Source organism: Rhinolophus ferrumequinum, chromosome 11 (genome assembly GCF_004115265.2).
Source record: "Rhinolophus ferrumequinum isolate MPI-CBG mRhiFer1 chromosome 11, mRhiFer1_v1.p, whole genome shotgun sequence".
NCBI classification, from domain to species: domain Eukaryota; kingdom Metazoa; phylum Chordata; class Mammalia; order Chiroptera; family Rhinolophidae; genus Rhinolophus; species Rhinolophus ferrumequinum.
This window is the reverse complement of record NC_046294.1, coordinates 83,230,169-83,518,526: the sequence shown is the minus strand read 5'-3', so window position 1 is coordinate 83,518,526 and position 288,358 is coordinate 83,230,169. Positions and strand designations below refer to the sequence as shown.

The 288,358-nt window shown below is 41.9% G+C and overlaps 7 protein-coding genes across 13 annotated transcripts; 3 read left to right on the top strand and 4 right to left on the bottom strand.

Moving 5' to 3' along the window:
* Positions 1 to 19,110: 19,110 nt before the first annotated feature.
* HTR3A (5-hydroxytryptamine receptor 3A) lies at positions 19,111 to 31,704 on the bottom strand. 3 transcript variants are annotated; one of them, XM_033120648.1, is made up of 9 exons: positions 31,503 to 31,704; positions 28,987 to 29,153; positions 27,812 to 27,856; positions 25,456 to 25,565; positions 23,818 to 23,987; positions 21,601 to 21,761; positions 21,037 to 21,247; positions 20,699 to 20,920; positions 19,111 to 19,881 (listed from the first exon to the last, which is right to left on the bottom strand). In XM_033120648.1, exons 1-9 carry the CDS (start codon positions 31,567 to 31,569, stop codon positions 19,583 to 19,585), a joined length of 1,452 nt encoding a protein of 483 aa, XP_032976539.1. In that variant the 5' UTR covers positions 31,570 to 31,704; the 3' UTR covers positions 19,111 to 19,582. The 3 variants fall into 3 exon arrangements, with proteins under 3 accessions (XP_032976539.1, XP_032976540.1, XP_032976541.1); XM_033120649.1 differs by having other exon boundaries at positions 21,601 to 21,725; XM_033120650.1 differs by lacking the exon at positions 20,699 to 20,920.
* Positions 31,705 to 54,466: 22,762 nt separating this feature from the next.
* On the bottom strand, positions 54,467 to 94,644 carry HTR3B (5-hydroxytryptamine receptor 3B). Its single transcript, XM_033120666.1, is given in 10 exon segments — positions 54,467 to 58,006; positions 58,700 to 58,882; positions 59,018 to 59,052; positions 59,054 to 59,226; positions 68,005 to 68,162; positions 68,750 to 68,919; positions 69,342 to 69,451; positions 69,779 to 69,823; positions 90,040 to 90,200; positions 94,376 to 94,644. Coding segments are annotated over 10 exon segments (1,311 nt in total). The 5' UTR covers positions 94,416 to 94,644; the 3' UTR covers positions 54,467 to 57,770.
* Positions 94,645 to 108,434: 13,790 nt separating this feature from the next.
* USP28 (ubiquitin specific peptidase 28) lies at positions 108,435 to 167,457 on the top strand. Of its 5 annotated transcripts, none has more exons than XM_033120904.1 (26): positions 108,435 to 108,555; positions 126,734 to 126,811; positions 127,848 to 127,980; positions 132,471 to 132,576; positions 133,508 to 133,667; positions 137,502 to 137,588; positions 138,297 to 138,434; positions 139,353 to 139,426; positions 141,056 to 141,132; positions 142,940 to 143,088; positions 144,922 to 145,049; positions 147,546 to 147,641; positions 150,640 to 150,819; positions 152,763 to 152,983; positions 153,951 to 154,021; positions 155,403 to 155,631; positions 157,595 to 157,789; positions 158,619 to 158,758; positions 158,930 to 159,109; positions 160,135 to 160,230; positions 160,946 to 161,124; positions 161,241 to 161,319; positions 162,107 to 162,186; positions 162,741 to 162,864; positions 164,537 to 164,732; positions 165,741 to 167,457. In XM_033120904.1, the coding sequence occupies exons 1-26, from the start codon at positions 108,499 to 108,501 to the stop codon at positions 165,914 to 165,916; spliced, it is 3,429 nt and encodes a 1,142-aa protein (XP_032976795.1). In that variant the 5' UTR covers positions 108,435 to 108,498; the 3' UTR covers positions 165,917 to 167,457. The 5 variants fall into 5 exon arrangements, with proteins under 5 accessions (XP_032976795.1, XP_032976796.1, XP_032976797.1 ...); XM_033120908.1 differs by lacking the exon at positions 158,930 to 159,109 and adding an exon at positions 143,368 to 143,444 and having other exon boundaries at positions 108,439 to 108,555; positions 165,741 to 167,454; XM_033120905.1 differs by lacking the exon at positions 158,930 to 159,109.
* A 12,388-nt stretch (positions 167,458 to 179,845) lies between these two features.
* CLDN25 (claudin 25) lies at positions 179,846 to 181,596 on the bottom strand. The gene is given in 3 exon segments (XM_033119250.1): positions 179,846 to 180,263; positions 180,265 to 180,553; positions 181,499 to 181,596. Coding segments are annotated over 2 exon segments (687 nt in total). The 5' UTR covers positions 180,534 to 180,553; positions 181,499 to 181,596.
* A 2,559-nt stretch (positions 181,597 to 184,155) lies between these two features.
* On the bottom strand, positions 184,156 to 185,935 carry LOC117030528 (E3 ubiquitin-protein ligase TRIM13-like). The gene is given in 2 exon segments (XM_033120646.1): positions 184,156 to 185,214; positions 185,216 to 185,935. Coding segments are annotated over 2 exon segments (1,224 nt in total). The 5' UTR covers positions 185,744 to 185,935; the 3' UTR covers positions 184,156 to 184,518.
* An 807-nt stretch (positions 185,936 to 186,742) lies between these two features.
* ZW10 (zw10 kinetochore protein) lies at positions 186,743 to 228,111 on the top strand. The gene is made up of 16 exons (XM_033121536.1): positions 186,743 to 186,932; positions 188,772 to 188,906; positions 194,344 to 194,445; positions 194,640 to 194,717; positions 195,114 to 195,273; positions 196,796 to 196,948; positions 197,357 to 197,548; positions 205,460 to 205,623; positions 206,199 to 206,381; positions 209,736 to 209,974; positions 212,031 to 212,102; positions 221,077 to 221,246; positions 222,336 to 222,466; positions 223,362 to 223,493; positions 224,296 to 224,498; positions 227,516 to 228,111. The coding sequence occupies exons 1-16, from the start codon at positions 186,828 to 186,830 to the stop codon at positions 227,634 to 227,636; spliced, it is 2,340 nt and encodes a 779-aa protein (XP_032977427.1). The 5' UTR covers positions 186,743 to 186,827; the 3' UTR covers positions 227,637 to 228,111.
* Positions 228,112 to 252,356: 24,245 nt separating this feature from the next.
* Positions 252,357 to 262,761, top strand: TMPRSS5 (transmembrane serine protease 5). Its single transcript, XM_033120703.1, has 12 exons — positions 252,357 to 252,475; positions 252,653 to 252,751; positions 253,227 to 253,349; positions 254,425 to 254,560; positions 254,907 to 255,020; positions 256,943 to 256,986; positions 257,734 to 257,896; positions 258,897 to 259,075; positions 260,658 to 260,756; positions 261,220 to 261,362; positions 261,586 to 261,738; positions 262,294 to 262,761. The coding sequence occupies exons 1-12, from the start codon at positions 252,358 to 252,360 to the stop codon at positions 262,300 to 262,302; spliced, it is 1,380 nt and encodes a 459-aa protein (XP_032976594.1). The 5' UTR covers position 252,357; the 3' UTR covers positions 262,303 to 262,761.
* The last annotated feature ends 25,597 nt before the right edge of the window (positions 262,762 to 288,358 follow it).

Here is a 288,358-nt window from a genome sequence, read left to right as displayed (position 1 = left end):
AAGATGTCTCCAGGACTGGGGTTCAGAAGACCTAGCTCCTCAACCTGCTGCCTAAGTGACCATGGGCAAGTGCTGTTGACTGAATGCCTGAGTCCTCCCCAAATTCCTATGTTGAAGCTGAATTCCTAACGTGATGGTGTTAGGTGGTGGGGCCTTTGGGAGATCATTAGGTCACGAGGATGAAGCCCCCAGGAACAGGATTAGTGCCTTTGTAAGAAGAGACATGCTCTCTCTTGGCCATGTCCACAAGCCAGGAAGTGGACCCTCAGCAAACGCTGCATCTGCTGGCACTTTGATCTTATTTCCCAGCCTCCAACAGTGAGAAATAAATATCTGGCGTAGCAACCCCAAATAGACTAAGACAGCAAGTTACGTATCAGTTTCGTTATATAGAAAATGAGGATAACTCTGTTATAGGTGGAATGGTGTCTCCGAGAATTCATATGCTAAAGTGCTCACCTCAGAATATGACTGCATTGGATATGGGGCCTTAACAGAGACAACTGCAGTGAAGTGAAGCTATAGGGGTGGGCCCTCATCCAGTATGTCTGGCGTACTTATGACAAGAGGAGATTAGGAGGTAGACAAGCACAGAGGGAGGAGCATGTGAAAGCCCGGGGAGGAACAGACAGCCATTTGCAGCTCAAGGAGAGAGACTTGGGAAGAAGCCAATCCTGCTGATGTCTGAATCTTGCACTTCCTGCCTTCAGAACTGTGAGAAAATGCATTTCTGTTCTTTAGACACCCAGGCTGGGTGCTTTGTGGCAGCCCTAGAAGCCTACTACCGCTATCTTATGGAAATGTTGTGAAAACTAAATGATAGACAATAAAGGCTCTTACCGCAATGGGTGGCATGTAAAGGTCAGGGACTGGAACGGATTAAGTCAAGCAAGAGAATAGAGAATGGAAGCACCTTTGCTCGAAGACATCAGGAGTGGGAGATGTGGGATCCTGTGTGAGGAATAACCCAGGAATCAGAGGAGTACGGGCTTGTTTCAGATGGAACTCAGGATTCCACTGGCACCAACCAAAAAGGATGTGTTTTGCTAAAAGCAGACTAATTTGATGGCTCAGCTTCATTCATTCATTCATTCATTCGACCAACAGTTACTGAATGTCTGCGACGTGTGGGCACCAAGCCTGGATTGAGAGCATCGGTAAGTCTTCCAGGAGACAGCAACTTCTAAGCTGGATCCTAAAAGATGAGTAAGAGGGAGCCAGATGAAGAAGTAGCTGACAACTGTATGTCCATGTTAGATTTGAGCTGAGAGAAAGACCAGATGCGGGTCTCACTTGGTAAATCAAACAGGGTTCCTATTTACAGAGTAGGAAGGAACTCAGGACACATGGCAGGGACACCAACAACCTTCCTATGGATAATGGCCCATAGTTGCAGCTGAGGACTTCTGAATAAATGAGGCTCACATTAGACTTTTCTGGAAGCCAGTCTCCTTCCAGGCAAGGACATATTTCTAGGTTTTATGGGCATGAAGCTTATACTTTTTGGAAAGGCCCTGTTTAAGAAAAATAATAAAATTATGAATATACAATTAGGCACAAAATGAGTATTTATTTAGAGTGAAAAAAATCAGGAAATTACACATTTTAAAAAGCTTGTACACACAGCCAACATCCATCTTTCAAGGGCATTGGAAGGGGCTTATGCAAATGAGGGGTCCTGAAGCTTAGCTTCTAGTACATCTGCTTCCATTTGCCCGCATACACACGTACCCATATCTAGACATGAGGCTAGAGCATCCAGCACACAACCCACACAGCATTCTTGCCAGAGACCGCCTCACCTGGGCCAAGTGCATGGCAATCTCAGAATACATTGGCTGCAGTGTATACTTAGCACACTAAGGCTTAATCAAAACCTGATTCAGACTTCCCAGCACTCCTTGGTCATGCATACTCCTGAATTCTGTGCGTGGAGCTAGAACAAGGGTTAGTTACTCAGCAGGGTCTGAGTTAAGCCAGCAAGACCTTGGACCAGCTATGGGACCTGTCATGCACAGGCATTCCAGGCAGGGAGCACAGCTTATACAAAGACCCAGAGGAAAGGGGAGGCAAGGGCCTTTTGAACGGTGGCTGGTAGTTCAGTAAAGCTGGAGTTTATGTGAGTAGGCCAAGAGGTATTGTTTGGAAGGGGCCAATCCTGAAGGATTTGGTATAGATGCTAAAGAGTTTTAGTCTTATCAAAGGCCGTGGGAACTTATTGAAGAAAACTAAATATGTGAAAGGCATACTGAGATTATATTCTGGAAAAAAACACTCTGAAAGCCGTGTGGCAGGTGACTTAGTAAGGCAGGGAGACCATTCAGGAGGCTAAAGTAATCATGTGTCTGCTGGGAGGTCAGAAGGGAGCACGCCCTCCCACCCGGCTATGAGGCTGTCACAGACCATACATCTCGCTGTTTACAGTGAGATGTTAGCTCTACCCTCAGAGCCCTTGTTCCTGGGGACACACCTGCCATGCCCCGGTTCTGAGCATTCCCCCAAAGCAGCTGCCCTGCTGTAGGAACCTGGATCAGCAACTAGGTCATTGCTCTCCTTTGATCACCAGGTGCTTTTGGCACATGTACTCGTCCTGGAAGTCTCCCTTTACTGAGAATTCTCTCCCAGAAGCCTGGAAGTTCTTATAATTTGGCCTCTGCCAGCTGCCCCGTCTCCCACTCCACTCTCCAGTGCACCTGACATGCCTTTATGTGCCTGGAATCCAAATGTAGATACTTAGAGTCCCTGTCCCCACACGCAAATGATACTCAGCCTGAGTGTGTCAGTATATGTGTTGTTCAAATCTCAGGGTGTTGATTTTTTTGTCTAGATTTTTTTTGTTTACTAACTTTTGTTGTGGTTGTTTACCCTGCTTTAGTTTGTTTTGGATCTCAAGTGCAGAGGGTTGAGTTCACCATCGTCCTCATTTTGTGTCATCTCTTCATGATCTGTGCAAGGTCTCCCTCTTATGTATTTATTCCTCTTATTTCCATACTAGAGTGACCATAGAGCTACACCATTTTATATAAGGGATTTTGGTATCCAGAGGGAGAACCAATCCCCCATGGGGACCAATGGATGACTTGAATTTGGGGGGAGCCAAAAGTTATGAGGATTTTTGACTATGTGGGGGGCAATGCCCCAACCCCCCATATCACTTGAGGGTCAACTATATTTGTCATACAAGGAAGAATAGTTTTGAGAAGGAAAAAAAGGCACTTTAATAGTTATTATGCTGGACCACAGGTATAAATCAGGCCTGCCATCAGCAAACCAGGACACATGGTCCCTCTGCTTATACTTTATGTCCCTTCCTGTGTCCCTCTAAACAACCATTCTATTTTGTTTAATTTGTGTAGTTTCGTTTTTATGTATTCTTATAAAATGTGTATTTTTGTTTTATGTGCATGCATCTTTAGTTTATATAGAGAATATTTTGCTGTAGCTCTACTTCTGTTTCTTACCTTTTCTCACTAAGCACTGTTCACATTTACATCCAATGTGTTGTTTCTAATGGATGCCTAATACTCCGGGTTATATAACCACTGCATACATAGATGCACCCACCGCGGGACAGACGACCAGGTTGCCCGGCATCACCCCATCACAGGTGATGCCACAATAGTTCTTCTTGTTTAGGCAGCCTCAAGAGCTGCTGTGAGAATTCTTTTGGGATCTCAGGAGCAAAATTGCTGTATTGTTATTTAAGTAAGTAGTGCTGAATTACTCTCCAAAATTTGCCTTACTCTTTGCGAATGCTGTAGAAATTTCAGCTCCAGCCCACCTGGGACATCTGGGGAAGAGAAGGCTGAGAACAGAAACCAAGCAAGTACCAGAATTTAGGGAGTGAACATAGGGAGTGGAAATTGTAAGGTATTTTATTCTCTTACAGCTTTTCGTTCAAGCACTTAGAGTTTATGGTTATATTGTCATTTGTATGATTATTTGATTAATGTCTGTGTCTTCTACTAAATTATATGTTACCTCAGGACAGGGACCTTGTCTATTTGATTACAATTTTATTCCTAGCACCTAACACACCACCCGGCACACAGGAGACACAATAAATATTTATTGAACTAATTAATGAGTAAAAGTAAAATACAGAGGATAATTATAGATTGTGGTAAGTGCAATGAAGGAAAAGACAACATGAGGTGTGAGGGAATAACTGAGATGAGGGAAGAATGTAGATAGAGCTACAGGAAAGTCTTCTTTGAGGAGGTGGTATGAACTGAGAAAGGTAGAGAATGGACCATCCTATGGAGAGTTGAGGGAAAAGTACTCCAGGCAGAAGGACAGCATGTTAAAAGATCCTGAAGCAGGTAAGGTTTGGGCACATCATGAGAAGTCAATGAGCCATCTTAATCAGGAAAGGAAAAGAAGAAGTGAAAGCAAAGAGAACAGTTAGGAGGTTTTTGCGATTGGAAGATGATGGCTTGTACATAGTGGTAAAAAGATGAAAATGTGGGTGGGTATGATATGCGTTTTAGAAGTGGAAGACGGAATGGTGAATGATCAGGTGTAGGGCAGGAGGAAAACACATAAATCAAAGTTGACGTGGGCAATTATGTGAGTGGTGGTACAATTTATTGGAAGAGAAAAACTAGGGAAGAAATTATTGACGACTATAAGATCATGAAGATATTCTATGTTTTCTTTTAAAAGTTTTATTGATTTACTTTTCACATTTGGATCTGCCATCCGTCTAGAATGGATGTTTGTGATCGATGTGAAGTAGGAGTAAGATTCATTTTTTTCCCAGGTGTACACCTAATGTATTCAAAAGACCGTCCTTTTACCATTGCTATGCCATGCCAACTTTGTCATAAACCAAGTATCCATATATGTTTGAGCTTATTTCTGGGCTTTCTATTTTGTTCCGTTGGTATATTTGTCGGTGCTTGGCCCTATTCCAATCTATCTTAATTACTGTAATTATGTAAAAGGTAATGTAACCAGTAATGTAAATCTTCCAATTTTTTATGCTTCTTACAAGATTTTCTTGGCTTTTAGCATTTTTATATAAATGCATTAAAATAAAATAATAAAAAATGATGATTGCTGTATATTGAATTGTGCCCCAGCTCAAAACAAAAGATAAATTGAAACCAACTACCACTATCTCATAATGTAACCTTATTTGGAAACAGGGTCTTTGCAGATGTGATCAAGTTAAGAGAAGGTCATACTGGAGGAGGTTGAGCCTCACTCCAATATGACTGGTGTCCTTATAAGAGGAGGAGAAGACACAGACACAGGGAGAAGGCCATGTGGCAACAGAGGCAGAGATTGGAGTCATGTAGCTGCACACCAAAGACTGATGACCAGAAGTGAGGAAGAGAGAAGAAGGGATTCTCCCCTACAGGTCACAGAAGGAGCACGACACTGCTGACACTTTGATTTCCAACTTCTATCCCCCAGATTTGGAATCAAAACATTTCTGTTGTTTTAAGCCACCTAGTTTTGGGGATTTTGTTATAGTAGCCCTAGGAAACTAATACAAAGATGTTAAAACAAAAAAACTTTATTTCAATAAATTAAAAATTTTAAATGAAATAGACAAATTCCTAGGACAGTACAACTTACAGAATTAACACAAAAAGAAATTTGGAAAAATCCTGTATCTATTAAAGAATTTGGACCTGTGATTATAAAATATATATATATATATATATATATATATATATATATATATATCCACAAAGAAAACTACAGACCCAGATGACTTCACCATTGAATTTTATTAAATCTAAGAGACACATTTTAAATCCTCAGTAATATGGAGAATTGTTCAAAGCTAGAGTTACAATATCCCAGGCAAAAATGATGAGGACTTACATTCTTTCAGTGAAAATAGGAATGGTAAAGAGAAGATAGATACAAGCGATAATAGGGAGAAAAGGTAAAATCAACAGAATTTGTGAATATTCTAAACATGAGAAGAAGATGACAATGACACCCTGGTCAATAGTTGGTCATCTGACTCAATAGTGGTGACATTCATTGAAATCAAAAACATGGAAGGTATAGCTTAAAGGAGAGGGTTGATAGGGAATTGAAATTTGGTATGTTGAGTTTTGCTTTCCAAGGAGGGATGTTAAATAAATGCTGGATATGTAACTCAGGAGTGCAGTGGGTTGGGGATACAGATTTAAGGGTTAGGAGCCCATTAAGTAATATTTGAAGCTACAAGAGTGGATGAGATCTCCCCAGAAAGGAGTGTGAAGTCCAAAGAGAAGAAGGACAAGGAGAGACCCTGAGGGACATAGATACTTATCTATGATTATCGGTCATGAAGATATTGCAATCTAAAAACAAAGGCAAAAAAAAAAAAAAACCCACCGAAAACAAAAACAAAAAACCCCCAAAACTACCCAACTAAATGAAATGATAAGGAAAAATTATTATTCCATATAACAAGTGATCTCAAGGTAGGGTGGCTGTAGTATTGGTGGATAGGTCAGAAGGACCTGTATTATTTTTCGAGGGCTGCCATAACCAAGCTGCATATACTAGATGGCTTAAAACAATAGAAATGTATTGTCTTACAGTTCCAGAGGCTACTGTATTTCCCCAAAAATAAGACTTAGCCGGACAATCAGCTCTAATGCGTCTTTTGGAGCAAAAATTAATATAAGACCTGGTCTCATTTTACTATACGACCAGGTCTTATGATATAATATGATATGATATGATATGATATGATATGATATGATATATAATATAATATAATATAATATAATATAATATAATATAATATAATATAATATAACATAATACATAAGCCCGGGTTTTATATTAATTTTTGCTCCAAAAGACGCATTAGAGCTGATTGTTTGGCTAGGTCTTATTTTCGGGGAAACACAGTAGAAGTCCAAAATCAAGTTGTCAGCAGGGACATGCTCTCTTTGAAACTTGTAAGACTCCAATCTCTGCCTCCATCATCGCATGGCTATCTTCTTTCTGTGTTCCTCTTCTTCTCATAAAGACACCAGTCATGTCAGATTTAGGGCCCATCCTACTCTAGTATGACCTTATTTTAACTAATTACATCTGCAATTACACTATTTCCAAATAAAGTCACAGTCTGAGGTACTGGGGTGAGGACTTCAGCGTATCCACACAGACCCTTTCCATCTTTCTGCTCTGCCATTCTCAACATGCTGGCTTGCCTTTAGGCTGCTCTCCCCAAGGTCAAAGCTAGCTACAGCAGCCCCATGCATCATATTCAGCACACCAGTGTCCATCAGATGAAGAGGGAGCATGGCTTCCTTGTATCTCTTTTAGAAGCAAAGAGGCCTTTCCAAGACCTCCTTCCCCAGCGGACGTCCTCTCATTTCTCATTAGCAAACATTTCATCACATACGCCTGCCTAATCTGATCCCTGGGAAGGGACACAAGACCACTCATCACAATTGACTTGGACCAGTGATTCTCAAATTTGATTATGCATTGGATCAACTGGAGGGCTTGCTAAAAGATAGATTACTGGGCTCCACTCCCAGAGCTTTCAGTTCCGTAGGTCTGGAGTGAGGTCTGCGAATGTGAATTTTTGAGTTCCCAGGTAAGGCTGATGCTGCCGGTCCTGGGACCACACTTTAAGAACCAGCAGTTTAGACTGATCAGGACTCATCTCAAACGACGGGGCCCAACTCCTGAGAAATGCACTGCCACACAGACGAGGAATGATACCCAGAAAAAATTAGCATTCCATCAGAAAGGAACAAGAGGAGAAAACTATTGGGTCAAAAATCAGGGTTGTCTGTTCCAAAGAACAGCCTAGAAGAGACTGAGAAGGAGTGTGTCCAGACTGGCAAGAAGAAAGTCAGAATAGAGCGATGTCAAGGGAGCCATGGAAAAGAGATTCAGGATGAGAGTGGTCAGCACTGTGAATGTCACAACGAGGGCCAGGAAGATGAACACTGAAATGTGACCATTGGATTGGACAATGAGGAGGTCTTTACTGATCTTAGCAAGAGCACTTTTATTTTGAAAACAAGACATGGTAACGGTTATATAAAATACAAAGTTATACATATATCATTGCTACTGATGCCAACTACTAGAGCTAATAGCTAGAGTTGGGACTGGTTTTCCTGGAATCCAGATAACTAGGTGAGTGAAAAGAAGAGGCAATGGATTTTGATTTACTGCTGAGCAGTGAAATAAATTTACTAAGACAGAGCTCAGTGTTCTGAGCTTCAGTTCAAACAGCCATATCTTGAGTCTTGAGTTACAGACAAGAGGTTATGACTGTGGGGGAAAAGGTTTGCACATCCTCGTCTATTTGCTGATCCACACATCTGTCTCCACATATGTTCAGGTATGTCTGCTTACCCGTCAGTTCTCACCTACTTCTCTGTGCACATTTATTATCTAGCTTTGCCTACATACAGCGTTAAGTCCAGGTCCTGCCACTTGCTACTGGAATACCTCTCTTGGCCTCCATTTTCACATCTGTGAAGTAGAGATAATAATTGCACCTCTCATAGAATTGCTGTGATAATTAAATGAGATTATGTGCATAAATAAAAATGTGCGTGTAAGATAATTGTTATTATGGCTATCCATTACTCTCTCTAATATCATCAACTAACTAGCAACTGATTTCCAAGTGTTGTATGCATACAGTTTTAAAAGTACATTTATCCTGTATGATTCCGTTACATGATACTCTGGAAAAAGCAAAACTGTGGAGACAGGAAAAAGATCATGGTTGCCCGGGGTTGTAGGGGTGTGGGGGAAGGGTGGCCAGGTGGAACGCAGAGGATTTTTAGGGCAGTGAAACTACTCTGTAGGACACTACAGATACATGTCATTATGCACTTGTCCAAACCCATAGCGTGCACAGCACCCAGAGGAATCCTAATGCTAACTATGAATCCTGGGTGATAACGATGTGCCAACGTAGGTTCATCGATTACAACAAATACATGTTCTGGTGGGGAAGTTGACAATGGGCGCGGCCCTGTGTCGGGGGAGGCAGGAGGCGTGTGGGAAAGTTCTGTACCTTCCACCTAATTTTCCTGCGAATTTCAAACTTCTCTAAAATAATAAAGTCTTTTTTAAAAAGGATGTTTATAACTATCAGCTTACACCCATCTAGACATACTACACCTAGAGATACACATAGACTTGCTTTTGGCATCGTATGGAAACATACACGCAGCTATTCTACCTGTCTACTGTCTTTCTAGCGGCTATCTACATAAATAACATGTTGGCACAGAATTTCCATCCAAGACACTGATGTACACAGCTCTCTCTCCTTATGTAAATGAGAAGTGTGCTATTCCTGGTCTTCTGAGAATCAGATGCCAATATGGGATTAAATATGCAAGGATTTTATTAGGGGAAATGCCTGTGAGGGAAAGACGGAGAGGGGGCCGGTGCAGGCTGGAAGACGTATCACATTACTCTCCAAGTTTGATTCTAGTGAAGGAGAGAGGGAAAGAAGGTTGGGCTGAATCTTCCTAGAGTGTCATGCAGTGCAAGAAAGGCTTGGCCAACAACAGCTACAAAAAAAAAGGAAACAACGCTTGGCAAGGCTATTGGGGAGTCCCCCAGCCAGTTGGCCATAAGAGGAGTCCCTGTCGCCCAGGAATGGGCCTCCCTTAGCATCCCTGCCACACTCAGCCATTCCACAAGCAGCCCACGGGAGGCATGGCCTCAGCACAAATGCTGCCATAGGCTGCCATGAAATTCAAAGCAGCAGCTGGAGCTCTTGATCATTTACCCTCAGTGTAGTCGGAAGGCCAGGGTAGGGCATTCTCATGACCATCAAAGGGGTGCCTTCCATTTTTGCATTTGAGCCAAACACTCCAAATTAAAAAAGAAAAACAACCCAGAAAATCAGTTCAAACTTGGGGAATTCGCCTAGGGACAGAATTGCCTGTGTGGCTCTCCTTGCCACCACGACTGTTCTAGACGGAGCCTCTGTCCGAGGGGCCCTCAGGGTAATGCCTCAGGAAGGCCAGGGTGGTGGCTGCCCATGAACTTGGCTTGTGCTCTGCTCCCGGCACGCCGCAGGGAGCTCTGGCTAGGCTATTTCTGCTGCTCCCTAGCTACTTTCAGGGAGGATTTCCCTACCCAAGGACGGGAGAAGCCAGAACACTCTTGCCTGGTGTCTGCAGGGGCCCAAACCTCAGATCAGGCACAACGTGAGTGGGGACCACCCCTCTGGGAGTCCCGAGCACAGCTCCCTCTCCCTAATGTCCACGACCTCCTTCGTGGCAGGGCTGCCAGTCCAACCCTGATCAGAGCACAGGTCCCAAGGGTTGCCAACCAGGTTAGGGGCTCTGTGTGAGTCAGCTTGTGTCCAAGGCCACGCCCCACTGAGGAGGTCACGGAGAGCCACAGAGGCCCAAGCCCACTACTGTACAGATGAAAGTCTTATTTATGTGAAAGATATATCTGCAGAGGGGGCAATAAACTGCAAAGTATGAAGGGTTGTAGCAAACGCTGTAAAGTTTTATATTCCTGAAAACTAGGGATAAAAGATATAACCATTTAAAGCAAAGTGGATAAAAGGGGTTTCCACACGATTGTAAAACAGCCTTATAATAGTTAATTGCTGGTTTCTTATTACAGCAGCGAGAGTCAAAATAACCTTAAAAATACCCATGGTTGGCAAGTGAGAGGAGGGAGAGCAAAAGAGGACAGGAGGAAGTGATCTGCCAGAAAGAGGGTTTGGGCTAGTCCGCAGTGTTCTCACGATAGGGACCACTGTTATTCCCGCAGGCCTGTCCTGCCCCCAGCGCTGACCGGTCACTACCCAAGCCTATCTAGCACAATCCCACTCGTGCCACGAAGACCTTGAGTGGCTATGAACCAGCCAGTTCCCTCTCTGGGCCACCACATCTTCTTCACGATGAAAGAAGGCACGATGACCTCCCAAGTCCCTCCAGCTCCAATACTCAGTCAACATTATCCATTCAGTGCCTCCACATTCCAGGCACTGTGTTGGGAAGGTGGCAGGGAGGAAGATTAAGACTCTGAGAACAGTGTAGAAGACAGTTAAACAGATCATCGCAATTCTGTGTAGTCAGTTGTAGAACAGAGGTATGTGTGGGGTCTATAAATACCTGGAGACGGAGGTATTAAGAACTCTCAGAGGAGATGAAATCTAAGCTGGATCTTGTAGGTTGAATAGGAACTTGGCAGAATGACATTCTAGGTAGAGGGACTAACGTGTAAAGGCTCATGATCAGAGCTTCCTGAGTCGCGCGACTCCAGGCGCTCCGTTCCCATGGAGTTCTACGTAAATGGTGCCTCCGGGGTTGTACAGTGCACAACCTGTGCAGCCTGACACAGCAGCTCTACTAAGCTGGGCTCCAGATGCGTGCAGGGGGTGGTGAGGCCGATCTGAAATCCCAGCATACACCACAGTTCAGGGTTGGACTTCTCACCTCATCCCCATTTCCTACCTTCTTCCTGATATCAGACCCCTTAGGGCTGCTACTACTTAGGTATGACTGGCCCCAGGGGATTTCTGTTCTACTCTCAAAGTCCGGGGAACCCCCAGGGAGCAGTCAGAAAGCTAGGGAGAGACCCAAATGCATTTTCCCCTTTAGCAACACAATTGCATTTTCTCATTACTCTGCAGGGGGACACGTGGGTTTCCTCCTCGACAAAAGGGATTATTAATGAAAAGTACACTTTTAAGGCAATGGTTTATCTGGGGATTCCTTGTGTATCCAGACCAGTGTAGCGAACTTTCACTTCCATGGGGCACGGCCCCTCTGCCAGCAGCGACTCTTCTTTACTGCACCCACCCAGGCCCATCCCATATCCATCTCCCACTGGAGAGAGTCGCCAGAACCATGCTGGCGGGGGTGCAGTCCCTCAGAGCCCTGCCTGCCTGCCTAGGCCTGCCCAGTGCTGCTTCCTGTTCCAGAATCAGCTCATCCTTCTTGCTGGAGGCCGGAGGGCAGAGGCCAAGATGGGACTCCATGTAGCTCTGCTGAGGCCATGCGGCGTTTGACCTGTGACCCCACAGGAAATCCTTCTGACCTCTGAGGTGAAGCTCAGGAGGAAAACCATGACCTCACAGTGGACAAAGGGCGGCTCTGAGGCCTCTCCTCCCCTCCCCCAGCCTGAGGTCTCTTGACTCTAGAATCCGTGGGCCAGAAGCACTCTTGGCCTGACAGGCTGGGGAACGGACTCAGCATGGGAGGGGCCAGGGAAACCCTAAAGTAGGGTAACCATACACCCTGCTTGCCTGGGACAGCCCCACAGTACAACGTGTTGTCTGTGAATAATTAATTATTAATGGTGCCTCCACTACCAGGACAGGTGGATGATCTGTTTTGTGGTCATCCCAGCAGAAAGGGACTCACATAGAATCCACACCACCAACCCCTTCATTCAACAAATAACAAGCCTCATTCTATGCCAGGCACGGGTCTGGCCCTGGAGACACAGAGCTGAGTAAGAAGCACGCTGTTTCTGCTGTGGAGCTCGTGATTTTGGCAGAATCAGCCCCAAAACAGCTACTGTACAATGTGCAAGTTCTGGGGGAAAGTGATTTGTTCTCTTAAAGCGTTTCAGGCAAGGTTTACTGAGGAAGTGACATCAGGGGCTTCAATGGCCACCCAAGCTCCTGAAGTCACCCTCCCCCTGCCCCATTCCCCACTCGGCCTCCTCAAGACCCCGCAGATTCCCCTCTCAGTTTCCTCAAAGCCCCGGCCCCCATTCCCTACCCAGGCTCCACGAGGCCCCTCTAGATTTCCCACCCAGCTTCCTCAAGGTCCTGCCCAGATTCCCCAGTACCCTTGGTCTCTCTCTCATGACTTACTCCCCGCTCCCCACCCAAATGGGCAGTGCCAGTGAGAGCTGAAGAGCAGTTGAGAAAAAGGATCTCAAATAAGGTCTTCACTCTGCTGAGGCCATGTTTCTTTCCCCGACCACATCCATTCACTTAAATGCAAAGCACGGATTAAGTGCTAGGCACATATAGTGGTGACTAGGACAAGAAATACTTGCTCTGGGGAACTTACAGGCTGGGAGCCAGGACTAATGCTAAATAAATCCTCCGACAACAAATAAATGAATTAACAATTGTTGTGAGAGTAAAGAAATTGGGGAGAGTGTTGAAAGAGCTGTATATCCTGGGTGAGGCTCAAGTGGTAGGAGAAATACTACTCACCTTCAGAGGACGAGGAACGAACCCGTGCGTGGGAACTTTAAGCCCAGTGACAAACCCACATGGCAGATAGATTTGAGTTTCATTAGCGAGAACCAGAAAAATGAGTTCTTGGGTGAGAAGGGCAGGGGGCTGGATATGTCAACAAAGAGAAAAAGACAGAGCAGGGAGCTGGTGCCTGACTCTCTGATTAAGTGTCACCTAGAGGGAAAGGCCGGATTTCCTGGACCTGAAGCTGGGAAGGTCTTCTAGAGGTTATCCTGTCCATTCCCCTGCCTGTACTTTCTCACACAAAGTAGGTGGCTCTGTTAAAGGCTTCCGAGGGAAGTGGTTCTGCACCCTCTTCAGTGTTCACACCTCTTGCCTCAAGAAGCCCTTACCACTGTCAGGCACCTGTCCCCTGAGGAAAATGAGCAGCCCTGGGTGTGGGGGAATGATGCGAGGGAGAGGAGCTGCCTCCATCCTGATGCTCTCTCTCTTTGCTGCCAGGCTGAGGTCCTGACTCATTGCCCCAGCCTTCTGCGTTCATATCCCTGTCTCTTAAGGTCATGGAGTAGCTCAGCATTCGTCACCCTAACATTACTGCTCAAATGAATTTTGCCTAACAGAAAGTATTATTTCTTATATAATATTAATTAAGTGGGTCTGAGATGGACCACACCTCAATTTTGCTGTGCAGGAACTTGGACAAGAAGCTTCTAGATTTATGCATAAGAGCAATAATAATAAAACCATAGTTAAAATTTACCAAGCATTTACTTTACGCTAGACCCTTTATTTGCATTGCTTCTTCATCCTCACAACAGTCCCATTAAGCAGGTGCTATTATTGTACCTATTTTACAGATAAGGAAAGTGAGGCCCAGAGAAGTTAAACAACTTGCCTAAAATCTCATAGAGTGGTAAGCAGAATGACGCCCCTCCCCCCACTTTAAAGATACCCACTCCCTAATCCTGGAACCTGTGATTATGTTTCATCACAAGGCAAAAGGGACATCATAAATGTGACTAATTTAAGGATCTTGAGATAGGGACATTATTTTGATCATCTTGGGAGGCCGACTGTATTCACAAAGGTCTTTATAAGGGAAAGAGGGAAGCAGAAGAGTCAGAGAAGGAAGTGTGACAAAGCAGAAAAATCTGAACATATTACACTCCTGGCTTTGGAGATGGGGGAAGGGGCCGTGGGTCAGAGAATACAGGCAGCCTGTAGAATCTGGAAACAGCAAGGAAACAGAGTCTACCTGGAGCTTCCAGGAAGAACACAGCCCTGCCAATCCTGTTTGGACTTCTGACCTCTGGAACTGTAAAATAATAAATCTGTGTTTTAAGCAGTAATTTATTGCAGCAGCAGCTAGGAACCAGTATGCACAGCTAGCACGTGGCATCAGCAAAATGATGGGCATTGCCCTGGAACAGGTAATGAAATGATGTCATGAACCCTGTTTGAGAGCAGTTTTACCTCTTCAGTCCTTACTCCGGAGCCCTTGGATGAGTGGCTCCCAGAGTCCCACCCGCCCCATTTAACCACTGCCCCCTGCCTGCCTCCCCAGCTCCTGCTCTGGGTAGCACCTCACTCTCATCCTTCTTTTCTTAGGACCACTGAGGACCATCGCAGAGCCAGCGTGGGATGATCTGGAGTTGGGGCTCTAGAAACATGGGCAGAAGTGAAAGGCAGAGAGTCCTCGATGGCCTGTATATGTATCGGTCTTAGGTAAAAAAGCTTTATCATCAGGCATCAATATCTTCATCGCATAAGCAGAAAATGGAAAAGCAACTAACTGTTTGGCTAGGGGAGGGGTCCAGGCCTAAGCACGTAAGAGGGGATCAGTGTGGGCACAGCTGTATGATGGGGAGAGGGGGCAGTGGGCCAGCCCCTGCCCACATCATCAGAACAAAAGGAGAGAGCTGGCCTTGAAGGAAGGGGGCTTCAGAGACTCCTGGGGAGGACTGGGGACAATAAAATATTTCAGGAGTCCCCTCCATAGAATCTCTGGACTTTGCTGCCACCTTGTGGAAAGAATTTAGAAGGACCGTGTTGTGTCAGCCCCTGGCCAAAGATGGACAAGAGTTTAGCTCTCTTTGCAGACAGGGACACAGGAGGTGGAATTGAATAGGAGAGATCTGGCCAGAATGATAGACCACCCAGTTTGTGCCAGTGTCTATACACTTTGCCAGAGCAGGAACTCAAAGCTATGGTTTTAGGGAGGAATTCTGTGCAAAGGAGCTGGGCATGTGCAGGGGAGGGGGGTGGGGAGGAAAGTGACAGGAGTAAAAAGGACACAAAGGTATGGGACAGGAACTTCCATGGCTGAAAGTCTTTTTAAACGAAAGTGTTTGTTAGGTCATTGCTAGCAAAACAAAACAAAACAAAACAAAACAAAAACAAAAGAAAACAAAACAAAAAACCGGTTTTGGGGCATGGGGTCTAAACCACAGCAGCAGAGCTAGGTAGGAAAGACATGTCTGTTGTCCCTGAGTTTTACAGTGTTTTTATGCATCCAGTGGGGGTTGGGAGCAAGATGTAAGCTGTTCTGAAAGAATATACATTGGCTACAGGCAAAGGGGACTGGAGAAAGTGAAGCAGGCAGTTCTGGAATTGGCACAGAGTCCAAGGAAGGAGTGTTTTTGCTCCCTTGGATAGGTTGTGGGCAAGCCCAGAAAGTTCATGTGTAAATCAGAAGCAGAGCCTCCTGGGGTTCGAAGGTGCCTGGCTATTCTCTCTTTAGAATAATCGTGAAAATAGCCACCTGGGAATTAATCTGAAGTTCCAACATACACTAGGAACGTGAGCAGTCTTTGGCAGAGCTGGCCTACAGCTATTAACAGGCTAACTGTTCTGTCTCTTTCGCTCACTCTCTGGCTGCTGTAGTTATAATTTAGAACACTTCAGAATTTTTTTTCTTGTCAGGTCTCAGATAGAAGAGATAGAGGATGTAGAGCAATCTTCTGTTTCAGAGAGGGGTATTCTTGGTCTCTAAAACCAGGGTTTAATTCTCTAACTGTGGCAGTCAGCGCTGGCCAATCACAGGACTTAACGGGAGAGCTCAAATTATAGAGGACCAAGTTAGAGGGAGAAAAAAAAAAAGCAACAAAACCCACCCAACTCACAGCCACTGGTGCTGCAGCTGATAGGTAATTATCTGCTCTTTGTGTGCAGTACGGGCTTCCAACCCTGCCGGTCAGAACAGACCCCAGGGAGAAGGCCAATGAGTTGGTGTCAGGTCAAGACAGTGTGGGGCCTGTCCAGACCCTTCTCCAGACCTTCTCCACTTCTCTCCCCGCCCCACTCCACCCCTCCACTCCCCGCCAGTCAGGGGAGGAGCTGCCCTCTCTTGCCCACCACCCCTCCCCAACACGGGGGAGGAGAGAGGAGTGATTAGCACGGGGCATTGTCCTGGGATAATGGGCCCCAGCTGCCGCCTGAAAGAAGAGACAAAGCGCCTGGCCGCTGCACACACATTATCGCCTCGTTAAATCTCTGTTATTAGATTAGATTCAAAATGTATTGATTCAGAGGCTGCGGGGAGGTGGGGAGGGAGGAGAATCTGGCTGGGGAATGCTAAACCACACCTCTCCATACATTCTCCCTCCCCTTCCTTCACCCCCCCAGGCAACCTGTCCTCCCTCCTATTCTCTCTAGGAAATTGCCCCCAAGCCCATCTTCTGACTCTGAGCTCAGCTACTCCCCCTGGACTATCCTGAAAGCCACAGGATGTGCTCTCCTGCGATGGGCTCTGAGCACAGGTTGCCATCATCCAGGAGGAAAGGCAGCCTCAAGCCGGCCCCACAGCTTAGAGCACTACCAACGACTGGACACTTTCAAAACCTTTAATGGGATCTTCTGAGTAGAAGTGACAGGTTTTGGAAAGTGGGGTGGATGGGAAAAGGAGGTGAGAACTGGGAGTACTCATAGGAGCAGAGGAGTAGAGATGAGACAGAGAACAGGTAAGCGTTTCAGGAGTACTGGGGAAGACGTGGTAAATTTCTGATTTTCTCTCTCTGCTTAGGACAGAAGGAGAAGGAATGAGCTCCAGTGGCAGGAGGAGGGAAGGAAGCAGGTTCCGGGAAATACAACAGGTGGGAGGGACGTTCTGGGTCTTCTCACATCCCAGGCAGAGTAAAGGTCTCTTTGGGAGAAGGTCAAGGTCAATACTGAGTTAGTATTGACAAGAGTGAGTACACTGGGAATTCGCTGGCCCTGGCCTCAGTTTCCCATGCCTGGGCAGCACAGCTGGCATGCGGATCGATGAGCTGATTGGCTGTGGCTAGTGGAGCAGAAGATGTTACACGTGGCAGCTCATTCTTGAGGTGGTTAATTGGCTGCCTCAGTGCTGGGCTCTGTTGCCCCATTGATTGTGGGCAAAGGGTGGGGAGAGGGAGATGAGGAATCGATAGGTTAATTAGTGTCCTACTAGCTCTCTGGTTGGACACTTTGTCAATAGGCACCCACTTACTGACCAGTGGTGCATCAATGGTGCCAGACTGTCCAAGTTTCTCTCTCTCTGGCCTGAGACATGGGAATCATTGAGCAGTATGAGGGCCCAACAAGTTCATGTGGAGTGGGGCAGCTTTTGATCCCAAGACGAGGCTCCAAAGTATGGGCTGCAGGGACCCTCCTAAGAGTGTTGGGATGAAAAATATCTCCTCAGTAGCGAGCAACAGTTGTGAATGGGCACCACTCCCCAGCCCCACAATCGCCTGCTTTTGCTGGGAGACCTTGATACCTATCCACCAACAAAACAAGGAGAAATATAAAATCCTTAACACATGTCAAAAGCACGTATGTCTGGGGTGGAAGCAGCAGACGAAACCTCACTGCAGTTCACCTTTGGAACCAGCAGCCAGTTAACAATGTTTAATGAAACCTGCTGCTTGCTGTGGAACCTGGGGTGAAAAGAAACTGCGAGAAGCTGAACAGACAAGCCCCCTTCCTCAGCTTCTATGCTCCCAAGGGCCCAAGGTTCTGCCCTCTCCCCAACCTCCAGGGTAGTCTACTAACTAAAACTGCAGAGTTTGGGATCAAGGGAAGGTATAACTTCAGGTGTTCCATACTGAATCCTGTATAACTGGCTAACCTGGAACAAATCATTTCAGACATTTCTTTTTGGTCCTTTCCCTTTAGCCCGGCAGTGTTCAGACTCTGTCCACATGCCTTTCTCTGAGTGAGAGGCAGCCCAAGACAAGGAGAGGGATGAGGCTGGAATGAGAAAGGGAGAACCAGAGAAAGCGTCGGGAAAACATGGAGGACACTAATACCATCACTCTTGGTGGGTTCTGGCCTTCCTTTCCTCTGAATGCTTGTTAACTGGGTGGAGTGAGGAGCTGGGGTGCTCGGCAGCATGTCTTAAAACCCTGATGTCTGGGAGAGGAGGCCAGGATATAAGTAAGATCAAATACCATGTCCCCGCCTCTGCTTCCCTCATGGTCCTGCTTGCGAGTGGATGTGCCAGGGGCTGAATGCTGAGAGTTCCCAAAGGAGATTAAAAATCTCGAGCCTTAGCTTTCTCTGCCTTTCAAACACAAAAACCAGGTGCTGCTGGCCATGGTGCTGATGTCCTCGTCTTTATTGCAGGATCCTCTAGCAGGGAGAGAACTTGATCCCAGCTTCACTGAGCGACCTCTTTGGGCCTAGGTTGATTACAGGACTCTGTGGATCCTTCCAGCATCTTTCCAGGGGGTCACAGAACTAAGTAACCACCTGGTCCTGACCCTCCCACCTTAAATCCCACCTCCTATTGTTTCTTTATAACAACCAACATTTGGTCACCACCCAATTCCTTGGGGGCAGGAAGCACCAAACTACGGAAGCCACAGATAATTATCCAACTTCATTTCCACCAGTGACTTTAAACCTCTTCTTCCACCCACCCAGCTGCTGACAAATGGTCAAGAAGAGAGTTTAGAGCTTCATCGCATTTTACTACCCCTCCCCCACCATCTGATGAAACATGAGTGTTAAGGGAAGAGGTCATAGGTGAGATAAAGAGGGAGATATTAGTGTTAGATAAACCTAATGCAGAGTTACCAGGCCCCAGTAGCAGAGAGTTGGTTTGCCTTCAGTTTCTAAAAACAAGGTTGAGGGAGATGAGCAGAATTCTAAAGTATCTTATTCAGGGAGGTGCCCCTGGGGAAACTGAGGCTTGATGCATAGATATATAGAATGAAGTTAGGGGATGCACAGGCTTCTCTTAATCTAAGACAACAGGTTTTAAAACCATAATGGGCAGGTATGTGGGGGGGAGAGGACGTAAGGGTCTTGAACATCAAGGTTTGAGGGGAAGAGCTGAGGCCCAGGTTTGGGATTGCAGAGATGAATTGGCATTGGAAACAGGGATGGAACTGTACATGTGTCTTGAGAACGTCCTTGGCATCCCCTGGGCCCTGAAATTCTCCCATCCCATCCTAAGCAGGACCTTCCCCTGCTGGGCTATACCCATCAGGAATACTGCCAGATGGACCAGAGTGTGACCAGAGTGATGCTGTAGGCCAGCACCGCCAGCAGGTAGATGCGGAAAAGCAGCCTGTCCAGCACAGAGCCCACGCGCAGCCAGTCGCGGGCCACCTCTCGGCTCTCCTCCCGTTTCTCCAGGAAGTGCCGGATGGAGGCCAGCTCCTGCAGCAGCCCACGCACCGCCAGGGAGGCCTCCCGCACTGGTGGGGGAGGGCTGCCTCTGCCCCTCTGGGTCCTGTCCAAGTCCACAGGTCCTCCCACGTGGCTGCAGTGGTTTCCCATGTCTGGAAGAAGGACAGAGCATTGGCAAGGGACGAAGGCCCAGCCGATGGCCTGAACTCTGTACCTTATGTTTCTTTGGCCTGCAGAAATTTTTATTATGAACAATTTCAGACATAAAGAGTATCGAGAATAACTTACATATTTGTGTATCCACCATCCAACTTAAAGCAAATAAAGAAATCCAGTACAACGAAAGATTCCCGTATACCTCTCCATTGTCACACCCTCCATCCCCTCTCCCAGGCATCGTATCATGACATTGGTGTTTATCCTTCCCATGCACTTTTTTTTTTTAAAACTCACGAGCTTTGCCTAGCAATTTGATATCCAATATTTCATTTGAACCTCACGACAGCCTCATGAAAGAGCAGAGATGGGGTAATTACCTCTATTTGAAGGTGCTAAAGCTCAGGGACGTTATATAACTAGCCTGTGGCCACAGCTGGTGCATCACTTAATCGTGAGGCCACCAAGGCCTAGGTGTCGGGACTCTGAATTCACTGCTCTCTCTCATGAGTCTGTGTCTTTCTGCACCAGAAAACACACCTTCAGATACCGTTACCTTCACCAGGTGAGCAATGAGATTAGTCATTAGGCGGGTGGGTGCCCTAGTTCATTAGCTCATGATGAGATGGTCTTAGGTTAACCAAACATCTTCTGTAAAAGGCTTGGCCCTAGCCAGAAAGGAGGACAAAAAGAAATGGACTGGGATGGCGTGGTTTGAAACACTCATGTAGAGAGCATGGCACATCCTCCAGAGACACTCTGCCATGTGTCTGCACCCGGACCAGAAGGATGCTGGGACCCTTTCCCTCTCACCTGAGCACTCATTGGTCTTGGTGGCTTGGGAGGTGGCTGGGCACCTATGGGAAGTTGACTGCTCCCCTAGGCAAAGCAGCAGGGCAACTCTCTCGAGGACCAGGTGCCGCAGCCAGGCAGGCACAGGCTGCTGCAGGTCTTGCTTGTGCACCAGTCGCACGATGAGGATGGTCTCAGCCAAGCTTATCACCAGCAGAGCCATGCACACAACAAAGTAGACACCTGTACATTCAGGGCAGGGCAGGGAGGGAGGGAGGGGTGACACACACAGCAGGTGGGAGGGGGCCATTCCTCAGTTCCTGGGCCATACCAAGCTCTGCCCCAGGCGGGGGCCTTACCAATGAGGGGAGTGCCGATGGCCGTGGCTGGCAGCGTGTCAGACACAATGATCAGGAAGACAGAGTAGCCCAGGAGGAGTGTGATCTTGAAGGAGACCCTCTCCCCACTGTCCGGGGGCAGGTAGAAGCCCACGATGTCCATGACCATCAGGAAGATGCTGGGCAGCAGGAGACTGACAGCATAGAACAGGGGCCGCCGGCGAATGACCACCTGGGAGCGGAGAGGAGATCTGGGGGAGACTGGGGCACACAGGCCCTGCACCCAGAGCCACCACGCCAGCCCTGACCCCCAGCTTTGTGGAGCTCTTAACCTCTATTGCCAGAGAAGGAAACAGACAGAGCCATATTCTGTCTCTGGACCCAGGCTCGTGCTGCTCAGGACAAGTGAAGGGAAGTTCAGTTGTTTCCCCACCTACTTCTTTGAAGATCCCCTGGTGAGTGTGCCTGGGAGTTGGGCAAAGTGCCACAGAGCTTCTGCCCATGTGCCTCCTCCAGTCTACCTGGGGTGACACTCTAGTAGTTCTAGTCATCAATTTACCCACATCTGCTCCCTGTCCCACTCACGTAGAACTTCATTTCTGCATAGCAGTTGCTGCTTTCGATACTGAACTCCCGAAACTGGGTCAGCACTCCCAGAAGCTCCCACTCGCCTTGGTTCATGAAGACACTCTTGTCGAACTTCACCTTTTCTGGCAAGCGCCACAGGGAGATGTTAATGTCCTGGACTGAAAGAGAAGAATCAAGCCAGCTCTGGAGTTTAGTGCCAGAGCGTACAAGGCCCTGTGGTCTTGGGACACAGAGTGGCTAACCCACGACTCAGCTCATCTCAGCCTCGGTGTCCTCAGCTACAAAATGAGATAGTCGTGCACACTGACCTATCTGTACAGTAGGACTGTAGTGAGGGAAATGGAGTCTTGAATGAAATCACACAGCAAAATGCAAAGAGCAAGACAAATCATTTATTAGAAATGCCCCCACTCTTACACACACACACACCCTGCTTCCACACACTTTCTAGGTGTCCCTGTTAGAATTACCTGTTTAGGAAGTGAACAAAAATCAATATTCTTCACTTTTGTCTTCATAGAGCCACCTGTCTTTAAAGGTGAATTAGGAAACAAGCAAACCCCCACTTACAGAATAGCAGTCTTACTTCTCTGTATCTGTATTAGAGAAACAGACATGCATATGTACCAGAGGACAGGAGTATCCATTGCGGCAAAATAGTGGGAAAGATCTAAATATCCACTAATCAGGAAAATGCTTAATAAACTATGATGTATCCATACCATGAGATATAGTGTAGAATTTGAGTCCGAATTTGAGGGAGATCTAAATATACACTAACTTGGAAAAATGTCCAAGACCTGTTGTTGAGTAAAAAGAATCAAGTAGCAGTAGCATAAATGATACATTCATGTAAAAAAAACCTATAGAATAATTTCCATGTACTTTCACACCTATGTATAATATATACATATATATGTGTGTGTGCAAAGGATAGAGAAGGGCTGGGAAGAACATACTATATGAAGTTTATACTGATAAAAGTTGGTAAATCTTGGTGTGGGGAATTGGTGAAGACTTTGGGATTGAGGGTAGAGATCAAAGGTCAAAGATCATTTGTAATTCTGGTTTTTGTTCAAGGAAGTTACATATTACCTTTGTAATTTCCAGCAGATACAACAAAAGCAGAATAGATGTGGAGGACGCCTTTTTGCAGTAGGGAGATGCTTACTTCACTAGACTTTAGTGAGCACTTAGCATTCATCCACGCAATGTAAGCTTGCCAGCACCTTTCTCTGTGCCAGGCACTGTGCTGGTATCTAATGGTGGGACAGAAATCGTGCTCCTGCCCTCTCTAAGTTTATATCTGGTAGAGAAGTTGACATTGAACAAGTACTGATAAATGCAATAGAAGTGGGAAGAACAGTAGGCTATAAATTTGGGCATCAGGGATACCTCGTCTGGGGGATAAAAAGTGTTTTCCCCAAGGAACTCGCACTGATGCTGTGATTCGAAGGTGAGTAGAGGAGCTGGACAAGCCAGGTGTGGTTGGGGCAAGAGTGGGCAAGAAGGGGAGCAGGAAAGGGAGGAGGGAGGAGCAAGGTGGCCTGGAGAGGAAGCAGGATGTGATAAAGGAAAAGAACGGGACTGTGGGGCCTTCCAGGGAGGCAGCTGGGCTGGAGCAGAGCTCAGGGGAGCGTGAGCGAGCTGGGGCTGGAGAGGTGGGCTGTGGGCAAGGCCAGACTTTGCAGGGCCTATCAGCCAGGTGAAGGATTTGATTCTGTCTCAGGACTGCTAGGAAGCCATTGAGCATTTTAAGCGAGTGACTGATCAGATTTACATTTTAATGAGAGCTCCCTGTTTGCTGTGAGGAACATGAATGGGAGGGGGACAAGAAAGATGGAGTGAGAACAGCTAGGAGGCTACTGCAGAAACCTGGACACAAGATCAAGGGGAGGATGAATCAGTGGAGAGGAGAAGTGGGTGCTTGGAGGGACGTTGAGTGCAGATCCTAGTAGCGATACGGAGAAAGAATTGGCCCTTACTGAGTGTCTTGCAGTCAGTTTACACTTCAACCCATATGACGACTAAGAGAGATGTAAGAGCAAACATGTTAGTCCCACTTGAAGGATAAGGAACGAGAGGCTCCGTGGCATTAAGAAAATAAATGACAAGTAAGTTGGATAAGGGAGAATGCATCCTAGGATGTGTCCGTCACTTGGGTGTCTCTGGGTCCCCCAACCTCTGCCCCGCCTCCGAAGCCCATCTACTCACTGGTGTGCAGCCAGCTGGTGAAGGTCAGTGAGCAGTTCTGCACGTCGAAGGGGAAGTTGTAGATGTCCAGGCTACAGGCGGTCACCACCTGGAGGGGCTTGTAGTTCTGGACCTCACCATGATGCCGGACATACACATACGGGATATCTGGAGACTTCCCCACGTCCACACTGGCCAGGGAAGAGGGGTCAATTTGGAGCTCAGGGAGTAGGTCAAGCCCTGGGAGTCTGAAGGTCTCTGAGCAACCCAGCAGGGAAAGAAATTCAGGGAGGGTCTAGGCAGCAGGACGACCTGCACTGTTTTTCCTAGCCTTGATTTTTCCAGCCTCCTTCTCTGTTTTAGGCTTCCTTACCTGCCATTGTCAAGGCGACTTTCCAAGCAGTAAAGGGCATGTCTTCATTTCACTGGAAACCTAGCCACAAAATGCAGGCAAGGAATCTATGGACCCCACAGCCACAGGCTGTCAGGAGCATGCCTAGTTGTCCCTGTGCTGCCACCCAGTGGGCTGGGCAGACCTCGGCTCCCAGGGTGACCAGCCAAGGGACAATGGGCCGGTTTGGTGGGAAAGCAGAACTCTGGGTTCTCTCCTGACTTGGGCTCCTCTTTGCTTCCCATCCCTAGAAGTCCTGTGAAATGAGATTAATCGTCACTGGAGGAAAAGGAACTAGAGAAATCATTGAGAAGAACTGGGCACGGCGGGAAAGACTTTCTCCCACTTTCTCAGCAGACCCCTGACCCCCAACGTCTCCCAAGTGACCACTATGGCATCGAGTGGGCTGAGCCTGAGGTTTCTGAGCCTCAGCCTTCTGTGGAATCAGGCTGAGAGATGAGAATTCAAGACTAAAGCTACTTCACTGTTCATACTGGAGATCCAGCCAGAAACTGGGATTTTCTCAACTCCTTCCAGCCTGGGCTATGCAGGCATGGGTCTCCAGGTCGACTGCTTCTCATGAAAAGCAGTGTGAGTGGCATCCCCTGGAGCTGGGCAATGCAGTGGGGACTGGGTGGAGGGTGACTGGCCCCGGCCACCTTCTCCTTCCACCCGTCACCCATAGCCGTCTTCCCTGCCCTTGTGTTCAGAAGCCCAGGCAGTGGAGCCTGAAGACACCTGAAGGATGGGGAGAAGGAATGTTGGCTGGGGCAAAAGGACAGTGTCTGGCTGCTGAGAGTGAAGGCTAATGGGACCCACTTCAGATTGAGGGTTCAATTTGTGGCTAGTCAGGCACACGTGTGGCTTGAGAGATGTGAGTGTCTCCCAGCTCCAAATCTCCCCTGTGGCCAGGGGTCACCCTCAGCACTTCCTTCCTTTGAGTGACATTACTGTGCCTTTAAAAAGCAGCTGTTTCTCATTTGGCCTTTATAACGGTGTGAGTTCATTCACTGGCTTCTCTTCCCCCAGGAAGGGGCCCTTACACCAAGCACTAGAGTTTCAGCATCAAGCATAGAAAAAGAGGAGTTTTACAAAAGCAAAGGGGAAAATAAAAAGACAGATGGGAATTTGGGCCCCAGCCAATTACCCACAGTTCTGCACGTCTGGGTGGGACAGTGGAAACGCAGCAGCAGTGACCGGGTGTCCCCACGCCTGCCGTCGCGGCCCCTCGGCCACCCTGCCGCCCAGCAGCTGACGCCAGTACTCACAACTCGTTGATGAGAATGTCGGGGACCCAGATGCTGTCCGTGGGGATGGACAACTTGGTGATGTTGTCGAAGTCCTCGGGGTTCCACTGGAGAAACTCGTCAGTCCAGTACTAGGGGAGGAGCAGGAGCCGTCACAGGCAGCCCCCCGTCTCCAGTGGGGGTTGTCCACAGCTCAGGCCCACTTCACCGCTCGTGCCAAGGCGACAGGTGAGCATCGGGTGTCAGTGGCCCCCAAATCACTCCGCAGTACCTGAGAGACCCCCTGCCACTGGACTCACTCACTCCCTTCATGCAAATACGACACAGACACATGCAGCCAAAGCATTAGGTCATTTCTACTGTTTTGAATTCCCTCTCCACCAACTGAGGGATCTTAGACAAAGAGCTTCTTGGGTCTTGGTCTGCACATATGCAAATCGGGGTCATAACGTGCACCTCACAGGTAGGCATGGTTACTGTTTTGATCAATGCATTTTCCACTATCTTGCCAGAATGACTGATCTAAAATATATATATATATATATTTTAAACATTTCACATTTTATTTGAAAACATGAGAAAAAGATGGTGCGTCAGTGGGAGTGGTCCATGAGGACGGGCATGCTAAATAAATGGTGCTATTCTTGGGGGGTTAATAGATTATGTTTATGTGTTATCACTGGTAATAGACAAAATAATGAGAACTAAATACAAGCATGACTAGATTGAAATAAGAATATGTCTTTTAAATCACTAGAAAAAAAAGCAAAAAGGACACACATTGAAAGGGTTATAAAATATAATATAATGAATTACCCTAATTTTATAGAAACATAAAATGTAAATGTGACCATGTCACTCCCTTGCTTAAAATTCTTCAGTGGTGCCCCATGGGCAATAGGGTAAAGTTAAACCTAATGGTCAACAAAATCTGGCCTCCACCCATCTGTTTAGTGTTTTGTTTTGTTTTGTTTTGTTTTGTTTTGCCATGCCTCTCTGTAGAGTTTACACTCTAGCCACATGGAATTAAACATTGTTGAAACCTCCACATCTCGGCATACCCTGCTCCCTCTTCCATACTGCAATTCTTGTCTTCTTTATTGAGGTGAGTCATCCTTCCAGACTTAACCAACTCCCCTGTCTATTCCTTTCTCCTGGAATCTTTTGTGAACCCCACCCCTCAGGCTAGGTTTTATGTGCCTTCTCTGTACTCTCATGGTTGACATCTTGTCCTTGGTACATTGCGGGGGCTGTCTTGCTGCATTTAATTGTCTAATTGTCTAACCTGTGAGCTTACGATGGGCAGGACCCCGAGTCTAGTTTGTGTCTCCAATTCTGGTCCCTTAGCGCAGTCTCTGGCATATATAGATGGGTATCTCCTCACTGCTGGGACAGACAAGTGACCCTAGAGGCTGAGAGGTGGGACCTAGGCCTGTTGTCCAAGTAAAGGAGCTCCAAGCTGCCTGTTCTTTCTTGGGTCCCTTCCCTTGAGGCAGGACATGGTCTGTATTTAGGGACCTCCCTAAGGCAGAAAGGGAGAAGTACGTCAGAAATCAGTATTCTGGCTTCTTCCTTCACCCCACTCCCTATGTCATGAGCGGGTGGTGTGGAGTGTGCCATGAGGTGCAGGAAGGGATTTAACAGAGACCTGCATATGCTATACCAGGTGTGTCCCCAGAGCCTCTCTCAGGTTCAACCTCCATGAACTGTCCTCATCCCCCTGGTCCCCCTCTCTTCAGCCCCTTTAGCTTCCCCTCTGCTCTGATGTGTTCCCCCACAGCCCCAGGGGCTGCCAGAGCAGGACACAACTGTGGACAGGCCACTGTTTGCCTGCCCTCCTCCACCAAGCCAGAAATGCTGCTAAGGCCTCAGAGACTTCCACCATCAGTGCCTGACCAATGCCCAGCAGAAGCTGGAAGAGTGGGGAAATGGCCAAGGATGTGAGGACTAAGTGGACGGGAATCATCCTGTTTCAATCACCCAATTTGGTTGTTGTTCAATTTGGCTTAATAGAAGGAAGAACTTTCGAGCAATTAAAGCTGTTTGAAAATGAAATAATTGCCTTCTGAGCTCCCAGTCACTGGAGGTGTTCAATCAACAGAGGTTGGACAAGCGCTTGTTTGGGATGCTGCGAAGATCTTCAGAACCCAGAGGGGGTCAGAGGATTTCTCCTCCCTGACCTTCACATTGGTTTCCATTTCCAGTCCTGAGTTCGAGGAGTCCAGGCTCCTGGATCTCACGCTGAACACGCCCATGAACCTCTCCCCGCCTCCCTCACCAAGGCCTCTGCGTTTCCCGACGCCTCGAGGTGGAGAAATCCTTCCTGCAAGGGTAAGTCGTGTCTCAGGAAATGTGGGAGTAGGGCTGTTCTGCTTACCTGCCGGTACCAGATGTAGGTGGTCAGGACCTGATTCTTCTCGTCCTGAGAAAGGAAAGGGAGCTTAGCATAGGTGGCCTTGTGGTCTGGGGGTCCACCCTGCACATACCACCCCTCGAAGGAGCTGTTGCTTTGTATCCCTAGTGCCTTGGGAAGTGAGAGTCAAGAAAAGGGGCAGGGAGAAGGGGCCAGCCAGGAAAAGTTCGTCATTTACTAGGATACACCTACAAAGAAATACAGTAACACACACACACACACACACACACACACATACAATTATATATACCTTTATTATATCATGTATTAAAATGTGTATACACTTTTTTGGCACCCCTGGTATATATGTCTGTTATCTATATTTTACATATATGATATATATAACATAATAGAAGATAGTAATACAAGGCATATATAACAATATCATCTCTCTCTCTCCATATATATTATATATATATATCTCCATATGTATTATATATTATATATATATAAATATAATCTCCTGCCCTAGTATGAAGTCAAGAAGTATGAAACCATATAGAGTGAAAACTTCATCACCTGCCCTCCCTCCCATCTAATTTCCTATTGCCCTTCACAAAACAGCCACGTGGTCTGCATTGGAGATTACGAGGTCAGTTCCTGCCCACTCTATCCCAGCCCAGTGCCCTGCTTTTCTGTAATTGCCTACTTGTTTATCTCTGCACAAGGTCAACCTCTTCTGCTGGGCTGTGCACCCGGCCCAACTTGATGAAGGAATCAATTAATTAATTGATTTATGATTAACTCTTCAACAACCATTGAGTAATTAATACCCACCATGTACCAGGGACCTGTGTAAAACCATCATGCGCGGAGATGAACAGGACAGTCTGAACCCTCACACAGCTTACATAGGGAGACGGTTACCATGATACCGTCTGTGAAGAAACACATGTGGTAAGTGGCCCACTGGCCATAGGGCTGTGGCAGAAGCAGCCACACAGGTCACCTGGTTTCCTGCTTTGTGCAGCTGTGCACACGATGGGTGCTGCTGTCTGCTGCAGTCTGTCCTGAGCCGTGGCACCTGACCACGGGTACTATGGATACAAGGAGGCCCGCCATGCTGCCCAGGGGATAACTGGCCTCCCACCCCAAGCTGCCACCTCTGAGTTGGGGGCAGAGTAGGGCTGAGCACTCACCACACTGAGGATGGCATAGACAATGACGTCGATGGATACAGTAGTTGGCTTCCTCCAGTCCCGCACGGGTCGCACGCCTTTCTTATAGTTGGTCAAGAGGTAATCTGACAGCCTCCCCAGAGCGGGCCTGGAGGTATTATGGGCCTGGAGGCCCCCGCTGTGCCTGGCTGGGGAAAGAACAGTTCAAAGTGGCCATCAGAGCCTGGGTCTTTCTTTGGTTCTCTTGCCCAGGTTTGAAAGCTACTAAAAGGAAAGTGTCCTCACCATTCCCACCTCACAAAATTCCAGATACCCCCACAGACTGAAATATTCATCACTATTGCATTTTATCTTCAGAGATTTCTGCCAAAATTCAAAGGTATTATCTCATTAAGACTAAACTATGCATTAATTTAAATGAGAGAGGAAGCTGAGTTGTAAGGGAAGGTAAAACAGACGGGTGAGGTCTGAAGTAGGCCAAGGGCTGAGAATGGTTGAGAGCAGATAACTGCCCAGAGGAGGTCAGCCTGCGGGCTCCGGTAAGGGGCACTTGGGAGCTAAAGGGGAGCTGGCCCTGGGTGTATGAAACCCGTAGGTGAGAGGGATGCAAACGAAGTGGCCCTAAGTGCACTGTTGTTAAGCCCAATGGTCTGCACGAGGGTCTGCCTCAGCCAAGGTCAGACTCACTGTCCACAAAGCTCCTCATCATCTCCTTGACCTTGGCCTGCAACTGACAAAGAAAGAAGGGTGGACATCCAGTGAAAACTGACATCTCCTCTCCCTCCAGCAAAATCCACCCCCAGTAGCTCCCCTTCCCCACTTCTATGTGCACACAGACTCCTGGGGGAGGGTTTACCAGGTCCCTTCATAAGGTTGCTATGTGAGCAAACTTGATGGAGTTAGGAAGAGGGTTAGGGGTGAGGTGTGGAGGAAGCAAGGAGACAACAAATTGTTCCCAGAGCAGGAGTACAAAACAGTGACAAGAAAACCCCATTCCTAGGCCCTAGCCCCATTCTATGGAGATTTCAGGTGCACCTCAGATAGCCCTCTAGGAAGTGGTAGAAGGACTTCCTGAAAGGTGCCAAGACATATGAAGGTGAAAGGTGTAGGGTGGGGAAGGGAGAGCATCCTAGAGGACCAGGGTACAGGCTCCAAGGCCTGAGGGGACTGGCAAAGTGAGACCAAGTGTCAGCAGGCCTGGCTTTCGCTAAAGAAGACTGCCTCTTCTCTCATCTTGTCTATGGTAAGTGTAACCCGTACAGCAAATTGGTCCTCCAGAGTCCCCTTCTTGCCCCTCACCTACCTATCCCTGATAAACTTCTAGCTTCTCTTAGAACATAGCAGAGCAGAGAGAGAAGACAAGAGAGCATTTATTGAGTGTCTCCTTTAGAATAATGTTAGTTAACATTTTACTCATTTCAATCTTAGAACAGCCCACTGGGGTGGGTGTCATGATAGCCCATTTTACAGATAAGGATCCCCAAGGCTCAGAAATGTGAGTACTATGTTCTGCAAGTAGAGAAACTGGGATTCAAACCCAGAGCTCTGTGTGTCTTCGCTACAGCAGCAGCAGCCCAGATTCTATTGTCCGAGACTCTGACCATTTCGGAGAGAACCAGACTGGAACCTGCAGGCCCCAGAGAAAAAGGCCATTTCTGGGAGGGGCAGAATTTCTCCTCAGCCAGGGAAGCCCCAGAACAATCATAACTTACAGCCTGGGCCTGCTTGTCCTGCCGAGCTTCCCCAATGACAGCTCACGGGGAGGAAAATCGTCGTGCCCATAAGCCCTTTATCTCTGTCCAGCCCCCCTGTCCATCCTAATTGTGCCTCAGCCCCAGCTTCAACCCAGCTCTGGACGAGGAGAAAAACTTCCAAAATGGGGAGTGAATGTTGTCTGCAGCAAAAGGAAACAACAGATCCTTTTGTGACTAAAACACCCTGCATCCACAGGAGGCAGAAAGGATGGGTGGGGAATGCAGAGAGAAGTTTGATGTTATTGGAATTTAATCCTGGAAGGGAACTTTAGGAAACCCAAAGAACCCATGCAATGAAACCAGGAAAGCTGGGGAAAGATGACCAGAAACATTAGTTCTGGTCTGCACTCTGCCGCTGACGAGCTGTGTGGTCTTGAGAGAATCACTCCCCTTTTCTGGACCACAGCGTTCCCACTTATAACAAGAAGCAGTGGACCAAATGAGTGCATGAAGGTCCCTTGCAGCTGCCTTTTGACGAATGTAGGGGCAGGACACAGCGGAAAGGAGCCCGTCTCCTGCACCTGTCTGCGCATTTCCACCACAGCAGGCTGCTTCTCTGCTCCCCTCTCAGCAAGCCCTGCTGTCACCCGACGCTCAACCTCCTCAACATTCCAGCTGGACCACAGTGCCCAAAATGCTCTTGTGCTCAGATGTGGGAGATCCATGGATTTCCTGCAGCTGTACCCACTCCAAAACCCAATTTCCTTCAACCCTTGGAGGAATCAAGCACCCCCTCCATCCCCTCTACACATGGCTGACCAAGTCCTCCCCACCACCCCTTACCTTCTCCCTGTGTCAGGAGCATGCCCAGAAGCAAGGTGAGCAGCATCTGTGGGACCCACAGCAGCATGGTGAGCTCCCCAAGGTGTGGGTGCCTCGGAGAGGACTGGTGCTCCGGGTGGGCCCTGCCGAGGGCCAGCCTATTCCCACTCTGCCAGTCTCATGTCCCAGGCAGCCTGCCTCTCCAGGCGGCTCCCCAGCACCTTCTGAGGCTGCAGCCTGACACTGCTCAGCCCATCCGGGTTGGGAAGCTGCCAAGTTTGCCTGCAATCAATTCTTCAGCCGAATCAGGTTTCAGGGTGGGAGGGAAGGGGAGCGGACCTCTGAGAAGGGAGCCCGCCCTGCTGTCATGTGGCTGGAGCTCAGTCCACCCATTCAGCCAGGTGGTTTGGCCAAGGAGTAGCTTGGGGACAAGGGGCTGCGGGAGCCTCTGGAGCAAGGGTACAGTCTGTCTGCTGGGGGGTGCTCCAGGCAGCTGCCTTAATTTATGTCCCACAGCAAGTGTGTCTCGTAGCACTGGGTTGGGGCTGGGAGGGGTGAGGTAGGAGGAGCAGTAGGGCCATTCTCTTGCTCCACAGAGTGACATAGTGCCCCTAGCTAAGCAGGTGACTGGGCATCTCTACAGACAGAAGAAGGGGACCTGGAGTCGCCACATGTCTGCCCTTTTGTCCTCACTCAAATATTCATATTTAAATATTTTAGAAGGAATACACACACACACACACACACACACACACACACACACACACACACAAAATCTGCCAATTAAGTTTGTGAACTTGCCACCGTGCACTTACATTGGCAGCGCTGTACAAACAGCTCGGTAAGGTTTCTTAACCTTGGGATATCAGTGTCTCACAGCTGTGTTCATGTCGACATGTGGCGGTGTCGTGCTGAGTGGCATTCATTATTGTTATGTGTTTTTGTGTGTCTTCATGAGAATGTCGGAGCTTGAATTAGAACAACGAACAGACATTAAATTTCTTGTTAAACTTGGCAAGATTGGAAGTGAAATCAGGGACATGTTAGTCCAAGTTTATGGGGCTAATGCCATGAAGAAAATGGCAGTGTACAAATAAATTAAACGTTTTGCTGAGGGGAGAGAACGTGTCACTGATGAAGAGAGGTCAGGGAGGCCAGTAACGAGCAGAACTGACAAAAACATTGCAAAAATTCATCAAATTGTGCGTCAAAATCATCGGCTGACTATGTAAAAAGCATAGAAGACCAAGTAAACATCGATAGAGAAACATTTAGGAAAACCTTTTTTTATTCATTTCAGGTGTACAAAGCAATGCAATAGTTAGACATTTAAACCCCTCATAAAGTGATAACCCACCCCCCAATTGCTACCCCCTCTGACATCTTATATAGCTGTTACAATACCATCGACTATATTCCCTATGTTGTACTCCACATCCCGTGACTATACACACCTATATATTTCAATATAGTTGACATTCAATATTATTCTACTTCGGTTTCAAGTGTATAGCGCATTGGCCAGGCATCTACAGTCTATGACGTGATCCCCCTGATAAGTCCAGTGCCCATCTGGCACCTTACGTGATCTTTACAACATTGTTGATTATATTCCTCATACTGTATTAACTATCAACTGTATTTCTTAACGGCTTCACCTTTTTCCCCCTGATCCCAACCCCATTCCCCTCTAGTACCTATCAGGCACCATCCCTAGTTATTACAATATTATTGACCATATTCCTTATGCTATACCCTACATCCCCATGACTACTGTATAACAACCACTTTGTCTTCTTAATCCCTTCCCCTTGCACCCCTCCTTTACCCCCTCCCATCTTAAAGAAGTCCCTCTAAGATTCCTTGTAATACTGGTTTGGTGGTGATGAACTCCTTCAGCTTTTTCTTATCTGGGAAGCTCCTTATCTGCTTTCAATTCTAAATGACAGCCTTGCTGGGTAGAGTAATCTTGATTGTACGTCATTGCTTTTCATCACTTGGAATATTTCCTGCCACTTCCTTCTTGCCTGCAAAGTTCCTGTTGAGAAATCAGCTGACAGTTATATGGGATCTCCCTTATAGGTAACTAACTGATTTTCTCTTGCTGCCTTTAAGATTCTGTCTTTGTATTTAACTTTTGGTATTTTAATTATGATGTGTCTTGGTGTGGCCCTGTTTGGGTTTATCTTGTTTGGGACTCTGTGCTTCCTGGGCTTGTATGTCCATTTCCTTCACCAGGTTAGGGAAGTTTTCTGTCATTATTTCTTCAAACAGGTTTTCAATTCCTTGCTCTCTCTCTTCCCCATCTGGTACCCCTATAATGCGAGTGTTGGTATAATTAATGTTGTCCTGGAGGCCCCTTAAACTCTCCTCAATTTTTTGGATTCTTTTTTTCTTTTTGCTGTTCTGGTTGGGTGTTTTCTGCTACCTTATCTTCTACATCACTGGTTGGATTCTCTGCTTCATCTCATCTACTGTTGATTCCCTGTAATATATTCTTCATTTCTGTTATTGTATCCTTTATTTCTGACTGGTTCTTTTTCGTGGTTGTCATCTCCATTTTTATGCTTCCTATCTCTCTGTTGAAGTTCTCCCTGAGATCACTGAGCATCCTTATAACCAGTGTTTGGAACTCTGCGTCTGATAGATTGCTTATCTCCGTTTCGCTTAGTTCTTTTTCTGAAGCTTTGTTCTGTTCTTTCATTTGGGACATGTTTCTTTGTCTCCCCATTTTGGCTGCCTCCCTGTGTTTGTTCCTATGTATTAGGTAGGGCTGCTATGTCTTCCAGTCTTAGTAGAGTGGACTTATGTAATAGGTGTCCTGTGGGGTTCAGTGGTGCAGTCTTTCTGGTCACCAGAGCCGTGCACTCCAAGTGTGTCCCTTGTGTGGATTGTGTGTGCCCTCCTCTTGTAGTTGAGCTGTGGTTGACAATTGCACATCAGTGTGAGGGACTGACCCTTGGGCTCACTGGTTGTGAGGAGTGGCCTTGACTACAGTGGAAGTGTTGTTGTGCAGGGGCTGATCCTATAGAGCAGGATCTGCCTCAGCAGGACTCTGGTGCCTGCCCAGTCCACACCTTGGGTGTGTCGTACTTGAAGGCGGCTGGGTGATGCTCCAGCTCGTTTTGAAGCTGGCCACTGGGGGGCGCCAGTCCTAGGACCACCTTGGAGGGGATCCACTGTAGGTCTACTTCAGCCACAGCCTGTGCCCCACCCAGAAACACCTAGTGAGACCCATAAAGAAATCTGAGATGTCTGCCACCCATGCTGTGCTTGGAAGTACCTCAAGAGGCCAAGCTGCGAACCAAGGCCAGCTGCCACTAGTGCTGGCTTAGGGCTGCTCAGCCAGAGGTACAGGACATGGTCAAGCCAGATGCTGCTCTCTGGGTTCCATGAACCTTTGAGAGACCCTAGGAAAGTGCAGCTTGAGCCAAGGCAGGTGGTCTGCATGAGAAAGACACTGAAAGCAGCCTGGGTGTACCTGAAAGTTGGGTGGGGTCATGTCACAAATTGCCAGAACGGGGCAAATGAACAGTGGAAACCCAGAAAGGGCAGCCACCTGTATTAGCACACTGGGGTGGGGGAGGGCTCAACAAAGAAACAATGGCCTCCACCAGCTCCTTCATCCAGGAGAAAGCCTCCTCTCCAGCCCAGGTCCCAAGCCAGATGATTCAATTCCCTACCATTTGTCCCTGCTGCCTTTCTAGCTGCTGCCCCAGCGCTGGAGCTCAGAGAGAGTGATTCCACTGTTGGGTAAGTCTGTGTGTAGTCCCTTTAGGAGGAGCGCCTGTGAGTGCAGCCACACTGTCACTCTGTCAAAATCTCCACTGGTTTTCACAACCAAAAATTATGGGTACTTGTCTCAATGTCATTGGACCCCTGGGCTGGGGGGAGCTGGGATCTCTCACTCCTTTAAGAGATTGGGGGAACCCACACAGCCAAAATAGCCCTCCCAATCTTTAATGGTCACACACAGGTGTGAGACCAGCCCGTTCTGCATCTCTGACCTTCTTACCAGTCTGGAGGTGGCTTCTTTTGCAAGTCCTTAGTTGAAAGGCTTCAGTTCAGCTTGATTTTAGGTGATTCTCAATAATGGTTGTTTTGTACATTAGTTGTAATTTTGATGTGAATGTGAGAGAAGATAAACACAGCATTTACCTGCTATGCCATCTTGGTTGTCCAGGAAAATCTTAACTGAAAATCTCAGCATGAGAAAGGTATGCACAAAAATGGTCCCAAAGGAGCTCACTGATGAACAAAAGCAAAGGAGAGTCGAAGTTTGCCAAGACCTTTAGGAGAGGCAAGATGACGTGTTGGGCTGTGTTATCACTGGTGATGAAACATGGGTGTACCAGTACGACCCTGAAACAAAGCGTCAAAGTGCTCAGAGGAAGCCAGCCAGTTCTGCGTGACCAACAAGGTTCCATCAGTCCAAATCAAGAGTCAAAATGATGTTGCCAACATTTTTGATATCAGAAAGGTTATTCATTATGAATTTGATATCAGAGAGATTATTCGTTATGAATTTGGACAAACAGTTAACCAAGTCTACTATTTGGAAGTGCTGAAAAGGCTGCGTGAAAGCGTCATATGAAAATGTCCTGAACTTTTTGCAACAATTCACAGCTCTTGCATCACGACAATGCACCAGCTCCCACGGCATTGTCTGTGAGGGAGTTTTTAGCCAGTAAATGAATAACTGTATTGGAACACCCTTCCTACTCCCCTGATCTGGCCCCCAATGACTTCTTTCTTTACCCAAAGATAAAGGAAATATTGAAAGGAAGACATTTTGATGACATTCAGAACATCAAGGGTAATATGACAGCTCTGATGGCCATTCCAGAAAAAAAGTTCCAAAATTGCTTTGAAGGGTGGACTAGGCACTGGCATCAGGGCATAGCTTCCCAAGGGGAGTACTTCGAAGGTGACCATAGTGATATTCAGCAGTGAGGTATGCAGCACTTTTTCTAGGACGAGTTTGTGAACTTAATTGTCGGACCTCGTGTGTGTGTGTGTGTGTGTGTGTGTGTGTGTGTGTGTGTACTATACAATTATTTTATATACTATAGAAGGTAAAATATAATAGCAATGCATGTTCATTGTAGAAAAAAAATGAAGACAAATTAAAATTAAAATCATCCATAGGCGTACTTACAACCCAGAGACAGCCACTGTTCCTATTTTGGTGTATGTTCTCCTATAATTTCCTTCTATAATGTGTATATAATAAAGTAAATATACTGTACATATACATTTGTATCCTGCCCCCCCCTTTGTGTTGCTTAATATCATTTCATGAGCAATTTCAACACTTTCCTTTTAAATGTGATTTTCTTGAAAGAAGTGTTTCTTTTCTTCCTTTCTTTCTTTTTGGTAAGTTAAATAGGCAAGTATCTATCCCTCATATACCCAACTGTTGCCGACAAATTGTCTGAGAAAAGAATTGCTGTGAATTTATACTTGGAGACATCCACCCCCACTTCAGCATTTGAATACGTGCCCTTTTCTACCTCGAGTGTGTTGAAGGTGAGATGCACCTGTAGTACAGTGCATTCATGGCAAGCTTCAACCACAGAACATTTTCATTGCTTTTGGTCCCTTTTCCAGTTGGATTTAAGTTTGGAATAGGCTGAGAACACTGTAGGAAGGAAGAATTTTCTGAATTTTAGTTAAATTAAAAAAAAAAAACCACCTTGGTCAGGGGTGAATCCTTTTAGTTTTGTCTGGATTTTTCCTCTTATTCATGTGCATGATAAAATCTGCATATAGCATTATACCTGTCATCGATGGAGTCTCTTCATACGGCCATTAGCCAGAATTTAGCCTTGCAGTCAAGCTCAAGCTGCCCTTCTTTTAGGTCATGTACTTCCTTCCTGCACAATCTAGAAAAACAAGGAAAATCAGCTCCAAGAATTCCTTTTGAGGGAATGGAGATGATGAGGACAGTGGTAGAAAATAGAAGAAAATAGGGGCCCCAAACTTTTAGAGAATTTAAAGGGTCAACACACCCCTTCCCTAAAAGAATGTACTCAGACTCCAGGCTTGACAACACGGCAAGACAATGCAAGAAGAATCAGGCTGCCATGAGCCTCCAGGCAGGCTGAGGTCTGCAAGAGGCTCAAACTCGGGAGGGCATTTGTGGATTCCTACATGCATCCTCAAGCCAAGCCTCTGGAGCGATGAACAAAATTCTCAGGCTCATGCTCACTCACCTTCATTGCCACTTAGAAATCTGCTGCAGGTTTCTAGAAGGCTTTCTCCTCTTGTTTGTGTGCATGATGAAATCTACAAATCTGCATATCTGCATTCATTCACTGGTGGGGTCCCTTCATATGGCCATTAGCCAGGGTTTGACCTCTGGCAGTAACAAACCCACTTGGGGTTTCATGATAGTTGTTTCATCATCAAAGAACAGCAGACACTAACAACCCCTCCCCCCACACACACCCTAACCACTGCTCCCAAATGCTCCCTGGGTATATACATGAGGCCTCCCTCAACTCTTGCTCCAAGCGGAGGCCAATGTGGCCCAGGGCTCATTCCTTCCACAGAGCAGAGCCATGTGGAGACAGAGCAGAAAGACGCATCAGTCCCTAAACTTGTTCTGAAAGGGGCAGCGCCAAAATGGGAGGGAAAGGGGCAAGAAGAGGATGAAAAGAGACAGAAGGTAAAACTATCGAAAAGGGGAGACCTGGGGAAGGAGAAGGGAGAGAAGTAAAAAATAAAAGGAAGATGAAAGGGAAGATGAGAAAAGGAAAACTGGTAGGAAACTGAGAAGTAAGAGGAAGACAGGAGTGAAAGGCAATGAGGGAGGGGAGAAAAAAGAGGAAAATACAAAGAGCAAAAGAAGAGAAGAAAGAGGAGGAAGGAAGAAGCAAAAGCAGCAGAAAAAGGCTGAGCTATGAACCCAAGGTGGCCTGACTGTGGCTCAGCACTTCCCACCGTGGGACTCCGGAATGTGGGCTGTCCATACTGTGGGGCTGGGTGCCAGCCACGGGCTTGTGCTAAGACCCATCTAGGGGGCAATGAGAAAGCCTGGACACCCATCTCACAGACCCCTGGAACCCTCTGGGACTGCCCAATTGTGTTAGGGAAGGAAGAGGATGTCTCCAGCACAGTGTGTGCATTAGAGAATTAGCGTCTTAGGTAACAGGATTAGAGTGAGCCGGGCAGGCCACGGCCTCGGATGGAGATGTATTGCCTGTGTGCCTCTCTGATGGAGTAGCAATCAAGTTTCCCCTGAAGTAATTTCCTATTAATGGATTTGATGGCACAACAGACAGAGGGGAGTTGGAGCTGTGGCCAGTAGCGGGGTGTAAATTGCCTCCGATGAAACTATGGAGTCACTTCTGCCCCTTTTAAACAAGATAAGAATTAGTTCGAGGCCTTGATGAACTCTCCTTGGCCAGTGGGGATCAGGGAAAAGCAGAGGCTCAGCTAATTTGATTCCTGCGCTCTGGCTGCAGACGGCCAGGCTCCTCCCAGGGAGTGGAGGCAGACATGCAGATGGCAGCCATCCAGAGTGACTAATGAAAAGCTCAAGACTGCAGCGCCCGCAGGCCTGGGCCTCCCTTTGTGTCCAGCTGCTTCCCAGCACCCTGGAAAGGGGGACTGCACTCACACATGTGCCTAGAGCTTTCCACTCGTCTATCCTGATCACTTTTCTTGCTCCCATTTTCCAGGTTAAAACACAGAGCCCAGAGAGCCTTCACGACATGCCTCAATTCCCACAGGTAGTTATGGATGGAGCTGAGATCCTCTAGACTCCTGGCTCCAGCCTTTTCCATTACAGCTGTGTTTCCATTTTCTGCAGTAAATTTTTACTGGTCTGTAAAACTTTTACCACCAAAGAGCCTGACCTTTTAAAGCCTATAAACTTATAAAAAATACTCTGCAATCCATAGTAACACCTGGCCCCACTATGGGCCCACCCACCAGGGAAGACCTGGGGGAGGTTTAAAGTTCATCATCATGGTGCTAAATGGAAGATAAATCTTTATCCTCCTCCATCACCTTGAGGAGAGGGCTCCATGAAGCCCCACTGGTTGGACACCTGGGCTTGGCTCTTGCTCAGGGTCCCTAAGGGATACATCTCTCTCTGCTCTGGGGATGGGATAGGGAGGACAGACAGGTGCTGCCTTTCTTTCACTCAATTCCATGGACCTGACACGTCTTGGCATGAAGGTTAAAAGATTTAGGTATTGGGGCCGGCCCGGTGGCTCAGGCGGTTAGAGCTCCGTGCTCCTAACTCCGAAGGCGGCCGGTTCGATTCCCACATGGGCCAGTGGGCTCTCAACCACAAAGTTGCGGGTTCAACTCTTTGACTCCCACAAGGGATGGTGGGCTCTGCCCCATGCAACTAAGATTGAACAAGGCACCTTGAGCTGAGCTGCCGCTGAGCTCCCGGATGGCTCAGTTGGTTGGACTGCATCCTCTCAACCACAAGGTTGCTGGTTTGACTCCCACGACGGATGGTGGGCTGCACCCCCTGCAACTGACAACGGCAACTGGACCTGGAGCTGAGCTGCGCCCTCCACAACTAAGACTAAAAGGACAACAACTTGACTTGGAAAAAAGTCCTGGAAGTGCACACTGCTCCCCAATAAAGTCCTGTTCCCCTTCCCCGATAAAATCTTAAACAAAAAAAAATAAAAAAGATTTAGGGATTGTCTACGCATGAAAAGGGTGAAAGCCAACAGGATGAGAAGATGCCTAACTCAGTTTTCCTAGTTTCCATGTTGAAGAGACAGCAACGGCTTTCGTAGGGAGGAGGGAGGAGCAGCAATGTCCTCAATAGATATTAAGAGGGTCTCTTCTATCTTTCTTTTCTTGATGTCCTATCAAGTCCCATCTGACCTTTTCTCTGTCAAGGCCCTGGTCCTTGGAATGGCCTGGTTCTGCACCCCTCCCCCAACAGTACCTACTATTTATTGAGCACATACTACATGCCAGACACTGTGCTGAGCTCTTTACAATATTTAATCTTTACTTACTATAAAGGAGATATTATTATTCTCATATTGCATATGAGAAAATTGAGGGACAGAGAAGTTAGGCAACCTGTTCAGAATTACATAGCTAATAAGTGAAAGATGTGGTATTGGGTCTTATGACTGGAAAGCCTGGGCTCTTTAACCATCTGATTACATTAAGTCCCAGAATATCCTCTTGGATTTAGACTCAGGCTGATTTGACTCTGGCTCCAATCCTGGGAATGGATGGGGGTCGTCATTCTCGCCTTGATTACACTTGTTGAAAGGGCGGGCTCAGTGGGCTGGCCCTACATGAGCCTACTAATTTAAGATATTTTTATTGAAGACTCTCATAAATAAGAATATATGACAACTTTATGGACCATTAAGTTTACTATTTTCCCCAATACAAAGTGGATTCAGCAATACTGCGCTCTACCATCCTGGTCCCAGTAAAGCCAGTTTCCACAAATGTCAGATACAGGGCTTCACAGTTATTGTGAGACTGGGGGCCTCTGCAGCCCCTCCTTGTGGTATGGAAGTGATGCACGAGTTTTGGGAGTGTAATATTATTCTGCTGAATCTAGGTGCATGCGGTGGGGCTTCCTTATAAGGCTGGGGTTATTTCTTGTCTCCTATTTTTTGGGAAAAAGGCCTTTTCTATCCCTCGGACCAGACAGGATAAGATCCTAAAGCAAGCGGCACAGTGGGGTTTTCCCCCTGAATATTGACCTCAAAAGGTCAAGATGATTGAGAGTTTGTTCTTGGGAGGTGGGTGCTTCTGCTCCACACCCAGACAGGCCAGGAGTAGGAATGAAGAAACCAAGGGGCCTGTGAAGTTGTGCTCATCCTTCGGGACTCTATGAAGCTACTTCGGGACACTGGGAAGGGTGTGACAAGTCCAGGAGAACTGAACACCTATGCTGTGCAAGACAGGCTGTTTCAGTCTTTGCACATTCTTTTGCTTACATCCCCTGCCTGGTCCCTTATTATATATTTATGTTGGAATTTCCAACCTTCATCCTCCACATTAAGAGGAGACAAGGCAGGGGACTTTATTCCTGAGTAGACTAATGTGGTGGCAGCAGCAATGGTCTGAGAGAGAGAAGCACCCAAGCAAAGGGAAACCCAAGGGACCACAGTGGTCTATGGTCCCACTGCCCCTCCTGCCTAGAGATCTTCCTGCGGTAAACTTTGGAGAGTTGGGGACTTGTTTTCATAAGGGAGGTGGAGATCCTTCACACAAGCCATGAGGAAATCAGGGGTATGAGAAACAGCAGAAGAGTCAGGGTCTGTCCTTCCTTCTCCCTCTTCCCCGCCTTTCTGGCACAGAGGGATGAAGGTCTCACTCTAGTCCTTGCAGGTGTCCAAAAAGAGATGTACCAGCCTCTTGTGTATGTCTCTTTCCTATAAGAAGATTCTTTTCCCATACCTCTTTCCCCAAATCTCCATCAGATTCTAGCCTTTTCATCTCCTTGAGGGTGGAAACCTTTTTTCTCTGCCCCAAACAACAGAGCCAACTTCAGGGTGGTCTCCAGGGTCGGTTACCCTGGGAAGTGCATCTAGAACTGGCAAGCTAGTAGCAAAGGCCAGGTCTTAATGGGGCTGCTGATGGGTCATTAACTGATCTGGTTACCCCAAAGCTGGACCTGGGGGCAAAAGGTCATTTGACTTAAATTTCTCTCTAACTCAAGAGAATTACTAAATTCAGGAAGGAAGGGACCAGAGAGGCCATCTTATTCCTGGTGAGTGGACATTAGTCCATCTGGCCACCCAGAGCTGAACCTGGGGACAGAAGATGATTTGACTTAAATTTCTCTCTTACTTGAATTCCAATTTCCAGAGAGAAAAGGACTGGAGACGCCTTTCTGTCCATCCACTTGCTTCTGGGAATATTAGTGTCTTAACAATATTCGTAGTAGTACTTTTGAGAAATTTTCAAGAACGAGCCCCTTTGGGATTCCAAAACAAAGTTTCTTCTAATATTTAACTTTAATTGTACTTGGTACAATTTTAATCATTTCCTTTTATCCTGTAAAAATGATTCCCATCTCCCATCTATCCTTCCACTGTTTCTGAGAACATAGTGGTCATTTCTGGGCTCTTCCAAAGAGAAGAAAGCAAAGGCAGAAAATAATAACATTTACCAACTTTTGCAGCACTGCGTGGTTTATAATGAACTTTCATGCCTGTTATCTTTCACTTTGAAACTCACTAGAACACTCTGAGGTAGGTGACATTAGGCCCACTTTATCGATGAAGAACTATGATACTAAGATGTGTAGTGACTTGCCCAAGGTCACTCAACTAATAAATAGGTGACCAAGCCTGAATCAGAACTGTAAGCCAAGGTAGGGCAGCACCCGTGAAGATCTGATTCTGTCTTCTACCTTTTCCACTGGGCTAAGAAGCGAAGAGGAAGTTAATGGTTGCTGCCTCTGGGGAGTGGGATGTGGATGGAGGACAGGGTGTGGAGACTTATTTTCTTTATCTACCCTGTTACACCTTTAAATTTTGTACCTGGTAAACCTATTACCTATGCAAAAAAATTAAATGAGTTTTTAAAAAGAAGCAAAGAGAAGAGTGGAATACAAGCCACTTCAAGTTCTGGTTTCATCATAAACTACCTGTGTGACTTCGGGTAAACCAACAAAACTGTCTATGCTTCAGTTTCATCACTTATCAAATGGGAATAAAGGAATAATTACCCTGCCTACTAATATTACCTGTCTACCAAATCCATGGGACTTTTTGTGAGAATAATATAGTTCAGTAATTATTAATCTGGTATAGGAAAGGTAGTACCAGCATCACCTGGTTCAGTGTATACGTGTCCCCTGTCCCAGGTACCCGCTCCCTCTTCCCCATGACACAGACAATTACAAAATCCATAACTCACGGTGTTATAGAAAAAGCAGAATCTGGAGTTCAAATATCAGATGTTCAGCTTACTATTAGGTTGGTGCAAAAGTAATTGGGTTTTTGCAATTGTTTTTAACCCTTTAAAGCACAATTACTCTTGCACCAACCAAATAGTTGTATGATACTTGTCCAGATGCTTAAAGTGACTAACCAGTTTTCTCGCATTTAAATTGGGCATAACCCAACTTATCTCCATAGGTTGTTGTGAGGATGCAATGATTGATGGATGTAAAGCATGTAGCATAATGCCCAGGACACAGTCCACACTCTACAGCTATCTGTTTCCTTCCCATTACAAATAAAAAGGATCAATAGAATTAATAAATAAATGAGGTAATTTGTTGCGAACTCTCTAAGAGAATTGCACACCGCAATAAAACAGGAAAGGGATTGTTCCAGAGCAGCCTGTCACAATGGGAAGAGGGGAGAGCTGGAAGGCAACTGCTTGTCTATGACCCCAGTGGCCGTCACTTCCCTCAAATGTCCCCTTCTCAGACACCCTACCCAAAATTACAGCTCTCAATGCTCCCGATATGCCTCCTCCGCAGCATTTGTCACCATCTCCACACTATAGATTTTGTTTACTTATCTAGTTTATTATCTGTTTCCCCACATTAAAATGTAAGCTCCTCAAAGGCAGGGATTTTCTTCCCCCTCAGCTTTATTGAGGTACAACTGACAAATAAAACTGGATATATTTAAAGTACTCAATGGAATGACTTGATAGACACGTACATTGTAAAGTGATTACCATAATCAAATGCATTAACATATTTATCACCTGATATAGTTATCTTTTTGTGTGTGTGAGAATGCTTCAGATCTACTCTGTCAGCAAATTTCAGGTACACAATATAGTATTAACTATAACTGCCACGCTGTGCTTTGGATTCTCAGAACTTATTCGTCTTATAACTGAAAGTTTGTGCCCTTTGACCAACATCTCCCCATTCCTCCAGCTCCTGGCAACCACAAGTAATTCTACTCTCTGTTTCTATGAATTCAACTGTTAAAAATTTTTTTTCCACATACCATGTTTCCCTGAAAATAAGACCGAACCGGACAATCAGTTCTAATGCATCTTTTGGAGCAAAAATTAATATAAGACCTGGTACTATATTATATCATATATCACATCACATCATTATATTATATTATATTAGATTAGATTAGATAAGACCCGGTGTTATAGTAAAATAAGACTGAGTCTTATATTAATTTTTGCTCCAAAAGACACATTAAAGCTGATGGTCCGGCTAGGTCTTATTTTTGAGGAAACACAGTATAAGTGATACCATACAGTGTTTGTCTTTCTCTTGTTTATTTCACTTCACATAATACCCTCTAGATTCATCATGTTGCAAATGTCATGATTTCCTCTTTTTATGGCTGAATAATATTCATACATATATAGACAGATAGATATCGATATATATAGATACAAACATATCACATTTTCTTTATCCATTCATACAGCAACAAACACTTAGGTTTTTTCCATATCTTGGCTACTGTGAGTAATGCTGCAGTGGACATGTGACATGCAAACATCTCTTTGAGATGCTGGTTTTGTTTCCTTCAGGTATATACCCAGAAGTAGAATAGCTGATCATATGGTAGTTCTATTTTTAACTTTTTGAGGAACCTCCATACAATTTCCCATAATGGCTGCACCAACTTAACATTCCCACCAAGAGTGCACACGTGTTCTCTTTTCTCTTGCCAATATTTATTTCTTGTCTTTTTTAATAGTAGCCATTCTAACAGGTGTGAGGGGGTATCTCATTGCAGCTTAAACCACAATTACTTTTGCACCAACCAAATAGACTTATTTTCTTTATCTACCCTGTTATACCTTTAAATTTTGTACCAGGTAAACCTATTACCTATGCAAAAAAATTAAATGAGTTTTTAAAAAGAAGCAAAGAGAAGAATGGAATACAAGCCACTTCAAGTTCTGGTTTCATCATAAACTACCTGTGTGACTTTGGGTAAACCAACAGCCCTCTTACCCTGTCCTACTCTTTTTTTGTTCCTAGCCCCATCACCTCCTAATAGTCTGCATGATTGACTTATGTTGATTCTTTATTCTCTGTCTCCATCAATAGAATGTTAGTTCCGTGAGGGCAGGGAGATCTTGGTTATCTTCTGATGTATCCCAAGTACCTAAAATAGTGCCTGTCACCTAGCAGGGGCTCAATAAATATTTGCTGAGTTAATTTTCTACTCAGAGAACCCAGCAGGGCCCCAGGTCTGAATCACCTCCCACAGGTCACAGTAGGTGCTGAACACACATTTGTTAATAGATGGATTGATTGATTATATGTCTTTGCTGCTCTGTAGCACTGTGTATTGAGTACTGGCTACATGGCTGAAAGGAGAGGTGTGTACACAGGCTCTCCTGGGTCACTACAGAGGTCCCACCCACAGCCATGGCCTAGAGGGTGTCTCCTTCCCTGGGCCCCAATGAGAGACCTGTGGAGTGAGGCTGTGTTCATGTCTGCCTCTTTTGCTTTCCAATCCATCTCAGCTGCCCCATGTAGTAGGCTGAGTAAGGGCCCCAAAGATACTCAGGTCCTAATCCCTGGAACCTGTGAATGTTACCTTATAGACAAAGGTGAGTTTGCAGATATGATACGTTAAGGATCTTGAGACCGGGGAGATGATCCTGGATTATCCCAGTTGGCCCTAAATATAGTCACAGATGTTCTTATTAGGGGAGGAGAAGGAAATTGGATGACAGAAGAGAAGGCCATGTGATGACAGAGGCAGAAACTAGAGTGGTGAGCCTTGAAGATGGAGGAAGGGCCGCAAACCAGGAACGCAGGTCACCACTTGAAGCTGAAAAAGGCAAGGAATGGATTCTTCCTCAGAGCCTCCAGGAGAACCAGTCCTGCCAAACACCTTGACTTTAACCCGGTGAACTGATTTTGGGCCTTCTGACCTCCAGGGCTAGACGAGAATACATTTGTGTGGTTTTAAGTCACCAAGATTGTGGTAATCTGTTACAGCAGCCATAGGAAACTAAAACACACCCTTCCTCAGGCAGCTCCCCTTCACAACCACCAGCACAAAGCCCAGGTCTATTTTCTCACATCACACAAAACCTGAGACCCTCAGAGACCAAGGGTGGGGCGACAGAACCCTGCAAGGTCTCGGAGTGATTTCACCCCGAGAGCCTGTGTTCCTCCTCTGCAGTGTGGTTCCAAGTTGAGCCACTCACGTCCTCGTCCTCTGGAGCTTTCCAAACGCTGTCAAACAGGCCCTGAAGTGTCTTGCTGGCCTGGAGTAGCTTCCCCGAGAGGACCTTCTCCATCTTCCTGCTTCCAAGTATTTAATTCGTCCTAAATGAAGCGTCCTCCGGAAGTGGGCAGCACTTTGCCCATTTGCTGACATAGTAACATTTGCACATTTGTTGTTGCTGCTATCATCATGAAAACTTTCCTTCCCCTCTGGCTCCCCGAAGGTGATTTCATGAGCCTAGAGAACAGTAGCACTTTGCAAACAAAACACATCCTCTCATTTCATGGGAAACTTCCGAATTCTATAGCTCGATTTGTCATTTCACCAAACAGTGGTTGAACTGGCCAGTCCCAGGGTATTCCGGGACTTCACACATGAACACAGGTCACTATGAGTCAGTTTTCCAAGGCTTGAGCTTTTTGGATATTATGTCACTTGGTCAGCTTGACAATCTTGGAAGGTAAAATTACTGTTTCCTCCTTACAGATGAGGAAACTGAGGCTCAGGATACTGTGGCATCAGTCAAGTGTGGTGATTAGAAAATGGATATGGTGACCATTAGTATTATACTATACTCCAAATATTCCAGTTGTCTCCTTTTCTGGGCACTTGGAAGGATTGCACTTCCTAACCGTGTGGTGGCTGGGTAGGTTGCGTGACAAGGACAATGGGACTGTGCCATGCAGGGTCTCAGCTCCCTCTCCCTGCACAAGAACGCAGGATATGGTGAGGCCAAAAAGGAACACCCACGGATCCATAGATAGGGGAGTCATACCACCATATTCTCTCTGGCAGCTGGGTTGGAGACACAGGAAGTAGGAGACACACGATCTGCTGTCCGCCATCCACTTCTCTGCCAACCAACCCCACTTGCTAGCTGCAATCCACACCTGCTAGCTCAGGCACGGCAGTTATATCAGTGGCCAATGGCTAACTTGTTACAGCTGATGGCCAACTAATCACAGCCGATGGCCATCCACTACCCGAGCCAGCACCTTTCCACGTGAGGCCGAGAGCCTGGAAACTGCTTTCTGGGGCTCCGTCCCCACAGACTGTGAATTGTGAGCAGAAAGGCCAGGTATGTCTTCCAAAGTAGGCAAGACTCTTGCGAGGTCTCTTTCTCTCTTGTGTAGTCACCAACAATGTCCCAGGTGGCAGCTGTTTTCATCTACCTGGGTCTCAGAAAGAGGACATGGGCCAGACATGGGAAGTGACTTGTGGTGGGCACACAGCATGCTGCTGTGAGCCACTGCAATTTAGGGTTCATGGGTCACCACAGCACAACCTAGCCTCTCCTAACGTCCAAATGTCAGCTCCGCTACTTTCTAGCCATATGGCCTTGGGTGAATCAGCCTCTAGGGGTTGGCAGATGGATGCAGGGCACCTACTACAGAGTTTTGGGGAGGCTTTAATGACACAATATGAGTAAGATTCTTAGTGTTGTGCCTGTCACAGAGTAAATGCTCAGTAAATGGAAGTTGTAGTCACTGTTGTTGTTATTACTGTTATTATTATAAAGGACAATCAGTAAATTGCCCAGAGTTCCCAAATTAGAAGTGATTGGCAGAATACAGGAAGGGGAAGGGGACTGCATTTTGATCAATCACTACGTCTTAAGTACTTGCAGAGCCTTCATCCTTTGTGTTGGACAGCATTATCCCTATTTTACGGATGAGTAAACTGAGGCTTACAGAATTAACTTCTCCAGGGTCACAAAGCCATTAAATGGTGGAGCCAGGATTTTAATTTGGGTCTGGATGACTGTCTCCCCATCATCTTCTTTATCTTCCTTGAAAGGGAATTCCTCCCCGTGCTGCGCACACAATCCCCACCTCCCCCACTCCACCCTCTAACCAGCCCCAGGGCTTTCCCAGGTCAGCACACCTGGCAAGGGCTCCACAATGCCAGCCTTCGCCAGCCTCCTCCTCAAGTCTGAACCTTGTCCATCTAGACTGGACCTGCAGCTGCCCAACCCCATTTCAGAGCCCTTCCCTTGGCCTTTCCACCTGCTTCTCTTCAGCCTGGGCAAGGAGCAGATGGGGTCCTCAGGATTCGGCCTAGGACAGCGTGCGCATCTTCTAACTCAAGGGCACTGGGGCAGGGGCCTCTTCTCCAGCAGCATAAACCTCAAGGAAAGCACAGTACATTGGGAAGCAGAAGATCCCAGCTCTCCTCCAGGCCCTGCGTTTGGCAGTAATCATTCCTTACTTTTGCACCTCATTTAATTGCCACAGCTCCCTTGACAGAGAGGGACTTGTTATCATCACCACCTCTCTAAACACTACAGATACTAAAACTACTAGATGTTACATCAGATAATCCTGAATTCAAATTCTACTCTTTCGCACACTCATTGTGTAATGTTAGGCAAGTTACTTAACCTCTCTGGGCCCTGGTTTCTATACTTGTAAATTTACCCTACCGTGAGGATTAAATTAGATATAACATGGGGAAGTCCTTATACAATGGGTGACACACACTGAGTGTCCCATAGATAGTAGCTATTGGTAATCAGCATCATTACTATTGTCTTTATGTTGGGTTTATTTTTACCCTCTCTCAGACTCCTCTACAAAATGAGAGTGTTGAATGATCTGGTCTAGTTCCTCTCCAACTTTGTGTTACCGCCTCAAACACACTTGTGCACACACACCCCTGGCTAAGCAGGGGATTCCAAGCTTACAGAGCTCCAGTCATAAGCCTGGGCTCTGCCCAGGTACCCTCAGTGTCAGGTTCAAGGGTCAGGGAGAGTATCATGGTGACTGAAAGGCAAGAGGGCAGAGGGTGAGGGGGAGATGGCCTGAGTGGCCACAAGGATCAGCCGGCTGTAGGGGGACCTGAGGACCTGGACTGCAGCCCCAGGGCCATCTCTAGTAGCCCTGGAAGCAGAGCCCATAAAACCTAATGTGTGTTTGAAATCTCACCAGAAGGGGAAGGTCTGGCAGATGGATAGAGCTTTCATCCCTCCCAGGGACTGGGCTGAGACAAGGTGGCGGGAAGAGCAGACCCCTGGGCAGCCTTGGGGCCCTGATGAGGAGACAGAATGTCCGCTTTACTTGAGTGGCGCCTCGTGCCAGCACTGGTACCTCTGGGAGGCAGGGTAATAAATGATGGTGACAGAAGCATGGCCAACCCTGTCACCTGGGGTTCTTCCCCTCCCTACCCCCGCTGCCAGTGCTTTGTATGAGATGATGGCAAGGTGCTTCCCCCACTGCAGCTCAGCTGGGCTCCTTTCAGGGAAACTGGGGTGCATGTTCCTTCATCCAGAACCACCTGTGCCTGTGCTCTGGGCCGGGCTGGTACTAGATGCCGGAGAATAGCAGGAAGAGTGCAGTGAGGGTCCTCCAGTTCCAGAGCTACCTCTGCCTGATGTTTCAACACAAGCTCTGGGGAGAGGAGAGGGTTTGGGTGAACTAAGGGGGCTACGTCTGACAGAGGCAAGTCAGTTGGAGGAAGCTCCTCACACAAGGAGAAGGAGCCACACAACTGATGTCCCTAGAGATGCTGAGCCATGACACAGCAGGCAGGCGGGGCTCAGGGGTTTCCCTGTGCCATGAGTAGGCTTTGGGGGAAAGGGGACACCTGATTGCTGGTGCTGGCAACCTAGCTCTCCAGAAAAGAGGGCATCTTCTGTCAGGGAAAGGAGGACAGTGGAAGGGGCCTTCTTCCCCTCACTCGTCTTCCTTGGGCAGCACCACACAGAGCCATCTCTGCCACCTACCTACAGCCTATAATTCAGCCGCCCAGCTGCGCTAAGTGCTTGACATGTCTGATTGTGGGGAGGACAGATTACTGAGTGGGGTACAGTGATTGGCAAGTGCCTGGTGGGCCCAGCTGCCCTGGTAGCAGAGGCAGGCTCACGTGACCCTGTACTGTCCCTGCGCCCTTCGCTTCTGGGCCAGCCATGCGGCGCGCTCCTAGAGCTCCCACTGTCCTCCTCTGCCTACATCGTTCTTTAGATCTGCGCTTCTCCAATGATAATGTACAAATGAAACTTCTGGAGGCTGGTTACAATTCTCATTTTGATTCGGTAGGTCCAGATGGGCCCAAGATTCTGCATTTCTAACCAGTTCCCAGGTGGTACTGAAGCTGCTGGTCCAGGGACCAGAATTTGAGAAGGAAATCTTTGGTGTTGACATAGCTTTTTCACATACATGACATACATGATCTCTCTGGGTTCCTGGAACAGCTCTGTGGTAAGGTAGTGAGTAATATAATAACCGTAATAACTAAATGCCTCTAGTGCAAAGCACTGCTGGGGACCTCACAAACTGTATCTCATTCAATTCTCACACCGCCTCGGTGGAAAGAGCTTTCCCAGAAGTTACAGATGAGAAAAAAACTGAGGTTCTGAGATAACTCAGTAACTCGCCCAAGGTCACAGGCCTAATGAGTGGTGAGCTGAAATTCAAACTCGTATCTTCTAACACTAGACCCAACATTCTTACCCTTAGAGTCAGGCCTGTTGACTGCTGTTGCCTGTTTGAAGTACCCAGAAAAAAAATGTGACTGAACTACTGTTGGGATAGGCAGATGAGCTGTATTACTATGCCTTTATTTTCCATATTCTGATGCTTTGACATCTAGGGCCTTGCTCAGTCTGGAGCGACTGCCCCTCCCAGGGCTAGTCAGCCCACTGGAGACAGTAAACAACTGACCCATCTGCTCACCTCTCAAATGCAAACCAACTAATCCAGAGCCCACGCTCCCAACCACCTCCGTTATCGGGTTCTCATACTCCAGGCCACTGTCCACCTGCCCTAACCACCCCAACGCCAGACACCAGACAACTATGCCCCAGAGCCTGCTGAAATTACTCACTCTAGCCAAACCTAAGCCTGCTTACCCTGCCTCATGCTCCTCCAGAGAAACCACAGTGAAGACTCTTGCCCACAGTTCCCCCTTCCCTCTCTCTTTTGTTGCGCCTGCGAACAACCTTGGTGTTTTCTTGTGTGGATTCCCCCAGTCCTTCACCTTCCCCACCCCCACCCCATGGCATGCACCCTCTTCTTGGGAACTGTGAGTAATAAACTATTTTCAGTGTCAATTCTCTCCTGATCTGTTGTCTTTACTATACCTCAAATTTTCTACGTATTAATACACTGTATTTTTTTTTTAAGATTTTTTATTGGGAAGGGGAAACAGGGCTTTATTGGGGAACAGTGTGTACTTCCAGGATTTTTTCCAAGTCAAGTTGTTGTCCTTTCAGTCTTAGTTGTGGAGGGCGCAGCTCAGCTCCAGGTCCAATTGCCATTGCTAGTTGCAGGGGGCACAGCCCCCCATCCCTTGCAAGCGTCGAACCGGCAACCTTGTGGTTGAGAGGACGGGCTCCAACCAACTGAGCCATCCAGGAGCTCAGCGGCAGCTCAGCTCAAGGTGCCGTGTTCAAACTTAGTTGCAGGGGGCAGAGCCCACCATCCCTTGCGGGACTCATGGAGTTGAACCAGCAACTTTGTGGTCGAGAGCCCACTGGCCCATGTGGGAATCGAACCGGCAGCCTTCAGCCTTCGGAGTTAGGAGTATGGAGCTCCAAACGCCTGAGCACCGGGCACGACCCAATACACTGTATTTTAAAGCAGGTGTGTAGATAGCCAAAGGAGTACCACCACCACCACCACCGCCCCACTCCAGCTTCCATGAAATCTTAAGTTTTATCTTAATTCTAATTTTTTGCTTCTTCACCAAAATGTATCAGTATTTGTTTTCATAGGAAAGTAAATAATTTTCCTAACAACACCATACTGAGTAAAACTAATACTCTAGAAGACGAGCGATGTCCTTTCTGGTCCTTTGAGTTTACCTGGCTTACTGCTGAGCCCCTCCGAGGTTACGAGTCCCAGGTGAGAGTTTGGCATGACCTCGCTCGCCAATTTATACTTGAGGATAGCTGAGTTTTAAACAACTGTCTACGAACCGGCATAAGTGGAGGGATTTTGATTGGTTTTGAGCATGATGTTCAGGAAGGTAAACTTGGGAAGAGCCCAGCAATGAGGGGTCCTTTGGGCAAAGTGGTGACAGGTCCCCAGGTAGATGCGGGCAGGAAAGAGGAGGGAGCAGGAGGAAATTTAGGCAAACTTCAGCTATTGCACAACTTGACCAAATTCAGCCTTGGTGCTCAGGTGGTGGGAGGAGGCAGCGGGGGGAGGGGTGGCGGGGAGGGAATTGGGGTGGAAAAGTAGTTTTGTATAAGGAAGAGCTGAGAAGCCCAGATTGGGTAGGAGGGAGGTGGGAGAAAAGGAACTGTCAGCGGCACCTCCACTTTTTCCCTCGGCCTGGAGCTCTCTGGTGAGGATCAGCAGGGTACTTTAGTGGGGTCTGACCAAGGGTTGTCTGTCCACATACAGCCTGGTCCCCAGTGATGCTGAATGGGGCTGATAATCCTGCTAGACCTGCGAGGGCTTCAGGTCTTCGGAGCCTGGCATTAGGCTGGGGGAGAGGAAGCAAGGCCAAGGTGAAGGGGAGCAGGGGGCTCCCCCCACCTCCAGATCTGGAGTCTGTTGGCTGTCACAGAGCCTGCGCACTGCCCAGCAGTCCCTTCCCAGCCCTGCAGACACTCTCCCTGCAATCCTTCCTTTACAGCCTCTGCCAAATGAAGCACAAACTTAACTACATCACCCCCCTGACAGGACAGGGGTGGGAGCTGGGGGCAGCATGCTGAGCTGCTCAGCCTCCCAATCTAATCACCGGCGTGGGTCATTTCAATTATGGACCCCAGAGTGTGGCGGGCGGCGTGGCTGCTCATAAAAGCCTCCATGCCCCCTTCCTTCCCTTTCTCCTCTCTCCCTTCTGTTTCTCAGCTAATTATGAAGCTCTTACTGTCTCGGCAGGTAAATAACTCAGGACTGACAGGTTCTGACCGCTGAGATGGAGCGTGAGCCAGGGAACGTGAAGGGAAATGACTGAGATGGGCCCCAGGGCACAGATGGGGATGCAGGCAGGGAGGCATGGCCTTCCTGGAGGGAACATGGGAATAGGGGTCTCTGCCCTGGGGTGAACATACACCATCCAGGAACCGGTGGAGGAACTCCTTACCTGAAAACCTAAGATCTGAACTTTTCTAGACACCTCAGCGCCACAGAGTAGGGTAAAAATTTAAGCTCTGCCCCTTTCCACTAAACTTGCCTTAGATGTATAATTAGATCCTTGAGAAGTGAGAGGATCGGGAATCCTTGAGTCTGTGCTAAGCGGGGCTAATTCTGTCAGGGGCAGTTCCATGCTGGCAGCTCTTTGGTTTACTCCCTGGTCTGACCCACCCAGGCTTAAAGGCAGATCACAGAAGACGGCTGGGTCGTGGACATGTAAGAGGCAAGGGCTTCAGCCTCCTTAACTACAAAAGCTCTTCTTCTCTAGCAACCCAAGGAAGAGACAGGGATATCTTGGGAGCAGAGTGAGACCATGGGCGACCTAAGTAAGAGCCAGGCAAAGGGCTGTAGAGGCTATGTGAAGTCACAACGGCAGCACTTGGAATTTATTCTGAGATGTAATGAGGAACAGAGGGCTGCCTGTCTAGCTTGAGGCTGTGCTTAACTAACTCTTTATCTAGACATCAGTGAAGTCTCCAGAATTGGAGCTGTGATTTCTTGGTGAGTGCCGAAACTACCTTAGATTCTGGGAAATAGCAGATGGTAGGAGCATTCACAGCTGGGACAATCCCATTTTTATTCTGTTCCTCAGTTTCCTTTCCCTATGAAACAGGAATCATGAAATTTATAAACATTTGGAGGGGCTGAGCTAAAGCTGCTCTGTAAATAAGGGCTGCTGGCACCCTATCTTCCTCCCACTACAGAGAGACACCATCCCAGAAGGAGGTCACTAGTGTCGTTTGTTCATAACAGCATTGCTTCAGGTGCAGACCTGCCCCTGGTGCTTAGAATGATTTCCTGGGTACCGTGTTGCGATCAGGGCCACACTGCGGCTCAGCTTAGTAGCCAGGCTTCGCTCCCGAAGGGCTGCTTCTTGTAGGCCGACATAAAGAAACTCAGAGATGTTCTCTCGGAAGAGGTGAGCTGCATGGAAGTAGAACAGAAAGTCCCTTTGGCAGCCCCCAGTACTCAACTTCTCTGTAAGGAGGCATATGAGGGCTTTAGCTCTTGGCCTTGGCATCCTGGAATCAAGGCCCTTCTAGAGAGAACCACAGCCTGTTACTGGATTCTGATAGAGGTGGCTGGAAGTGGGACCTCACACCAAAGACTTAAGACAAATCCGTATGTTGATAGCAGGCAGGTCTTAGTTTTATTTTGTGATGTATTATTTACTTTTCAAAGTGCTGTTAAATACATTGCTTCATTCTGATCCTCAAAATTATGTGATATGAGCAGAGTAAGTATAAGCAACCCCAATGTCAAATAGGGTAAGTTGAAGCTGAAGCTCTGAGAAGTCAAGCTCAAGGTCCCCCAGCTAGACAATGATGGAACCAGGACCAAAATCAGGTGCTTTCTTCAAGACACGGTTAGAAAGGAAGGAGGCTCCATAGTGGGGAGTTCACTGCAGACCTTTTTCTCCTCTAATAACTGAGGAAATATAGAAAGATTTAGGATTTAGTTTAGAGGCTAACTAAGCAGGTCGAGGCAGAGGAAGCCAGGGGTAGAAAGCAGGAAGTGAGGAGGGAAACAGGGGGTTTGCATGGATACTTCCTGTTCACAAACTTCTTATGTTCCTCATTTCATTAACAGCAGCAGTGGAATTTCATGGACAATTGGCGTTGAGCACTAACTGGGAGGTAATGAGAGAGGAAGGATGCAGGTAAAGGCTGTTTGAATTTAAATTCTTTTTCTTCCGGGGGGGACGGAGGGGGGCAGATTTTTTTAAAAGGCAATTTTAGTGCTGGAAAAAGTTCCTAGCAAACAGCTTTGGACTTTTGTGTCCTCTGCAGCAGCGTCAGGAGAGATGACTATCATGCAGCCCAACTCCTGAGGGCTGCCCTGAGTGAGGGACACCGAGGGACTGGGGGTCTGACCTTTGGTAGATTTTGTCCCTCATACTTGGGAAAACACACTAGAACTATGCCCACCATCATCAGTGAGCTGGTGTGAGTCGTCCTGTGACAGTTACTGCAGAATCACCATAAGCAAAACTCTGTATGGATCTGGGCAGAGATGAGCGATAAACCAGAAATAGGAAACAGGATTACTGTTCTCGGAGCGTGTGGTCTAGTTGACAAGTGATGCACACACGCGGTTACAAAACGTTCAACGGTAGAAGGATAAAAGCTAACGCAAGACGAAAGAGAGAGAAGAGGGGACAGAGTCATGGAGTGATCAAGTAAAAAAGTTGGGGGAAGAAGGTGGTTTTGAGCAGGGTTCTCAGACAGTGACATACAGGTGGGGGAAACAGAAGACGAGTATGTCAACTAAAAGTAGAGGCTTAGGTGGAAATAAAGCCCTTCCTGAGCAGGATGGCAAGCAGGTTGTCTTGGCTGGATTGAAGACTGTAATAGGAAGCAAAGAGAAATGAAGAAAGTCAAGTATAAGAGAGAAATGTTGTGGAAGGCCTGAATTCTAATCTTAGGATTCAGGTTATGAAGCCACAGGAACTGCCATACAATAGGTTACTCAATGCAGATTTAACTACTGAAGAGTATGAGCCAGAAATGGATTAGTTACCCAAGTGCCAGGGGATCAGGGCTCTTCTATTCTGCACAAGCAGCCGTGAGCATAGATACGAAGCTAAGGAGCCAGCAGGACGGGGATGGTTAATTTTATGAGTCAACTTGGCTAGACCACAGTACCCAGATATTTGGTTAAACCTTCTAGATGTTCCTGTGAGGGTATTTTTTCAGATGGATTAACATTTAAATCAGTAGAGTTTGAGTAGAACAGGTTATCTTCCAGAAAGTAGGGGGCCTCATCCAATCATTTGAAGGCCTTAATAGGAAGACTGTCCCATCCAGAAGAGGAAATCCTGCCAGCAAACTGCCTTTAGACTCAAACTGCAGGTCTTCCCTGGGTCTCCAGCCTGCTGGCCTATCCTGCAGATTTTGGATTTGCCAGCTTCCACAATCACGTCAGTATTATTGACTGAATTGTGTCTCCCCAAAATTCATATGTTGAAGTCGTAACCCCCGCTGTCTCACAATATGACTGTATTTGGAGATAAGGCCTTTAAAGAACTAATTAAGGTCAAATGGGGTCATTATTTGGGGCCTAGCCCAATATGACTAGTGTCCTTATGAGAGAAAATTTGGACACAGACACACACAGAGGAAAGAGCATGTGAGGATACATGGGGAAGGTAGCTACCTTCCTATAAGCCAAGGAGAGAGGCCTCAGAAAAAACCAACCCTGCCAGCACCTTCATCTTAGACTTGCAGCCTCCAGAGCTGTGACAAATAAATCTTTGTTTTAACTACACAGTCTGTGGTATTTTGTCACGACAGCCCAGGTAGACTAACACAAGGAGAGCAGATGATACATTCCTCTAACCCAAGGGCCATGTGTTAAGCGTATTGCTCAGCTCAGTGCCTTACACATGGTATGTGCTGACTAAATGTTGTGCTAGATTGGGCTTGGAAGCCTTGGCACCTTGATTCCCTCCAACAGTAACGCAGTGCTGAGGTAGCACAGAGGCAGATGGATGCAGCTGGGAGAGTAGAGCAAGAGCTTCAGATATGGTGGGAATTTTGTGTTCTGGTTGATACAAGTTGACCTCAGAAATCAAGTCAAGTGAAGAATGATCGATCTATGACTAACTTATTTTGTATTTTCTGGTGTGCCTAACACAATGCCTGGAACTTAATTGACACTCAATAAAGGTTTTGTTGAATGACACTGAATAATTGAGCAAGACAGGACTGGGAGATGGAGGAGTCTTACACTTAAAAAACCCCCAAAAGCTGCTGAAATGTACATATATGCTTGTATGCCTAGAAATTTTCTAAAAGAGATTGCTAACAGTGATCACTTTTGGGCAGTACACAGGGATAAGAAGGCAGGCTTACTTGTCACTGCATTCCTCATACTGTTTATGCATTTTCATCATGACTACATCACTCCTGGGTCATTCAACAGCTCACTAGGTGTGCACACCTGAACTGAATGAAAAGAGGCAACAGGGGCTGGAGAGCTTTTTAACCCACCACACCTCCCTTCCAATTTCAACCTTCCTGAAGTGCTCTGAGAGCACGTGGACTGAGACCAGCCAACTTCAGTCTTCATGAGCCGCTCCACAGCACCCAGAGGGAGCACAGGGTTATGGTGTAGAATCCCAGCACAACAAGGTAGCCTTGAAAGAGCAGTTGGTCAAAGCGCTCCAGGAGGACCCGCCACCCAATCTCCTGTTGGTCCACTTGGTCTTGGGTTTGGAAGTAGTTGCTGATGGATTGAAGCTGGAACAAGACTTCCTTCAGGGTCCCTGACTGATCCTGGTGCTCTCGACAGACAGGGGATTCTGCATGAGAGAGGAAAACACCCCCGGTGAACCAGGGGCTATCAACGTTCCCCCTGGACTTCCCACTGAGGCTGATGGCCTCATCCTTTAGGGAAGGTTGTGGGCAATACTGGGCAGTAGGTTCAGTTGGGATTGAGTACTTTCTCCTTACCTGCTGGTAGGGAGAAGGGAGGCAAGATTGTATTAAAGGAAGCCTTGGAGAACGTGCCAGAACTGTGTCATGTAAGTAGGGTGTCTAGGCTACATCCATCCAGGAGGTTTTCTGAGCTAGGGGCCAGCCTGTGTTGACTCATTTGGAGCTTGAGTGGCTGGGATGATTCTTAAACCTCTTCCAGTTAAGCCACTAGAACCCAGAGATATACACATTGTGCATGGGTGCGCTCACTAGAGCTCTAGTCTAGTATTCTGGGGCGATGGCTCAGTAACTTTACGTAGTTGGTTGAACCTGGAATATAAAACAAGCTAAGGGGATGGAGGACCTGACCTCCAAGATAAAATGAAGCTTTCTGGAAAGCCAGCTGGCGGCGGCCTTCAGTCCCCAGAGAAGTAATGTAAAATGCAGCGCAGAGGCGAAGAGGCAGGTGTTTCAAATTTTTCACACAGCCCGACACATGGCTTGGTGCTCCACCAATGGGAACTGGTGCTGACAGTGACAAAGCAAGACAGGGTAGGGACCTCAGGCTTCTCACAAACCTGTCACCCCAGCAAGCTGAGCCGTGGGATCCCTTCTAGGCCCATCAGCATCAGTGTCCCCTCGAAGGCACAAGGGGGGCCACTCCTGCCCACGGCACTGCTCATCGTGAAGGAATTTGAGCAACAAGATGGATTTAGACAAGCTGAGGACCAAGAAGGCCATGCAGACTGTGAAGAAGACCCCTGAGGGAAGGAAGCAGAGGAGGTAAAATTAGCTGGAGTCTCGGGGGCCTCTTCCCTCCCCCAGTCTGAACTGCAGCAGTAGATCTTCGTCGGAGTCACGTCAGGTGGGTGTTTGGCCACCCCGAGGCTGCTTACCAATCAGAGGGGTGCTCGTTGCGCTCCGGGGCATCGTCAGACATGTTGACCCTGAAGACCGTGTAACCCACCAGCACGCTGGTCTTGAACACAATTCTGGCGCGGCACGTGGGGGGCAGGTAGAAGCTCCCGAGGTCCACCAGCATGAGGAAGACGCTGGGAATTAGTAGGCTCACCACGTAGACCAGCGGGCGCCTGCGAATCACCACCTGGCCAGGGACAAGGAATCTGCTGAAAAAGCGTCTAAGCTGAGGGACGTCTGGCCAAACCCACAGCTAAGAACTCGCCCTGAAGCCCCCGCATTTTTGCATAATGTGAAAAGTCTATGTAGTTTAGAAATAGGAATCTATTTGGTGGTTTAGAAAGTAGAACAAAATTCCTTAAGCTTTTACAGAGAGCTAATATTAATATTAATAATTATAAGAAGAAGAAGAAGCTGCCATTTAGCCCTTGTCGTTTGCCAGGCACTGGACTAAGTGTCTCATATGTTTTGTCCTATTCAATCCTCACAACTCTGAGGGCTGGATAGTATTATCTCCATGTTACAAACAAGGGGACTGCGGTTCATACAGATGTACTTGCTTGTCTGAACTCACACAGCTGGTGAGGGAGAAACTGTTTTAAAACCAGGTCTTACACCAAAATCTTCCTTCTTAAACCACTTGTTATTCAACATACTGTATTATTTTTCGGTTAGTCTAGCTTCTTTCTTGGAATGCGAGCTCCTTAGCAACTGTGTGCCTGTCGAGTCTGCGCAGGAACAAACAGCACAATTACATTGGGAAATCTGCGGAGGGCCTAATGGGCTGTGTACCAGGTGTGAGCAGGGCGTAGGGAAAGCACAAAAAGGAGGGCACTGCCCCAGGGATTTGTGGGGACGGGACGAGCTGTTGCGGCTCTTAGGCCTGAAGGGTCCCAGGGCTGGGAATGTGACTGGGACCTGAGGAGAAAGCTACATGGAGAGGGCTGCTGGACTGGAGTTGTGGCTTCCTCTTAGGGACACAGCCAGCCTGGCAGCGGCTCCACAGAAAGAAAATGGACAGATAAGCGCCCCGTTCACTCCAATCTTCTGTCACTGCTCTCCCTGGCCCCTGTTGGCCAAACGTCACCAGAGATCCCATCTCTGCAGACCCCAGGTCAGTCTCCAGGAGCACAAAGCAGAAGGAGAAGGGGAAAGTGGATCTGCGTCGGGGCCAACCGAAGACACATAGCATGGCCAGCTGTGTGGCTGGGCATACAGAGCTGCTGAGTGGGCTTTGTAGCAGAGAATTTGAGTCTCATAAAATTACTGTGATTATTGTTGCCGTTTTTTTAATACCTAGCTTCTCTGGGATGGTAACCGGAAGTGTTTTTAATAAACACAAACTATTGGTATCGTTCCTGGAGAGAAACCAGGTAATAACAGGGCTGCTTCCTCCACCAGACCGTGGACCCTTTAAGGATGAAAGCAGAGACTTTTTTTAAATCCCTCATAGAGTCAAAAATATTTTATAGTGGGTATTCAATAAATGTTTACTAGCAAATGAATGGTCTAGGCCCTTTGCTATTGGATGTGGGGGGAAAATAGTGTCTGAAATCTCCCATTTCCCCTGAGTCACAAACAATTGAACATTTTCCACATGTCAGAGAGCATGCTAGATGCATGTGGTGTGAGTTATTTAATTCTCACTGCGTGTTTCTTGGCAGGTAATATAATACCCCCGCTTTATACATTGTAACAATGACAGCTCAGCCCCTGAAAGTGAGGTGAGTAAGGGCGGAGCTGGCGCGGGCCACATCTTCTCATTCCAGCCTGGTTCTCTTTCATACGGCATAGCTATGACTCTTGATCTGACCAGACCTCTGAGTTGAATTCTGCATTCTTCTTCCTTATCTCTGTCTCCTGCTCTGGAAGAGAATCACATAGATGTGAAGCAAGAAAAGGCCAGCAGTGGTGCAGCAGGTGGCAGGGTAAGAGCGTGGCTGGGTGAGACCAGACATCACCTTGAGGATGAGAGTGGGGGTGGGAGACAGCCATGGGGTCTGAGTGCATATCCCAGTTCGGTGGAGCTTGACAGGCCAGAGCTGTTTGGCGGATAGTAGTCTGGCTGTTCTCTCTCACATTAAACATAATTGGCTGCAAATATCTAAACCAGAGCAACACTCACTGCTTTGCAATAATTTGGTTAAAACACATTTCTACCAAAGCGTAATCAACAAGAAAAACAACAACAAAATGAACTGTCATCAAGCTGCACCTCACTAGCTCCCTTCGTCATGCTGTGACTGAGCTGGCTGTGATGGCGGGGCCGGGGCGGGCAGTAGGAAGGGAGCCAAATGGTTAGAGTCCATGGGGGTCCTGGATTGTGGGCACAGCCTAGGCTATTGGTGACCTGGCCACATGGGATGACGGCGGGGTGATGACCAAGCTTGCTATCTATGGTGGGTAGAAGCAGAAAACACCCTAGAGACTTCATGATGGGTATTACATGAAGGGGATGAAGAGAAAAAGAATACCACCCGAAAGAAAAGTACAGGTAGGCACACTGTGAAGTGGACAGAGTCCGAAATGTAGTCAAGGGAACAGGTTCCAGAGCCCCTAGGCTCTAAGTGCCTACGTGTGCTAGTGTGAGCGACCTCAGGTGACGTATTAAACCTCTCTATGCCTTGAGTTTTCCTTCTTAAAAGAGCAATTTACTTCACCTTGCCAGGTATCTTGGATAAAATTGAGATTAGCTGTTGTACTCTTTAAATAAAGTTCCTATGTAACTAGCACGTGCACAGATGACTTCTCTCCACCCAGAGGCTGACGCAGAGAGTGAAGGTAAATCTGGGCCAGAACCAAGGATGGGCAGTGTGGCTCCTCAGGGCCCCTGATTTCCAAGAACGGGCAGTTGCCGGGGGAGAGATGTGACAAGAGCGAAGAGGTTGCCCGGCCTCCTGGCATTCAGTCTATGCACTTGCACAGAGCCCCACACTTAGAAGGGTCCCGCATCTGTTTAATACTCTGCTGAGGACATTTTGAAATTCTTAATAATTTGAACAAGGGCCCTGGATTTTCACTGTGCACTAGGCCCCACAAATTATGTAGCAAGTCCTGTCAGGAGGATATTCTCACTGAATAGCAACAGTAGCTGAAAGTAGAGGGGAAACGTGTATGCACAAGGATAGACAATTAGCTTCGGCTATAACACAAAGAAGACATCTCTCCTGTCTATGTTTGGCTTTAAAAAAGATAGGCCCTCAAAAATGACCTCATCCATTCTCTTACCTTTAGCAAGGATGTCCCCATTCCTCAGACAGACCAAATAGCACCTACAGTTTTGGTTTTTCTTCAAGAACAGAGGTCTGCCCTTCCCTCTAGGTTGATTTAGGGGTGATGTTACCTATGGACTAGGCTAATTTTATTACACAATTTTCAGAAAAGCTTGTTTTCATGATCTCATTTGATCCTCAAAGCCCTTTAGTCCCTTGTTCAGAGAACATTAATTGAACATGAACAGAGTGTCAGGCACTATTCCAAATATTGGAGGTAGGACTGTTAATAGGACAGGTCCCGTCCTGACGCCTCTCCCCTGCTCTGTCTTAGGGAATAAGGAACCAGACTCCGGTGGTTAGATGTTTCACAAGTCTACAGATGGAGAGGAAGTTTACCCCAGAATGGACCATATCCAGAGTCTATGCTGATTTAGATGATGAGACTTGGATCTTTTTAAGTTTATATTGAGATGATATTTTGACCTTAAGAGTTGAAGCTGGAATTGGTTAAGGTATTAGGGGATGTTAGGTGTGGGGACAGAGCCAGGAGTACAGTTTCCAGGATCTCGGCCTTACATGGAAAGGTGCTCACTCGGGTAGTAAATGGCCATCAACTGTGACTGGATGGCCATCAGCTGTGGCTACACTAGCAGAAAAATGGGAGGCTAGCAAGAAGATGGTGGCTGGCAAGCGCGGATTGTAGTTAGGATGGCGGGTTGTGGACAGTGTGGATCCAGCCTCCAGTGAGACTAAAGTGCCGCCAGCGAGAATATAGTGGTATGACTCCCCCATCTATGGCTCCGTGGGTGTTCCATTTTGGCCTCACCATGTCCTGCGTTCTTATGTGGGGAGCAGGAGCAGAGACACCACAGGCTGCCCCGCGTGACACATGGCACAGCGAGCAGGGTCTCCTGCATGACATTAGGATAGGTAGAATGTATGTTACATGACATTTTGGAAGCCAGATGGTGGCAGAAGTTTCTGGGTTGAATAATGCCCCCCAAGAATTCGTGTCCTTCCTGGAAGTTCAGAATATGACCTTATTTGGACATGGGATCAATTAGTTAAGATGAGGTCTTACTGGAGAAGGTGTGCCCTTAATCAAACACGACTAGTCTTTTTTTTTTTTTTTTTTTACGACTAGTGTCTTTTTAAGAAGAAAGAGACACACAAAGGAGCAGGCCATGTGAAGATGGACGCAGAGATTGGAGTGATACATGTACGAGCCAAGAAATGCCAAAGATTGCCAGCAACCACGAAAAACTAGGAGAGAGACATGGAACAGATTCTCTGTGAGTGCCCAGAAAGAATCAAATCTGCTGACACCTTGATTTCAGGCTTCTAGCCTCCAGAACGGGGAGAGAATAAATTTCTGTTGTTTTAAGTCACCTGGTTTGTGGTACTTTGTTATGATAACCCTAGGAATCTAATAGAGGTGACTTGCCTGGTAACACACAGCGGACAGGTGCCAAAAAATGGACTGGAATATACTGCATTACGTTTAGTTGTGTGTCATCATCATATAGAATTAGGCACATAGTTTCTGGAGTCAGATTGCCTGGGTTCACGTCCAGGCTCTACCAGTTACCTGTAACCTTGGGTAAGTTACTTATCTTCTCTGCACCCCAACCCAACCATTGTAAACAGGCAGATACTTGAAACGCCCATCTCACAGAGATGTGAGGATTACATGTACAAACTCTTAAAATGGGGCCTGACATAGAGTAAATGCTCAGTTTGTGGTTATTGTTATCATGTCTTCCTGGGAAGATACTGAGGGATATGATAAATATCAAGAGACTTGTTTTATTTGTATTTGTGTCCTCATTGCTTACCACTGAGGTTGGCACAGACAAGAGTTCAAAAGATGCTTGTTGAGTTACACTGTAGTCTATTAATAATGCTACTTGTAGTTCCACGGCATGGGACCATGGAGTTTACCCGAATGGGGCTCTCCTCCTGAGGTCAGCCCTTGAGGGCTACCTCTCTGCGGGGCACGCCGGAGGCAGCAACCCCTGCTTATTCTGCGGGAAGGTATGTCACCAGCTCAGTAAGACACTGCTCTCTGCCAAATTGTCCCTACCTAGAGCTCATCATTTCTAATGGACTAACGGAGCTGGTGCCTTTAAATCCACAGAAGGGGGAGAAAAAAGCACTTTAGTTTCAGTCCGTGTTCTCCATTAGACACCCTTCAGTGGTTAGCAATATTATGCCACAATTTCATTATCCATTAAAGCCAGGTAATAATAAGTACACAAAGGTATTTGGAGCCTATTGTTGTTAATGAAAGAGATCAATCTAATTCAGAATGTGTGTGTGGAGAGCTCCTTGGAGATGGAATAGGCCCCAAGGTTAGCCTCTAATTGCCTCCTTGATGGTAGACCCCACCAGTACTCAATTTTGCATGACCGTCTTTATGACATAGTTGGAATTTTGACACCCAGACTCACGCTTCATACAAAAGCCAATTTTCCTCTTCTCCCAAGCCCCTCCAAGATTCCTAATTCCTAAGAAAGAATGGGAACATTGCTGTCATTTAAGCAAGATCCTTGAACAGGAGTAAGAGTTCCTCGAATTTGGACCATGGCCTGAGCTGCATTAGCACGAAGTCCATGATTCCAGCATTACTTGAGTGACCCTGAAAATTCTAGGGCTCAAAATTCTCTCTCTCCTCTCTCTCTCCTCTATCTATCTCTCTCTCTCTCTCTCTCTCTCTCTCTCTTTCTGATGGTACTCAGAAGGATCTTCTCTCAAGTTTAAGAGCTGCATAATGGATATCTCAACCAAACGGCACTAAACTAGAAGGGAAAATTATGTCAGAAAAAGAGGATAAATGAGGCACCTTTCTTTCCCAAATGCCCCTCTGCATTTTTCTGGAAGTCCCCTGTGCGGCCCCTCAATTCCTGCCCAAATGAACACTTTACTCAGTGTGTGGCTCTGTGGTTGGACTCACTTTAGTTCCCACAGCTGTCCACCCTTTTCCGTCCAACATGAGTTCTTAAATTTTATTCCCAGCCCGTCCCACTTCTGCCCCTTAAAAAACAAACAAACAAACAAACAAACAAACAAACAAACAAACAAAAAAAAAACCCAAAATGCCACCATGGAGAAATTGAATGCTCACCCAGCTGTTTCTGGGAACCAGCACGTCCCATAATGTATTGGAGGAAATCTCCTCTCTCATGGCTGTACACAGACATCCTTATAGGCAGAAGTCTGTGCTCTGGGTCCCCTGTGGAATGCAGCCGAACTCCAAAGCATCAGTGATGCCCTCTGATAAACAACATGTGTCCTAGAGCCAGCAGATATGACTGCACATTAGCTGGAACTGACAGGGCTCCCAGAACATCTGATTTCGCTTCAATGGCAGCAGGGCACATCAGGCCCAGGGTGAGGACATATTTAGAATGACCCTTGTTCCTCCTGTCTGCCCCACCTCTCCCCAGCTCCCTGCTGGGTAGCCTGGACACAGCGGGTGATTAGATTAAGAAGGAGATGGTCCTTTGCTGTTAGGCCCCTGGCAGGCCCAATGTTCGAATGGAACAGGGCTCTAAATTTCACGTCATTGCCAGGGGCTGTTGAAGGACATCAGGGTGCCTCAGTTGCTAAATTCGGAATAGGACATCTGACATGGAGTAAGAGAACATGAGCCCAGCCACGGTGCACAGAGCAGGAATGGGGAGGCGTAGAGGCTGAGAGCTCAACAGAGAGAACTGGAATAGTCACTGAATTTCCTTTAAGCTCCTGAGCCTGGCTCCCTGCCCTACCAAATATGATCTGTGACTCTACTCTGCATTCTTTCCCTGCTCTGTTCCAGAGAGCCAGGGTGGAAGCCAGCCTTGATAGGTAACCCACCTGAGCCCCCAGGGCAAAAGGACTCAGGGGAAAGCTCGGAGAGCATGAATCGTATTCCTCCCTGACTCCAGCACATCTCAATGTAAGCACTGTAAATGGACAGGAAGGATGCTGGGAAGAGAAAAAGTACTGGGACCATGACTCCGGATATACAGGGAAGCCTCTTCTTTCTTAAATAATCTTTTACACCTCTGTTCATCTTCTTTAAAATGGATCTAGTACATAGAAAACCTTGTCCAGTCTTGAGAAGACAAATTAATATATAGGGTGAAGGGTGACGTGTATCTACAAATAATGGCTGCTCTATGGAAAGAGTGTGTGTGTGCGTGTGCGTGTGCATGTGCGTGTATGTGCACACACATACACACACACGCACACACACTCCTGTTTACCTGCCCCATCTCTCGCCTCTGTTCGTCTCGTCTCCTCCGTGCAGTGTAGGTAATGGTGTGTGCAGCATTCTCCGGAGTGCTTGGTAGGTGACTGTGTTCCACCTTGCACGTGCTACTCCCTCACATTTCCCTTTAATGCTCTCCATTATTCGGGCTGCATTAATAATGTTTGCGGGCTGATATCTTTAAAATTAATGAGGTGTTTACTCTTAGCTAAGAAACTCATTGAAATTAAAAAAGCTTTTTTTCCCTCCCTTTCCCTTGCTTAAAAAAAAAAAAAGTGGACAAACAAACCACAATGCAAGCTTTGCTAAAAAAACCAAGCAGAATAGGCAAGAACCCAAACCCCACCACTAGGAAGGTATGAGTTGCAATTAGCTAGTACCTAGAGTTATACATTAGTCAGGTTCAATCCGCTGTTTCTAAGAGGCTCCAATGTAAGCTGCATACAACACGTTTTAACCAATGGAGGTCACCTGTGCCCCCAAAATAGCTTATTTCATCACCACCACCCCTAGCACCTTAGTCTAGTCTGAATTTTCCTTCGTATTCAAAAGGTTTACTTTCAGGAGAATTCATCTTGTGTGAAATACTGATCTCTTTATAGTCCCTATTTTTTCAATCAAATCTATTACTGCGTATAAAAGATGCCCCCTCCATCCCCAAACTATCACCACAACTAGCTGACTTTGTGCAGAAAAGCAGAGCTGAATTCTAATGACGTGCGTCTACTGGTTGCATGAACTGGCTGCAGCCCACGCGTCAGGATGGTTTGCCAAGAGGGCCAGGGAAGGGAGAATGGCTGTCTCCGGAGGGCAAAGCAGTGGGCTTCACTGTCTGCACCCCACGACCCCCCCAGGGCCATGCTGGACAAATTTCCCTATGAACAGTGCAACCAAGAGCATTCCTGGCGGTGCACCTGAGAAGTTTAGGTTTTCATCACATCCTTTTAGGGCTGTTACACTCTCTGATCCGAAAACCACCGGTGGCCTCTGAGGATCCTGCAGGTGATTTGTTAGTTAATCCCTCAAGATATTCAAGTTAGTAATATGGTAATTGTATGCATATGCATCTAGAATTAATAATTAACTCAATTAAAAACAGGACAATAATGTTGAAGAGACCCTCTTCTCCCAATTTTTTGTTGTTGTATGTGGGTTTTGTTTTTTTTCTTTAGTGTCATTTGGAAGTGAGCATGTTAGCATGTACCGAAGAAAAGCTTGAGGATTCCTGCTGTGGTAGATGGTTCAGGTCTCTGGTGTCTGAAAACCATTCTTTTTATATTCACGTGTGGAGTATCTACAGCAGAAATCCAGGATCTGTGACTGAAACTCTGGCCTCTGATTTAACAGAATGCAAGTGGATGTCCAGAGCTGTCGGAATCAGCTATTCTTGGATGATAATGAATGAGAATATGCAGTAAAGTAGAGATTCCTCAAAGCAGCAGAAAAAGCCAAAGATTGCGAGAAGTGAGCAACAGGGACAGGAAGGAGAAGGACTTACGTGAAACTGAATCTGTGCAAAATCTCCAGCGCTGTTCCGCAGGAGGTTGTAGGTTGAGGATACAGAAAGAAGTTCCCACTCACTGTCATTCAGAAATGCCTTTTTGTCATGCTTAATGTCTTCTCTGCTCCTCAGGAAATCCAGGTCTACATCTTCCACTGGAAACAACAGAAACAGTTGACTTCCCCGGAGAGAGAGAGGTACCAACATCAAATCCTTCCTTTCACTCCCGCCCCCACATGTAGTCATGAGATCGGGTTCAACATAACCATTTCAAATTAGGGATAGAGGGAGGAATAAAATTTTTCTAGCCATAAAAACAAAAAAACAAAAAAACTACCACTTAGAGTTTGGATTCCACTATCCTTAGGATGATGGAGCTGCTCCTGTGATTTCTATAACATTCTCAGTGGCAATGGAGGCCTAATACTGTATTTCCAAACCAACAGCAGCAATGGGCTATAGATCTGGGAACAACACTGTACTTGGTCTGAGTTATAGCAGGAGCCAAATAACTGTAAGAAGAGATTTAGATTTGTAAAAAGTCAAGTATGTGCAAGAATAAAATAAACCTGAAGAGTGGCATAATATAATTTTACATATAGAGGGTACGAAAAAAATATATACACATTTTAGATTACATCGCTTCAAATGTGTATACATTTTTTTGGCACCCCTGGGGGTATGTGAGCCAACCGAGCACAGCTATGTTTCCCATTAGAAAACTGTGTTTCTCATGGTTTACCTGTGTGCAGAATGCTATTGAAGGTTAGGCTGCAATTCTGGACATCAAATGGAAAAGCGTATGTCTCTAAACTGCATGCAGAGACCACCTGGATGGATTTAGAGTTCTTAATGGTCCCCGATGAGTTCACATAAACATAGGGAAGATCAGGTAATCGTTCAATGTCCACACTATATGAAACACAAGAGACGTTGTTGTTACACAGAGAGCTCTAGATGGTTCAATACACAGAACTCATTATGAGATGGTAGTGACCATGACACCAAGACTGGCCCAGAAGTGCAAAAGACAGAATCACTTTTCTCTGAGATAATTCACCCCAGCAAAGATGGGGTCAGCAATGACAACCTCACAAATTAACTCACTTGCTACTGTTAGAACACAAACATAATCCATGAGTAACCTCAAGTATTAGTAATCAAATCTGTATCTTAAAATATGTCAACTTATGGTACTTTTAACCAAATATTCCAAACAATATACTCTTCAAGTTGAGAAACAACAAATAGCAACAATGAGTGAAAGTAGGCAGAAAGTGGCCTGAATATTCTAAGCTGTCTCAACCCCACAGAAACATACCCAGCACACTTACAATTCATTGATGATGATGTCAGGGGCCCAGATGGCACTGAGAGGTAGGGATATCTCTCTAATATCATCAAACATGCTGGAGTTCCAGGATAAAAATTCATCATCCCAAACCTGTTAGGAGGAGCCAAAAAGGCAACTTATCAAAAAGAGGCAATGTCAACCTCACCAAAGAACTGAAGAGGGATTTGGATGAAAAACCCAACTGATCAGCCTGTTGGTGCTATCTATTAGGGGAGAGGACTTCCCATCCAACTCCTAAAGAAGGTAGCCTCAACCAGAAACCATGACCATACACTTACACGGATTCTAATAAATTAGGTTTGCTGCAGACCAAAGGAACTACAAATACAAATATATTATCTATTCCTTAGAGTAGTAATATTTTTCAACAGATCAAGATCAGGAGTCTAGCATGCATGGAAAGAAACAATCATTTACCTCACGGTACCATACACTTGTCTTTAATTTTTGATTCTGTGCATCCTGCAAAGCAAAAAGAAAATACACACCAAATATTAGCATATCAGTAAACCACAGCTCTATTCAACAGTATGACAATCCACAGGAAGAAAATCAAATCTAACTAAATAATGCTGATTTTGAAAACATTACCTGACTCTTCAAGATCTGAGTATTTTCAGTTCCTGTTTATTACACACACCTGTCGCTATAACTTTACTATGTTATCTATGACAAAATGGCACTTTGACAGCACTTGACATCTTGAATGATTTGCTAATCTCTTTCCCACTCTAATTAGTTACTCTGCCATTAATTAGTCTAAAAAATGATATGTAGTCTTAGCCAATTTGGGCTAAAAAGATGAGACCAAGATTTTATTTGTAATCAAGATATTATTCATACTCTTTCAATGAGTGTTATCTCAGCTGCTATTGGCAGCCATTCCTGTTACCCTATGTTTGGATTTCTCTTCTCCTAAAACAGACTGAATGAGCTTATGTAAATGAAGTGTATTTTTGATGATATAAATAGATGTGATGTCCCACGTCTGCAATGAGTCAGTGTTTTCTTTTTAAAAGATCCCTGAAAACAACAATCAAAAAGTAAAAAAAAAAAAACTTTTTACTAATTTTTTCACATCTAACCTAGTAAAGAAATTAAAAACTACTATGTTCTTAGGGATTAAAAGAAATACCTTATACCATATACAAACATTAACTCAAAATGGATCATAAATCTAAAAGTAAGAGCTAAAACTATAAAATCCTTGGAGAAAACACAGAAGTAAATCTTTATGACTTTGAATCAAGCAATGGTTTCTTAGACATGACACCACTAGAACAAGCACAGGATGAAAGGACATCATCAAGAAGTAAAAAAAAAAGCAACTCACAGAGTAGGAGGAAATATCTGAAAATCATATATCTGGTAAGGGGCTTGTATTCAGCATATATAAGTAACTCTTACAACTCAACAACAACAACAAAAACCAAATTTAAAAAGGATGAAGTGCTAAAACAATCTTGAGAAAAAAAGAATAAAGTTGGAGGCATTATGCTCCCTGATTTCAAACTATATTACAAAGCTATGGTAATTAAAACAATCTGGTATTGGAACAAAAACAGAGACATATCAATGGAACAAAACAGAGAGCCCAGAAATAAACCCACACATACATGGTCAATTAATTTACAACAAAGGAGCCGAGAATATACAGTGGGGAAAGGATGGTCTCCTCAATAAATGGTGTTGGGAAAATTGAACAGCCACATGCAAAAGAATGAAACTGGACCCTTATCTTACACCACTCACAAAAATGAACTCAAAATGGATTAAAGAATGTAAGTAAGACCTGGAACCATAAAACTCCTAGAAGAAAACATAGGCAGTAAGTTCCTTGACATAGGTCGTGGTGATGATTTTTTGAATCTGACACCAAAAGCAAAACAACAACAGCAAAAATAAACAAGTGGGACTACATCAAACTAAAAAGCCTTTGCACAACAAAGGAAACCATCAACAAAATGAAAAGGCAACTTACTAAATGGGAGAAAATAATTGCAAATCATTTTTGCAATATCTGATAAGGGGCTAATATCCTAAATATGTATATAGAGAGAACTCGTACAACTCAATAGCAGAAAACAAAAGAAATCTAATTTAAAAATGGGCAAAAGATCTGAATAGACATTTTTTTCCAAAGAGGACATACAGATGGGCAATTGGTACATGAAAAGATGCTCAATATTGTTAATCATCAGGGAAATGCAAATTAGAAGCACAATGAAATATTACCTCACACCTGTTAGAATGACTATTATAAAAACTACTAGAAATAATGAGTGTTGGTGACAATGTGGAAAAAAGAGAACCTTCGTGCACCCTCGTGTACTGTTGGTGAGATTGTAAATTGGTGCAGCCACTATGGAAAACAGTATGGAGGTTCCTCAAAAAATTAAGACTAGAACTACCATATGAACCAGCAATTTCACTTCTGGGTTGTTATTTGAAGAAAATGAAAACACTAATCCAAAAAAATATATCTACTCCCATGTTCACTGCTGCATTATTTACAATAGCCAAGATACTGAAACAACCTAAGTTTCCATTGAAGGAAGAATAGATAAAGAAATTGTTTTTACACACACACACACACACACACACACACACACACACACACACACTGGAATATTATTCAGCCATAAAAAGAATGAAATCATGCCATTTGTAACAACATGGAGGGATTTTGAGGGCATTATGCTAAGTGAAATAAGTCAGACAGAAAAAGACACATACCGAGTGATCTCTCTCATATGTGGAATCTAACAATCAAAAACAACAAAAATCTGGGGCCGGCCCAGTGGCTCAAGAGGTTAGAGCTCCATGCTCCTAACTCCGAAGGCTGCCGGTTCAATTCCTACATGGGCCAGTGGGCTCTCAACCACAAGGTTGCCGGTTCAACTCCTTGAGTCCTGCAAGGGATGGTGGGCTCTGCCCCCTGCAACTAAGATTGAACACGGCACCTTGAGCTGAGCTGCCTCCCAGATGGCTCAGTTGGTTGGAGGACGTCCTCTCAACCATAAGGTTGCCAGTTTGACTCCCGCAAGGGATGGTGGGTTGCGCCCCCTGCAACTAGCAACGGCAACTGGACCTGGAGCTGAGCTGCGTCCTCCACAACTAAGATTGAAAGGAACTAAGATTGAAAGGACAACAACTTGACTTGGAAAAAAGGCCTGGAAGTACACACTGTTCCCCAATAAAGTCCTGTTCCCCTTCCCCAATAAAATCTTAAAAAAAAAAAAAATCCAAGCTCATAGCTACAGAGAATTGATGGTTGCAAGAGGCGGTGGGTGGGGGAGTGGGAGAAATGGGTGAGCGTTTTTATTGTTTGTTTGTTTGTTTGTTTTTTGTTTAAATAAACACAAATTTTTTTAAAAAGAAAAGAACAACTTGATTTTCAATCACAATAAAAGTTTAAGGGCTTTGGTAAAGCACTATAAGTCTTAGTGATTGTGAGCAGCCACTTACAATACAACATTAGTTTTCCAAATGATAATTAAATTTGACCATAAAAACTGTGACTATTTGAGGAGAAAGTATTGTAATAAACATAACTGGAAATTTTATATTTCACAAGAAACTCTTAATATTCAAAACAAAACACTCAAAAGGATTCAAAACACTCAAAGCCTTTACAAAGGCTTTGAAGGTTATGTGCTTTATGTAACATGTATTGACTTCTTGGTTAAAGACACATGCCAGTTGATTTCTTTCTAACTCTGAGGACAAAATTCAATTTCTCTATGAGAAAATCCCATACAGAGGAAAATGGACAAAGGACTGAATAGACATTTCTCCAAAGGGGATATATAGTCACGTGCTGCTTATCAATAGGGATACATTCTGAGAAATGTGGCTTTAGGCAATTTCATCACTGTGCAAACGTCAGAGTGTGCACTTACAGAAACCGAAGTGGTACAGTTGACTACATTCCTAGGCTTGCAACCTGTACACCTGTTGCTCCTAGGCTACAAACCTATATAGCATATTATTGTACAAAACAACACAAGACTAAATCAAGCACAAGAGAAAATGATGCAATCAAGAAATGCAGCAAACATGAGATGTATCAGGCTGCTGTCTCATTATACCACGGCATAATGTTTTACAGCAAATTTTTTATAAGTAGAAATAATATACTCTAAAATAACAATAAAGGGTATATACAGTTAATACATAAACCCATAAACCAACAACATAGACTTTTATTATCATTATCAAGTATTATGTTCTATACATAATTGTATGTGCTGTACTTTTATATGACTTTCAGTGCCGTAGGTTTGTTTGCACCAGCATCACCACTAGCACACGAGTAATGGGTTGGGCTATGACATTACTAGGGAATAGGAATTTTTCAGCTCCCTTATACTCTTATGGGACCACTGCCATATATACAGTCCGTGGTTGACTGATACATCGTTATGTGCACATGGCTTACAAATGTCAATAAGCACATGAAAAAATGTTCAACATCACTGCTATAAACCAAATTATGGATTTCCAAAATTTCTGTGACTATATTTGGAGATAGGGCTTTTAGGAGGTAATGTAGGTTAAATGAGGTCATAAGGGTGAGTTCTTAATCCAAGAAGATTAGTGGCCTTGGAAAAAGAGAAAGAGAGAAAGATCTCTCTCCTTCATGTGAGGAAATAGTGACAAGGCAGCTTTCTGAAAGCCAGTGAGAGAGCTCTCACTAGAAACCAAATTGGCAGGAATTTTGATCTTGGACTTCCTAGCCTCCAGAACTGTGAGAAATAAATTTTTGCTGTTTAAGCCACCCAGTCTATGGTATTTGTTATAGCAGTCAGAGCTGACTAATACAATCACTAATCATTAGTGAAATTAAAAATCAAAACCACAATGAAAAACCACTTCATGTTCATTAGATGGCTACTATTAAAAAAAGAGAGAGAGAGAGAAAATAATAAATGTTGGTGAGGATGTGAAGAAATCTGAGCCCTTTTGCACTGTTGGTGGGAATGTAAAATGGTGCAGCTGCCATATAAAACAGTGTGGCAGTTCCTAAAAAAATTAAAAATGGAATTACCATGTGGTCCATCAATTCCATTCCTTGGTATATAAACAAAAGAATTGAAAGCAGGATCTTGGACAGATGTTTGTACACTCCTGTTCATAGCAGCATATACACAATAGCCAAAGGGTGGAAGTACCCCAAGAGTCCATCAATGGATGAATAAACAAAAGTGGTATATACATACAATGTAATATTATACAGCTTAAAAAAGGAAGAATATTCTGACACATGCTTCAACATGGATGAACTTTGAGACATTATGCTGACTGAAATGACCAGTCACAAAAGCACAAATACTATGTGATTCAACTTATATGAGGTACCTAGAGTAGTCGAATTTGTAGACACAGAAAGTAAAATGGGGGTTGTCGGGGGCTGTGGGAGGGGAACAGGAAGTTAGTGTTTAATGGTCATAGAGTTTCAGTTTTGTAATATGAAAAGATGGATGGTGGTGATGTTTGCAAAACAATGAGAATTTACCTAATACCACTGAACTCTACGTTTAAGAATGGTTAAGAGAGAGACAACCAAGATGGCACAGTAGGTAAACGCTGTGTTTACCTTCTCTCACAACCACATCAAAATTACAACTAATCTACAAAACAACCATTATTGAGAATTGCCTAAAATCAAGCTGAACTGAAGTCTTTCAACTAAGGACATGCAGAAGAAGCCACCTCCAGACTGGTAAGAAGGTCAGAGACGTGGAACGGGCTGGTCCCACACCTGCGTGTGACCATTAAAGATTGGGAGGGCTATTTTGGCTGTGTGGGTCCCTCCAATCTCCTAAAGGAGTGAGAGATCCCAGCCCCACCCAACCCAGGGGTCCAGTGTCAGGGAGAGAAATCCTCATAATTTTTGGTTGTGAAGACCAGTGGAGATTGTGACTGAGTGACAGTGTGGCTGCACTCACAGGCGCTCCTCCTAAAGGGACTGCGCGCGGACTTACCCACCAGTGGAATCTCTCATTCTGAGCTCCAGCACTGGGGCAGCAGCTAGAAAGGCAGCAGGGACAAAAGGTGGGGAATTGAGTTGTGTGGCTTGGGACCGGGGCTGAAGAGGCGGCTTTCTTCTGGTTGGGGGAGCTGGCAGAGGCCATTGTTTTTTTGTTGAGCCCTCCCCCTTCCCACAATGCAAACACAGTGGCCGCCATTTCTGAGTCTCCACTGATAGTTCGCTGCCCTGGTGACTTGAGACCCAGCCATGCCCAACTTTTGGGGACACCCAGGCTGCTTTCAATGGCTTTTTCACGCAGACCACCAGCCTTGGTTCAAACTGCATTTCCTAGGGTCTCTCAAAGGTTCACAGAACCCAGACAAGCAGCATCTGGCTTGAGTGTGTCCTGTACCTCTGGCTGAACAGCCCTAAGCTGGCACTAGTAGCAGCCGGCCTTGGTTTATGGCTTGCCCTCTCAAGGCATTTCCAAGCACAACACAGGTGGCAGACATCTGTGGATTTCTTTCTGGCTCCTGTTAGGTAGCTCCGGGTGGAACACGGGCTGTGGCTGAGATAGACCTACAGCAGATACCCTCCAAGGTAGCCCTGGGGCTGGAACCCCTAATGGCCAGCTTCAAAACGAGCTGGAGCATCACCCAGCCACCTCCAAGATTATGACACACCCATGGGATGGATTGGGCCGGCACCAGAGCCCTGCTGAGGCAGATCCTGTTCTGTAGATTCAGCCCCTGCACAACAATTCATCCACTGTAGTCAAGGCCAGTCCTCACAACCAGTGAGCCCAAGGGTCAGTCCCTCACATTGATGTGCAATTATCAACCAAGGCTCAACTACAAGAGGAGGGCACACACAACCCACACAAGGGACATACCTGGAACGTGTGGCTCAGGTGACCAGAAAAACTGTACCACTGAACCCCACAGCACACCTACTACCTATGGCCACTCTATTAAGACTGGAATACACAGTAGCCCTACCTAGTACATAGAAATAAACACAGGGAGGCAGCCAAAATGGGGAGACAAAGAAACATGTCTCAAATAAAAGAACAAAACAAAGCTTCAGAAAAGAACTAAGCGAAATAGAGATAAGCAATGTATCAGATGCAGAGTTCCATACATTGGTTATAAGAATGCTTAGTGATCTCAGGAACAACTTCAACAGAGACATAGGAAGCATAAAAATGGAGATAGATACCAAAAAAAAGAACCAGTCAGAAATAAAGGATACAATAATGTAAACGAAGAATATATTAGGGAAACAACAGTACATTAGATGAAGCAGAGGATCCAACCAGTGATGTAGAAGATAAGGTAGCAGAAAACACTCAACCAGAACAGCAAAAAGAATCCAAAAAATTGAGGTGAGTTTAAGGGGCCTCTGTGACAATATCAAGTGTACCAACATTCACATCATAGGGGTACCAGAAAGAGAAGAGAGAGAGCAAGGAATTGAAAACCTATTTGAAGAAATAATGACAGAAAACTTCCCTAAACTGGTGAAGGAAATGGGCATACAAGCCCAGGAAGCACAGAGTCCCAAACAAGATAAACCCAAAGAGGCCAATACCAAGACACATCATAATCAAAATGCCAAAGGTTAAATACAAAGAAAGAAGCTTAAAGGCAGCAAGAGAAAAGCAGTTAGTTACCTACAAAGGAGCCCCCATAAGGCTGGCAGCTGATTTCTCAACAGAAACTTTGCAGGCAAGAAGGGAGTGGCAGGATATATTCCAAGTGATGAAAAGCAATGACATACAACCAAGATTGCTCTACCTAGCAAGGTTGTCATTTAGAATTGAAAGCAGATAAGGAGCTTCCCAGATAAGAAAAAGCTGTGGGAGTTCATCACCACCAAACCAGTATTATAAGGAGTCTTAGAGGGACTTCTTTAAGATAAGAGAGGGGTAAAGGAGGCATGCAAGGAGAAGGGATTAAGAAGACAAACTGGTTGTTATACAGTAGTCATGGGGATGTAGGGTATAGCATAAGGAATATGGTCAATGATATTGTAATAACTAGGGATGGTGCCTGATAGGTACTAGAGGGGAATGGGGTTGGGATCGGGGAAAAAGGTGAAGCCGTTAAGAAATACAGTTGATAGTTAATACAGTATGGGGAATATAATCAACAATGTTGTAAAGATCATGTAAGGTGCCAGATGGGCACTGGACTTATCTGGGGGATCATGTCATAGACTGTAGATGCCTGGCCAATGCGCTATACACTTGAAATGGAAATAGAATAATATCGAATGTCAATTATAACTAAATATATAGGTGTATATAGTCACGGGATGTGGAGTACAACATAGGGAATATAGTATTTTAACAGCTATATAAGATGTCAGAGGGGATAATAATTGGGGGGTGGGTTATCACTTTATGAGGGGTTTAAGTGTCTAATTATTACATTGTTTCATACACCTGAAACTAATTAAAAATAAATTTCAAACAAAAGAATGGTTAAGAAGCAACTTTTATGTTATGTGAATTTTATCACAAGTGAAAAATAATAATTAAAAAAATGAGCAAAGGCCTTCAATAGATATTTCTCCAAAGGAGATAAACCAATGACTGCTAAGCAAATGAAAAGATGCTCAACATCATTAGTCGTTAGGGAAATGCAAATCAAAACCACAATGAAATACCACTTCATCCGACTACGATGAAAACGTAGAAAATAACAAGTGTTAGCAAGGATGTAGAGAAATTTGAGCCCTCGTACATTGCTAGTAGGATTATAAAATGGTGAAGCCACTTAGAAAAAGAGTCTGAGAGTTCCTCAAAATATTAAACATAGTTACCATATAACCGATTAATTTCACTCTATGTTTATAACCAAGAGAATGAAAACGTAAGTCCACACACACACAAAAAAAAAGCTGTACAGGAATGCTCATAGCAGAATTATTCATGGTAGCCAAAAAGTAGGAATAACCCAAATGTCCATCAACTGATGAATGGATAAATAAAATGTGGTATATCTACACAATAGAATATTATTCATCAATAAAAAGTAATGAAATACTGATACATGCTACAACATGGATAAACCTCGAAGAAATACACTAAGTGAAAAAAGTCAGTCATAAGAGACCACTGATTGTATGATTCCATTTGTAGGAAATGTCTAGGATAGGCCAATCTATAGAGACAGAAAGTAGGCTAGTGTTTGTCTAAGGCTGGGGGAGAGGGCTGGGGGGGTGGGGTGTGAGTGCTGATGGTATGGCATTTCTTTCTGAAGTGATGAAATGATCTGGAATTAATAGCGATGATTGTACAACTCTGAATATACCAAACCCCACTAAATTGTATACTTTAAATGAATGGATTTTGTGGCTGAATCATATCTAAAAAAACAACAACAACAACAAAAAAAAACCCTGCTATTTTAAAATATGAGTTAATAAAGAAAAAGGAAACCATTTTTGAAGACATTTTCAGGGAATGTATAGGTAAGAGAGCTGATATAAACTATTAATGAAATCTCCTTAAATTCATAGTTTCAATTCCTTTCCGTACTAAAAATTGCATCCCTTTTAGAAGAGAATAAGAGAAATGGAAAATTCAAGATGAAGACATGTGACATAAAATGTGAAAAGCATTTCTCCTGCTGACTTAGGTTCAGAACTAAGAAATCATTTAGATAATCTTTGTATTTTTATAATATTTAGTACAATAAAAGTTTTAGTAAAATAATAGAGTTCGGGGAGTTGATGTCATGAAAGCAAATAACTACTCCATTTTCCTCAGCCAATAGGGTATATTAATGTAGTTATCCAGCCACACCAAAAATGTATAATTATTGTAGATAGGGTCCAGACTACCATTCTCTTCAATCCAGATTGGGTGGCGGGTTGGAAGATTTCACTGATACTTATTTAGTCCGTGTGGATGGTGTACCTGGAATTCTGCCATACACAGACTGTGAGACATATACAGAGTAGCATCATTTGAAAGAGAAACAATAAATTTTTTAGATTAAAGTTTCCCCTTTTTGCAACCAAGAAATCACGTTGCTAATGAACAAGCATTTCTAGGCATCTTGAAAAAGAAGAAGGGATTGTGAGCAGATATGGAGTGGCCTTGCTTTAGTGGCTCTACAGAGGTTGGTCTGAGTGAACTTGCTCTACAGATTTTTGTGGACTTCAAATATATATTTGGGAAAGGCAGGTTTCAAAATAGTACACAAAGTGAAAAGACTGAATTCACAAGTATTTTCCCAAGGAACAGCTTGGAGGAGGTACAGAGGGGACTCCCAGCCAAGATCAGCTATGGAGGGGTCCTGGCAGTTGAAAAAAGACCTCTACTGAGATCCCACGGCTAGGTGACACCACCTCCTTCCAAGTGTTACCAGCTGATAGATCCTAAAATAATCGTGTCTCACCCACAAAAGCACAAAAGGCTCAATTCTATTTTCGGCTTAGTTGCAATCAATGAGCTTTCCCCACAAATAGGGGGAAGAAAAAACAAGTCCAAATCAGTTAATATCACTAGAAAATATAGTTGTTAACTACTCTTTCACAACAAATACACTTTTACATTTATGAAATGTCTTGACCTGTTTCTTTACCACTGTCAATGCCAAGTTGTGACTGTAGCTCGTTGACTTCAGTCATGTGGCTGAAGAGAAGGTCTCTATGATTTAATGTTTTATTTTCACTTTATTTTTATTCCGTTGATTCTTATTAACTGCCATGTTGAAGCCTTAGCTCGTTTGTCTCTTCTTGCCCATTGCTTTGTCATATTGTATGTAACAATAGTTTTAAGAATTTCTTTTCTAACATCTTATGAGGGTGTCTGGGAGGATTCGTCATTCAGTCCTAAAAAACACAATGTCAAAAAGGAGTTTGAGGCTAAAACGGAAATCTTTTTTTATCAAAGGAAACAAGTTTCTCAATGCCAGCTGGTGAACATAATTGGTTCTCTAGTGGCATTATTCACAGCTTTTCCCTCTGTGTATTTCTCTCCCTTTTTTCTTTAGATACCTTCCATCTTGCTTGTTAAAAGCAAAGGATATTTCAGAGAATTGGAATTCATTAGTCTTCCTAACAGAGGGAGTCTATTTAGATCTAAATTGGTGGTTAGCAAATATACAGATAATTTCCGCACATTTTTATTTATCTTTCCCAGTTCCAAAGACTATAGAAACAGATGCCTCAACGTCTGGCCGGGAGGCTCTAGTCAATGGACTGGAATACAAAGGTATCTGGGATTCCGAATTGACAGAACTCAATAGAAACAAATTGAAACTCTTCACTGTTGAGCAGATTATCTCTATAATCAGATTTCCCTAAGGTACTCATAATACCCAGAAATTCAAGACAGGACTGTAGTCTTTCATATAAACAAAACAAGAGGCAAAACATTATAATGGAAGCGAGATGCAGTGATGAAAGCTGGGCTAGAAGCTCTTCACTCCAAACAAGAGTTGCTAGTAGTTCAGTTGCTGGCAGATGCACCCAACAAGTTATCTATTCACATTGGGAGTAGTTGTCTGAGCAGAATCTGTGAGTGATTTTATCAAATCCTTCAAAACTAACTTGGCCTTTGCAACAAACTTTAGGCTTAGCCCACCTGAATGCAATAGAGACTTTTGCAAAGAGTATTAGACTAAGTCGCTTGTAAAGAAATCCTACAATAAGTAGTTACATATTTTCATTAATTAATTAGTTTGTAGACAAATAAATATCCAGTATCTCTGAAGTAAGATATACTGTGTTGCATATTGTGGGGAATATGAATATGAGTAAGAAAATCCTTCCCTCAAGTAGCTTATTAATAAATTAGGTATGTGACACTTTAAAAATAACTATGTGCCCTGAGAAATATATAGACTTGAGTGGATTTAAAGAAGGAGACGTCACTGTCGGCTTGGAGAGTTAAAGGGAAATTCTTCCAGGAGCTCAGATTTGAAGGACTATAATATTTTGTAGATGGAGAATGAGAGGAAGACATTCAGTGAAGAAAACAGCGAATGAATGGCCTACAAGGAGGAAACAACAAGGGGTTTAGTTTCAAGTAGTATAGAGTACATGTAGACAATAAAATTAAGATAGTAGATAGGGGTAAAAATAAAGGGATGGAATGTAAGATTTTTCCAGATTTCTGAAGGAAAGTTTGCTATATCCAATATCCAATAATACGATATGTCTAATATATTCTAGTAAAAAATTAGTACATTCTACAACAGTGGAGAAAAACATATCTGAAAAAATTATGATGTTCTCCTTAATTACCATAAGGAATCTGATTTTATTTTCTTTTATTAAGGTAGGAAGAAAGGGTTAGATAAAAGTTTTTCAATTTGATACAGTGATTCTAAGGGAAAATACTAAGACATTACTTCTTTTCTATATTAATCTCCAAAAGCCTTTAAAAAGGAAAGTGAGCAATTCTACTTTCTATTAATTAATATGTAGTTAGAAAGTGGAAGGATGAGGAGAGACCTAGAATGTAGTTTTAATCCCTTACTCAAGGCTGATTATTCTTCTGCCCTGAGGTTTCACATGACATGGTTCATATCATGAGTCTTTATTTAAATCATGCTTTTTTCCATTGTACAATGTCTGATATAACCCAATGACAACTAAACAGCAAGGACTAACATTTCTTAACTAGGTGAAGATAAAACCCCAGGAAATAATTCTCCAAAATTCTAGTTCAATATCCAATTAGAAAAGAGACTTAAAGGAATTTCCTATTGGAGTTTTATGTAAAAAAGACTAGATCTTTTGCAGTAGATTTGGGTATTTCCTGGCATTTAATTAAACAATGTTTTCTAGATTCTTAGATTTAGTACTTTTACTAGTGTGAGTGAGAAAATAAAGCTAGGACAAGTAAAATTATTTGCTAAAAGGGGGATTTTTTGTGTGTATCATTTAAGTTTTCCTGTTTATGAAGAAATAATTATTAGGGATTTATCTAAGATGTAGGAAAATTATTCTAAAATAACTTGTATGAGACAAAAAATAACTAAAACCCTGTTATAACATATCAATTATATTTTTAGTTTCAAATTATCTTTTTCATCAACTGCAATGCCTAATTCTCAATTCTCAATCAGAAAATCAGAATCTATGATTCTTAATAGCATAGCATTAAGATATTAACATAGAAAAACACCTCCATTAAAATAGATTAAAGAGGAATTAGTAAATTATTTTAAGAAAATACATTAAAATAACAATGTATTGTGGGGTATATTATGTACATAAATGTAGAATTGAGGACAAAAGTAGTACCAAAGATGGAGTAAATGGACTTTTCCTGTTGTAAGACTTGTACATTTTATGTAAAGTGTAATAACATTAATTCTAAGTACATTATATTAAGTGAATAATGGATATGGAAATCTCTAAAACAACATTTAAAAAATAACACGAAGAGGTATGTTAAAAAGTCAATAGACTAACTAAAATAAAATATTAAAACAATTTAATTTACCTAAAGAAAGGTAGGATAAGAGGAAAAGAAGAATACAAAACAAAACAAAACAGATGGGACAACTAGGAAAAAACAAGATGGCGTTGGTAAATGGACAAAACCCTTCAACTAAAAAGCATAGATTGATAAGTTAAAAAAGCAATACCCTAAAATACTGCTCAGCAACAAAAGGGATAAACTATTGATATGCCCAACAACTTGGATGAATCTGAAGGGAATTATACTGAATGAAAAAAAAACACCAACCTCAAAGCCTATATACTATATGGTTCTATTATATAATATTCTTGAAAAAATACAATTATAAATATGGAGAAGAGATTGGCTGGTTGCCAATGGCTAGGGATTGCAGGGAGAAAGGGTTGTAGCTGTGAAGGACCAGTACCAGAAAGCCCTGTAGTGATGAATACATAACTTGACGTGGTGGTGGTGGTTACACAAAGCTACACATATGATAAAGTTACGTAGAAGCATACACACAAATCTGAATACATGTAAAACTGGAGAAACCTGAGTAACTCTGTGGGTTGTACCAATGTCATTATTCTAGTATTGATAATGTTCTACATTTATGTAAGATGTTAACATTGGGAAACATCGGGTGAAGAATTCAGAGGACCTCCCTGAAAATTTATTTACAACTTCCTGTAAATTTGAAATTATTTCAAAATAAAAAGTTGCAAAAAAAAAAGCAAGACCCAAGTACATGCTGTCTCCAAGAAATGACTTCGAATATGTCACAGATTTAAAAAAAAGAAGGCAAAATATATGAAGTCTGACAATTAAATTCACGAACTCATCCTAGCAAGAGTACTACATACCTCGTTGCTGAATATCACTATGGTCACCTTCGAAGTACTCAGCCATTTTAGCACTTCCAAACAGTAAACTTGGTTAATTGTTTATCCAGTTGGTACAAATTCATAGTGAATAATCTCTCCAATATCAAAAAAATTCAGCAACATTGCTGAAGCAAGTTTGCGAACTTAATTGTCAGGTCTCGTATGCCATGCAAAAAATAAGCATAAGGAAAACATCAAGAAAAAGAATATTACTAGAGATGAAGAGGAAAATTTCATAATGATAAAAGGATCTATTCAACAAGAATACATGAAATCTATATATGTGTGCAACTAGTAACAGAGCAGAGAAATAGACAAACCCCAATTATAGTTGGGGATTTAAACACTCCTCACTATAAAATTAACAGAACAACAACAAAAGTAAAAATGTTAGAGATTTTAACAATACTATCTAACACATTTCTTGAATTGATATTTACAGAATAGCACACCCTTCTATTCAACACTGTACTGGATGTTTGAGCCAGTGCAACAGGCAATAAAAGGAAGTAAAGGTCTAAAGCGTGAAAATAACGAAGTAAAACCATATTTAGTAACAGACAACCTGATCTTCTACATAGAAAATCTGAAAGAATCTACAAGACAGTCTCTGAAACTAATAAGAGATGGCAGGATTACAGGATCAAAGGCCAATATATGCAAATCAATTGTATTTTTGTATGCTAGCAACAAAGAGATTCAATTTAAAATGTCATTTATAATACCACCAAAGACGTGAAATACTTAAGGATAAATTTAACCAAATATGTGTAAAACACTGAAAACTACAAAATATTACTAGGAGAAATTAAAGAAGAACTAAACAAATGGAGGGACACAATGTACTCAAGGTTTGGAAGACTATTATGATGCCAATTCTCCTCAGATTGCTCTATAGATTTAATACAATCCTGAAAAAAACTTCAGCAGTTTTTTTTTTCTGGAAATTGATGAATTGATTCTAAAGTTTATATGGAAATGCAAAGGACCTAGAAGGTCAAAACAATTGTGAAATAGAAGAACAAGTTTGGAAGACACACTATCTGATTTCAAAACTTTATAATACTGCAGTAATGAGACAGCGTATTGGTGTAAGGAGAAACGTAACAATTAGTTGGGCAGAATAGGGTCCAGAAATAGACCCAAAGTATATAAAGAACCTTGCAATTCAATAATAAGATAATAAACAACCCTATTTTTTAAATGGGTAAAAAATTTGAGCAAATACTTTACCAAAAATATATACAATTGGCAAGTTAGCTAACAAAAAGATGTTCAACATCATTGGTCTGTAGTAAAATGAAGGTTAAAAACCACAGTGAACTACCACCACAAATCTACTAGAATGGGTAAAAGATTGACAATATTAAACACTGGTGATCCTATTGAGGAACTAGAATTCTCATACACTGCAAGTGCAATGCAAAATGAAACAGCCAGTTTGACAGTCGTTTATAAAATTAAACATAGACTCACCCTACAACTCAGCAATCCCACACTTAAGTATTTATCCAAGAGAAGTGAAAACATGTGCAAATGTTTATAGTGGCTTTTTCATAATTGACACAAATTGGAAACAATCCACATGTCCAACAACTATTAAATAGATAAACAAATTACAGTATAATTGTACAGTGGGATACTATCATTGATATATGCAATCTCAAAAGCATTATGCTAAGTGAAAGAAGCCAAAAACAAAGGGTAAAATACCCTACGGGATTTCATTATTATGACATTCTGGGAAAACTAAAGTGAGAAAAATAAGATCAGTGGTTTCCAGGGACTGAGAATAGAGGGAAGAGATAGGAATCTAACGTGTTCTCTTAGCCTCTTTATTTCTTAAAAAAGATGTTTCATTTTATGTAATTTATATCTCAATTTTAAAATGCTTTAAAATTTTTGTAGGAGACAGCTAAAGTAATGCTTAGAGAGAAATTTACAACTTTAAATGCTAAAGTTAGAAAAGAAAAACAATTAAAATCAATGATTTAAGTTTCCACTTTAAAAAACTAGATAAAGCAGAAAAAAATTAAATGCACAGTAAGAAGAAGAAAAAGAAAAAAAGATATGAACAAATATCAGAGAAATAAAAAAACAATTGAGAAAATTTAAAACCAATATATAATTCTTTGGGAAAAAAATAAAATTGATAAACCTTGGCAATATTGGTCAAGGCAAAATAAGAGAAAACATAAATTATTAATATGTGAAATGAAAAAGACAATATCACTAGAGATCCTATGGACATTAAAAGAATAAAAAGGCAATATTATAAACAAATAAATTTGACAACTTGGATGAAATACACAAATTCCTTGAAGAATACAGAATACCAAAACTGACACAAGAATATACAGAAAATTTGGACATTCCTATACATGTTAATGAAATTGTGTTCACATCTGAATACCTTACCACAAAGAAAACTTAAGTCCCAAATGGTTTTAGTGGTGAATTCTATCAAACACTAAGGAAGGAAAATATCCATACTACACAACTCCTTCAGGAAATGGAAAAAAGAAAACTTTTCAACTAGTTTTATAAGGCCAACATAACCATGATACCAAAACCAGACATACGAGTTCTGACAATTAAGTTCATGAACTTGTTGTAATGCATGTTGCTAAGCTTTTTTACTATCAGAGGGATTATTCATTATGAATTTGTACCAACTAGACAAAAAGTTAACCACATTTGCTATTTGGAAGTGCTGAAAAGGCTGCATGAAAATGTTAGATGACCGGAACTTTTCGCCAATAATTCATGGCTCTTGCATCACGACAATGCACAAGCTCACACGGCACTGTCCGTGAGGGAGTTTTTAGCCAGTAAACAAATAACTGGATTGGAACACCCTCCCTACTCACCTGATCTAGCTCCTAATGACTTCTTTCTTTACCTGAATATAAAGGAAATATTGAAAGGAAAATATTTTGATGACATTCAGGACATCAAGGGTAATATGACAACAGCTCTGATGGCCATTCCAGAAAGAGTTCCAAAAATGCTTTGAAGGGTGGACTAGGCGCTGGCATCAGTGCATAGCTTCCCAAGGGGAGTACTTCAAAGGTGACCATAGTGATATTCAGCAATGAGGTGTGTAGCACTTTTTCTATGATGAGTTCTCAAACTTAATTGTCAGCTCTTCATATACTTTACAAGAAATGGAAACTATAGCCCCTCAAATCCCTCATTAACATAGATGCACTCTATATTAAACAGGAATTTAAATCCAGAAATATGTAAAAATGATAATATATTACGATCTAGTGGGGTTTATCCTAAGAGTACATGGATGATTTAACATTTGAAAATCAATAAAAATAATTTACCCTATTAACTGCATAAAACAGAAAAATTATATGATTATCCAAATAGATGGGAAAAATCTGATATAATTCACTATGCATTTATAATTTTAAGAAACTCTCAGCATTCAAGAAATAGGAGGAAACTTCTCAACCTGATAAAGAATGTCTACAAAAAAACTATAGATATCATAATACTTCATGATGAAAGATTTTCCACTAAGAATGGGAACAAACAAGGAAGTCTGCTCTCACCACTTCTATTAATATTGTAGGAAAGGTCTTAGGCAATACAATAAGACAAGAAAGAAAGAATGAAGAGCATACAAATTAGAAAATAAGAAGCGAAACTATTTGCAAATGACACGATTGTATATTAGACAATATTAATCACAAAAAAACTACTAAATTAATAAGTGAATTTAACAAGACCACAGGATGCAGAGTCAACATAGAAAATCAATCTTATTTCTCTATAATAACAAATAACTAGAAATAAAAAAGTAAAATTTAAGAAGTAATATTTATAGTGGTATCAAAAATACTTTGGGATAAATTTAACAGAAATATGTGTAAAACTTCTACATTGAAGATTACAAAACACTGAAGACCCAAATAAATGGAGAGACCATGTTCAAGAATCAGAAAACTTAATATTATTAAGATGTCAATTCTCCCCTAATTTCTCTGTAGATCTCATAACAAAACAAACATTCCAAACAAACTCCCAGCAAGTATTTAAAAAAAAAATAGAAATGAACGAGCTGATTATAAAATTCATGTAGAAGTGCTAAGGTCCTAAAAAGCCAAACTATCTTAAAAAACAAAGAACAAAATCCAAGGACTTGCACTACCTGATTTCAAGAGAAATAGACCAACACTTATCAGTCAATTTAATTTTCAACCAAGGCACCAAATTAATTCGATGGGAAAAGGAAAGACTTTTCAAAAAAATGATGCTGTAACAGCCCCTACCTAAATACAAACAAAACAAGCCACAAAAGAACTCACTCAGAAACAACAACAAAAACATTGACCTATACCTGATACCATCACACAAATTAATTCTCAGTAGATCATACACTAAATCTAAGGAACTAAAAACTATAAATTTCTAGTGGAAAATATTTTGTGAATTTGGAGTAGAAAGATTTATTAGACAGTACCCAGAAAGCACTAACCATAAATAAAGAATTGATAAAAATGAACTTTACTAAATTTTAAATTTTCTGTACATCATAAGACCCATTAACAGATGAGTAGACAAACTCAAGCTGGGAATAAACACAATACATATCTGACAAAGGACTTGTGTCTAGAATATATAAGTAACTCCTATAAATCTATAATAAAAAGACCAACAGTCAAATAAAAAAAGTGGGGGGCCTTAAACAGCTAGTTCACAAAGAAAGATATGTAAGCAACAAATAAGCACATGAAAAAGAGCCCCAAATTATTAATCATCAAAGAGATGTAAAGTAAAACGACAATGAAATACCACTACACCCTTACCAGAACAGCTAACATTTTAAAATCTGATAATATCAAATGTGGAGGCGGATGTGGAGCAAGGAGAACGCTCATAGCTGACTGGGGGGAGTGTAAAATTACAACCACTTTGCAAACCAGTCTGGACGTTTCTTATTAAGTGTACACCTATCCTATGAGCCACTAATTTCCATTTTAGGTTTTACCTAAGAGAAATGAAAACATATATACACGAAAAGACTTGTACGGGAATGTTCATAGCAGGTTTTTAATAATATCTTAAAGCTGGAAACAACCCAAATGGTTATCAACAAGAGAATGGATAAACAAATCATGGTATAGCCATAATCAAATACTACTTAACAGTAAAAAAGAAAAACTACTGATACGCACAACATGAGTGTACCTCAAAAACATTGCGCTGAATTAAATAAAACTTCATTCATATAATGTTCTAGGCATGGCAAAAATAATCTGTGATGAAAGAAATCAGAACAGTAGTTGTCTCTACTGATGGAGGGGATGGGGATTGACTGGAAAGAAAATGAGGAATCTTTCTGGGGTGATGAAAATGTTTGATATATTGATAAGTGTGGAAATATGGGTACACACAGTTATCGGAACTCATCGAATTGTACATTTAAGACCTATGTATTTCAATATATGTATGTTATACCTCAATTAGAAAAGAGTAGTTTTGAGAAGTAAATTGAAAAACAATTATTACATTACTTTAACAAAACAAGCTCAGTAAATGGCTCATAAGAGAAATCAATGTATGGTGTCAGATGGGTACTAGGCTTAGCAGGGGGGTCACTTTGTAAAGTATACAAATATCTAATCACTATGCTATACACCTGAAACTAACATAATATTGTATGTCAACTGTATTGAAAAACAAATTTTAAAAAAGGAATCAATATAAATCTGGGTCCTATTAGTATTGAAGACTTTGTAATTAAGAAAAAGCTGAAAGAGGAAGCAGGGATAGCAACGAGGGCCATCATTTGCTGAGGGCTTGCTAAGACCTCTGCTAACTGCTTCACATGAATTTTCCTATTTAATTCCCACAACAACCCATTTTTCAGATATAGTAGGGAAGCCATGCTTTAGGAAACAAGTCTTCCTCCACTGTTCTTAGCAAAAACCTTAGGTATAAAGTCCCTTATAAACTCAAGATACCAAGGTGCTTTTTCCTCTTTTTAAATTTTCAGACAATAAGTGGTGGATGTTATCTTAAGTCTATTATCACTAAGAAATGTGAACCATAGAAAAAAATACCTATTACCATTTTTTTTCAGCAATACTCGTAACATATGTACTGTGATTTATGACCAGAATTCTTAAAACATCTTAATTCTGTGAAACTCATATTTCTAGACTATCTTCCCCTCACAATGTAAATTGGGAATGAGAAAGCCTGATTTGTTTAATAAATATTTTACCTCACGCTCACTGCTAAAAAGAACCCAGCACAACTCCCCTACCAGCTCAACTAGAGTCTCAAGAATAAAAGTTCTCCTAGGCTCCTGCATAAACAGCAGGTAGTTTTACAGAAGGGTAGCAGGAACACAAAATGGTAAGATGGTCCTTACCACATCCAATACAGCATGAACAAATACGTCCAGGTATACAGTGGTGGCCTCCGTCCAATCGTGCACTGGTCTCACTTCTTTGTGGTATTTCTGTAATAGTTGTTTGCTGAGATGATACAGAGTAGAATTCCTGGGATGAGGTGTATTCATGGCTAGGATTCCTGAAAATAAGAGGAACTTAGCATCTTTGTGAGATTTCAGACTGTTCCAGACATGGTGGCTCCCAGCAGAATACAGTTTCAGCTCACCTCAATCTGCTTAAGTTCACAGCCAGCTGGTAGGCTTTTGGCAGGCAGTTTTAAATAACTGATGTAAATAAGTTGCTGGCCTCAGTGCGCAACAGAGAAATCTCATTGCAAAGACAAGTAAATCAAGCCCATCTCCAAGGATGCAAACTGCATCTACAATTCCATTTTTACAGCAATCATGCATCTTGGAGACAATCCTTTCTCTATTCCTGTGTCACTTTCTCTTGGTACCTAGAAGAAACCTTTCTGTACACTTAGCCCAAACTTAACTTCCCCGTGGATTTTTCTTGATTTTCCATTTGTAATTCAACAGTTAAATAGAAAACCCAGTCAGAAACATGGACAAATCATGCACCCAAAGATCTGTGTGGATTTCTAAAAGAGATTTCAATTCTTACTTTTCTCAACACACAGATTTTTTTTTTTCTCACTCGGTGTGTCTTTAAATAAAATGCACTTGTCAGAAAATGAAATCTTCATTTTGGGAAAATTTTCTCTGGTTCCAGGGAACAACCATTTCCTATGATCCAAGAATTGTGATTTGTACAGGAGCAGTGATTGGTGTTGAGGAAGGAGAGTCCAGGGGAAAAGAAGCAAGAGAAATGAGCATTAACAATTGGAAGTGACAAATTTGTGGGGGTTTTCTCTGAATTGCAAAAAGATATTTTGTTCACAAGCTTTGCCAGCCCTTGGGGAATTCAAAGCCTCGCTAAGTCATTGGACTGAAGCAAATTGCACACCTCCTGCCACAGTGCGTGAGTGAAATCTATCTGTAGTGTCCTGCGCGTGAATTCGCCTGGGTGCTCAGTGGTTTTGATGGTTATTTTGATGAGCTGCTGAAGGTATGCGGGATCCAGCAGGAAACTGTAAATGAGATATCTTCTCCCTGTGTGACAATCCTGTTTATACCTATTTCTTTATGAATGATATCATGTCCCTTGCTGCCACAGGCAGCAATTTCTATGATTTATCAATGTCATTGTGACCAAAATGCTAACAACAATGCTGGAGGTGCAATTCCAGACTCATTGTGGGCAGTGGAATATTCACTTTCATTATCATCAGAACTGGGAACCTAATGAGCATATTAACTCCCTAACTATTCACCCAAGAAGATGCCTGAAGTGGCATCAGCTATTCAGGTGTGCAGGACTAAGGTGGGTGGCTTGCATCAGGCATTTTTAGGGTTTTTTGTGAACTGTGATTGTCAAAAAAATGTGCTGTGAATCTCTCTACCTGAGATAATTTCTTGCTGGCATACCCCAGGGAAGAGAAGTCAGGAGCACAAAGCAAAGCTGGTCTGGTGCTTTTCCTGTGAACTTTGCTTTGGGCAACTTCACTTTTACCTCGCTTGGAAGCTCCCAATTCAAGTCTCAGTTGGGGAAACACTGAAATTGCGTGTTTCAATACACGAAACTACCTGAGACAGAGTTAAAACATAATTCTGAGAAATGAACGTGTGTTCCCTACACCCTCTGCTCATAAAGACTCAAATACAGCTCTGCTATCTTTTCTAGGAAACAATCAATAGGTCCCCTAAGGATAAACAGATAATTCCTAGAACATGTCAAGGTCTTTGGGGGAAAAGAGAAAGTTCTGGAAGCTAAAACTAGGAATAAAAGTGAAACAAGAAATATAGGAGAAAAATAAGAGCAATAGGAAGTGGGCTTAAATAAACTATCAGGGGAAAGAGTTCTTTGTTCAAAATTGGAAGAAATAATAAATTACATTTCTACTACGAATGCAAATTTGCCTGAGGAAAAAGATCTATTACAGGAGAGAGATTAAGGATTTAAGTGACCATTAATTAACAGTAAATTATGCCCCTTGAAAGCTAATGTGACATTCACACAAGCACTAAATGATTCACAGTTCAGTGATGTTTCAACAGACACTGATGGAAGCTATCATCAGACCCAGGAAAAATGCCTGGCTAGCACAGCCTCCTAATAATCGGCTTCAAATAATTCACTTGTAAGATTTCTGGAAAGATTTGTAGAATGTTTGGGACTAAGATATGAAGCACTTAGGTGAAGAGAGATTTGAAAAAAAAAGATAAAAATACAATGGAATTATTCCTTTGTTTTTCTTATTTGAATGAGTTGCTCTTACACATACCTATCTCAAAGTTCTGGGCACTTTGATGAAAAAAGCTATTCTTGCTTTAGTGAATATACTACCTTTAGGATTATAAGACAGTTATGTGTATATCCGAGAGGGTACAAGGAAAGAGAGGGTTAGGTGTGTGGTACTACTGAACACCTAATACTGATTTAATACTTGCTGTATGTCAGGCACTAGGCTAAGAGCCCTTTACATGAATTATTTCATTTAACTTTTACAACAGCCTTATGAGATAGATACTGTACAGCCCTATGAGGAGTCACTATTATTACAGGTGAGGGACTATAGGCTTAGTGAAGTTAGTACCACCCAAGGTCATACAGCTTGCAAGTGAAAAAGCTGGAGTGACATTTCCAAAGAAAGACTGACACATTGCGTGGTATACGTTACGACAGAAAGAGCCCATTGTTATTTTCGGTGTATGTGTGTTTTCAGGTCAACAATATCTTACATTTGCATTGCACCTTACAATTTCAAAATGCTATCTTATTTGATCTTCATGAATATACTAAAAAAATAGTTAGCTTATAGGGAAACTGAATCTCTAAGACATGAATTGACTTGCCCGGGGTCACCTGGCTGGTGAGTAGTAGAGCAGGAACTAAGAGGTTCTCCTAATCCTGGCCTTCTACCCCAGCACACTGCCCCCAGGAGCCGCTGTGAAATGGTGGCCAGTTCAGTGCTCTTCTTATATTTACAAATCATCTTGATATTAACCCAGTAAAAATTCCAAAGGGCAGATTTTTGTGTAACAAATATACTCAGTATGATTTATGGTCAAGCACCGATTACTAAACACTATTAAACCACCTTTTTCTGCCACATTTAGAACAAAAATCAAGTATAATAAAAAAACATTAGAAAGAGACAATGTTAAGAATTTCATCTGTTTTCTTACCTTCATTTTTCTATTTTATCTTAGTCTAATGTTCACAATTATTTTCTGGTAAGAAACCCACTTGGCATTTAATAACATTTGCTCTGTTTTCATTTTTATAATTAAGATAGGCTTTTATCCTTTAAGTTCAACATTCAGGATTTTTATACTTCAATGATAAGTGGCTATTTTTCTTCTCTACTCAATAAAATAATAATTTCCAGTTTCTTGGCTATGAAATTCCTTCTTCATCTTCATAATTGACTCATTCTACTTCCAGTTATATTTTAAAACATGGAAACTTAGATACGGGCTCTAGGAGAACCCTCAAGAAAGGAGGGTAATAGGAAATGCCTACATAAACATAAATTCTTGATTTGTGCATGTTTTCTAACAATCAATTGTATCCTTCATAACCAAAATCATTCAATCCAGTAAATACTGATACCATGGAAGTTTAGTTCTAGAAATTTAGAAAAAAATTATGTTAGCTTCTAAAATGTTTTTAAGGGGAATTGTATATTTGAAACGTGAAAGTTGACAGTGTTTGTTTTTAGAGACATACTCACCTATACAGACTTTGTATGGATAGATGTAAAGTCCCTAATGCCAAAACGATAGCCTGGTGTCTGTAGCTGTGATGTACCTAAGGGACTCTTTCTTTGGGCTACTGAAAGCTTATAATGAAGCCCAGACTATTTTGGATAATAAAAATATGTGATTCAGACACAAAAGCAAATTTAAAAATGAAGGCCCCAAACGCTCAATGTAAATTGCTGCTGCAAAGAGAGTGGTTCCTAGAGAAGCAGAGATTTACCAAACAACTAGAACATTTCAGAGACTATTTTCAGCTATGTGTAAAGAGCCTCACTGTGTGACCCTGTATGTATATGTATCGGTAAATGTAGGAGCAAAGTTATAACAAATCATTGCTCTCCATGTAGCATCACAGGACCGGCATTTTACAAATGATGAATAAAATGAACACTTGTGAGGAGCTAGTTATATTGCACAGTGTAGAAAAATATTGTCTCTAGCTTCTAAGAGTTAATATTCAATGACTAGTTAAATCATTCAGAAGACTCACCTGAGGCAGCTAACAGGAGGAAGAACCACAGAAGAGTCATCGCACCCGCCAATGTTCCCGGACGCGTCCCAAAGAGGAGACATGCAAATTGGGTGGAACACCTATTGGATGGAATGCCTCTCAATTTTTCCTAAAAGGGCTTCTTTCCACTTCCTTCTTTTTTGTTTGTCCGTTTATGCTGTCCTTGCTGGTTCTCTTTTGTAAACACTAAACGGAACCAGAGGCAATGCTAACACCACACAAATGCTTTGGAATTGATACCATGGCGATATCCCTTCACTTCTCCATTTGGTTCTGCCCCAGAATCAGATCATGGCCAACATTTCAATTTCCCTGACAGGAGATAGCTAAGTGAATAATGTAATCTAAGAGGAGCCCCGAAGGAGAGGAAATTCCACACTAATATGATTTCCTTTACAGTCTTTACCTAAGGCAATGCTCTTGCTGACATTCAGGACACTAATTTCATTAATAATTGAGATCCAAATAGTGTTCTAAATCAGACATATGCAGTAACATTTTCAGCATTTCGCAATGGTTATTGGACTCTTGAATTATACAAAGCAAATGGAAACCTGGTGTTACCTAACAAAGAACAACTGCTAACAATACAGTGGTAAAAGTGCTTTTGTTTTTCCTCAGCACCTTTAATTAAAAGAAACATTGATTATTTTGATAAATATAAGTGCTTTTTAAATTTTCACTGCCCACAATTCAGAGAGTAACTACGTAGGAGAGGATACTCTAGGCTTATTGAACATGAGAACTATTAAAGTTTGACATCATTCAATAATATTTTTTTACTTTTTTTTTTCAGTATGCAAGCAGTGTTTATTAGTGATACGTTCTCGGGTAAGACAACAGGCCTAGCCAAGATGGGAAAGAGGGAGAGCGAGAGAGAGAGGGAGAGCAAGCGCAGGAGGGAGAGAGAGAGAGTTTTTTTCACAGTTTGATTACCTATTCACTCTTCATTATTAGGAAAAAAGATGTGTAATTCTATATAATAATTCTATCTTCCATTGGTAGACCTCAAGATGCTCTAGAAACAAAAACTAAATTTCATACCATGCCCAATATCTGCCTGCTTTTTACTATATACGTAAATGGGATTGTAGAGGCACAAGTGTGAGATAAAATTTCACACAGCAAATTGAGGGGGGAAGTATATACCCAATCCTTGCTCTCCTAATTATACAGTCCCTTCGTTTAGAATCCATGAGGCTCTCTTCCTAATTGTCACCTAACAATAAAATATAGCCTGACTGGTTTCTTATTGTTGATGAAGGGAGATACAGATATGGGGAAGGAGAAAATTAGGATGGACCCTGTGGTGTTCAGTTGGTTTGGGGTTACCAGTGTGAACTCAGGGTTTTCAATAGATGTAGCTCATTATAGAAATAAATACAAATGTAAATGTGTGTACACATGCTCATACATACATACATCCCTAACTCTGTCTATTGGAGGACCTGGGAGCAGTGACAGCTCCATAGCAAGTAGTACATCTAGCACCCAGATCTTAGTTTCTAAATACCATATCACCTAAAAGGAAAAAAGTAGAGAAATGACTGAGGCCAAGACTGAGATGGGGAAAGCATTAGAAGAGCCTAGGACATGTTGTTGTATCATAAAGTAAAGAAGTGCCAAATGAATGACGGGGACGTGCTAAAAGGACATAGGAATCAGCTTGAAGGGGCTCACACTTGCCAAGTCTGAGACAATTCAAGTGTCAAAATCAATAATGATGATGAAGAATTATAACCCACTAAACAAAATAGAAATCCACGAGTCCATACTGACTTAAATAAATAAATTAGTGGGAAGAAGGGAAGGCTTCCCTTAAATTAGAATGCCGACTAATACTTGTAGAAGGAATGATGGAATCCTCATACTAATAATTCACTCAAGAAACATCAATGGGTGGTAAAAACTAGTTGGTGAACGTTTGATGAGGAACAGGACATTTACACAAGATACTTATTATTTACAAAGACTGGAAAGAAACCTCTCGTTGGGGAAGTCTGGCAGTCAGTACCTTAATCAAATTCTAAGAATTACCATCACCTCACATGGGGGTTGTGCACCATGAGGTAGAGGGAATGCAGAAGACACAGCAGCACTTCCATATCATCTTGCCAAAAATTCATAACTTGAATCTATCCAGGAGGAAACACCAGACAACCCCACACTGTAGAACATTCTACAAAATAGCAGACATGTGATCTGCAAAAGTATCAAAGTTATGAAAGTCAAAGACTGAGAAACTACATCAAATAAAAGCAAATTAATGAGCAATGACAAATCAATGCAATGTGTGATTCTAGATTGATCCTTTCATTATAAAGAACATTTCGGGGAGAATTGGTGAAACTCAAATGGAGTCTGTGGATGAGACAGCAGTAGTGTTGTTGATATCCAGATTTTGATTGAATTGAGATTATATAAAAGAATGTCCTTGTTCTTAAGAGTAAGACACTAAGTACCTCACAGATAAAGGGGCATCATGTTGGCAACTTACTCTCAAATGGTTGGCAGGGAGTGGGGGGTGGGGGAGTTCTTTCTACTCTTCTTCCAATTTTGCTGTAAGTTTGAAAATATTTCAGAAGAAAAAAAATGAAATGCAACCTGGTAGAGGAATTATGAGACAAAGTTATAGAAAGTTTACTGGAGAAATATTTTTTAGAGATATTCACCTCTAAATTTATTTATCTGCTTGCCAGATAAATGGGGCTTCATCAGGAGAGATCACCGAGTCCCAACACTTCACATCAGTTCTCCAAATTGTCAGCTTCTACCTAAGAGATGATTAGAACAAGAGAAAGGCAAGCTGCAGGCAGCATATTTATGTATGTAGCACTTTTTATGGGAAGGGAGCACAGAAACTTGCCTTTTATGCAAAGGTTTAGTGAGATGATCGACATTATATTCTTGCCCTGCATTTTAGTAAGCCATGACTCTAAATCAAACCTTCTGGGACATGTTTCCCCTCCCTTTGCTTCTCACTTTCTCAGATACCCATCTGTTACTGGAAGGCCATTACTAATGACATGTAATGTGGGTACATTAGGACCTCCATTAGCTAATTTAACAACAGTCTGGTGATCCTGCCCATTATAGCTCTTTACTGGCTGATGAATTTTGCCAAGATGGGAAAGGTTTTATGTGAGTGACTTGTCTTCAGAGTAGTTCATATATACAGATGCGTCCTGATCTTTCCTTGGTCACCCTGCCCTCTTCCACCAAGCAGCTTAGATCTTTCTTTTTCCAATTTTACTGTCCTATCTGGTTTTAGTTTGTTTACTCAGTACCTTTCAATTTAGTTTCTGTCCTCTGCTCAACCTTTAATTTTTCATGAAAACTGTTGCTTCTCACTCCTTAAACACAACACTTTTTATTCACATTGTTTCTTATAATGCATTAGTCAAGGATTTCATCCCCTTTACATATCTCTTTAAGAAGGATGAGTATGGATGGGGTTGAGGAGAAACCCCACTCAGGCCCTTTAAGCAGATCAGTGAGTTTAAATAAAAAATTGGAATCGTCAGGGGCTAAGCATTCAGGCTTCTTCAATATCAACTGAGAAAAAGAAAGACTTGTTAATCTGAGGTTTGAATCTGCCATTCTTTGGCATCCATTCAGGACAGGGCTATCATTAAGAGAGTACCTATAAACATACTTCTTTTAAACATCCCCTCTCCACATACCCATGAGCCCTTGCACTTTGTTTCTCCATTATTTCCAAGTAAGATATGACATCTCTTAGATGGACCAGTGTCTTTTGGAGGAAGCAGGGGGAGAGCGTTTATTATGCAAATATAATAAGGAAGTGTTTATTATGCAAACAGCAACTGAGTTATGTGTCCTTTAAGACTACTAAATAGTTTTTAATTACTGCTATATCAGTAAATCCTATAAATATGCAAATGCAATTAGTTCACAAAATAGGCCTTTAAATATCTTTATTCCTCTCCAGCAAAGTTCTTTGAAGTTAATCGCCAACTCTCTTTGTTAGCTCCCTTGGCAGTCATGCTAAAATTGACAGGAATTTTGACAGATGTATATATTCAGATGGAACCAAATTTTCTGAGCACATCTGGTCAGGCTGGAGGAGAAAAGCAGAAATGGACACTCTAGCCAACTCAAATATTTAATGAGGAGAATCCCATGTGAAATTTCTTTTACTCCGTAGCACTGTCCTCTGAAATAAATGACAAGGTAACCACTGGGGCACCACTATAAGTTCAAAGCCACATTCAACATTTGATTTTCTTCTGGCTCAGAATTTCATTTTTTAATAATGATGCACATTTTTCTGGTCCCTAAAAAAATAATAATAAACAAAGGAATGGAGTCTCCCATGATTCTGGTCCTCAAGGTTTACATGACATGTTTTCTATGGGAAGCCACAGAGCACAGGTGCTCAGGTTCCAGGCTTTGGAGTCAGACACAACTCTTTGCCTCCCAGATAAGTGCTAGATGGCCTTGGTCAAATTGCTTACTGTTTCCAAGCCTTAGTTTTCACATCTGTGTAAAGGGTACCATAGGCTCTGTTGAGTTTTCTATGGCTGCATAACAAGCTACCACACACTTTGTAGCTTAAAACAAAACTCAAGTAAGAGCTCACAGGTCTGTAGGGGAGCAGCCCAGGCACCGCATGGGTAGATTCTCTGCTGAGGGTCTCACAAGGCAGAAATCATGGTGGTGAACTGGAGTTGGCTCTTACTGTGCCAGAAGGGCCAATTGTATACATCCCTTCCCAATTGTGTTCAGTGACATCAGATTAGGAGCTTGGAATCAGCCATGACAGGAGTATTTGCCACCTGGATATCAGCAAACATTTGACATTAGGGCCCCTTCCACCAGCTGTCACTAAACATCTCCCCGTGCACCACACCCCTGAACATACAGGGACTTGTGGAGACCTCCACGATAGCACTTATTCAAGTGTATTATGACTATTTGTTTACTTTCCGATCTCTTCTAGAATTTTGTGAATTCCTTGAAGATAGAGCACTGTAACTTATTCATCTCTGTATCTGCAGCTCAGCGCTTGGTACCTGGTGACTGCTCATTAATGTTTGAGAAGAATAGGAGGCAGAGAGGGAGGGAATAATTAACACATGGGCAGAAAAAAAATTTGGTTTTTGCAAGATGACAGCAAGAAGGGCCTAGCTTTTTCACAACCACATCCAATACACGTTCCTTTCATCACCTATGTCACAAAGCCTGGGTGAGAATGACAACTCGGGTTCACACTGCTTTTATTTGGTTTGCTCCAGAACCAGGTAGCAAGCAATCCAAAGGATAAGCCTAGGACACAGATACAGGTAGTTCATGCCTCTTTCTCTCAGCGAGTGCCTAAAATTCAGGGATCTTGCAGTTACCAGGAGTGAGAAGTCCCCCTGAAAGCCAGAGGAACATAGAACTATGGACTTACTGCTTCTGTTTATGCCCTCAACGACGTCAGTTCCAGGAAAGTGCTCGGCTGCAAGGCAAGGTAGACAGTCTTACTCAGTAAACGATGCTGTCCAGGCTTCCTGCGCAGATTGTGGGCCTTGAAGTCCTGCTGTGCCAGCACTGGGGAATCCCCTCTGAGCTGTGGCTCATTGTGAGGCCCAGGCCTTTTCCATTAGGCCCCTTAGGAGTTTTCCATGGTGAGGCCTGAACACCGTCAATCACAGCAGCCAATAAGATATTCTGGTTCAGGTCTAAATTTCTGGATATTTCCATCTCTGCTATGGACTCAAGATGGGCAAGGGCTTTGATCTTTTAGAGCTTGTTTTATTCATTCATTCATTCATTCATCCACTCAGCGTGTGGGGAGTTGTGGTAGACACCACGGATAAATAAAGAAAGCTCAAGGAACTTGGGGCGGAGGTGATAGATAGGAAACACTTAGAATACAATGAGATAAATGCCAGCAGGTGAGTGAACTGGGGAAGATACAGGTAAAAGAAAAAGAGCCCAGACTTGGGATGGGGTGAGGAGAAGCTTTTCACAAATGGCATTTATACTGGGTAAAGACAGCCAGCTAGCTGAGGAGAGGGAGAATGGAGCTCCCAGCAGAAGGAATAGCATGTGAAAAGGGAAGATAGTGAGATGAGAGAGCATGTACCTTCCAGGAGGCTGGCAAGTCTCATTTTGTAAAATTGGAGGGGCGGTGCAGATAATTCCATATTCACATGAGTTGAGTGGATTAACAAGTTCATGTTACAAAGTGTTGAGGGGAAATAAAATAGAAAAGTGAAATATTGTATAAGTGTGTATAAGTGCTGTGATTATAAAGCTGTCTCCAAATGGCCTGTAGCAATTATTCTAAAATGCACAACAGCTGTATTTGTCCTCTTTCTGCCATTGCTGAAATTTACACTGTCATTGCTGCAGAACGAAGGCTTGGCACTAATAATAGGTTGGCTGACTATGGCTACAGTGTGGCAGACTTCTAGTTAGAGCCCTTAAAGACTGCAAGCAGAGGAGTAGGAAAATGGAAAGCTCAGTGGAAACCAAAGTGAATGTAATCAGAGCGCCACTTTGTGGCAGCTGTCACATCTGCAGCCCCAAAAAACCTATTTTACATTTTATTATATTGTGCACTATTACATGACTTGAAAGTCATGTGGAGCCTCTATTCATGTCACCACTCTTTTTCCTGTGCTCTGAATATCCCTCCTTAGGTTCTCCAACACCAATTCACACCAACCAGTCTAATTTATTTCTACTCTGCATACAACTGGCTACAAATTCCTCTCTGCTTACTTTCTTACTCTGGTTCCTCCAAACTCTTTGTCCGTAGGAGTGCCCAAGTTTCCCAGTAACTCAGTGACTTTCTAAGGGGTAACTTCTATACTCTTTTCCTAAAAGTGGGAATAGATAAAGCCTTGACCGTCCACCTCTGAAAAGTTATAATAATATTACTTAAAACCATATAGAATTTTAGTATTAGACAAAAAGGATAAAGTTTCATAAAGTTCACTGTCTTAGACTGGGTTTTTCTGAAGCATATCTGAGATAAGGATTTGTGTACAAGTGTTTACTATATAAGTACTCACAAAAGAAATAGCTAAGGAAAAGGGGTTGTTTTAGCCCGATCCTGCAGGGAAACTTGACAGTGAAAGCTACACTAGGAGCTTATTCATTAGTAAAGGAGTCTGGTTGTTATACTGTCACTCACTCCTGCCACTCATTGGCTATGGGCCAGGGGGCAGAGGTTGCAGGTAATGAGCTCCCAGGCACTTCCTGCTCTTTTCTTGGGAAGGCAAAGCTTCGGTAGCCCAAGGGAAGTCTCCGACAAAAGTTCTAGGCGTGAGCCTTTGGAAGCAATATAACACAGAGAAGCCTAGAGAAGGGAGCACAGAAACGGTAAAGGGGCATCTGAAAAGATCTGGGAAGACCACTGAAGGTTTCCACTGCAGAGACAGCAAAGATTTATGGGAGGAACTAAGTTTCTTATTTCTCTAGAAGACAGTTACTTTCTAAAGAACATGATGATCAATGTTTTCAGAACCTAATCATACAGAGATATATATATGGTGTGATCCAGAAATACAGTGACCACCTTGGTGACTCCCTGAGACCCCACCTCACCAAGCTTGCATACCCCAGGAGGCTCTATCAGGGGCTGGACCTAATGGGAGCTGGCAGGTGGCAGCAGGCCTGTGGTGTCCCGGCTTTTTGTGGAGCTACCACAGGCTGGGTACTGGTGGCAGCTGTCCCTGGTTCGTGGTGTGGCTTCTCCCACATACCATGTTTCCCCAAAAATAAGACCTAGCCGGACAATCAGCTCTAATGCATCTTTTGGAGCAAAGATTAATATAAGACCCGGTCTTATTTTACTATAATATAATATATAATATAGGCAGGGTCTTATATTAATTTTTGCTCCAAAAGATGCATTAGAGCTGATTGTCCTGCTAGGTCTTATTTTTGGGGAAACATAGTAACTCCAGGTCCAGCACAGGGAGCAACCAACCACAGATTGCTTTGTAGCTCCTACCAGGTAATCCCTGCCTTGTCACAGGCAGTGGCTGACCTAGGTCTGCACTGGAGCCTCTCTCACGAGGCCCCAGAACCAACATACTTCAGACCACAGCAGAGAACAACTCAATTAGCCCCACAAGTGACACACTCAAAGAGCAGTCTCAGGCATCAGAGTATGCTGGGGCAAATTCTGCTCAGTGGGGTAAGCCCCTGGCACAGCAGCCTGTAAGCTGTGGACATCGCCAAACCCCACAGCCAGTCAATCCCACACACTGATGTGCCAATAGTAATCAAGTCTCAACTATAACAGGACACACAAGGGACACACCTGGAGCACCCAGTACAGGTGACCAGGGAGACTGTGCCGCTGGGCCACACAGGACCCCTACTACATAAGGCCATCCATCCAGGACTGGGAGACATAGCAGATCTACCTATACATAGAAACAAACACAGAGAGACAGTCAAAATGAGGAAACAAAGAAACACATCCCAAATGAAAGAATGGAAGAAAACCCCCCCAAAAGAACTAAATGAAATGGAGGCAAGCAACCTACCAGATACAGCGTTCAAAACAATGGCTATGAGGATGGTCAAAGAACTTAGTGAGAACTTCAACAAAAAGATAGAAAGCATAAAAAATGACATAGAAACCATAATAAAGAACCAGTCTGAAGTGAAGAATACAATAACTGAAATAAAGAATGCACTAGAATCACCAGCAGACTAGGTGAAACAGAAGATCGAATCAGCGATTTGGAAGTAAGGTAGCAGAAAACACCCAATCAGAATAGCAAAAAGGAAAAAAGAATTTAAAAAAATGAGGATAGTTTTAGAGACCTCTGGGACAACATCAAACGCAACAACATTGGCATCATTGGGATACCAAAAGGAGAAGAGAGAGAACAAGGGATTGAGAACCTATTTGAAGAAGTAATGACTGAAAACTTTCCTAACCTGGTGAAAGAAACAGATAGATAAGCCCAGGATATGCAGAGAGTCCCAAACAAGATGAACCCAAACAGGCCCATCAAGACACATTATACTTAAAATCAGCAAGGGTTAAAGACAAAGAGAGAATCCTAAAAGCAGCAAGATAAAGGCAACTAGTTACTTACAAGGGAGTTCCAAAGAGACTGTGAGCTGATTTCTCAACAGAAACTGCAGGCTAGAAGGGATTGGCACAAAATATTCAAAGTGATGCAAAGCAAGGACCTACAACTAAAGGTACTCTATCCAACAAGGCTGCCATTTAAAATCAAAGGACAGATAAAGAGCTTCCCAGACAAGAAAAAGCTAAAGGAGTTCATCACCACCAAACCAGTATCACAAAGAATGTTAAAGAGACTTATTAAAGACAAAACAAAAATATCAAAAATATACTCCTTAGATGTCTGAAGTACCCATCCCCTAATTGTGACAACCAAAAATGTCTCCTAGGAGACAACATTTTCTCTGGGGGAGAACCACTGGCATATCCTTTTGTCAACACCATCTGAATTGAAATGGGTGGAAAAGGCGAAAGATATATCATAACTTTTGAAGTATGTTTAAATATCAAGAATGGTATCTTTTGATGAAGAGAAATTCTTAATTTTAACATAATTAAAGTTATTGATCTTTTCTTTCATGGATTGTGCCTTTTGTGTCTGATTTAAGAAAGATCCCCTAACCCCATAGTACTGTATATGATTCTCCAATAGTGTTTTACAACTTTTTTTTACTTTGCTTTTTAAACATTTAAGTATTTAATATACCTAAAATTGATTTCTGTTTATGATATAAGGTAAGAGTCCAAAATTAATTTTTTGTATGTTTAACTACCTGTCCCGGCACTATTTATTTAAAAGGCCATCCTCTCTCCAGTGGTCTATGACGCTGATCTGTTAAAAATCAAGTTTGCAGAAATGGGCTTATTTCTAGTCCTCTATTTTATTATTACCTTTTTATCTGGAAGCTAAAGTTATTTTCATCTCCTTATAAAAAGGAAATTGGATCCCAATTGTTTAAGGTTTTCATGAATTCTTCAGAACTTATGATTTTAAGAGCTTTTTTTCCTTTTTAGTGTTTCTATATTTCCTAGAGAAATAAAATGAAGGGGACATGAGGTTGTTATTTTGAATACCAAAGCCAAATGAAAATGAACTCATTAACTTTACTGTAAATTGTTTCAATTCCCTACAAACTACATTTGTCTACAGTACAAATTTCAGAAAGGTTGGAAACCCATTTATTTTTCAACTAGCAAAAAGAAAGACTCTTCGAAACATTTTCTCAACATGTATAATTTAACCTATATCATCTAATTCTTTAATCTAGGGGTTATATCAGAAATATCCATATTGTTTCCTCGATAGTAAGAAAAACCATTTTCCTAATTGCTGCGAAGCTGACGCTTAAGGATATTTCTGACTAGATCATTCCTGGAAAGGATCCTATAGCGCAAACAACAGTCATACCTGTCAATCAGCCTCACCCATGAGCTTTCAAATCCAGTTGCTCTGAAGCCAGTGGCAAAAACTATTTATAGAGTGAAGCTCAGAAGAAATACAAGTATACATTTTTTCTTTTTCCTGTTTTCTGTTCCTAATACCTTCCCTTCTTTCTCAGTTGTCCCACACAAGCTCCACACAAGTACTTAATAATATTAAAATGGGATCATTTTATTATAATGCAAATTACATTTTGGGTGTGAGGTAAGTCAGAAGCAGAAATATAAATCCATTGACTCAGAAAATAACCTAGTATTAAGACAAAAAGTTTTCTAGGAAAGGAAAAAAAAAATTTAATTTCTTCTTTGGGAAAATACTCTGGAAACTATTCCTTTTTTAAACATGTCAATTATTTGCTATTGCTTCTTATTAATATTTTTTCCTGAATACTCTTGAAATGATTATCAACTATAATAATAATGTACTTATTCTGGAGCCTTCATGTATGGATTTCAAAGAGGAATGAGAAGGGATGTTCTGTGGTGACAGCACATATTCCACGACACCTACTTTTGATATTTGATCACCATGAAGCTTGCCAACTGATGGCCAAGTACTGACAGAGAGTATTCATTCACTAAAACACTCAGGTTGGACAGGGTATCTCTAACAGATTACCATGTCCAGGACCAGGTAGTTTTTAAACCCAAGGGGGGTGGGGGGGGCGGGTGACAGAGTTTATCAGATCTAGAGCTCTCAAATTGATTAGATCAAATTTATTAATCGGGAGCTCTGTTTAGAACCAAATAGTAGAAAGACACTTAATCAAAACTCAGGGGCCTGTATTTACCAAATGGCCTGTACATACCTCTTTCAGAGACATGGGTATAGGAGGTCTCTGGTAGTCTTTTAAGGAAATCTTCATAAATAAGGGTAATAGTTTTCCACTCCACTTACACACACGAAATAAGCAATTTCCTAAAATGAATGTGCAAAGACAAGAGTTGCTCTAGAGATGTGGTAAAGACACAGAAATAGAGATTTCTAGCAACATACCGTAGAAGCATGTAATGCTGCAACAAAAACTAAGCAAAGGAACAAATTTATTTTGCAATGACCCTCAGGTTGAGGCCATGAACATAGGTTTTTATTACTCATTAAATAAAAAGGCAAAGCTACAAACACAAAATTCTACAAGCATTAGACAAAAACACAGTCAGCCTGTTGAATGTGGAAGATCCTGATCACTCTGACAGTTTACTTGCCAGGAAAAGGGGACCCCTGTATCTCCAGGTTAAGGAAGAATTCCCAGTGATGATCCAGGCTTCTGAGAGTCAGGTCTCTCATGGGAGATGCACCTGATCTGTACCTGTTTCCTTATGCCACAAGATGTGTTCACATGCAGACTGGAAAGGCCTGTAGGTGATACATCACAATCGCAACAATACCAGGAGGACAGGAAAGGTCAACATCCTTATAAAGTTCACACCAGAGGTGCTGCCCGAGGGCAAGACCAGGGCAATGGTAATAGCAGTAACCCCTAAAAAAGGCCTCCACATAGCTTTGGGACAGCCAAAAATGTGTGAGGTGGATTGCCATCATGATACATATGACTATGAAACAGGCTCAGTTGTTACAGTTTCCACTAAACTGTTGAAAATACGACTCAATTGGAGGCACCTTAGCTCTTAATATGCTATCATAAGCATCAGGTTCAAACTTAAAATACTACAAAATTTTAGTTTGAGCTTTAGAAAATCTAAAATGGGACAACTTGGCAATTCTTTTTTCTTCTACTTTATTATTTTTAAAATTACATTTATTTGGGTAACATTGGTTGACATTATATAAATTTCAGCTGTACAATCTCATAACATATCTGTATACACCTGTGTGTTCACCACCTGAGCCCTACTGTCCTTCTGTTACCGTGTATTTGACCCCATTTCATTCTTTCACCACTTCCCTTCCCCTCTGGTAACCACCATGCTGTTATCTGTATCTAGGTTTCTAAAAATTTGTTCATTTGTTGATTTTTGTTTTATTCTCCACATATAAGTGAAATTATACAGTTCTTGTCCTTTTTCATCTGACCTATTTCACTTAATGTAATACTCTCAAGATATTCCATGTTCATGGGTTGGCAGAATTCACATTGTTAAAATGACCATATTACCTAAAGCAATATACAGATTTAATGCAATCGCCATCAAAATGTCAACAGATGTTTCACAGAACTAGAATACATTATACTAAAATTTGTATGGAACCACAAAAGACCCTGAACAGCCAAAGCAACCCTGAGAAAAAAAGAACAAAGCAGAGGTATCAGACTGACTTCAAACTATACTACACAGCTACAATAATCAAAACAGTATGTTGGCAGAAAAACAGACACCAGACCAATTGAATAGAATTGAGAGCCCAGAAATAAACCAACACATAATGTGGGCAACTAATTTTTGACAAAGGAGTCAGAAACATACAAGGGCAGTCTCTTCAATAAATGGTGCTGGAAAAACTGGAAAGCCACGTGCAAAAGAATGAAAGTAGACTGCTGACATCATACAACATGATTAACTCAAAATGGATTCAAGGCTTGATAGAGGACCTGAAACAATACATGGAAGAAAACATAAGCACTAAACTTAGGGACCTTGGTCTCAGAGGGGTTTTTGTGAACTGAAATCCGGAGGCACTTCTTGCTCCTACTCAAGATTTTGACTAAGACTTTAAAACAGCACGATCAGTGGAAGGGTCTGCGGCAGGAGCTAGCGCTCATGGGAGAACCCTACAGCAAGAACTCCGGGCTTAAGATAAAGCTCTACGGTGGTGACTGCCCCTCCCCTTAACGTCCTCCTCCCCCACCTCCCCACCGCCCCCCCGCTGTGAGTACTTCTCTCTCTTGGCAGCAGTGTCGTGCGTGGATGTGGTTTGCCATGTCTACATGCACTGAATTGCAACCCTTTCTCTTGAATACTTTTTGGTGGCAAAACACCTAGTCCATACTGTTTTTCAGTCGCCACTACCCTGCCCAGGTCAGTGTTAGGGCACCACCCTGGGCATCAGGGAAGAGAGATTCCGGTCTGTTTGGTTCAATTTTAGCCCATTCCATTCAACCTCTGCCTCTCCTTTTCTAAAAAAAAGTTAGTTATCGGTAATTTTTCGTGTCACTGGACTTCGAAATGGCTACATGACCAGGTAGGAAATTCTCTATCACGTTGTCCCTAGACAAGGTCCCCAAATGGGGAGCAGTTTTAACTCGTCCGTTGTAAGCTTGAGGCAGTGGTGAGTGCTAAAAAGGAAGAGATTTTAAAAGCAGAGAGCGGAAAACAAGACTCAGGGACGCAAAAGTCCGCGGTCCCCCTCACTGTTTCCTGAGCGCCAATTGCTGGGCGCGTAACCGCCCTGCGGAGCGACGCTGACCGTTAGCTGCGGGCGGGGCTAGGATTACGTGGCCGACGCCGGGTCAGAGCCGGGTGTGCGCGGGAGCACGCAGAGCGGTTCGACCCTCGGCTGCGCGCCTTGCGTGCGCGCGCAGGCGGGGGGGCGGGGCGTGTGGGCTGAGCCTCCGGCGCGCGCTGAGGTGGAGGCGGAGTCGGAGCGGGGGTGGGAGGCGGGGGTGGGGCCTTTTCTCCTCCTCCTCCTCCTCCGCCTGCGAGGCTGGGCTGGCGGCAGCTGGAGGACTGTGACCTGCGGAGGGGCGCTTCGGCCATGACTGCGGAGCTCCAGCAGGACGACGCAGCCGGAGCAGCGGATCGCCTCGGCTCGGTGGGCCCCGCGGCGGCGATAGGAGCCGAGGGGCCGGGCTCCGCGCCCCGAAAGGGGAGGTGGTGCGGGGCCGGAGTGGGAGCGGCGCGGGTCGCGGGCGGGCAGGCGGGCCTGCGGGTGTGCGGGCGTGGGGCGGGAGGGGGCTGCGGAGGGCACTCGGGGCGTGCGCTGGCGAGGGTGAGCACCGCGGCTCGGGAGGAGGCTGAACTCTGCAAGGCTTGGGTCGCGGAGATTGAGTTCGGGTCGCTGAAGTTCGAGGGAGGTTAGATCTTTTGGAAAAGCAAATAATAAAGGGCTGGGCATGGGGTTGTCTGCATCAGGGGTCTCGAAGAGGAGCGCTTCTGGGCCCCGAACGGGCGAGAAACTTCCAAAAGCGGTAGCTATGGTGGTTTTTGTTTTCATTTTTAAATCCGTTTTAAGGCAGTGCTGCTTTAAAGAGTCTCACGCAGAGCGATCTAATTCAAAGCCAGGGTTGATCAATTCCTTGTGAAAGACCCGGCGTCCTAGTTACTACTTCCAATCTTCCCCTACCTCCTTTTTTTTTTTTTTTAAACCAGAGAGCAGCCTCTCCAGTAGAAGTACTGTAGTGATAGCGTTACTGGTAACATTCATCACTCTGCAGTTTTTAAGAACTGGGAGGAACAGCGCGACGAGTATTAGGTATGCGGATAATGATTTCCTATTCCTATTATTTAAGAAGATTGAAATCAATAGAAGGGTTTCTGGGCTAACATGGTGCGAGTACAAGAACACTGGTTTGGGAGAAAATCCAAAGGCTAATGTTTGTGAGAAGAAACTTGGGAAGTGGGCAATTTGAGAATGTTTTCTAATGTTACTCTGGAATGTTATAACTTAACGCAACCTTATTACCCTTCAAGTACTGTACTTTTTCAAGACAGAAGGGGAAATCTGTGCCAAGTATTCAAATAGAGTTTGGAAGTGAGGAATTTCATAAAAATATTTACAGTACAAAGCTGTCAGATACCTCCACGTGAGAAACCTTTTATGCCCTTTTAGTCTTTTCACGCGCTCAGGAGACCAGTAGTGTATAAGGTAACACATTTCCTTTTAAAACTCCTTTACTCCTTTAATAAAAGATACCCCTGGGTTCTGGGCTCTGAAATGGAAGTATGTGCTGAGTTCTAATGGAAATAGCATTGTTAGGTGTTCACCAATGCCTACCTATTGGAATCTGAGTCAGGATTTTTTCTGTTTCACAGATCAGTTCTATTTGTTTTTAGGGCAGTGACTTAAAAACAGGTGGGAAATCTTAGTTTTGAGACAGTCATGTTGATTTAGAGAAGAGACTATTTTAAGGGAGACCAAGTCATATTTAAATTTGTCAAGACTCTGTCAGTTGAGACCATGTGCCTGTTAATCAGTGGCATCTTCGTTTCCCTCTGCCACAGTTTGAGTAGTGACCACTATCTCGGCACTCTATTTGCGAGTTTGTATGTGAGGTGTTTGATGAGCACTTGTATATAAGTCATAGCTATTTTTGGAAAGCTTGGAACTCTGGTGACTGTGGTTGGTTGGAATACCCTTATTCCTGGCGACCTGCAGAGTGATGACATTCACTGTTCTACCCAGTGATTCCATCCATACAGACAGATGATAAGCTTGGTATGCTCGATAATGCTTTCCCTTTTTATTTTGCTAATGTAAAATGCTTGAAGTTAGCAAGCTAGGTTGAAGGAATCTTATTTGGGGAAAGTAACTTTCGCATCTCAGAGGAAAGATTTTATTTTTTAAATTATTTGTTTCTGTTACAGTTGACAGTCAGTATTTTGTATTAGTTTCAGGTGTACAGACTGTGCAGTGATCCCCTGATTAGTATCCACCTGGCACTATACATAATTGTTGCAACATTATTGGCTATATTCTCTATGCTGTACTTTACATCCCCCAGACTATTTTGTAACTACTAATCTGTAATTTTTTTTAAACATTTGACTTTTTTATTTTTTTATTTTGGCGGAAGGTGAACCGGACTTTTGTTGGGGAACAGTGTGTACTTCCAGGACTTTTTCCAAGTCAAGTTGTCCTTTCAATCTTAGTTGTGGAGGGCGCAGCTCAGCTCCAGGTCCAGTTGCCATTGTTAGTTGCAGGGGGCACAGCCCACCATCCCTTGCAGGAGTCGAACCGGCAACCCTGTGGTTGAGAGGCTGCACTCCAACCACCTGGCCTATGTGGGAATCGAACCGTCAGCCTTCAGCGTTAGGAGCACAGACCTCCAATCACCTGAGCCACCGGGCCGGCCCCTAATTTGTAATTTTTAATCTCTTCACCTTTTCACCCAGCTCCCCCCCCCACGACCACAACCATCAGTTTGTTCTCTGTATGAGTCTGTTTCTGTTTTGTTTATATTTGTTCTTTAGATTCCCATATAAGTGAGATCATATAGTATTTGTCTTTCTCAGTCTGAGTTACTTCACTTAGCATAATACCGTCTACTCTAGGACCATCTGTATTGTTGCAAATGGTAAAATTTCGTTCTTTTTTATGGCCGAGTAATATTCCATTGTATGTATGTACCGTGTCATCTTTATCCAGTCATCTGTTGATGGGCTCTTGGGTTGCTTCCATATCTTGGCTATTGTAAATAGTGCTGCAAATAGGGATGCATAGATCTTTTCGAATTAGTGTTTTGGATTTCTTTGGGGAAATATCCAGAAATGGAATTGCTGGGTAATAAGGTACTTCTATTTTTAATTTTGTGAGGAACCTCAAACTTTTTTCCACAGTGACTGCACCAATTTGTAATCCCACTAATGGTACATGAGTGTTCCCTTTTCTCCACATCCTCGCCAACACTTGTTCGTTGATTTATTGATGATAGCCATCCTGAAAGGTGTGAGGCGATATCTCATTGTGGTTTTAATTTGCATTTCTGATGATTAGTGATGTTAAGCATCCTTTCATATGTCTATTGGCCATGTGTATATCCTCAAGGAAAGATTTTAATAACTTATTCCTCATCTCGCTAAGTTTCATGTTAGAATGGACTCTATTTCTCTCTTTTGAATTCTCTGAAGCATTTTACATTTCCCTTAGGGGATGTTTAATTGTTCTAGTTGAGACAAGCGTTCCTCCCCTGACTTTGAGAAGCTACTTAAAACCTAGAATGCTTCCCTTCCCTTACTGGTCAGTTGTTGTACCTGAGACAGACAATCCTCTATCGCCTCCCAAGAATTTTAGTGAGGGAAAAATGTAGTACTCTTGAAATAACATTCTCAGCACTTAATCGAATCTAAAAGAGGACACTTTGTGATAATACTGAATCCCCTAAACTGCAGACTGATATTCAAATATCTAAAGAGATTACTTACTGACACGTTTCTGTATTTTAATTAATTCTTGACTTAGATAAAAAAGGAGCCGCAACATTTACTGTTATTGTAAAAAGAGCATCAAGCATAAACAACTTGAAGTCAGGTTGGTTCTTATAAACTTGTTATGCTTGGCAGCTGTACTAGGGTTCATCACACGTTCTTTATGTTAACTGAAGCCCTATGAAAACCGGCCAATTTCAGTGAAAATCTCATGTCCTTTTGCTTTCTCTTGATTTATTGGCTTTTCATTTCCTCTTTACCTTGTCTCATTAATTCTGATTTTTGGAACATCAGTAAATCATTGCTTGGTTGGCTTCCACACCTCTCATGCCTCCTCAGCTACAAACAGTTTCTGCTTACACAATGAGTACAATATTTATAAAACACATTGACAAATAATGCCCCAGCAGGCAAGATCTTTACATATGTTTTGTTTCATCAAAGAAATTTGAAGCAATAAGCCAAATGAAGCAGATATTTTTCGAGGAAAATAATGATACTGATAGTAATAGTAGCTGACATTGAGCGTGGACTGTGCTGTGTGCCAGACCCTGTGCTCAGAACTTAACATATATTATCACAGTACTTGTGACTGCTCCATGAAGCTTTCTTGTGAGAAGACTTATACTTGTTAAATAATTTGCCCAAGGTCACCCAGCTAGTAAATGGTATAGCGAGGATTGAACCTAGGTAATTCTGACTCCAAGAGCCGAAGGTATCCCTGATCCTACTTCTTAGTTGATGGACCCATTGTCTTGGGTCAGAACCTTTCTGTTACTCCCTAGAACTCTCCTAATGTTTTTGTTTTTTAATTTTTATTTTTCAATTATAGTTGACATTCAATATTATGTTACTTTCAGGTGTATAACGTAGTGGTTAGACATTTATATAACTTAACAAAGTGACCCCCCCCATAAGTCTTGTACCCACCTGACACCATGTATAGTTATTACATGTATGTATAGGGAATATTATAGTCCCTAAGCTACACTTTACATCTCTGTGGCTATTTTGTAACTACCACTTTGTACTTCTTTTTTAAAAATTTGAATACATTAACCCAGTATATCCAAAATATCATTTCAACATGTCATTAGCATAAAAATATAAATTAAATATTTTTCATTCTTTTAAAAAACATTTTGTCTTTGAAATCCAATGTGCATTTGCCCTTAAATAAGGTGACCAACCCAAGTTGTACTTCTTAATCCCTTCACCTTTTTCATGTAGCCCCCTCTCCCCATGAACTCTCGTGATGTTTTAAACTTGAATCTTGCCTGCACTCTTTCTAAATAGATAAACTTCTTTTCTACTTGACTGAGCTTGTTGACATCTAAACAGAGCTCTTTGTCTCATGGGTTTTTTATTTTTTATTTTTGTTTTTCCTCTTCAGCATCTCTTTTCTCAGTAGAGAGGTACCCTTCCCATCTTCATTTCTTAGAGATGAATCTAGATGACTGATGTCTAGAGACCATTTTGTTTGTGCCTATTGAGGGAGGATGTTACTGGTATCTAGTGAGTGAAAGCCAGTAATGCTGTTAAACATCCTAGTATAGGATAGCCCCCCAAAATAGAGTTGTCTGGCCCAAAATGTCAATGCTGAGCTTGAGAAACCCTGATCTAGGTGATGTCTCTCTTGACTCTCCTAAATTATCTCATGTCTCCTTTGTCCTAGCCTAATGCCCCAAAACCTTCACTGTCTTCTATTCTCTGGCAACTCAAAATATGGTCCATGGACCATCAGCATCCTTATCACCTAGGAGTTTGTTAGAAATGTAGAAATTTGCATGTGCTGGAGGCAGGTTGTACTGCCTCTCCAGTTGATTGTGTACATCTCTTTCCAACTTTGTTCGGTGAACTCATGATAGTTGAAATTGCCACAGTGGGTGTATTGATATCAGCGAAATAAGCAAGCTCTACAAATCATCACACCACTGTTTGGGCCTCCACTGTAGACCTGTTGAATCAGAATCTGCCATTTGACAAGATTCCTGGGTGATAAACTTTGAGAAGCTCTGTCCTACTCCACAGAATTCTCATTGTCCATTCAACTATGAACACATGTCCCCAATTCTCAAACAAAATAACAACGAAAACCTCTTCTGCACTGTCCAGCTGTTACCTTGTCCACCTGTTACCTTGTCCACTTCCTTCCTTTTGTTTACTTTTTGGAATCTGTTTTTCTAAAGCATTTTTCCAGTTACCATGTAATTTCAATTCATTGTAGAAAACTTGGAAAACACAGACCCCAGCTAGATTAGCTCTTAGCTGATAGGAGGCACAGCTCCCAGGCCGAGGCAAGTTGGTTCCGAGATTCCACCATAGCTTGAGGTGGCAGCAATAGGTTCTGCAAAAGCCCATTTTAGGAGATGGCAGTGCGGACCAGTAAGAAGAGGGCTGCTTGCCCAGAAGCCTACAGAGAGGCTGACCAGGTAACACAAGGTTAGATTGTAGGGCATTGAGTGGTTTTGTGTTACTAGCATCCCCTGGGCTGCCAGAGAAAGCCTTGCCAATAGTAGGCTTTTAGTATTTGTCCTAGCGAATGAAACAGATCTCTCAGAGGTGACCAGTGACTCACCACCTTACTACAAATCAAAAACTAGCAATTCTTTTTACGTTCTCCCTTAGTTAAGTTTACCTGAGTCCCATTCTTATGCTTTTATTTGTAATGGTTCCTCACTGCCACTTTTTTGTTGATACTTACTTTGGCGTTGGATTTTATTGCTATTTATTATCAACCATTCTGCTTTTTCCTAAACACTTCTGGTGTATATTTTTTTCATCGTTTGTCATAATCTCATCACAATATTACTCATACAATATTACTGCCCAGACAGAAGTACAGTGTAGGCCCTCACTATGAATTGGCTACATAATTTTACAGTGTTCTTATGGAAATCAGCCTTACAAAAGGTGTTTGAATTTATCTAATACAGCCTCTTCATCTTACCGAATGCAATAAGGGTTTTAGGCAGTTGATTGCTCTTCATCACACAGCCTAAGGCGGAAGACCCTGGCCTCAGGCTTCAGTTCAGTGTCCTATTAATGCCCTTGATGCTACAGCTACCTTACTTCCTGAGTTCTCCTGTTTTGGCTCTGTATTCTGTTTTTTCTACCTGTCTTCTCTGCTATGGGCTAACCTGTTTGCTTTCTTGGCTGTTACTCTCCTTTTATTAACTGCTTCTCAAGTCTCATTTGTAATCTGCTACCCCTACACTTGCAAATGCTCGCTGAACAGTTCGGCTTGCATACCTGCCTCCTCGGCTATAAACATTTCCTGCAGAGCTATTTTCCCCACATTTTAACTAGGCATGGGGGTATATACTTCTAGTTATAGCATCACATATGCCAGTTACTGCCCTGAGCACTTTTCTGTACATTTCTATTATTTACAGGAATACTGCAAGGTATGAATTGTTATGTCTTATTACTGATGTGGAAACTCAGACTCAGATATTAATATAGCTCATAAGGGCCTAATAAGAGATTTTAAACTGAAGTTTATTTACCTCCGTGTTGCAGATGACAAATCTGACTTACGCAGGACTAAATTCTAAGTAGTGGAGCTGGGACTTACAGCCATTTGACTTTTCTGCACTGCAATACATGCCTTTCTAAAACCAAGCTTTTTGCCTACCATTTGACAATTTATGAAGCACTTTAACATAGGTTGTCAGTGACCCCATATAGCAACCCATGAAGTAAAATTTAATGTGATTGGGGAGTAGAATTTGCAGAGTGACACAGCTGGTAAGTGATAAAACCAAAACCATAGCACAGGTAGTTTTCTCCTAGGATATCAGTATTTTTCCAGCAACCTCTGGGTAAGTTTCGTTGGACAGGCAGGTCACAATATTTTACATTTATATAGCATTTTTCGTTTTACTAACAATTCCCGTATGCACTACTTCATTTGATAGTTGCACAAGTACTGTCAAAGCTTCTGCAATACTTTATTTTACAGATGTGGAAATTGATGCTAGGAAAGTTGCAGGTTGTCCAGAGGCTAATGTGCGGTAGAATCTGGGCTAAATAGCACTATTTCCACTATCTAGGCTTTCTGCGTAGAAAGGGAGGTCAAAATACCAGACATATATAGCCATATCAAAGATTCGCACGAACAGGTGCTAGCAGCCTGCTACAAGATGGCTGGTAGTCAGTTTAAACTTGAGATGTCCTAAACAGATATTTCCTTTTGCAATATTACTGCCCAGGTTAGTACTTTCCGTTTTCTTTTTTAGTGTGTGTGTGCGTGCATGTGCACATACGTGCATGAACAAACACAAATCTCATGATTTTTATTCAGTTGAGGTGAAATTCATACGAAATTAACTTCTAAAGTGTAGGATTCAGTGACATTTAGTATATTCACAATATTGCGCAACCACCACCTCTATCTAGTTCAAAAACATTTTCATCACCCCAAAAAGAATACCCGTATCCACTAAGCAGTCACTCCCTATTCCCCCACACCTGCCTGACAACACTGATCTGCTTTCTGTCCCTACATTTACCTATTCTGAATATTTCATGTAAATGGAATCATAATATGTGACCTTTTGTGTCTGGCTGTTTTCACTTAGTATGTTTTCAAGATTCATCTAAGTTGTAGCATGTATCAGTACTTTATTCCTTTTAATCACTGAGTGATATTCCACTTTGTGTGCCTACTATATTTTATCCATTTTTCCATTAAAGGACATTTGAATTTCCAGTGTTTTGGCTGTTAAGAATAATGCCGCTGGCAACATTCATGTATACGTTTTTGAGTACCTGTTTCCAGTTCCTTTGAGTATATACCTACAAGTAGAATTACTGGGTCATATGGTAATTCTATGTTTAACTTTTTGAGGAACTGCCAAACTGTTTTCCACGGCAGCTGTACCACCAATGCACAAGGATTCCAATTTCTCCATGTCCTCGCCAAACACTTGTTATTTTCCATTTTCGTTTTTTTGTTTGTTTTATAATTACCATCCTCATGTGTGTGGAGTGGTATCTCATTGTAGCTTTGATTCATATTTTCCTAATGACTAATGTTGTTACGTATCCATATGATTATTGACCGTTTGCATATCTTTGGAGTCCTGTGTCCATTTTTGAATTGGGTTTGTCTTTGGTTGTTTGAATTATAGGAGTTTTAATATAATCTGGATACTAGACCCTTGTCAGATTTATGATTTGAAAATATTTTCTCCCATCCTGTAGGTTTTCACTTTACTTTCTTAATAATGTCCTTTGATGCACAAAAGTTTTTAATTTTGATGAAGTCCTGCTTACCTAATTTTTTCTTTTGTTGCTCATGCTTTTGGTATCATATCTAAGAATCTATTTCCAAATCCAAGATCATGAAGATTTACCTCTGTTTTCTTCTAAGAATTTTATAGTAATTTCTTCTTATATTTAGGTTCTTGATCCAATTTGAGTTAGTTTTTGTGTGAGGTAAGGGGTACAACTTCATTTTTTTGCAAGTGGATATCTAGTCCCAGTGCTGTTTTTTGAAGGGACTATTTTTTTCCCCATCAAATGGTCTTGGTGCCTTTGTCGAATATCAGTTCACCATAGATATATGGGTTTTCCTGAACTTTCAATTCTGATTCATTGGTCTGTATGTCTGCTTATGCTAGTACTACACTGTCATGGTTACTGGAGCTTTGTAGAAAGTTTTGAAATCAAGAAGTATGAGTCTTTCAGCTTTGTTCTTTTTCTAGTGTGGTTTGGACTGTTTGCAGTCCATTGAAATTCCGTATGAATTTGAGGTTCAGCTTTTCCATTTTTGCACAAGAGGCTGTTAAAATTTTGACAGGGATTGCATTGAATTTGTTAGATCACATTGGGTAGTATTGCTATCTTAACAATATTCAGTTTTTGTGATGATTAATTTTGTGTCAACTTGGCTGGGCTATGAAGTGACCAGACATTTCATCAAACATTATTCTGGGTATGTGTGTGAGGGTGTTTGTGGATGAGATTAACATTTGAATCTGTGGACTGAATAAAGCAGGTTGCCATCCCGAATGACTGGATCTCATCCAATCAATTGAAGACCTGAATAGGAAAAACAGGCTGAGTAAGAGGAAACTTCACTTACCTGACTGCTGAGCTAGAATATCTGTTTTCTTCTGCCCTCAGACTGGAACTTACTCCATCAGCTCTCCTGATTCTTGGGCTTTCCAGCTTAGACTGGAGCTATACCAGTGGCTCTACTGGGTCTCCAGCTTGCCAACTACAGATCTAGGGATTTCTCAGCTTCCAGAATTACAAGAGCCAATTCCTGAAATTAATTTACCCACATCAAACAGAAAACTAGGAATACAGGGTTCCTTGACACACACACACACATCACACACTGTTGGTTCTATTTTTCTGGAGAACTCTAACTAATCCAGCCTTCCAATCCATGACCTGGATATCTTTCCTTTTTTTTTTAGGTTTCCTTTAAGTTCTTTCTCAACATTTTGTACCTTTCAGTGTACAAGTCTGTCACCTCCTTGGTTAAATTTATTCCTAGGCATTTCATTCTTTTGGATATTATTATAAATGGAATTGTTTTCTTAACTTTCTTTTCAAATGGTTCATTACTGCTTTATAGAAATACAACCGATTTTCACACATTGATCTTGTTTTCTACAACTTTGCTGAATGTGTTTATTAACTCTAGTTACTTTTTTTGTAGTTTTTTTGGATTTAAATGTCACGTCATCTGTGAATAGAGATAGTTTTACTTTTTCTTTTCCAATTTGATGCCTTTTCTTTTTCTTGCCTAATTGCCCTGGCTAGAACTTACAATACAGTGTTGAATAGCCTTGATGGAAGTGGGCATCCTGGTTTTGTTCCTGGTTGTAGTGGGAAAGCTTTCATTCTTTCACCATTGAGAATGATGTCAGCGGTGAGTTTTTAATAAAGGCCCTTTATCATATCGGTGAAATTCCATTCTATTCCTTTTTTTTTTTTTTCCTGTTTTTATCATGAAAAGCAGTTGAGTTTTGTCAAATGCTTTTTCTGCATCAGTTACAATGGTCATGTTCCCCCCCACCCCGCCCCACCCGTTTATTCTCTTACTGTATTAACATTGGTTCATTTTTTTTACTGATTCTCTTTTATGTCATTGGCAATAGCCTTCTTAGGCATCCATTTTCACATATTTGTCTAAGCTTTATCTCTTCATTCTTTAGATGTTCAGAGTATATCCTGCCTTTTCATTTCTCCTATCAGCGTCCCACCTCTCTTATCACACCTGGTTTATTTAGTGGTCCTGTAATTAGTTAAGCTTTCTTTCTTTAGTCTCATCCCACTTTGATCTAGTTGTTAACATGTGCTAGATTTATCCCCTTAAAGTACTACCCCCCCCAATATTTCTTCCCTGCTGAGGAACCTGTAATGATTTTTCACTGTTCATCAGATCACATCTAAACTCATCCCGACATGTTGAACCCTTCCTAATCCAATCCCACATCACCTCTCGGTCTCTGGTATTAATAAAAAAGAGACACTATACACTAAAGCCCACCTAATAATACTAACTAAAAATTTTACTATAATTAGATTTCTAAAACTACAAGCATGTAAATTTGACTTCTTATATCTTGCCCAATATTTTCCTAGTTTCTCAATTACCCTTAGCAGTATATTCCTAAAAATGGCATTTTCTTTTATTTTTGAAGATGCATTCCATATGACCTTATTGTAACAGCTTCGCAACCTAATTTGTATTTGGATGGGGCATGTATTCAAAGAAGTGAAAAAGTACTGTCTTAATGTGTTCTAAAGTAAGAAGAAAAAAAAGCAAAATGCAGGGCAGTATTCATGTGCGTAGACCATTTCTGGAGAGATATATCAGAAACTATTAATAGTGGTTAATCCTGGGAAATGGGAGTAGGATGGGAAGAAGAGGGAAATTTCCCTTTCATTTTATATCATTTGGTGCTGTCGGAATTTCTTACACAGTGCATTTGAGATAAAAAGAGGTAAAAAGCTAAAAGTGGATAATTATTAGCTCCTTTTTTCTTTTAATTCCAGTTTAAAGCCCTCTATACCATATAAGAGTGGCTAAATTTTAAAAACTTCTAAAGTTTTTAAAAAACTTTAAACCAGTTGATGAACTGAAACAGTAATTTTCATCACATACCTAAGTTTTGTATCATTAAAATAAGTTATCAAGTAGCCTATCTCAGGGGATTTAGTTGTATTCACGAAAAAACTGCTGTTTGTCATTTTTAGAGAGTCATATGCTCATGGCACTGTTAAAAAAATTTTAACTTCCACAGCTGAAAGTGTTTCTAAATCAAAGGGTTTATTAGGCTATTGCTAGCAAACAAACAAACAAACAAAAAACCAGAAGAAAAAGCAGACAGGTGTTGGGGCATGGCGTCTGAACCACAACTGCGTAGCTAGATAGGAAAGACATGTCTGTTGTTCCAAAGTTTTATAAGCGTTTTAATACACCAAGTGGTGGAGGAGGGGAGAAAGACATAAGCTGTTCTGAAAATACTTACGTCAGCTGTAGTCAAAGGGGATGGGAGAAGGTGAATCGGCTAATTCTGGGTTAAGTGCACCAGGGCCTGCAAAGAAGTGTTCCCTCCTGTGGACTGGCTGTGGGCAGCAGGCTGGAGAGTTCACGTGCACATGAGATGCGGAGACTCCTGGGTTCTATGGCGCCTGCCTATTCTCTCTTTTGGATAATCGAGGAAATAGACACCTGGAAATTAATCCTAAATTCCAACAGATACACAGGAATGTGAGCAGCTTTTTGTCAGAGCTGGAGCACAGGTATGAACAGGCTAAGTGTTCTGTCTCTTTTACTCTAGCCCGCTGTAATTTTAATTTAGATCATCTCAGAATTTTTTTCTTGTCAGCATGTTAGGTTTCTGTTTTATGAGTAAATGGGACCAACATAGAGTTGTTGCTGGAAGAAAGACTGAAAAAGCACCAGGGCTGTATGGACTGTTCCTTGTTTTCTGGAAATTGGAAAGGTTAGTGGCAGTCAGAATTCATTAAAATCCCGTTGTCCAAACTGGATTTCCGGAGTTGCTGCTATATATTTTCTTTGACTCCTGAAGTTATTATGTTGCTTTTCTTGGGTACATAAGTTTTATTTTACAATTGGAAAACCAGATCTTTAATTTTGGAGGGAATTTTATTGGGCACACCATGGTAGTTCTTTGGAGTACATAAAGAAACTTCTGTCAGTTATTTACTTAAGCTCCTGGTCCCAGCTCTAAACGGGGTGTTCTAAAGATAAAACTCTTAATCAGTAATCTCACAGATTTGCTGTATCTGATCAAAGAAAGTATTAATAAGTTGCAGCAGGATTAGGCCAGTTATTGTTTATTACAAAAACTTGATAGCTTAATGTTTTATTGTCTGTATCATCCTGCTTACTGCTTTTTATGAGCTGAGTTATTGTCTTTGCTGTAAGCAAACCTCAGTACTGAGAAGCAGGCTGGATTGCACCAAAACCAAGTAGCTGAGGTCAGAAAGCTTGAGTTCCTTCTTTCTAGAGATTTAGGTGTGCCTCTTTTCTTCACTGCCTCTGGGCAAGAAAAGTGAGTACTGTTTTATGAAAACAATGAATTCAGCTAAGGAAGTGCAAACCTGTTGGCTCTTGTCAGTTACTTCACTTGATTATGACGGGAGCACAGGCTTTGTCTTGTCTCATGTTGGGTGTGTACGGTATATACATAGCATAGTTAAACAAAGTTAATGTTGAAATCAGCTTCCTGGGAAGTTCCAGGAGAAACTATGAGTTAGCAGTACAGTAGGACCCTAATGAGCTTAGTTTGTCTTTTACTGTAAAATTAACATGTAATGGATAGTGCTTATTAGGGTTTGGGTTGTAGGGACCATTTGAGAAGTTAGGTTTAGCTAAATATAAGACTATGTCATGTCATAGCAGTTGTTCATGTGTCAACAGTGTAGCTTAATCCTTGTGAAATTTGTTGTTCATACTCTTAATAGTTGTCTTGGATTTATCTTTTAATTCAAAATATTTGATGGCAAAATAGGTTTTGTAAACCTTAGTTTCTAATTCCTAATGAAGAGAATGATTCTTACCTTTTAGGGTTATAAGGATTACAGGTGTGTGAAGCACCTAAGGTTCCTGGCACAAAGAATGGGTTCAGTAATGTTAGAATTGTTAGGAGCACTGTCCTACGGATAATTCAAATTAGGTAGCGTGTTGTATAATTCTTGCCTTTATGGAGGCAAGAATTTCACTTTAAAACAATTAGAGAACCACATGATGAGAAATACCAGGTAAAGACAGTCAGACAGTTTCATTCATTCACAAGCTCATTCGTTCCCTCAACTTAGAAGGTTAGAAAAGGGAGAGAATAGTAAGGACCAGAGATCTTGGGAACAACTTTAAGGAAGAGGCAAGATGAATATAACCCTTGACTGTATGTTGGCATTCTATCGCTAAACAAATATAGAAGGTATTACTAAAGATAACAGAAGTAACACTTCAAGGCATGAGAGGATGAGTTTGTGATGTAAGGAATTGTGAAGGAGAAAAGGTTGAGCAGGTTATGGGTAGAATCAGGTAATGGTCTTTGAATAGCAAGATGAGGAATTTGGATTTGAATTAGCATGTAGAACATTGTTCTTAGAGGTGCACAAAATGATTTTATAAAGTTGTCATTTCTGCCCATAGCTTTTAAAAAAGAGAAAAAGTCTAATATCCAAAATATATAAGGAACTCATACAACTCAACAACAAAAAAACAAACAATCCAATTAAAAAATGAGCAGAGGACCTGAATAGACATTTCTCCAAAGAGGACATACAAATGACCAATAGACATATGGGAAAATGCTCAACATCACTAATCACCAGAGAAATGTAGATAAAAACCACAATGAGATACCACCTCACCCCAGTCAGAATGGCTATCATCAACATGACAGATAGTAACCAAGTGTTGGAGAGGCTGTGGAGAAAAAGGATCCCTCATACACTGTTGGTGGGAATGTAGACTGGTGCAGCCGCTGTGGAAGGCAGTGTGGAGGTTCCTCAAAAAAATTAAGAATGGAATTATTGTATGACCCAGCCATCCCTCTCCTGGGTATCTACCCAAGAAATCTGAAAACTTCCACAAAGACATATGTGCTCCAGTGTTCATTGCAGCTTTATTTACGGTGGCCAAGACATGGAAACAACCAAAGTGTCCTTTGATAGTAGATGAATAGATAATGTGGTATATATACACAATGGAATACTATTCTGCCATAAGAAAAGGTGAAATAATACCATTTGCGACAACATGGATGGATCTTGAGATTATAATGCTAAGCGAAATAAGTCGGATAGAAAAAGTAGAGAACTATATGATTTCACTGATATATGGTATATAAAACTGAAAACACACAAGAACAAGACAAACAAATGAAGAAACAAAAACTCATAGACACAGACAATACTTTAGTGGTTACCAGAGGGTAAGGGGGATCCAATATATGGTGATGGAAAGAGAGCTGACTCTGAGTGGTGAATGCACAATGTGATATATAGATGATGTATTACAGAATTGTACACCCAAAATCTGTGTAACTTTACTAATAATTGTCACCCCAATAAACTTTAAAAAAAAGGGAAAAAGTAAGAGTTTATTTTCCTTTCCTGAGTGTATTATTCTAGATGCATTGATGTGCACTGCTACCTATTATAAAGTGGAGAAATGCGAGTGGGGATTTAATCCACAGCCAAATGTAATGATTAGTAAATTATTTAATATTTGTATACTGTATTTCATTAATTGCATTTGTTTGGCATTCTAAAATCTCTGAAATTGAGACGCTCCTTACATTTACTGTCATCCAAGTAGCAGATGTGATGTACTTATTATCTGCACGTGTATGGGCATGGTCATAGCTATTTCTACTGTCATGACAGTTGAGATATATACACTGGGTACCACACGGTTAGTTTACTTGTCATTTAAAATGTCTTTACACATTTAAAAAGATTCAACATTTAAATAAAGACTCAACATCTAAATAAAAAAAACTGAAGAAAGGCATAGAAACATAATCACAGGATATTGATTTGATTTTATATGTTTTACATTTTCTTGCAAAGATCCAATCAAGAGCTTTACGGGACCTAAGAAAGGAAGATGCCATAGATATAATAAGTTTTGTTACTGAGAAACATGCCGAAGAATTGCCTTATACATGCCAGGTGGGCAGTTCACCTGGAAGCAGGGGAAATTGCTTATTTCTCAACATAAATAAGTTTTAGAGCTACAAAAAGCTGGTATGATGGATTCATATGTGTCTGGGAGGACTGTCACGAAGGCATTGTGTCATTGATTAAGTAGCAACTGTTTTTTTCCTGAGTGGTGCATAAAATAATGCTTTTTATTACTGATGGCAACTTAGATTCAGCCAATATAGTATTTACCTCAAATATAGTATTTTCCTGATGATAGCTTGTGTAGTACTGATTGTACTATTAAGTAATCAAAGATATGTTTATATAAAGGCAGGCAAAAAATAGGAAAGTTTCTACTAAGGTGCAAAAGTCAAGGTCAAAATATAAGAATAAAATCTTTGTATTGTTTTGCATTAAATAGGTATTCTTGCCTGTTTTCTTTGTCTTCTCAGATACAGCATGGCATAGAGGTTAGAGTGCAGACTGGAGTCAGGCAGCTTGGGGTCAGACCTCAGCTCCGCCCCTTACTAGCAATAACCGTGTGTAAGTTCCTTAACCTCTCTGCCTCGGTTGTCTGTCAGATGAGCATGCTGCCTCAGGTTTGTGGTGAGGGTTCCATTAGTTAATACAACGTCAAGTGTTTAGAAGAACGCCTAGCTAACAGTGAGCGTGTGTGATTATTTTTGGCTGGGAATATTTTCTGTGACCCATAAGTATCAGTTGATATACAGAGTAATTTGAGGTAAGGACGTGGTTATCTAACCCGTCGTTACCTTCTTGGCTCCAGTTTAAGTTTAATGTGCTTCTATTTCGCCCTCCCAATTATTATTTCACCTTTTTTGGGAGTATATTGATTTTGAATTTTTAGAAAATGATGTGTGATTAAGAGCTATTAGATTTACATGCCTTTACATGACAAAATCAAATGGAATTAGAATGAGTTTGCAGAAAACTTTCTTTTATTTTTCTAAAACCCCCCTGCTTTGTGTTTCCAGCATTTGCCAAGGCTAACTGAACACCTGCTAGTCTGGTAGTCACTCTCCCAGCACAGTGACTTCCTTTGACAAGACTCGGCCTCAAAGACTGCTGGTCTCAGCGGGGTTGCTTCCATTTCTAGCCTATGACTGTAGCCTGTGACTAGAACAGAAAGACTGTGCAGGGATGTTGCAGTTAGTTATTTCGAGTTGCATGATACGTAAGTGTTGCACTGGAACCTCAGCTGTTGAAGAACACAGGATACTGTTTCTATTACAGCTGGCAGTGAATGTCCACTGCCTCTTGGGGACATATTGCTAACTGAGAGATAGTTAATGGTGAAGCATTAAGTATTGAATCGGGCTTAATTCTTGGATAACCTTAGGAACAGTATAAATTAGATTTCTTCTCACTGAATTCAATTTGAAGTATTTTGTTTTCAATATTCATCTAAATGATCATTACGTCTTCAGTTAGGCCAGCCAGTTGTTTAAATTGAGCTTACTTGTAAATAATTGTTTTATGTTAACTTTTGTCTTTGTGCAAAACAGGATAAAATGTTCCAGTGAAGATGTTAAGGCTAAAAAGGGGTTATAAACTGATCTTGTGGTAGCTGGACTTTACAAGATAGATTTTTCCGTGATTCAGATCAATAAAGAGAAAACATTCCATAGTTTATTCCCCCTGGAATTTTATTTATAATTTAGAAAGTTCTCCCTTTAGCTATAATACATTTTAAGCAATCAGACCTAAAATTTTAAATATTATGTTGGTAGTATCATTTGTTAATTACGTGATTGGAAACTTATTGTCAGTGAAAAATGACACACAAATGGCATGTGCAGTGAAGCTTAAAATAGCACATCTTCACATCCATGCAAATTCCCTGGACTCCTTACATACTGTTTGTTCACAGCAAGAAAAACCTGAGGCTCTTTAAACGTCCTTAAGGCTAGAATATTACATTTACATGTTTTATATACCTATAGTTTTACTGTTTATTCATATTTCTTCCACAAGTGCCAAAAACATTTTCCACAAGTAAGCTTCTAAAAGAGTAAGATTTGGCATTGCAGAATGTGTCTGACAGTGTTGGGGCTGGGGAGACTTTCCCCGTACCCCTTTAGTTCTTCTGGCTGGTGGAGTCATTCAAACGACATACAGCAGATGAGCAGGAGGAAATAAAATTTTAATATGTACTCACTGGGAATTCACATAAGGATGAGAATTCCAGAGACAGGCAAAATGAAGTCTGTATGTCATTTTGGACAAAGAAAGGAGGAGAGTCTGGGATTTCCAAGGGGAAGTAGGGAATTAAATAGGCATTTCATAGGTAGAGCAGAAAATGGCAAACACGTTCTTCTGGGGGACTCAGAAACAATGGGACGCATTTGACTCACATGTGAAGGTTCCCTTCCTGAAGCAGGGTTTTCTGTCTGAATCTGAGCAGGAATGGGGGAGATAACTTTTCCTAAGTTTGTTGGGCTGTAATTGTTTTCAGATCAAAATAATCTGCATGGTAGGGTGGCACATTCTAGGGAGATGCGACTGCCTCTATAGTCAATACCTTGTTGCTTGGAGGTTGTCAGTTCTTTAAAGTAAAAAATGCAGGTCTCAGACCTGGTTATCCAAGATTCTTATACTTACTCTTCAGATGTATCCAAGTTTACTTTCTGATTGACATATATCTGTGTTTTTTTTTGTTTGTTTCTCAAATACAGAGCTGCCAAATGCTGTTAAATCAGCTGAGAGAAATCACAGGCATTCAGGACCCTTCCTTCCTTCATGAGGCTCTGAAGGTTAGTTTCAAGGCTTCTGTTAGTCACCAGGCGTTAATACAGTTGTCCATATCAGGTTGTGTCAATTCAAGTTATTTTCATGCCGATGAAAATGAAAGTGCATAGAAAGATAGAGGTTCTACAGGTTAAATGACTCATGTTCAACATGTAAGTTATAAGGGGAGGAAGTTGGGGATAAGGAGATTCGCAGTGCAGGGAACCCTACGGTGTAAAAGAGATTTAAGAAACTTATCAACCAGTTTCATTGTATAGACTTTATATAGATCATGACTCAAACAAACAAACTAAAAAATAGTTGAGTCGGGGAAGTTTGAAGTGGTTATTTGATATTTTAAAAACTTGTTACTTTTAATATGTAATAATAGCATTGTGGATTGTATTTTCTAAAAGATACATTCTGAAATGTTGACTGATGAACTGATAAGATGCTCAGGATTTACTTCAAAATATCTGGAAAGAGGGTAGGCAGAATAGATAGAACAAGATTGACTTGATAATTGTTGAAGCTGAATGATGGGTACATGGGGTTCAATTATACATTCCCTTTATTATTGTAAATGTTGTAAAGTTTTCCTAATAAAAATTAGAAACAAATAGAAGTATGGTCACCACTGCAGAATATGGTATCTGCTTGGCATTTTTTATTGTAGAGGCTGACTTCATCTAGAATCTCTGTGTTAATTGCCAGCTCCCTTTTGGATACATCATGCTTTAGCTATGCTGAAAGCAGGAATAGTAACATCCAAAGCAATGAGGACAAATCTCCAGCAAGATTTCATTTTTGTTTGCATGTTATAGTAAATCAAAGCATAGCAACTCCCTTCCTGTCACTAGGAGTTTGATATATGCTTTCAGCATAATAGACTTACTATCCTGCATCATACTCCTTTTTTTCTACTTTCTATCCTAGAATTATGCCTAGACTTACTCGGTATGTCACCAGGGTAGTAAGGAATTATAACCAAAAAACTCACTCACTACTTATTTTAAACGTAATGCTTTACTTTTGGAATTTCTTACTTTCTCCTCTCCTTAGGCCAGTAATGGTGACATCACCCTAGCAGTCAGTCTTCTCACTGATGAAAGAGTTAAGGAGCCCAGTCAAGACACTGTTGCTACAGAACCATCTGAGGTAGAGGGGAGTGCTGCCAACAAAGAAATATTAGCAAGTAGGTATATCCTGTCTTAGTCCTGCTCTGAACTAACAAAAAATAAGAGATGAGTGTGTGGGTTTCCTATCAATTCCATCAATCCTTTGGAAATAATGGTAATGATAGCTAATTATTGAACCGTCACTATGTGTACAATTCTAAGCACTTGCATGGATTCATTCGTTCATTTATTCATTCAGCATTTACTTAATGAGTACCTACTATGTACCACACAGTCTTTTAGGCACTGGAGGTGAACAAAAGAAACAAGAATCCCTGCTTTCATGTGGCTTATTTTTTCATGCAGAGATGAACAAATAAATAAATAAATTATATAGGATATTTGAACATTTGAACATAAGTGCCGTGTAGAAAAGTAGAGAATGAAATAAAAGACATAAAAAAGGAGTTCTGAGGATTGGATTTTAAATAGGATAGGCCTTTAAGAAGGGGTGAATAAGTCATTTGAGGCCTTAACATGAGAGTATACACTGGCTTGCTTAAGGAGCAGCAAGGAGGCCAGAACTGAGGTTTGGTGAGTGAGGAGGGCAGTAAGAGAAGAGGCCGCAGAGGGAACAGGAGGCAGATCATAGGGAGCCTTCATAGGTGTTTGGCTTTTACTCTGAATTAGGTGGCTAGCCATTAGAGAGTTTGGAGGAGAGGAATGATATAAACTGGTTTCCATTTTCTAAGGATCAATCTGATAACTATGTTGGAAACCAAATGTGGGGGAATGGGTAGTGAGTGTGGGTCAGAGCAGGGAGGCCAGGACCAGTCAGGAGGCTATTGATGTTGGCATGGCCAGGATGTAGTGGGGGAGGGGTGAGAAGCGCTTGCTACCTACCGTGTTTCCCCGAAAATAAGACCTAGCAGGACCATCAGCTCTAATGCGTCCTTTGGAGCAAAAATTAATGTAAGACCCATTCTTATTTTAATGTAACATAAGACCGGGTATAATATAATACCAGGTTATTGCTTCAAAAGACGCATTAGAGCTGATGGTCTGGCTAGGTCTTATTTGCGGGGAAACATGGTATATAGGATTTGCTTACAGAAGAGATAAGGGTTGTGAAAGAAAGAGGAGTTAAAGGTGACTCCAGGTTTTTTTTGTTTCCCTAAGCGGCTGAAAGAATGGGGTTGCACTTAACTGACATGGAAATAAATGCAGATGGAGCAAATTCTGGGTAGAAGATGAAGAGATCGGTTTCGGCAATGTTAAATTTGAGATGCCTGCTAGACATTCAGGTGGAGTGTCAAAAAGGCAGTGGAAGATCCACCTGTGCAGTTCAGGGGAGAGATCTAGGCTGGAGATAGATAAAACTTGGAATTATAAACCTGTAAATGGTATGTAAAGTTACGAGATTAAATGAACTCTCCAAGGGAGTGGGTGTAGAGAAGAGAAATGGTTCAGTGACTAAGCAGGGGATACTCCCAATGTGGAGAGTGGCTACTCCTGGGGAGATGAAGAGTGTCCAGGGAATTCGGAGGAAGATCAAAAGAACCAAGACAGTGATACTCTGCTTCCAGGAGAAGGGAACCGTCAGTTGGGTCAGATGGTGTTAATGCATATTTGGGCTGTTTGCAATTTTGAGATATTCTCAATAATGCTGGTATGAATATTCTTGTATATGTCTTTGGTGCACATAGTGACTTTTTTCAGTCAACTTTTCCTTTTTTCCGGAGACTCATCCACATTGAAAGTTATAACTGTAGTTCTTTTATTTTCACTGGTGTATAGTATTTCATGGTCTAAATATACCACAGTTTATGTATTTATTGACTTTGGGTATGTTTCAGATTTTTTTGCTATGATAAGCAAGGCTGCTGAGAGCTATTTTGATTCATGTTACTTGTGCATGGCTAAGGATGTTGAGCATCTTTTCGTGTGCTTATTGGCCATCTGTAAATCTTCTTTGGAGAAATGTCTATTGAAATTCTTTGCCCATTTTATTTTATTTTTATTAATTTATTTTTTTAAGGAGGGCACAGCTCACAGTGGCCCATGCAGGGATTAAACCAACAACCTTGGTATTATTAGCACCGTGCTCTAACCAACTGAGCTAACCAGCCGCCCCCTCTTTGACCATTTTAAATATTGGGTTATTTGTCTTTTCATTATTTAGTTGCATGAGTTCTTTAGATACTCTGTATATAGGTCCGTTACCAGATACATGATTTGCAAAAATTTTCTCCCATTCTATGAGTTGTGTTTTCACTTTCTTGATGGTGTCCTTTGAAGCCCAAAGGTTTTTTATTTTTATATCAAATTATCTATTTTTTGGTTGTTTGTGCTTTGTCCCGTGTTTCCCCCAAAATAAGACCTAGCCAACAATCAGCTCTCATGTGTCTTTTTGAGCAAAAATTAATGTAAGACCGGTCTTATTTTACTATAATATGAGACCGGGTATAATATAATATAATATCGGGTCTTATATAATGTGTAATATAAGACCTGGTCTTATATAATATTATGTAAGATTATATAATATAATATATACATTATTATATATTATATTATATATAATATAATTATATGTCATATAATTATATATAATTATAATATAATATATTATATAATACAGTATTATATAATATTATATACCATTATATTAATTTTTGCTCCAAAAGACTCATTAGAGCTGATGGTCTAGCTAGGTCTTATTTTCGGGGAAACATGATATGTCATCTCTAAGATGCCATTGCTTAATCCAAGGTCACAAAGATTTACACCTGTGTTTTCATCTACGCGTTTTGTAGTTTAGCTCTCATCATGAGTGCTTGATCCACTGTAAGTTCATTTTTGTTCATTTTGGAGGTTAAAAGTTATTCTTTGCATGTGAATATCCAGTTTGTCCCAGCAACATTTGTTGAAAAGATGTTCTTTCCCTGTTGAATTTTCTTGGTCCCTGTGATAAAAACCACTTGATAAATATGAGGACTTATTTCTGGACTCTCCATTCCGTATGTTTGTCCTCATGCCACTGCACACAGTCTTGATTACCACAGTTTTATATCTTTTTTCTTTTCTTCTTTTTAAATTCAATGTTCTTTATTGTTTACATACAGAAATTCACTTAACTTTTTGTACGGTGATCTTTTGTCTAACCACATTTTATTAATTATAACTTTTTTTATAGATTATTTTCAGTGTCATTTCTAGGTGATAATTATCTGAATTATGACAGCTTTGTTATTTTCCAATTCTTATATTTAATATATATATATATATATCTTTTTTTTTTTAATTTTTATTGGGGAATATTGGGGAACAGTGTGTTTCTCCAGGGCCCATCAGCTCCAAGTCGTTGTCCTTCCATCTAGTTGTGGAGGGCACAGCTCAGCTCCAAGTCCAGTCGTCATTTTCAGTCTTTAGTTGCAAGAGGCACAGCCCACCATCACATGTGGGAATTGAACTGGCAACCTTGTTGTTGAGAGCTCACACTCTAACCAACTGAGCCATCTGGCTGCCCCTCCGGAAGTTTAGCGGCAGCTCGTTGTCTTTAATCTAGTTGTGGAGGGCGCAGCTCACTGGCCCATGTTGGGAATCGAACCGGCAACCCTGTCGTTCAGAGCTCGAGCTATAAGCAACTGAGCCATCCGGCTACCCCCTAAAAAAACATTTTTATATTGCATTGACGAGAATTTTCAGAACCATAGTGAATAAAAGCCCTGATAGTAGACGTCTTTGTTGTAGTCTTGCTTTTAGAGGAAATGTGTTTAGCATTTCAACATTAAGTATAAAGTTTGCTATGGGCTTTTCATGATACTCTTTCTCAGCCTAAAAATATTCTCTCTTCCTAATTGGCCTGGAATTTTTATTCCTGAATAAAGATTGGAAGTTATCAAATACCTTTTCTGTATCTATTGAGATTACCATTTTTTCCTTTAACTGTTAAGATAGTGAATTGTACTAGTCTATTTTCTAATGTTAATTCAATATTTCATTCCTGCAGTGAACTCAACTTGGTCTTAACATTGTTTAGGTTTTTTTGCACCTGTGATCATGTGTGAGTTTGTCATTTGCCCTTTCTCTTACTGTTTTTGATTGGTTTGAGATATCCCGAGATGTGATGTTGACCGCATCAAATGAGTTGAGGAGTATGTCCTCTATTCTCTAGAATAGTTTGTGTGAGATTGAAAAGATCCATTCTTTGAATGTGCAGTATTTAGCCGATGTTTTACAGTGATAAGTAAAGAGATTATTAATATTTAACCTACAGATATTTTTGACTCTGGAATAAGACTGCAAAAGAAAGTATTTGATTCACTGCCTTTTAGCAGCTTTTCATTACTGTACTATTAGCTAATCTTAAGGTTACAATAGCTGTAAGGTATACATTTTACGCTGACATAGAGTTATAAAATTGTTGGTAAACAGATGAGGCATTGTAGTGAAAGGTAGGGAGTGTATCTAGTTTTGTGAATGCTTTTACTTTTTTTCCTGCAATATAGACAGAAAAACAGTGTTTCCTGCATGTAGACTAATTAAATTTTAATTTATCTTACAGAAGTAATTGACCTTACTCATGATAACAAAGATGATCTCCAGGCTGCCATTGCTTTGAGTCTACTGGAGTCCCCCAAAGTTCAAGCCGATGGAAGAGATCTTAACAGGTTATTGATTTCATGTAGAGTCTTTGCTCCCCACCTTAGTGTGTAGGTCAAAGGCAACAAACAGCTCTGTGAATGCCGCTGAAGAACAATTGTCCCACACTTGTTGACCTCAGTGAAGTTTCTTTTAGGAAAAAATGGAAATCCACATTACCTTTCTTACTCTGGGTCACTTTTGAAAAAGCCAGATTTATCACAAGTGTCTCATTGCAGCCTGTGGTTTTTGGAGTAGAAGCCTGCAGGTTTTGTAGTTCATAATTGCTAATTGATGGGGGAAAAAACCCACCCTAGTGCAAGTATCCAGTAAATTTGTATGCCCTTTTTAAACTTTGAGCTTTGGTAAACTTTGAGGGTTATGTTGGCTATTTAAAAATTAAATTATGACTCAACTACCCTGTCTCAGAAGAGAGCAGGGAATAATATTTTTTAAATTGGTACTAATTTGGTGATTGTCTAGAATTGTCCATAAATACCCAGATCCAATGGTAGCCCGTCAGGTTCCGGACATACTCATTCCCTCATACTGTTGAGTCATTTCTTTCAGGGAAACACAGGGCTGTGGTTTGTGTGCTAGAGTTTGGAGGCTCTTACCTTTAGCAGGGTGTCTCTTGCCTCCTTCAACGACACGGTCTGAGCTAGAGCACTGTTGTTGAAATCTAAAATTTTTAATATGATAGCCGTAAGTAGTCTTGATCTCGACTCAGTTCCATCATGGACCTTATTGGTAATAATCTCTGTTATGAAAGGATTAACGTCTCTATGTTTAAACCTTACTTTTCACTTACGCTGTAATCTTATAGTTACTATAGAGCCAGTGATTACATAGTAAATGGTTTCTCTGGCGTTTTGAATTACTTATGAAAGGTTACCAGCGTCCTCTGTATAGTATATTGTCTTTTTTCTTTTTTTGATGTGTGGTGTTGGTACAATACAGGATGCATGAGGCAACCTCTGCAGAAACTAAGCGCTCAAAGAGAAAACGCTGTGAAGTCTGGGGAGAAAATCCCAATCCCAACGACTGGAGGCGAGTTGATGGTTGGCCAGTTGGGCTGAAAAATGTTGGCAATACATGTTGGTTTAGTGCTGTGATTCAGGTACGAGATTTTTAAAAGACAGCTGTGTCTTCTGCAAATAATTTTGGATTTTATTAAACTGAAATATGAGAAACAGATCTTTAAAAACAATGGAAACAGATATATAAAACTGGGGAGTTTTCCCCATGGCATTATTGCATTTTGGTGCTTTCTTATGTTTTGGATTTAGATCTGGTGTCTAAATTGGGCAATACTAAAACAAAATCTTCTGTGGTTGTAAATATGTTGAGTAAGTGTTTTGGATCAGCATTTAGTAAATACTGTATTATAGCAAAGCAAGAGTTAATAAGGAGAAATCAGTTGTTGGGAGGCTTTCATAGATATCCAGGCAGGCAGTGATGGTGGCCTGGAATAGAGAAGTGGCGTAAGCCATGGAAAGACACAAGTAAAAGCTTTTAGAGGCAATTAGGAGATCAAATCTACAGGATTTAGTGAGTGACTAGATTCAGGATGACATATTCAAGAGAGAGCTGAGAAAGGCTCCCAGGGTTTCTCGTGTAAGTAGCCAGGTGGATGATGGTGCCATTTGACACTGGAGGAGTCTGTGTTTTTGAGTGTTAAGAGTGGGATTTCAGTTCAGTTGTATACGTGCTGCGTTTGAGGTGCCATGTGGAGATACCTATATCAATCTGTAGTTCAGTAAAAATATCTGGGCTGCTGGTAGTTCTGGGAATGATAACATAGATGGTGATAAAGCAAAGGGCGTGGATAAATTCTTCTAGAGAGAGAGTTGCCTCTAGAAGTATCTCCAGGCATTAAACCTAACATGGCCACGATGCAGCACTTGATCCCGCCCCTGCAGCCTTCGCCATCGTAGCACTTGATGTAATACCTGACTCAGCTCCTCAGCCAAACACGAGTCCTCCTTTTCCACACACAATATCCGTGGATGCATTCAGCTTGCTGTGCGCCTGCCTGCCACTGTTTTGGCACTGGGGATACAGCAATGAATAAAATGGCCCTGACTTTCATGGAGTTTACTTTTAAAAGAGTGGAAAAGATAGTAAACAAAATATGGATCAGGTGGTGATAAGTGTCATAAAGACAAATGAGGGTAAGAGGGCCTAGAGAGGGAAGGACTTGTTTACATGGGGGGTTAGGTATGGCTTTTCAAATAAGGTGGGCATTTGAGCAGAGGCGAGGAAATGAGCCATATAATTACACAAAGAATATTTTACGTAATTACATAAAGAACATTATAGACAGAGGGAACAGCAAGTAAAAAGACCTAGGTTCAGGAGCTTGCTTAATGAGTTGGGAAATAACAAGAAGGCTGAAACTGAGTGATGGGGGAGAGGGTAGACAGACAGCAATGAGGTTAGAAAGGTAGTAGCGGTGGGCTGGGGAGCTTGGGGTCATGATGAAGATTTAGGGATTATGTATGAGCCGAGAAAGTACAGGGAGCTTTGGAGCAGAGACTTGATATACTGCTTCCATTTTAAAAGGATCACTGGCATCTGTTGAGAATAGAATTTAGGAGAGTAATGTAGAATTAAGGACATCAGTCAGTTCTTTCCTAGAGAGAGATTGAGAACCATCACTGGATTCACGTACCTTTCAGCTTTCACTCCTGTGAGAGATACTGAAAAGAACTAGCAGACAGAGAGGATAACTGAGTGAGGTTTCTGAGAAACCGTGAGGACAGGATATAGAACATACAGGGAGGGAAAACCATGTTTCCCCGAAAATAAGACCCAGCCGGACCATCAGTTCTAATGCATCTTTTGGAGCAAAAATTAATATAAGACCCAGTTTTACTTTAATATAAGACTGTGTATAATATATAATATAATATAATACAATATAATTAATATAATGTAATATAATACCGGGTCTTATATTAATTATTGCTCCAAAAGACACATTAGAGTTGATTGTCCAGCTAGGTCTTATTTTTGGGGAAACACAGGAAAAGGGCAAGGGAGTAATAGGGGAAAGGAGAAGAAAGAAATGGTGACTGCAAGTTAAAGTTCATATCGTTCCTCTGTGAAATTAGCAGCCATTTTCTGACACAGTGTGGAGAAGGAATCGAATCAGATTTTAAATGGAGTGAAAGTTTAAAAGAGTTGTGGCAGACAGTGGGAAACCAGTTGGCACCAGAATACAATTGTAGGATTTCTAAAAATTTGAAGGTCTACTTGACCTTGAATGTATGGTGATATTAATATGTTCTATTTCTGTTGGGACTTCCTCTTAACAGCCCTCTGAAACTGTTAAATGGAAAATTAAATTCATTTAGGTTGGAGGATTTCTGGGTACAATGAAAGGACAAAAGCGCAGTTTGAGATTTTAATGAAGGGTGGTTAAAGAGCATGGAATCAAAAGTAGAGAGAGGGAAAAATGAAGATAGGGAGGAGCTAATGTTAGGGAGAAAGGAAAGAAGTCGGTTCGTTTGGGTTCCTGGTGAAGTTAAAGAACAGATTTCCTGTGGGTAGTTGAACAAATAAGCCAGAAGACAGGTTATGGTTTAAGAGTGAGACTTTCTGAATTTGTGGTCTGAGAATCGGTGGGTTTTCAGGTGTTAACATACCATGGCTGTGGTCTTGGACGTGGGTATAGAGATGGAATGGAGGAATATATCACTAGAGAAAAGATGTTCAGGAAGTCAAAGCGTCCCTGGGCTGAAGGGATGAACATGTGTTCCTTTAGCAAATACCAGTTGAACGCCTGCTGTAGGTCTAGTACTGTTCTAGGCCCTTGAGATATAGGAGTGAACAAAACCGAAACAGCCTAGCCATTGTGGGCTTAAAATTCTTGTGAGGGAAGACAGACAAGGAACAATAAACTGGAAAACTAGTTAACTAAATAAATTTGTATGATATGTTAGACTGTGATTGTAATAGAAAAAAGAGCAGAGTAGGGGAGATGAGAATTGCTGCAGGAGAGATGGGAGCAGATTGCAATATAAACCAGGATGTTAGGCCAGGGAGATGAGACTGGAATAAATGCCAGATACACAGGAGTTGAGGGAGTGAGCCAGGCAGCTATGGGGGAAGAACATTCCAGGGAGAGCAAACCACGGATCAATACCTTCCGATGGGAGGATTGTGTTCACGGGGTTGGTGTGTTCACGGGACGTCAAGGAGTTCTGAGTGGCTGCAGCGCTAGGAGCAGAGGGGAGAGTCATTGGAGATGAGGTTGGAAAGGTAACTGTTGTTTTATTTGAGTGAGATGGGGAGTCACTGAGGTTTTTGAGCAGAGGCCTGATGAACTCTCTGACCTGGATTACAAAGAGTGGAGAATAGTAAACAGTCCTGTTCTCTCACCGCCCAGCTTTCTAGATGTAATAAATGTCACAAATCTCTGTACTATTGAGTCTCTGTTGTTACCATCCCTGGTCACATCCTCCCTTCCCCTCAGATGTAACCACACATGATATATCCCTAAACAATACGTAATATTGGTTATGTATAATTATACTTAAAATGAACAATATAATACCGTATTTTTCTGCAACTTTTTTCAAAATATATTTCTGAGATTTATCTGTTGATACATGTAGCTTTTGATCATTCATTTTCACTGCTGTGTAGCAGTCCATTTTATGAAAACATTTTTTCTATAAAATTGTTTTAATGACTACATATATTCTATTGTATAAACGTACTTAATCTGTTCCTCTTGTTAACCTTTAGGTTTTCTCTAGGTTTTTCCTAAAAGAATGAACATTCTTTCAGCTACGTTTTTACGCATAGCCATTATTATTTCCTTAGACATAACAGAAGTACAATTACTACATTGACAGTTATACATCCTTGTAAGGTAAAAGAAGTATTTTTTTGCTGCAGTTATTTTGAAAGAAAGGCTATGAATCCATTTCTTTCTTTATTTCAGTCTCTCTTTCAATTGCCTGAATTTCGAAGACTTGTTCTCAGCTATAGTCTGCCACAGAGTGTGCTTGAAAATTGTCCAAGTCACACAGTAAGTTGCTGTTGCGGAATCTTCACCGTTGTTTAGTCCCTTTCATCCCGAGAGTTTTTAAATGTTGGGCTAAAGCTGATAACTGTGATGCTCTTTTGCTTGTGCTAAATTGTTTTCATTTCCAAATGGCTCTTTTCCCTTTTTTGTGACAAGAAATAAGGTTTTTCAAAAATGTAAAGTTAAATAGGAGTAAAATTGGAAAAACAGTTCCAAGACAGTGATGAGTCACCCTGTTGGCCTCAGCATGTCTGCGTCTGGGTGAGAGAGTCCCTGTTCATCCTTCACTGCTCCGTTAGCCACTCAGGCCAAGCGCTGTGGAATGGGTGGCCTGATGTCGGAGGCCTGCGCCTTCTTAGAAGAAGCTTTAGTCTGTGCTTGCCACAGGACAGAACCTCCTGCCAGCGATCTAAGCCTGCCCAGGATTTCACCTTGGTGATGGACTTTCCTAATGGCAGGGAGGGCAGCAGCTTTAGAAAACAAACGTTTTTGCCCTTCTGACAATATTCTGCCTCTGGTTTCTCGATAGGTATTCTTTCAGTAGTATAAGTAATGCCCTGTACAGACCTTATCAGAGTACCTGTAACATAGTTTGAGACCTGCCCTGGTCTAGAGCCGGATAAGTAGGGAGTGGTCGTTGGCAAGTTTTCTCTTTGTGCGTCCTAACTTTCTAAGTAAGAGGGGAAGCGCACATTGCTGTCTTTCCTACAGGAAAAGAGAAACACCATGTTCATGCAGGAGCTTCAGTATTTGTTCGCCCTGATGATGGGCTCCAATCGCAAATTTGTCGACCCTTCCGCAGCTCTGGAGCTCTTAAAGGGAGCCTTTCGATCAGCTGAGGAGCAGCAGGTACAGGAAACGTGTTCCTCGGGTTTTCCCTCAGGCTCTGCGGAGTCTGAAATTATGCCTTGTTAGTACTACTGTGATATGGCTTTATTTTAACTGTGTAATAAATGAACATGACTAAGCAGGACTGTGGATCTCTGCCTTTGCCCTTTATAATGCCAAAGGACAGGTGATAAAGAGAGAGTGTGAGTGAGTGTGAGTGTGTGTGTGTGTGTGTGTGTGCGTTCTGTGGGGGAGTCTGGCTTCCAGAGGGAAGAAGAAATAGTATTAGAAAGAACAGAATCATACAGAGGCTGCTGAAGTAGGAGGACATTGGAAAGTATCTCAGTGAATCCTAGCAAAGGGTCACTGAGAAAAGTTAAGTCCTTTGTCTGCACCTTTGTGTTGGGATGGCCCAGATAGAAAACTTATTTTTAAAGCTATCTATACCTGAGTTCAGCTCTTCTGAGAAATCTCTCTCTTCTAAATGTTGGTGCTTGCTTTTCCCTACCTCCTATTAAAAAACGAAGTTGTCACTATTAGTGGCATAAATTTTTTTCTCTATCTAAAGGTCCTACAGTTCTACAAAATTCTCAAAGCATTTCATAAAAACTTCCTTTCTCTATTCATAAATTGTAGAGGACTACAGTCTGTTCTTTGGACTTTCTTTAAGGCCCAGCTGGAAGATTTTGTTAGTTTGTTACAAGCAGATGTGGCTGGAAGTGATAGAGTTCCACAACTTAGAGGTTGCCTGACTTGGCTTCTGTTTTATCTGTAGTTGCTGGGTTCCGGCATTCCTAGTATCTTCATGATATTAGGCCCTCAAAAAGAAATCCTTTCATCGTAATAGAATCTTAGTCATTGGTGGGATAAAAGCAAATGTTCATTTCCCTAACTATAGTGTTGGCTCTAACTCTTGTGCCATTTGTACCTCTCTTATAGCAAGATGTGAGTGAATTCACACACAAGCTCCTGGATTGGTTAGAGGACGCGTTCCAGCTAGCTGTTAATGTTAAGTGAGTGTCGAGGATTTGTTTGTACATCCTTCTTACTCACAGTGGTCCAGTGAGAATTATAACATGGGAGAAAATTACTCGTCTCAAGTAGAAATTGCTGGTTTTTAGCAAATCTAATGGGGTAGCCCCTCAGATGTTTGTTGTGGTGTATCCCCATTGCCGATGGTTTTTCCCTCTGAGGATATAGATAATCATGTTAACGTACAATTTTTAACTAAAATGGCCATGACTGTTAACTTTGTTAAGTGATAGTCTGTGCTGTAAAATGTATTAAAAGGTTAAATCAACCCTGGATGTGAACATGGGGGTATACTATTGATACAATAAATTTAATCTAAGATGACTTATGAAGTCTAGAGCGTTAGAGAATAGCTTTTCTTCCTGTCAGTAACCGACAGAGGTGAAATTCAGGTCAAAGAATACAAGTGTTCTTCATCTAATACAGGTGCTGAGAAATTTGTTTTTGAAATTATTTTAACTATAGGTAGAAGAAATACATAAAACAGCTTTGCAAATATCAACTTACATAGTTAACAATTTAAGATGGGCTTGTAGAAATAAACTACAGTTGAGCTTGAACAACACAGGTTTGAACTACATGGGTCCACATATATGCAGATTTTTTCCAGTAAATATATTGGAAAAATTTTTGGAGATTTGTCACAATTTGAAAAGACTTGCAGACAAACCATGTAGCTTAGCTATATCAAAAAAAATTAAGAAATTATGTCATGAATGTGTAAATTATATGTACATATTTTATGATTTTCTTTTTTTAATTAGTTTTAAGAATACTTTTTTTTAAAATTTTATTGGGGAATATTGGGGAACAGTGTGTTTCCAGGGCCCATCATTTCCAAGTCATTGTCCTTTAATCTAGTTGTGGAGGGCGCAGCTCACTGGCCCATGTGGGAATTGAACTGGCAGCCCTGTTGTTCAGAGCTCGTGCTCTAACCAACTGAGAGCCATCCGGCCACCCCCTCTTATGATTTTCTTAATGTTCCTTTTCTCTCACTTACTTTATTGTAAAGATATAGTATATAAAACATATAACATACAAAATATGTGTTAACCTGACTATGCTATTGGTAAGGCTTCCCATCAGCAGTACGCTATTAGTATTGAAGTTTTTAGGGAATCGAAAGTTGTAGTAGATTTTCAACTAGAGGGAATTGGTGCCCCTAATCCCCGCATTGTTCAAGGGTTGATTGTATTTTAATTCCATTACCATTGTGCCACTGTTTATTTGCAGAACTGCACAAGAGGATTCACTGTTACCTCTATACTACTTCTAAACCTTTACAACATCCATCATTGGATATAGATGTATATATTCGGCGTATGCAAATACATGTGTTTTCTGCGTGTGTGACTCCCCTGTTAGACTTTGACCTCCTTAAGGCCAGGGATCATGCCTTATTTTCTTTGTGTCTTCAGAATTTAGCACAATGTGAGGCATATACTTGTTCAATGAATCTTTGAACTGAAATAATCTGTTCCTTATTTTAGACCATATCTACCTCTTTGGAGTTTGATGACAATGTACTGTGTTTGCTTTTGACTGATGGTTGGGTTTTGTGTAGTGCTTATCTGATTCAAATGATACAGAGTTGTCTTCTTTTTTAAAAGCAATCCCAGGAACAAATCTGAAAATCCAATGGTGCAGCTCTTCTACGGTACTTTCCTCACTGAAGGGGTTCGTGAAGGTAAACTTTCTGTTCTGGATGTTGATGCTAGTCCTGTGACCAAATCTATGTTACTGTGTCCATTTGGGGAGGCTGTATAATGAAAAGCCTAGAGAGTAAGACAAATGCAGGTCTGAATATTGGTTCTGCCTCTTAGCGTCTGTGTAATCGTGGGCAGACTGTGAGCTCCTGGATCCTCAGTCTCTTCATCTATAAAATGAGCCCAGTCTTTATCTAAGAGTTGTTATATGTATAATATTTGCACTGGCCAAATCTGGTATTAATGTCAGATACGCAGTGATGGTACTTAATTTTCTCTGAGTTGTTTTTTCTAATGTAATACCTAATCTCAAAAGGTTTTATTGAATTAGATTGCCAAAACTGTCTACTATAGAGGCATAAGCTGCATGTTGGACACATACGAGGTGTGATTGAAAAATATGGTAAATGTTTACATTAAAAAATGTGTTACAGTAAAAGACACATTGCCATTAATCCCCCTCCAAATACTCTCCCTCACTTCGAACATACTTATCCCATCGTTCTTGCCACTTTCTGAAGCAGTTCTGGAAGTCCTCTTCTATGAGTATCTTTACTTTATGCTCCAGCATGACAACGCTCTGTGTCACACATAACTTCTGGTACAGCAACTTCTGTCAAATAAAAACATTACGGTGTGTCCTCATCCACCTTATTCACCAGATCTGACACTGTGACTTCTGGCTCTTCGCCAAAGTCAAAATGACCATGAAAGGTAAACGTTTGGAATTCATTCAGGCAGGACACTGAGGCAGCCACGACAATGCAACTAACGACAGTCATGAAAGAGGACTTCCAGAGCTGCTTCAGAAAGTGGCAAGAATGAGGGGATAAGTGTGTTTGAACTTATGGGAGTATTTTGAGGGGGATTAATGGCAATGTGTCTTTTACTGTAATAATCTTTTTTAAAATTTAAACATTCACTGATCCAAACATTTTTGGATCATACTTCATAAGACTTTTTTTAACTGGAGAATGTTCAACACATACAAATAGACCAGTGTAAAAACCCCATGAACTCAGCATCCGTTCGCCCATGGCCAGTCATTTCCCATCTAATCCCTATGTATTTACTCCTCTGACATTCTTTTTAAAACCACCCAATGCTACTATCACTCAAAAAAAATAGTATTTCTTAATATCAAATATCTAGCTAGTATTCAAATTGTTAATTTGTTTTATAATTATGTATATGGAGGGAGAGTGTATTAATTTTTATAGTTTGTTTTAATAGGATCCAAATGTGGTTCATTTATGATTGGTTGATATGTCTTTTAAGTCTCTTTTCAAAATCTGTACTCTTCCCCGTCATTCTTTTTTCTTGAAGTGTGTGTGTGTATGTGTGTGTGTGTATTTGAAGAAGCTGAATTACTGGTTCCCTAGTATTAGTATTCCCCATACTCTGAAATTTTGTTGTTTGTATATCCGTGATACAGTTTAACGTGTTCCTCTCTACTCCTCTTTTTGTAAATTGGTAGTTGGAGCTAGAGTTTGACTGGATTCAGGTAAGGCTTCTTTTGACAAGACAAATTCACAGGTGGTGGGACAGTCTTGATTAGAAGGCATTTGATAACTGAATGATGTCTTTCTTTTTGCAATGTTAGCAGTTAATGATCAATGCCTGGACTCACTGGCTCATTAAAAGTTGCCAAACAGGCTTACGTGCAGTTCTAAACAGTTCTCAGGATGTTGCTGAATTAAGATACTGACTGTCTCTGTGGTACCAGAAAAAAAGGGTTTAGGTAGCATTAGTGATGTCTTTTAAAAAGTAATCTGTTTCTTTGTCTAGGAAAGCCCTTTTGTAACAATGAGACCTTCGGCCAGTATCCCCTTCAGGTAAATGGTTATCGCAACTTAGAGGAATGTTTGGAAGGGGCCATGGTGGAGGGTGACATTGAGCTGCTTCCTTCCGATCATTCAGTGAAGTATGGACAAGAGGTGAGTTTGGGTATTTTTATTTGGTATGCCAGTGACAAAGCCAGTTAAGTAGGACTGAGCTTTTTTGGCAAATGGTTTTCCCATCACATATTAAATAACTTTACATTTAACAGAACTTGAACTAGTCTGAAGTTTCTCATGAGTTGATATGAGTTAGTGAGTCTTAGTATTTGATAAATAAATTCTTTACTAAAAGTATGAATTTGAGTTAATCATATAAAGGTTGTATGCTGCTTCTGATGTTTTAAGTATGATCAAGTTTCTCTCTTTCTGTTGAAGCCTACCTGTACCTGAGTAGGGAGAACCCACTGCCTCCATATTTTCGGAGGGTAAAAGTACAGTGATTAACTCCTATGGTATGCCATTTAGAATATTTTCCCTATTATAGCATTTACTGTTTTCAATTGTAAATTTTGTCTTTGCTTTAAATTTTTTTAAATTTTATATTCATTTATTTATTTTTGTGGGTTGGAAAGAAAGGGGGAAGTTAAAGGGAGAGTAAGGGTAATTGATATCTCAAAATTTCCGCGGGGTTAAGAATTAGTGAGTTGCATTTGTAGCATAATTGTCAGTGCCACACAGCTCGGATTATTCTCCTTTCACCATACATTTTGAGACAAAATTGTGGCTTCTTTGAGTCCAACTCAATAATTACTACAGGAGAAAAAAGCTTTCTTGAATTAAAACAGGGAGCCTAACATGAGCCTTGTTGAAGTGCATTAGCGGTGGAACAGGGTTGGAACTGAGAGAGAGTTACTGCCTCCCTAGCTTTTCAAGGAAAGTGCTAATTCCTGATTGGGAGGCATGACATCTGCACCATCTGTGCAGAGCTGATGCATGCTCTTAAAAAGAAAAGAAGTATTCATTAGCTATTTAGCCCTCTGGAGACTTTTATTCAAGGATGGGAACTCTTTATAAAATATTTATAAACAAAATCATTATGCTCGTTTAGATTTAGCCCTGAGTTAGTCAGACAGGCTATCTGGATTCACCTTGTGCCGACAAGGGTATGTGAAGGGAACATAGTTGTTTGAATCTTTGGTAAAGGGAACATTTTAAGGCTGTTCATGCAGACCTCTGGCATACAGGTGAATTGAACAGAAATGCCTTTCCTGGTTGAGCTTTTCCTCATCAATGGTCAGTGACAGTTGAGATCTTTTGTGTAAGTCAGGGCTTTCCTTTCTTGAAACTCAAGGTAACATTGTAAGTTCATTTGTCTGGGACCCTTAGGAGACATCTGTAAATTCTTGGAATTTAGAGATTTTCTGACAAACTTGAGAAGTCATAATCAACTATTTCAAGTTTCCTTTTTATGTATAAAGGGGATTCAGATTATGTTAATAGACTATAACTAAATAGTATGTAATATATACACACATTTTTGGTTTTTTTAGCTGATTCATGGAGACATTTGTCTCCTTAGTTATATGCTGCTGAGATCATACTTTTTAATTCTTTGGTTAGGCTAGCCGTTTTCTTCAGGTTTTGAATATCTTTTCAGTAGTGATGACTTAATGTATGAGTTGTGTAGGTGCTTAGTGCAGTTCACATATTTAAGGGTGGTTATATCTGAGGATGACATGAGCAGAATACTGTTGACTGGCTCATAGATTTGGAGTATTGAGGAATGTTTAACCATATTCTCTAAGAGGGCATGATTCTGAGTGGTCATTTCCTTTAGGATTTAAGATTAAACAAAAGCTCTAGTATGAGTTCGATTTGAATATAAATCCTATACCAAAAAAAACAAGTATGATGAGGAATATTTTGTATCTGGCTGTTGCCATTTCCTAAAACTAACTTATTTCTCCTACATTTCTATTCCTGACATAGTGTTGGTTTACAAAGCTACCTCCAGTGTTGACCTTTGAACTCTCAAGATTTGAGTTCAATCAGTCCCTTGGTCAGCCAGAGAAAATTCACAATAAGCTGGAATTTCCTCAGATCATTTATATGGACAGGTGAGTTCTGTGGTTGATTGTCGTCTTGATGCATTGCAGAAGTGGGTCCATAGGTTGGTGCAAAAGTAATTGTGGTTTAAAAGGTTAAAAATAATTGCAAAAACTGCAGTTGCTTTTGAAGCAACCTGATATATTGTGCACAGGAATTACCTGGAGGTCTTGATAATATACAAATTTGGATTCAGTGAATCTAGGTTGGCATTTCTCGCCAGAATCAAGCGTTTGCATTTCTAAGAAACTCTCATGGTGATGCTAATGAGGCTTCTGATCTCTGGACCATAATTTGAGAAGCTAGGCTTTAGGTGAAAGCCCTGCTAATTTGAGAGTGAAGATAGTATGTGGAGTAACCATAGTGTATGAATTCTTTCTAGTCCGGTTTATTGATGTATAGTTGACATACAAAAAAAAGTTACCATTCTGAGGTGTGCAGCCGTTGAGTTTTGACACATGTAGGTAGCCTAGTAACCACCATCACAGCCAAGATACAGAATATTTCCACCACCCAAAAGGTTCCCTTGTGCCCCTTTGCAGTCCATCCCTTTTTCCCACTCCCAGGCCTTGGCAACCACTTACTTGTTTTCTGGCCCTATAGTTACACATTTCTAGAATGTCATAATTGACATTAATATTCAATATGTACCCTGTTGTGACTTTTTTCATTTATGATTATGTTTTTGGGATTCATCCATGTTGTTGCATGTATTAGTGATTTGTTCCTTCATTTATTGAGTAGTATTCCATTGCATGGACGTACCACAATATTTTTTTCCATTTGCCAGTTGATGGACATTTCAGATGAATCTACTTTCAGGCTATTATGAATAAAGTTGCTATGAACATTCACATAAAATTCTTGGTGTGGTTTTTAGTGCTTCTGGGTATAATACCCAGGAGTGACGTTGCTGGGTTGTATGAAAAATGTATGTTTAACTTTATAAGAAATTTCCAAGCTGTTTTCTAAAGTGGTTGTACAATTTTGCATCCTACCAGCATTGTCTGAGAGCTCCATTTGCTCCAAATCCTTGCCAATATGTAGGCTTAGCAGTCTTTCTAATTTTAGCCATTATAGTAGATTTGTAGGAATACCTTTTCTTTCTTTTTATTTATATTTCTGTGATAACGATGTTGAGCACCTTTTCATGTACTTAACTGATGGTCATTTGTATATTTTCTGTGGTGAAGTGTCTGTTCAAACCTTTTGTCTACTTTTTAACTGAGTTTGTTGTATTCATACTGAGTTGTAAGAGTCCTTTATATATTTTAGATACAAATCCAAATATTTTTTGTCTATATTGTCTCTATTTTCTTTCAGTGTTTTTAGAAAAGCAGGAGTTTTAGTTTTCATGAAGTGTAATATATCAGTTTTTCTTTCATAGTTTGTGTTTTTTGTGTTCTAATTAAGAGATGTTTGCCAACGCAAGGTCACAAAGATTTTCTTCTATTTTTTCTTTCTAAAAAAAATTGTAATTTGAACTCTTACATTCATGATTCATGCCTATGGCCCATTTGGAGTTTATTGATTGTACGAGATAAAATTTTTTGGTTTTTTTCGTAATAAAGGGGGAAAGAAGGCATGTGGATGTATTCTAGCACCATTTGTTGAAAAGAGTCTTCTTTCCCCCATTGAATTACCTTGGTATTTTTGTCAAAAATTAATTAAACTTACATTTGTGGGTCTGTTTCTGTCTATTGTCTAATCTTATGCCAGTGCTACATTGTCTTGATTACTGTGGTTTTATTGTAAATTTTGACATCAGATAGTGTAATTCCTCCAACTTTTTCTTTTTTCAAAATTATTTTGGCTATTCTCGTCCTTTGCATTTCCATAAAAATGTTAGAATCAGCTTGTTAGTTTCTATTTAATAGCGATTGGGATTGTATTGAATCTATAGATTAATTGGGGGAAATTGACATCTTAATAATTTTTGCTCCTTTAATCCATTTACTTAAGTCTTTGAATTTCTGTCATCAGTTTTGTAATTTTTAGTGTACAAGGCTTGCACATATCTGTTAATCCCTAAATTCATGTTTAATGTTATTGTAATCTTTTTTTAATTCTACTTGCCATTTGTTCTTTATGAGTATACAGAAATGTAATAGATATTTTCCTCTTTTTTAATTGACTTCGTATCTTTTGGCCTTGCTGAATTCGCTTATTAGTTCTGATGCATTTTTGTGGATGCCTTGAGATTTTCTATGCACATGACCATGCCATCTGTAACTAAAGGCAGTTCTACTTCTTCCTTTACTATCTGTATGCCTTGTATTTCTTTTTTTTTTCTTTTCTTTTCTTTTTTTTTTTTTTTTCCAATGTCATTGCACTTGCTGTTCCTCCCTGGAGAAAGCTTTCAGTCTTTACCATTAAGTATGATGTTAGCTCTGTGTTTACATAGATGCCATTTGTCTGATTAAAGAAGTTTCCTTGTATCCCTAGTTTGCTGAGACTGTCATTAATGTTTTTAAATATAAATTGTGTTTGTGCGCTTATTTGCGTAGGTATATGTACAGGAGCAAAGAGCTTATTCGAAGTAAGAGAGAGTGTATTCGAAAGTTGAAGGCAGAAGTAAAAGTCCTCCAGCAAAAACTGGAAAGGTGAGTCATGCTTAGAAATATAAAAGAGTAGAACATTAAAATCAAATAACTTGCTTATATTTAAAATTAATTCAGAGTTGAGTATGAACTAATATGTTTTATAAAGTAGCTAAGAAAATTTTTCTAAGTGTGAAGGAGTCTTCACAATGAGCTAATTAATCGTATTCATGGGCAGAGTGGTCCCAGGGGACTTCAGTGACCCTGAGTCACACAGGGTATTGGCAGTGTATTGCAGGGAACCGAAGTACTGATTTTATAGCCCTTTACTTTTTCTACTACCCTTGCCATCTTTTTCACAAACATGAAAAACGTAACTGTCACAGTACTCCAATCCCTTTGCCTTGGGAAAGCAGTTTCTGGAGTGTATAGGAAAGGTAAAATAAAATAAACCACAATGCGGTTCTACATAGAGCACTGCTAACTGCTTCAAAGGGCTAATATTTCTGACACATACAAAGTCCTTTGTCTTATGGGGAATCATTCCCTTTTGTTCATTTGTTTTGCACTGTTTCTGTGACTTCTAAGGAAGAATCAGTGTAATTTTTGTCTGGTCAAGATAGAGCCTATTGATTTAGCATTTAAGAAGGACTCCTATACAATATCAGTAGATTTCCCCCCCTTTATCTGCTTAACAATTTTGCTGCTACCACCACCCTACCTCTACCCACTTTGTTACAGGTCATTAATTTCCCTGAGAGGCAACACTTTCCATACCTTGCACCTATAGGTCCCCCCTTCCCCAGCGTCCTCTCTCTCACTTAGGAGGAACTTGTCCAGAACATATGGTGATGGACCATCTATTTGTCTTAATATAGACTTAAACTGAGGATTGATTCCTCATATACTGTCCTGGAAGTGATTTACGGGACTCGACCTATAGGAGTATTTTACTTTTAAGGCTTTAGTGATACTCTGTAAGATTGGAAAGTTTTAAATGTATGATAGCTCAAAAATACTCAATTTACCAGTAACTAATAAAGCTTTCTGGCTTATTTAGATTTTAAGATAGTGTTTCGGAGCATTTTCAGTATGATATTACTGTTTTTTTTCAATAAAATGACTTTTTAAATTTCAGATAATTTTCCTTGGGTAATTTTTTAAAAAAATTGCTTGTCTATGTGTACTCCTGGGAAAATATACAAGAAATTATTAATGGATACTATTAGGTAATAGAACTGAGATGGGGGTTGGCTGACTTTCATGGGTTGTTTTATACTTTTTGTATTTGATTTTTCCTACCAGGTACTTGTATTACTTTTATCATTTAAAAAAAATTAAAAATGTTCACCATTTCTTCTCAGATACCTTGATATAATGTTAAAAACAAGATTTTTTATGTACATTATAGGCATCTTTTTTGAAACTACTTTTGCTGATTCTATTGAATTAATGTAGGTGCTGCATTGTATGAAGTAGTTGGTCTAAAGGAATTCAGTAGAAGAACAGGAAAATGATTGTCATAAAATTGAAGATAAGTTTCTTAGAGAAGTTTTTTTCTGAAATTTTACAGGGGTATCATATTAAAATACAGCAAAGTTGGGAAGAGTTACAGATATAAAAATGCTGGCTTAAAATCCTATGACGGATTATTAATGTCACCTTGCTCATAAGAAAATGTTTCCTTTGGTCCAGGCCAGTCTTGTATTGATTAATTCTTTCAACAAACACTGAGGGCTTAAGAAGACATGTTAACTATGTCTATGGGATAGACGAGAGGTTTTGTTTATGTACTGTAGGAGTCCATGAGGGGAGATGTTCTTCCCAGCATTGGGGGGAATGGCATATTGGGGGAGATTTCATGAAGAAAGGAAATCGTGAAAGATTAAAATAGAGTGTAGATAAGATAGTGGCATCTGGAATTAAGGCAAGGAAATACATCTAAGGAATAGAACAGTTCTTTAAGGTTCCACTAACGTTACATATTCAACATCCTTTTCAATGAAGCTGTAAGTCTCTGTAACAGCCAGACCCACAGGAGAAATCATTCTCTCCTTTAAATCAGTGAAGATGAAGTGTCTTTGTTAGGTACCCTCTAACATGGAGTTGACTTTGAGTTGCACCATATTTATTTTCCACTAGTATTTTCATTTCACAATGTCCTTTTTAATATAGAAACAGACAATTATTATTCTTCCTAGTTCTATACCTATTTCTTTCTTTCCACTTTATTCAGAGAAGAAAATGTAGAGTGACTCTATCTTTCGTAAATGGAATCCCAGAATTATAGTTTACTTGTACCAACCAGTCAAACAGTTTAATTACTATTTAAACTGTTTATTATAGTGAACTATGTAATTCATTAAAGTAAATCTTTTTACTGAGTCTAACATTCTAGTAATGGCAGAATATTGGATATTATTAAAATAATTTGTTAGTTACTTTTGGTTCCATATTTAAGATATTTATTATTTACTAATCCCAAAGAAATCTTTAATAATGTATGCCTGCCTATGCTATTGAGTGAGTGTATGAATAATAGGGTACTTAGGACTCTGCAAAAGAAAAATTTGCCAGTTTTCTTAAACTCAGACTTTTATCAACATCTATTTCTCATTTTCAGCTTTCTTTCATTTTTCCTAATTGCAAAGTAGTTGATCTAAAAGACAGCAAGGGAAAAACACTTGGGTACTAATTCACCGGCATTATTTTCACATTTGAGTACTGGTAATAGTGCTGTTTTTCTTTAAGAAGCAGAATTTATGACCAGGGCCTAAATGTGATGCGATATCAAGAGGAAGCATAACTGACATGACTTTGATTAGGAGCACATTTGAAATGTTTTCTGCCAGGTATTAAAATATAGATTGTTAGAAATTTTTACTTTTGTAGTTAGAGAATTTTGCCCTATTGATTGTTTGAGTAACATATTAGATATTATATAGTGTTTAGGAATAAGCCTTTCCATTGACTCTTCACACAATAACAGATCTTTTGTCAGCAAGCGTCAAAATCCGAGACAGACATGGACAGTTAGAATAGCACTGTCTTTGCCTCATAGGTATGTGAAGTATGGCTCGGGCCCAGCTCGGTTCCCACTCCCGGACATGCTGAAATATGTTATTGAATTTGCTAGTACAAAACCTGCCTCAGAAAGCTCTACGTCTCAAAGTGACACAAGCATGACATTACCAGTTTCTTCAGTGCACTGCCCGGTTTCTGACCTGACATCCAAGGAAAGGTAATAAAAACAAAACAAAATATACGAGTGTGTATTTTTTTTTTTTTGGTTTAATTTGAAATATGTGCCATCTTTCTACCTGTTCAACACTCACCCCATAGGAGCTCAAGGGCTGTGAACTCTGTCTTAAGGGGAGGATTTTGCCAGCCCCAGTTCCTATAGGTGCACTCATCTTGCCCACAGGGGGGCTGGGATTATTTCAGAAACTTCTTGAACTATCTGGAAGAGTTTTGATGTTCCACCAGGGCTGCCCTGTTTTGAGCTATAAGACAGCTGCCACTAAAGGCCTTTCTCAGAGGAAACCTCAGCCCTGCTCTCCCAAACGTCTTATTGTCCTGTCTGCTGAAAAGTATGCATGACTAAGTAAACATCAAGGGAAGAGAGACTTATTCACAAACAGAAATTTTAAACATGAAAAGAACTGGCTAGAAATGGAAGCCCAGGCTAGCGGGGCTTATCTAGTGAAGAAACAGGGAGCCCTCTGATTCTGTTCCAGCTCAGCCCCCTGCACCAGCCATGTGGCCTGGAGAACCACCAGGGCTATCTCGGATCAAATTTGATGGGTGTGTCTTGACTGATAAAAACACTAGAACCCATAAAAAAAGGGTTAGCATTTTAAGTTTAAGAAACCCAACCATTTACCCAACTCTCCCCCCCACACACATATTAATACTGATTTATCCGTATGTATGCATAGAAGTGCATATCTGGGTAGAACATACCGTATGTTAAGGACAATTATCTCCAGAGGGTGGCACAGTAAGTCAGGGGGTGGGGGATTCTTTTCTGTTTATACTCTTCCTCTGGGTGTTTCATACAATGTTTTCATGCTCTTTGTGAAATATAAGTGGTTTTAGTTTTTAAAAAGTAGTTGGGCAGTCTGTTTAATCACATAAAATAATACTGCACACCGCCTGATATTACTGGATTTTAAAGTTACTCTGTGTGTGTGTGTGTGTGTTTTCTCTTCTGAGATTGAGATATCTGCTCTCTTGCTTATGTTGGGCTTATTTTTCCATATATATGGGTCCTTTGGGAAGAGGTTTTCTCCATTATTTCGTATGTGTGAAAGAGCAGGTGGGAGGAGTAGGGAGTTAGGGTTTCTTCTAAGTTGAAGCCAAAGGAAGTTTATATTCTTCAGTTTTGGTGTGAAACAAAAACCTAAGTATAATTAGAAGCTTATATTCCTGCTGGTTTGTCAATGTGCAGTTTGTTTGACAATACTTAATTAGTAGACAAATTAACATTTACTTTACATGCTTTATTCTCAGTTAGTTTAGGGCAGTGATGTAAAGAAGCTAACATTTATATTTTAGACCTGAGTATAAATTACTTACCTGAGGCTCCTGCCTTTCCCTGGGTATTTAGCGAAGGAGTGATAGAGCTTGGATTGTCTGCCCGTATGTCCTGCCCTCTGTTACTTTTCCAGGATGCTACCTAGTTTGTATTCCTTTGAGTTGGATGTTCAGATGATACTTCATTTTTCTTGTTCTGTATATTTTCTTTCTGGATTCATCTGTCCATCCTACTTTAGTCAGTTGCTTCTTAGAAACTCTATAGTTGATTCCTTGATTCTTCCATCCCAGTGTTCATGTTCTCTCTCCTCCCTTCTTCATGAGAGGCATTATAACAAGTCATTAAAGAACATGAGCCAGAGACTCAGGTAGATCTGGGTTTAATCCCTCTTCATCATTTACTAGCTGTATGAATTTGGATAAGTTTCTTAATTTTTCTAAATCTTAGGTTTGTAATTGGATAATAGGGATAGTAATAGTATCTGTCTCTTAAGCAAGTTTTTTTTTAAATGAGATGATACATATAAAGTAAACACCAACTTACAGTTGTACTTTTCCATATAGCAGCTTGCTTTACAAAGTGCATTAATTTAGGCCACAGCACAATTTGGAAATTATTGTATTTACATGATTTTTGTCTTCCTTCAGCGCAAGTAAAGAAAGCTCTTCTCAGGATGTTGAAAGTACTTTTTCTTCTTCTGAGGATTCTCTACACAAGACTAAGATGATGAATAAGCCACTTCCAACTTCCCGGTCTTCCATGAAAATGCCTGAACACCCAGCTCCTCGAACAGTCACAGATGAGGAGATAACCTTTGTTAAGAGCTGTCTTCAGAGGTGGAGGAGTGAGATTGAACAAGATATACAAGGTTGGCTCTTTTAGAATTAATTGGTCACACAGTTACTCTTTGCCTTTTCTGTTTGTTTGAATATTTGGAAGTTAGGCACCTCGGATATACTTCCTGCTCTTGCCATATCCACTGTTGGATTTTGGCATGGGATTGCGACTTCTTTCATACTTTCAGTTCCTGCAAGATTGGACCGCACACACTCCCATTATACAACTATGGAAAGATCCCTCCTAGGTTCCCTCCGCAACATTTTGGAAAATTCCTCAATAGCTTAGGCACTCATGACCATCTTTGGATAGGATTTTTCTGTATCAGCTGATTTTTTTTTTTTTCTTGCAGTTTATCTGAACTCTGGCTGCAGTTAACCTGAACTTAGAATTTACCTTTCCTGGATTTCCACTTTTGAAATTCTTTTCTATATGAAGTATGCTTTACTGAAGGTTAATGAGGCAGAGAATATTTGAGAAATGCACACAATATAAAATTGAATTATTCAGCATTGTATTCTTAAAGGTCCTTTAGCCTCATGGTCATGGTCATGTTGCTTAGACTTTTCCTCCTCCCCTTTCTCCTTTTATCTGGGGAGCAAAAAAATAAAAATGAAAATCCAGATTCCTCCCAATTCTCATTCACAGAAGTTTAGCCCTGCCTTACTCTGCCACCTTCCTTCAGGTACTGTCTCTGGGACGTTTATTTTACACCCAAGTGACCCATTAAGATTCTTTTCTAAATAGGCTCGCTCTTCTTTAACAAATTTTGGTGCCAATTATGAGAGATAATTTTTTAAAATTTGAATGTAATTATATTAAACTAACAGCCTTTATAACGTAAAGCACTAGCTGATTTAAAACTGTGTACTCCTTCATGGTTCATAGAGTGAAGTTGAAATCATCAGAACCCCAGATACAGATAAGAAATACTCTGCTTAGTTGAAGCAGCCTATGTGATATAGAAATCGTTTTAACTAAGTATTCTTTTTTAACAGATTTAAAGAATTGTATTGCAAGCACTACCCAGACTATTGAGCAGATGTACTGTGATCCTCTCCTTCGTCAGGTAGAATGAAATTGAGGGGAAAGTAGTCAAGGCATGTTCTAATGGTGCTAACAGTAAATCCAAAAAGGATATTGGATAGTTTTCTTTGAAACTGAATGGAAACCTCCCTGAGATATAAGAATAAACTTAGGAAAGAAATAGGTCATGTTCTGTTTCTTTATTTTAGACTTAAAAAAGCAATATATCTCTTGTCACCAATAGAACCCAAAATATATTTGTTTTGATTCTGCCACGTTGTTATTTCTTTGATATATTAGAAAGGTTCCCTGTCAAATATTAATAAAAATTTCTCATTCGATGGTAATTTAAGTAGTACAATGGGGAAAACCTGAACTAGGGGGCCAGTTACCTATCCTTTGTAAAGTGCCATGAGCCTTTGTTAGCAGCATGCGTTCAAGCTTTATTTCTCTAATGACTCCAAAAGGGTGGTAGACAGGGCAGAAATTCTTATTATCCACATACATTTTTGTTTAGAATAACATTCTGGGGGGAAAGAGATTCCAGGTAGGGGCATGATCTCTTAGTGGCTTCTGTGTTAGTGGCTGGAGGAAAAGAGCTCTGTTTCCAGGGTTGCATGGAGGCACAGTTCTGTTGCATAGCAGGATTGCATCATGTAAACTTTGGGTTTTCCCCATTTTCTCTTTTGTATTACTTCAAAAATTTCATCAGTAAAAACATGTCAAGGTACTAATTAAGTGTAACTTTATTTTGATTCTATGGCTGACTTTCCCTTTTTCCACCCATAGTTACTTAGCAATTAAGCATTGCTGTATTTTCTCAATATTGAAAAAAGAAATGCTTTTCAAATGTTGAAACAAACAAGTATGTGGTTAAAAGGGTCTTCACCCAGATAGGTGGTTGATTACTCACAAGAAGAGATATAGGGACCATGTGACTGATTCATAGTGAAATATGCTAACTTAAATATTGATACCAAATAAAATAGGCATAGAACAAGATAGGCACTAAACTTGTTATAGGTCCCAAATATGGTAAACGTTTTCTTAACATGAATGGTCCGGGTGATTCTATTTTAGATCAATTAAGTTTGGAATTAGGAGGATAAATAGGTCTAGGTTATCTTTAGTTTTAAATCCGTAATCGTAAGAGTGTAGAGTTGAATGAGGCCTCAAAGAGGTCATTAGTTCAACTGTCTGGTTTTAAAGATTCAGGAACTGAGACATAGTTGGTAGCTTCCAAGGCCGTGATTTTGTTAGTTCATCTTAAACTCCGTAAGATGTTTTGATGTGAACCCTGTTATCAAACACATGTATAATTAGTTTTCTTATGTCTGGTAGTTGGGAATAATTTTGAATGTTAATAACCTAAACTTTGTCAGATTACTTTGCTGAATCTGAGGAATATGCCATCTGATTTGCAGGTGCCTTATCGTTTGCACGCAGTTCTTGTTCATGAAGGACAAGCAAATGCTGGACACTACTGGGCGTATATCTACAATCAACCCCGACAAGTCTGGCTCAAGTACAATGACATCTCTGTTACTGAATCTTCCTGGGAAGAACTTGAAAGAGATTCCTACGGAGGCCTGAGAAATGTTAGTGCTTACTGTCTGATGTACATTAACGACAAGCTACCCCACTTCAATGCAGGTAAAAATATCTTAGCAGAAGCCAGACATGGGGGGAAATCTGTCCTGCTCAGGGAAGGGGGAAACGTCTTGCAGTTTCTAAAAGAATTTTAAACTAGAATTCATTATAAAATAATAATGCATTTAAAAAAATACAAACAGTACAAAAGAGAATAAAAAGGGAAAATGAGTTTGCTTTCCTGCTTTCATCTGTGAGCCCAACAAGTATTCATTATTAGGTTTCTTACGTTGTCTTCAAGAAATGCTCTATGCAGATGCTAGATTTTATTTATTGACATCTCTGTCTCACCCCATTTTTTCCCCCAGATGGGCTATTTGTCCGTTCTGTTCTGCATCTTTTTCATTAATCTGTATCCTAGCAATCTCTATACTTTCATAAATAAAACCAACTCATTCTTTTAAACAACTGCATAATAATCCCATTACATGGACTATGTATATAACTTATTAAACCAGCCTCCCATTGATAGACTCTTAAATTGTCTCTAGTTTTCTTTTTTAGTGACATTTTTGTACCCTTTGGAAAATAGCTAAATTTCACAAGTGGATTTGCCTGAATAATTCCATACTTCTCATAATACTACTACTAATGCGAAGTGCAGTCATACCGTTTATATTGGTACTTTACTCCTTACCACATGCTTTCAAACTTTATTTCTCTGGTAGCAGAACTCTAAAAGAGAGGTAGGCAGAGTAGGAATTCTTACTATCCACATTTTCCAGCTGAGGTTCCCTAGTTGTTCGGAGTCATACAGCCAGTAAATAAACGGCAGGCCCTCGATTCAAATCCAGCTCTGACTCCAAATTCTGTGCTGTTTTCCATTTACATTATTCTCTCTTTCTTCCTTTCACATCTTCTCTGAGAGCTCTTATAGCCACCATTTCACATCTAAGGTCATAGAAGGTGTTCTCATTTATTATTCAAACCTTAGTGTGTTGCATAGGTAAGAAAACACGTACGGCATTTTGTCCAGGCAGCACGTTGTCTTTCTGATTTGCTAGTGAGGTTGGGGGACAGGGAGTGGAGAGAATGATCACTTGACAGTACTTGATTTTCATAATCGCATATTTGCAGTATGAAAGCACTAACAGCTGCTTGTGGGAGTTACTGCACAAATGACTACTGGCTGGTGGTGATATATAGAAGCCTTGATAGTACACGTATTGCTCATTTTTATATGATAGAAACAAACAAGTAGAAACTGTCATTTGCTTAGTGAAAAGACTAGTTAATGGCAACCAGTAAGTGGATGTGGTGTTCTGCTGTAGGTTTTGTTTTGTTTTGTTTTGGTCAAAACAAAAAAGGGTTAGAAATGAAATTTAATATGTCCTTGATATCCTGCAATTTTTAGTCATAGCTTTTAGTAAACCAGGTATGATTGACCATCTAACTGTTGTATCAAATTGCATTCTGATAGCACTTAATTGTGGGAAACTTGAGGCAATATAAATGTCTTGGAATTCATCTCTAACTATCTTGACATGGATATTCTTATCAGTGACAGGTACAGTGGTTACATTAACAAAACTATTTAGTTTGAAATTTCCATTGGATCTAATGATTTTCTGAATTTCCAAGAAATGTTTGGTGCATTCTTGCAACTTTGCCAATGATTGGCCTCTATTCCAAGTTCTTACTGTCATTCACTCATTCCTTTAAGAGAGACATATTCAGTGCCTGCCCATCTACTAATACGCCAGGCACTGTTATTGGTGTGCTGTGACTGTTGGCCTTATATTAGCAGTACATGGATGGATTGTGTGTGTGTGTGTGTGTGTGTGTGTGTGTGTATGTATGATTATGAATATGAATATGAATATATATGTATGTATATATTTTTTATTAGGAGTAAGAAAAAAGACAAAGTGTCTTATTTTCTTCCTTTCCAGAAAGGACCTTTTGGTTTCTTATGACCTTTTGCTGGATAGTACTCCATTTTAACTCCATTCTTGTTCTTTCTCAGAGGTAGCCCCAAATGAATCAGATCAGATGTTAGGAGAATTGGAAGCCCTGTCTGTTGAACTCAAGCATTACATTCAGGAAGATAACTGGAGGTTTGAACAGGAAGTAGAAGAGTGGGAAGAAGAGCAGTCTTGCAAAATCCCTCAAATGGAATCGTCCACCAACTCATCATCGCAGGATTTCTCTACATCACAAGGTATCCGAGAAGGGCGTTTATGCCAATGATGGAGCATTCATGCTGCGCTCCGTCAGCCAGCCCTGTGAACTTCAGCAGACTGAGTGATGCTACAGTCTGCAACTACAATGTAGTTCAAGTATAGTTGGTGTTGCACAGCCCGATGGACTACCTTGTGGCTTCACCATGTGATTCTGATGAGTGGAAGTAATAGCAGAGACTGGCTACCTGTACTTTTACTCTGCTTAGTTTTTGCTTATTTCCTGGGTTACAGGAGGAACTATGATAGGATTAATAGGTAGACTTTATGGAAAAAAGGTGATCTTCCACCAGGTCAGATAATATAGTAACGGAAGAAAACTAGACTTTGGATGGGGAGCACATAATAGAGTACACAGATGTCAGATTGTAACCTTGTACACCTGAAAACTTGATGGTGTTGTTAACCAATGGTACTCCACTAAATTTAACTTAGAAAGAGTTCATAATAGCCTTAATTGTAATGCTGTATACAAATATAAATGTGTCAAAGCTCAAGAACTTTCAAAATATATATATTTGAAAGTTTCTCTAAAAAAGGTGATCTTCCTAACAGATGGTTGTTTATAGGAAGCTTTCTTGGCATAAAGAAATACGACACAGTTGGGAGCATGTTAAATTTTACAGGATCATCAATGGGTCGTTGCTGAAGTGGCCATTTCTTCAAGTCACAGTTTCTTGGGGAAACTTGCATAGATTTGTTTTTTAAAGGTTGTATATTAAACTTTGTATCCGACCTGCTTGCCTTTTACAAAATGTTGTAGGCGGTGCTTACCATCAGACGCTAATTCCTTTCTATAATTCCTAACAGAGCATTCAGCAGCCTCTTCTCATGGGGCTCGCTCCCTGGCATCTGAGCATGCTGTGATCGCCAAGGAGCAAACCGCCCAGGCGATTGCAAACACAGCACATGCCTATGAGAAGAGTGGTGTAGAAGCAGCCTTGAGTGAGGTGAGAATGACTTCAGAAGCCCAGATTCAAGAGGGCGGGTTTTCAGCAGTAACTGCTACAGTTTTCTCACGTTTCTATTATTCTGTGTCTCTGTTGCATTTAACCAATTCTTCTTTATTTCTCCTATTTTTTTTCTTACTTGTTCTGTCCATTCTGCTGCTACAACTTAAGGAAGCTGAACCCAAGAAGCCCATGCCCTCGGAAACAAACCTTGCAGAGCAGTCAGAACAGCCCCAAAAGGCTAATGATGCAGAGTCTGCCGCCCAGCCTAATTCTGAGATCTCTGAAGTCGAGATTCCCAGTGTGGGAAGGATTCTGGTTAGATCTGATGCAGATGGATATGATGAGGAGGTACAGAGATGAGGGCAGGGTTTAGCTATTTGTTGTCAGTCTTATATTCCCTTCTCATGACTGATTATACTTTAAGGTGTTTGGCGTTAGTTAATATTTCCTCACTGAAACAAATAATAGACAAAAGGGCCTATCTGGTTTTGACCTTAGTTACTATTTTCAAAAAGGTAACCTTGTTCCCACTGTGCACTGCTCCCAGTATACTCGTATATCTACCTGGGGCCACTGCAGAGCCTAGATATCTCAGAAAAGTAGAATTTAGTTCCTTTTTTGGTATTATGAATGAAAAATTGCCTTTTAAGTTAGGAGTCTTTGTAGTATTAGTCAGTTGTTTTTCCTCCAAGTGTAAAATTTTCGGTTGTCTAGTGAGCAAAACAAATGTAAATTGAAGGTTTTAATTATAAAGCTTTGTGAAGAAGCTGTAGAATCACAAGTTATTCATTGTGTGTCTCCTTTACAGTTGTCACTGCACCTAAACAATTACAAATCCTCTCCCTCAGATTTCTTTTTTCTTTTTTGCTGTGAGATATATTTTTTTAAATCATTGAAAGTTTTCATTTTATAAACTCAGATTTGTGCATCCCATAGCTTCTAGACTGTTTCAGATGGACTGTTCATCTTAGTAAAAATCTACAATATTTGTATGTTTAGGATACACAACCAAACTACAGAACTAAATAGAAATTCTCACCTCAAACACTTCCCCTCTAAGAGCTCCAATTTAACTTGATTCTTTAGCAGTGTCGTAGTAGATATTTTTAGACGTACATCTTTATTCTTCTGCTAAATTGCAGAGAACATATATGATAGCTTGTCCTGGGCAGGGTCTTGACGTTGTGTGGAGGGACAGGGGCTGTAAGTATGTATAGGAAGAGGTGTGTGAAACGACTTACAGTAGATGCTGGTCAAGGCATACACTGTCACGCTTCCTTCCCTTCAGCAGTCTGCCCGCCTGTCTTTCATGCAATCTTCTTCTGAACCTTCCTTCTCCTTTTTCTTTCTGTGTTTGTGCTCTCGTGTGGTAGGTGATGCTGAGCCCTGCTATGCAAGGGGTCATCCTGGCCATAGCTAAAGCCCGTCAGACCTTTGACCGAGATGGGTCTGAAGCAGGGCTTATTAAGGTATCTCTGTTTTTTCATTTCTCTTCCTTGTACCACAGGTATCATAATAATGGGGCAATAATTCTATTAAATGGTAAAAAAAAAAAAATGGGGTCACAAATGTCTTTCATTGGAGGAAAGCATAAAACTCTTTCCTGTCCAATTCACGTGTAAGCCGTCCCACCCTGCTGGTTGCCCCCTCCTCTGTTGGCACTAATGCTCCTGTGGTGAGCAGGGCTGTTCTGTGCCATACTCAGCCTGGAGCGCTTGTTGTTGTTTTTAAGAAATATCTATTAATAAGCTGTGACTGAGACATTCATTGCCTCTGTAATTTGGGAGATAATATGAGAAAGTAGGCCATTGTTTTTTAAGGTATTTGAATAAAATTTAAGGTACTTGAATAAATTGCATTTATGTGGATCTGTACAATTCACGTCCTTGGGACTCAAGGATATGCCTGAAATAATGAAAACTAAATATTTGTTTTTCTGAGAATTTTATGAAAAAAATGTTTCTTATGAGTATAGTATGTCTTTGGTCCCAGAATTCTAGAGGAGTTTCATCCCTTGTGTAATGCAAACAACTTAACAGATGCCATAGTTGCTTCTGTAATTCCTTAATAAGAAGAATTTCTTAGAAGTCTTCTCAGAGTTATGAAACCTCTGTAGCCTTAGACATAAACTTCTGTGTGCAGAAGCCCACAATGCAGCCTGTTCTCTAATTCTGTCTTCACTAGGCATTCCATGAAGAATACTCCAGGCTCTACTTGCTTGCCAAAGAGACCCCCACTCCTCACAGTGATCCTCGACTGCAGCATGTGCTTGTCTACTTTTTCCAAAATGAAGCACCCAAAAGGGTAGTAGAACGGACCCTTCTGGAACAGTTTGCCGATAAAAATCTTAGCTATGATGAAAGGTGAGACGGGAATACTCAGGTGAACCCCCCTCCTTCTGGGTCTGGCTTGACTAACTTCCCGTGTGGGGAAGCTGTGCACTGAGCTTTTCATTGCTTTCTGAACTTTGTCCACACAGATCAATCAGCATTATGAAGGTGGCTCAAGCTAAACTGAAGGAGATTGGTCCAGATGACATGAATATGGAGGAGTACAAGGTGAAGTCTTTCTTTCAACCTACAAAGCCACAAACATTAACTCCTGAAGCAAAACTGATAATTTTGTGTTATCACAGACTGATTTGTTCCCTACCCCAGCTCACCACACCCGCCAAAAAACCTGGATAAATTATCTTTTCTTACCCTCAGAATAGCAGGTCACTTTATTCCATTCTTCTATTAGAAGTATTAGTCTGTACTTCTAATAAAATTCTTAAACTCATGGGTTTGGTTTGTTTTAAATAATATAGTTTTCTAATATTTCTGTAATAGAAATTAAATTTTTGTGCATTAAAATGCATCTGTAACTACAGATTTTCCAAAAAAGTATTGTGTTGTACATAAAACAATGTTATATACTACCTGTGGTGTGCCCACCACACTTGCTGAGCTTGAGTGTTGTCCTGTGTCGTTGGGATGTCCTTGTCCTTTCATCTTTTCCACATCTGGATGGTGTCACCTGTACTTGAGAGGTCATTTGTTTAAACCAGAGCTGAATGACTTTGACAGGGGTTTTGGAAGTTAAGATCATAAATTCTAAGCTCATATGAAATAAATATTTCTGTTCCTCAGTGGAAGGAACAGGATATTGAAAATTAAGGTTAACAGTAGATGTTTATTCTAAATATTGAATACATTTTTATCTCAGAGCTTTTGTGTTTGTCACTTTTGTGCCTGGCTATATGTGCTCAATAAATATTTGTGTTGAGTTTAAAACTAACTGTGGTGGAAAGTGTAAAAATAGTTTATGTGGTCATAATCATTAATGGGAATCATTCCTTTTCAGAAGTGGCATGAAGATTATAGTTTGTTTCGAAAGGTGTCCGTGTATCTCCTAACAGGCCTGGAACTCTATCAAAAAGGAAAGTATGTTGCCTTTTATGTCACTAAGATTCTTATTGGTCAGGACACTGTTATTTATTGATGTGAGCCCAGGAATACTAAGAATCACAGCCATGCATCACCTCCCTTGTCACATGTGCCAGTGTGCCTCTACTTTTTCCAGTGTTGCATTTCAGTTTTGCTCTGAACATCACATGCGTTTTTTACATCCTTTCCATAATGGTAGATTTATTAGTAAAGAGACATAATGGCCCGATTTTCTTTGTGATAAATGAAGATAAATTCAGAGAATGAAATTTAGAGTTAGTGCGGACCTTAGTGAGCATCTAGTCCACTTCTTTGTTTTAGAGTTAGGAAAAACTGAAGGCCAGGGAAGTCTTGGGTTTCTTGCCCAACTTACAGAAGAGCTGAGCCTGGCTGCAGCCTGGCCTTCAGGCTTCTCCCAGTACCCGATGCTGCCTCCATCTTTAAGACTTTTCCGTAACTACAGCCCTGTAAATATTTGTATTAGGGATAGTGAAGTCTAAAACCTGGGTTTTAGACAGGAGCGCTCAGCTGTTGTATCTCCCATTTCTCAGGTACCAAGAGGCCCTTTCCTACCTGGTGTATGCTTACCAGAGCAACGCCGCCCTGCTGACCAAGGGGCCCCGGCGCGGAGTGAAGGAATCAGTGATCGCTCTATACCGAAGAAAATGCCTTCTGGTTTGTACTGTTTGTAAAGCCTTACAATTTTTATTATTGTATTGTCTTTACTTCTGCTCCAAGCCATGAAGAAATATAACTTAAAAAGCAAAATAATCCCAAAGTTTAGATTTTTCCAAGCTTTCCAGAGTAGTTGAACATTGGAACCGATTAAGTGAAAGTAAGGATCAGTTTTCAATCCCTGACAGAAGTTGGGATGACAGTTATCCTTTTTTTTGTGCCCTTTATGTACACCTACATTATAGCTTTTATCACATTGCTTTCCTACTAGATTGTGAGTTCCTTGAGCACAGATTTTCTTATTCAGCTGTTTTCCCTGTGTCTGGCACGTAGTAAGCATATAATAAATGTGTGTTGAAGGAATGCAGTACTTTTTCTGTGTTCCTTGCTGCATGAGAGTTTTAGTGACTTCAAAGAGACTCCAGTATTTGTTTTTTTTTAAAGGTATGAATGCCAAGAATTGGTCCTGCCATTCTGTTAATAACATTATCATACACCACCTGTTTTGCATATGGCTGCCACATGGAAATGCAGACCCATATGCCCTCTTCCTACACAAAAGTTTAATTAAACAGGTGCTTGTTCTTCAGAAAACTACAAAGAGGGGGCCTTGCCCTCAGATTGTGTCCTTGTGTTTGTCTTCCTTGACACCCCGCAGAATTGCTTCTCACGGGGAAGTCAGGTCAGCATTTCTACCACAGCCTTGTTCTTAACACCAAATGGAGGAGACTAAATCGTGACGTACGAGCACGTTGACCTCAGGAGCTTTATTTTCTGATTTATACTTTGACTTCTGTGTCAGTTATAGGTGTGGCAGGGGACTTTGAAAAAAGAGCATTGTAGATTTGATGGATCTGAATTTTATTAGAGTCAGACTTTTATTTATTTTTTTAATTTTATTGAGGAATATTGAGGAATATTAGTGTGTTTTTCCAGGGCCCACCAGCTCCAAGTCATTGTCCTTCAATCTAGTTGTGGAGGGTGCAGCCCAGCTCCAAGTCCAGTCCCCATTTTCAATCTTTAGTTGCAGGGGGCACAGCCCACCATCCCATGCGGGAATTGAACCGGCATCCTTATTGAGAGCTCACGCTCTAACCAGCTGAGCCATCCGGCAGCCCCCTGCTTTTATTTTTTAAATCTCCAAGTACATATCGCATTTTAAATGTCCCACTCTGCTTGCACAGGTAGGCAGTAGTAGTGATTTAGTTTGTGTCCATCGCTGGTCTCTCCCCTCTATGCCTCAGAGTCACCAAGGGAGCTTTCACAGTCATGCACAGGCCCCTCCCCATGCACTTAAACCCGAACCTGGGCATCAGCATGTCTTGCAGCTGCTTCTGCTGCTCAGTGAAGATTGAGAACCGTCAGATAGGCCTTTTGGTAGGAGCAGGTGTTAAGCATGACTTTGACTTGTAAGTTTAGCCCGGTGGGTCAGAGGCTTAACTGCATTAGAATCACCTTGGGAGCTTTTAAAAAAAAACCCAATGCCTAGGTCACCTGCATACCAATTACTTCAGCACGTCTGGAGTAATTGTGTTTAAAACAATTAGTTTCTAAAGGTCCTCCAGGCATTTCCAATGTGCAGTAAAGTTTGGGAACCGCTTGTTTAGTGTCTTCTATAAAAAGGTATTTGTCTTTTTCAGACGGTTTTTTTCCCTCTGCCTTTTATCTGTAGGAGCTGAATGCCAAAGCGGCTTCTCTCTTTGAAACAAACGATGACCACTCTGTAACAGAGGGCGTCGGTGTGATGAATGAACTGATCATTCCCTGCATTCACCTTATCATTAACAACGACATCTCCAAGGATGACCTGGATGCCATCGAGATCATGAGAAAACACTGGTGCTCTTACCTCGGGCAAGATATTGCAGGTATGTTGTGTTGAGCACGGCCAGTAATTCCTAAGCCTCTCGGGAGTTGTAGACATTACAGTGGTCTCACTCTGTAACACTGGTTGCCACATTTTTTTAAGGGCTTATTGGAACCCCCTAGCATGTAAATGAGTTAAAAGTACATCTGCTCCATTGAAACAAGGGATGGGAGCCTGGACCTCTGGGCCTCTTTCGTCCTCTGTGGCTGCTGAAGCATCTCCACAGACAACCAGGAAGCCCTGTTTGAAAACATCACTGCTCTCCAGGAATGTCACACTTTTACTGCTTTTTCAATTGCCAAAACCTGAACTCTTAATTTTATAGTTTAAACATCAACATCTATTTATGCAGCTTGATTACCTGATGGTGCCATAACTAAATTTTCCTCTGACTTGAAATATCAAAATATAATCATATTAACTCTGATGCCGTTGAGATTAATAGATTAGTAAATGAAGTGTTCTTGTTTTTCCAAAGCATTTTGGAGAGGCAGCCTAAATCAGTTGTTTTTTTTTGGGGGGGGGGGAGTTTTGTAGGCTTCAAAAATTTGGTGTACATTCTAAATGAATGCTTTTAATGTCTTCAGATTTTATTGAGACTGTGTGTGATGCATAGCTGAATGCCATGTGTACACATTGGTATATTTTAATCATTTGAAAGAAAGCACCATTATATTTATGGTACAGAGTGTTATATCCATTTTCTCAAAGTTTAAAAAGATGATTGATTAGAAGACCTATCCATAATGAAGTAAATATATAGTGTTACTCTGCCACAGGTCAGATAGGTTAAAGCAATGACCTAAAGCTGTGGTATATTTGGCAAGTAGGGTTTTGCTCCTGGTTTGGTCTGAAAGAATCATCATTTGTTGTTAGCTGGTCAGAATAATTCTTTGACCTTTAACGTTGGGTAATGGGCTATATGGAGGGCTATATAGTTGCAGACTTAATAGTTTTTACTCAGAGATCTATATAGCTATATATGTAACCATCCATTTTCCCTCCACAGAAAATCTACAGCTGTGCTTAGGGGAGTTTCTGCCCAGGCTTCTAGATCCTTCTGCAGAAATCATTGTCTTGAAGGAGCCTCCAACTATTCGACCCAATTCTCCCTATGACCTTTGTAGCCGATTTGCAGCTGTCATGGAGTCAATTCAAGGGGTTTCAACTGTGACAGTGAAATAAGCCCCACGTGTTCAAGGCCCATCATGGTCTTTGGTTGCCTGCCTATTGCACAGATGTCTGTTGTCACAGTGTCTACCATGGGAAAGGAATTAGGTTTAAAAGTAAGATTCAGATCCAGACCCCAACCAGGCTGTGTGTTTAACAAAGGATTGAAAATAAAATTGCACTTTTTAGGAATAGAATAACAAAAGCAATTTCACTAAAAAAGGTAGGAACCAGTATACTAAGGTATCTAATTATGCCAGAAGAACTGAAATGACCTCTTGTACCTACAAGGATGCTTGGGCTTTTCTAAGCCTTTTGCCACTTTTAAAATTATCCTTCAGGCATACATATTTTTGACAGTGGAATAGAAGGGTGATTCATCAGAACCCTCACCAGATGAACAGCTACTAGTTATTTTATCAAATACAGATGACATGTAGAAATTCTTAACTGTAAGAGGTAAGAAATATAAACCCTGCCTGGCTCTTGACAGGAGATGACAAAGTGGGTTGCTGATAAACCACCACCACCCTTTTACATGTGGGTAGAACATAAGGTCATGTGGCTGGAAGACTCTGAAAAGTCAAAGGAAAGCTGCCTTTTCTCTCTTTTATTTTATATTTTTAAATAAACCAGAAAACCTCATGCTCAGTCCTGAGTGAAAGAAGGAGAGCATTAAGGACTTTAAATGTAATAGCATTGTGAAACTTGACTAAAAGTAATGGGTTTTTTGTTTGTTTCATTTTTCTAAATGAGGAAGCGTGTATATGTAAACTCTCGGGTGTCCTATACTAGAATGGTTGGCCCTGTTTTTAGTTGGGGAGGGGGGCTTTGTTTTTTTATTTAAGTATAGCTGGTATAAAATATTATATTAGTTTCAGGTGTACAATATAGTGATTGATTCGACATTTATGTACTTTATGAAGTGATCACCACACTAAGTCTGGTAATCGTCTGTCACCGTGCAAACTGATCACAATATTATTGGCTGTTTTTCCCTTCGCCTTTTTGACCCATCCCCCTACCCCCTTCCCTCTGAACAAAACAAAAACAGACTCATAGAAACAGAGATCACACTGATGGTTAAAGATCATGTTTTAAAATTGTTAACCATTTAGATAAAATTTTCTAACATTGGAAAATTTTCAAAAACAGATGTCTAAGGCTGCTGGCCCAAAAGAACATTTTGATACCCTCCCCCTTTTGCTTTGAAAAAATAAGGGATGTGGGTTTGTAAAAATAAAAAGAAATCTATATATATATATGTATATGTGTATATATACATATATATATATATATGTATATGTATATGTATAGGTAGTGAGAGAAATATCCCCTATTGACCATTTTTTTAAAAGTTCCAGATTGGGTATTATGTTTTAATCAAATTTTTTGATTAAGGAGGGAATCATGGGAGGGAAGAATGCTTGATAGAACTATGCAGATTTTATAAATGTGCAATAAAAGTATTTGTTTTACCTTTGGTGTCTAGTATGGCCTTTATTTAAATGTATATTTTCTATTTTGGAAATGGATGGACCCAGGAAGCATTTGTCATGTTTCAGTTTTTTAAAAGATAAAAGTAGATTAAAGAGTTGAGAAGTTTAATGGGGTGAAATAAAAGCAGGCAATGATCAACTCTGGAGCAGTGCCTGGTGACTGATAGCTTTGTATCTTGTTTGTTAGTTTCATTGCATGTAAGTTCATCCACTTTCTAATTTGTCAAATTTAGAAGGAAAAATATTTTTCTCAACTGAATTTCTTATATTTTGATTAAGTTAATGGTTTGCCCATCATTTACAGATGTTCAGAGGTGCTTTTGTGTTTTAAACCTCATTGCCAAGATTTATTTCGTGGGAAATTGATCAATTTTCTTACCCAATGATTTCCTTTTACTGTTTAAAATTCTAAGTACCACCATTTACCTTACACTTTATAATAATGAAATCCCTGTCATTATTGAATACTGTACACAGTTACGTTATTTCATTTAATGTAATAACCACTGGATGATGATGGGGACTAGGATTTGTCTAAGGTCGTAGATGTCCTGAGTAGTGGAGCCAGGACACTAACCCTCTGTGTCTCACTTCATAGCCTGTGCTTTTAACAATTGCTCAGTTGTCCTTGGTTGTCTTGTAAAATCTTTTGCTTTGTATCTTTCCACGTTAGTTATTTTCTGGTCAGCTACTGGGAATCTACAGTTGGCCAAGAACGGAACTGAACATTTGTTGTGTGCGGTGTTGAGCAGTTCATAAACTTGGGATCCACTCGAACCACCAGGGGGAGTGCTGAGAAGTAATTTCTTTTTCCTCTTCAGCTGGCTGCCTTAGGCCCAGCCTGGTTTCTTACAGAGTCCACACACTCTCACCCTAAGAATGTTTTTTACATATTTAAAGGGTTGTGAAAAAATGATGAGGGGAAAGGAGGTGGGGAGGGGAGGAAGAGGAAGAAAATGCTGTGACCCTTACTTAAAATGATTGAAGAGTTTGGGCTGGGGACTTGCCCAAACATAAATTTAGCATAAATTCCTTTGAGACTGGGTTTAGACTTTCCATGGTCAACTGGAATTGCAGTCCTCTTCTGTTGGGATTTGTTAGCTCTGTGAAGCACACTGAGGCAAATAAGCATATTTACCCTACTTACTTCAAGAAAGGTGTGCAGAGAATACATGTAACAGAAGAATTTAAATAATGAACTAGAGGCTAGTATTGAATGACAGTCTGGGATGTAGCAGGGATAAGACGAGAGAGAATTTATTGTAGCTGTAGTTTATTTTCACTGCTCAGTTTATTGTATTTCATTGTATGAATATATCTTATTTATTCCGCTAGTTGTCATTTGAGTTTCCAATTTTTGGCTACTACCCATAATGCTACCAGGAGCATTCATGTATTGTCTGACAATTAAGTTCGCAAACTCATCCTAGAAAAAGTGCTACACACCTCATTGCTGAGCATCACTATGGTCACCTTTGAAGTACTCCCCTTGGGAAGCTATGCACCGACGCCAGCGCCTAGTCCACCCTTCAAAGCAATTTTTTTTTAAAAGATTTTATTGGGGAAAGGGGACAGGACTTTATTGGGGAACAGTGTACTTCCAGGCCTTTTTTCCAAGTCAAGTTGTTGTCCTTTCAGTCTTAGTTGTGGAGGGCGCAGCTCAGCTCCCAGTCCAGTTGCCGTTGCTAGTTGCAGGGGGCGCAGCCCACCATCCCTTGCAGAACTCGAGGAATTGAACTGGTAACCTTGTGGTTGAGAGCCCACTGGCCCATGTGGGAATCGAACCGGCAGCTTTTGGAGTTTGGAGCACGGAGCTCCAACCGCCTGAGCCACTGGGCTGGCCCTCATAGCAATTTTTTAACTCTCTTGCTGGAATGGCCATTAGAGCTGTCATCATATTACTGTTGATGTCCAGATTGTCATCAAAATGTTTTTCTTTCAATGTTTCCTTGATCTTTGAGTAAAGAAAGAAGTCATTGGGGGCCAGATCAGGTGAGTAGGGAGAGTTCCAATACAATTATTTGTTTACTGGCTAAAAACTCCCTCACAGACAGTGCCGTGTGCGCTGGTGCATTGTTGTGATGCAAGAGCCATGAACTGTTGGCAAAAAGTTCAGGTTATCTAACTGTTTCACACAGCCTTTTCGGCACTTCCAAATAGTAAACTTGGTTAACTATTGTCCAGTTAACTTGGTTTGTCCAGTTGTACAAATTCATAATGAATAATCCCTCTGATATCAAAAACTGTTAACGTTGTTGCAACAAGTTCACTAACTTAATTGTCAGACAGTTGTATGTCTTTTGATGCACATGAATGCATTGCTGTCGGTATATAACTATGAGTGGAATTACTGGTTCATAGGAATAAGTTGATATATTTTTATTGGGTACTGCCAAACAGCTTTCCAAAGCAATTATAACAATAAACTTCCACCAGCAGTTTATAAGAGTTCCAGTTGCACCATATTGTCAAGATTTGGTTTGGTCAGTATTTTTAATTCAGCCATTTCGGTAGATGTGGGATGATAATTGTTTTAATTTACACTTGTGGCGTGCTACTGATGGTGAGCATCTCTATGGACTTAGTGGTCTTTGGCTATTCTTTTTTATGAAATGCCTATTTAAGTCTTTTGCCTACATTTTTGTTGAATTTTCTTTTGCTTACTGATTTACGGAAACTTTTGGTTATATGCTTTACATATATCTTCTCCCACTCTGGTTTTTCACTCTTGATATCTTTGATGAAAACAGATTTTTAATGTTAATGTAGTCCAATTTATCAGTCTTTTCCTTCATGGTTAGTGCTTAGTATGCCCTGTTGATGAAATTATTACCAAGGTCATGAAGATATTCTGTATTCCAGCAGTTTTACTATTTTGCCTTTTATAATTAGCTAATTAATTCATACCATTTATTGAAAACATTGTCTGTTTTCCAGTGCTAGTCTTTGTCATAAATCGTGTCTACATAGGGTCTGTTTCTGGGCACTTGTCTGTTCCATTGGCCTATTTGTCTACTTGTACCAATATCACACTATCTTAACTAGTGTACCTTTTAAGTCTTGGTTTCCAGTACAATAAATTATCCAATTTTGAACATCTTCAAGATTGTCTTGGCTATTCTCGATCTTTTATATTTCAATATAAATTTTAGGATCAGTTTGTCATTTTCATACATGTACACACAGATCTTCAGGGATTTTGATTAGGTTTACAGTGACTAGATAATTTGGAGAGAATTAACATCTTCTGATCTATGACTATAGTATATCCTGTTTATTTAGGTTTTCTTTAATTTCGGTGTACAGGTTTTCCATGTCTTCTATAAAATTTATTCCTGGATCTTTGATCTTTTGACTTTTTTTTTTTTTTTTTTTTTTTAGATTTTACTGGGGAAGGGGAACAGGACTTTATTGGGAACAGTGTGTACTCCCGGGACTTCTGCAAGTCAAGTTGTTGTCCTTTGAATCTTAGTTGTGGAGGGCGCAGCTCAGCTCCAGGTTCAGCTGCCATTGTTAGTTGCAGGGGGAGCAGCCCACCATCCCTTGCGGGAGTCGAGGAGTTGAACCGGAAACCTTGTGGTTAAGAACCTGCCGCTCCAACCAACTGAGCCATCCGGCCACCCGGGAGCTGAGCGGCAGCTCATTGACTTCATTCTAGTTGTGGAGGGCGCAGCTCGCTGGCCCATGTGGGAATCGAACCGGCAGCCCTGTTGCCCAGAGCTCGCGCTCTAACCAACTGAGCCACCAGTCGGCCCCTGATTTTTTTTTTAAATTCCGTTTTTATTTGTTGCTGGTATCTAGAAACAAGTTGATTTTTTTGTATCAACCCTATATTGCTAAATTGATTTACTAATTCTAATAGTTTATCAGGTTGTTTTTTTTTAGATTTTCTGTATACACAATTGTGTTATCTGTGGATGATGACTTACATTTCTTTATTTCAAGTCCTTACTACATTCGTTTTTCTTGCCTGGTCACACCCACTCAGACTACTAGTACAATGCTAAATAAAAGTGTAGGTTCCTTGTCTCCCAATTTTCGGAGGAAATCTTTTCAATATTTCACCAGTAAGTATGCTGTAGGCTTTTTGTAAATTCCATTTATTAGATAAAAAAAAGATTTCTTGGGCCGGCCCAGTGGCTCAGGAGGTTAAAGCTCCGTGCTCCTAACTCCGAAGGCTGCCGGTTCGATTACCACATGGGCCAGTGGGCTCTCAACCACAAAGTTGCCAGTTCGATTCCTCGAATCCTGAAAGTACACACTGTTCCCCAATAAAGAACTGTTCCCCTTCCCCAATAAAACCTTTAAAAAAAAAAAGAAAAAAAAAGATTTCTTCTGTTCCTAATTTGTGAACTTTTTTAGAAATTATGAATGGATGTTGAAATTTATTAAATCTATTGAAATAATTATGTGGGCCTTTTCCTTTATTCTGTTCATGTGTGAATTCTATTTATTAATTTTAAATGTTAAACCAACCATGTATTGCCAGAATAAACTGAATTTGATCATGATATGATTTTTATATGTATATGGCATTTATTTTCATATTTTGTTTATGATTTTTGCACGTATATTTATGAAAGATTGGCCTTTAATTTTCTTATAATGTCCTTGTCAAGGTTGGTATCAAGATTATTCCAGCTTTATTGCATGACTTCAAAAATGTTCTCTCATTTTCCATTCTCTGGAAGTGTTTGGATAAGAGAATTATTTCTTTTTATAAATTTCAATGGAAAATATTGGGGGGCAGTGTGTTTCTCCAGGGCCCATCAGCTCCAAGTCTTTGTCCTTCAATCTACTTGTGGAGGGCGCAGCTCAACTCCAAGTCCAGTCACCGTTTTCAATCTTAGTTGCAGGGGACACAGCCCACCATCCCATGGGGGAATTGAACCGGCAACCCTGTTGTTCAGAGTTCGCGCTCTAACCAAGTGAGCCATCCAGCCACCCGAGAATTATCTCTTAATGTCTGTAAGACTTCATCATTGAAACCATCTGAGCCTAGAACTGTTTGTTTTGTAGGAATACTTTTAATTATGGATTTGTTTGTTTCATACAGGGTTTTCAGATTTTTTTTGGTTACTTCGTGTCAGTTTTGGAAAATTATTAGAAAATTGTCCATTTTATCTAAAATTTAAAATGTACTGGCAGAAAGTTTATAATAGCACCATGTGTTGCTCACGTGCGAGCGTGTGTGTGTGTGTGTGTGTGTGTGTGTATGTGTGTGTGATGACTCGGATCTTAGTGATGTCCCCCTTTTCATTGCTGATACTGAGTGACATGTATCTTCTTTTCTTTTTGATTATTATTTCCTGAGGTTTACTGGCCTTTGCATTTTGTTCGTGATTCTCTTGTAAGTTTTTTTTCCAAAGCTCTTCAGCATTGATTCTTAACCTTGGCCACCAAGCAGAATCAGCTGTGTCACTTTCAAAAACACAGCTGCCTAGGCCTCAACCCCACTGATACTGACTTGTTAGGTTTGGGGTGGGACCCTGATGCTTTTATGCTTAGAAACATCACAGGTGATTCTGATACACAGTCTGAAAAACACTTCTTCATAGAACTTTCATGGCGACTTAGAAAGTGGCTTTACGTTGTCATCAAAACACTGAACTTTATGGTTTTGTAAAACATCTGTACAACCTCCTTCAATGACAATTGACAGGCTTTCATGCTTTCTGAATTAATATGTTTTATTTTGGCACATTCCTCATGTTAACTTTGATGGAAATATAGAAAAGTGTATTTTTTCTGTTTAACCTTTTCTTCAATTTCCATAAACTTGCCAGTTCCTTAAAGTTTGCTCACAGGCCCAATTTCTCAGCTATTTGGTCATTATTACTTTTTCCCGAACCTTTAAAAAATTCTCCACATTCTTTTAAGTTACTGAGCAATAAAGTAACGTTAATCTACAAATCAGAGGAAGTGGCTGAAGAGCTATTTTAGGGCGTCTCCGTGCCTTCTCCTTTCAGCGCTCTGGATGGCTGCGTTATCCGCTAGGTTGTTGGCTGCTTATGAGGGCCCCTCAACCTCCTTTTTGTGCAGCAGTTTGGCCATTTACAGATAGGTGAATGGGACCTACAGAGACCTGGTCACTAACCTCAAGAGAAGCCTGGATTTGTTCCTGCTACACGAAGACAAGAAACTGGCCATAAGCAATGAACAGCGATATTAACTTTGAGTAGAAGGAGGCTTGACTTGGAATTTAGGTGACTTGGAATTGGTAAGCTGGCACAAAAACGGTATCCAGTAATGAGATTTGAAAATTAAATGTGTGCTGGGCCTGTGTTGATCACATTCTGGACGGATGGCCAGCTTTCTATCTAGAGTCTTGATGGTGGATTCGAGGTATCACTGCATACCAAAGTTGGTCTTCCCAAGTTAGCATTTAGATTTTAACAGTGAGGACAGAATCCGCAATGATGACTGGAAGTAGCATGGTAATTCGTATTGACTATCCGTATTTAAGGACTAGCCAGGTCTCATACATGAGTTAAACAGTTCTACAGCTCTCCTGATTTATACATCACTGCTGAATTAATATGTCTCTTAGGAAGATGTGGTTCATGGAAAGAATATTGACATTGGAATCTGACACATCTGAGTTCAAATACTGACTGAACCTCTTTTGCTGGTCTATAAAACAGGAGACTATTTAACCTTGCAGGTATTGTCCTCAGAGTTAAAGGAGACAGTGGATGTAGCACTGACCTGGTGTGAAGTGGAGCTCCAGATACAGTTGTCATGGGGAAATCTGCCATGTGGCTTATAAGTGGCTTCTAAACAACTAGGGCATAATGTAAATATCCAGGGGGTTATGGGCCTGTGGCAAGTGATGTGTCCACTTCAGCCAATCTGGAGGAGAGACATTGAAGGGATAAGGTTTTATGCTGGATAGAAAAATTACAGTATCTCCTACCTGATTGTTTACCTGTTTTAGACATTTTTTTTTTTTTAAATCCCATTTTACTGAGTGGTCTAAACTTGGTAGGATGCAATGCGTCATTAGCTTTCTTTTTGTTTCCACTGCTACCTTCCAATGTGATTTTCTGGATCTCCTCTCCTGCCCCTTGACGGTATCTCAGGAAGAACTCAGCTTTATTGTAATGTTTCAGTATTAAAACAATAATTTTCATGTATCATTGAGTCTGAACCAATCCAGATCAAAGGTTCACTCACTCACTCTTGTCGGTGCTTCTCCCCTCACCTTGAAGTTAGCATTTAGAAGTTAGCATTTAGCACTGAAGTTCAGTCAGGGACCGGCAGTAAGGAAGGAGGCGTAGGATGTTCTTTGACTCTCCCTGCTCCATTCCCCTCCTCATCCCCAACTTCTGGCAGCCCTAGAGGACTTCTTTTTGGGGGGTGGGGGAGGGTTACAGAAGAAGGCAAAGGACGTTTACTTTTTAAAGAAACAGTTTTGTTTAACAGGCCCTCGAATAACATCAGTTTGTTCAATACCATTTTGTTATAATGTTGGTGAGGTAGATGCTCTAGGAACTTAACTGTTGTTTTTATCAATTAGCCGATGGTAAAACTGGTTTCATTATATGTTGTTTTATCGCAGTTCTAAGAATCTATTGGCGATATTAACTGTACTCCCTTGATTCTCAAATGTCCTTCGTTATGGCAAGAATGCAACTACAAGTTCATGTGTGGGACATTTTATGGGTTCTTCAGAAAACCCATACCTTGTTCCCGATAGGGCTTTTGGACTCTCTGACTGAACTCTGACAGTCCCTCTTAGCTCCTGCCCTTGTCGTTGACTCTTCCAGCAGTGCCCTGGGACGGGCCGCCCAGACTGCCTTCCCCAGCATCTATTTGGGTAGGGAAAGCTCACCATCCTTCCCAAGTACAAGGCAGAATGTGGGAGCTGCCACCATGCTCCGTTCCAGCTAGTCCCCTGCTTCAGGCGGCTCCAGTGATGACGGTCAGGCACCCTTCTCTGTACCTCCACAACACAGGGCAGGTTTTCCCAAAAACTTTTCTTGGGCACCCTTCTGATAGCAGAGCTGAGGTAGCAGTTAGCGGATCAGCAGGGGTGGGGTGTATGTGTCAGATACCAGTCCTCCTGGGAATAACTCCCAACTATGAGTGGGTCTCTTGAGGTCCATCTCCACCCCATTCCTCACAGACAAGGGTAGGGAGCATCACAGTACTCCCAACTGTTATGAATGCCCTTTCAAGAACCCTCCCTAATGTAGCTCTGTGCTTCTCTTAGTAGGCTATCGTGTGTGAAGGCTGACCAGTTTGACCACATCTTAGCAGCAATGTGTTGAGCCCCTCTCTTTAGACTATGGCTCATGTATCACCCAAGGGGACTTCGCTTTGAGGCTCTATTCAAAATTATGGGCAATAAAATAGTCCATCCCACATCCATATATGTGGATGAGGGGGCAAGGAGAATGACTGGCTTAAAAAAAATCTATGGATTAGTAGAGTAGAAAGTGGACTCAGCTTCTTTTAGTTCCGTATTAGAGGCCAGTGACTGCAAACATTTTCCTAACCCTTGAGTTTCTCATTGTTCCAACCGTGGCTGCTAAGACACATCTCCTGTCCAAAAGCCCGTTAAACCATTTCTGACTTCCCTTTCTCCCTCCCAAAATGTGTCTAGCCCATATTGGGGTACCATAGGACTTTTTCCCAAGAACTAATCTCAGAGGCCCAGAAGGGTAACAGATGAGTATTTTAATAGGAACCTCCTGGAATGCCTTATCTACTAATGGTGAAATTTTCAGACCCAAAGACAGGCTGGTGGAAAAGATAGCACTGAAAGCATCAGATTCTAAACTATATCGAATTTGATGAGTCCCTGAGTTATTTTCTTACAATGGCGTGCACACAATAAAAGCTTTTGACTTGAAATATTGATTGATTGATGTCCCTTTCTGTTTCTACTACATATGACAACACACCTCTCCATGTGTAACCACAAGGAAGAAATGTTTTTCATGTTAGAATAATTTGCCACAAATGTATGACAAAAGGCTGAGTTGAACCTAAGATTTAATTAGTTCTATTTTTATTTCTCATTATTTTCCCTACAAAACAGATAGATAAAAACAGTGGCCATTTTAGGTGAAAATCATCTTCTTTCTTAGACTTTCTAAAAGTGGATTCTGGCCAGAATGCAAATCACATTCCTTTCTGGGAACGACATAAATTGTTGGCCATTTGGGAATCAGTAAAGAGTGCCTGCCCCACCTCCATTTAAAAAATGCTTTTGTGTCCTTAAGGAGTGTTAGGAAGACAGACTATTTTCTGTTCTTTTTTTTTCTCTTTTTTTTTTCAGAGGAAGGCATAATCACATGCTGGTGAAAAATATCAGCACCTGCAAATGTGGGATTAGGATGAGAGGTATAAGCCACCCACAGGCACATGTGAGCTACCTGGCAACAAAGACCCTGTTTAGACCTCAACAAAAGCACAAAGGACAAGATTTTTCTTTGTAAGTTTTTGGTTTTTCCTCCTGCTTTGCTGCTAAGGTTTTCCTTTGGTCTGGTGGATTGTCTCAGCCACCAATCCTCATGAAGCAACAGGATGGAGTGACAAAAGACTGCCATGGCATCAAAACCCAGGATTCAAGTCCTGACCAGCTAATTACTTGCCATGGACATGTTGCCTAAATTCTTTGAATATCAATTTCCTCATTAGCAAAACAAATAATGTCTGTTATCTCAACATCAAAAAAAAAAAAAAAAAAGCTCAGGATACATTACATAAATCTCTGTAAATAAAAATATGTGAAAGTTCCTTGTAAAGTCTTAAATCCTACCAGTTGTGTGATAGGGAAACTGCACAGGGACAAGGTGTCAGGAAAGAGGAGGCAGGCTACTGCCACAGTCCCTGGGGAATGAGCTATTCCTGGCCACACGCTTGGCTTCCTGAGCTTCTGACAATAGAGACAACTTCCTTAACCTGACCTACAGGCCCTACAGTATCTGGCTCCTTCCTAACTCAGCAGCTTTGCTTTAGACATTTTTCTCTTTCTATCTGAAACTGGTATCTATCCTTTGCTTTTAGCCAGTTATCACTTCCTTAGGGTATCTGTCCGTGACTCCCTGACAAAGTTAAATTCCTCCTATTGCATGATCTTACAGAACCATGTACCTTTTTTAAACTTGTAAAGTTTGTCATGGTCACAATTTCCATTTGTTTAAAGGACAGGGATAAATTTTGTCTTGCCATTTTATTCCTGGTTCCTAGCACAATGCCTGGCCCATGGAAGGTGCTCAGTAAGTATTTAAGTGAGTGAATAAACGATCAGATTATTGGGATCCAAGGATACCTTTGGGGTATTTGAGCCTCACCCCTGATTGAAACTTGGTCCAAAGAGCTTTGAAACTTTACTGAGAAGCAGTAGTTGATAAAATGAGCGTTGGAACCAGAAAAAGCCAGAATACAACTTTGATGAAAACTGCCTTTTTATATTCAAATGTATTTACCTCTCATTTGGATTTGTGTATGCCAAGTGGATATATGCAAAAGGACATACATAAAAGGGAAAGAAGGCCGGCCCGGTGGCTCAGGCGGTTGGAAGTCCATGCTCCTAACTCCGAAGGCTGCCGGTTCGATTCCCACATGGGCCAGTAGGCTCTCAACCACAAGGTTGCCAGTTCGATTCCTTGACTCCCTCAAGGGATGGCGGGCTCCGCCCCCTGCAACTAAGATTGAACACAGCACCTTGAGCTGAGCTGCCGCTGAGCTCCCGGATGGCTCAGTTGGTTGGAGTGCATCCTTTCAACCACAAGGTTGACAGTTCAACTCCCGCAAGGGATGGTGGGCTGTTCCCCCTGCAACTAGAAAACAGCAACTGGACCTGGAGCTGAGCTGCGCCCGACACAACTAAGACTGAAAGGACAACAACTTGACTTGGAAAACAGGCCTGGAAGTACACACTATTCCCCAATAAAGTCCTGTTCCCCTTCCCCAATAAAATCTTAAAAAAAAAAAAAAAAAAGGGAAAGAAGCTTCTGGAGAAACTGTGACTCCTGGAGAACCCTACTCTGAGCAAGAAGGTAAACGCTAAAGATGAAATTGCACCTGGACAGGCTTGTTTTCACAGGGGAAAAAAAGAGTCATTTTTCTAAGGAGGGAATTGACTTGGGCTACGCTGACAGACTTGTTTATTCTTGTGTTGAGGTATGTGTGTATGTGTGTGTTTCTTGCTTGAGCAAGGGCTATCTCAAGATGCCAGGGCTATGTCAGGGTTATTTTATCGTGAAGCACAAGGTGTCTGAGACAGCAGCTCAGTCTCAGAGCTGAGCTGGCACAGCACAGAGCCCCTGTGGGGAGGGAGGAGTCTCAGTTCTGCAAGTAATCCAGCAGGCCTCCGAACAGGGTGAAATCACCTATTTGGGGACATCGGAAGCCATCACCCTTAGTTGTTGTACCCCTTAGTTGTGCGATTGTCAACAGGACTGATGGTGGCTGTTTTTCATCCAATTAAGGGAGTGGGGACAGATGGTAGTGACAGGAACAGGGTGGCGAGTGCAGGGTGGTGTCTGCTGACAGGTTTATGAGGAAGCATGAGGCTCCTTCTTGAGGACTTGCAGCAATGCCTGAGGAAGACCTGGGGTGGGGTAGTCAGGCAGAGGGCCTGCTGGTGCAAGTGGGGCAAGCAAAGGAACTTGGGTCATTGTTGTGAAAGGGGCTTCATTTGTAGCCACAGCCTGGGTAGGTCTGCTGACATTTGCGTTAAAAGTTACGGGATTTATAACATGATTTTGCACATGGTAAAAGACATTTCTGAAGAGCTTGTAATTCTCTCCACATGCATGCCCACATTGGCAGTTCTTGGGCACAGCCACTCTGAGGTTACCAACTGGGTCCTGGTTTGCCCAGGACTTCTCCAGTTTTCACGCTAAAGCCAGGATGATTGATGACCTTATCACTCTCTCACTCCATTTCTTACCTTCACGCCAGGGAGACAGAGCAGACCACTCAGAGTCTTACAACGTAGCAGAAACAAGAATATGTCTTCCCTTTGGGATAGTAAGAATCTACGGATGCATTGAAGGTTCCTATCCTAAGGTGCTATTCTAGGCCAATAATTCATTGTCATTTGCTAAGGCATATTCTTCAGTTTTTCTATCTACATATACAGTGACTATTCACATTAGATTTTCTATATGGATGTAATTTTATATTTTCCTCAGTAATAAAAGAATAAAGTATATAATTAATGTTATGAGTTTAAAAGCGTTTTATATAAATAAGATCTAAATCAGAGATACATGTTTGTTCGAAACGGTGACTTGATTTTTCATTCTGAAATTAGGATCACCATATCACAAAGATTGTCAAATCCTTAACAAAGAGGACAGTGACCACCCCCCCCACACACACACAAAAAAATGAGGCAAACAAATTCAGAGTGATGAAGGGTAAGGAAGAGAAAGGATTCTACTGACATCTCTTTATTCCAGAGACTGCTTGGCAGAAGCTAGTCCTAGATGACCAAGTTCCCAAATCTTGGTATTAGATGGAAAGAGCCATCAGACTCTTCTGCTGGAGCTCAGGATGGTGGGGCTGTAGGACCAGCCATCTGGGGAGAGGGCACATCTTCTTTTCCCAGGCAGGCTGAGAAGATGAGGAGTAACCCACTGAGGGCCAGGAAAGTACCAGCAGCCCAGCCCAGGTAGAAGGCATCTCCGAACTCCCACCAAGGCACAATCTCAGGGATGCTGTCAATCCAGAAGTCTTGGATTGTGGCGGAGGCCACCCAGGAGACTGGAAAGAGGGTAGTGACTGAAGCTGATGCCTCCAAAGTCCCTCCCAGGATGCAAAGATGCCTCTTAAATACCCATCTGATCCTGTGAAACTGGCAGCATTCAGACCCAAAGCCAGAGAGCAGAAGCCCCAAAAATACTCGCCGTGGGGGCCACCATGAGGATGCGGGATACCTGGCGCTCCCGAGGCAGAGATGAGGGGAACTCAAAGGACTTGCACACAGCAGCAACTTCCTCTGCGTTCACACAGACCTCCCAAAGGCCCATGGTCCAGGTCTCCGTTTCGTTCAGTTCCAGACCGCGAGTCTTCCACTGGGGCTGGGCAGTGGTGAAACATGAGCAGACCCAGGCAAGAAAAGAGAGGAGCAGTGCCCTGAACTGGGCTCTCCCAGGGCAACTCCAGGCCATGGTTGCTCCCTCCACAGAGGCTGAAAGAAAAAGAGGACAAGTGGCTCCGTGACTGGTTAGCAGGGACGACTTTTGGGGGCTGTTGAGTGGAAGATCTTTCGCATTTGGAGAGGGTTCCTGTTTCAGTTTTCTAGGCAGCAGCTGAGGCGGGTGCCAGGAACTCAGCAATGTTTGGGTTACAGAGAGTGCCCGAGATCAGATGTGGGTGTGAATTCTGGGGGAGGGTCCCAAGAAAGGCCAAAAACCAGGACAGTAAGCCATTAATACATATTTGATGAATAAATTCATAAACTTAAAATCATTCCCAGTTCCAAGATGACAAGAATGATGTTCTGGGAATATATTATACATTGATGTCATCTCTCTGGAGGGCAACATAAATGACTTCATGGTTCAGACTTTTAAATATACGTATAACCTACCTCCAGGAACTTATCCTAATTTATTGTGAATATATACAAAGATTTATGGAAATGTCCATTGAAATATTGTTCATAATTGTACATTTTGGTTAATACCAGGCAACCATTTTAAAGTGATACAGAAGAAATTTTAATGACATGAAAAATGTTTTTCATGTGTTAAGTGAGAAAAGCATGTGACCAAAAAGTATATTGAGTATATAGAATACAATTTCACTTTCCTAAAAAGTGCATATATGTATATGTACATGTATATTTATGTGTATGTCTATATCTATATCTATACACATATAACACAAAATGTTACCCATGGTTATTTTATTCAAAGAATTGTGGATTTTTAAAATTTCCTTATTTGTGTTTGTTTATATACAGAGGGTGCCAAAAAAAATGTATACACATTTTAAGATAACATCTCTTAAAAATGTGTATACATTTTTTGGCACCCCTGGTATTTTATAAATTTGTCATTTAGGGTTTTTGTAAGCAGAAAAAAATGGAAAACTCCCCAATGCAAGGAACCCATACTGACCCAGATTATACCTGGAGGGAAGGGCTCTGTCTCCAGCCTCCTGCTGCTGCTAGGACCATAAATAGACAGTAGTCACATGAGCGTCCATCCTTATTTGTTGTTGCTGCTGAGAGGCAGGTTCTGACAGAAAAGAAAATAATTGGCGTTTACTGAGTGCAGCTAAATGCCAGACTTTGGTTAGATACTTTATCCTCACGTAATTTCACACCACCCCTGTGACATACATGTTAGGTAACTTGCCAAAGTCTCCCAACTGGTAAGCAACAGATCCAACTCCTGAACCAGGTGGCATGGACTGTGACATTTCATGTTCTTGTCTCCAGACTCCAACAGTGTTTCCTCCTGCATTGAGCCTGCACATTGGTGACACAGCATGCAGGTGAGGGTTAATCTTTATGGAAAAAACACAGAAGGAAATTGGGATTTGCTATATTGAAGACATAAACGTTGACCAATGTATTCCCTTATTCATATTTTAACCTACTGATTACCCTATGGTACACTAGGAAATGAAAGCAGAGATGTGGAACAGTCAGCAAGGAGAAAGCAGTATCCTGACTATACTTGAATGATGGCACCCAAGCATCCTGATTAGATTATCGGTGGTGTGGGGGTGGAGGGAGGCAAGCAGGATCATCAGGAAAGCTCTTTTGTTCCCTGTGGTTTGATTATAGGAAAATTTCAAACATATACAGAAGTAGAGCAAATGGTATAAAGAAATCTCATGTCCTATCACCCTGCTTCAAAAATTATCTATCACACCAATCTTGTTTCATCCATACCCACACTCAGTCTCTGTTCCTTCCTTCATATTTTGAAGCAAAGGGGATGCTCTTTCAAGTTACAGGCTCCTTTTGTTCTTATAACAACCACATGTTCTATCAATATGATGGCAAAATATTATACATCCCTGGAAATGCTGTCTGCTTGTACTATATCCATCCAGATTTCTGTTTGATGTTTTCCTCTTCGTTTTTTTCATGCAGGCTTTTCAGCACTTCCAAATAGTAAACTTGGTTAACTGTACAGTTGGTACAAATTCATAATGAATAATCTCTCTGATATCAAAAAATGTTAACAACAGCTTTGCTAGAAGTTCGTGAACTTAATTGTCGGACCTCGTATTAATTTCTTTTTATTTATTTAAGTATTCATTCATGCCTGCATGCATCGATGGTCTATGTGTAGCGATCCCACTCCATTCCTGATGCTCTTTCTTCTCCTTTCTCCTCTTTCTTCTCCTTCCTCAGCCTATCTCTGTCTTTTCTCTCCTCTGTCTTTTCCTGGAATCTTGAGGAAGAGTCTTTAGCTTATCCTTGTGGCCTCTCTGCCCAGGGAGAGGCGGAGCTTCTGTAGTTGTGTTTGTGGGCATACATAGATCCCAACCCTTCATCCTCAAAGTGGTACCTCCTTCCAGTCTCAGTTCGGATTTCTTCCTACTGTGAAACCTCCCTGATTCAGTCAGAGACTGGGTGCTCCTCCTCCTCTGCCCTTTGTACATTCCTCTGAGGTGGATTAAGCTTCAGGGCCTCTTAGTTGCACAGGCCTCTTCCAAGGCCTACATCTAATTTTGTATTTGTTATTATATATTCTTTTCCTTAAAGAGTCCTCCTCCTCCCAGCAACTGTATAAGATTTAGGTCCCACAAAATCTGGATCCATCTCTCATTTGCCTCCAAAATAGTAATGATCGTATTTTCCTGGGATTATTTATTCACTATTTTTGGATTATTTATACAATATTTTTGGATTCCCAGCCTAACACAGTATCTGTCACATAGTAGTTGCTCAATAAATACATAATACAGGAATTTTGTCTGCAGGTTCTTTCTCGCTAGGCGTTTATTATTAGTAGCATTTAGAATTCAAAGTGAGGCTAACAGTTCTACCAAACAAAAGTTGACTTGGTTTTCTAGGTTGAATAGCGTCCTAGGATGTTATTATGGCTGTCCTTTGTGCTTTCTGTTTCAACCCAGTTCAATTTCCTTTGCACATGTCACAGGAAACTGCCCTTGCCTCATTAGGATAAGCATATTGTTCCACAGACACTTAAAACTGACAAAGATCTTAGGGTCATTATCTACTTGGAGTCAATCCTCACAAAATACCATTTTAAAAAAATTAATGATAAGATTTTAATTAAAGCAGTGCATGTTTATTGCAGAAAAATAGAAAAATACAGGGAAGAGAATAAATACCGTAAGTCCACCACTCACAGAGATAATTTGGTGTACATTCTTTACCTCTGTATATGTATCAATAGCCCTTTATTTTTTTTAAAAAAAAGGAATACCATACTACGTATTGTGAACATTTTTCAGTATGTAGCATTTTTTTTTTTTTTTGCTTCACAAGAGTAGTCTTTATTACATGCTTAAGTGAACAATCACTGTTATACTAATTCATCAATACAATATTAGGTTGGGTCGGCCCGGTGGCCCAGGCGGTCGGAGCTCCGTGCTCCCGACTCCAAAGGCTGCTAGCTCGATTCCCACTTGGGCCAGTGGGCTCTCAACCACAAGGCCGCCAGTTCGACTCCTCGATTCCTGCAAGGGATGGTGGGCTCCACCCCCTGCAACCAAGACTGAACACGGCACTTTGAGCCGAGCTGCAGCCTTCACAACCAAGACCGAAAGAACAACAACATGACTTGGAAAAAAAGCCCTGGAAGTACACACTGTTCCCCAATAAAGTCCTGTTCCCCTTCCCCAATAAAAAAAATCTTTAAAAAAAAAATACAATATTAGGTCATGTGCTTTCTCATCTCCCCTATTTACACAACATAAATGCAACCAGTATTGGGGGTAGGATGCTTGTTTCATAAGCCCTCTTTAAAAAGGAAAGATTCAGGACTGTACCATTAAATTTCACTTATATCTTTATGCTACCTAATTTGAACATGTGTAAGGCATTATTCTTGAAAGGAATACTTTTGGAGGAAAAGACCTGACGGGAATCTGACCAAATCTGGACTACCATTCCATTCTCTAACAAGTGTCTAACAAAAGACAGAAATGTACTTGAAACAGATTTTATAATAGTTTATATTCGCACATAAATTCTGCCACGTTATTCAGCACCACCAAAGTAAAATTCTTGAATCTTTCACTGAAAATGAAAAACCCATCTGTCACTTGTTCCCAGTAAAAAACTGATTGTTCTACAAAATCAGGTGATTTAATCAGACAGGAACTGAAGTGTGAAAGATGGTCTTTCCAGGTTGAGAATTCATCAACTAAAGACCATTCTAGGAATATAGCAGGACCAAAGAAAATGAGAAAGCCAAGCAGAATGACTACCACAAGTAACGGATAAAAGGTCCCAGGAATCTTGCTAATGAATGTGCCCGTGTCTTGAGGCAAAGCAAGTTTATCCACATCGACTAGTTTTATGTCTTCCCACTGACTGGTATCAAAGTTCTTCATTAAAGGGCTTGTGGGCAAATTAGAGGGAGGTAAAGGAGTTTCCTTGATTACTTTTATTTTCTCCCTGAACTCCTGCATCTGTTGCAGAAATATGATTGGTTCTGACACGTCTTTGAAGGCCTCTGCAATGTTAAAGGCCATTAGTTGTTCCTGCAAGATGGTGGTGAGTGTGTTAATTTCTGGGTCATAGGCTTGCATAACTGCAAGTTTCATGGTCTCAAAGTCAGACAGGATTTCATTCTTCTTTTGATCTAATGTGTGTTGTAACTTATCAAAAAACTCTTTCACTTTATCTGAACCTTTAAATCAGTAACTGTAGAGATTTCCTTTTGCTAGTTTCCAAGGTATCCAAGCGAGAAAGAGCATCTGCCCGATGCCAGGTCTCAAAGCTCTGGAAGAGGGACTCAAAGGCATCCCTTTCCTGAGCATAGGCGTCTTCAATAGAACAGAAGACATGCTGGGTGTGGTCACCACAAGTAGCACAGATCCCACAAATCAGCTGCATATCAGTCAGGCAGAAAATGTTGAGAGGCTGCCCCAAGTGTCCTTTGCACACTGGCATTTTGGGAGAGAGCTTGATCTTGTTGTACTTCTCCACAATCCCCTTCAGGGAGTAATTAACCTGCAGGCTATTGACTCCAGAAGCTGAAGTTTCCTTACGGCACGTGGGGCACTTGAATGGAGATGATCTCCACAACGAATTCCGCACATTCCCCTCTAAGAGCCCTTCTAAGCATTTTTTGCGAAAGTTGTGTGAGCAAGGCAAAACTCGGGGATCATCAAACAGACTGCAACAAATTGGGCACGTAAGATCTTCTTCAAGCAGCTCCATCACATCCTCTGTCCTCTGCAAGCAGGTGTATTCGTCAGGGTTACTATTTCCCAGCGCAAAAGAAATCAGGGTTTTGGATTTTTTTTTTTCACGCTGTGACTGACAATCAAACGAGGCTACTCGGTCCGCCTTCCCCGCTGGGTTTCGCCTTTGTTCCGCCTCTCGAGGCTCGCCTTTCCCAGGGAGAGGGAGAGGATGAGGGGAGGCTGGAGTCCTTCCGGGGTCCTCTGCGGTGCGCCCGAAAGAGGGGAGAGCCCCGGGCGGCTCGCTTTTCTCCCTTCCAGAGGGGCTGCGCGCGGCGCCGGGAAGCGCCAGTGTGTGACATTTAAATAATGAGAATTTTGAAAAGCTTTTGATAAAATTGATTTGTATTCTCTGATAGGAAGTGCTGAGTATATTGTTCTACTTCACACAGTACTAATGTGATTTATACCTGCGTAATATAAATATGTAATATATTACATAGATGTAATATATGTATATTCATATGTACAAAGACATACTAAATACGTATGTAATATATGTACATAGATGTAATATAAACTATGCACTATAAAAGGAGTGCAATTATAGGCAGACTTTTATTTATAACGAGGTGACGCACTTTGTTGCACAATTCGAGGGCACTATTCATTTAGACTCTGATGGCCAATGCGGCCCACGAGAGTGAATATTTAACGAAAAAAACATCAAGCTGGACTCGTCGGGTCTTCTGGCTAGCTACATTTCACAGCTAAGCGTTTTGAAATTTAAAAAGGTTCAGTTAGGATTGGTTATTAGGTAAAAACATTTCATTTATTCTAGTGAAAAACGGACGAGAAGAGACATGGTATTTGAAAACAGCAAAGTAGGAAAACGCGTCTCCCAGTTTGCCAACTACGAGACGCCGTGGAAAATCCACGATAGGAGAGTCGCAGTGCCTGCTGGGAGTTGTAGTGCAGCCGTCGCCTTCCGTGCGGCGGTCCCGCCCCGCGAGACTTTATTTCCCGGCAGGCCGCGCGCCAAGGCTGCCGGCGGGACCCGGACTGCCGCGCTGGCTGCAGAAGAGTGAGTGACCCTGTGAACGTTGAAATCTGTCGTGGCGATGGCCTCGTTCGTGACGAAAGTTCTGGCACCCTCGGGGAGTCTGGAGAAGGAGGACCTGGGCACTCAGATCAGCCACCTTACCTGGCGGGTGGAGGAGATCAAGGTACAGGCAGGGCTGAGTAAAAGGGACGCAGGACCATTGTGTGACGGGACGGAGAAGAGAGGGATAGGGGCACACAGAGTGGATACGAGCAGAGTCACGTGTGGGGTTGGGTGGGAAGAATTAGGAGTGGGAAGGCTGGGAAGTCTGTGGGTTGAGGAGGGAGTCTGTAGGGGAGCCCCGGCGGGTGGGGGACTGAGGAGGCCTGGGACGGTGCGGAGGAAGAGGCAGGGGCTGGGGGAGTGTTGGGAAGTGGGTTAGGTTGGGAGGCGTGGGGTAGGGGAACCCGGAGGCATCCTAAGTAGAGGCCGCAGAGCCGGGGGGTGGGACTGGCAGCCCGAGGTGTCTGGAGCGGGGAGCAACCAGAGGGGTGGAAACGGGGCCGGACTCCTCCCCATCTGTGAGTGTTTACTTCCTCCACCCACTCCTCTTTTACGGTGTGTTGGGGAATGTAATAGCTTTGGGAGGGTTGCCCCATTCTGCCCCCTGACATTTTTGTTCTTAAAATCTATGACTGTGTTTATTAAACTCTCTTCTCCATCCCCAGGCCCTTGAGGGGGATGGAGAGTTACAAAACGTGTGCTTGGCGCTTCTGTGGACCCAACTGCTTTGAGATTGATACAGAAACGGCCGGCACATAGCCACACACAGTGTTACTTTGCACTGCTTTTATTACCTTGCCAGTATTTGCCCACATCTTTGTTGCTTTCATTTAAAATTAGGTGTACTGCGTACCTCTGGATTTAAGTTTTGGCAGTGTACCATAAAGGCACAAAACCGGTGTTATTTTACGAAAAAGCTGTCTTAAATTTTAAGTATTTGTGTCACTGGCATTGCTTCTTTAATATGACTTTAGAATTTTCCACCGCTTTGTGTATAACCGAAAGAGGACAATTAAGCTACATTAGCATGGCTCCTACATGTTCTGGACCTAACTTATCCTTCCTTTTCCTAGTTTCTTTTCCCAACTTGAATCTTCAGCCAATTGAAATTTACTTTTTATACTCCAAGCAGGCTCACTTTTTTTTTAAGTTCCCAGATTTTGCTTATATTGTCATTTTTCCATCTTTTACTGTAGTATTTTTACCCATCTTTTCAACTTCAATATCAAATGTAGTTTCTGCATGAAAGAGATCCTCATTTTTCCCTCAGGCAGAGGTGATCTCTTTCTCAGTTGTGCTCCTGGTGGACATTAACTCTGTTGCTGTGTTACATATCTGTATTCTGGTTACTTAAGTGTGTACTATCTTGCCTACCCAAAAGGAATTTATTTGTGGGCGAGCATAATTTATTTTTGTGTCTTCCAAAGCATTGATTAATTCAATGCAAACTGTTCAATAATTTGTTTATTGAATTATTTTGAATTAAAAGAGAGGATGAAACTCATCAATTTAGGGTTATAAGACTGGGCCTTAAAATTTTATAAGCAAGAAGCTAGAAATCCATAAATTGATCGAGCTATACAGATTATGGATTTAAATTATCCATTTGCTTTCTTTTCTATTAGGTATATGATTCAGATTGGTGGCTATAATCTGACCTGATAATATCAATAAGAGATTTTATGGCTCTGCCTTTCTCTTTTCCAGTGTTCGTACACTTCGGGGCACTGTTGGGATTTGGTGATCATTGTCTTCTTGCCTCCTAATAATGTTATGGGACGTTTAATGGTGGGAAAAATGTGTTTTTTAAAGAAACCCATTGGCTTGGAGGGAAATTGAATGGGTGTGGGTAACTGTCAAGAAGGCTCCAACATGGAAAATGCCTAATGGAAGATGAGCTGTGTATTTTTAAGAGAGTTCCCCACGGATCTCATTGTAATTTTTCTGTCTTACATTATAGGGTGAGGTGTGCAGTATGATAAGCAAGAAGTATAGTGAATTCCTGCCTAGCATGCAGAGTGCACAGGACCTGGTTACCCAAGTGGATAAGCTATCTCATGACATTGACCAGCTGAAATCCACGATAGAGAGTGAGGTAAGAATAGCTTGATATATTGGGTAGGTTTGTAGGGAGGCAGTTCAGCTTCCTGATTCCTAAGATATTTCAGTTCTGTTCAACTTTTTAAGGCCTCACTTTTCCTTTGGTAAGTGGAAGTTGAATTAAATGATTTTAGGGTGACTTTAAAATAGACATATTTTCCAAAAATGTAATTTAAACTATTTCTTTTTTATGGTAAAACATTTTTTAGCTATAATGAAGTCTTGCATTTGAATAGCACTTTATACATTTTTAAAAAATAATCTCAGTGTTTTATTTTATTGTTTTCATAATAAAATAAAAACAGATGAAGCTTAAAACTGGATCATCTGTTCTTTTCTTTTGTCACCTTTTTTTCTTTTGTCAGTTTAAAATGTTTGTATCTGTTAATGGCCAACATTCTCTTATATCTGCAGCTGGCCTCAACACATTCAGTCTTTTGCACAATCTTTGTCTTTTGGCCTTCTTCTGGAAAATGGTCTCCGTTTGCCAGTGACAACCATTCTACTTCCTGTCATAAGGTTAATTTCCTTTGGACACACAGAGAATCTGGGCCATTTTGTACTGTGTGACTTTGTGGAACTAGTGTTTGCTATATTTCTTATGGAAAGTCTGGCAGGTTTCTGGAGTGCTGTCATCACAATAAGAAGTAAGCCAGTCTGGAAACAGAAATGCCTGCTTTATAAATTTAAAAACGTTTTTCACATATATTTATCTCACCAAGATTTTTCACTTCCAGTTTCCTTTTAGAAACAATAAGACAGTTGAAAGAAATCAAGCTGATATTGGAGGTTTAAACAAAGTTTAATCTTAGATTTCTTCTATATCTGTTTCTAAATTATTACTCAGGGCTCACTGATACCCAAAATCAAGATGCTGAGGTATTCTCAAGGTCCTTAACGAAAGACACCAAATCTCTTCTCTTTGTGATAGTTACTAAAGAAGGAAAGTGAACAAATGTGTTTTCAAAACTTTTCTATAAAACTTGAATCACAAGTGGGGAAACCACTAGTTTACCCAGAAAATCTATTTAATAGCCAATTTAGCAAAGATTCTGATTAGAGGTTTTAACAAAAATAAATCTGTTACTCTACAACTCTGGCACAGTTCAAATAATATTTTCAGTGTGTATATGTTTGATCAATGAGTCAATTGTGCAATCTTAAACTGTACTGTTAGAAATGAAGTGTCTGGAACAAGAAAGTGGTGGGCTATATATCTTTCGCTGGCCAGACTATGGCTGGCAAAATTTATTCACTTCTGGTTGTTACATTTTGAAAGGTGGCTGGTCTACTTGAGAAGGTCCAGACCTGAATACTGTACCATCTGAAGAACAATGAAAGAAACAAGATTTGAAGCCCTGCGTACTAGAGAAAGATTTAAATTTATTGCTAGAGAATGGGAATTAGATTCACTAGGTGGATATTATAAAGGGGTTTATTCAGTCATTTGGTATATTTATTGAACATCTAGAAGTTGCCAGACATTGTGATAGTTGCAGAACTGGACAGTTTTTATTTCAAAATGCGAATCTCTCATGCCTTCTACAGATGAGTAAAATAGTGTGATACATATTAAATAGGAATAATCCCAATTAAAGAGAGGGGATGTAGCTAAGTATGGCTTCCTGGAGGAAATAGTGTCCAAATCAAAACCTGAAGTGATAGGTGAGTAGGCAGAAGAGGAAGGAAGAGTGTTTTAGGTAGACCTAGGGGAAAGCATTGCAGAAGCATGGAGGTAATGGAGAGATGACACTTTTGGAGAGTTGCAGGTGTTCCATAGACTATGTTTAGAGAGTGTGGTGGGAAGGGACGTGAGGGGAGATTACAAAGATAAGCAAGGACTTATATGTCAGTTTAAGTAATACGGATATAGTCTTGATGGTACTGTAGAAGCCATGGAGGATTTTAAGTAAGAGAGTGACATCAGATTTGAATTTTAGGAATCCCATTTTACTTGCAGTTTGGGAAAAGGACATGAGGGAAATGAAAGGCAGTTAAAGCACAAGGAGGCAGAAGGAATCAGACAAGACAGGTTGGTGACCGGCTCTAAAGTCAGTGGCGATGGGGATGGAGAAAAGTGGATGAATCCTAGTGACATTTAAGAGATAGGATCTTTGGGACTTGATGCAGGGAATCAAGGATAACTGGGGAACTTGGTCATTGATGTGCGATTCATTGAAGTAGAGAACCTAGAGAAGGAGTAGGTTTTTGTAGGGGAAATGATTTTAAATATGGGGTGCCTATGGGATATCCAAATGGAGCTGCACAGTTGAATTGTATTAAGATGAAGCTAGACTTGTAAAAAAAATTGGGGATGCGGAGAGTAAGATAGATACTGAGAGGTAGGGAGTGAGTAAACTTGAAGTACAGTGGCTCAGACAAAATACATATTTTGTAATTGTAGTATAGGCTAGCTGATCCTACAACCTAGGGCCTGCTACTCTAGGATAGTCTGTGTCAAGTACTGTGAAGGGGATCTGAGCGTTTATCCTACTTTCAAGTCAGCAAGATAACCTGCCACAGTTTCATGATTCTATTAGAAGACACGAAACCCTGTGGGTGAGAGATGAAGGGCAGTGTATTATTCACAGCAGTAGCCAGAGTATGAGCATTTTTGTGCAGTGCCCCGAGCCCCAGTTCTTAAAGGGCAGTGTGCAGTGGATTGCATTATAGAAGAGAACTGAGTGTAGGGAACCTGACTCTCTTACAATGAGTAGTAAGCATATCTGCTTTTTGGCTTTAGTGGGAAACACCATCTCTGTTTTCTAAGCTGTTTACTACTACACAAACATCCTTGAAAAGATAGTTCAGAACTAAAGAAAGCCATTGTTTCACTTGCAAGACAGTGCAGAAATGTGAGAGACCCCTAAAGAATTGATAGTTTGTAGAGCAGCACAGTTGGCAGCACCTAGTGGCTTGTTAGAAATGGAGGCTCTCAGGTTCCGTCCCAGACCTACTGAATCAGAATCTGCATTTTAATAAGATTCACCAAGTGTTATGTATGTTACAGTTTGAGAAGCACTGCTCTAGGATTTTGTTGTTTGCATGGTTGAAGTTGGTCTCTCCCCATGTCCAGATTATAGCTGGATGTTAAGGGCAAAGAGAGGGCACAGAGGAGGCACATCTATTTTCTATTTTTCCTTTTAATTAAAGTTTATTGGGGTGACAATGGCTAGTAAAGTTACATAGGTTTCAAGTGTACGATTCTGTAATACATCATCTGTATATATTATCACATTGTGTGCTCACCACCCAGAGTCAGTGCTCCTTCCATCACCGTATATTTGACCCCCTTTACCCTCATCTACCAGCCACCTTCTCCCTTGCTTTCTTTGTAACCACTAAACTATTGTCGATGTCAATGAGTTTTTGTTTGTTTGTTTTTTTTTAAGTTTTATTGGGGAATATTGGGGAACAGTATGTTTCTCCAGGGCCCATCAGCTCCAAGTCGTCCTTCTATCTAGTTGTAGAGGGTGCAGCTCAGCTCCAAGTCCAGTTGCTGTTCTCAATCTTAGTTGCAGGGAGCGCAGCCCACCATCTCATGCGGGAATTGAACGGGCAATCCTTGTTGTTGAGAGCTGGCGCTCTAACCAACTGAGCCATCCAGCCAGCTCTCCAGAAGCTCAGCAGCAGCTGGTTGTCTTCAATCTAGTTGTGGTGGCCCATGTGGGAATCGAAGTGGCAATCCTGTTGTTCAGAGCTCGCACTCTAACCAACTGAGCCACCCATCCACCCCGAGGTTTTGTTCCTTTATTTGTTTGTCTTGTTCCTTTGTTGCTTTCAGTTCTATATCCCACATATTAATGAAATCATATGGTTCTCGACTTTCTGTCTCACTTACTTCGCTTAGCATAATAAATCTCGATCTATCCATGTTGTTGCAAATGGCACAATTTCATCTTTTCTTATGCACATCTATTTAATAGGATTCAGACTTGGAAATGGTGCACATCACTTCTGCTTCTTTTCCATTGGTGAGATCTTAAACACATGGTCACATCCAATTGTGAGGGATGCTAGAACATAGTCTAGTTGGGTAGCTCTGTGCTATTACTGTGGGAAAGTGGGAGAATGGATTTTAATGGGCAGTTTGCATGTCACTCTGTCCATGTCCATGTTTGGAGGTTAGGAAAGCAACGTGGACTTGAGATAGCAGCACTTAGAAATTGAAGCTGTGGGAATGGATGAGGTTGCCAGAGTGTATCGAGCAGGGTTTCTCAACCTAGGCACTGTTGATGTTTGGAGCTGGATAATTCTTTGTTGTGGGTCTGTCCTGTACATTGTAAGATGTTCAGCAGGTTCCCTGACCTCTATTCACTAGGTGCCAGGACTCCTTCAGTTGTGACAAGCCAAAATGTCTGCAGACATTGCCAAATGTCCCGGGATGGGGGTGGGGCAAAGAACGTTTATTTTTTGAAAGCGACTGGTTCAGAGTAAGAAGAGAGAAAGAAATATCAATATGTATGAAGTAGTCAGAGGGAAAATGAAGCTCCCAAAAGAAAATGAAAAGGAATGGCCAAAGAAAAGGAGGAAAATCAGTAACGAATGGTGTCATAGAACGAAGGGAAGGGCAGTGACAGTATCCTGACAAATAGTTAAATATTGATAATTTATGCTTTGGATGTAGCAACAAGGAATTGATTGGTGGTTTTGGCACCAACTGTATTGAAATAGTTTTGGTAGAATGGTGGGGGTAGAAACCAGATCATAGAGTTATAGAGTGAATAAGGTGAGAAAGTAAAGACAGTGAGTCTGGATCACTCTTGCAAGAAATATGTTTGTGACAGGGAGGAGAGAAATAAGTTAGCAAGCAGTAGGGTGGTTGCTGAGGTGGGGGAAAGTTTTTCTTAAACATGGGGGAAATTTTGACATATTTAAATCTGTTGGGAGGAGCCATGCTTTAGTAGGTGTTCAATCAGTGTATAGTTCATGAATGAAGAATGAAATAGGGAGGGGTAAAAGGCACAGAGGAGAAGAAATAATTGATAATGCAAAGTCCCTGAAAAGGTGGGACAGAATGGGAGGTGGAGTCTGACTCAAGAAAATGTTTCTAATAGTTAGAGCTATACTATTTGTAGAATGAATTAGTGATGAGGAAACCCACCTAGTAATCCAGGTGGATGAACTCTCTTAGGAAAGATAACTGCTTAACTAAGAGTAGATGGCGACAGGCGGGTGTTAGGTTGATGGGAGTGGGCATCCCTGCGTACGATAAGGGTTAAGACTAAGTGGACCACTGAAGGCCTATTCGGGCTACTGTGTTCTGTGGTTTTTATCCCAGTCTTAACCAGCATTGAAATTTCAACATGAGTTATATTCACCTAAGAAAGCTTATTGATTAGCTGTAAAGTTTTTAAATACCTATTTTTAATGTTTTGTTTCTTAGATATTATATAGCTTAAAAGTGTACTTGTCTTCGATGTATGAATTAGGTCCGCCAGGATCTTCATGTATCAACTGCTGAATTTACAGACTTGAAGCAACAGTTGGAAAGAGACTCAGTAGTCCTAAGTTTGCTTAAACAGCTACAAGAGGTCAGTAAATTCAAATCAAACTTGAGTGTTTTGGTAGTGAGGAAGTTACAATTTTTTTTCAGTTGATCTCATTATTAAATGTGTATCCCCTGACTATATAGTATTTTTTCATATTTTAAAAACAACCAGCAGACAGACTTGAAATAATAGGATGTATAAAATAAAATACCTAATGACTATACTTATCATTTCAGTTTTCAGCAGCTATTGAAGAATATAATTGTGCATTAGCAGAGAAGAAGTATGTCACTGCTGCTCAGCATCTAGAAGAGGTATTAAACATTCTCTCCAAAGCATGAGCAATCAGTACTATTCTTGTTTTTAGTAAATTTTGTGTTCCATGTGTTCTTATCATTATACAAATACCGGGGGTGCCACACACACACAAAAATGTGTACAAGTGGACACTTTGGTCAACGTTGCTCAAGCAGTAATTCACCGTCAGAAGTTTCTGGATGCTGATGGTAACGACTTTGAGCACCTCTTGTAATTGCTGAAGTCACACGTGACTTGTATTCATCTTTTGTTATCGGTATATATTGAGTATTACAATTTTAATACAGTTTTCCTTTCTTAAAATGTGTATAAATTCTTTTGTTACCCTTCGTATATTCTGATTGATCTGAGTCCAGATGAAATGTTTAACAGTGATTCCATTTCACTACCAGGCACAGAAATGCTTGAAGTTATTGAAGTCCAGAAAATGCTTTGATTTAAAAATGTTGAAATCTCTCAGCATGGAGCTCACAATACAGAAACAGAACATCCTGTATCACCTTGGAGAAGAGTGGCAGAAGCTGATTGTATGGAAGTTCCCACCATCAAAAGGTGCTGCTGACCTCAGGTGGACTGCTTTGCTTAATCTGCCTGAACCAGTTTGGCCTCTGAATACATTCTAAATACTTTATACGTATTGGTAGATGAGAAGGTTTCATTTATTAATCTCTCAAGTCTTTATTAACTTCTCATATTAAGCAAAGTACTTGTTAGGACCAACTCATCTGGGTCTCTAAAGTGTCCTTACTTTACTTCCCTTATATCTCTATTTCTGTCCCTTTCACTAGGAAGGAGCAAAGAAGAGTGAAGATTGGGTGGGTGGGGTCTACATGATGAGGGTATGGCAGAGGAGGTGTCATACCCCCTTCTGCCACACAAAATTTCCACTGCTTTGTAGGATATACCTGTTCCCAACAGCCTTAATCCTGAAGTTTTTCTTGACTAGAAAGCTTAAAGAAGCTGTTCAACCATTCTCTCTCTTTCTGAGGAAAGAAGGCAGGGGATCAGTGAGTTGGGTTTGGCTCAATTTTTTTCAGTCCTTGGGGAAAAATGGTGACAAAATCATCAGATGGGGGCACTTTGCGAGATTAAAATGTAGTATAACTCTGGCCCTGGCATTTATTTGTACTACTTGGCTTTCAGTCCCTCTGCCCACCTCTGGGTGTGAGCCCTCCTCAATGTCTTGTTTACACAAAGTGAAACCTCTGAGGGTATTTTTAAAGGATCTGCCATTAAACCTGGTATATTTTCCACATTGAATCTTGAAATTTAGTCTTTTTCAGACACTTCACAGTTCCCTCTCCTTGTTCCCTCTCCTATATCCACTTTGGCTTCCAAATATATATGTGTGTACACACACACACACAGACACATGCGCGCGCGCGCACATTCTCTCTCTCTCTCTCTCTCTCTCTCTCTCTCTCTCTCTCTCTCTCTCTCTCTCTCTCTCTCTCTCTCTGTATTTCAAAGGAAATACCGTTTTCCCTGAAAATGAGACCTAACCAGAAAATAAGCCCTAGCATGATTTTTCAGGATGACATCCCTTAACGTAAGCCCTAATGCGTCTTTTGGAGCAAAACTTAATGTAAGACCCGGTCTTATTTTTGGGGAAACACTGTAATCTAGTAAATTTTACATTCTCTTACAAAGTAGACTATAAAATTAAGATGGCAGGTGTGTTCTTTGTTATAACATACCCTTCCTGCTAAACTTGTTTGGCAGGCTATTCTCTTTGCTTGGTAAGAAAGAACAAAGAAGAGGAGGTCTTAAGTGAAGCTATGATCTCACTTTTCATTCCTTGCCTTCATTCAGTCGTTCAATACATGTTTAATAAGCATTTATTGTATGTGCATTGTCTTGCTTTTGCACTTAGTTTCATTATTTGAACATACTAAAACCCCTGTTTTAAAGTGATGTTAAGGATATGTGTATCATAATTAATATTGGATTGCATTAGAACTGTATTGTAATAAAACAACATGTTCGGGAATATCAGTAGAGAACTGTTCTGAGGAATATAAGTGGAAACATCTTATATTGCTGTGATAGCTGATATTTTTTCCCTTTTTCTTAGATACTAGCAACTTGGAATCTTGCCTACTAACAGAACTTCATTTATACACTGAACAATCTCAAAACGAAGAGAAGACCCCTGTGCCACCAACCAGTTCTATCCTCTTGGCATTTTCTGTTCTTGGGGAGCTACATACCAAGCTTAAATCATTTGGTAAGACACACTACTTTGTTTCATTTACATGAAATCTCAGAAGGTCCATGTTAAATTTAAAGGAATATCGATGATGGATCGTTGGAGTTGACCTCATTCTTCAAATGGAATTGTCATAAATATTAGCCTTCTTACTGAGGGCTTAGATATTTTCTTTCCTCTGTTTTCTTTCTTTTTTCTTCTTTAAACTAACTGCTGCAATTTATTTTATCTGATTTTGAATAATTTAAATAAAAATCTGTAGAGAACCTGGAAACTTCAGTGGGAAAACCTGCAGTGCATAATGTGTGGTGTGTAATGTCCTGATATATGTGTTTTTGTTGTTAGACTCAAAGATATTTTTTTGACTTGCTTTTATTGAAAAGTTTCTTCTAGTGATTTTTGATGCGTGCTCATATAATTTTTCAGGTCAGCTGCTGCTGAAGTATATCCTTATGCCTCTGGTATCTTGCCCCTCCCTTTCTGCTGTGATAGACAACCAGTCTAACGTCATTATCATTCGGTTTGAATCTGTGATGACTGACTTAGAACATCCATCGCCATCTGAAGTTTTTGTAAAAATCAGATTGGTACTGGAAGTGCTCCAGAAACAACTTCTAGGTATGTACCTCCAAGGCAGTGCTTTTATATTTTGGAAAAGTCATTATGGTTTTTGAAAGTATTAATGTCCACAATCTGAGTGAATGGAGATCGGAGGTGAGTAGATTATGCATGGGAACAAAGTAATTACCTTCTTCTTGTTCTACTTTGGCAAGTAGGGTTATCATTGGTACCTCAGATTCTGTATTTGTAATATTCAGTTGAATTCTAGGATGCTCTGGGCTCACTTGACTTCTAGTAACATCACATTTTGCGACTCTGGCTTTAATTATAGGAGAAGCAGAAATGAATCGAGAGCTGTTTTACGTATTTCGGTGGGAAAATCCCTTAACCTGACAGAAACAAACTAGATTTAACATAGGAAATTAATTACATGCCAACTCAAACGATTGGTTAGGTCTTCATATATTCACATTTGAAATAGCCAGTTTCTGTGTTGCTTGAATTATTTTTTGGTTGTCATAGTATTAAAAATAAAGTTTCTTCTGGTGTTTTGTTTTTTTTTATTATTCAAGTTTATTGGGGTGACAATTGTTAGCAAAGTTGCATAGATTTAAGGTGTACAATTCTGTATTACATCATCTGTATCTCACATTGCGTGTTCATCGCCCAGAGTCAGTTCTCTTTCCATCACCATATATTTGATCCCCTTCACTCTCATCTACCATCCGCCCCCTCCCTTTCTTCTGGTGTTCTAATACTGTTTTTTTTAGTCTGTTTAACTTACCTTCTGTTTTGCCTTTCTCAGTTACCGTATTGAATAGTCAGATCAAGCATTCTTGCTGTGAAGAAAATAAAAAAATTTGTGCTATTGTTTATATGCCTTCCTGGCAGTCGTATAGTTTATTTAGGGAACAAATATGCAAGGAATTCTTTCTAGTTTTGACAGTAGCAGAGAAGAAAAAATCTTAAGACCTGGATAAATTGCAAAAATTCACAGTAGTTTTCTTGTTTCTTCTCTTAGGGAGATAATACACTTTTGTTTTTATTAGATATAAACAGACTTATAAACAAAATATCCAAGGATTGGAAGGAACCAGAGAGGTGATTCAATGCAAATATCTCTGTGCTTGAATCTCTATAACTCTCCCATCAGTTGGTCTTATAACCAACCTAAGCACCATTAGTGAGAGGGAACTTACTTCCTCTTGAGGCATTTCATCTTACCTCTGGGCAACTGAGCACTATGAAGTTTTTGTTTGTTTTTTAAAAATCAGATTTCCTTTCTATATTAAATATGATTACCAAAATCCCCATTTTGCAAATTATATCTTTAGGGTAGTTGCTTAAAAAATTTGTTTAAAACATATTATCCTATAATATCTGCTTTATTGATGCTATTTCTACTATGTGGAGCTATATAGGACAAATCTATTGCCTAATACACTTGATAGACTTTCAAATTCTTTGCAGTAGCTGTTATTATTTCCCCTACATCTTGCCACCAGTATAAACATCATTAGGTTTTTTTTTTTGAGTGACATAGTTTTAAGTTCCCCTTCATTGATGTTCTGTGAATATATTCCATTTCTTCTGTACTCCTCTTGTTAAAGTATAGTGTTTAAAACAAAACAAGTATTCTAGGTCTACTCTAAACCAAGTCAGAACAGTGTGGAGCGTTCAGGCCCGCATTCTCAGTTCCATACTTCGCATAAGTATAGCCAAGACCATTATGACACAGTGAATTCACTGAGCTTAATGTAAACGGAAATCTTGTCTTATTCAGTGCAAACCGCTGCTTTACCGTCTTACACTGTACTTGATTGTTTCTTTGGAATTAACATTAATCCTTGTTAAATTTTACTCAGTACAGTTTTACAGTGTGTTTACTCTTCTTTCTACTTCATTTGAGTGCCTAAATTGATAACCATGTTTTCTTATACTTTAAGTCAGTGATGATACTGTTTCCTGGGATAGGGCCAGGAAGGCGGGAGCCGGGGGGTGTCTTGGAGAATTCCAGTAGAAAATACTTTCCAATTTGACACGGTTCATTAAATTAATTAGTACTCAACCCATTATTTTATTTGTCAGTTTTCTTAGTACCTAGAATGTTTAGGGCAGAAGACAACTTAGTGTTGCTAGGTCCTCTTCTAATCTCTTTATGTATTTAGGCTTTCGTTTCTTTTTTACCATTTATTCGTCCCCTTTTGGCTCAGAGATCATTGTTTTTGGCAAAGAAGAGGATAGCAAAGAAGGAGTTTAGGAATTCTGTGTTCTCTTTGATATCCATCAGTCAACATTCCCTTGCTTTATCTTCTTGATCTAAATAGAACCTGAAAATCATATGTTGACTCTTCAGTTCTTTTTGGAATCCTCTACTTTCTTTGGCTTTTAGTTATTCTGAAAGTGTATAAAGGCTTTTGCCCTTCCTTTTATGTTTAATATATATATTTTTTTATCCCAAGTTTTCTTTACTATTAAGCATTTTATGCCAACAACAAAGGAGCTTTTAAAAGAAGAGAATGAAAATTATTTTACAAAGAATTTGACAAAATGTGTAAAAACCCTTAAAATTTATCCTTTAAACCAGAATTTCAACTTCTAGGATTCTGTTCTAAAGAAAAATTATTTCTTTAATAAATGGTTTTAAATATATAAAACCATTTATGTGTAAGGATGTTCATCACAATGTTACTTATAATGCTGAAATACTGGAAAGTAGAATCCTAGAAGTTTCCTGGTTTCAACATATTAATTGGGAGAGGGACACAATTCAGTCCACATGATGTATGTGTGCGTAAGCGTGCTTGTGTGTGTGTTTGGCAAATTCATACGAGGTCGGACAATTAAGGTTCACAAACTCATCCTAGAAAAAGTTCTACATACCTCACTGATGAATACCACTATGGTCACCTTCAAAGTACTCCCCTTGGGAAGCTATGCACTGACGCCAGCGCCTAGTCCACCCTCCAAAGCAATTTTGGAACTCTTTCTGGATTGGCCATCAGAGCTGTCGTCATGTTACCTTTGAAGTCCTGAATGTCATCAAAATGTCTTCCTTTCAATACTTCCTTTATCTTGGTGTAAAGAAAGAAGTCACTCGGGGCCAGATTAGGTGAGTGGGGAGGGTGTTCCAATAGAGTTATTTGTTTACTGGCTAAAAAGTCCCTCATAGACAGTGCCGTGTGAGCTGGTGCATTGTCGTGTTGCAAGAGCCGTGAGTTGTTGGCAAAAAGTTCAGGTTGTCTAACTTTTTCACGCAGCCTTTTCAGCACTTCCAAATAGTAAACTTGGTTAACTATTTGTCCAGTTGGTGCAAATTCATAATGAATAATCCCTCTGATATCAAAAAAGGTTAGCAACATTGTTGCAACGACTTCACAAACTTAATTATCAGACCTGGTATATACCGGGGGTGCCAAAAAAATGTATACACATTTTAAGAGATGTTAACACTTTGGTCAACATTGTTGAAGTAGTAGTTCACTGTAATCAGAAGTGTCTGGATGCTGATGGTAACCACTTTGAGCACTTCTTGTAACTGATGAAGTCAAACATGACTTATATTCATCTTTTGTTATTGGTATTTATTAATGCAGTTTTTCTTTTCTTAAAATGTGTATACATTTTTTTGGCACCCTCTGTACGTATGAATCTAAGGGAGGAATACCAACCAAACTTAAAATTGGCAAGGAAAGAAAGATTAGCTTGTGGGTATGGAGAGGGCAAATTTGGATTTTTTTCTCTATAAACCTTAATGGTGTTGGTCTTGTCACAACAAGCATGCTTTACTGTTGCCATGAATGCTTTTCTGGAAAGTATAAGTTACTAAAATTTACCAAGAAGCAGAAACTCTGAACATATAATTGTAGAAGAAATTTGAAAGATTTGGCACTAAAAAGGCGACCATCGGGCACCAATGGCTAAATTCTATATGTTCTTCAAATTACAGATAATTCTTTGTTGATCAAGCTCTTTGGTAGGTAGAAAAAGATGAAAGGTACCCTAATTAATTTTTTAAAGACCAGCATAAACTTAATACCAAAATATAATATAGCCTACTCACAGAGAAAACTATAGTAGGATTTTACCTTTGACTTATAAATGCAAACATAAAAAAAAAAATCCAATAGTACCTTTAAAAAGGACATATTGTGACCAAGGGTTTATTCTAGGAGTGCAAAGATGGTTCAGCATAAGAAAGCAATCAGACAGTTCCTTATGTCAGCATATTGTTACATCATTAGATGTGGGAAATATGACAAAATTTAGTGCCCTTTACTAGTAAAAAACTTTTGATAGTTTGAAATGTTTATGATATGATCTTAAAGGAAAAAAAGGATACAAAAAGCTTTTTATGGTGTGATCACACCAATGTATTATACTTATCTTTTTCTTCTCTGATATGTATGCATATATCCATTCAACAAATCTTTATAGAGCAAGACACTGTACCACTTTGCTATAGCATTTGACTAAGATGGTGCCTGCATTTCAGTTTATTGTCTACATCAGTATTGTCTAAAAGAAATAAAATGCGAGCTACATAATGTAATTTGAACTTTTCTAGTGGCCACATTTAAAAAAGTTAAATGAAACTTGAACTTATATTTAATAATATATTTAGCCCAACATATACAAAATTTCATTTCAATATATGTAATCAATATAAAAATTATTAATGAGATATTTTACATTCCTTTATTATACAGACGCTTCCAAATTTGGTGAATATTTTATACTTACAGTATATCTCAATTCAGATGCAAATTTTCCCTGGAAATACTTGATCTGTATTTAGACTGTCATAAAATTTACTGTTGAAAAAGTAGGTTCCATACCCAAGTTGTTTCAAACACACACTGAAAAGTTTTCCAATAGCTGTATTGAGTACCAAAAATTTATTAGTACCTACATGAACATTGATTTGTATTTTGAAAAGATTTAGTTTCAACATAAATTCTTGCATCTGTCTAGCGAGGTCACAAATGAACTTTCCTTGGAACTTCACATTTAGCTTGTTCATATGCAGTGTGATCTCAGGAGAAAACAAAGTGCATTACCACTTATCATCTCTGATTATTGAATATTTGGTGAGCATTACTTTTGTTGCAAGAAAATCTTGAAGATAACGGTACAGTAAATTTTTGTAAAACTCTTCCAGACTCAACTAATGAGCCTTGGCAAAGAACATAAGATCATCATATTTATCGCCTGCTATTTTATTCAACAGCTCAATAAATCAGTGATAATTTATAGTGTTTACATGTATATATACTGAATGATTTTAACACCTATATTCATGACACTTCATAGTATTTGTTTCAAGAGAAAACTTAATATGTATTACGCAGTGGAGATAACCAATAAGGGGATCATCAGTCTCTTGTTTTAAAATTCCTATAAATCTGTATTTTTTTTACCTAACGTATCTTTTGAATGCTGTTATGATAGAAATGACTTATATATCCAGCTGAAATTATTCTTTGTCATATAATCATGGAATTTTAAGATTACAAAATATGTTACAAGTTTGATGTTTTGGGCAGTGAACTGACAATATTTCTTTGTAAATTTGGAAATCCTTTTAGACAAAATATACTTAAAGAATGTACAGCTAAAAGAAAGTATGTGCAATTTTTCTAAAATTGAATCAATTGATCTTTGATATTTATTGTTAGAAAGATTTAGTCTTCTATAGTGAAGGTCTTTCACATTTTTAAAAATGTATTTTTCTCATAATTTTATAACAAAGTTTTCATAACTGAAATAATAATTTCTTTTGCCATCTCTCTATCTAAAAATGTTTGTGTGTGTGTGTGGGTGTACAAGAATCCAGGTGGTTTTTAGCTGGCCGAAGTTATAAGCTCAGATCCTGTTAACATCACATTTTTAGTTATACATTTAAGTGTGATTTCAGGTGACTAATTTTGTCCTTTCTTTTTTAAGAGGACACTTAATAAATAAAAACTTAATAAATTCCCAACAAGTTTGCTGAAAATGTCTCTTAATATTGTTTATTATTCTAAAAAGCTTTTGCATAGCAAGCAACCAGGTTTTTTGTTTTGCTGTTTTAGCAAATTGCAGCTGCCTTTTATTGTGAAATTTGTTATGTATTTTCTTCCAGTCTGTCTTTTCTTTCCTTTACTGTTGCAGCAGTTCTGCTAGCTTCTGCATCTTATGATTCTGCATCAATAGTGTACCTTAATTTTAAATTTAGAAGTCTGGCAATAGTTGTTTTCCTCAACCAGAAAAATAATTATATCATTAAAATAATAAGTATTTCAATTTAACTACCTTTTACAATTTATATAGGTATCCGTAAAACTTGTGCTGTGTGCATTAAATATTCAGATAAACACATTACAGTGTTGCACTGGTGCACAGAACAAAACATCATTCTAATGGAATGAATCCGCTTATACTAACTAGATTGGAAATATTAGAAGTGATGTATGTGCCTAACAGGAGGACTACAGTACAGCATAAGAGCTTATGTGACTCAGTGCTTAAAGTGAAATAGTTCTATATCGAAACAACAAGGCTGTGTTTAATAGAAAAGTATTTTACAGTACTTCAGTACTTTCTCTCTCTCTTTTTTTTTTTTTCAGTTTAAAATTTTTATTCAAAAGTGTCCCATGTACCCTGAAGGATGAACCCAATTTTCCTCAATGTTAACATCTTGTGTAACTATACTACAACTACTGTGTTTCCCTGAAAATAAGACCCAGCCGGACCATCAGCTCTAATGCATCTTTTGGAGCAAAAATTAATATAAGACCGGTCTTATTTTAATGAAAGACCCGGTATAATATAATAATATAATATAACACCACGTCTTATATTAATTTTTGCTCCAAAAACGCATTAGAGCTGATGGTCCAGCTAGGTATTATTTTCGGGGAAACACGGTAGGTAATTGACTTTGATACAATTTGCAGAACTTACTCAGATTTGACCAGTTTTACCTGCTCTCAGTTGTGTGTGTGTATATTCTGTGCAATTTCATCATGTGTAAATTTATGTAACTACCACCACAATCAAGATACAGAACTATTCTATCACTGCAAAGCTCCCTGAGCTACCCTTTATAACCACACACCCTTGCTTCCATTTTTAAACTTAGGCTGAATTTAATTAAAAATTTAAAAAATTTACTTGCGCCGTCATACTAGCCACATTTCAAGTGCTCGGTAGCAAATTGTGGCTTGTGGCTATCATCCTGAACAGTGTTGGGCTATACTTTATATATTGTAAAGTATGTCAAGGCTCTGAGATAATATATTCACTTTCTTTGAAGGTTCTTATCCTCTAAGGTCTTCTTGGTGAATCAGAACTAGGTTAAAAATAAATGGTTCCTTTTATGGTTACTCTTCCCTCTACATTGGTCACTGATTCTTAACAATTAATTCATTAATAGTAGTATATTCTAAATATAATTCCTTCAAAATGTGTTGGAAAAAACTACCATTGGGTATACCATAGAAGAGGTATTGAGTATTCTGTTTGCTAGACTAGATATGCTATAATGTAGGGTGTTTATTGATATTTTACTTAGGATAAACACTCAATGCCCAAGCAGAGATGAAAAAAGTGTGTTTATTCATTATTAGAGAACCTGGGATTTTATTCTGAACAGTTTCAACTTGGTATACAGAACATTTGAGTGCTTGTCATATAATCAGATCAGTAGATTAGTAGTAGATGATTATAATGTAGATGGCTTAATACCTTATTGTTACACTGTACAGGCTGTAATATAGTGCAAATGATTCATTTGAGCAGTGAAAATAAAATAATAATTGTATGTCATGCTTTGTTCCACGCAATCCGTTGAGCTAGCTGTAGAATTATCTGTGCTGTTTTCTTCCCCATTATCTTAAAATTAAAGAATTCTAGAAACCTAGGGAACTTGAGAATAATCCATACTGTGAATGCTTTCTTGTTTAAAACTTTTTCTTTTGAATTCAGATTTGCCGCTTGATACTGATCTAGAAAATGAAAAAACATCTAAGATCGTATTGGCTGAGATGCTTGGTGACATGATCTGGGAGGAATTGTCTGAGTGCCTCATTAAAAACTGTTTGGTTTATTCTATCCCAACAAATAGCAGCAAATTACAGCAGTATGAAGAGGTAAGAGCAGAGATACCACAGAAGGTTTAAAGAGACTGTGGGTTCCTATTGGTGTCTCTTTTTTTTTTTTTTTAGAAAGATCTTTTGTTCTTCAGTGACATCTTTAAGAAAATTATTAATAAGGAATAGAAGCAAATTCCGTATAACTTCCTTTTTCTTCCGGCTTCCTACTATTTGATTGGGAAGTATCTTTTCTTATTAAATATACTTTCTTTATTAAGATACTTTTGAAAAGCAGTTGTTCTTTTATGTATACTTATATTAGCTATAGTAGTTATTATGTGACACTTTTTTGTTTCTTTTTAGTGTTTCCTTGAACACTAAAAAAATAAGTATATTTATTTTAAAGGTCTTTGCACTTTTACTCAGTAGAGTCAGAAATTTCTGTTTAAGATACTCTTCCTAATGAATTTAAGGCTAGAAAAATGTATATTATCTTTATACCTAATAATTGATGGTTTGTTGTAAAACTTAATGACCAGCTGGTCCTTGTTATTTTCTATACACTGGATTTGAAATTTTAATATTGAAATGTAATAATATGTATATAATTCTTTTCTTTTTGTTTTTCTCAGATTATACAATCCACTGAAGAATTTGAAAATGCCTTAAAGGAGATGAGGTTTTTAAAAGGAGATACTACTGATTTGCTAAAATATGCCCGTAACATCAATTCTCATTTTGCTAACAAGAAGTGTCAGGATGTGATTGTGGCAGCCAGAAACCTAATGACCTCTGAAATTCACAACACTGTGAAGGTATTGCAGTTATAGTATATTACATTGTATTTGGGAACCAGCTCATTTCTGAGATGAATATGGTGGAGTGGAAGAGAGCATGACCGTTGCCGAATTCACTGAGGGGAATTATTAATCGTCTAAATCTTAGTTTTCTCACCTTAAAGTGGTCCTAATATCTACCTCTTTCGTAGGGTATTGTGTGGTCCACATAAGATAATGCACATGAAAGCACTGTATAAATTGAAAAAGTCTATGCAATATAACGGATTACTATTGTTGAAATATCAACCTGTCCATTTTTCTCAACTTTATTACTTGAGTTTTTAGTATACAGTTTTGTGACAGGTATAATTAGGCTTCATTTATGTCCAGAGATTGTATCCAATTGTGAAAATGTTGACTTTATCTTTTGGCTAATAGTTTTGAAATTAACATAGTAAAACAAACAAAAAGATGTGATCTATTTAGGGTATAAACAAGTTATCAGCGAAGTCAGTGGACTAATTAATTTGCATTGAGGGTAATTTACTGTTTTTATCTTAGATAATTCTATTTTTTTTTCTTTTCGTTCTTTACATATATAAAATAATATTTGGTAAATGTAAGGTAATACTTAGATTAAAGCAACACATAGATTAAGGTAACCCCTTAATAGAAAATTCCTCAGCCATTTTTCTTCTGTCACTGCAGGTACTAGGCTTTTTTTACCTCTATCCCTTCTTCTGCCATGCTTCAGTTTCCTTGGGGCTACCCTGTTACCATGTCCATTTCAACAAAATATTTAGCCGTTTGAGAGCACAGATATTAGCACATTTGAGGTAATTTTGGATTGTTAAGGGAGCTGAAATCTGCTTAGTACCAGGAACTTTCCTGTAGGCTATTTCCCCCTGCCATAAATATCACTTAATTGTGTCACTCTTCTGCATTCTAATTTTAGCCATAATTTTGATGGCCACATCCCTGACATTTGTATTCTTATTTAAGCTTCACAGCAGCCCTATAGACACTATTACACCATTTTACAGATTAGGAAGACAAATCTGATGACATTTTTATCAGACTCAACTTTTTCTATTTGGAATTTTCTGTAGAGGTCCAGTATGTGCAGAGCAGAGCTGCTCTTCTTTATGTATTTATGCATTTATTTATTTATTTATTTTTATTGGGGAACAGTGTGTTTCTCCAGGGCCCATCAGCTCCAAGTCGTTGTCCTTCCATCTAGTTGTGGAGGGTGCAGCTCAACTCCAAGTCCAATCGCCGTTTTCCAATCGCCGTTTTCAAATCTTCAGTTGCAGGGGTTTAGCCCACCATCCCATGAGGGAATTGAACTGGCCACCTTGTTGAGAGCTTGCGCTCTAACCAACTGAGCCATCCGGCTGTCCCACCGGCAGTTCAGCGATAGCTCGTTGTCTTCAATCTAGTTGTGGAGGGCGCAGCTCACTGGCCCATGTGGGAATAGAACCAGCAACCCTGTTGTTCAGAGCTCATGCTCTAACCAACTGAGCCATCCAGCTGCCCCAGAGTTGCTCTTCTTGCCATGGGAGTAGGGGCCCTGCTGCTTCTGCCTGCTTAATCTCTCCTTTTTTTGGCCCCGTAGGCATCTTTGAGAAGCAAAGTTTGAAAACCATTATTGCAATACAGTTTCATTCTTTTACATGAGAAAAGGGAGGTCCACAGAGGTTAAATGACTTTGTCAAAAGTTAGGGTAAAAATTATCACTGATGTTTCCAGACTAGCAGTCTAGTGTTCGTTCCTTTCATTTTGACCAAGTGGGAATTTTCATTCTGTATAAATGTTAGGGAGCCATTTTTGGTTTTGATTTGGAATTCTTAAGTGGAGGATAGGCTAGTCTGAGCTTTTTCTTTGACTAAGCCAACGTGTGTTCCTGCTGGGAAATGATTTGTTTATGACAAGAACACAAAATTATACTGGCCTGCAATTATCTAATAGTCTAATTTGAGAAAGATGATTTTTGAAGGTCCTTCCATTTACCTGAAATCTTGGGCCAGTTTCACAGCTTTGTTATTGTCATCAAGATTAAGAATGTACATCTTTTCTTACCACAACTTCTTTATCCATTCATCTATCGAAGGACATTTTGGTTGTTTCCAGGTCTTGGCCACCATAAATAAAGCTGCAGTGAACATTGGAGCACACGTTGGAGCATCTTTATGGATAAATGTTTTCATATGTTTTGGGTAGATACGCAGGAGAGGGATTGTTGGGTCATATGGTAATTCTATTCGTAATTTTTTGAGGAACCTCCACACTGCCTTCCATAGCGGCTGCACCAGTCTGCATTCCCACCAACAGTGTATGAGGCTTCCTTTTTCTCCACAGCCTCTCCAACACTTGTAACTATTTGTCTTGTTGATGACAGCCATTCTGACTGGGGTGAGGTGATATTTTATTGTGGTTTTTATTTGCATTTCTCTGATGATTAGTGATGTTGAGCACTTTTTCATATGTCTATTTGCCATTTGTATGTCCTCTTTGGAGAAATGTCTCTTCAGGTCGTCTGCCCATTTTTCAATTGGGTTGTTTGTTTTTTTGTTGTTGAGATGCATGAGTTCCTTGTATACTTTGGATATTAGCCCTTTATCGGAGGCACTGTAGACAAAAATCTTCTCCCGTTCAGTTGGTTGCCTCTTTATTTTGTTGATGGTTTCTTTTGCTGTGTGGAAGCTTTTAAGTTTCAAAAGATGAAATAGGACCATTTATGACAACATGGATGGATCTTGAGAGTATAATGCTAAGCGAAATAAGTCAGACAGAAAAAGCAGAGAACCATATGATTTCACTGATATGTGGTATATAAACCAAAAACAACAAAAGAACAAGACAAACAAATGAGAAACAAAAACTCATAGACACAGACAATAGTTTAGTGGTTACCAGAGGGTAAGGGGGGTGGGGGTGGGAGATGAGGGTAAGGGGGATCAAATATATGGTGATGGAAGGAGAACTGACTGGGCGATGGACACACAATGGGATTTATAGATGATGTGATACAGAATTTTACACCTGAAATCTATGTAATTTTACTAACAATTGTCACCCCAATAAATTTTAATTAAAAAAATGTACAGAAGAATTAGAAGAATGGCACAGCGAAGGGGATTGCTTACTTCTTGTGATGTGCTCTCAACCCAAGTGTGAGCAGTCATTAAAATACTCAGACCTTTTAATTATCCTGTAGAAGCCACAGCTTTATCATCATGGAAGCAACCAATAGCTTATTTTTCATGGTGTGCTTGCATTTGGATTATTCTGAAGATAGTGCATTTTCTATGTTTCTTTGTTTGACTCTTAGATTACTCCTGATTCTGAGATAAGTGTGCCTGACTTACACTTTCTTTGTTTGACTCTTAGATTACTCCTGATTCTAAGATAAGTGTGCCTGACTTACCTCGCCCTGATGAGGATGACAAGCTACAAGTCCAGAAAATGTCCATAACTCAGTACAATGATGTGGTGAATTTACAGCCTGAAAATACACTGGACCAGCATTCCTTTGCTTTGCCCCCATGCCACATCAGTGAGTCTGTAAGGAAATTAATGGAACTCGCCTATCAGACTTTGCTAGAGGCAACAACCAGCAGCGATCAGTGGTAAGAGTTCTGAGTTTGAAAATGGCAATGACTCGCTTAAATGCCTATCTAAACGGACATTTAGTAAGAAAATCCTAGCTGGAATTCGTTGGGTTTTCTTATCCCATTAGTTAATATTTTTTCCTAGAAAGTCAGTGCAGCACAGAGATATATATTGATAATTAAGTTTTATTTACAACAACATACATCTTACAACAAGGTATAAGAAATAGAAGCATGTATATGGATGGACAAATAAGTTATTTTGATGTTAAAAATTATTACTTTTTAACAAAAAGCTTTAAAATTTTTTTTAATTTTCACTTTTTATTTGAATTGAATGATATTACATGAGAAAGCACATATAAAGAATTTAGAATGCTACCAGGAAAATGATTAATACTCAAATGTTTATTATTGGTGGCGGTGGTAATATTGGTAGTGATAGTTGTACCAACTGCTCCAGTCTGCTCTGGCCTTTTAATTTAACTTAACATTTATTTTACCTTTTAAAATCCAGGCCCTAATTGATTTCCATTTTAAATGCTTATTTTTTAAAGCCATAATAGTTTGTTGGGCAGCCAAAGGTTGAAAGAAAAGACTGGAATGTACCAAAGATCTGATTTCACCCTTCCAGGATGATTTCTTCCAATCTGCACTTGTATACAGGGTACCCCAAACTCTGTTTCACAGCTCATACTGAATCTCTTTTTGTAAGCATCTTCCCTACTCCTAGACTAAATTAAAGAGAAAAAAGCAGGCTGTAGCCCAAGTTGGCTGTAGAACAGATTTACAAAAGCCGCTTTAGTTTGTATCTATTGTAGCAGTTTTTTACTTCTCATCCTCATAGTAGAAAACAATTTCATTTAGGGCTGGACTTAATCAAATTGCATCTTTAGATGGGCTTCCAAACTTACAGTTTTTATGTCCATATATAAACAAACTCGTCTATTTTATTCAGCCCTAGAAAGGACATGTTTACCAAGATAACTTCTGTGACTTTAATGAATCATTATATTCCCAAGCCCATCCACTTTTAAATATAAGTAGGAAGAAAAATATATGTAAAAAAAATCATGTAATCCTTTGGCAGAATAAATATAGAAGTAACTATTTCTTCACATGGCATTCACTTGAAATATACCCGATCAGAAGTTAGGGGTGCAAGGCACTATTTTCTAAATTTTTTGAGAACTCAGAACACCAACAATATTTTTATATACTGAATGTCTATGGACAGTCTTTCCACTAAAATAAATAGTTTTTAACAGAACAAACAAAAACACAACTACACTATAATAAACCACTTCTATATTATTAAACCTCAAAAAATAAGATATGTAGCAAAAATAAAATGAAATAATTTAATCAGGTATCGTAGTAATCAAGTCGTAACAGTGTTTTGGGGTATAGTAACCATAACTTATTTTTCTAAATATTTGTGGGACTCCTGTGACTTCTTCAGGGTACATAGTTTAAGATTCTTATGTAGAAGTAAGCTACACCTTGTATTTGCTCTTTCTAAGTGCATTATAATATTACCTTCAGGTATTCTAAAGGCAGATATAAAGGACAAAAAAACTTGAGGTTAGATTCTATTCTAGAAATGTTGATTCATCTCCTTGCATTGGGGTAAGAAGGAGAAAAGGTGAAAGCTGAGAGTCAGGCTGATTCTAAAAGAACCAAGTGAATGCCTTTATTGATATTTTGCCCTTTGCAGAGTGCGTCAGTAGTGGGGTAACATTTGCTTGAGGCTTAGCTCCGTTTGTTACTAAAGGGATACTCGATGCGGGCAGAACACAAATTGATAAATGGAAAAAAGGCTTTGGGTTGAATGCTGCTATTCTTAAAATTATTAATGGATCCAGGTTTTTAGGATTGCAATCTAGTTAGAAAATACTGGTGGAGAATATATTTCCATCTATATTAACGGTGTTTTCAGCAGTGACCAAGCCAGGTATTCTCTCCATTGTCGATTTAACTGCTGACTCTCACTCACTTAAGGTGCATTAGTTTGAATTTTTTTCTCATTTCCAGTATACCTTAGGCATTTCTGTTGACACTGTTTTCTTTTTAGTGCTGTTCAACTTTTCTACTCAGTGAGGAATATCTTCCATTTGTTCCATGATGTTGTACCAACATATCATAAGTAAGTGCTACTGTATCTGATTTCTGTATAATGTTACATATCTAAAATGTTTGTAAGTCCAGTGAAAACCAGTAATCTTATATTCCCACTAAAGACAGTTTAGTTACTAAAATTTACAATAAAATGCAGTAAACCATTTAAAACATGTTTAAAAGACACAGGTCATTTATTAATTAATAAGGGTCCTGTAACTTTACAGTATAGTGGGTAATGCAAATTTAAAAACTCAAAAGAGCTTTACCCTGGTTTTGATGGTAGGTATTTTCAGAACTGCCTCACTTTACTTGGTTACAAAACAAAAAGGCCATTGTTCCGTATTGCTATATAGTAAACATACCACATTTTCTCTTGGCATTCATAGCTTTGTAAACTTAATAACACAGGAGATTGCCATTTAACTGTCGAATATTAGCAGCCACTATTCCTAGCTATCTTATGAGGTCTGACAATTAAGTTCGTGAACTTGCCACCGTGCACTTACATTGGCAGCACTGTACGAACAGCTCGGTAAGGTTTCATAACCTTGGTTTATCAGTGTCTCACAGCTGTGGTCGTGTGGCAGTGTCTTGCTGAGTGGTGTTCATTATTGTTACTGCGTGTTTTTGTGTGCCATTGCAAGGATGTCTGAGCTTGAATTAGAGCAACGAACAAACAATGAATTTCTTGTTAAACTTGGCAAGAGTGGAAGTGAAATTAGGGACATGTTAATCGAAGTTTATGGAGATAATGCCATGAAGAAAAGGGCAGTGTACAAAGATTGAACGTTTTTATGAGGGGAGAGAACGCGTCACTGATGAAGAGAGGTCAAGGCGGCCAGTAACGAGCAGAACTGATGAAAACATTGCAAAAATTTGTCAAATTCTGTGTCAAAATCTGTCAGCTGACTGAGAAGCATAGCAGACCAAGTAAACATTGATAGAGAAACAGGAAAATCTTTTTTTGTTTTTTTTTTTTAATTAAAGTTTAGTGGGGCGACAATTGTTAGTAAAGTTACATAGATTTCAGGTGTACAATTCTGTATCACATCATCTATAAATCCCATTGTGTGTTCACCACCCAGAGTCAGTTCTCCTTCCATCACCATATATTTGATCCCCTTTACCCTCATCTCCCACCACCCTCCCCCCCTTACCCTCTGGTAACCACTGAACTATTGTCTGTTTCTATGAGTTTTTGTTTCTCATTTGTTTGTCTTTTGTTGTTTTCGGTTTTATATACCACATATCAGTGAAATCATATAGTTCTCTACTTTTTCTGTTTGATTTATTTCAGTTAGCATTATAATCTCAGGATCCATCCATGTTGTCACAAATGGTCCTATTTCGTCTTTTCTTACCGCCGAATAGTATTCCACTGTGTATATATACCACAACTTCTTTATCCATTCAGCTATCGGAGGACATTTTGGTTGTTTCCATGTCTTGGCGACCATAAATAAGCTGCAGTGAACATTGGAGCACATTTGTCTTTATGGATAAATGTTTTCAGATTTTTTGCGTAGATACCCAGGATAGGGATTGTTGGGTCATATGGTAATTCAATTTGTAATTTTTTGAGGAACCTCCACACTGCCTTCCACAGCGGCTGCACCAATCTGCATTCCCACCAACAGTGTATGAGGGTTCCTTTTTCTCCACAGCCTCTCCAACACTCGTTACTATTTGTCTTGTTGATGATAGCCATTCTAACTGGGGTGAGACGATACCGAATTGTGGTTTTTAATTCTCTAGTGATTAGTGATGTTGAGCATTTTTTCATATGTCTATTTGCCATTGGTATGTCCTCTTTGGAGAAATGTCTCTTCAGGTCATCTGCCCATTTTTCAATTGGGTTGTTTGTTTTTTTGTTGTTGAGTTGCATGACTTCCTTGTATATTTTGGATATTAGCCACTTACCGGAGGCACTATTTGCAAAATTCTTCTCCCATTCAGTTGGTTGTCTCTTTATTTTGCCGACGGTTTCTTTTGCTGTGCAGAAGCTTTTAAGTTTGATATAGTCCCATTCATTTATTTTAGCTTTTACTTCCCTCGCTTTTGCAGTCAAATTCATAAAATGCTCTTTGAACCCAAGGTTCATAAGTTTATTTAGTACCTATGTTTTCTTCTATGCAGTTTATTGTTTCAGGTCTTATGCTTAGGTCTTTGATCCATTTTGAATTAATTTTGGTACATGGTGACAGACAGCAATCCAGTTTCATTCTTTTGCACATGGCTTTCCAGTTCTCCCAGCACCATTTATTGAAGAGGCTGTCTTTTCTCCATTGTATGGTTTTTGCTTCTTTGTCAAAAATTATCATATTTATGTGGGTTTATTTCTGGGTTCTCAGTTCTATTCCATTGGTCTGTGTGTCTGTATTTCTGCCAATACCATGCTGTTTTGATTATTGTAGCCCTGTAGTACAAGCTAAAGTCAGGGAGTGTGATACCTCCAGCATTGTTCTTTTTTCTTAGGATTGCTTTGGCTATATGGGATCTTTTGTGGTTCCAAACAAATCTGATGATTTTTTTGTTCTATTTCTTTAAAAAATACCATTGGGATTTTGATGGGGATTGCATTAAATCTGTATATTGCCTTGGGTAATATGGCCATTTTAACTATGTTGAGTCTTGCAATCCACGAGCACAGAATATCTTTCCATTTCTTTGTGTCTTCTTTGATTTCTTTAAAAAATGTCTCAGTTTTCAGCATATAGGTCTTTCACATCCTTGGTTGAGTTTATTTCTAGGTTTTTTTCTAGGTGTTTTTGTTGCAATTGCAAAAGGAATTTTTTTAAAATTTCTTTTTCTGAGATTTCATTGTTAGTATATAGGACTGCAATGGACTTTTGTATGTTGATTTTGTAGCCACAACTTCACGGTATTCGTTTATTGTTTCTAATAGCTTTTTTTGTGGAGTTTTTAGGGTTTTCTATATATAGCATCATGTCATCTGCAAAGAGTGACAATTTAACTTCTTCATTCCCAGTTTGGATGCCTTTTATTTCTTTCTCTTGCCTGATTGCTCTGGCGAGGACTTCCAACACTATGTTGAAAATCAGAGGTGATAGGGGACAGCCCTGTCGTATTCCTGAACGTAGAGCAAAGGACTGCAGTTTTTCACTGTTAATTATGAGATTAGCTGAGGATTTGTCATATATGGCCTTTATTATGTTAAGGTATTTTCCTTCTATACCTATTTTATTAAGTGTTTTAATCATAAATGGATGTTGTATCTTGTCAAATGCTTTTTCTGCATCAATTGATATAATCATATGATTTTTGTCCTTTATTTTGATTATGTGATGTATCACATTGGTGGATTTGCATATGTTGAACCATCCTTTTGCTCCTGGGATGAACCCCAGTTGATCATGATGAATAATCTTTATAATGTATTGTTGCATTCGATTTGCTAGAATTTTGTTTAGGATTTTTGCATCTGTATTCATCAGAAATATTGGTCTGTAGTTTTCTTTTTTTGTGTTATCCTTACCAGATTTTGGTGTCAGGGTAATGTTGGCCTTATAAAATGAGTTAGGGAGTATTGTGTCTTCTTCAATTTTTTGGAAGAGTTTGAGTAGGACAGGTATTAGATCCTCTTTGAAGGTTTGGTAGAATTCACTAGTGAAGCCATCTGGTCCCGGACTTTTGCTTTTGGGAAGGTTTCGGACGACTGATTCAATTTCCTTCCTGGTGATCGGTCTGTTTAGATTTTCCAGTTCTTCGTGGTTCAGCCTAGGAAGACCATGTTTCTAAGAACTTGTCCATTTCTTCTAGGTTATTGGATTTGGTGGCATGTAGGCCTTCATAGTGTTCTTGGATGATCCTTTGTATTTCTGTGGCATCCATGATAACTTCTCCTCTTTCATTTCTGATTTTGTTTATTAGTGTCTTCTCTCTTTTTATCTTAGTGAGTCTAGCCAAGGATTTGTCAATTTTGTTAATCTTTTCAAAAAACCAGCTCTTTGTCACATTAATTTTTTCGATTGTCTTTTTGTTCTCTATTTCATTTAGTTCTGCTCTGGTTTTTATTATTTCCTTTCTTCTGCTGACCTTGGGTTTCATTTATTCTTTTTTTTCTAGTTTTTTAAGGTGTGACGTTATTTATCTGGCATTTTTCTTCTTTATTGAGATAGGCCTGTAATGGTATAAGTTTCCCTCTTAAAACTGCTTTCGCTGCATCCCAAAAATTTTGTTAGGATGTATTTGCATTCTCATTTGTTTCTATGTATCTTTTGATCTCTCCCCTTGTTTCTTCTTTGACCGGTTGTTCTTTAAAAGTGTGTTGTTTAACCTCCACGTGTTTGTGGTTTTTCCTGCTTGCTCTTTGCAGTTGATACCCAATTTCAAAGCCTTATGATTAGAGAATATGCTTGGCATGATTTCAGTCTTCTTAAATTTGCTGAGGCTAGTTTTGTGTCCCAATATATGGTGTATCCTTGAGAATGTTCCACGTACAGTAGAAAAAAATGTATAGTCAGATGTTTTAGGATGAAGTGCTCTATAAATGTCAATTATGTCCATTTCATCTAATGTGTCATTTAGGACTGCTATTTCTTTATTTATTTTCTGTTTAGATGATCTATCCATAGCTGTCAATGATGTTTTTAGGTCCCCTACTCTAATTGTGTTTTGGTCAATTTCTCCCTTTGGTTCTGTTAGTAATTGCTTTGTCTATTTTGGTGCTCCCTGATTGGGGGCATAAATATTGATGACTGTTATGTATTCTTGTTGTATAGTCCCCCTTATTATGAAATACCCATTTTTGTCTCTTGTTACCTTTTTTATCCTGAAGTCTGTTTCATCTGATATCAGTATGGCTACACCTGATTTTCTCTGGGTACCATTTGCTTGGAGTGTCCATTTCCACCCTTTCACTTTGAGTCTATGTTTGTCCTTGTAGCTGAGATGTATCTCTTGGAGGCAGCATATGGTTGGGTTTGGTTTTTTGATCCAATCTGCTACTCTGTACTTTTTTATTGGTGAATTCAGTCCATTTACATTTAGGGTGATTATTGATTGATATGTGAGGATTTCCTATCATTGTATCTTTGTTTTTCTGGCAAGACTGTGTCTCCATTGTCTCTTTGCCTTTTTGTTGTTGTCTATTCGTTCTGTGTGGTGGTATTCTATGATTTTTTTCCCCTCTGTTTCTTCTTTTATTACATTACATATTTCAGTTCTGGATTTTTTTTGAGTGGTTACCATTAAGTTTATATAAAAGAAAGTTTCGTATGTAGAGAACTCCATTTTCTTCAGCATGCTTACTTTCTCCATTCCCATATTTCCTTTCGGGCCTTACTCTTCCCCTTTTATGTATTGGTTGTCACAAATCATCCCTATTTATGCTGGTCGAATAGCCTCCTTCAGTATTTCTTGTAGTGCAGGTCATGTATTAGAAAATTCCCTCAGCTTCTTTATATCTGGAAAGGTCTCTATTCCTCCTTGGTATCTAAAGGGTATCTTCGCTGGATGTATTATTCTTGGCTCACAGTTTCTCTCTTTCAGTAGTTTGAATGTTTTATTCCACTCCCTCCTGGCTTGTAGAGTTTCTGCTGAAAAATCTGATGATAATCTAATGGGCTTTCCTTTGTAGGTTACCGTCTTCTTTTCCCTGGCTGTTTTGAGGATTCTTTCTTTGTCATTGATTTTTGACAGCTTCTATACAATGTGCCTTGGAGAAGGCCTGTTGGGTTGAGGTAATTAGGTGTTCTGTTTGCTTCTTGGATTCTAGGATCCAGTTCTTTTCACAAGTTTGGGAAGTTCTCATTGACTATTTGTTTGAATATACTCTCTGTTCCCTTCTCTCTTTCTTCCCCTTCTGGTATGCCCATTATTCTTATATTGCTCTTTCTGATGGAGTCTGAAAGTTCTTTCATTTCTTTTAAGTCTCACGTGTCTTTCTTCTTCCATCCATGTCATTTCCATGTTTCTATCTTCAATGTCACTGATTCTTTCCTCCATCTGGTCAACTCTACTACCTAAGCTGGTTATTTCATTCTTCATTTCTTCTGTTGAGTTCTTTATCTCCAGAAATTCTAACCAAATAGTGCGGTCACGGCAATTACATTAGCAGCCAATTGGTCAACCGGGTACAGCCAATGGCCCACCACCACCCAAGCCAGCACCCCCGCAGAGCCTGGAAACTGCTCTCTGGGACTCTGTCCCCACAGTCCCTGTTAGTCTTGCCTGTCTGCTGCACAGGGAGTCCTTTGTGGAGTTATAGTTGTTCAATTTGTTGTAAATTCCAGGGGAGATTTCAAGAGGCTCACTTCATGCTGCCATTTTTATGACATCACTCCCAGTTAGGAAAATCTTAACTGAAAATATTGGCATGAGAAAGGTGTGTGCAAAAATGGTCCTGAAGGAGCTCACTGATGACCAAAAGCAAAGGAACGTTGAAGTTTGCCAAGATTTTTGGAGAAGCAAGATGATGTGTTGGGCTGTGTGATCACTGGTGATGAAACATGGCTGTACCAATACGACCCTGAAACAAAGCATCAAAGTGCACAATGGAAGTTAGTCAATTCTCCATGACCAAAAAAGTTTTGTCCAAATCAAGAATTAAAACTATGTTGGTAACCTTTTTTGATACCAGAGGGATTATTCATTATGAATTTGTACCAACTGGACAAATAGTTAACCAAGTTTAGTATCTGGAAGTGCTGAAAAGGCTGTGAGAAAAAGTTAGATGAAAACAACCTGAACTTTCCGCCAACAATTCATGGCTCTTGGATTACGACAATGCACCAGTTCACACAGCACTGTGAGAGAGTTTTCAGCCAGTAAACAAATAACTGTATTGGAACACCCTCCCTACTCACCTGATCTGGCCCCCAAAGACTTCTTTCTTTACCCAAAGATAAAGGAACTATTGAAAGGAAGACATTTTGATGACATTCAGGATATCCAAGGATAATACTACAACTCTGATGGCTCTGATTGCTCTGGTGTCGGTGCATAGCTTCCCAAGGTGACCATAGTGATATTCAGCAATGAGCTATGTAGCACTTTTTCTAGGATGAGTTTGCAAACTTAATTGTCAAACTCATAGACTGTTTTTACCTAAAGTCTTGGATTTTAAAAGTTTCTTTTAATGTTAATCTGCAAAGTAACTCATACTTTAAGCCTCCAGAAGTTCTCTGTTATGCACATTAAGTGTTTTGGATGTTTTATGAATGTTTTAAATAATATTTCAACAAAGCTATTTGTTAATCAAGCACTCTGGTTTCAAAGAAAAAAATCAGTTTATTATTTGTAGTATTTTTAGTTTAGATGTTTGAACGATTGAGATGTTTTTAAATAGGACCACCTGTTATTTTTGTTATAAAAGAAAACTTATTTATTGTGAACCTTATTATTTTTGTTTCTGTTTTCTTTGTTGTTGTTTAAAATTTTTATTGCACTTTCTCCTTAGTCAGGTAAAGGAAAAGAGAAAACATCTTTGTTCAGCTAATAGCCATGTCCTTGGAGATTTAGACACAGTGGTTTAGCAGTTCCATGCTTAGAAACATTTTTCACACTGGTGTGAACTTAGCTTTACCTGTGTGTGGTCTTGGAACTTTGTGCTGGACCAATGGTTTACACACTTCAGTGTGCATCAGAATCACCAGGAAACCATGTTAAAATACAGATTGCCTGTATTTTAGGGGTACCTGATCCTGTACCCCGGATTTCTTGATTCAGTAAGACTGGGATAAAGTCTGAAATTTTAAATTTCCAGGTGATGTTGATGTTGCTTCTCAGGGGACCACACTTTGAGAACCACTGTCTCAGATTCTGGTTCTCAGTTTTTGCAGTATTTTAGAATCTCTTATGGAGCTTTAGGAATATGTATATGTATATACACACACACGTATATACGTACGTGTGTGTGTGTGTGTGTAATATATATATATATTATACATATATATCTATATCTATATGTATAATATATATATAGAAATATATATATATCCCTAAATCCTACCCCTAGAGATACTGATTTATAGGTCTGGTGTAAGACCCACGCCATCTGTGGTTTTTTTTAAAGCCATACACGTTATTCTGATGTGTATCCCAAAATGAGGACCACTGTTTAGATTGTTAATTCCTGACTTGGTATATTCTAGCCAGATGTTAATTAAATCAGCAAACTAGGAAGCATTATGTGAATGGCTGCTAGTGGATATATAGCAGAAGTAAAAGACACGATCTCATTCCAAGCTGAGTAGGGAGACTAGTATGTGTGGAAGATTTAGAGCAGCAATTTTTGATCTTATATGAAAATCACAATCACCTTGGAAAATTTTAAAACTTACAGATAACTTGGTTTCAGTCAGAGGTTGTGATTTAATTTGTTTAGGGTGAAGTCTAAACATATATTTTAAATTTCCCAGGTGACTCTAAATTAGTGAATTAGGAAATAGTTAAGTGCTTCATTATATAAATGAAATAGGAATTTGGAGAAAAGGGAAGTGCATCTGTATTTCCACAGATTTATCAGTGTTAAATTTCAAGGGATTTATTACCTATAGCTATGCTAGGTTTCCAATACAAAGAATTGACACAGGTAAACATCTTAATTGCCTTACTCTTTCTTTCTTTATTTTTAATTTATTGGGGTGACAATAGTTAGTAAAATTACATAGATTTCAGGTGTACAATTCTGTATTACATCATCTATAAATCCCATTGTGTGTTCATCTCCCAGAGTCAGTTCTCCTTCCATCATCATATATTTGATCCCTCTTACCCTCATCTCCCACCCCCCACCCACCTTGCTCTTTCTTTTAATCACTGGGATAGTTTTATAGGAAAAGATCACATTTAGGCAGAACAACCTCACTGATTGAATGGGAGTGGGAATGATGGGGTAATATCTTGTTATGTACAGCATTTATACAGCAGGCAATGATTAAAGCCTAGAAATAATTATAAGAGTAGTAACTTTTTCATCAATCCCAACTTCAGTAACAGGTGATTTCTTTCTTTTTCTACCCCTTTTCCTGTACTAGGGAGAATCTTCAAAAACTGCCCCAGTTGGCTGCCATTCACCACAACAACTGTATGTATATCGCTCATCACTTGCTGACCCTCGGGCATCAGTTCAGATTACGTCTTGCCCCCATTCTTTGTGATGGCACCACTACTTTTGTTGATCTTGTACCTGGCTTCAGGAGACTTGGTAACTGATGCCTTAAATTTTATTAAAGCATATTGATTATCCAGCTTCTCAGCCTGCTATCTTTGTAATTTGTGAATGAGGCGATTAGAAATTAGGTCGTGGTCCTGAGCTATATTGGAAAGTGGAAGGGCATTTAATTTGCAAGTGTTTCCAGTTATTTAATTTTATAAAGTGAATGCATTCTTTGTGGAAGCATTACTTTTTTATGATGTGATTTCATGGTACATTAAACTTCCAAACTGCATTGCTGGTGTGCAGTGAATTCACCAAATCAGAGTTATGTCAGTAGAATGACAAATAATATGATTTGTATTGTGACAGTTCTGTTAGAATTGTTGGTAAGAGCTTACCAATGCCAGTGCTTCTTGTTTTGCAAAACCTCAAGATTGCTCTCTCCTCTTCTACCTCCCTTAGCTTCACTTAGGATTATTTAAAATAAAAAAAAATAAAATGTGGGGTAAATCAATATGTTTACTGTAACAACCTAAGAAAAGCAGAGAATCTATATGATTCACTAGGTTTTTAATTTCCTGACTTCATTAGGTGTATAGATCTATCAGAAAAATAAGTAGCTGCTGCTTCTACATGAGTAATTTTTCTTATCTGATTCTGGACAAAGTATTGGGAAAGACTTATTATTCTGAGGGTGGGTTTGGAGGAACTAGCTAATATACCGTGTTTAAATAAGACCTAGCCAGGCCATCAGCTCTAATGCGTCTTTTGGAGCAAAAATTAGTATAAGACCCAGTCTTATATTATTTATATTACATTATGTAAGACCCAGTTTTATATTATATAATATTATGTAAGACCCAGTCTTATATTATACTAAAATAAGACCGGGTCTTATATTAATTTTTGCTCCAAAAGACGCATTAGAGCTGATGGTCCGGCCAGGTCTCATTTTCGGGGAAACACGGTATTAGAAGTGATTCTTTATAGTAAGCTTAGGGCAGCTTTATGATGTTATCTAGCAAGTGTTTTCAAGTAGGCTGAAGAAATACTTGGTACATGCTTCTCTTTCACCTTCTATTTGCAGTGTGTAACTGAACAACTTTTAGAATTCTTGATTCTAATTTCTCATCATAGGGACAGAGTGTTTTTTGGCCCAAATGCGGGCACAGAAAAGAGCACTTCTGGAAAGATTATCAAGTGCTCGGAACTTTTCAAACATGGACGATGAAGAGAACTATTCTGCAGCAAGTAAAGCAGTTCGTCAGGTGGGAGGCTGTTGTTAGCTCTGGAATTTGAACTCTATCTTTAAATGCTCCCCCCACCCCTTTTTAAGCAGCAAAGAATATGTATAGGTAGATTAGTTGATTCCCCACAACACCTCATTGGAAAATCTGGGCACCTTTTACAGTCATATTTGTGACCTTTTCCCTTCCCAACAGGAAGCTACCTTTCGATTACCCCAATAGTGTGACTACTGTGTTTCCCCGAAAATAAGACCTAGCCAGACAGTCAGCTCTAATGCGTCTTTTGGAGCAAAAATTAATATAAGACCCGGTATATTATATTATATTACATTATATTATATTATATTATATTATATTATATTATATTATATTATATTATATATTATATATTATATATTATATATTTATATATATATATATTATATATATTATATATTATATATATTATTATATATATTTATTATATTATATTTATTATATTATACCGGGTCTTATAGTAAAATAAGACCAGGTCTTATATTAATTTTTGCTCCAAAAGACGCATTAGAGCTGATTGTCCAGCTAGGTCTTGTTTTCGGGGACACACGGTAGTCATTAATAAACCTGTCATAGCAAATATTTAACCCATGAACTTGGGTTTGGGAAATTTGAAATACTAGCTTTCATTTTAATGCCCCTCTCTCCTACGTGATTTATCTTTTTACTATAATTTTTCCATCCTCAAGATAAGTCTACTTTTCATCTAGCAGTGATGTCACTAAGGTTTAATATTCAAGAAACACATATTCTTGATTACTTTACCTCACCTTTATATAATGCCTCTTCTCCCATAAACACACAAATGATAAATGTAAGTCTGGAAAGTAGAAGTTGCAACAATCTCTCTTCCGTGTAAATAGCTGTATTCTTCTGACAGGTGCTGCACCAACTAAAGAGACTTGGAACTGTGTGGCAGGATGTCCTGCCAGTGAATATATATTGCAAGGCTATGGGGACTTTACTTAATACTGCAATTTCTGAAATCATTGGCAGAATCACTGCCCTAGAGGTAAGAGCCGTTAGATGCCTCACCACACTTGAGATGCAATTCTTGTTCCAGATTGTCACTTTACTAAAAATGTGTTGAAGTCTCATTTTCAGTTAATAAGATGGAAGAAGAAATTGTTTATGTTTTATGTCTAACTCATTATTACTGGTTTTTTGTTTGTTAAGTTTTATCTTAATTCTGTCCTCCTGGAGACTTAACTAATCTCTATCTTTTATGTCTATAAAAGAAAGTAGGATTACACCACTTGTCCATCTAGCATCTGTGTAAATTATGAATGAGGAGGTAGGAAACTGTGTAGTTCTGAGATGGACAGTAAAGTATGGAGTCATATATTTATTTAATTTGCAAGTGAACTAAGTTTAATTTAGTAAAGTGAAATGCAGCCTTGTGCAGGCACCACTTTCCCAAAACACTCCTGCAGTTGGGATTATATGTATGATAATGCAGATGTCATCTGGACTTTGCCAACTCATGCCTCTACAGCACAGATTGGCTAAACCCTTATTTGTAATAACATCCCCTGCTTTGCAGCAAGTTGTGCTATGTTCTTCTGGAGAAATGGGCTCTTTCATGCAGGCAAACTAACTTACTGACAATCTGTTGAAACATATTTTGTGTCATTCTTGCTTTAGAAGTATTGCCAGAGAGCTGATGAAATCTAGTATCTAGTAGTAAGGTGTGCTGGTTGGAAAACATCTTGATGTGGCTGATCCCCTGAACAGCACGCACCAAAGAACTGCTCTTTCCTTACTACAAAGCTGGCCCAATTCTATTCTTTTGTGTTCCCTTTGTGCAAAATCAGGACATCTCTACTGAAGATGGTGATAGATTGTATTCCTTATGCAAAACAGTGATGGATGAGGGACCGCAAGTATTTGCACCTCTGTGTGAAGAAAACAAGAACAAGAAATATCAAGAAGAGGTTCCAGTCTATGTGCCAAAATGGATGCCGTTCAAAGAATTGATGATAATGTTACAGGCCAGCCTGCAAGAAATTGGGGATCGGTGGGTATAACCCTTCCATAGAGGTGTATATCTCCTCACAGCTCCAAAGAGTATCAGTGCCATCGATAGCAGTGCTTTTCTCTGGTTCTTACTGTGTGTATATGTGTGGGGCGGAGATTATACATTTTTTTTCAATTACAGTTTATACACAATATTATATTAATTTCAGGTGTATAACACAGTGATTAGACACTTATATATCTTACAAAGTGAGCACCCCGATAATTCTTGTACCCATCTGACACCATTCACAGTTATTATAATTTCCTTCTGTTTCTTAGTGTTACTCAGGAAAGAGTTTCATATTGAATAGCAGTAGCTTGGGCCTTTGCATTATTTCATAGTGGGTCTCATAACCGCTTTCTCGTATTTGTTGACTACTTCATGCTTCATATTATTTTGGTCTTGAACATGTTGTTTGGGCATGCTGTACAGACGATCTTGCATTTCTAAGAAGTACAACCTTCTGAAACCTAGATGGAAATTGTTGCCCATTTTAACCAACAGCAGATGCATTTTAGCATTGGCTTTGACACGTTCATGGAGAAGTGAATTTTATGTGTATTATTCAGCCTCAAACCATTGTTTGACCAGCAGTTTTTCTGCAGGGAGTACAGTAGGTTTAGAGATTAAGCGCCATACACATGGAAGGGACTCACCTTTTCTGAAATGTAGTGGATGATGTTTTCTCTGAACACCATCAGTTGATGTTGCAGTGCCCAGTAGTTGTGTGCTGTCTACATCGTGTCATACTGAGTGTGCGGAGATCATTGCTACTGGACAAAGCAGAATACATGTGGGTTGGTTACATACCCATGGACGCTTTTATTATTGTCTTGGTAGATTATTAACGCGTATGCATACCTTGCATAGGGAGCTCCCTGAATAGGCCTTAAGGTCCCTCTCCGTCCCTGTAGCTACTTGTTTATCTGCTTTAGCTTGGTTTATTGCAGATCCCAATTATATTAGACCGGCCATCCTAGAGATGTGTCTGAATTGTTCTCAGCAAATACTGTCCATTCTAAAACACTGTAAATAAGATTTCTGCTTGAACAAAATCACATCAAAATACCTTCAACTATATTTAGTGCAAAATTTGATTTATTTGTTACTTACAAATCCTTAGTGGGTAATAAGATTTTTTCAGGTAAGACTCCAGAGGGCCGCAGATGAGAATTTTTCTTTCTGCTGTTAAAGGGTCCTCTTACAGCCTAAAAATGATCATTAATTCCTTGCTATGAGAAAAATGACAATACTGGTATATCTTAGCTTCTTGTTTTCTGCCCAAAAGATTATTTTTCTCCCAGAGATTTCAGTAAATGCAAGAATAATAAAATAACTAATTGAGAAAAGTATTTTACCAAAGAAATCACCTCCAGTCATATATTAATAGTTTAAACATTTTAAAATGATAAAATATATATGTATATATGGAGTACAGTATGTATAATGTATACTTACAATTTAAAGAAAAAGTAAAATAAATATTTGTGTACCTGTTACCCAACTGAAGAAAAATTTTACCAGTACCTTTGAAGACCCTTCGTACCCCTCTCCAAATGCTCCCCACCAGAGGTAACCACTACCTTAATTTTGTGTTGTATCCTTGCCTTTCTTCATAGTTATACCACATTTGCACATATCCCCAAACAATATAAAGTTTAGAGTTGCCTGTTTTTGAACTTTCTATAAGTGGAATCTTCTGTAACTTGCTTTGTTTTGTTCAGTATTACGTTTTTGAAATTCATTCATGGTGGTTGATTTTCACGGCTGTATCATATTCCATTATACAAATATTTCATAATTTATTTATCTTGTCGCTTTACCTTTTTACCAGTATTTGGTTATCAGACTTGAAACGATTTGCTAATCTAATTGGTGTGAAATGATAGCTCATTGTCATTTTAATTTACATTTTCCTAAATTCTAATGACAGTGAGCATCTTTTCATTGATCATTCCTTCTTCTTCTATTGTAAAATTCCTGTTCATAGTTTTCTCTCTTTATTCTACTGAATTGTTTGTGATTTCATTATTGATTCATGGGAGTTGTCTATGTATTTTTTTTACACCAATCCTTTGTCAGTTAAAATTTGTTGGCTGCGGCTCTTTTTAAAGTAATTACAGACCCCAGTACTCTATATAACATGAGGATGTGGTCTCAATTGTCAAGTTGAAGCGGGACTTAGTGAGTATACAATAAGGAAGAATAGTCTTATCTTCCTAACTTGGTCTCTTCATCTGTCTGTGCCGATACCAAAATGCAGCCAAGAAGCAGAAGAGGTCAAAGAGATTGAGTGGTAGATACATAAAGAAGGGAAAGGAGGACAAGATTCATTTCGTTTTATTTCCATTTAAAGCAAATACAAGGTCAGACAATTAAGTGCGCGAACTCATCCTAGAAAAAGTGCTACATACCTCATTGCTGAGTATGACTATGGTCACCTTTGAAGTACTCCCCTTGGGAAGCTATGCACTGACACCAGCGCCTAGTCTACCCTTCAAAGTAATTTTGGAACTCTTTTTTCTGGAAAGACTATCAGAGCTGTCGTCGTATTACCCTTGATGTTCTGAATGTCATCAAAATGTCTTCCTTTCAATAGTTCCTTTATCTTCGGGTAAAGAAAGAAGTCACTGGGGGCCAGATCAGGTGAGTAGGGAGGGTGTTCTAATAGTTATTTGTTTACTGACTAAAAAGACCCTCACAGACAGTGCCATGTGAGCTGATGCATGGTTGTGATGCAAGAGCCATGAATTGTTGGCGAAAATTCAGGTCGTTTTCATCTACCTTTTACACGCAGCCTTTTCAGCACTTCCAAATAGTAAACTTCGTTAACTGTTTGTCCGGTTGGTACAAATTCATAATGAATAATCCCTCTGTTAGCAACATCATTGCAACAAGTTTGCGAACTTAATTGTCAGACCTTGTAAGTATTTGGGATCAAATGAGCAATTTTTAAATCTTTCTTACACTTCAGAGACATAATTGAAAATAGAATTTTATCTTTTATTTTACAGGTGGGCAGATGGAAAAGGGCCTTTGGCAGCTGCATTCTCTTCCAGTGAAGTAAAAGCTTTAATCCGTGCCTTGTTCCAGAACACAGAAAGAAGAGCAGCTGCCCTTGCTAAGATTAAATAGCTCCACCTTCGTAAGAAAACAATGTCTTGACTATGTGGATTCTTCTCTTGACATAATTACTCCTTTAGAGACTTCGTGGAATCACCCATTGGTTTTGGTGAATCAATATATCATGGAAGTCTTATTTTACCTAAGAACACCTTACCTCCTGGCCTGTATGAGGCCATGTTGAAGAACTGGATGTTGAGATGTCAAGTGAAGCACCTTAGTTTGTTGACTTTCTAGCCACCATCTCTTGATCAGAAACTGTAGGGCAGTGTTATTTCATGCTGCCTCCAGAGCCCTCTGGGAACGGTATCCATTGTATATGTCAGCCCAGGCCTTGGATCAAAGAATCCAGGAGATTCCAAGAGTCAGGGTAAAGAATTTGTAAGCAAATGGGATATATATTTTGGGGGGGTAGGGGAACCATATTTGTCTTTGCAGGAATTAAGAAGACTTCCTTTAAGATTTTTGTCCAATAAATAATGCTTTTAATGGTGAGTGTCTTTAATAATAACATGGAAGCTTTGAACAAGAGACCATGTTTTCTCTATGCCATTCTTTTTATTGACATTTATGATCCTCACAAAACTGACTGACTTATCTTCTTTATTCATAATACCATCTGATAATTTCTCAGAATCCCTAGGACTCCTAGAGCTTTCAGTATAAATTTTTGGTATTTTTGCTATTTCATTTAATTCTTTTCTTGGTTGAATTATTTTTTCTTCCTTTTCTATCTTTACTGTACCTTATCAAATGGCAAAGGTTTTAAATTGCCAGTGTTACATAAGCATGTATGTGCCATGAGGCCCTAACTCTGGGCTCTGTATCCTTTCTTTGTGGACATAAGTAATCCTTCAACTCAACTTACTGTGTTTTTAACTCTTTGCAGCCATTGGAAGTATATAGTATGTTAAGGCTATTCTGGGTCTCTGTAGGGCTCTGGATTGTGTTTCTTCATACTGCAATATGGTTTCCTCTTGAAAAGAGGGTAAATGGTGTGAGCTTGATGTGCTTTTGAGGAAGGTGCTGTCTGGAGGAAGTTTTCAGTACAGTGGGCATGTTTCCCTCGGCCTCCCCTCCCCCCACCCTTGCAGATCCCTGGCACACACAGGGCAAATTGTTTTTCCTCCTGCCTTCAGATGTTCTGCCTTCACCCTTTCATTCTTAGTTCTGGCTTAACCCCTAGTCATTCTGGTTGCTTAGTTTTTCTTTTACATATTTAGGGATTATAGAAGAATGATTAACAAAGAAGACTGGTTTTCTTTTTATAGCAGAACTCAGCTCTGGTTAATGACAAGCTATTTGTACTCGACGTGTCCTACTATGAGAACTCACAGAAAAAATAATTGCCTGAACCAACTTTAGGTTTTTGAGAACAAAGAAGATGTCTTTCTTGAGATAGGAGGAAGGGGCCATTTTCACAGGTGAAGAAAATACCTGTTTTTGAAAATTCACTTTCAGGTAACGTTCTTCTCTCAGCAATTGAGAGGATGGGGAACTAAGGACAACTGAAATAAATGCATCACAGGACATAAATGAAATAAATGCATTACACAGATCAGATTTCTTTTGTTCGTAAAAGCTATTCCTGTAGCTTGACAGGTATAGCAATTTGGGGGTGGGATCTCTTATAACTGAAAAGCATACTCCTCCCTCCTTCCTTCCCTCCAGGAGCACAGAAAACCGTATTGTAGTTCTTCTGAGGCTGTGTAGACACCGTCCTCAGGACTATTCCCCCTAATAAATAGTTTGAATACCGTGGCACACAGAATGGACATACTCCATCCTTCCCTGGCCAAGACAATCGGTAACTGATGATTACGTGGGTGTTCATTCTGGGTAGGGATGAGCCATCTGATTGACAATGTGGGAGTTGGCTCAGGCGGCTCTTACAGGGACCTTGAAGGTACCTGTTCTGATTGGGAACCTGAGGTGGAATGGGCATAGAACCTTCTTCCTTAGATTGTGTAGATTATGGGAGGAAGGAAACTGTAGGAGGCTTGACTCATTTAGTGGATGGGTCGGCCAACTAGAAAGAATCTCTTCCCAAATAACAATCAGGACTATACAAATGACTTTGAGAAATGAAATTCAAGAAAGGTTCCCCCAAGATTTTAGTTTTAGGTAAAAAAGGCAAGGCTGCAAACAAATCTGTAAGGTGGCTTGATAGTGACTCTTGTTACTATGTGGCTCCTGAATTGTTGGTGACATCTTTGATGGTCAGTTTTCTCTCTCAAATGGAGATCCTCCAGATGGCACTCTTTCCTCAGGACTCAGAGCATCACAAGGCATCTAGGCCTGGTCTGTGGAAATAGATGCCAAGGATCCTGTCCATTTTACCTGGGCTGAGGTTGTGGCCTTGGTCAGCCCAGGAAAGTCATCCAGACTCCGAACAGCATCTATGCTGTAAGCCGCAGTATGTTGCTGAACAATCACTAGTGAGCAGATCAAAGGGCATCTTTGATTAGTTAAAGGAGGGGTGGGTGATCCCCTTCCCACGCCTGCACATATTTAAGCTGTCACTTAAGGCATTGATTCCCGGCCTTTTGTAGGGTTTCATTCTTTTGTTTATCTGATTTTCCACAGTTGTGTCTGCCTGAATGGTACACACACACACACACACCCCTGAGATATTTTTGTCATAAGAACATTGGCCCAAAGAAGTAGTTTGTGAACCTCCACAGCTAGTTTGGATAGAAGTAACTTCTAAGTGAATGGAGGTAACTGTAAATGCAGGGAGGGATAAGGTTATTAGAAATTGCCTTACGTACAAGAAGTCTTTGCACAAAGTAGTCTCTTTAAATTGGGGTTTTGATGCCTACATTCTTCCTAATCATAGATCTGATTTTGAACATTTATTTAGTGACATGCATAACTTTTTCCTAAAAATGTATTTTGCTGAAGCTTAAAATTTCCCGAAAGCTGTGAAGCCCCAGTTTTGAGAAGTTTTTCAGTTATCATATGGTTTAGATAGAAATTTCTCACTTTGTCATGAGTTCGGTTAAGAATTTTGTGATGTCACATGATAGAACTGGAGATAGCCTTAGATGTTCCAAAATCAAGTATTTTAAATGTGCTTAGAGGAGGGCAGTAATTCTGATGAGCTATGTACAAGTTCTTCACTCCTCAGAAATCAACTCCCCCAGATTTCTTGTGTAGTGCAAGAGCGGGATGGGAGTAGATAGGTCTTAGCTCCTCCAGCTATTGAAGAAGACACTGGTACCAAGGCCCAAGATGCTTACTTGTGCCCTTGTCTCAGCCTGATAAGCAGTTTAAAATCTTCCTATATTCATTCCACTTATATTTATTGGCTGCCGGGCATGGCTGCAGTCACTGAATAACCCTCAGCCCCCAAACAAAAATCTGTCCCTCTTGTGATTTAAATTCTGGTGACAGACAGGTCATAACATAAAATAAGTAAATTAGATAGTATGCTTAAAGATTTTAAGTGTTATGGAAAAAATGTTTATTTCTACTGGCGTTCCAGAAATGGGGGAAAGGAGTGAGCTGCCATTCTGAATAGGATATCTGGGTACAGACAACTCTGAGCAGAGACCAGCCCTTGCAAAGCTCTAAGGTGGGAGGAATATGCCTGGTGAACTCAAGGAATAACAGAGTAGGAGGAAAAGAGACTAGAGTAGTAACTGGAGAGGAGGGGGCAAAATTGTGTAGGCCATTGCAAGGATGTATTGTTTTAAACTTTGAGTGCACTGGGAAACTTAGTAGCTTAAAAAAAAAAAAGGAAACATAAACAATTAAATAGCATGCTGAACCCTCATGTACCCATCACCCGTCTTCATCAGTTACACAGCCTGGCTTGTTTCAGCTCTGCCTCTCCTCCTTTCTCCTGCAAACACTGGAACGTTGAAGCCAGTTTCAGACAGCATATCATTTTAAACCCAGGGCTCATTCCTACGAAAAGTCTGAATTTTGTTTCTTTTGAAGCTTTCTTTTTTTTGCGTCCTTTCAGCTCTAGTCATTTCCCCTCTCCTCTGCAGGAGTTGTCCTCTAGCTGCCAGCCTCCCTCCCTTTTTCTTCAACCTCAATTCTCCACTCACGCTCACTGTAATCACTCTACTACCATTCCCTGGACCCTGCGTGTTCAATAACAGACGTCTCACGTGCAGCTGACAGCTGATTAACACCACCACATCCGAGCCACTTGCTCCATCTAACTCAATCCCGTAGTTTCTGGGTGCACAGAAGGGGCCCCAAAAAGACTTTCCTCATGCTGACTGTTTCATTAGAGAGCATCTCTGCCCCCTTAGAACCAGATTTTCCTGGGTTCCTTTCACAGAGAATCCCAGTAGTCACGGTGACTTAACCCCAGCTCTTGGTCCTAAGACGGGCTTGATTTAAGGCAGGACACCTCCCTGCCTTAAGGACTGTCTGGGTGGGGTGGTGTGGGGGTATGGAGCGCCCTGCTGCCTTCCGTCTCCCACATTCTCTGACTTCTAAAATGCTGCTTTGAAAGAATATGAATTGTTTTCATTTGCATGAAGGGCTCCATTTATGCTTGATTACCATGCAGTATGATAAAAATTACGCATAACATTAAATATGTCAGATTAATTTTGTTATAAATTTCATTTAATTTCAATAATAAGCTCTGTTCCTAAATGCAAAGTCTTAATAGTTTGTCATTTCTGTGTCAACAGTATTATTGCTTAAAGCTTAAAAATTTAGGACTTCCTGAACACCAAACATCTATGTCATAATCTGTTGTAGGATCTTTTAAATTAACTTCAGTTGTATGGTCTGAAGTAGCAATAGATCTTTTACCCCCTTATTGAAAATTGGGACGCTGGCTCATCTCAAAAACTCTTTAACATGGCTTTGTGATTATATCTACAGTTTCTTTTATTTTTAAGTCCCATGGGATATACTTCATCTAAGTCTATAATTGTGAACTCTTTTGAAACCTAGGTTTTCTTTTTCTACCTTTTCACCTAACCTATCTTAGACTTCATTTTCTCAACCATGTTTGTTCAGTCCTTTCCAGGTTGAAGATAATTCTCCTTGATGCAGAACAGGGAATAGTGATGCAGAACTCAAAATAGTATTTGAGTTGTTCAGCTTTCTTTCTGTCATTTTTTAAACAGCACATTATCTACTTTAAGTATAGCCCAACTCTTACTTCTTTTCTTTCACTGATTATACTCCCTCCCCACCCCCACCCCAAAATCCCTGGAAATAATGTTTTTCATAAACTTAGGCATATTCTGGGCTTTGATCTTCCTGACACTATTTTTTTCATGTCCCCGCCGTCCTTATATTTTTACTTATGAAGGACCTGTTTGTTTTTGTTGTTTTCTAGTACTCATTGCTGGTTTCCATTTGCAGCTACACACCGATTTTTTTGTTGTATCATTATGTTGTATTATAGGGTCAGATTTTCAGTCTTGAACTGCCCCTCTACCTCCACTTTTATTCATAGGGTGATGTCTTTTAAAGTCTATGGCTGTAAGACAATTTCTGACATTTTTCTGTGCTCTTTGAAATATGCTTTCTGAAAGCTGGGGCCTGTGCCTAGGCCAAATCATTTCTTCCTGGCTTATTCTGAAATTTGCAGTTGTTCTCTAACTGGTGTTTTGGATAAAAAGTTCCCCTCTTTGCTTCTTTGACTTTTTGAAAAGCAATTATTATCTAGGCGATTAAAAAGCACATTGGCCATGCTGTTTTTTAGCAGAGTGAGAACTCCAGCAGATTTATAGACAGCTGAAATCCCCTACATCCCTGTGTCAATTTCTTGTTCGTTTTAGGAAAATACTCAGCCACCTCCTCCACCTGGCTGGGGGATGCTGTAGTAAATGCATGTGGCAGTATTTCTAATTCGTTTTCTGTTCCTCTTTACCCCAAGTGCCTGGTTGTCTAATGTTCACTTTATCAGCCTGTGAGAATTTAACTTGGGATCCCTGAGAACTCAATAGACTCTTCACTTTCTGGGTTTTGTTTGTATTTTACAACTTTCTACCAGAAAAGCAGTAAGAAGGAAAGAGTAGTTCAGTCAGAGGAGAAGCAGACCTATAATGACAACTCTTTCTTATAAAAAAGTCACGGTCTCATTAAGAAAGTAATACTCCATGAAGCACAGACAATAAACACCTTTTTTTTGATTTGCACTGAAGTATATTTCCTCTTGGAGTTTACTTTGGAGTGGAAGAAAGGGGCTTCTAAGAAGCCCCTAGTCTCAGTTCTCTGTTTTTGTGTTTTATCTTGGGAAAGATTAGTAGGAGCCATGGGGATGAAAAGGGCAGGGAAGGAAGAGCGGAAGGGCCCTATTCTGAACCTTTGGAGGAGCTTTGTGGCCCGCCGGTCTAGCTGGACTTGGATGAGTGGAAGGGCACGAGGCGGGGTTGGAGGGGTGAGGTGCCTGCATGGGCGGTGCAGTCACCCTGACCTGGGTGTCATACTCCAGCCTGCATTTGCTCAGCTCTGTGACCTTGGACAAGTCAGTCATTCTCAACTCAGAATCTCCATTTATTAAATGGAAATAATAATATAAACGATCTCATGGGGCTGTTGGGAGGATGAAATAGATCATCTATGGAAAACACACAGCATAGGGCCTGACACAGAGTAGTGATCACAGACATGGTAACTCCAGTGCTCAGCACAGTGCAGACGATCCAGTTTAATTATGTAGGCAGTTCTCCAACTCCGCTGGCATTCTTTGAGGGCAGGGATGGTATCTAATGCTTTTCTTAATATGGAGCTGGGCAGAGTAAGCTTAATAAATAATCATGGGCTGATTGGAGGTCAGCCCCACACAATGTGGCAACGTGGCCCAAATAAAGAGAACAGGGCCACCTTTGTGGCATGAGCTGGAGTGTCCTTGTGAGAAACCCTTGAGACCTCAGACATGGGAAGGATTTGATTTGGGTCCCAGGAGTGTGGCTTCACTGAACTGTGTGTGGATATTTGTATTTATGTATATGTCTAAAAGCATGTTTGTTGAGAATTTATACTGCCTGGAGGCACAAACTACCTCTGGTTCTTGTTCTCAGGACTCTGTAGCACTAACTGAAGCCCTGATAGTGTCCCTGAAACCCAGCCAAATTCTGCAGGGCTTCTGAACCTGTAATGGTCACACCATCCCAGTGCACTGGGAGTTTAGCATAGTTGATTCACATTTGAATTCTCTGAAAGTCGATCTTCAGCTTTGATAGGGCAGCTTTGATTAAACAGATGGGCAGTTAACCGAAACAGCCAATTTTCCAATAATTCTGGACAAATAGAGCTTTATATGACATTATTATTGTTACTGGAAGTGGATGTCCATTTGATTTTCTTGTGATGATGATTGTTTTTGGGTGGAGGTGGGGGGGTAGGTAACAATGTTTGTTTGTTTGTTTTAACCAGGCACCAAAACAGACAGTTTTTCTCAAAGTCTGGATGGCTGTCTCCAGGAGAGAGCAAAGTGGTGTAGAGGCAGGTCCTGGGGGCTGTTGAATGAACTCCCCTCCTGGCCTACGTCTGGCAGGAGAAACAGGCGAGGGACTTCTGAGCAGAAAGCTGAAGTCTCCAGTCAGAGAGAGAGAATGAGCGAGTGTGTGAGAAATTCAATGGGGCAGGAAGAAGTGAGAAGGGACAGATTCATCATAATGTTCACAGAACTCCTAGAGGGTGTGGTAATCTGGCCAATGTTCACTTTGTACTTAATTTACAAAAACGACGTGTACTCATTGTCATCAATATTCGGTAGGTGGTCAGAATTTATACTGGCAACAATGCCTCGTTGCCGAGGGACCGTGTGCAACCTGGATCTGTATAAGCCAAAGCTGTATTTTTTCACATTACCATAGGAACACTCCTTTGAGGAAGATATTACTGTCTCTATTTTACAGATGAGAAATCAAGGCACAGAATGCTTAAGTGTCTTGCCTAAGGACACACCGTACGTAGTACAAAGTCAGGGATGCAACCCAAGTTTGTTTCATTCCAGCGGTCTTCCTGCTTCTCATATGTCTCCAGATGTATTAGTTGGCCCAGGCTATGTAACCACGCACCAGATACTGTGTGGTTTAAACAACAGATGTTTCATCTCACAATTCGGGAGGCTAGAAATGCAAAATCAAAGTGTTGGCCGATTCGTGCCTTCTGAGGGCTGTTGATGTAGGAGATTTTTGAGTGGGTGCCAGGATCATGTCTCGTGAGACTGAAGAATGGAAGTACGGACCAGGGAGAGGCAAGGAGTTGTAAAAGAGGATAGTTTATTGAAAGCAAAGGGTCAGAGCTCCTGAGCGGGAGGGGTCCCGAATGGGATGTCCCCTGACTGAGGCAAAAGCTCTTACTTTTACACCTTCCCTTGCCTGTTTGGGGAAGGGGAGCTGGTGCCTTTTAATGGAATTCATCTGTCAGGTTTGTTCTGTTTGCCCATCCTGAGGCATTAGCAAAATAACCCATTTCTATCTATCACATCTGCTCTGTTTGTCCAAAAGGGATTTATGGGATAATTTATTAACCTCAAGGCACTGTTACATTTTGTCCTGGAGTGAAGGAGTTATCTCAGAACCTGAAGTTTCAGGATATGGCTGTCTTTGTGTATTCCACCAGGGACTCTCTTGTCTGCCTAACAACATGCCGACTACCCAGTCTCACTGTGAGGGAATGATTTGTTTTAGGCCTCTCTTCTTGGCTTACAGATGACCATCTTCTCTCTGTGTTCTTTGTATCATCTTCTCTCTGTGTGTGTCTCTGTCCAAGTTCCCCCTTTTTAAAGGACACCAGTCGTATTGGATTGGTACCCATGCTAGTAACCTCCTTTTAACTTGATTACCTCTGTAATGACCTATATCCAACCAAGGTCACATTCTGAGGTACCGGAGTCAGGTTTTCAACAAATGAGGTTTTTTTTTTTTTTTTTTTTTTTTTTTTTTTTTTTTTTTTTTTGCGGGTGTGGTAGTGCGAGGGGAACACAATGCAACCCACAATATCAGACAGTTCTCCCACAGGTCACACACTAGTAGCTGAGCTTTAGACCCTTTGTTTACAGTAACGGGACTTTTTCTATTGCCCCTTATTGTCTTTGTCCACTTTATTTAATCTGTTAACTGACAGCCATGAACATAGTCACCTTCCGAGTGGGCCTGCTCACTGGAGTGAGCTTCAGGTCAGTAAAGCACTCAGTGGGCTCTAATTTAATTAGCCAAGTTACTGCGGCAGCTGCCCCATAGCTCTGGTTCGCAGACTGGCAGAGAACGGAGAGGAGGCTGGCGGAGCTCACTGTTGATTCCAGACGTCCCTGATGTAGCCCCAGGCCCTAGGCACTTTGCTGCTGTTCTGGCAGGAAAAGCCAGGGAAGCGGAAGTGGCATTTGGGATTTTCTACTCTGGATGTGTGGTTTAAAATTTAGTGGGAACCAGAATAAAACTCAAGGCTCTGCAGTTTCATTCCCCTCTTTCCTCATCTTGCCACATATTTATAGTCAGTTCTCTCCCATAATTTAAAATTGCCTTCCTGAAAATCTCCTTCATGACAAAACCTTCATATCCCAATCCTGGATTTGTCTTCCCACTGCTTCCACCCGCCTGTCCAAGCTGCCATGTTTCCCCAAACCTCTGGGTCTCGCCCACCTCCCCATCCTATGCCTGCCTCTCACTCCACGGGGTACTGACCTTGTAAGTCTTCGTTGGTCTCCCCAGGTCTGTGGGACACAGGCCCGGAGATGGGGAGAGAGCTCTGGATTTAAAGTCAGAAAACCTAGCTTTTATTTTATTTTTTTGCCCCTGTCCCTTGGGCCACTGTTATGAACTTGGGCAAACCCTTTAGCTCCTCTGCTCTCAGTGTGGTCACTAATCAATTGGAGATAGAAATCCCTCCCTTACTGGTCTTGAAGACAGAATACGTCCAAGGAGCTATCTCCACACTAGCTGATATGAAAACAAAGAAAACTGCTTATGTTGTATTTACCGTATGTCATATCACTGGGGTCCCTTTTCTGTCTGCTCTCCGTGTGTGTGAGATGGACTGTGAATTCATGCTCCACCCTGCACTGTATGTAATGGGCTGCGGATGATGGATTAAAACCAGTCTAGGAGAAGAAAGAAAAGACCAATGGGTGACAAAGTGGGTATCAAAGAAGGTTGCACATGGAGAGAGTGACTTGTTCTCTCTGAGTTACAAAGGTTTTACAGTCATGTCAGTCGTTAAACATTGATTTACAGTGTTAGACAGCTATTGCTGACCTGGAGCAGATGTTTAGGAAATTATTTTTAATCCACCACATGATTGATATATTTGGCTGCTCCTCTGCATCTTAATTAAAGCAGATGAAAAATGCCCTTTGTGTCGAATAGTGACTCACCACGTGAGGAATTTTCCTCAGAGTCCACATTCGGCTATTTCATAAGTTTCAGTCTTTAGATATAAATTTGAAAGGCTCCCAAAGTAAATGGCTTTTAAACAAAGTAAAAAAAAAAGAAAGGGGTTGTTTAACAAAATGAGCAATTTGGGAGTCACTTTTATTTATAGTATGTAAATTATAAACTTCATATTTAATCTCTGAGCTTGACAAATCATTCAGAAACAATGGATGGTTCTTTGTAAGCTTAGAAATCATTTCCTAGAATACAACTTCGGTCGTTTTTTGGTCTGAAGAGTTGAACAAGGGAGGCCTTGTTTCCCTTTCCTCCTGGGAATGCCGGGCTCCTGCGTGGGGAGGGGACAGCTGCTTCTCTGTCCCTCCCGCTCTTTCTGGCGGCCCCACTGGCTGATGCCGGGAGAGTGCGGTGCAGGGACAGAATGAGGCTATTTTTATGTATTTATTTATTGTTTTGAGGACTCTGATGGGCTGCTTACTGGGCAAGGTGCCAGGAGTGACGTTCTGAAAAGGCGCCACTCATTCTGGATTTGGGGAACTAGAGAAGTTCTGCGATGGGCTGGGAGTTGAACTGTATCCTGAAGCACCAGTAGTTTTCTAATTAGGAAAGTGTGAGGAAAGGACCATCTAGGCTGAGACCACAGCCTCAGCAAAGGCATGGGTGTAGGAGTGGTATCTACTTGAGGGAGAGGCTAGGGCTTTGATTGTAGTTGGCATGTAGGGCACAGGGAAGAAAAGGGTTCAATGAAACAGGAGGCCAAAAGATTAGTTTGAGATTGTATCACAAAGTGCATTGAAGAATTTGAAGTTGATCCCGTGGACAATGGCGAGTCAGTGGAGTTTAACGTAAGGAGGAGAGTGACCTGATCTGACCTTTTTTAGGCAGCAACCCTGGTAGCCACGTGGAGGATGAATTGTGTGGGGGAGAGAAGGGAGGCAGGGAGATTTTTTAGAAGGCAAGGGATGATGGGAGTTTGAATGAAGGCAGTGGGGTGGAACTTTCCTGACTGGGCGGGCGGATTGGTGGACGGGAGGAAATAAAACAGACTGGCAGCTGTACATGTTGATTGTTTGAACAAACTTTTACTGAGCACTTACACATGCCAGACACTGTGCAGCTGCAAAGATGAAGAGGACAGGTCCCTGCTCCCACTATGTCCCACGTGAGGGGGCTAAAGGGGCCTACACGGTGTAGGGGGCTATCAGGAGTTTGGGGGAAGGTAGAGGGACATTTAACTGCGGTCTTAAATGATGCTAGCAAGCTGATTATGTCCCTGGGCTGCTTTTTAAAATGGTTGCCACTGCTGTGGGAGTAAGGACTGGTCTTGACCTTGGCTCCAAAGGCTGTGCCTAACGTGGCCCACTCATTGCTCCAGCTTCTGCTCACATCATGTTTCCTTAGCTCTGGTTTACTTCAGTCCTTTGAGGGGCACCACACTTTCTCCTACCACCTTGTTGCTTTTACCTGGAGAGCTCTGGCCCTTCCCAGGTCCCAGCTGAATCATCTCTTCCTTGGAAAAGCTTCCCTGAGTCTTCAGACTCAGTCATATCTCTGTTACCTGCTCTCAATGGTACCTTATACCTCGTCTCATAACACTTTTTCAGGGCTATTAACGTGCACCTTTATGTGGTCCTTCGATTCACGTGTGTCCCGTCCCAGTTTAGTCTGGTTTGCTCAGCATTGTAGCTTCAGTTTGCACAGTGCCCGGTACATAGTACATTCTCAAAAAATATATATGTTGGCTGATTGATGGGCTCAAATAATTAATTAGCTAAAGGGGAAGGGCATTTTTGGAACAGGGAACAGCATGAACAAAGGTTCAGTAGTTTCTGGGGATATTCTAGGAATACCAAGTGACTGACTTATTGGAGGGGAGCTGAAGAAGAGGAAAAAAGATGAAGTTAGAAAGGTATGTTGGGTAAACTTGGAAATAACCTTCTGTGCCATATTTAGAACACCCTGGGTGCATGTTAGATGCTCCCGTCACATAAAACTGCTCTTCCCCCATCAGAGACTGCACTCTAATTATTGGCTTGACGAAGCTCCTTGAGGGCAGAGGCTCTGCCTAACTTGTTCATTAATGTAACTCCAGAATCTAGAACAGTGCCTGGCATATGGTAGGAACCAACAAACATTGAATGAATAAATGAGCAAATAAATGAATGCTTTTATCGTGGGAGCTATGGGGAGCCATATATGGTTTTTAATATACTCTAGGATATGTTACTTTGGCAGCAGAAAAGAGAAAGTTCCATTTTATATTTATTTTAGCCTTCCATATTGATAGTTGAGTGTCTGGATTTGCTTAAAAGGAATGAAAGTACCATCTGATTAGAATGGAATGGACTGGAGGCAGATCGATTGGGCAGCTGTGGCAGTAATTCTGGGTTAGAGTGGTGGAGTGGCTGTGGGGCCGGAAGGGGGTAAATTTGAGAGATATCCAATGTGAATGACTGGATGGCAGATGAGGAGTTGGGAGCAAACATGTCCCCAAAATATTCACGATTTCTGTTTGCCAAGAAAAGGTCAAACTTCTTGCCAATGGGGTCTTGGTGGGGAGAGGAAGTAGGAGTGAGGGGAGAAGACTGCATGGGAACCACCTCCAGGCCCTTCAGGATCCTTCTGGGGAGGCTGCCCTCCACACCTGCTTAGATGTCTCCTATTCTGGACTTGGTCAGAACAAAAAGACAAAAGAGAGTGCTCAGAGGCAATATGCTAATGAATAAGCAGCTGGTTATCATATGACACCGCACCTTTTTAATTTTCCTCCTAAATACACTTTTATCCATTTCTTTGTATTTAAAGCAAGCAAAATGGCACCAGCACTGGGTTTTCTTCACTTCTTGTTGATACACAGTGATGGTCTGCAATAAGTTAGCTGGATCTAGCATTTCCCCAGTTTTCACTCATTAAAGCTTCTCTCTTATTAGACTTAGGAATCGTTCTTTTTTCTTTTTTTTTTTTTTAATTGAGGAAAACCCACTTTTCAGACGACTGGATGGAAAGAGGTATGTAGTTGGGGCCCCATTAGGCTGTGGGATGGCAGTAGAGGGTCTGGCAGCTTGAACTAACTCCAATGGGGTGATTCAAACTGAACTGGGAGCGGGTGGGTCGTTTGAGGGAAACTGGGGATTTTATAGACGCAGGTGGATGGTGCTTCAGATAGAAACTACATGAGAATGAGGGACACATTGCGGATAGAGATGAAGCCAAAGAAGGGAATGCGTTGAGAATGGTGTGGAGTTGTCCAGAATCCTGATCTTGCATCTCACCCCATGCATACTTCATCACCTCCATCTGGATCACCAAACTTTCCTCTCCGGGAGATAAAGAGAGAGTCATTTCGGGGACTATCTAAGCAAGTCTGAAGTCCATAGGGCAGGCAGCCAGGAAGAGAAGATCCTGGGCATGCTACATCCATAAACAAGCTGTCACCCACTGGCACACAGGAAGGGAAGATCATGAGCAGGATGGAACTCTGTAGGCACTGGCCGGAGCTGTGGCCCACGGGGGTGGGGGGTTCTTCTCTCTGAGTCTGCCTGTTCCGTGAATACATGACATGAGGCACGTGTGGTAGGAGTGGGCAAAGACCCTGGACCAAATGTCAGGAGACCTGGGCTTGGAGGACCCCAATGTCCTGTGGCATATTCACCTTTCAGGGCTTCAGTTATCTCTTCTCAGAGGAGAGGTGGTGGATTCCATGGTTCTTTCAACACACTTTATAACTTTGAGAATTTTCTATAACTTGAGCTTGGGTATTTCCATTTGGGTCGAGGAGAAAGACAACAGTGTTATCTCTCCAAAGGCGCCAGGATCCATCTGAAGGACAGTTGAGAAAGGCCCTTGTTGTTTTGGGAGTAGTGACTGAGCAAGGAGACAAAACAAGAATTTCAAGGCTCATGAGTCAAGACTCATCCAGGGAATGGTCCTGGAGAGTTAGGGAGTGGTCAGTGGGATGGGGCAGGGAGCAGAGCCAGGCTACATCTGAATCACCAGGGTACACATACAGACCTCAGGGTCCCCATTCAGAGGGTTTAGGATTTCAGTTGGTTTCAGATAGGGCACTGGCAGATGCGAAGGGAAGGGCGCAAAATCTAAGAAGGCATCACTTTTAGGGTATGGAAGGGCCGACCCTCCGATTGCTAGTGAGTGTCTCCTTAAATTTTGCACCCTAGGCTCCCGTTGCCTCAGGCTAGAGGTGAGTATTCTGTGCAAACCGAGGAAATGGCCAGGACAACCCAGAATAGCTTATCTCAGATAGAAGGAGTAGCAGAGAGAAAGAGAAGAGAGACTTCTTAGATAGCTAGGCAGAGAAGGATGGCCAGAAAGAGGCCGGCATCAGTTTAATCTATAATCCACTTTTTAAAAAATCAGCTTTATTAAGGCATAATTGACAAACAGAATTTTAAAATATTTAAAGTGTACACTGTGATGATTTGATATCTGTATGTATTGTGAAAGAATTCCTCCCCTGACCACCTCACATATATCTTTTTTTTTTTTGATGAGAACATTTAAGTCCTATTCTCTTACCAAATTTCAATTACACATGACAGTGTTATAAACTATAGTCATTGTGTGATAACTTACATGAGTTATAAGATGAATAAAATGCTCAGATCTTATTCATCTTATGACAGAAAGTTTGTACCATTTTACCAACCTCTTTCTAATTCCCCAGCCCCTGGCAATTACTTTTTTACTCTGTTTCTGTGATTTTGACTTTTTATTTAAATCCCACATATAAGTGATATAATGCAGTATTTGTCTTTCTCTTTCTGGCTTATGTCACTTAGCATAATGCCTTCAAGTTCCATTCATGTTGTCACAAATGAAAGCATTTTCTTCTTTCTCATGGCTGAATAATGTTTGTGTGTGTGTGTGTGTGTTTCACATCTTCATTATCCATTCATCCATTGATGAACACTTAAGTTGTTTCCATGTCTTGGCTATTGTGAATGATGCTGCAATGAATGTGGCAGTATAGCTATCTCTTCAATATCCTGTTTTCTTTGAATATGTACCCAGAAGTGAGATTGCTGGGTCACAAGGTAGTTTTACTTTTAATTATTTGAGGCACCTCTATACTGTTTTTCACAGTGGCTGTACCACTTTACATTCCCACCAACAGTGCTCAAGAGTTCTCTTTACTCCACATTCTTGCCAACATTTATCATCTCTTGCATTTATGATGATGGCCTTCGAACATGTGTGAGGTGATATCTCAACGTGGTATTGATTTGCGTTTCCCTGATCAGTGATGTTGAGCACCTTTTCACGTACATGTTGGCTATCTGTATGTCTTCTTCAGAAAAATATCTGTTCAGATCCTCTGCCCATTTTTAATTGGATTTTTTTTATTGATTGTATGAGGTTGTATACATAGTTTGTGTATTAACCCCTTGTCAGATATATGATTTGCAAATATTTTCTCCCTTTTCATCTTGTTGATAGTTTCCTTTGTTGTGCAGAAGCTTTTTAGTTCGATGTAGTCCCACTTGTTTATTTTTGCTTTTGTTGCTTTTGCTTGTAGTGTTAAATCCAAAAAATCATTGCCAAGACTGATGTCAAGATGCTTATTTCCTATGTTTTCTTCTAGGAGTTCTGCAGTTTCAGGTCTTAAATGTAAGTTTTTAATCCAGTTGGAGTTGATTTTTGTGTATGGTGTAAAATAGGGGTCCAGTTTTATTCTTTTGCATGTGGCTGTCCAGTTTTCATAATACCATTTATTGAATAGACTATACTTTCCTTATTGCATATTCTTGGCTTCTTTGTCATAAATTAATTGGCAATTAATAAACCCATAATTAAAGGGTTTATTTCTGGGCTCTCTATTCTATTTCATGGGTCTAAGTGTATTTTTTAAATTCCGATATCATACTGTTTTGATTACTATTGCTTTGTAATATAGTTTGAAGTCAGGGAGTGTGATGCTTCAGCTTTGTTCTTCTTACTCAAGATTGCTTTGGCTATTTGGGGTATTTTGTGATTCCACACAAATTTTAAGATTGTTTCATTCTATTTCTGTGAAAAATGCCATTGGAATTTTGATAGGGATTACAATGACTCTGGAGATTGCTTTGGGTGGTATGGACATTTTAACAATATTAATTCTTCCAATCCATGAGCACAGAAATATTATTTGTGTCTTCAATTCTTTCATCAGTGTACAGGACTTTTACCTTCTTGGTTAAACTTATTCCTAGTTATTTTATTTTGTTTTGAGGCAATTGTAAATGGGATTATTTTCTTAATTTCTCTTTCTGATACTTTGTTGTTAGTGTATAGAAGTACAACAGATTTTTGTACATTGATTTTGTATCCTGCAACTTCACTGAATTTGTTTATTAGTTTTAACAGTTTGTGTGTGTGTGTGTGTGTGTGTGTGTGTGTGTGTGTGTGTGTAGTCTTTAGGGGTTTCTATATGTAGTATCATGTCATCTGCAAATAGTGACAGTTTTATTTCTTCCTTTCCAATTTGGATGCCTTTTATTTCTTTTCCTTGCCCAATTGCTGTGGTTAGGACTTCCAATACTATGTTGAATAAAAGTGGTGAAGGTGGACACCCTTGTCTTGTTCCTAATCTTAGTGGAAAAGCTTTTAGCTTTTCACTGTTGAGTATGATACTAGCTGTGGTCTGTCATTTTCTTGAATAAACACTTCCCATATTGCTGTCAGCCTTTGGTTAATTTCCCGAGTTCTAAAAAAGTTGATTCTGACCTTTTTTATTTTATTTTATTTTTTTCTTCACTGCTTTTATGGAGGAGAGAAGTTTTGGAGGTCTTTACTCCGCAATTTTCACTGACATCATCTCTAATATATTTGAAAGCCCTTCTATGTGATTGCCTTCTTGTTCTCAAAACTTATCAAATGTCTCCTCCATTGTAAAGTGTTCTCTGGGTCATCTGGGCAAAGGAGTCAGCTCTTTCTTTATTCTCCTATACCTCTGTGTTTGTGCCTCTGTTATTTCACTTTTCACTTTTCAAAAAGAACAATTATTTATATCTGTTCTTGTGTCTCCTCCCCGTCTGCAAGTTCCTAGCCTGTGACTTATTCATTCCCCATGTCCAGGCTAGTTCTTGACACACAGTATGTTTCGGATTTGTACGCTATAGAGTATTGTCCTAGGAGACCTCATAGCATAGTCTAGGGTTTCTCAGCTCCAGCCACCATTTCTCTCCTCTGGCTTCTATGATTCATAGCCAACATTTGTCTCTTCATTGTATTCTGTGGAAAGCTCTGTGTGATGACCATAAGTTCAGAGTTGACACACTGAGTTTATGAGGAAAATAGGGAGCAAAAAGTAAAAATAAAGCATATGTGGGTGAATGATAATAATAATAATAGCAGCTAATATTTACTGAATAGAATCTGTGCTAGATACCAGACTGAGAGCTTTATTTATTTTTAAGTATCTTGCATTAAACAGTTTATTTTAAAAGTAAATTATTTATTTTCCAATTACAGTTGACATACAATATTATATTAGTTTTAGGCATACAACATAATGATTAGATATTTATATGCCTTATGAAGTGATCACACCATGACTAAGAGCTTTATATTCAATATCTCATTTAATTCCAACATCAACCCAATGAGGTAGATACTATTATTCTAACTTTACAGGTGAGGCTGAATAAGGGAAGTGACAGAACTGGGATTGAATGAAGGCCTGATTCCAAAGCCCACCTTCTTTTTTTTCTTTTTCTTTTTTTTTGGTGGAAAGAAAAGCAGGTTTATGCAGAATGCCAGTATTCTGGGAGAATGGTGGACTCCTGTCCAAAGGCCACCTCCAAAGCCCATATTCTTAACTGTCCCATCTGAGGGATCTATGAGAAACATTTAGAGGAGGAACCACACCAGCCTTTCCCTTCCCTGGGACCTGTTCTGCCTCCTTGGCTAAAGAGATATGGCTCCCAGGTGTGTTCAGCCCATCATGGGCTCAGCGGAGCCAGCTTGGGCTTTGAAACAACATAACACTAAGGGCTCCTATAGTAACTAGCCCCTAGGGCAGCTGGGCCAAGAGGCCCTATTTCCCTGGCATTGGGGTGACAGGTGTAGCCCTGAGGAGATACCTGACAAAGATCACTTATCATCATCGCAATTCCAACATGGTGACAACCCCAGACTGCTGGGAAAGCTAACTCACACAGAGGCAAGATATAATCCAGAGGGCTCAGAAACATTTCAACAAATGCTAATATCAGTCTCTTCAACACAGCCCTGTCAGCAGGAAGAGGGAATTGTGCTAGCATGCATGGGGCACACTTTTTGGCACAAGGGACCTAGTTGCTAAGCAACAGTAGCTGGCCTCCCCTCCTCCCTGTAACCTTTTTCTATTTCTAAGCTTCTAGTTAGGAGATAGGAGGGGCTGATGTTGTCCAGCCCAGCCCCGCTCCTGGCCCCCTTTCCTGCAACAAGGGTCTATTCATGGTTTCTGAGCAGAGTTCATTGTCCCTCTTGCATGTGTCTGTGTGCGTGTGTGGAGGGGAATGAAGGGAGGGGCCATGTGTGAACTAGGGAGACCTCAACCTCCAGCCAAGCTGCCCGGGCTATTTAGTCAATGCTGATCCCAGAACAGGAGGAGAACCCTTCCTAGAAGACCCTGAAGCTTTACATCGGTGCCACTGACCCCTGTGGTAAGGCTATATACCTCTGCACCGTCCCTGATCCAGCCTCTCTCTCTTTCTACTGCCCGCCCCATGCTTGCGATTCTTGGCTGGTGGAAAGAATCACCTCAGGCAAGTCTGGTGCAGTGGCTAGATCCTAGAGGGACCCCTGCCTGGCCAACCTCCTGGTTTTGTTTTCCCCAGGGGCTGACTTTTATTCTCCTCTCTTTCCCCCTTATACGTAATCAAGGGCTCTGCAAATCATCATTACAGTGAACTCCTACTCAAAAGGAGGACCAAGAATTCTGTTACCATTAAAGACCATTTTCTGGGGTACCATATGAGCTTCAACAAGTGGGGATTGAGGTGTGGTAGCACCTGAGGTGAGGCCAGTTTGTCTAGAGGCTGAACTGAAAGAAACTCAAGCTCCTTTGATACTGAGACAAGAGGAAATGCTGGGCAGGCCCTGGAATTCTCTCTAGATCAAGCTGCGTTTACAGAGGAAAGTGGTGTGCAGGGCAGACGGGAGCTCCTTGAACTTTAAGGTGCTTTGTTTAATTTACTAGATTACAAGTTCCTTGAAGAAAGAATCCATGGCTTAAACATATTTCTTCTTCTTATTCCTAATGTTTGCATCGTACTTCATTACATCCTTTTAATCACATAATCTTGTTTAGCCTTCCTTCCGTCCGTCCTTCCTTCCTTGTTTTCCTTCCTCCCTCCCTCCTTTCCTTCCTTCCTTCCTTCCTTCCTTCCTTCCTTCCTTCCTTCCTTCCTTCCTTCTTTCCTTCCTTCCTTCCTTCCTTTCTTCCTTCCTTCCTTCCTTTCGATGTACATCTACTGAATTCCCACTTTGTGCTAGGCCCTGAGCTAGGCCCTGGGATGCCTGGACCAGTGAGAAAGGAAAGAGAGAAACAAGCATAATAAAGGGCCACAACAGGTGCTACTTATGGGTTGAAGAAAGCTTCTTGGAAGAATGACACCTAACCTGATTCATTTTTCCCCTCTTTTATTATTATTTTATATTAATTTCAGGTGTACAGCATAGTGGCTAGACATTTATATAATTTAAGAAGTGATCCCCTTGACTAGTCTAGTACCCACCTGTCACTTTAATATTTATTACCATATTATTGACCATATTCCCTGTACTTTATTTTACATCCCCTTGACTATTTTGTAATGACCAATTTCTTAATCCCATCACCTTTTTCAACCTGTCCCCCAAACTCCCTCCTATCTATCACCTTGATAATTCTAGTACCCGTCTGGCACCATATATAGTTTTCACCATATTATTGACTATAGTCCTTATGCTATGCCCTACATCCCCATGACTACTTTGTAGCAACCAATTTATACTTCTTTTATCCATCCTTCTTTTCATCCACCCCCAACCTCCCTCCCATCTGGCAACCATCAAAATGTTCTCAGTATCTGTGACTTTGTTTCTGTTTTGTTTGTTTGTTAATTTTGTTCTTTAGATTCCACATATAAGTGAAATCCCATTGCATTAGTCTTTCTCTGTCTGATATACTCCATCAGCACAATACCCTGCAGGTCCATCCATGCTGCCGCCCATGGAGAGACCCATTCCCTTCCACGGCTGAGCAATATTCCGTTGTATGTATGTACCACCTCCTCTTTATCCATTCTTCCATTGATGGACACCCAGGCTGCCTCCACATCTTGGCCATTGTAAACACTGCCGCAATGAACATATGGAGGCACATGTACCCTCGAAGTAGTGTTGTGGTTTCTTCTGATAAATGCCCAGAAATGGGATTACTGGGTCCTTCGTTGCCTTTTGTTATAGCCTTTATTTTAAAGTCTATTTTGTCTGGTATAAGTATTGCTACCCGAGCTTCTTTTGTTTTGTTTTTTTGTTTGTTTGTTTCCATTTTTATGAATTATCTTATTACATCCCTTTACTTTCAGTCTGTGTGTCTTTCAATCTGAAGTGAGTCTCTTATAGGCAGAATATGTAAGGGTCTTGTTTTCTTATCCATTCAGCACCCCCTATCTTTTGATTGGAGCATTTAATCCATTTTCATTGAAAGTAATTGTTGATAAATATGTGGTTATTGCCATTTTATTATTCATATAATTGACCCCCCTTTTTTTCTTCTTCTTCTTCTTTTTAAAGAAGTCCCTCTAACATTCCTTGTAATATTGGTTTGGTGATGATAAACAACTTTAGCTTCTTCTTGTCTGGGAAGCGCTTTATCTGTCCTTTGATTTTAAATGATAGCCTTGGTTACCATTTTCAGTAGTCTTTGTTGTAAGTCCTTGCTTTTCATCACTTTGCATATTTCCTGCCAATCCATTCTTGCCTACAATGTTTCTGTTGACAAATCAGCTGACAATCTTATGGGAGTTCCCCTTCAAATAGTTCTTTCTTTTGTTGTTTTTAGGGTTCTCTCTTTGTCTTTAACCTTTGGGATTTTAATAATAATGTGTCTTGATGTGGACCGGTTTGAGTTCATCTTGTTTGGGACTCTGCACTTCCTGTGCTTGTATGTTTATTTTCTTTCCCGGTTAGGAAAGTTTTCAGTCATTATTTCTTCAGCAAGGTTCTCAATCCCTTGCTTTCTCTCCTCTCCTTCTGGTACTCCTATGATGTGAATGTTGTTACTCTTGATGTTGTCCCAGTGGTCTCTTAAACTGTCCTCATTTTTTTATTTTTTGGTTCTTTTTTTCTTCTTGTTGTTCTGATTGGGTGTTTTCTGCTATGCTGTCTTCCAAATTGCTGATTCGATCCTTTGCTTTATCTAGTCTGCTGGTGATATTTTCTTCATTTCAGTTATTGTATTCATTACTTCTGACTGGTTATTTTTTATGGGTTCTATATTGTTTTTATGCTTCCTATCTCTTTGTTGAAGTTCTCACTAAGTTCTTTGAACATCCTTATAACCATTCTTTTGAACTCTGTATCTGGTAGGTTACTTGCCTCCATTTCATTCAGTTCTTCTGTAGTTTTCTCTTGTTCTTTCATTTTAGAAGTATTTCTTTGTTTCCTCATTCTGGCTGTCTGTCTGTGTTTGTTTCTATGTATTAGGAGATCTGCTATGTTCTCTCAGTTTTAGCCAGGTGGCCTTCTGTAGTAGGTGCCTTGTGGGGCCCAGTGGCACAGTCTCCCTGGTCACCTGTGCTGGGATTTCCAGGAATGTCCCGTGTGTGGGTTGTGTGTGCCCTCCTGTTATAATTGACACTTGATTGCTGTGGGTGGGATTGACTCTCAGGCTTACTGGCAATGGTGTTTGACCATGTCCATATCTTATGGGTTGCTGTGTGTGTGTGTGTGTGTGTGTGTGTGTGTGGCGGGGGGGGGCTTACCTCACAGAGCAGGATTCACTCCAGTGGGCTCTGGTGTCTGCTGAGACCACCCTTTTAGTGTGCCACTTGTGGAGCTAATTGAGTGGTGCTCTGATGTGGTCTGCTGCTGACCTCCAGGTATATTGGTCCTGGGGTCTCTTGGGAAGGGCTCTGGTAGAGACCCTGGTCAGCCACTGCCTGTGGCAGGGCAGGGACTACCTGGTAGGAGCTACAAAGAGATCTGTGGTTGGTTGTTGCCTATGCTGGATCTGGGGGCACATGGGAGAGGCCATGAACTGAAGTGTGAACCAAGGACTACTGCACTAGTACCAGCTCTGGGGTAGTTTTGTAAAATGCCCAGGGCACCCCAAGTCTTGCTGCAACCTGCTGGTTCCTGTAAGGTTCAGCCACTGATAGAATTGCGGGTGATCCAGGAGTTTGGTCAGGCGGGGTCTCAGTGAGCAAACTTATCAGACCAATTCAGAGTCAGATTTGGCCATAGGTGTCAGGGGAGGGCTCAACACAGGAAAGATGGCACCTGCCTGTCAGCTGCATGGGAAAATGGCCCCTGTCTCTCCAGTCCTTACTCTGCAGCCACACAATTCAGTCTCTCCCTGTGTCTCTCTGACCACCCACTTCACGTCACTGTCCCTTTGCCAGAGCCCAGGGTGAAGGCTTGCAAGCGAGTGAATCTGTGTGCTGGCCATTTAAGAGGAGTCTGTGTCTTGGCCCTTTAAGCTGTTTTTCCTGTAGCCTTCTGTCCCATGAAATCCCCTCTGTTTTTCACAGCCAGTTGTTGTGGGGGCTCTTCTTCCCGGCACCATTATTCCAGGCTAGTGTGCCTGGAGTGGAACGGGGTCCTTTACTCCTCCAGGGGGAACCTCTAATGCAGAGATATCTCCCCTGATTCTCAACTGCCACAGAGGTGTGGGGCCAGTCTCTCCCCCCCTCCTACCAGTCTCAACGTGGCTTCTTCTTTATATCCTTAGTTATAAGACTTCTGTTCAGCTAGACTTCAGATGGTTCTCTAGGTTCATTGTTTTATAATTTAGTTATAATTTTAATGTGTTCACATGAGGAGGCAATCACAGTGTTTATTAACTCTGCCATCTTGGATCTTTGATCTAAGCTGATTCTAGGGTCATAGGAGTCAGCTATGTGGTGTGAGGGTGGTGACATGGTCCAGTCTCACAGGGGCAATACTCTGTGGTATGAGAGGCTGTGAAGGTGCTGAGAACTTGCATGTGTGTCAATATGACCCTGAGTCCTGCTGTGGAGGAAGTGAGTGCTAGCAGGTAAGGATGGAAAGATGAGGAAGGGTGAGACCATAGAGGATGCTATGAACCATGCCAAAGATCTTTGGATTTATCCTGAAGGCTACAAAGATTCATTAGGTATTTTAAAGATGAGGCTAACTTGCTCATGTTTGCATTTTAGCAAGATTTCTCTGGCATAAAGAATAAATGGAGGGAGACAAGACACTTAAGCAGGGGAGACCACTTATTGGGAAGCAGTGGTTATTCTGTTTTATAAATGATAAAATTGAAGTTTGGAGAGATGGTGAGTTGTCAAGTTCACATAGTAGGCTGTAGACCTAGCTTTGAACTGCTAGTCTAATGTTTTTTCCAAGATCATAGTTTCCATTACTTTTCTTCATGGCACATGGACTTCAGGCAAATGCATAACTTGTTATTACCCCCATACCTTTGCCTCTTCAATCCTCTTTTCCTGCAATACCCACTGCCCACATATGTCAGATCAAACCCTAGCCATTGAAGAGGGCCTGTCTCAGTGGCTACTTCTTCTAGGAGGTCTTTTTTGACCTTCCCAGTGAGAAGTAAGCTCTCCTTCTTCTGAATGCCAATGGCAGTTTAACTAAACTTTTGTTCTCTCACTTAACATGTGCTGCTTTGTTTACATGACTTATCTTCAGAACTCAAATTCAAATTCTCTGAGGCAATGGTGGTAGAGGTTCCTGTTAATTTATTTTGAACTTCTCACAGTATCCCCCATCAAGGTCTGTTCTCTTGGGCTAAATACTGTTTACTGAATGAATGGATAGGTGGTGCACTAAGGTGGGCCACTTCTTTTTCTGAGATAGGAGGCAATAAAGAAGGGTGGGATCTTGAGGCCTGAGGAGGGAGGCTGAGGGACTCAGCAGATGCCCTCCATGGTTGTGGGAGGCAAGGTCTGGGGGTGGTGAGGAGCGTGAACTTTGGAGTCAGCCCAATCTGGGTTCAAGTCTATGCCCTGACACTTACTGGCAGTGTGAGAGTAAGGTGGGTGGGGTAGGTGCTTCAGGAGAGCAGAGATGACCTGGAGGGCATCTATGGGAACACACAGGGAGTCTCCGAGATGAAGAAAGGCTTGTAAATGGCTGTGAGGGCATGGCTGAGGTTAGAGAGTGAGGGCTTGTAGTGGGCTGTGGCTTCTCTCCTTGGTGTCTGGATCTTGAGTGATTGTCAACTATTTCCCCAGAGCCTGATGATGGATGGCCAAGCCCCCATGGAGGCTCAGTGTACAGAAGAGGACCCAGGACCCAGGATCTTCAGAGCAGAGCCAGAAGACCCACTGCAGAGGCCTGACGCCCAGCAGCAATCCAGTAGGGCAGACTGACCCACAGGGGGATGAGACAGTGATGAAGCCAGGGGAAGTGGGCAGGTGTAGCAGGGCAAACTCCTGCTGCAGCTCACTGGCTGCCTGGTCCCATGGAGGTGCCTCAGGGTGGAGTGGCAGACATGAGAAGCACACCCAGACACTGCTCTACTGTCCCCTACAGTTTCTCCAGCGGGGCGTTGGTGTTCCAGGCGGTGTGGCTGTGTGGTGCTGGGAGCCCTGGGGCTGCTGGCTGGGGCAAGTGTTGGCTCATGGCTTCTAGGTCAGTGCTGGGAGCCTTCAGTGGTCTGGGGAAGGACAAAGAACAAGATCTGGGGGCGGTTGGAAGAGAGAAGTGGGTGTGAGCCGTGGTTAAAGACAGATGGACAAGTGTCTTTCTCATCTACACTGAGTGGACAGGGGGAAATAGAATGAAACTGTAGCTGGAGGGATGTACACTCTACATAAGGACATTCTAGTCCGACAGTGAGAAGTGCCAGGTACTGGAATGGGTAAATCAAGGAGGCCCTGGGCGAACTTTTTCTAGAAATCTTTCCCAGTCAGAGACAGAGACAGACATAGGGACAGAGACACAGAGAGAGCACTGTGCTTCTCCTCAGTGAGATGGGGGCTGGGGGGCTGCTAAAGGCAGGGGGATTGATGAGAAGGCTGCTTTGGCCTCCCTCTGCCGCAGATGTCTTGTTCTGCGGCGCTTTGTTTCCCGCCCATGAACTTCTCCTTGTCCTTGTTCTCTGAAGTGCTGTGTCTGTGGCCAGCTGCCTCGCAGACCATTCCCGGGAGCTTGCAGGATGAGGACATGAATTGGAGCTGCTCAGAGGCCAACGGCGGGGAAGCCCCGCTCTCCTCACTTTCCAGAACAGGTGGGCCACACCCCCAAGGCTACAAGACTCCCACCCCAGCCTTGGGCCCCTTCACTGGACCCCACTTCTGGCTGGGAGCGGGAAGACCAAAATGAAGGGCTATGACTTTGCTGCCTCCCTTCTGGGTCCTCTCCTCTGGTGTGAGGGTGGTGACAAGGTCCAGCCTCGCAGAGCTGGTCTCTGATTTGGGGCTTTTAACACTCCTTGGGGACAGTCTGGATCTCTAGCTGGGGCATGGCCAGGAGCCCAGGCTGTAAGGAGGGATGGAAACTTGCCACTTGGGACAGAGTGAGCTAGCAGTGGAGGAGGAAGAGAAGCCAGGTGTGTGGGAAGACAGTGTGTGACCGGCATTCTTCGTCCAGTGTCCACCTAAAGGGCTAGGAACATCACGGTACATTGTCCCTCCTTTTCCCCAAAGTTGTCCTCTCCTCTCCAGGTAGGAGTGGAGGATCAGAAGGTGTGATGCTACCAGGGCTGGGGTTAAAATCGCTTAAAGAAGTTCGAATTAGCTTGGAGCCTGCCTTTTGCTAGCTGTGTGACTTTGGGCACATTACTTCTTTGAGCTTCCAGTTTCTTCTTTATGAAATGAAGATAAAAATATTTACCTCATGAAGTTGTAAGGATAATACGATCTAATATATAAAAGAGCTTAGCACAGAGCCTGGAAAAAAACAGGCACTCAACAAACGGGAATCACTAGTATTTGTCACAAGTTTTGAAATCAGAGGAGATGGACTTAGTCCTGGATCCATCATTTGGGCGTTCTGTGATCTTAGGCAGGTCATTTAACGTCCATGCCTTCATTTTTCTTCTGCAGAACGGGGAGGATGGTAATACTCACCCCACAGGGCTGCTATGACAATGAGTGATGGATCACATTTAAAAGCATTTGGTTAAAACTCAAGGCTGAAATGCTGCACAGACAGTGTTATTTTGTCCTCAGAACCGGCCTGAAGCCCTGAGAAACAGGGAGCCTGACGCTGGGTTACCCACACGCTATCATTAAGGTCCTTTCAGGTCCCACAGTGGCCAGGTCCAGCTCAGGTGGGATGTGGCTTTCATGCCCTGGTTTCAGTATCTTTCAGAATAAACACTGAGGACTTCTTGCTGGAAGTGCAGGTGAGAGCCCGGCCAGACTGGCTCCTGGTTTGCCACGAGGGCTGGAGCTCTGCCCTGGGGGTACGGATCTGCCGGAGCCTCGGGCATCTCAGGTAACTGGGACCAGACCTGGAGCCTGGGGACGTGGAAGCCTGGTGGCAGGGGAAGGGAAGTTGGAGATCTCTATCTCTCTGTCACGTTCAAAGTGCTCAGGGAATGGCAAGAGGTCATTTTGGTTATCTCCTGGCCTCTGGGCACAATGGTGCCCCAGCTGGGTGTCTCTCCCTTGGGCATCTCTGCTTTTTAACAAACATAAGTCCCAGAAGAGGTGATTGTCACAGGTTTACTCAGTCATTATCTTGGTGAAGTATTTCATGCACGTTCCAGTTATTAACCACCACCTCTCATGCTACAGTTTAAAGCTGACTTCCTCCTGTTGAATTCTCTTCTTCTGCCAAGACTCACTCATCACAAGGGAGTGAACCTGTATGACGTCAAGCTCAACAAATCCCAGGAGTTTGCTCAGCACTCTCCCAGACTGGGGGGCCTCCTGGAGGAGGCGTGGCAGCCCAGGTAGGGCTTCTGAGGAGGCTGAGTGGGATCCCTTCCTTTCTGGTGAGCATCCCAGCAAAAATCTCTCTGTCATCGGAGCCTGGTGGCGAGGACATCGGTGGCAAAGATAGGAGGACAGAGGATCATTTTCCAATCAGAAATTTCAAACTGAGTCCCATGAGCCTGCCTGTCCAATGTTACATGCGTCACCTTACTGGAGCCTTGCAAGAACTGCTGGGTGGGCTCTTATTGTCACAGCATTTAACACGGGACTCTTATTCCCACTTTCCGGGTGGGCTAACTGAGACTTGATGAGGCAAAGGGCCTTGTCCAAGGTCACAAAATTAATAAGCAGCCAAATTGAGTCTTGAAACCAGGCTCTTGTCTACAAACCAAGTGCTCTGTCACCCCTGCCACATTTTATTTGGATAATTCTGGTGTCTCTGGAAAGAGGCGGTTGACTTTTTCTGGCTAAGGACTGCTTGGAACCTGGAGACCCTCCAGAGAAGAGGGCTCTGGGATGGAGAGGGCCCTTCCTCAAATCTGGGGCTGGGCAGAAGCTGAGAGAGTCTTTGCCTCTGCCTGGGCTTCCTCTAGCTGCCCAGCAGCTTCCTGGGTGGGCTGGCTGGGCTTCCCATCACAACCCTAAAGCCTTCTTCTCCTTGTACCGCTTTTCCCATCGGAACCGTTCCCTCAAGCCCTTCCTGTCTAGCTCCTGTCCTCTGATGGTCCACCATAGGAACCTGGCTACAAACAGGGGAAGCTTGCAATGCTTCCCTGTCTTAGAGACTGTAGTGCAGGGGATCCTGCCGACTTCGCCATGTGTCGTGCGGGGCGGCCTGCGGGGTGTCAGGCGGGGCATCCTGCCGACTACGCCAAGTGTCATGTGGGGTGTCAGGTGGGGTCTCTGGTCCCACTCCCCACATAAGAACGCAGGACATGGTGAGGCCAAAAAGGAACACCCACGGAGCCATAGGTAGGGGAGTCACACCACTATACTCTCACTGGCGGCTGGGTTGGAGACACAGGAAACAGGAGCAACACAATTCTCAACCCTCACTGTGCCGCTTGCAGGCTCAGCCACCGTGTTCTTGCTAGCTCCCCCTTTTCTGCTAGCCTAGCCATGGCAGTTATATTAGTGCCCAATGGCTCACTGGTTACAGCTGACGGCCAACTAGCCACAACTGATGGCCATTTGATCACAGTCAACGGCCATTTACTACCTGAGCCAGCACCTTTCTATGTGAGGCTGAGAGCCTGGAAACTGCTTTTTGGGGCTCTGTCCCCACAGAGACCTAAATAGGCAAAGGGAAGTAGGGGTGGGACTGACTCTGCCAGCAGAGCTGAGGGCTGTGGATTTGGGAAACTAGAAGAAACTAAAGATCCAGGCATCCGGCTATTGGCAGCAAGCGATGAGCGAAGAAAAAGAAGAGGGCTTTGGTCCAAAAGGAACTGAGGTTTATGCTAAGGAAGAGAAGGGGAACGAGGAGAGCAAGGGTGTGGCTGCGCGGGGCCTGGCAAAGGGCGTGGGAGAGAGGTTAGAGTGAGCACAGGCGGGAGCGTGGGCAAACGTCCTGTTCACACGCCGCTCACGCACTCACTCATCATAAGGGCCCACTGAACACACGTTTCCTCAGGGACCCTTAGCGGCAGCAGCGGGGTGTTCTCATTTATGAATACTTGATTTATAACTTTGGCCCCTACCAAACTGACCCATGAGGGCCATGACGTCGGCTGGTGTTTCTAGGCCGTTGGGCAGCACACTGTTGTCCTGGAGACCTGTTCTGTGGAGGGACCCAGGGGCGTGGGCGGCAGTGGGAAGCAGATGGCTATGACTGCGTGAGAGGCTCCCTCTGACCCCATCCTTCCTCCATGTCCTCGGGTGTGTTCTCATTCTCGAGTGGGTCCCTGCCCAGCTTCTCGCTGGCACCTCTGTTTTGCAGGGTCGACTGCAGTTCTGGGCAAATCGTTTCCCTCAAATGCTCTGGTGAGTCATGTCTTGAATCCAGGAAAGCAACCGTGTGAGGAAGGAGTCTCTCCCCACCCCCACCGACTGCCCTATGTATAGAAGAGCCCCATAGAGAGGCTCAGCTGGGCCTGGGGTGGGGTTCCTTGTCCACCTGCCCGTCTGCTTGCTGGGCCCCTTCTTGCAGACTTAGTTCGGTCCAAACAGAGCCCGGTTTAAGTCTCTGTCATGTTCCCCACCAACCACTGGGGCAGATGATCTCTTTGCTTTACCACCTGACACTACCTGCCTTGCCCTCAGACACTAACTGTCCCTTTCTTCTGGAGAGCCCCAAAGGTGGAATTATTTATTACTGGTTATTAACCAGTTAGCAATTTCAGAAGATTAAGGGGGATAGTGAACTACGGGTCAAATGGTATTCTGTGCTGTTCCTTTCATCTGTCTTCCCATGCATCTATCCATCTCTTCATTGATCCTTCCATATGTCCATCCACACACCAACATTTGGACCCCTCCTATGGGACAGGCATGTGGTTAGGTATTGGGGCTCCATAGATACCACAACCATAGTCCCTGCTCTTATTGAGCTCATGACCTGATGGGGCCAGCAGATGTGTAACCGACATTTCTACTTTTCAGTGTTCCATCCTTAGGACCAGGAATAATAAATGAAAGCAACCCACACTGGGCCACACTTGCCGAGAGATAGGACTGTACTGATATCTGCCTCGCTTTCATTCCGTCTCACCGGTGCTTCTCTGTTTGCAGAGTGCGGGGCAAGGCCGCTGGCTTCTCCGATAGTCGGCGGGCAGGCCGTGGCTCCTGGGCGCTGGCCCTGGCAGGCCAGCGTGGCCCTGGGCTCCTGGCACACGTGCGGGGGCTCTGTGCTGGCACCACACTGGGTGGTGACCGCTGCGCACTGCATGCACAGGCAAGTCTCGGGGGCTGCGGGGGCGGAGAGTGCCTCAGTCACATGTTCTGTTTGGCTGTTGGTACCTCCTGTGGAAATGTCCATGTCCAACTGTTTGCCTCCCCATGTCTGCTCTGAGTGGGCACGGTGGTGTTTGTATAATAAAATTCTCCCTGTTCAGTGCTAAGAACAGCTAGCTCCTCATGAGTAGCAATAATCGTACAAATACTGGATCTTTATATTGTTCAGCTTTTAGGTTTTTAAAATGCTTTCACACGCTCGGCGCTCTGTGCTTCTTAATGCTTATCACCATTGTAATTAAATCACTTCCATGTAATTGTTTGTTTGACGTCTTTCTTCCCCTTTAGACTGGAAGCTCTATGGGAGCAGGGACTCTCAGTCTTGTTTACCCCTGAATCCCTTTGTCATTTTTCCACTGCTTTGTCCCCATGATCTAGAACAGTCCTGGAATACAGCAGGTGTTTAATAAATACTGGTTGGAGCAACGAAAGATGAAGGATGAGCAAATGAGCTAGCTCTCTGGCCCTCTTCTCTTGGTGGTAAGCAGGGCAGATAGTGCAACCCTCATGTTACAGTGAGGAAACTGAGGCTGGGAGAGGTGAAATGAGTCCCCACGATTACATAGAGTATGTGGAGAGACAGGACTGATGGAAGTTTTTTTGACTCGACTCAGAGTTATGGTATCACACAAGAGCCTTCGATGTTCATTGTAAAATTTGGAGGGAGGCTCTGCAGGAGGGAAAGGGGATGGTTGCAGGTGACCCATCGTGTCTCACTTCTCTATCCGGCTCTACTTGAGCATTTATTAAGCACCTACGGCATGCCCAGTGTCTTGCCAGTGGTAGGGGGATACTAACAGGCCTGGGTTCTGGGAGCTTGCTGCCTATGATGGGGGCCCCCACTAACAGCCTCTCTGGCCAGCTTCCTCCACCCACCACCTCACTAACGTCAACCTCTGCTGCCCCTCCTCCCTCGGACTCAGCACGGCTCCTGTGTGCAGTTTCAGGCTGTCCCCTCTGTCGAGCTGGCGGGTCCATGTGGGGCTGGTCAGCCACAGTATGGTCAGGCCACACCAGGGGGCTGTGGTGGAGAGGATCATCCCCCACCCTCTCTACAGCGCCCAGAATCACGACTATGATGTCGCCCTCCTGCGGCTCCGGACACCACTCCACTTCTCAGGTGAGGCACTGGCCCTGAGCCTGAAGGTGGGCCTGCGGTGCCAGCGGAACAGGCATTGGGAGGGCCGAGAGGAGAGCTGATGTCTGAGATTCCTCCGAGGGCTGTAAACCGTAAAGCCGTCAGTCCATTTGGTGACTGTAGTGAATGTTGGCCTCAGCCGGACCGGAAGTTGCACCAGCTCTTCTGCTTGCTCTTTTGGGGCAATGCTCTGGCCCTCTTCACAGCTGGGCTGCAGGCAGGATTTGCCTCGAGGTCCCAAGCTGAGCTTCGCAGTTACTCCATCTACCAACAGCCCCTTCATGCTGGTCCCCAGGCTGGTCTCGCGTCCCAACTACCTCGTGGCATGTTAGAGTTAATAGGATTTCTTTTATTTTTCCAAATATTCTTTGACTGAATCCTGACAGGTAGATGAGGCAGGTATATACAGATAACGACAGCGAATTCAGTGAGGGAAGCGACTCTTTCTTTTTAAGTTCATGCGGCAAACAGTTCCTGAGCCTGGTGTGCTGATTCCAGGGCCAGGGCCTCCATCGCACCTGTCCTGGAAGAGCGACTCCTCAACACTTACAAACACATGCACGCTCCCCTATAAATGCACACCCTCACAGAAACTCACACACGCACATGCAATGCTCACATAAGTAAGCACGTACACTCACTCTCAGGTACTCACTCTCACACCATGCACACTCGTGTCCACACATTCACACTCGTACGCAGCCCTCCTCCGTCCTACTGCAACCTGGAGCCTTGGATTTCCTGAACAACAGTTGTTGCTCTGTGCTGTTCACAAATTTTTATCATATATGGGTACTCTCTGAATTGTTAATATTTCTAACTTGACTTAAATATATTTAAAAGGGGAATTTTAAGTTACTACCTAACTGGAGAACCCATATTACTTATAGTAAATAGATAACCACAAGAGTACACAGAGTGAAAACAAAACAGTGTTCTGCTGCTAGCCAGGTCCTGTCCTCTGCAGAACTGCTGTGCCCAGGCCTGCTCTCGCCGTGTTAAATGGAGGTTGACGGGCATTAAGGGAGGTACAGAGGGGCACCAGCTGGAGTCTTTCTCCTCAATGTGGTTAGAAGGACTGAAAGAGAATGGAAAAGGAACTACTCTCTCCCCAAGCGAATGGCGTGTCTGTGTATTACCTAAGAACACTTGTGGGCTCCACCTGTGGGACTGTCACACACTTTTGGAAACAATGCCCCAAGAGGGACCAAACACCCTGGGGGAAATCCAAAATGAGTCCTCATTAGGAGAAGTTGAGTACAAAGGCCCAGAAGGAATTTCCATTCTTCCTCAGTCTCCAGGTGGGGGGTGTGCAGCATGTACTCTGCCCAACTTAGAGGGTGCCATGCACATTGCAGTTTACACATTGTCCTCTGTGTGAGTGGAGACCCCCAGAGTGGTACAGTGCACAACCTGCACAGCGTACAGGAAGACTGGCGGGTGGAGACCAAGAACCAGGACTGTTAGAGAAAGGGGCCAAGGGGATCTGCCAGGCCTGGTCTTCACCCAGGCTGGGGGACGGAAGCCGAGCCTGAGTGGGGCCCAGGACCATGCCTCTCCCCAGACACTGTGGGCGCTGTGTGCTTGCCGGCCGAGGAGCAGGATTTTCCAAGGGGTTCGCAGTGCTGGGTGTCTGGCTGGGGCCACACCGACCCCAGCCACAGTGAGTCACCTCCCAGGGCTCTGGGTGCAAATGGGGTGTGGGGATGTGGGGAGGTATCCTTCCCAAGGTGAGGTATCTCCACCTCCCCTGCCCACATGGCAGTGCCAGCCTCCTTTTCCTCTGGCATCATCCTTGGACAGGCCTAGGGGCCCCAGTCTCCCCTGTCCAGGTCTTTCTGAGAGAATAGCCCCTGAGTTTCCCCTAAACCCAGGCCCTTTACTTTTGTTCCCCTTGTCCCAGGAATGTCAAGTCCTCAGTATTTAGGGTGTATGAGCCAAGTTCTACTCCTGCACTTCATCCCAGCCCCCAAGTCTGACAGACCCTTGCCCCCTTGCCCAGCTCCCACCCTAGGCTCCCCTTTTTGAGTCTCTGTCTCTGGAGCCTCTAACTCCCTCCCCCGTTGCTGCTCTGCCTTCCTGAGCCCTGCTTTATGTCCTTCCATCTCCGTGTCTGCCTCTCGCAGCCCACAGCTCAGACACGCTACAGGACACGGTGGTACCACTGCTTAGCACCCAGCTCTGCAACAGCTCTTGCATCTACAGCGGAGCCCTCACGCCCCGCATGCTGTGTGCCGGCTACCTGGACGGGAGGGCCGACGCCTGCCAGGTTGGCAGCGAGGGAGCTGTGGTGGAGGGTGGGGACAAGGGTCCTGCTGTGGTTTGGCCCCTGGTCTGAGCAGCCTCGCTAGGAGGGGTGAGGCAAGATGGGAACTATGCTGGAACCAGGAGGAGCCTGGAAGGCAGGGTCTGCCCTCCAGGAAGATCCGGGTCCCCACTACCTGGAAGGACTAACTGCCTGTTTCTCTGATCTCTGTGCCTGGATCCCTCAGGGGGATAGTGGAGGCCCCCTGGTGTGCCCGGATGGGGGCACGTGGCGCCTTGTGGGGGTGGTCAGCTGGGGCCGAGGCTGCGCAGAGCCTAGTCACCCCGGCGTCTTCGCCAAGGTTGCTGAGTTCCTGGACTGGATCCACAACACGGCAGGGGTGAGTGGGGGCTGGGATGGTAAGGAGGTTTGTAAAGGACTTGTCCTTCGGAAACTGACCCTTACCCCTTAGGCCTGGGCCTTGCTGGGGGCTGGGGCGGGGCTAGGGTATATCCCCAGAGTGGGAGGAAGCAGAAGTGATGCATAGCCATTGGATTTCTATCCATTTAAGCATTGACTGGGGAAGAGCCGACCTGAGTTTGTATTGTAGCCCAGACCTGCCATTTACTGTGTGACCTTTGGCAAGTTCCTAACTTGGTAAACTCCGTTGCCTGCTAGTAGCCATCACGGCTCCCTTACATGCTATTGAGATGATTCAGTGAGGTAAGGCCTGCACAGCGCTAGGCTTAGACTGAGTGACCCTGTGTTATTCATGCATTTCCTTATGCCCAGCACTCCCCCTGGTTTCTAAGGCAGTTACTAATGCCCACGTTCCGGGCACTAGGGAGAGAGCTCAGCATTTAGCAATTTGGGTTTGGCAACTCATGAATTCTTGTCCTGTTGTTTCCTCCATCTCACTGCATAGCGACCTCATGTTTCCTGCGGTCTCTGGCAGGTCCACTAAATGGAGGAGAAGCAGCAGACCCTGATACAGAAGGCACGGATTTCCTATCACTGCACCAGAGACAGTCACCACCCACGGGCCAGCCTCTGGGCCATAGGGCCTCTCCCCTCAGACCCTGATTTCCAGTCCTTCTATCTCATCAGAGAGCCTCAATGACAAGAGCGAGGCTAAGGCAGCGTTGGAACCATGCGGGAGCTGATGGATATGGGGGAGGAGGTGGAGAAGAAGAGGTTGCTGGAAGCTGCTGGGAGACTGTCCTTCTGTTTTCTCGCCTCCCCAGCCCCTGTGCCCATCTTTTTGGAGGATGCTCAGGGATACCCTGGACCTGCCTTCTCCCTGTGCTCTCAGGCAGGTGATGATGGTGGGGGTGGGAGGGGCAGTGCCTCCCTAGAGGAGCCCTTAGCTCTGGAGGCTCCTGGGAAGATGACGTCAACGCTGGGCCAGCCGGGGTTAAGCCCATGGACTCAGGATCCTCTCCACTCTCCTGTGTCGGTCTCACCTACTTCCTTTTCTGACCTAGCTCTGGCTGGCCCTGCTGGGGGAGGGGTGGGAGTGGGGAGAACCGTAAGAACTCTCTGGTTGGTGTGGGGATAGGGTATGGTTTTAAATGACAATTCTGGGAACTGGCCCAAGGAGTTCTGTTATTAAAGTCTTGGTCCAGTTCTCTCCCTCTCTCTCTTTCTCTCTCTCTCTCTTACACACACACACTCTCTCTCACATTAAGGGTAGAATTACAATTTTCCTCCCATACATGTTTCTTACAGCTCTGGCACTGACTCCTCCTCATCTCTCTAGACTTTTGGCATGTACTTATTTATTAAGTTCTTCACATGTGTTAAATTTCCATGTTATGATCTACAACAAAACCCCCACCCATCGAGGCACTGAGATGCTACAAGTCTGAGAAACACTTAAGTCAGTGCTCTCTGAGGGACAGTCTGGCCCCCTCCGCACAGCACCCATCTCTCTTTCTTAGCTCTTAGCTCTTGTTTCAAAACGGCCTTCGGACTTGGGGAGATTTCTTTTTGCGGTTACAACACGTTAGCACTTTTCTGTTAAATTTTTCTCCGACTCTCTCTTTTTTAGCAATTAAAATGCAATTGGCATCTTGTTTCTAAAAACTGCAATGATGTTTTTGTGTTGCTTACCCAAGGAAATGCAATTAGCATTTAACTATTGCTTTTTTGTGAGTTTTTCAGCATTTTTTTAAGGGGCAGTACAAATGAATATTCATTCCTAGAGGGTCTGCTCCCTTTGCATAAAGTGCACTAAAAATGAAGGGCCTCAATTTACTGTCGCTTTGTTCCCAGGGGAAGAGGTTGCTGGGGGTCTGCCGTCCAACTGCACAGGCAGCATGGGCGAGGCCCTGGCAGGTGGCAAACAGCCTCACCCTGGGCTGGGAGAGGCCAGCCCTCCAGCCTCCACCCTGAGAGCAGCACTGACCACTCCATTCTGGGAAGGGCCACGTCACAAGGCAGTTTCAGGGCAGCTGATCCCCCTGCGCAGGGAGGAGTTACCCGCAAACCCATCATCTGATCGTTTTTGTGTTTCTGATGTGAACCATATGCAAAAGGAGGTTTTTATTTGTCACACTCTTTATGATCAGTAACATTTGAGTATTACTTTAGAGTTTATCAACTCTTCTCACATGTGGTATCTCATTTAATTCTCATAACATCTATGTAGTGAAGGTATTATTATTATTGTGACCATTTTACAGGTAAGAAAACGAGTTCAGAAAGATTGAGGGACTTTCCAAGACCAGCCAGGCACTAAGTGCTGGAGCCAGGATGTGAACTCTAGGTCTTTTTCTTCCAAATCCACAGCACTGTTTTTGCACATGGATGAATGAGATGATCCAATTTTGCACAAAAATATAGGATTGGAAGGTACTTTACCACCTGGCTTAGTCACTTGCCTACAGTAATACTTTTTATAGGTGAGGTAACCGAAACCTGGAGAGTTAAGTGGCTCCCGCCAGAGACTCTTAGGTAATGTTCTTACAGATTTCCAGTACTCCGAGATTCACGGTCTGACTTAAATTTTAATAGCTCTGTAAACTGCACCTTAACTACCCGCCTCTAGGAAGGTTCCTAGGGAATAGCTGGCTGCTCCTGGCGGTGAGGCTGGACTTTCTTACACATTCCAAGGCCAGGAGATGGACAGGCGTAGTAGGCAGGCACCTCTGCAGACTCCGGGACTCAGAGACTCCAGGGCAGAGCTGTCCAGGGTAATTAATCTGCTGGAAGGTTTCCACCTAGAGTTGGTGCTGGAGTGGACCAAGCTGGGACTCACACAGAATGGAGGCTGTGCCTCCGCAGAACAGCAGGTGGGCTCCAGAAGGGCAGGGGCTTTCACAGGGCTGGGCTGAGTTTCTGAGCTTCCTCTCTTGCAAGCATCCTCAGGCTGAGGCCGCTGATAGTGGAGAGTCCCATCTGGGGCTCTAACCACTTGTGAAAGTGCGGCCCTGAGCTAGTGACAGCTTCCCTGGAGTTTGGTGTCCCACCTGTCCAGTAAGGGATCTGGGTGAGGTAGTCTCCACGGGATCTGCCTTGTCAGGCCACTGCCTCTGGAGTCAGCTATCTGCCCACACTTCCAACTGGCACACTCATGGAGGGGAGCCTGTTCCCTGCGACGGATCCAAAGGAGCAAGCTTGCTCTGGCGTGTCAGGCCCTACCAGGACAGCTCTCACAAGCCTGCCTTCTGGGTGCCTGGGAGGCGGAGGCACCAGGCAAAAGATTCTAAAGCCGTGCTCCCCCCTGCCCTACCCCGACCCACGTCCTCCTATCCAGTGTCTGTATCCTGGTGAAGGGTTTAAGGACAAGTCAAACCCTTGACCTGGCACTGTTCTCAACTGCTCCCCGGCTCCTTCCCGACACCCCAGGCTCTGTGTGCGACCTCATGGGCCCCAGCCTCCTAAAACCAGTGAAGGAATTTCCTTCCTACTGCGAAGACCATGGACATTTTTCCTTCTGCCTATTTTCCCTTGACAGCTCCTAAGCTGGCCACAGGACACCCTCTGCTTGCCAGCCTTTCCCCACACACGAGGCCGAATAGTGAGGAGAGTTTCGGCTATAGCACAACCTTAACAGGCAGCTTGGGTGTGAGCCGTCCTCTGTCCCTAACCAGGGGACAGGGAAGGAGGTGCCAGGCTCAGGGAAGGAGGATCCTTTCCCACAGCCCCTCAGGTGACCCCACCTTCCTCGTTTGCTCAGAACTGTCCTCGTGCTAACAGAGAAACCCCATGTCCCGGGAAACCCTGCAGTCCTGGGCAAACTGGGACAGTGGGTCACACAGCCCCATTGCCTCTCTTCTGTATTAAAGGAACTCTGCGAGATCCAGTGCCTGTTGGCCTTCCTCAGTCCTCCTTCCGTCTGACTGGGCTGAAAGGCAGCCTTCCCTGGTGACCCAGAATTGGAGGACGAGAGGGTTTCTGGGAGTTCTTGAGGCCTGGACTGTTTTCCAGAAGTGCTGCCTTGGCTTTGGGGCCCTTGGAGCGAGAGCCGGTTTTCCTGCGGGGCCCGCAGCTGACCTTGCTGCCCCTCACCTTTCCCACGGTGGCTCCTCAGATGGGAGCCAGGGCAGGCATACCTCATTTTTCCTAATGTTTTGAACATACTGCTTTGGCCTTCCCAGGCCCAGGTCTCCTGCAGTTTGGAGGAGGCAGGAGGATGAGGCAGATGTAGGGCTGCTCCACGGATATTCATGTCCCGTTTTCCCCAGGTCTCACTGATTTCTGGTCCCCAGACACTGGTATGGGACCCACTATGTGACAGGTGCTCACTGAGCCCCTTCAGGAGGAAGAGAAGGGGGGCTGCTGCCCCATGGAGCTGGGCGGGTTTCTTCTCCTGACCTCTACCTTCTGGAGGGGATCAGAGAGGAGCAAGGAAGAGACTGCCAGACTGCTAGAGCCCACAGGGATTTTGTGGGGTTTGTTTTTCCTCAGCTCTGTCTGCAGAAGTGAAGGTATGAATAAAAGAGTAAGGAAGATTTACCGTTCCCGCAGCTTGGCAGCAGCCCTGTATTTGTACAGTGGATCCAGGACAGGAGGGGCTGGAGTGGGTGGAGGCGATGCTGGGATTCAGGGAGAAAAGCAGACCCTTGACAGTCTTTCTGCAAGGATTCAGGGGCGGGGTTGAAGGTGAGGCTGGGCGGGTTATTTAGACCAAGTCCCTAACCACCGGGGACCGGAGCATCTCCTCCACTCTCCCACCTTCCCCTTGGGTAAACCTTTGGCAGGCAGCTTGGGTCCAAGAATCTCTAAACGTGGGTGCATGTGGGAGGCCTGGCAGAGTGTGCTGCCAATGGGTCTCCCAAAAGAAAGGGCCCCAGGCTGGGCTTGTTTGTCACTCATGGTCCTGCTAATGGGCACAATCAAGAAATGACTTTTATCACGGCCTGGGCTGGAGCTGGGCCTTGGAACCTCTCAGCTGAAAGTGACCTGGAACGTGATTCAGTGTTAACTCTGCATGTATGCCAAGGCTGTATGAGCCATTTCTGGCTGAGGCTGTACTGTTCCTCAGGCCGCCAAAAGATAGGCCACTTTTTGGACAGTCAGTCCTAATCGGTGAAGACTGGTGGTGGGAGGTTGCAGAAAAGAGGAAAGTCTGAGGGACTGCAGGTGGGCTCTGGGCGGTGATGTGACCCACATTGTGTGCATGTCTGTGTGTCCGTGTCTGAGATGTGTACATGCTTGTTTGCATGTGTGTGTCTGTGAATGTCTGCAGGTGCACTTGAAAGTGTGTATCTGTGCATGTGTCTACACGTATGTATTTGTGTATTTGTGTGTGTGGTGTGTGTGTGTATTTGTATGTATCCTTGTATCTGTGGGTGTGTTTTCTGTGGGAAACTTGCGGGGTCTGAGGGAAGAGGAGAAACGTGAGGAGTCTGGGGTAAGGTTGTATGGAAGTGCTCCCCTGAAGAGGCGGGTCTGGCTGGGATTCCGGCCGGTTTCCACACGGAAGGCCCATCACCTTTAGCTGCCCCCTTCATGGACAATGTCGGAGAAATTGTCACGCAGTGGACTACAGTTCTTTCTCACCAAAAATGCCCTCATTCTTTGAGGAGACTACAGTAATCCTGCCCCCTACACACACACACACACACACACACACACACACACACACACACACACACTCACACGCTTACACACCGCCTCAACACTTTGCCCTGGCAAGCATGATCCTAAATTGCTAGAAAGAATCAATCACGATAGTCACATATAAGTAATACATACCAGTAGCAGCAGTAGTAGTAGTAGTGTGTACATTCATGTGTGTGTGTGTGCACACACATGTGTGTGGTCATTTCCTACAAGGGCTTCTGAATCTTAAGTCACTGTCTCCAGACTGTTTCCTCCAGTCCCCCTTTAACATTGTGGGGCTTGGGACAGGATTGTGGGTGAAAGGCCACACAACATATGTCTAAATAGTTAAAAGCAACACATCAAACTAGCAAATTGTTAAATTAAAAATGTGCTCTCCTCTTGCCATGACAAATACTCCTCCTTAAGGATATGGAAACCCAGATTCAAATGTAGAGTGTTTGAATCCTGGATTCTGTGCAGGAGCGCGGCAGAATGGTTTGAGCCAGCTTATGGCTAGCTTTTCTTCCCACCCTTGATTCGTCCCCTGCAACACAGAGCCTGTGGACAGCCATGTGGACACTCAGCCTGCTTAGATTAGGGGTGTGCCCAGCAGTGGGGCCTGGCCCCAGGGAAAGAGGCCTGTGAGCTCTTGAATTCCAGGGTCTAGAAGGGGGTTCAGGGGTTCTGAGTAGGAACATAACCTCAGCGCTGTGAACTTCTCCCGTTGGGGATGGTCCGGTGAAAGCGGGCCAGGACATCAGGGCTGAGGCTGGGCTGAAGCAAGCAAGGACTCACTGTCAGGATCACACGAGGCAGGTTGGCTGCTGCCTCTTCCTGATCTTGGTCTTACAGGGTAGGGTCCTCTAAAGTGGGCGGCCCAGAGCAGGCACACTTCTCTTGTCTGGTCTTCATGGGAGTTGAAATTTACTCCTGCCCATCAAGCGAGACAGAGGCAAGAGGACAGAAGTAGACTCTCTCTCCTGTGTACCCCCACTCCTCCAAAGTCCTGTAAAGCACCCCTGGCCACATTTCAGGGAGCTCCATTTCCACATCAGCCCAGCCCCTCTGGCAATTCCTGGGCTCATGCTCAGTGGAAACAGACCCAGAGTGATTCATTATGATTCCCAATCATGTAGCCTCTCGGAAATTAACTGAGATAAACACAGAGGAAAAACTCTAGTGTACCAGAAGATTATTCTCCAGGACAACCGCACAGAACAGAGTTCAATAAAAACTAAGGTGAGTCAAAGCTCATTATGAAAATGGATTAGTAGGGTCAAGGAACGGCTGTGGGACAGGAGCTGGGATATGAATCCATAGGCATTTTGGAGAGATCTGGATTAAGCTTGTTACGGAAGGAATTGATGTGGTAACGTAGACATTTCCCACCTACTACCAGCACGTAAGGTTTTAACGAAAACAATGGAGGCAAATGATGTTTCGATTGATTGTAACCTCAAAAGTGTGATTTCCAGGGGCGGCCGGGTGGCCCAGTTGGTTAGAGTGTGAGCTCTGAACAACAGGGTTGCCTATTTAATTCCCACATGGGCCAGTGAGCTGCGTCCTGCACAACTAGATTGAAGACAACGAGCCGCCACTGAGCTGTCAGAGGGGCAGCCAGGTGGCTCAGTTGGTTAGAGCACAAGCTCTTAATGACAAGGTTACTGGTTCAATTCCCTCCTGGGATGGTGGGCTGTACCCCCTGCAACTAAGATTGAAAACGGCGACTGGTCTTGGAGCTGAGCTGCGCCCTCCACAACTAGACTGAAGGACCACTACTTGGAACTGATGGGCCCTGGAGAAACACACTGTTCCGCAATATTTCCCAATAAAAAAAAAAAATGAAAAACAAAAAACAAAAAAACAACAGGTGATTTCCATACCAACCTATTTATGCAGGATAAAAAGCCCAAGACAAATGCTGCTTCTGTTTCACAACATTTCTAGCCTTGGTTGAATGGTGGTTTTAATAGAAAAGACTAAGCCCCCCTCACCCCCCAATACCTTGCCAAATTGCGTGTGCTCCCATACAAGTACACACAAACATAAAAAGGTAAGTCAACTGGAGCCCTTAGAGGGGTCAGATCAGGCTCTCCATGGAATCCTGGGTTCTAACCCTGGCCCATCACTTTACATTTCTGGGTGTCAGTTTCCTCATCTGTGTAACAGAAAAGTGTGGGGACAGAGTTCCAGAGAGCAGTTTCCAGGCTCTTGGCCTCACGTGGAAAGGTGCTGGCTCGGTTATTAGATGACCATCAGTTGTAATCAGATGGCCATCCGCTGTGGCTGGGTGGCCATTAGCTGTTACCGGTTAGCCATTAGCCACTAATATAACTGCTGTGGCTACACTAGGGGGCTAGTAGAGAAGGGGACAGCAGATTGCGGATCACGTGGCTCCTACTTCCTGTATCTCCTACCTGGCCGCCAGCGAGAAATAGTGGTATGAATGGCCCCGTTGATGTTCCTTTTTGGCCTCACCATATCCTGCGTTCTTGTACGGGAAGTGAGAGCTGAGATCCTGCATGACAGAGAGTAAACACTGCCTTGTAAGTTTTATTGTCAGTGTGGGGACAGAGACAGGAGTGCAGTTTCCAGGCTCTCGCCCTCACGTGGAAAGGTGCTCACTTGGGTAGCAAATGGCCATCAACTGTGATTGGGTGGCCATCAGCTGTGGCTAGTTGGCCATCAGCTGTAACCAGTGAGCCATTGGCCATTAATATAACTGCCGTGGCTACGCTAGCAGCAAATGGGGGCTAGCAAGAAGATGGTGGCTGAGCTGGCAAGAGCAGTTGGTTGGCAGAGAGAAGTGGACAGCAGGTTGTGGATACTATGGCTCCTGCTTTCTGTGTCTCCAACCCAGCCGCCAGCGAGACTATAGTGGTATGAGTCCCCTATGTATGGCACCGTGGGTGTTCCTTTTTGGCCTCCCCATATCCTGCGTTCTTATGTGGGGAGAGAGACCAGAAACCCCGCATGATACCCTGCATGACAGTCAGGAAACTGAAATGCGATCAAAGGTATTATTATCTTGAAAGAGCAAGGAACAGAGTAGTTGCACAAGCAATCCAGAACACAACTTGAACTGGAAGGGCTTCTTCCATGCTTTTTGGAGGTGGGCAGGTGTGGAACGAGAGACTGTGTTCAGTTTTGTGCTTGTTGTGAGGACAGAGCCCCAGAGAGTCACAGAGAAAGGTGCTGGCTCAGGTAGTAGATGGCCATCAGCTGTGACTAGTTGGCCATCGGCTGTGACTGGTTAGCCATTAGCCACTGATATAACTGCCGTGGCTAAGCTAGCAAGGTGGTAGGGTGGCGGTGTGGCCGTGTCACGTGGTGTGATGGAGTGTGGACTGTGGATTGCAGTTAGCAAGTGGGGTTGGTTGGCAGAGACAAGTGGACGATGGGTTGTGAATCGTGTGGTTCCTGCTTCCTGTGTCTCCAACCAGCCGCCAGCGAGAACATAGTGGTGTGACTCCCCTGTCTATGGCTCCGTGGGGGTCCCTTTTTAGCCTCACCATGTCCTGCGTTCTTATGCGGGGAGCAGGACCAGAGACCCTGCATGACACCCCGCGTGACACTTGTCTTTTCAGAACAGACCATGGAAGACCCAGTCCTGCGGGATCTCTTCTAGTGGCCTCTCACCATCCCTTCCTTCCTCCCTCCTGTCCTTTCTTCTCAGTTTCTCCTCTCTCTGCTCGCCACTCTCCTTTCCTTCTTTGTAACTGAACACTTTTTGTGTGCCCGAATGCACAGATAAATATCTCTCTATTACAGCAGGAGTTTGCAGTCACCTGGGGGAACTTAGAGACATACTCCAATCACCTCAGTACAGGGTCAGATGTAAGGTACAATGGGAGCACCGATAAGGCACGAGTCTGGTTAAAGAGATTCTGCTTGAGTTAGGCCTTGACTGATGAATGTCGGAACTGAGTTGGGGCAGGGAGGGGCTGGGGCTGGGAGGAGAAGAGAGAACGAGGGCATTTTGGCCAAAGGAATAGCATGAAATACCTGAAATTCCCTGGAAAATAGCAAATCATTTTTTGCAAGCAGTTCTGTGATTGTGGACCCGGAGCAGGGCGTGCCGGCAGCGAATATGTGGGAACCACGCCAAGGAGTCCTCACTCGGTCTTATGGGAAAGGGGGAGGAGCCACTGAGAGCATCAAAGCAGGGAGAGTCACAGTCATATTTAATGAGAGTATATGAGTGTGTAATGGAGAGAGTGTTCTGGGAGAGGCGTGCAGCTGGGCTTTGAGGGGCACTGGTGTAATGTCATTACCATTAATGTAGGATTTCAAACTTCTTTTAAAGACAAAATCTTTATTTGGAACCCTTAAGTATATGAGGTGGAAGCAATGTTTCATTAATGTGCATTTATTTTATAATTCCAAATTGGCCATATCTACTTAGTATGAAATCAATGTGAACGACGTCGTTTTGATGATCTTAGGACGTTGAAGTCAGGGGCGATGCGTCAAATTACTGACTGACATTAGCTTCAGGACCCCGGTTATTTCCACATTTTGATTTTGGTTGCATAGCGCTAAGAAATCCTGACTTACACAGTTAAGTAGTTGCTAATAGCAATGGGTTTTTCACAGCTTGACTTTTAGTCTCAGGACACCCTTTAATTAAAAAGGGAAAACTTCATTTAGAGGCCCGTATAAAAATGAATTAATTTCATATCCTAAGTCAATGGGCTGGAGGTCTCCATACACCAAAACTGGGTATATAGCACACTGTCATTACGATTTAGATGGTCAGCGTATGTCTTAGCTCAGGCTACCATAACAAAATACTATAGACGAGGTGGCTTAAAAAACTGAAATTTATTTTCTCACAGTTTTGGAGGCTGGCAAGTCCCAAGATCAAGGTCTAGCAGGTTTCTGTGAGGACTGTCTTCCTGGCTTGCAGGTGACTGCCATCTCCCAGGGTCCTCACATGATGGAGAGAGCGAGAGCTCTGCCCTCTTTTCCTCCTCTTATAAGGACCACCCACATGACCTCATCTGAACCTAATGACCTCCCGAAGGCTTCATCTGCAAATACCGTAACACTGGGGGGAAGGATTCAACATATGCATTTCGGGGGAACACAAATATTCAGTCTATAACAGTTACATAGCACCAAGAAATGCTGATTTGTACAGTTAAGTAGTTGCAAATGGCAATACATTTTTCATAGTTTGACTTTTAGTCTCAGGATACTCTCTAAATTAAAAACAAAAAAAAGTAGATTCAGGGGCTATGTAAAGCGAATTATTTTGGCATGTTAAATAAATGGGCAGGTGGTCTCCATGTACCCAAATTAAGTATAGAACACATTTTCATCATGGCTTAGAAGACTAAAATATATTTTAAACAAAATTTAAATAAAATATTTGAGAAACTCCAAGCCACATGTGGAAACTGAAGATACGTGAGGTTGTTGCTAACCTGAAAGTGAAGGGTATTATGTGATTTATTTGTGCTGGTCGTTCACTGGGGGACAGTAGCTGACCCTCACCATGGCCAAAGTTGGACAGTTAGGGCTGCATTAATACTTCTTCAGTGTGGGTCTTGAGAGACACTTCTTTCAAAGCTGGCAGGAGTGGGAGGTAGGGTGGCTACATTGGGCTCACCCTTTCTACAGAGAGCATGTGGCATTTGTATAAACTCAGTACCTGTCTGATCTACGATGTGTGGGCATTGAAAATGCCAGGATATCACATCCATCTGGAAACTCCTTCCTGTGTATGCTTATGGAGCTTCCACAAAGTACAAAAGCTCACCAAGAGGAGACTGATAGCAGCCACTTTTACTGAGTACCTACTATATTCTGGGCACTGTTTTATGCACTTTATATGTACCAACACTTTTAATCTTTGCAGCTACTCTATGAGATGATTGCTATTATTATTGTCATTTTACAGATGAGGAAACTGTAGCACAAAGAAGTTAAGCATCTTGTCCCAAATCACACAGCTAGTAAGTGGCAGAGCTGGGATTTGAATTCACAGTCTGGTTTTAGGTCATGCATGTCTAATCACTATGCTCTCTTGTGCCTCTTGAAGGTAAGAATTCACATTAGACCCCTGAGATCAAATATCTTTTCATTGGGAATGAACATTGCATTTGTCCCTTATTTTCCCCAGTAATGCCCCCACTGCTAGTCATAGAACGTGGGTCTTCTGACAATGCTAAGAAAGGGGTTTCAGTAAAAATTGTGCAATATGCAGTGTAAGTGGGGAGTGGAACTTAACATTTATGTAACTTTTTTTTTTTTCCAAGTCAAGTTGTTGTCCTTTCAATCTTAGTTGTGGAGGGTGCCATTCTGCTTCAAGTTGTTGTCCTTTCAGTCTTAGTTGTGGAGGGCGCAGCTCAGCTCCAGGTCCAGTTGCCATTGCTAGTTGCAGGGGGCGCAGCCCACCATCCCTTGCAGGAGTCAAACTGGTAACCTTGTGGTTGAGAGGACGCGCTCCAACCAACTGAGCCATTCGCGAGCTCAGCGGCAGCTCAGCTCAAGGTGTCATGTTCAATCTTAGTTGTAGGAGGCCTGCCCACCATCCCTTGTGGGACTCGAGGAATTGAACTGGCAACCTTGTGGTTGAGAGCCCACTGGCCCTTGTGGGAATTGAACCAGCAGCCTTCGGAGTTAGGAGCGTGGAGCTCTAACCGCCTGAGCCACCAGGCCATCCCCCCACTTATGTAACTCTTTTGACATGTACTCTCTGGAGCTGGGCTTGAGCCACCCATGGTCAGGATTCATGAGACTTTCAGGTACCATAGGCGGGTCTGTGAGCCAAAGAGCCGCTGTTATTTTAATTGCAGGATCCAAGGTACCAAGAAGGTGGGACAGACCCAGTACAGAAAGGGTGGTGGGAATGCTGAGGCTCGGGGTGAGCTGTGGTCCTGGCTCCTGAATCTTTCTCAGATTCACCATTTTCTGGCATTGGTCTTTTCAAATAAAGGGAAGCAGCCCATTAAGCCTCTACTGAAGGTAGGAGGTTGAAAAGTGAGAGAGGAGACTAGGATGAAAGTGAACTGGCAATGCAGCTCCGTTGACAGGAAACGGCAGGGTAGGGGCAGCCACCGCAAACCAGTCTATTCACAGAAGGCCCCAAGAGGACAGGCTGGATTTTCTTAAGAACCGAACGCTAAGCCGAGCCAACTGAGTAAATACAGGCATGTCAGTCAGGGCCTGGAAGATTGGCAGGAGCACATTCTCTAGAATCAAGTCATGGTCGGGGTGGCAGCTGACCAATTTGCCGGGTCTCAGAGTAGCCACTACCCTTTGAAGTTGGAAAGAGTTTATTTCAGGATTAGCAGAAGCAACCTTCTGCTGGGAGCAATTTTATGGAGCTTGTCATCACTGGTGTTCATAACAGAGAATGAAAATATCAAGGAAGGATTTAATAAGATCTTGGAAAGTGGAGAGCGAAAGGGCTATTAGGGGGAGGTGCAGCGAATCAGCCTGGCTCCCACCCGTGGTGCCACTGCACACCCGAGCGAACACAAGTCATGATTGCCAAGTGGCGCTTTAGGGCTTCTGCTCAGGCTCCAGCAGGCTATGCTCATGCATCTAGCCCAGAGATCTTGAACTCCTTACTTGTAACCCACAAAACTCAAGCCCTCAGCTCCCCGGGATCTTGCTTAGCTCAGGCCAGTTGATGAGTAAGGAGTGGTCCCAACCTAACCAGGGCTCTTGGCATGGGTGTGTGGCCCCTTTCCATGTGGCCAAACCATTGACCCTACTCAGAGGAGCAGTGAGGGAACCAGAACTTTTGGGTCACTTCCTTTGTATCCAGCACTGAGCCAGGTATGTCAGCTAGGTGGGCTCAGTCAATCTTTACAAAAAACCCTGTGAAGGGGTAGTCTGTTCTTCTTTGTGTAAATGGGGAAAACCTGAGGCCCAGAGAGGTTAAGTAATCCACATATGCCCAAGTTCACACAAGTAGTGAGGGGGAGAGACACGGTTCAAGTACACATTTTTTCGGGCTCCAAAATCTGTGCTCTTTGCACTACCCCTGCCTCCTGAGCAGAAAAGAGGCTCGTCGCTTTCCCTGAACCAAAGAACAGGTGCCACAGTGTCTTCCAGCAGGGCCCAGGCTGAACTGTTCACCATAGGAATTCTGGTCCTGACCTTGGGCAACTTATTTGAACTTTCTGAGCCTTATTTTCCAACATGGATAAAGTAGGAACAACACATTTTACTTCCCTTTGCAGGGGTGTGAATATAAGATGAAACCAAATGTGTAGAAGCACTTTGTCACTGTCAAGGACGCCTCTGGTGGCAGAACAATCGGTGTTTAATCACCCCGTGAGTTCACTCCTCTTCGTCATTATGCAGCCGTGGAGAGTGCTGAGAGAATAGGATTCCCAAACATTCGGGGCTTGAACTGATGAAGATCTCACTAGTCAGCCAAGACGAAAGTCATTTACAATTCCTTTTAGAGTCTGCTTGTTGGGGGAAGACGGGGGAAAAAACCCACCTACGAGGCCAAACTTTGTTTTGGGCCAGCGCAAGACAGGAAGTAAGTTTTTGATTTGAGCCAGTCCAACTCCGGGAAACAATGGAAAGTGCCCAGGCTGGAGGGGAGGGCAGGGCAGGAGTGAGTTACCTGGGATGAGGACAGGAGCACCGCCAGAATCCCAGGCATTTCAAGTCTTTACAGAATTGGATGGGGAGAGGGTAGTGTTGGCAAGTGTGAGAGCAGATGATGGGTCTGTGTAGACCCCTGGGAAGGCGTGGTGGGCTCAGCTTAGTGCTGCAGGGAAGGAGGCCACGTGGCTTTTGTTCCCCAGCTAGCTCATTTCTCTCCTCGTGGGTATGTGGAGGGTGTCACACTAAAATTGCCACAGCCTTAAAACACTTCCTGCTCGGAAGAGTCTTCATCCTTCCTCAGCACACCCCTTTCCTGCTACCTGTCCCCCAGGCCTGTTCCCCGCTGCCTGTGACGGACAGAAAAACCATCTGATCAACACCTCCCCTCCTCCGCCTTGGGTACCTCAGAGACAGAACCGCTTCTCCTGTGCTGCTCCTCTTTGTCTTTTCTGCGAGCACCCACTGAACATCTGCTATGTGCCAGGCACGTGCAGGAGGCAGGCGGACAGGGATAAATGAATCTCTACCTGTTCTAATCATGCCTCTTCATTTTTGGATGTTTTGACATCCAGCATCGCTGACCCAATACTTAATGACTTTTCTGATTGGTGATGGTATTAATGACTGTGGTTTTTTGGATATTGTGTAATAAAATATGCCATTTGAAAAATCTACCTAATTCAGTAAACCAACATTTTCCAAATAACCAAGACATGATGTTACAGAATCATGCATGGATAAAGATACAGTTAAAGTACTGATAGGCCAAGGGATTTTAATGTAAGTATGAAAAGTTCACTGATACGGTTTCAGGCTCTATATTGCAACTAACCTTTAAGAACCTATGTCTTCTTGAGTTTTGATGAAGTATCAGAAAAGTATCCGCAATTATCTGGAAGGATATATTCCCATCTTTTCCAACTAGGCTGGATTATCTGCATATATATCAACCAAAACAACATCACAACAGATTGTATGCTGAAGCAGATACGAGAATCTGTCTTCTATTAAGCTGACACTAGGGAGATTTGCAAAAATGTAAAACAGTGCCATTCTTCTCAGTAAAATTTTTTATTTTGGAAAATGGAGTTCTTTTTCATAAAAATGTTTATGTTATGATGTAGTGGGTTTATTATTGTTATTTTCAAATGAATTAATGTTTTTAGAATTAGAAAATTTGGTAAATATTAATAAATATAAGCCACATAAACAGAAGTTCTCTGTGGCCCCAAGTAATTTTTAAGCACATTGAGATGTCCCGAGATCAAAAATTTGAGCAGCTTGTGTGCCACGCTGGAGAGCCATGGGGGTGGATTCCCTCTGTCAGAAGCCAGTTATTATGCGATTAGCTGCGGCAGAGAGAGGAGAGATCGTCTGGCGTAAAGTCATGGTCATGAGTGTCCATTCAACAGGTCGTGGGCAGGTAACTGTCCCTTAGCAGGAGCTGTTGGAACAGCAGGCACTGTGAGCAGCATACTGGATGATGATTTCAGCTCATCCTTTAGATGCTGACTGTCTCTGAAGCTGGAGTCCTTTTGGGCTAACTCGGTCCTTTCCCCTAACACCATGTCAAACCTCAAAGCCTTGATGCCTTAGAGGTTCAATTAGAACATGGATGTGTTTTTACCATGGGGGTACGAGTTCCTCGAAGGTAGGGACTTGTTCATCTTTGTGCCCCAAGCTAGGAATACGGAGGCAAAGAAACACGCATGGCCCCTGCTCTCATGGAGTTTATAGTCTGGTGAGGAAATCTTAAACATAGTATTGTGCACATAATTATGTAATTGTGAACCATGGAGGAAAAAGTACAGGGGACCACAAGAGAATAAAATGGAAGAACCGAATTTAGATTAGGGTGGCTAAAGAAGGCCCCTGATAATGTGAATTATTTAAGCTAAGACTTGAAGGATAGCTAGTTAGCCAAGCAAGGAATTAGCATGGGCACACCTGGGCCAGTGTCGTCTTCTAGGCACGAGTATGGCGTATGCCAAAACACTGGGAATGTTTGAGGGCTGTGACTGGTGAAGAGGGACGAAAGGGTAATGTGGTCTGGCAGGAGGTCTGAGGTAGTCAGTGGCCAGGACACGAAAGGTCTTACGGGCCTTCTCAGAGATTGGGATATTTGTCCTTTTCTCAGTGCAACTTTTAAGCAGGGAATAATATAAACGTGTTTGGTTTTGGATTGTTCATTCTAGTTACTGGGGAGAAGAATAAGGCTAAAAGGGGACAAATGTGGGAGTTGAGAGACTACTTTGGGGTCTACTTGAGAGATGATAGTGGCCTGAGCTAGGGTCACGGCAGTAAAGGAGGGAAGAGGATGGATTGAGATATATTTTAGAGATAGAATATTCTGGGCTTGGTGAAAGTATGGATGAAGTGGGGGGTGGGGTGAGGGAGAAGGAGGTGCCAAAGATATAGCCTGGGTTTCTAGCTTGACTAATGGAGAATGGGAATGTCATTCTTAAGACGGGAAGATGGTGGGAAGAGCAGATCTGAGGGGAAGATCAAGCATTCTGATTTGGACTTGCTGGGCACGAGGTGCCTAGAAAGCAGCCTCAGAGAAGGGGCTGGAAGTCAGACTCTGGGAGTCAGAATACATACGGCTGAAATGTTCCTGGTATGGGGTGGGCTCCGCTTCAGTAGACACTGGTGGTCTGTTCCCTTGGTGGGACTTTGTGGGTTGCTTCCTTGTATGGACTGAGAGTTTCTCCAGAAGCAACTCCAGAGCTATGGGGAAGGCTTGGCAGGGGCTGGCAGTTGAGGCTGGGCTAGACTCCCAACTCCTCTTGGAGGCTCTGGGTATCCTGTAAGGGGACCTCTGAGACCCAGAGGGGAGAAGGGAGCTTGGAGAGACCCATTGGACCTAACTATAACGTTGCTAAAATGAAATGGGTCAGCATCCCCAGCTCTGCTGAGCAGTGAAGATCCTCGATCTTCTGTAGCATATCAGATACTGTGTTTTTCAGAAATCCCAGCTGAAGCCTGAGTATTGCTACACAAACACCTTGAGTCAAAATGCAAGGGAAGAAAAATAAGTCTGAAGCTCTGGTAGAGTGGCTGAGACCAACAGAACGAGAGAGAGAGAGAGAGAGAGCTGGCAAAACATCAAAGTAAAGCCAGGTTTCTTCTGAGACTCCGGGCTAGTTCCAAATGCAGTAATTAAATATCTGGAGAAGCAGGGAATTTGTCCTGGGCTAAGGTTGTGATGAAAAGTCCCCTCGGATAGAAGCACTCTTACTTAACTTTTTTTCTACATGTTTCTGCCACTGGGTAAGGGAATACATAGCTTAGACGTGGTCACAACCCCAAGCCCACACCAGCCCCAAAAAGAAGACGATTGTGTGTGTGTGTGTGTTGCGGGGTGGTGAGGAGGTTTGGAGTATGGCATGGAGGGAGTTCAGCTGAAACAGAGATGCTGGTCTGAGGTGCTTGAAGTCTTTAACCTTTCACATGTAAAGGGGCCATGTTCATCGCTACATACTCAGCCTAGTGCTGGCTGGCTCAGGCAGCGAGTACTTGGTAAATATTTGTAGCAGTGTACTGTGAACTGCTTCATGGGAATAATGTAAAGGGGATACAACATCCCAGGCTGGGAGGGGAAAGAATCTTCATGGAGCCAGCAGCAGAGGAGGCTGGAATTTTACCAGAGGGCTTGAGGAAAGCAAGGCTATCAGCGAGAAAAACGGGAGAGAGGAGGCCTGGACAGATTAGCAGGATAAGTGCTGACAATGGAGAACAGAGAGCAGGTTGAAAGATTCCTGATGGACATGAAAATGCAGGGGGCAGACGGGTGTTCTGGCAGGCCTTCTGCAGGCCAGAAGGGGAACCAGACAGAGACGTTCCCAGGCCTAGGCTCCTTTGCCTGCCAGGTCCTTGGATGGAGGCATCAAAACTAGAGTGGAGACTGCACCCTAAGCTGACAATTTTGCCATCAGGGTCACTCAGCAAACCAGGGTTCTATAGATACCCCCAAATATCTCTGATGTCATGTCATTCTTCAACTCAGTGGCTCCCCAATTCTTGTAGCTTTGAGTCTCACCTTCATTAATTCAGCCACGTATCCATGTACTCATTAATTAATTTTAAAAACCTCCACATATCGAGTGCTTTCAATATACCAGGCACATGCTAATTACAAGGGTTAAAGTAGGACAGTCATTCTCAAAGTGTGGTCCCTGGACCAGCTGTGTCAGCATCATGTGGTGTATTGGTTATCTATGGCTGCGTAAGAAATTACCCTACAACGTAGTGGCCTACAATAACCATTCATCATCCCTCAGAGATTCTATAGCTTCTGGATTAAGGTCTATCAAGAAGGAGCAATCAAAATATTGAAAGCTTGACTAGGACTGGAGGATCTGCTTCCAACGTGGCCCACTCTCATGGCTGGCAAGTTGGTGCCGGTTGTTGGAGGGAGGCTTCAGTTCCAACCCATGTGCACCTTTCCACAAGGCTGTTTGTCCTCACAACATGGCGCTGGCGTCCCCTGAGTGAACAATCCAAGAGAATAAGTGGAAAGCTATAATTTCTTTTATAGCTCAGTCTTGGAAGTTACACACTATCACTCCCACAATACTCTATTGGTCACACAACTCAACTCGCTTCAATGTGGGAGGACACCCCACAAGGGGTTTATCAGGAAAGAGGAATCACAAAGGCCATTTGTGAGACTGGGAACTTAATAGAAAGGAAAATGCTCAGGCCTAACCCAAGACCTACTGAATCAGACATTCTGGGAGTGGAGCCCTACAGTTGGTGTTCTGATAGGTCCTCCCAGTGATTCTGATGTACAACATCTGGAGACTAGGAAATAGTTGCTCAAGTTGCTCATGGCCTAGCTTAAATTACTAAGCAACCATGAAACAGTGCTGTAGCAAACACATGGGAGAGGTCAGGGCAGGTTTCCTAATCTGGCGTTTAAGGTTTGCTTCACCTGAGCTCCTCTGATCCTTCCTCTCATACCTTGTTCATTTCTCTCCTACTTGGGCCCTCTGCTGTAGTCTGAACCCTTTGCTGTCCCCACTCCCCCACATTGTGCTTATTCTCTGTCCTGTGGAATGAGCTGTTATGGATGTGACAGCATCTGGCATGATGCCTGACACATAATAGTTACTCAATAAACGTCTCTTGCTTCTATTTGTCTTGTTTTGGATTTCACATTTGGAAAACTGAGCTCCTGTGCTCTTCACCTAAAGTTTACAATAACAAATTCTGAGCTTTCTTCAGGGCCGAATGAAGGGTTCTGCTTCCACAAAGCGTCGTAGACTTCACCTCCCCTAGTTTCTTCCTTCCCTGAATCTCTGAGCACTTAGGATCTGACTCATGCAGCCTAAACTTTGATTCTATGGATGCATTTTGTCCTTTACTTTTTTCCTAAGAGTCTCCATTTATGACAATCTTTGAAGCTATTACCTCTATCTGAAATTGCTTTGCTTATTATTGTTTTCTAGACACTTCCTATCACCACCACCCATGCTGCAGCTCTTACCTCCACCAATAAGCTTAAATCACCTCTCCTCCCACCGAGGGCCCCTGAGAGAGAACAGCCTCCAAGGTCAAACACCTCCAACTTGGTTGTCTTACCTACTGAGCTCCTACAATGTGCATGGCTCCAAGGTAGGACCTAGAGTATGAGAGAGAGTTCCTTTTAAATATTATTACCTGTGGAGCCTTCACAACTTAGGGCAGGCACCTCTTGTAGCTGAAAGACTACTGGGCAAAAGGCCTGCTGGATTCCTGGCTTTTCCAGCTACCAGTGGGGTAATCCTGGGCAAGTCCTTCTGATTTAAACTTTAGTTTTCTCATCTATGAATTGGTGCTCATAGCCACCCACAGCTGAAGGGTCATAAATAACTAAATAAAGAATAGATATGACAGATACAATGGAATATAACGTAGCCATTAAAAAGAATGAAATCTTGCCATCTAGGACAACATGGATGGACCTAGAGGGTATTGTGCTGAGTGTAGTAAGTCAGACAGAGGAAGATAAATGTCATGATTTCGCGTATAAGTGGAATCTAAGGAACAAAATAAACAAACAAATGAAACAGAAACAAATTTATAGATACAGAGAACCTTTTGATGGTTGCCAGATGGGAAGTGGGTTGGGGTTGGGTGAAAAAAGGGAAAAGGATTAAGAAGTACAAATTGGTAGTTACAAAATAGTCATGGGGATGTAAAGTATAGCATAAGGAATATATGTAGTTAATAATGTTGTAAAAACTGTGTATGGTGTCAGACGGGTACTAGATCTATCGGGGTGATAGGTAGGAGGAGTGTTGGGGGCAGGGTGAAAGGTGAAGGGATTAAGAAATAAAAATTGGAAGTTACAAGGCCGGCCCAGTGGCTCAGGCAGTTGGAGCTCTGTGCTCTTAACTCCGAAGGCTGCCGGTTCGATTCCCACATGGGCCCGTGGGCTCTCAACCACGAGGTTGCCGGTTCAATTCCTTGACACCCGCAAGGGATGGTGGGCTCCGGCCCTGCAACTAAGATTGAACACGGCACTTTGAGCTGAGCTGAGCTGCTTCCCAGATGGCTCAGTTGGTTGGAGCGCGTCCTTTCAACCACAAGGTTGCCAGTTCAATTCCTCGAGTCCCACAAGGGATGGTGGGCTGCGCCCCCTGCAACTAAGACTGAAAGGACAACAACTTGAGTTGGAAAAGTCCCAGAAGTACACACTGTTCCCCAATAAAGTCCTGTTCCCCTTCCCCCCCCCAAAAAAAATTGGAAGTTACAAAACAGTCAATGAGATGTAAAGTAAAGCACAAGGAATATAATCAATAATATGATAATAACTAAGTATAGTGCCAGGTGAGTACTAGACTAGTTAAGGGGATCACTTCATAAATTATATAAATGTCTAACCACTATGCTGTACACATGAAATTAATATGAGAAAACATTGAATATCAAAACAAAAATAATTTTTTTAAGAATAGATATGACAGGATTAAACCATAAAGTTGCTGAGGAAACGAATGCTACTGCTTGCTTAAGTTATTTAACACTTAGTTACTACACAGTAGGGTCTGGGTGCTGGATATAAAACGGTGAAGAGGTCCCTTAAGCTTTGTAGGGTTAGCAGGAAGAACAAGGCAGAGCAGACAGGCCTTTTTGAAGAAGGGGCCGGAGACTGTGTGAGGGTGGGAGGAGGGAATGGGACCCTGAGAGGTTGTTGGGAGCGCCTGGAAGGGCAGTCGCTAACTTCAGTCTCTTCCTGAAAGTCAGTGGGACATTAACCCCTCATCAGGGCCCTACATCCCTGCGTGGTACTTGTGACACGAGTGGGGAACAAAGCCCTGTCACACAGGTTCAGATAGAGTGAGTAACACAGCTTTATTTGGGAGCCAATGTCCCTCCAGAGGCCAACGCTCTGGTCAGCACAGAAGGTTACACAGAATAGAACAGAATTTAATAAAGAACCAAGTCCCAGAGTCAACTGAGGTGGTGACGGTCCCTGGTCCGGGAGAGGCGACTGGGCCCATGTCGGGTCTGAGGCGAGCTGGTCTTGCAAGGAGAACGTCGGAGAGTCCCCGTGTGGCAGCTTGCCACTCGCAGAGGACTCTGTCGGATAGTGTCTCATCCAGAGGCTCGTGGAGGGTCTTAGCCGAGTGCCCAGACTGCTCACAGCATCGCTCTGGAGTTCTGCTTTTGTCCTCTTTTCCTTGGACTTGTTTACTTCTTAGGTGGTAACTAGAAGTTGTTTGCCAGGAGTTTTTTACCGCTGAGGTGATAACCAGAAGTTGTTTTGGTAAAGGTGCTTATCACTCAATTTTGTTATGCTCAGTTTCACACAAAACATGTTTTTTACTTCACTCTTATCAGTCTCACACATGTGCAGCCATAGTCCTGTCCCTACTAGTAAACAACTTGTTTTGCAAACCTCAATCCAACATACATAATACATTTTATATGCTCTGTACAGGTGGGTGGGCAGGCTGTAGATGCGGACGGGGCCAGTTCACAGGTAGCTTCCTAAGTCCTTCGTCTTCCTTTTCTTCATGCCTCCAAGGAGCCCAGTGCGGTCCTCACTTTTGCTGTAGCACATTGCTGCCTGTGTCTTCCCAGTGGGCTGGGGCCAGGGAGAGAAGGCAGCGGGGGTGGGGGAGTGCGGATTAGTGGGGATGGGGGTGGAGGGTGTCTCTGTGGATTCCTCTGAGCTTGGCTTCCTGTGGAAGAGGCCCCTTGGAGAGCCATGCCCCAGGAGCCATTATTTCTCCCCTGGGGCCATCCCTCAGTCCGTATCCTCCTTTTTCTTTTTAAAATGTGGCAGCTGAACTGTGACTCAGTATTGCCAGATTGTTTTCATTACTAAAAGCAGGTGTATTCTAATGGTCTCTAGGACTCATTCCCCTGTACAGCTGGCTTCACTGCAGATGGAAACGTGCTTCACAACATCACTTGAAAAGCCAGCCTAGAGAGGGCAACGGTTGTGGGGTGTAAAGAAGAGCTGCTTTGATAGGGATTTGTTTGGCGGTGGCCATGCCCCAGTGGTTAGCTTCTGGTAAGCTGCGTTTGGCCCTCTCTTGCTACGTGATGCTCTTAGGGTCCCCCTTTGGGGTCCCTCTGGCCTGCCTCAGAAGGCAAGCAGACTGCTAGGCTTCAGAGAAGACGACAAGCAGGTGTGGCGGAAAGATCATCGAAGTGGAGTTGGAGACGCATGTTGTCCAGCCCTGTCACTAGCTGGCCAGTGGCGTTGGTCAAATCACAGAGCCTCCTTGGGCCTTACGTTCTCAGTTCTAATCTCTCAGATGAGTGGGGAGGATGAGGGTGATCTCTAAAGGCCCTTCCTGCCCTCATGGTCTGGGATTACAGAAGGAGCCTCCAAACTTGTTTCGGACCCTGTGGTTTTATGAATTCTGCCTCGTTCCTCCTCAATACCACCTCAGTATGGCAGCATTCCCCCAGAAAGGATTCGGTATCGCACCAAAGGCAAAGAGATGGACCTTATACTACTAATTCCTGGCAGCCTGCCTATAATGCTTTATGTCCTATTTCTTTAAGAAAAATTAAAATGAAACACCATAAAGGCAACCTCTGGGAACTGTCCAATCCTAGATTTCAGACTAGTCTAAATTTGGGTTTGTGTCAATGCCCAGGCTTAAATTGCCATCTCTGCTGCCAGTGCCCCTGTATAAGGTAATAGTGTCCACTACCGACTCTCCCTGAAATGCTTTGTCCTTTGTCATTAAGGAATTTAACTCCATTTATCAAATAGCTACTGAGCTTTCATCATGGGTAAAAACCTATCATGTAGGCAACAAAAAGGACAGAACATTCTCTTCTTTGGGGCCATAAGTTTATATAAAGTGTATTTTATATAAAGTGTATTTTATATAATCATATGCTTAAGCATCTCACGGTCTTAGGCCATTGCCTTCATAAAAACAGTAATGACTCATGTTTTTTAGTTAATGCAAAACTACATGCTAGGCGTCTTGCTAAGCACTTCGTAGGTATTTTCTCAATTCATTTTCATAACAATCCTATTCTAGAGATATGGAAACTGAGGCCCAGAGACCTCAAATAATTTGCCAAAGTCATATAACCAGTAATGACAGAATAGGGACTCAAACTAGGTCTGCCTGCCTCTAAAACCATGAATTTATCATGTAAATAGTCTGCTTTGCATCAAGTTGACAATCCAGAAATACTGGTTGAATAATTAAGTGATGAGTAAGTGCTTGAAAGAATAAATAAATGGAAGCACTTTGGAGTAGACGCTGAATGGCTGGAGTTGGAGGCTTCCCTCTTTGTCTTACTGAGTGGGGCCCTATAGTGGGTTGGGTCCTTTGCAGTTCTAGCCTGCTCGTCCTCATAAAGGACCCAACCGCCACTCCCAGCACATATTTACCCATATCTACTTTTTTATTTGAGTGGAGCCTCTGCTTTAAGTCAACCAGATAATTTCTTTTCATTTTGTCTTCACTCCCACCTCTACCCCAAGCCTACTTCCAGTTAAGCTATTACACAGTCCATTTCCTGGTCTGAGATCCTGAGATACCCTGGGTTACGTCCTCAGAGTTACTCACTTATCTCCTTTCCAGATGCCCTGAATGGAGACCAGCCAGAGGAGCAGGGAGACGGCCTGATTTATGGCTGTCAGCCCCCTTTTGCCGCCCCTGTCCATTCTCAGAAGCTCTGCCAAGTTCAGGAGAGAGACCCAGGATCTGGGAGTCAGTAGCCAGTGGCAGCCCTGCCATCGGGCCCTCCAAATTCATGGCCACGGTTGTGGGGAGAACTGCCAGGTGCCCCCTGGTGTCAGCCCCTGAAAATTCTATAAGGAGAAGAATGCCACCAAGGGCTGCCCAGAAAGTCCGGGAACCCGTCACAGGCCATGCCGCAAAAGTAAGAACTGGCCTCGGCCATTCTTGCCCTTTCTTATTCATGCTACTTTTGTGTCAGGAGCCCAGTTCTTTCTGACCTTTGCAGCCTTCCTGCAGTCTCAGCCCTGCCTCAAGAAAAGCTGAAAGTCTCCTTCCCACTGAAATGCGGAGGCTGTTAGAGATGGGATGAAGATGAGGGGAACAACAGAGTGCAAGCTCGTCCAAGGGACAGGAATTAGGACACATCTCCCAGAGGACGAGTGGCGCCTCCTAGGGCCCTGGAATTGCACATTGACCCAGGCAAGTGGTTCTCAATGCCAACCACAGAAGAGAAGGCAAGAGGGACTCTGATTTATTGAGATCTTGATACTGTGGGCCAGGGCTGTACTAGGGTCTGTATACAGTCTATCCTTTGACTGTCACAATTATCTTCTGAGTTGGGTTTGATTACTCCCATCTTACAGATGAGGAAACTGAGGCTCAGAGAGGCTAAGTAACTGAACCGTATTCTCACAGCAAGTGGTGCAGCTTGAATTTGAACTCAAATGTATCTGACTTCAAAGCTCATGTGGCTTCCTCAGGAGCAGGTGTTTCACACCTGGCACTTTTCATTCCTTGTATAGTATGGCCTCCTTTGCTTCCCTTCTTCCTGGCTGCCTTCCTGCAGCTGGGGCAGACTGATGTTTCTGTAGTTAGAAGGTGAATCTCATGTATGTGTATGTGTGTGTGTGTATGTGTGTGTGTGTGTTTGCAAGTGTGCTCACATACAGCACACGTGTGCAGTGCAGAAGGATGGAGAGGAGGAGGAAGGCTTTTCATCCTCAGATTTGTGACCTCCGCACAAATGTGGGGTCTGTGGGCTCTGCAGAGAAGCCTCATCCCCAGCACACCACCAGCTCCAGTTGCTATCCATTGTCTTCCTCTTCACCAACTTCAGACTGCCCCAGGGCTTTGGGGTGGGGTTTGCTGCTGTGTTGCAGCTTCTAGTCTCTTTCCCCAAGGAGGATAATTGCAGACAAATTCACGTGTGGAGCAGTAGCGAAACCAAGTTTATTTTACTCAGTTCCCCCTATTCTATGTGTTAAAAAGCTTTAGGGGAAAAAAAAAGTCTCTTCCAGAAAATTACACCCTGCGTCTTCCTTTCTGCTGCTCTTAGGAAGTCATTTAAGATGGAAATTAGAGCCCATTATTGCACATTTAATTACCCACCAAATGAATGGCATATTTAATGGAAATGGCAAAATTCTCCAACATGTGTAAGATTTCTAGTTCATGCATTTCCAGACATGTTGTAAAATAATTCATTAACTAGAAATGTGTGCTGCTGAGACAGCCTCAGAGGAAAAGCAGGGCCAGGGAACGGGCCAAGTATGGATGAGCCAATTAGCACATGCCTGCCCCTGGGGATTTAAGTAACACAGCATTTTCTCCTAATGTGCTCTGAGGTACAAGCCCCCTCCTCGTGAGAGGTGGGACATGACAGCCAGCATTGAGGCCACAGGGGCCAGGACACACTGGTCTTACAGGTCTGCAGGTGAGTGGGGAGAGGAGGGTAGGGCCAGCATACCTCCAGCCCTCTCCCCACCCCCAGATTCCCATATCACCCCCTACTGTAGCCCCAGGCAATATGCAGAAGCAGCTGTTGGGTGGGTGGGGGAGGAGAGCTTCAGAAATGGCTGGGACAAGGAAATGGTCTCTGAGGCAGTTATTGAGGGGCAGACTCTGTCATCCCTCTCCCCAGCAATGCTCTAGCTGTGTCCTCTCTTGCTTTGGCTCCAGGCTATTGTTATATATTAGGGATATTTGCTCATTCACTCAGCCAGTCAACATTTATGGAACATCTGCTATTTGTGGAAAATCTGTTTGTTAATTCAACCATGCACACAACCAACCTTCTTCTTAAATGCCTATTATTCATTCATTTCTTTATCCACTCACTTGTTTTAAGCAATGAACTAACCAGCCAACATATATCGAATGCCTAAGGATTCACTTACTCCTACAATCAATTGGAAACAAAGTACCTATTATTTGATCACCCATCCATCTATCCACCCATCCAAT

What these genes read in the sequence shown, in the direction of transcription:
- HTR3A (XM_033120648.1), bottom strand. Translation starts at nt 31,569, where the DNA reads ATGCTGCTGTGGGTCCCACAGATGCTGCTCACCTTGCTTCTGGGCATG. An exon ending in CCTACATCTGGTACCGGCAG is followed by an intron (nt 25,566 to 27,811) that starts GTAAGCAGAACA and finishes CTCCTCCCCTAG; the next exon opens with TACTGGACTGACGAGTTTCT. An exon ending in ATGCAGAAATGAAGTTCTAC is followed by an intron (nt 21,248 to 21,600) that starts GTGAGTGGGACA and finishes CTCCGCTCCCAG; the next exon opens with GTGGTCATTCGCCGGCGGCC.
- USP28 (XM_033120904.1), top strand. Translation starts at nt 108,499, where the DNA reads ATGACTGCGGAGCTCCAGCAGGACGACGCAGCCGGAGCAGCGGATCGC. An exon ending in GGATTTCTCTACATCACAAG is followed by an intron (nt 157,790 to 158,618) that starts GTATCCGAGAAG and finishes AATTCCTAACAG; the next exon opens with AGCATTCAGCAGCCTCTTCT. An exon ending in CTGAAGCAGGGCTTATTAAG is followed by an intron (nt 160,231 to 160,945) that starts GTATCTCTGTTT and finishes TGTCTTCACTAG; the next exon opens with GCATTCCATGAAGAATACTC.
- ZW10 (XM_033121536.1), top strand. Translation starts at nt 186,828, where the DNA reads ATGGCCTCGTTCGTGACGAAAGTTCTGGCACCCTCGGGGAGTCTGGAG. An exon ending in AATCCACGATAGAGAGTGAG is followed by an intron (nt 188,907 to 194,343) that starts GTAAGAATAGCT and finishes TGTATGAATTAG; the next exon opens with GTCCGCCAGGATCTTCATGT. An exon ending in CTGCAAGAAATTGGGGATCG is followed by an intron (nt 224,499 to 227,515) that starts GTGGGTATAACC and finishes TTTATTTTACAG; the next exon opens with GTGGGCAGATGGAAAAGGGC.
- TMPRSS5 (XM_033120703.1), top strand. Translation starts at nt 252,358, where the DNA reads ATGATGGATGGCCAAGCCCCCATGGAGGCTCAGTGTACAGAAGAGGAC. An exon ending in GCTGCGCACTGCATGCACAG is followed by an intron (nt 257,897 to 258,896) that starts GCAAGTCTCGGG and finishes TCCTGTGTGCAG; the next exon opens with TTTCAGGCTGTCCCCTCTGT. An exon ending in GACACCACTCCACTTCTCAG is followed by an intron (nt 259,076 to 260,657) that starts GTGAGGCACTGG and finishes GCCTCTCCCCAG; the next exon opens with ACACTGTGGGCGCTGTGTGC.